Raw genomic sequence first — 288,358 nt, forward strand, 5'->3', positions numbered from 1 at the left:
CCTCCTGCTGATCCTCATATGACCTGGGCTGCAGGTATTTCACCATGCTGGCTGGGTTTTTTTTCCTTGGGATACTCTCCAGCTAAACAAGATCCCTCCTAAACCACGTAGCCTAGATTCACTGATAACTTGTGTATTGATTTTTTTTAAGTAATTAGGATAATCAGCTCATTCTTTGCAAACAGATCTGTTCAAGGAAGAAAAAAGGACTTAGTTATTAAAAGTAATTAGTTATTAGGATAAATGTAAGTAAAAAGGTACAACTGATTAATTTGTTAATTATTAATATTCCTGCTAGGATATTAGCCTTTGAGTCCAGGACAGTAATGCTAATGACAACTTCCATTTCTACTTCAAATAGAGTGCTTTCTTTACACCAAAGGTCACTATAGGTAGAGTCAAAGGTGTTTACATCAGCCTCCAGTATAGTAACTGGTATATTGTTGTTCTGGGGTTCAGCAAGTATTATTATCTTTGCCTCCATTTGGGGCTTTTTTGGCAAAGATACTGGCTTGGTTTGCCATTTCCTTCTCCAGCTTTCCCATACCTCAACTTCACGTAAACTCTCTGAGTTTACGTGAAGAGGAGGCATTGGAATAACATTGGTCCTGGAGTCTGAGGACCTGGGTTCAAATCCTGATACTCTCTGGCAAGTCACATAACTTCCTCATCTGTAAAATGGCAGGGTTGATTTAGAAGAACTCTTAAGTTCTCTTTCAGTATTGAGGTCATTCAAGGACCTGGAGTTCAGAAGACTCGGGTTTGATCTAAGCTTCTGACACCTTCCTACCTAGGAGGAAGTGAACATATATTAGATTCCTATCATCAACCACCAATACACACTTTGCAAATAGGATCTCATCTGATTGTCACAACAACTCTGGGAAGTGGGAGCTGTTATTATTGTCATATTTACAATGGCAATTACAATACACTGCCTATAGAAGCAGCAGTGAAGTGACTTGCCCAAGGTCACACAATAAGTATTTGAGACTGGATTTGAACTCAGGTCTTTCTGACTCCAGGTGCAATCTTCTATCCACCACACTTCCACCACCACCTTGCTGTTGGGCCTTCCTGCCTTCCTCAGCCTTTCTGCCTTTCAGGCCATTTCAGACCATTTATCTGATTATTATACCACTGGCATTAAGGTATATACATACATGATCTATATATATATATACATATATATTGGGGTATTATATATATTTAGTATTACTTTACATATTTATAGTATTATATTACCCTATTTACATTAATGTAATAAATTACATTTCTATTAAAATAAATATAAATCCTACATTTATGATTTCATATATTATATTAACAACCATCTATTTGTGTTGTATTATACATGTAGTTCAAACATGTACATACATACATACATGGACACAAACCTGTATGCACAAAATAAATGTGTGGTAATTTCTGGATGGGGACACTAATTAATCCCTGAGTACCTAAGGAATAATGACCACTGCCCTACTTTATTTTACTTTCACGCACATACATCTATGTAAAATTTTGATGAGAATAATCCAAACATGCCCTGAAGAAGGATTCACATTCAGGACGGACTGGACTGCTGGGCTTGTGTTCTCTTCCCTACATCCCACAGAAGCAGCAGGGATAGTTTCACAAACTAGATTCCAGAGTAAACCACATTTTTATCATGACATTATTGACTGAAAGATATAGACAATATAAAATCCTATTCTGCTTATTGTTTAAAGATTTCCTGCCCCCCCCAAAAGAGCATCTGACTGAGAGATGCAGGACCAGGACAAGGCAGCTCCCACACATTCTTTGAATCCAGTAAGAGAACATGGCCCAAATCCCACAACCTAGATTTGTTTGGGAGACCTGGCCTCAAATCTAAGCAAGCTGTGAGCCGGCGGGACAGATCACTTTACTCTCTGTGAGTAAAACGAGGGGACTGGACTCAGTGGTCTCTAAGATTCCTTCCAGGGCTACATCTAGTCTATGATCAGAAAGCTTGAACCTTGGACAAGTAAAGAGACCTCCCTGGGCCTTGGCTTCATTTGCAAAATGAGAAGGTTGGATTTGATGGTCTTTGGTGTCTCTTATCGATGAGCCCAGGAGAGAATGAGTTGTATATTATTGGGAGAAATAACTGTGGCCTCAGTGAGATCACCAATTGCCCTGGGTATTTAAAAGTCATGTAAAAAAAGGAGTAGAGAGGGTTGGGCTGGTGAGGGCAATTAAAGGGGTCAATGTGATGCTGTTTTGTCCTTCATTCTTGAAGAAGACCATGTGGGGATTAGAGGATTGAGTCACAAAAGCTGAGAATTAAGAGAAACCTCAGAGGTCTTTTGTTCTAAAAATTCATGTATCCAGACTTTGCTTGAGACCCCCCAGAAATCATCAAGGCAGCAAGTATTTATTATTTGCCTATTATGTCCCAAATGCTGTAGTAAACTCTTTTACCTTCGAAGACAGTTCAGTCCATTTAGAGATAGTCTTATCATTAACAAAGGATTATTATTTATTATTATTAAATGGACATCATTCCTAAATTTATGCCTTTACCACATTGACCCCTTGCTTTTAGTTCTGCCATCTGTGATCAAGAAAAAGTCGAATTCCTCATCCGTGGAATGTGTCTTTCAATACTGAAATAGGGCAACCATGTCATCTCTTCTCTAGCCTGAACATCTCCAGTCCCTTCTATCCATTCTCATACATCTGGCATGATCTCTCTGCCCATCAGCATCCCCCATCCCTGGACTATTCTTCAACGCATCAATGTCCTTCCTAAAATGTGATTCCCATACCTGAACCCAATGCTGTAGATAGAGTGAAGACAATCTAAATCCTAGCTCTACAATTTCAAATAAGCCATGCCATCTCTCTCATTGAGCTAACTTTCTTACCAATGAAGTAATTTCCTGATCAGTTATTAGCCCTATCTATCCAGGAGTGGTGTGAACATACTTTGTTACCTGTTTTTCATAAATCTAAGTTAGCATAAAGCTATAACAAGGGATCATTTTTGTATGGCTGTTCACATAACCATATTGGGAGCAAGGGGCAGGAGGAAGAAAGTTTCAAGATGGGAGGATGAGACAATGTCCTGTGGTAGGGGAAGGGGAAGTGACAGAAACATGTGATTCCAACCCAAGATTGCCGTTAGGGAGGCTACCACATGGGAACAAGAAGATGGGGCAGGGCATCACAGGGAAGAATTCATCTTGACCTGCCACCTTATAGCTTTGAATTTCAATGAATTATTCTATCTAACACAAACTGCTATTTCCATGCTGCTGTAGAAATGTGAGAATCATCAGTAAATTGAAATTTCAGTTTCCTGGGGCAATGATCTGGTCATCCTAGCCTACTTTTTGTTCTGGGTCACATAGCAATGAGGGTAGCTATGACTGAAAAGGGGTGAAGTTTTAAGTAGAAAGTCCATGGAGATGAGCAAATGATTGCCATTTTTATTTAAACCAACAATGATTTTCACAATGTGGAAAATCCCTCTACCAAGGTAGATGGGCATTTTTCTGCAATAAAAGAGAGTTACCTGAGACACCCAAGCCAGCATGTGACTGAAGCAAGGCATTGCCCCAAGGCTACCTGATTCTAAGAACAATGATCTGTTCACCAAGTCAGCTCTTCTTAATACTTATCTAATTTTATCCCCACAAAAATTCTGTGTCATAACTTCTGTAGGCAACATTATGCCCTTCTTTTAGATGAATAACTGAGACTTAGAGAAGGAAATGAGAGGTAGCTAGATTTCAAAGAGGTAGAGACATGGAGTGAGAAACCAGAGTTTAAATCTTAGCTCATACACCAATGGTGTGACTCTGGGCACAACCTCTGGCTGCTTCAGTTTCTTTCTTTTTTTTTCATCTGTTGTTTTTGTCCCATTGTTTTCAGTCACATCTGACTCTTTGGGATGCCATTTGGGTTTTCCTGGCAAAGATACTGGAGTGGAGTAATTTCTTTCTCCAACTCAAAGACAAGGAAACTGAGGCAAACTGGTGACCTGCCCAGGGTCATACAGCTAGTATCTGTGGTCTGATTTCTGGTTCTAGGCTTGGTGCTTCATCCACTGCACCACCTAATTACCTCATCCCCCACATCTAAAATGGGAATGATAACAGAACCTACCTCCCAGGTTTGTTACAAGTTTCAAAAGAGATAATATTTGCAAAGTACTTTGCAAACTTTAAAGTGATATAGAAATACTATAAATAAATAAAAAACAAATATTGCAAAATGACAAAGGAAAAACTTGATTCTAAAGATATGAAACAATACATTCTCTTTTGTCCTCACTCCTTTGCAGAGATGGGTGGAGGGGGAATGAGTCCAATTCTATATAATGCCCCATTTTTTCAATGTGTTAATCAATTTTGTTTATTTTTCCCCCTCTTCTTTTTGTTTGGGTTTTTTTTTTGGCAAGGCAATGGGTTTAAGTGACTCACCCAAGATCACACAGTTAGGCAATTAAGTGTCTGAGGTCAAATTTGAACTCAGGTCCCCCCCCACTCCAGGGCCACTGTACCACCTAGCTTCCCCCCCTCTTCTTTTTTTAAAGTAAATTTGCTGTTGTTTAGGGTGGCTCTAGAAAAGCCAAGGATACAGGAGAGAATTGAAGCTATAGCAAAATTTTTAAAATAATAGAAACACTAGCTAATATTTATCCAGTCCTTACTGCTTGCCAGACAAGGTGCTAAGTACTTTATAATTATTATTATTATATTTAATCCTCACATGATTCATTTTACAGACAAGGAAACTGAGGCTGACAGATTAGAGATCAATACAAATTTATAAAAAAAGAATGTAAGGAAATAAATAAGATTCAGAGTTCAGGAAGATCTGGTTTGAAGTCACCCATAGGTGGCATCCTAGAAGTTTGACCTAGGCAAATCAATTAACCTTGAATAGCTCCAGGGAAGGTTATAAGTCTAAGAAAGGTGAGCAGAGTTGTACTCTTCTAGCCTGGTGGAGACTTCTCTCATGGTACCAAGTGAAATCAGAGTCTTAGTCCGAAACAAGGCAAAAGCAGTCCAAGGGCTAGGGGACCAGGCTGGCTGTGGCTCATCATTCTCATCTGCCTTCAAAGCCTGCCATCCATCTAAGTCATTGCATAATGGAAATGCTGGAAGGAATGGCCAACCAACCCATACTTGTCAAAGAGTGAGGGAGAAGCCAAAAATCCTTGGCTCTTCCCCTGGGGCCCCATTTCTTCCCTCTGCCTGCAAATGAGTTTCTACTTTCTTCTTGAGGATTCCAGGACACTGGCCTAACTGGATTCCCAGATTGGAAGGAAAGGCCTCTGGCCAGTGTTCAATACTCCTCCAACTTCAGGCCTCAGTGCCCAAAAAACTTTTGCCTTAGCCAGAAAAACAAGGCTTCCTGTTTCTAAGAAAAATGGCTCTGAAATGGCTTGTTGGGGATTTTCAGAATCTGAAAGAGAAGAAGATGGATTCAAAGCAGTCACATATTTCTCTTGAAAAAATCTAGGAAAAATGATGAAAGACTTGCAAGGATGCTATATTTGGAACCAAAGAACCAAATGGTTTGAATTCTAACTCTGTTGTTTACTTACTGTGTACTGTTGGACAGTGATAATGGTTAGTGACTTTTATAAAATGCTTTAGGTTTACAAAGTCCCTTAACCTCAGACTTTGTTGCTGAACAGTCATGGCTGACTCTGCATGATCCAGGTGGGGGTTTTCTTGGGAAAGATACTGGTGTAGTTTTCCATTTCCTTCTTCAACTCATCTGACAGATGGGAAACTGAGGCAATTATATATATATATATGTATATATATATATATATATATATATATATATATTTCCCTCCCAAAGTCACAGTGAAATCTATCACAGACCGTGATTAGGAGCTCCTGCCATGAATGATCTCAATTTCTCACAACAACCCTTTGAGATGAGTGCTGTTTTTATTGCTATTTTACACAGGAGGAAACTGAGGCAGAGCAGAGGAAGGGATTTTGGCCATGGTCACAGCTAATAAGGCAGCATTCCCACTAAGGTCTTCCTAAATCTACTTCTGATGGCCTATCTACTATTCCAGAGGTGGCAAGCAACTAGTACACAACACTTCTTAGTGAGATGGAAACCGGATAAAGGTGTATTTGAGAAATATTTAATGAAATAAATAACAATACAACAAAACATAGAGTATACATTTAAAAATGAATATGCAGCCCATATGAATCCCTAGTATGCTCTAATGGTCCTGCTTTCTATTTGAGACTGATTCCACTATATCGCTCATCTGCTCTCTAGGCCTCAGTTTCTCTACCTGTAAAATGAGGAAGTTGGGCTAGGTGACTTTGGGGACCCTTTCCAGTCAGAATGTATGATCTTATGTCCCTCTTAGCTATGTTCCATCCCATTTTGCCTAGTTATTAATAGCTGTATGACTTTTGACAAATGATGACCTCTCTCAACTCAGTTATAAAATGGGGATAATAACGGATCCTCCCTTATAGAAGTGAGGCTCAAAAGTTGATTTCAATATCAATAATCAATAATCATATCAATCCTATTGTAGTCTCATTTCAGTTTTACAATAACTCTTTCATGTAGGTATCATTAGCCCTGGCCTACAGATGAGGCTCAGAGAGGGCAAGCAACTCCCTTGAGGTCATACAGCTAATTAAGCATTGATGGAGTCTGGACTTTAGGTCTGGGCCTCTTTCAACCACCATCTTATCCCTGTCCTGTGAAATTAGAAGAATCTGTCCTTCTCTATCTCTAGCTACTCCCAAACTACTGGTTATCTATTGCAGCCCAGTTTCATAGGACTCAGAACTGAAAGGGGTTTTGGAAATTTCCTACCCTACTCACTCATCAGATAAAGACCCTGAGTCTCAGGGAGGTTATTTGTCCAAAATTGTCCTTTGTAAATGACAAGTCCAATTCTTCTTCTTCCACTATCTCATTTTCCATTTAATCTTGTTAAATTTGACCAACATTTGTTAGCCAACTTTTGTGTCTTCTGCATACCAAGGCTGCCCAGCAGATTGACTTTTCGTTATGTTCAGCAAGCTGACAAGTCCCCAACGGGGTCCCAAAGCTTGACTTGGATGAACACAATTAACACAATTTCAAATGGGTCTGAAACTGAGCCAACTGACCCTTCTGATCATGGTCTACACTGACCATTATTGATGAATGACCATCATTCAATAATAAAAAATAATCACCCATAACTCACCAATTTTAGTGCATATGTTCACTAATAATGAACAAATGAATGAAAATGCTTGTATTAAGATTTATTGTATGCCAGTCACTACTATAATTAGCAGCAATGGAAATAGGAAAAAAAAGAGAAATGATCATTGTTCTTAAGAAGCCCACTTTCTAAAGGGGAGATTGCACATACAAATTTACAGAGTGGATGGCAAGACCTAGGGGGTCCTTGGGTTGCATCAGAGTATCAAAGAACATCATAGAGGCTCCAGAAAGCCTAGAGGCATAACAGAGGCCAAAGCCTTGCTGAGCTTAGTCTACAGAGGAAGAGAGAGATTTTTAAGACCTGGTGGCTAGGTGGTGCAGTGGATAAAGCACCAGCCCTGGAGTCAGGAGTACCTGAGTTCAAATTTGGTCTCAGACACTTAATAATTACCTAGCTGTGTGGCCTTGGGCAAGCCACTTAACCCCATTTGCCTTGCAAAAAAAAAAAAATCTAAAAAAAAAAAGACCTAGTGGCTCTTCTAGAAACAGAGTTGTTGACTCCCATCTCATCCAGTCCATGGGATCAGTCAAGTAAGCCCTAATAGATTTGGGGCTCCATTATAGAAATGGAGAAACAAACATTTCCTCTGGACTCCCTCCCTCCTCTTTTCCCTCCTTCCCAGTCAGGTGAAAGTAAGTTGCACTAAAGGAAAAAGGACATGAATTGGACTAGAAAGACCCCCAAACTGGGAATTGGGCAGGCCTGTGTTCTAGTCTTTGCTTTGCCCTGTCCTAGCTATGTGAACTTTGGCCAAATTTTAGCAACTTAAATGAAAAATGGTACGATGGGAGATATACAGGATTTGGAGTTTGAAGATATGCATACCAACTCAATCTTTGTCATTTACTTTGAACAGCTTTGAGCAAAAAAAAAAAAACACTTTTCTCTGGGACTCAGTTTCTTTATCTGCAAAATGAACAAGTTAGAAACCCTTTCAGCTCTGAATCCTTCCATCATCCCTGGCCTTAAGTTCCCTCAGTTGTAAAATGAAATGGAAAAACTTTCACCCTCTTGAGGGCATGGAACCCTTTGTTTCAATCTGGCAGAACCTATAAACTCCTCCTCTGAATAATGTTTTAAACAGATAGAATACGAATGATTTAAATAGATAAAATATAATATGATTCCAAAGGAAACCAATTATGTTAAAATAAAAATTATTATTTTCCCCTTCCAAGTTCATAGACCCCTGAATATATATCCCTGGGGTATCCATGGATCCCATTTTAAGGACTAATTGTTCATAGAACCTTAAAGGTGGAAACGATCTTTCAGATCATTTAGGCTAATTTTCACTTTTTAAAGAATTTTAGACACCGAGGCAAGTGGGTGACTTCTCCAAAGGCACATTAATAACAGCTCTGGAACTTAAAACTCAAGTCATCTGGAACTAAATCCAAGACTATCTTTACTCCATCATACAATCCTTTCTAAGAAGTTCCCTAGTTTAGGGACCTTGATGCATTTTTGGTGGAGTTGTAAACTGATCCAACACTTCCGGAGAACACTTTGGAGGCAATAAAAGAATACATTCCCTTTGATCAAACAATACTGCTATTAGGTCTGAGTCCCAAAGAGATTTTTAAAAGGGTAAAAAAAAAAAACCACATGTATAAAATAGTTATAGCAACTCTTTTCAAAATGGCAAAGAATTGGAAATTCAGGGGATGCCCATCAATTAGGGAATGGTTGAACAAATTGTGGTATATGAATGCAATGGAAAACTATTGTTCCTTAAGAAATCATAAGGGATGGGACTTCAAAGTATCCTGGAAAGACTTGCATGAATTGATGCTGCGTGAAGTGAGCAAAATCAGAAGAACATTGTCCACACTAATAGCAGCATTGTTTGATGATCAGCTATGATGGACTTGCTTATCTCAGCAGTAAAATAATCAAAGACTAAAAGACTTGTGATGGAAAATCCCATCCATATCCAGAAAAGAATCTATGGAGTTTAAATGCAGACCAAAACTTGCTATTTTTAATTTTAAAAGTTGTCCTATTTTTTCTGTATTGCTTTTTCTCCATTTTGATTTGATTCTTGTGTCATAACTAATATGGCTCTATGTTTTTAGCATGATTAAGCATGTAGGATCTATACTGGATTGCTTTCTGTTGGGGGGAGGGAAAGGATAGAGGGAGAAAAATGTAAAACTCAGAATCTTGCAGAAGATGATTTTTGAAATCTACTCTTCCATGTTGTTGGAAAAATAAATACATATAATCTTTTTTTTAAAAAAAATTAAGAAAAAGTTCCCCAGTTTGGAAATTCTCTACCTGTGGAACAAGATGCTAGTGTCTTTCCTAGGTTTCTTCTTTCCAATTCATCCTGCTTAGACCTTGCTTGTATAGGCCCATTATACTGAGAGCCCCCTGAGAGCAGGGACTGTTTTTTGCCTCCTTTGCATGACTGGCCCAGAATAGATGTTTGCTAACTGATGCACAATGGTCCCAATGGCAAAAGTTGCAAGCTGGATGGATTTGAACTGAATTGAGTGGCCCCCTGCAAGCCCTGTGGAGATGGGGAGTCTCACCTGTCTGAAACTCAACCACCTCTCTTTGGTCAGGTGACCAGCCTATCTCTCCTCTCCCCAACAGGTTCCCTAGGAAATTTCCACTGGGGAAAGTCTGCCGGGCAGCCAGGCTTATTGAGGGGCCATGACCATCTTAGCTCTGCATTCGCTGCTATGCCAACGGAAAACTGACTCTGTTATCTTCCCTCCCAAAGCCTCTCCTCCCAGCTTTCCTCATTCTGTTGATGACCCTGCCAGAATCTGCCAGGTATTATCATGGAAGCTCCCTGGTCTCTCTCCTCCCTCAACCCCATCATCCAGATCCACATCATCCAACTGTGCGGCTGTTTGCATGATGGGCTACCACTCTACATTCTTCTCTTCCAGTCCCATTCTCTCATCCTAGGAAAACCAGAGTGCCATCCCATGGGCAGGAGGAATGGAACTCTAACCTTTTCCATAGAATTGTGATGAGATCCCACTTAGTAGAACTAAAGTAGCTATAAAGTGCCTGCAAACCCTAAATCCTCTCTGTGTAGGGTAGCTATCATTATCACGATTGCCCAGTGTTACACAGTTAGTAATCACCACACATTTAACACAGCCCCTGTGCCCCCATGATGTTTATAGTCCACAGGCATGAGATAAGGGGATGGGTAAAGAGAGCAGATTTGACACATAATCCAATTCAATAAACATTTATTTAGTAACTTGTATTCAGTGTTGGAGAGACAAGGATAAAATCAGTCCTGTCTTCAGGGAGTATTACATAATACTAGGGAGATACAACATATATCAACCTATCAGTGAAGACAAGATAATTCAAGGAGAAAGAGAGCAGGTGGCACAGTTTAGGGAAGAAATATTGTAGGAGAGGCAGTAAGGATATGTGAATGTGATGGGGTACTATTGCTGGATAAGAAATCATGGGGGAGGGACTTCAGAATACCTGCATGAAGTGAGCAGAACCAGGAGAACATGGTATACACCAACAGCAACATTGTGTGATGGTCAACTATGATGGACTTGCTCATCTCAACAGTACAATAATCTAGATATAGATTAAGCAGTTCTGGGTTCAAATCCTTCCTCTAACTCTTCATGGCTGTGTCACCCTAGGCAAGTCATTTGCTCTCCTCCTACTCTGTAAAATGGGGGATGATGATACTTGTAGAACCTCCTTCACAGAATTACTGTAAAAAATACATTTGCAAAATGTGAGAGCTCTATGACTAAGAGGGGAGATGAGAAGGAGGCAGCCTTGCTCCCTCTGTGGGACCTTCAGACTACAAAGGGACAGAATATATCTCCAGACTGGTGACAGTTACTGTGGTGTCTAGGTTAGGATAGGAGAACACGATGATCAGGGCAGAGATAGAGTAGCTTAGTGGATAGAGAGTGGGGAGGAGCAGGACTGAAGTCTCACCTCTGTCACATAGGCTTCTTGATCCTGTGGAAGTCACTTGACCTACCTCACTACCTTAGGCAATTCCCAAACACTACCGGTTGACAAGAAGGTGCTTACCTGCCTTGGAGGAGAGAGCTGATGATATTTGTCCTTCATTCTAGAAGACCATGACATCAAGGAAATGATGCCATGACAGGTATGTGAATTGGATCTGATTGAAGGGTGTTGTACTAAGTCACCAGCCTCACTTTCTCCTCCAAAACCTTCTGGATCCAGTGGCCCGATATGGATTAGGTTAAGTGACTTGCCCAAGGTCACATAGCGATTAAGTGTCAAATATCTGAGATCAGATTTGAACTCAGGTCCTCCTGTCTTCAGGGCTGGTGCTCTATCTCCACCGCACTTGGCTGCAAAGAAAGTTGAGGAAAGAATTCCTTCACCTAGAGTAGTAAATCACAAGTCCAGTCTCCATCCCTATTAGAAAGGTATCGTAGGAGGTGTAAGGAAAGAAAGATCATTAGGAACAGGGAGGGAGAGAAGCAGGGAAGACTCCACAGAAGAGATATGTATAGGATTTCAATAGCAGAAATGAAGTGCACTGTAGGGACAGGTCATAATGGCTTCTTCTGGGACTGTGTCATGGTCACAAAGCTGAAGAGTTTTCCTGAAGATATACTAGATGGTGTTATCTATCTGCTCCATGAGGCTTGGAGTCCCCCCTTTGCTGGGGAGGTCCACCCCTCTGGACCCACACACACAAGATATTATCCTGTGATAACTGGCCCTCATCATACCTCGGGTGGACCAGATTTGATGATTATAACTATCGAGCTGGATAGGGCTCTAACGGTCACAGAGGCCACAGAGATGACAGGTCATTGAGCTAGTAAGGAAATGAACTGAGATTCCGATTCAGAGCATTTGATTTCCAAATTTGGGACTCCTTCCATCAAACCACCAGGAAGCATCAGAGGCATTTCCAGGCACTCCTATGCCCAAAACCACATCTCTACTTTGCATATAGAGAAACTGAGGTAACCACATTATGGCTTATTCAAAAAAGAGCAATGATTTTTGATTCAATCCTAGAGTTTCATCAGTGTGGGGAATTTCTGGTCCAAATGTGAGTGATTTCACCACTGTGGGGGAATTACCCGTGTTGAAATTTCCTTGTGGAGATTAATATCTGCAATTCCTCTTTTTTTTTTTTTTTGGAATGTTGGAGGGTTTCCTGGGGCAATGAGAGGTTAAGGACCAGCCGGAATCTGTTAGAGGTGGATCTTAAACCCAACACTTTCAGATGCCAAGGTTATAGTCTATCTATAGTGCTTTGAGGTCTAATCATAATAGCCACAACATTCTTGCTAGTTGACTAATAGATGCCACCATCCTCAAATTTTCATGATTTTCAAACTCCTTGAAATGAGAAGCTTTCAAACTATAGGATCCAAGGGGCAATTTGGTGGTATAGTGGATAGAGGGCCAGGTTCAGAGTCAGGAAGACTCAACTTCCAGAGTTCAAATCTAGCCTCAGACACTTCTTAACTCTGTACCCAGCACTTAGGGTACCATAATATGTGTTGAATGACAGGTTATCTGGATTAATGGGGGCATGTTTAAATTTCAGAACCCTAACCCCTTACCATTATGTTAATACAAAATTAACTTCCAATAGAGGGGGACCTACCCCACTTGTGAAGGCCCCTGAAATTAGAGAGAATGTGCAACAGCATTGATTATATTAGAGTCTCCCTAATTTTAGCAATGTGTGTCATTGGGTAGAGCTTGACTTGGGGTCACAGATCTAGACTCAGATCCTACCTCTGATATTCCCTAACCGGTGTGACTTCAGTAGGGTCACACCTCCTCTCTAGGCTCAGGGCTCCTTATGTGGCAAATGAGAGTGCTCTCTAAAATTATGGGCCCTTTGGCAGTCTGGTCGAAGGTTCAATAACACATGGATTAGGTTCAATAACACATAGTTTGGACTTGGAAGCCATCTAATCCAACCTACTCATTTTATAGATGGGGAAACTGAGGTTCATTCCTCCCTCTCTAAAATTATGGCTCTAAAATTATGGATTTCTTCCCCATCACAAAGATCCATGAGTGACTGAGGGTGGGGATTACCAAGCTTTGTTGCCATCTAGTGGGGACATTGAGATCCAATCCCTTGTGCTCCTGGGAGAAGAAAAAACCTGATGCCAAGAAATAGAGAATTCTTGAAAATCGAAACTGAAGTGGCATCAGGGCTGGATTCCATTGCTGAAAGTTGGGAACAGAAACCCTTCCCCACCCCCACCCTCACAGACTCACAAAGGACTCCAATCTCTTGCCTGCCTTCCTTCCTCTCTGCTTTTATGGCATCCTGAATGGAAGGCAAGTGTGGGAGCTGGGGAAGGGAGGAAGACCCAGGCCAGGTCCTCTGACCCTGGGCAAGTGACTTCCCATCTCAGGGTCCCAGAGGCTGCTCCCAGGCTCTAAGTTTCAGGGAATGGTAGCTCCACATCAAGAGAGCCCCTCCTCATTTGGGAAATCACATAGGTTTGTCCCCCCAAAATGACTGTCAAATGAAAGCATGACTCAGTTTCCTGATAAATTCTAAAGTTTTTTCCCTAATTCTGACATTCTACGTTCTAAGAGACCTCTTAGAAGTCACATCCCATGTTCCCAGGTCTGGCCCAGTTCCAACATTCTGGGTTCCCAGATCAGGCCCAGTTCTAACATTCTGGGTTCCCAGGTCTGGCCCAGCTCCAACAATCCATGTTCCTTGGTCTGGCCCAATTCTCACATTCTGGGTTGCCAGGTTTGTACCAGGTCTGATATTCCATGTTCTCCATCTGGCCCAGTTCTGATATTGCATGTTCCCTAGTCGGGCCCAGCTCTGATTCTTTGAGTATTCACATCCCCAACAATGCGAATCGTCCATGTTCCCAAGTCTGTCCCAGTTCTGGCATTCTGTGGAAAGATAGATGGCTTCCCTAGGCACCGACATACCCACCCTTGTGAACAAGTAAGACCACTCCGAGGACTGACCCTTAAGGAACACATCTTAACACAGTTTGGTGGCCCTCCTTCAGCTGCCTCAGACTTCTCTCCAAGTGGCATTATTGGGGAAAGCCTCAGATTAGGGAAAGAACCCAACCTTCCTGGCCTCCCTTTGTCCTTTTTCTCCAAAGTCCCACAACTGCCTCCAACCTTCCACATGCTCACCCCCACCCCCTTCAACCTCTCTATCTGCTTTGTCTCCATGTACTCAGCCTAAGGCAAATGAAGGACTGGGGTCACTTTGTTTCTGGCCCCTCCAGGCCCTCTGCTCCTTCTCTGTCTGAAGCATGGACAAACCCTATTACTCAATATGATTTATCAGAAGCAATGTCCTACTTGAGGCTGGTCCTCCAGGCTGTGAGTACTGCTCTGACATTCTCTAGCTGTGTGACCTCAGGCAAGTCATTCAACCTCTCTGTGATTCTATTTCTCTATTGTCAAAGGAGCTCAGAACGACCGTAGACCTTTGAGATCATCAGTAGAACATTCATTCATTTTATAGATGAGAAGAAATTAAGTGATTTACCCATGGCCAAACAGTAATGTCAGAATCAAGATTCAGGCTCAAGAGAGGAGTGGAATCTTGAGGTTGGAGCATTGGCTCTAACAATCACTGTGGGACTTTGGATACATTACCACGCTTCTTCACTCTACCTTAGTTTCCTCATCTGTAAAAGGAACTGGAGAAGGAAAGCATAACCCACATCAGTATCTTTTCCAAGAAAATATCAAATAGATTCCAGAGAATTGGACATGACTCGGCAACAACTGTAAGAAGTAGTCCATAATAAATAGAACTCTGTACTTGGAGTCCAGAAGACAGGGGTTCAAAGCCTCCCCTCAAAGGCCTAGCTGTGTGAGCTCAAGCAAGTCACTTATTCTCTTTTGGTCTCATGTTCTTTACCTATACTAAAGGGGATACTTGAAAATCTTTTAGATCTCTTCCAATTTTTACCTATGATCTCTCCATCACTGGATAGCTCAGAGCATAGAAGTTACATTGATCTCATAGGAAAATATTTGAGAAATAAATATGTTTGACATTGGATGAGTCACCTAACTTCCCTGGTTGGTTGACCAACTAGCATTTATTAATCATTTGCAATGTTCCAAGCCTTTTAGTAAACATTGAGAGTCCAAATACAAGTGGAAAGTACCTGTTCTCAGGGAGTTTACATTCTAATGAGAGGAGACAACACCCAAAGAGAAGTTGAAAGGGAGGAAGGGGGCAAAGATAATTTGGTGCCAGGACTTGGTAGAGAGTAGCCTGGAAAGGAATGAGACATGATTGGCCTAGGTATGTTCCTTAAAGTGACAGATCTGGGAGAAATCATCCAATCAGAGGGAGAGGCAATAGGGGAGGAGGATGAATTCCAGTAGCATTGAGGCTGAGGCTTCAAGCAAAAAGCTGGGACTTTGTGGTGGAGGAGGTCCAGAGTGCAGCCTGGAGAAGAGGGAGGAATGAACCTCAGTTTCCCCATCTATAAAATGAGTAGGTTGGATTAGATGGCTTCCAAGTCCAAACTATGTGTTATTGAACCTAATCCATGTGTTACTGAACCTTCGACCAGACTGCCAAAGGGCCCATAACACAAGCACTAAATGATTACTGACCTATCTTAGAGAGTTACTTAGGATACTAAGGGATCAACTGCTAGCGTTGGATATTTCAACATTCATGCTCTTTTGATGTCCTGTGAAGGAGCCTGAGTCCATGTTCTCTTAGGGTTGGTTGGAGGAACTGAGGATGTTTAGCCTAGAGGAGAGAATAGAATTTCTCTCTTCAAGTGTCCAAAGGCTAGCAGGTGGAGGAAGAATTAATTTTGTTTTATTTGACGTTATAAGGCAGAACTACAGTCAGAGAGGGAAAGGTGCAAAGTATCCAATGGAAATTGGCTGTTAGGAAAAACCTCCTGCCTGTGACAACCATCCCTAAACAGAATGGGCTTCCTGGAGAGGGAAAAAGCTCCCTTCCTTGAACATTTCCAAGAAGTACAACCAGTCACTCATCATAAAATGAAGGAATGTTCTGGCCTAGGCTAGGCTAGACAGACCACCAAGTTCCTTTTCATCTCTCAGATGCTAGGATTCTGAAACACCATGGCTTCAAGGACTGAGTAAGAGCAATAATTGGGTCAGAAGAAAGGGATTGTACTGATGATTTCAATGATCTCATCAATTTCTGAATGAAAAAAATTCCCTCTATCAAGGCAAGAAGCAGGAGTCCATGAACTAGGTTTTGAATTTTTAAAAATATTTTGTTGATTATATTTTTTTTAGGTTTTTGCAAGGCAATGGGGTTAAGTGACTTGCCCAGGCCACACAGCTAGGTAATTAAGTGTCTGGGGATGGATTTGAACTCAGGTCCTCCTGACTCCAGGGCCAGTGCTCTAATACACTGCATCACCTAGCCACCCCTGTTGATTATATTTTAATCTAACCAGTTTATTTTATTTTATCATTTAAGAATATTATCCGACAAGAGGCTCAGAGCTTTTGCCAGACTGCCAAAGGGGTCCTTAACACACCCACTAAATGGTTAATAACCTGTTTTAGAGTTACCTAGAATACTAAGAGAGGAGTCAGAGGTGGGCCTTCAAGGCCAGCTCTCTTTCCACAATGCCATGATATCTTGGTAGTAATAAGAATAATTCCCCTGTCTATACTTCTTTGAAGTTTGCACCCTAGCCCTATGAGATAAGTAAAATGTTTGGCCTAAGTGAAAGAGCAGCTTTAGGGGAAGAGGGGGAGGAGGCCGCTGAGAGCATTGACCCAGAATATGATGTTTGGAGACACAACAAACAAACCCCCCTTCTCTGGGCTCCTCCTCTGCCCCAGCAGGGAGGTCAGAAACCAGCTGTTTCCACAGATGCTCCCCCAGAACCATTAGGTCCCAGTAGGTCACACTAGAGCCCCAAGCTGACCTCTCACAGGAGGTGGGGGAGGAGGAGTTGGAAGACTGAGTGTCCCTGGAGAGAATAACAACCTCCAGGGACTTTTGGGAGGACTTCCTCAATTCTGCGATCTAAAATCCAAATCCAAGTCCACCTTCTCTCCCCCAGTGCATCTCCTCCTTCACTGGTATGGGAAAAAAGTTCCTCTCTCTCTGTGACCAACAGGGTGTTCTCTCAGAATTCAGCAAGTTCCAAACTAGCCTCTCCCTTCAATGAAGCAGGGTCTTCCAGAGTCTGCGGTCCCCTGGTCTGACTTTAAGAACCCAGGCAAGGTCCCCCCACCCAGGTCACCATGAGGTATCAGAGGAAGTTAAAACTGGAAACTGGTCTCACCAGCTCCTTTAGGTTCAGTTATCATCTCAACGAGACTGCAAAGTTCCCTTCAAACCTTAATCTATGGGCTATCTGTCCAGTTTACCACCTCTATCTGGATCCCCAGAGTCATATCAATTTTTGTTTCCCTTAAGCTCCAGTGACATGTTGGACAGCTCCATGTGGATTTCCCGTTGGGGACAAATTCAATATGCCCCAAATCAAATGCATGTCTTCACCACCACTCCTCTTCCTAACTCCCCCTTCCCTCCAGTTGTATGAATTCCCATACTTTGTGTCACACTCATCTCTTCCCTGTCACTCATCCTCCAGGTCCAATCAACTGCCAATCCCTGACCATCTCTCCATTTATGGTCTCCTCCCTCCTCCAGACACAGATTCTTTTCATAACCTTCAAATCAGCTTCTGGACTTTCCCTCTCTAACAATCTTCTACATGAGTGCTAAATTGATATTAAAACCCTCTAGTTTAACAAGCACCTGCCATATGTAAAACATTGAGCTGGGTGCTAAGAGAACAAAGAAAAAATGAAACAATCCCTGTCCTCAACAAGCTTATATTCCACAGGGGGAAGCAATATGTGTGTTATATTAAAAATATATAAATACAGGGGACAGCTAGGTGGCTCAGTGAATAGAACACTGACCCTGGAGTCAGGAGGACCTGAGTTCAAATCTGACCTCAGACACTTAATAATTACCTAGCTGTGTGACCTTGGGCAAGTCACTTAACCCCATTCGCCTTGCAAAAACCAAATAAAGACATACTTACATAAAAAATGATTTTAAAGGAAAGGGCACTAGGAGCTGTGGGTTGGGATGGAGGGAGACCTGGAAAGGCATTCATGTAGGAGGCAACATCTTGGGAACAGGGCATCCTAACCCGGGGCAGGGGGGATAAGAGATTCTAAGAAGTAGAAAAGAGCAGGGGAGCATTCCAGGCATGGGCTACCTACAGCCTGAAGATAGAGTATAAGAATGACACCTATGAGGGACAGAAAGGTCACTTTGGCCAGACTGTAGAATGTGTTTGCAGGGGAGTAATGTTCAAGCAACCTGAAAAGATAGTTGAAATCAGGTTGTAAAGGATACTGATTGCCCAAGGAATTCTTCCCTATTTAGTTCTAGGGACAATAGAAAGCCACTGGAGGTGGTTGAAACCAATGCCTTAAGACTCATTTGGGGAGCAGAAAGGAGAGGGACCAGGCAGTAACAAGATGTCACATGTTTTGCTTCCTGAAAAGATTGGAATGTTCAGATAACTGCACAAAAATTCCAGGTATTTAAGTCTCCACAGCCAAGGAAGTTAGTTCTTAGTGGGGAAAGCATGATAAAGAGTTTTAAAGATGCCCAAGAGTACCATAGTTGGTGGAAATGGGAATAAAAAATGGTGTTTAAACCACTTCCTTAAATAGAAGTCTTGCAGTCCTACATAAGGAGCCATGGCTCCTTCCTTATGCCATTGGGTCCAATCAGAGTCAAAAGGGACTGATGAGATGAAAGTATCCAACAGGTTCAATCTAGCAGCATAGGGAGATTTTCCAGGGATGAATTTCCTAGGGAAGGAAGGCATGACGGAGAATCCCAAAGAAGGTTCATCTCCTATCTTCGAGACTGAAAACTGTGGGCCCTGGTCTAGTCACTTATCCTCTTTGGGATTTCCTTCTCCTTTATGAGATAAGAGGGTTGGATTATATTAAGGATCTCCAGGGTCCCCTCCAGCACTAAAGAATATAAGTTGATCTAACTCCTGTGCTTTAACTACTGCACCATCTAATAGAGAAGGGACTCACCCTGCATCACACAGGAAGTAAGCAAAAGAATCAGGATTTGAATACAGGTCCTCTGACTCAGCTGCTTAGTTCCTTTTCCCTGGTTATTAGGTTGATTCATAGGAAGACACCTTATAAATCATCTGTCCTCCCTGCAGCGATTAGTGCCCTTTCCTCTAAAATCACCTTGTAATTATTTGTTTTTTGCAAGATTGTAGGGTTAAATGACTTGCCCAAGGTCACATAGCTAGGTAATTAAGTGTCTGAGACTGGATTGGAAGGCAGGTCTACTGTATCTGGACCCTTTGGGGCAGCATTTTAGGAAGCTGATAGTCTCCTCAAAAAGAATGCTTTCCATAATTGAAAGCAATGCTAAATTTTCTGTTAGTAAAAATATAGATTTTTTTTTCCCACTGAGCTTGTCAGTCCCCTGAAATCTATCTACAGATCTGCACAATCATCCAAATAAGAGCCCCTACTCTAGGCCTGCACCCTCGGTTTATAGAGGAGAAAACTGAGACCCAGATGACTTGAATGCTCCAGGTCACATCACACACTAGTGATGGAGTAATGGGTATAGATGCTCAGAGAATGGAATAGAGCCTCGAATACCAGATTACCTCTGTGACCATGGCAAGTAAGTTCTTCCTACTTCTAGGTCTATGAACCTAGGAACAAGCTCACATCTCCTGCCTCACCCTGGGAATAGAGAGGAACATTGGAGCTCTTTGAATATTGTTTTCTAGGTCTTTCTCCAAAAAACTGTTCAATTTCATCAAGGTAAGGGCAGGGTTGGTGCTTGGAAGACTGCTGTCTTTCTATAGAAGTCACTTCACCCTGGGCCTCAGTCCTACACCTCCCCCTATAAAACAGGAAAGCTTCTCTGGGCCCCCTCCCGTCTTAGGAATGTGTGCCCCCGACTGAGACCACTTGTAAAGTACTCAAAGTCCAAGCAGGAACACATTACACAAACACAATAAGTTGCATACATTTTCTTGCCATAACAATCCCTGTCCCCATAACAAGTGTTCAAGTGGGATATACATGGGTCAGTAGAGTCCCCCTTCTGGTCGTCAGATCAAACTCTGTTCTCATGATTGCTGGCATCTTCTAGGTTGGCCCAGAGCCAGGAGAGATGGCTTCCCAGTGCCCAGGCCTGAGGCTGGCCAACTTAGCCTCCCAGGAGCCACAAGGTCAAGCCTTGAGAAAGTCAAATGAGCTGTGCCAAGTAACTGTGAGAATGATGACCAAATAGAAGGGCCTATTTCAATCCCTGTAGATGCTCCTTAGATCTAATGAAATAAAAATGGTTCCGAAATGCCTCCTAGCGTGTGAGCTGAATACACCACCAGTGTCGCAAAAGCAATCTCCTCAACAAATGTTTGTTTATTAATTGTCTACTTCACCAAGGGAGGAGTACAAAAAAAAAAGGCAAAAAACGGTTCCTACCCTCAAGGAACTTACAATGTAATGGGTCCAAAAACTCATTGATGCCTTCCCTCCTGCCCTCTCCCCCATCTTCCCCCATATGAACCTTGGGTTCATATATGTGTGTGTGTGTGTGTGTGTGTGTGTATATATATATATTATATGTGTAGTATAGACTCACAAATAGACATGTATATTCTCTTCTCCAAGAGAAGCACCTGAAGTAGGTACTTTAATATTTGTCTTTGGATCCCCAGAACATAGAACAGTGTCAAACAAATAGTAGGCACTCCATAAATGCTTGTTGATGGAGTGAACATCTCAGATAAGTGCTTATCCTGTTTGAAGAATGATTTTTTTTTCCAATGAGAGAGAACCTATCAACCCCTGAGGTGACCTATTCCATTCTGGATAACTCAGATGATTGGAAAGGCCTTAGTAAGTGCCTGGCATACAGTAGGTCTTTAATAGATGTTTATTGATCGGAAAATCTTCCTCCTCTAACAGTTCAGTGGCTCCAAAGTCTCATTCATGTGATTATTCCATCCATCCCTGCTATCTTGTGAAGATCTTATCTATGTCCTCAAGTGAACCCCTGGGGGGAGGGGTCCTCCCACACATTCTCTTAACATCTCAAGAAAGCCAATGAAAGGGGCCGCTAGGTGACCTAGTGGATAAAGCACCAGCCTTGGAGTCAGGAGTACCTGGATTCAAATCTGGTCTCAGATACTTAATAATAATGACCTAGCTGTGTGGCCTTGGGCAATCCACTTAACCCCATTTGCCTTGCAAAAACATAAAAAAAAAATTAAAAAAAAAAGAAAGTCAATGAAAGGGGTTTCAACTGTCATCTTGTCCAAGTCCCTCTCCCATCCATTATGCACATGAGGAAACAAGTCTAGAGGGGTTAGTGCCTGACTCAAAGTCACACAGGGATAGTGTGAGAGGCAGGAATTATAAAACTGGCTGGATAATATAAAATTATCCACCCCCAGAGAGAGAATTGATGAGAGAATTGATTGTGAGTACAGATTAAAACATACTTATTTCATTTTAATATTTTTGCTTTTTTTCAACATGGCTAATATGGAGCTATTTTTTGCATGTCTTCCTTTGTATAATTGACATTGCATTGCTTGGGTGGAGGAGGGGGTTACACAGAGGGAGTGGATTTGGAACTCTAATTTCTTAAAAAAAATGAATGTTAAAAATAAAGTCTAGAAAAACGATCTAGCATTTCCATAACACTTTGAAGGTTTGCAAAACACTTTACCAAAGTTATCTCATTTGATTCTTACCACAACAACTCTGGGAGATGGGTGGGATGATCAATCTATTTCCATTTTACAGCTGAGACAAACACAGAGGTTAAATGACTTTCCAGGATTACACAATTAGCATGTGTCTGAGGCAGAATTTGAATTCAGGTCTTCCTGACTCCAGGTCCAGGGCTCTCTATCCACTGAGATTCTTTGACTTTAGAACCAGTACCTCTAGAACCTCAGGAACAAGCCTCCAGCTAAGACCCAATGAGAGCAAGTCGTGAATGTGGAGAGGTGGGCACGTGCATTCTAATTCACACTGTTGAAGTTATAATTATGTGAAACATAGCCAGTGGTTTTAACTCTGGAAATCTTCAGGGCAAATTTGAGTCATTGGGGCCTCTCCATCAATTGTATGCAGGATATTTTCTCTTTTAATGAATCATTCTTGTGCAGTAAATGGTCATCTCAGTTTCTTCTATTTGATGAAGATGTCCAAGGACTCTCATGATGGCCATCTAGCTTTGGTTATGTTTGTGGCAGGTAACAAGTGACCCCACCCCTCCCAAACACACCTCCTCTAGTCTTTCAAAAACCTCCCCAGGGACTTGGCTCAATAGTGCCTCCTTCTGGGTTCTTCCTCCCTTGTTTAGCTTCATCTCTGTCCAGCTTAGTTATGATCCATCCACAAAAAGTTCAGTTCTTTTCTTTTTCCCTTACCCTGAAATCCAAAATCAACATACAGCTCCCCTTTGGGTGGTTTTAAGCCTTACCCCCATGCCTCAGTAGAGCATGGGGTAATATTAGTCTAGACTGTGGGCTCTTCCAAGAGTGCCACAAGTTTTGGCAAGTTCTACCGTGATGGATTTGCTTCAGGTTACAAGCCTGGTGATGGGGAGGGGGGGGAAGGACTGCACTGAGGTCCAGCCCCAAAACCCCAATCTTCAAGGGACCAAGTCTCAGTAGGAGGTGACCCCTGGCTAAGCAGCCCTCTGGGGAAATTATAATAACAAATACAAAAACTGTTTCCAAATGACAGAAAATCAGTTAATCTTGGTCTTGGTCTTTGTTTTTTTAGACAGATGCTCTAAAATTATAAGTTGGAGAGCAGGTAGATGGAGTTTCTTCACCCAAGAGTCCCCAATAACATCATAGGTCCAGTTCCTTTATGAACTGTGATTAATACATCGAAACTGGCAAAACCAACTGTGCCTGATAGTCTTTGCGCCATTCTTCTCCCCTAGTCTCACCTCTTTCTTCAGAGGAGGGAACATGTTTCATTTTTTCAAGTTTTCATGTTCTCTGGATCTGAGATTGGTTATGACAATCGATCCGTATTTGTTGGTTAGAAATGTTTACATTTATGTTTTTGTTTTCCTCTTGTCCATTGCCCTCCTGGTTCTGCTTACTTTATTCTGTATCAGTTCATACAAGTCTTGCCGAGATTCTCGAAAGTCCTCATAGTTCTCCTTTCTCACAGATTACTAATGACGAATGTTCCTTAATTCAGCCTTCAGACTTCCATGTTCAGCCATACCCCTGTTGATGGCTTCCTAGAGTTACAGAATGAGGGTGAAATGCCGGCTTTTACCGTTCATTTACGTAAACACTCTTGTCTTTGGTGGAGATGGATGCCCACACTCCGCAGCTGCCCAAGGGGCGGCATTGAGGAGTTCTAGAGAGAAGAGGCAAGCTCACTGTTCTCCGCTTCTAGATTCCAGGAGTGGTTCCAGAATGCCCCCAGCTCCCTGAGGGGGAATCCCTGGGAAGGAGCCAGCCGTCTGGGGGAGCCGCCTCCGTCCTGCCTCTACGTCAGCTTTCTTCACTGGAGACCTCGGGGAGCTTCTCCAAGGGTGAGATCTGAGAGGCTGTCCTGGCTGGCCCATGGGAGGGAGCGCCTTCACCTGGCCGGCTGGGTGTGTTCTCATCTGTCCGCCGCGCCGGCTTGTTTGTCGGGGTCCACAGGTTCATCTGCTAACCTGTGTGGTTTTTGTGGCTCCTGGCAAATGAAGGGGTTGCTATCTGGAGTTGCTGCTAGCCTGCCACTATTAGGTGAGACGGATAGATGGAATTCCACCTGCCGGTCAACCTTCTGCTTTGGGAGGTGGGCAGGGCCAGTCTCCTTTTGGAGAAGGCTAGATAAAGGGACTCTAGAGATATCCCTGGGGGGCTCTAGAGATCCGCGGGTACAGACAAAGCCCGGGGGACGGGGCAGCCCAGACACACCCTTGTAACACCAGACTTATCTGGGGCCTGTGCTGAGTGCCTGGTCAGAGGATCTGGATTCAGATTCTGCGTCCAGTGCTCTGCTTCTGGGGCTCCCTTCCCTATTAGTAAAACGAGAGGAGACCTCGGGGCTCCGGGCCGGCCCAGCTCCGGGCCGGTGCGCTCTGCAAGGCAGGCTTTATGCAGAGACCTCCCAGCCAGGGGAGGCCGCCCGCAGTGCGGATCGCCAGCCCGGGCCTGCACGCGCAGCCCCGCGGGCTCCTTAGCTTTTATTCTTAAACGCCCGAAGCTCTGGGGTCGCGGCAGAAGCCCCCCGGGGCTGCAGGAGCCCCCCGCCCCTCCCCTGTAAAGCCGGGCGGAGCCCACGTGGCAGAGGCCGAGGCCCCGCCCTCTCCCCTAGCCCCGCCCGCCGGGCGCGAGGCCCCGCCCTCTCCCCTAGCCCCGCCCGCCGGGCGCGAGGCCCCGCCCTCTCCTCTAGCCCCGCCCCCACCGCCGCCCGATCCCTCGGCCTCGGCCCCGCCGCCTCGGTCGCCTCTGCGCGTGCGCGCGGGCGCGTCCCGACGTCAGCGTGCCGCCGCCGGCCCGGGGCCGCGCCGAGGAGCGGAGGCGCCGCCGGCCCGGAAGCGCCGTCCCGGAAGCGCCGCCCCGGAAGCGCCGCGGCGGCCCGGGGAGCCGGAGGCCGCGCTGCCCGCGGAGCCGCCGGGGCCGAGATGCGCCGGGCCCGCCGCGCCCTGCGTCCGGGGCCCTGCCGGGGCGGCGCAGGCGGCGCGGGCCTGCAGGTGAGGCCGGGGGGGCGTCCGTCCGACCGCCGCCCGCAGTCCGGCTGTCCGCGGCCCCTCGGGGCCCTCCGCCGCCCGGCTGAGGCCGAGCGCCCCGTGTCACAGCCGCGGCCGGACTCGAACCCAGCGCCGCCCCCCGGGAAGCCCTCGTGCCCGCCCAGGGGAGGGGGCGGCGGGGCTCCCGGTGTGGAGTGTCAGCCGCCACGGCCCGCCCGGCCCCCCGTGCCTCCGTCCCCACCCGAGACCCCCGGCGGCCTCCGTGGGTTCCGGGCTGCCGGTACCGGCGCCCCACGGCCTGGGGACCGGGGCCGTGCCGCCCCCCGCGGGCACCTCGTGCCGCCTCCAGCCCCCTCCCGGGCCTGGGCCACCCTGAGGCCTCGGCCGCCCCTTCTGTCCAGAGCCCCCCCGGGGCTGCCCCCCCCACCCAGCTGCCCCCTACCCATCCAGCCCCCTCACCCAGCTGCCCCCCTCACCCAGCTGCCCCCTACCCAGCTGTCCCCACCCAGCTGCCCCCCACCCATCCAGCCCCCTCACCCAGCTGTCCCCACCCAGCTGCTCCCCCCACCCAGCTGCCCCCCACCCATCCGGCCCCCTCACCCAGCTGCCCCCCACCCAGCTGGCGATGCTTCAGTAACAGAACGGCCTGCCTTTATCCCATGGCATCGCGGTGCAGGAGATGGCCTTCAAAGGTTTTGAAAGGATCAAGGTTTCCCACCTCCGCCCTCCCCTCTCACCCGCCGTGCCCGACATTCCTCTCACCCGCCGTGCCCGACATTCCTCTCACCCGCTGTGCCCGACATTCCTCTCACCCGCTGTGCCCAGCATCCATCCTTCCCCCTTGCTCCGGGCACAGCAGCTCTCTTGTCCACCGCCGCTTCCAGGCAGGCTCAGGTGTCCTTCCCCGGGGAAGCTCCTGGATCACCTTCCTTCCAGGTGCCCTCCCCTCCAGAAGGATGTGTACTGAGGCTTTAGTTGTCCCCCAGGAGCACTGGCACCGCTTCTGGTTGTCTCCCTTGCCCAGACTGCCTCCTTGCCTAGCAGCCCAGAGCTGTTCCCGTTACTCCGCCCTGCTTCCCCTGATAAGAATCTTAGAGGTCCTAAAATCCAAGCCACCTTCTATTCCCAACTAAGAAAACCATTCCCCAGATTGGGAGAGGGAGGTTTCTAAGTTTGATGACAAAGCTAGGACTTCCAATCCTGGCCTCATCTTTCCACCAGGATGACTTCACTTTCCTGCCAAAATCAGATACAACCCCGGCTGGGTCTTCAGACCCAAGCTGCCCCTGGTAGAAGTCTTTATCCCTACCATCCTCTCTCACCTCCCTTGGCTACCAGCATTTCGTCCCAGCCAGCCAGATGATGACACCACAGCCTGGACCTTCCCCCTCCCTTACACGTTGGCATGTCTGGTAGAGGGAGAGGCCAGAGGGGGGGAATATGCTAGAAAATGATCACAACACAAGGGAGCAGACTCTTGACTTTAGCCTAGCATCCCCTGTTGTTGTGCAGGACCCTCAGAGGTAGGATCTGTGTTTTACGTTTATATAAAAGTCAGTTTAAAAATATAAAAGCCAGAAACAGATTTTGGGAATTGGAGGGCTGTTTTTGTGTGTGCTTAATGGCCGCAGGTTTCTTTGTGGCAAATTGGGACTGCCTGAAATTGCAAGGTGCAAAATATTGTGTGAAAGTGTTTTTAAAGGAAAATCATTGTCATTAAGAAATTTCCATGTTAGAAGACAATCTGGTCATCTTTCCAAGACTGACTTCGTCCATCATCTCACATTGCCTCCTTTTAATATAACTTTGCTCAGTTTAATGAAAGTAAAAAATTTTCAGCCTTGGAAAACTTTGAAAGGTTCATGGGGGGGGGGGTCTAGTTTGAATTTACTGTCATCATCATTTGTGCTCTTTCTTGGTTGTTGAATTGATTAAATTATGTAATGGAATGGGATTTTCTGAAGCTTGCTGACTTTGTATTCAGGTGCTTACCTAGCTGCAGGTTAATGTGTAGGAAACCCTGTGCTCTGTGCTCTTGATTTAGTTCCTGGACAAGTTGTGGAGCAGCTGGTCTGGAAAGTATACATAGATAGCCCTGGGGGGAGAGTCACAAAACAGGCAAACAAAAGTGGCCCCCAGAGGTCAGGCCCAAGAGCTGGGTGGAGCCCCAGCCTGGCAAGTCTACTCCTCAGGTTACCCTTCTAGAAAATGGACTTGATATTTCTCTTAGATCTAATTCCTCTGTCACAACATGACTAACTTGGGAATGTTTGTTCAACACGATTGTGCATTTCCAACTTATACCAGATTGTTCACTGCCATGGGAAGGGAGGGGGTAGAATAATGCAGAACAAATGGATGAATATTGAAAACTACCTTTGCACGGAATTGGGGGGGGAAATAAGAGAAAGTATAAAATGAATTTTAAATCCTAAAGTACCCCATTTTGTAATTATGTAGTATTAGGCAAAGACATGGCACTTGTCAGTATTGTTTATTTAGTAAAAGAATGATGCAAGATAACACTTAGGTCATATAGAATCAAGTGTGTGAACTGGGATCACAGATTAAGCAAAAATAGAGAAATTCAAAATAATTATATGACAGAATTGTTCAGCAGTGATTTCTTAGGGAAGGTAAATGTTGACTCGGACCTTGAAAGAAGGATAGGGTTGGGGCAGCAGAAGGGAAGGAGGAAGCAGGGTAATGATGGCATTTTAGATTCAAGAGAAGATTATTTACTAAAGGGAGAAGGCCATACATGGGAGGTGCCAAGACCTGGGGCATTCTTGTGGCATAGGACAGTAGCAGAATTATAGAAAACAGGCCAGTTGGGAAGGCTTTATCCTGGATAAACTTGGCTTTGCCCCCCCCCCCCAAACTTCAGGGAGTTGTTTTAGATTCTCAAGCTGGTGAGGCAGGTGATGATAGGAATATACACAATGATAGCAGGATGGAGGGGAGCGCGGCTGGGAGGCTTAAGAAAAGAATGGGGGAAGGGGGCTGTGGAAGTGGAGACTTTAAGAGGAAGAAAGGGCACCATTGGCGTGAACATGAGGCTAGGAGAGCCGGGTCCTTTTGTGAGTCTGAGAGACGGAGAGAACGCTGCCTTCCACTACTATGGGGGAATGGTGCACGAGTACAGGCTGGTGGGTTAGCATGTAAACCCCCATCACCCTGGCTTTTCTTCCTTCACATTGTGGTCCAGTCAGATCAGCACTCCTCCTTCACCCACACCTGAGAGTTGAGCCCAAGATCCACCTTCTCCAGACAGCCTTTCCAAGCCCCCCAGCTCACCCCTTGCCTCCAGTTACCCAGAGACACTCAGTATCTCTCTGTTTCTGCATCAGCATGTCTCTGTCCATGGTGATCTGTCGTTGAAAGTAGCTTGTTTCCTTGTTTTTGAGTCGGTATCACCAGCAGGTAGCCCAGGGTCTGGCCTGTAGGCTGGGTCTGATTTCTTCTAGGCGACCTGACTTTCCCCAGAGACTGTCCCCAGAGCCTCCTCGGTCATGGTTTCTGGTGTGGACTTCCCAACTCCAGTCCGGTGTGGAGCACACAGAAGATCCACGTAGGCCTCTCCTTTCTCCAAGGAGTCTTTAATGGGGACTTCCACCTGTGCTCCCAAGGGGGACATTCAATGGTTAGCACAGTAGAGCCGCAGCTAATAATCATGGAATGCCCGAGTCTGGTAGAGATAGCCTTTGTCAGCTGTGCCCGAGAGGTGGGCTGGGCATCACTCAGTCTGATGTGGCTGTCACTGGAAATAGCAGCATCATCAGCAAATGTCTCCCTTGAGCCAAGAGCCGGCTCTGGATCCTGCAGACTGGGTTTCCTGGAGGACCTCGGGGGTCGCTGCTTACTAGCATGCACACTCACTGGCTGCGGCAATTTTCTTCATCCGTCACAAGTGCCTAAGACCAATCTGTGCCTTGTACTTTTTTTCCCCTGAATTTGAAGACAACATTCTTCCTTCCTAAACTTTTTCCTTAAGTTTCAATAACATAAGGTTTTCTAATCCTTTGAATGATGTTGGAGTCCAGCTTTCTAAACAGCTGACATTTATATGGCATATATTATTTATCATATGGCACTGTGCTAAGCACCTTACAGTTATCTCATTTGATCCTCACAACAGCTGGGAGGTAGGTGCTATTATTGCTCCTCATTTCACAGATGAGGAAACTGAGGCAATCAGTGGTCACATAGCTCCAAGTATCAGGCTGAGTGTCTCGGGTCTTTCTGAATCCAGACCCAGTACTCTTCTATGTTACTGAGGTGCTCTCAGATCACCTGCTATGTTCACCAAGCGTTTGGGGCCATAACACCCCATGTCACAGGCAGCTCTCTGTAGGTTGCCCATCTGCTGGGCAATGATCAGTCAGCAGTGGCTGCTCCAGACACTTGCAGCGTAGCATATTCTTACCATTGTAGCAAATTTGTGATCAGGTCATCTCTCTCTCTCTCTCTCATCTCCAGGAACAGGAAGCCTTTGGCTCTTTGGATGCCCAACTGATTTTGTAACAGTGCATTGAAACGCCCGAGACCAAGAAGCTTGATTTGATTTCTCCAACTGATCATCTCAGCATGGGGAGGTAAGTGTCCAGCCCCAGGGCTTGGTGTCCCTCTCCCTTGGAGTAGGTCCCAAGTTTGGAGTGCAAGTTGCGTCAGCAAACCTCTCAGAGTGAAATTGTGTGGTGTTAGGGCCATCTTTTCTGGACTTTTCCAAGCCCAGTGGGGCTGATGCTATAAAAGGTGACAGATCAGAGGGATGAGAAAGGGACCTGCTGTAGTTATGAGGGAAGGACCGTAAGTTTTGGTGTCTCTCACACATGAGGCCGTCTGTAACTATCTGAAGGGTGGGCTGGAGGAGAGGACCCTAAAAAATGACAATAGAAATAAAGAAGGGGATTTCTCATTTTCAGTTGTACAAATCCTTTCCTTCTGGAAGGGAACTCTTTGGTGGGTTGCTAAAGTTCTTTTACCCCCTGCCCTGTCTCACCCTTCACAATGACTCAGCCCCTCCTGATGTTAACTCTTATCCTTTGGGCCTGAATTATAAAAGGATTGGCCTATGAAGGATGGTTTATTTTTATATCCTTTTTGTTCTTGTATCCTTTATTATTAAATTTCATTTTTGTAAAGTAGTTCTAAATGTTCTTTTATGGTTCACAAGTGCCTGTTGTATTTTAAACCAAAAAAATGAAAACCTTGAACCTGGCTTAAGCCAGCTTCAGACTTAGCCCACAAAACTTCTCCCTTCATCTTTTCCTTAGGTTCAAACACATTTATTCAGAATCCACTATGTGCAAAGCCCTATGCTTGGTGTTAAGAATACAGAGACAAAGCCAAAAATTGACTTGGAACTGTCAGAATTCTACTGGATAATAGTATCATCCTGGTGGTGGGTGTTTATTTAGGAAACTAACTACCTGTTACCAAAAATACTCTGGGGGCAGCCTGAATTACTTCCTCCCCATTCTCTCGCCCTGTCTCTCCCCCAGCTTGAGCCCACATTCCCTGGGATTCAGTGTATCCTTGTGGGAGGAGATTGTGTCCCAGGTGTTGGGACATTTGTGTCATGGGAACCACTCCTCTCTAAAAGCTTTATGTGGCTGATTGACTAAACTGATTCTCAAGGGACAATATTGGGATGAACACACAGTGAGGCTAGAGCCAATAGTCTTGGAGAGTTACCACCAGCTTCTTTTGAGGGAGATGGAGCCTTGCCCGGGAACCTGAGACTCCCTTGGGAGAAGGGAAGTGGACTGGAAGTGGATGTGTTCCACACTGCTTTTATAGAACGCACATTAGTCATCATAAGAGCACCTGTGTGAGCTGTTCATCACCCACACCTCTCAGTCAAGGCAGTTTAGGGAGGCAGTAGATAGAACTGAGCTCAGATGTGACCTGTGTGATGACCAGGAGGGCAGGCCACCTCAGCTCCATTTATTTGCCTTGGACAAGAGGACAGCTCTTCCCTCATCAGGTTGTGGGAAAGGTCAATGAGATCATATCTGTTACGCCCTTAGACAGTACCTAGCATGGAGGAGGCTTTCAGTAAAGCTTGTTTCTCCTTCCTTTATGCATTAGAGTATTTAATATATACTCCAATTCTGCACAGAGTCAGACTGCAGAGGGTGATGGAGCTAAGATCCAGATAAATCTCCTTGATGAGATTGTGGAGTTTAGGACTTCCAGGGATCTTCATCCCATAGCTGGAGATCCATTCCTTTGACACGAAAGTTTCCATATATATGTATTTAGATAGATAGATAGATAGATAGATAGATAGATAGATAGATAGATAGATAGATACCTATATCTATCTATCTCTATATATATACATATATGTATATACATACACTAGAAAATAATGCTTAAAGGGGAGAATGTAGAAGTTGACATTTTTTATATAAATATAATATCCATTATTATCTCCAGAGCTAAATAATAGTTTGAGAATTTTTATCCCATCTGCTGATTTGTGATATGGGTATGGATAATTATACTTTTTTCATTCCCTCAATATCCTCACATAAAAGTAGGACAAAAATGTTTAAATACAAGGGTGTCTTAGTGGAGTGTTTTGTTTGTTTGTTTGTTTGTTTGTTTTTTGGCAAGGCAATGGGGTTAAGTGACTTGCCCTAGGTAATTATTAATTGTCTGAAGCTGGATTTGAACTCAGGTACTCCTGACTCCAAGGCTGGTTACTCTATCCACTGCGCCACTTAGCTGCCCCCAATGGAGTGTTTTTAAAAACAAATATGAACCCATTTGTGTAATACTATTATTTACAGCATCATTTTTTGTTGTCACAAAGAATTGTAAACTAAGAGTGACCAACTAGGGGATGATGTAACAAATTATGGTATCTGAATGTAATGAAATATTATTGTACTGTTGGAAATAACAAATGGTGAGCAGAAGTAAAAGAACAATTTTCATAATGACTACATCTTTACACAGGAAAAAAACTTGGAAGGCCTTATGAGCTCTGATCAAAGTAGTGACTGCCTAAGATTGCCATAGACCAAGGAGGAAGCCTGTTTGGCCACCTGGCAGAGAGGGGATAGTCTCAAAATGTTTTTTTCCTGACTGTGCTTATTTATTACATAGGAGGAAATTGTTTTATTTTGATTCTTTGCAGAGGGTGAAGGTGAGATTGAGGCAGAGGGGATGAATAGTAAGAATGATGACAACAAAAGAAGACAAGAAATCAGAATGTCATTGAAGTATTTTATTGAATGCACAGAAGAACACAGAAATTTAGGGAGAAACAGTCAAGCAGGATACCTTTGAAACTAATATGTTGACTTTATGGCATTGTTTTAAAAAATACAAGCCATATGGAATAGAGATGAGCAATTTCAGAGACTATCTCTTCATTTCTTTGTATGTGGGAATGTTTGTGTTTGCTGATGTTTGTCAAATCCTAAAATATTGTAAAAATATTTACATTGGAATGGCTTTAATACCGTGGATATTATATTGAACAAAACACACACCATAGAAAACATGATTGCACTAACATATGAGTAGGAAATAGAAGCATCTCAGAAAGAATTATAAGAAGGACTGGTCTCACTGATCCCCTTTGAACTGTTGCTCTCTGTATTTCAGGATCAGTGTCTCCTGCCTCTTTCCTGCTTCCTGGCATTTTAGCATCTCCCCATTGGGATGCCCTCGAATTCTGAACACCAACCTGCGTCAGATTGTGGTTGTTGGCATCTTGGCTGCTGCTGTTTCCTTGTTGTATTTCTCTGTCATCATAATTCGACATAAGTATGGACGATTGTCCCGGGATAAAAAGTTTCACAGGTGAGATAGAATATAAGGATCTCCCTTCATGGCTCAAAGGGGCCTTAATAAGACAGTTTGACCCAGCCACTCCAAAACCACTTGCCTGGGCAGAGGCAGAAAGGAGTACAGTGATCCTATGCAGCTTAGTGTGTTATCTGCATGCTGAAGTCATGCCAAAGCGATCTCTTGGAGTGATCGTTGAAACCAGATTTTAGCTGTGGCCTTGCTGTTTTTTAAAATTAAAGTGGATATTTTGTTAGTTTTAAAAGCAAGTAGTTTTATCTTTTGAACTTCAGATTTTGTTAGGAGAACCATGTGTCACCACCTATTTGCTTATTTTCTGTCAACTTGAGTTATTTGACAAATAGTTTCAAAATGTCATAGTGATATTATTGCACAGTTTTAAAGTTCATTGGACATAATGACTTGGCTATTTTAAAATCTCTTTATTAGATTTAAGGTGTACCTTTGAAGTACCTCCTCTGATATTCTCTTGCTAGGTATCTGGCCCGAGTGACAGACATTGAAGCTACTGACACCAACAACCCCCACATCAATTATGGTATCGTAGTGGACTGTGGCAGCAGCGGATCTCGGATTTTCGTCTATTGCTGGCCACGGCACAATGGCAATCCCCATGATCTGTTGGATATCAGACAAATGAGGGACAAAAACCGAAAACCAGTAGTCATGAAAATAAAACCAGGTATGTAGATAGTAAAGATGATGGTGTTGGTTCTTTTGCCTTTTCCATCCCAACTAAGTCATCTGAATTTAGAGGCTCAGCATCTCCAGTCTGTGCTCCACAAGGGTTCCTGCACACTGTTGGGAGATTCATCTTCTTCAAACATTAGTTTTCTCACAAACCTTTTATGACTCAGTGACTAGGGCAGGTGATTCAGGGTTTCCCAGTAGAAGGCAAAATTCCTGTGATGGAGCACCAAACCATTTGCTACTGCCTTGCCTTCCTGTTTGAAAAGTTCCCTCTCATAGTGAGCCAGGAACTAACTGGGGAGAAGGGCCTCTGTCCCTCTTATACTCTGCTCATTCCATTTAGTTTCCTTGTTAGCCCCCTCAGAGACTTTACTAGTGCATCTCCCTTTTTCCCTACCCTACCCCACCCCACCATCTTCCTTCAGTTTCAAGATGTTAGAAAAATTAAAAACTGAGACAACAAGTTTAGGGCTTCTTACATAAGAAAAGAAGGTCCTTGACCTGAATTTCAAGGCCTTACACCATTTCTTCCTGGCCTAGCCTTCTAAACTTAGCTCGTCTTCTACATAAACCCTGCACTTCAGGCAGATGAGTCTGCTGGTTATCCTTTGGCAGCAAGCTTCTTGACTGTCAGGTTTGTTAGGTTGCTTGATTCACACTTCCACAAAGGGCAGATACTCAGAGGTTGATATCTTGCTCCTGGGCAACTTCTCTAGTTCTCTCCAGTCCTCACAATCAGTCCATGGCAGCCTGCTATAACTGCTACAACTCTTTGTCAAGTATTTGGAAGTCCTGGGCTCGGCACAGACATCGTTCCCACTGAGGAGGAGGGAAGTCACCATGTGAAACGCCTGTGCCTTTATATAGACATCATTGTCATTAAATTGTCCTCCTTTTTGCCACTGCCCTGGCAAGCGACTTTGGGGTAGTTGGGCAGTAGCCTACTTCAGGATAAGAGTTTGTTTGGGGTGGTTCTAAGAGGTGATGGTTTGGAGTTTCTCTTAGCTGCAGGCTGACTTCAGAACCCATTCATAGCAAAAGATAACCTGGTCATCATAGAGGTCTTCATGAACTCTGGTTTGTGTTCCAATAAAATGACTATAGATTGGGGGGGGGGGGGGCAATAGGGAAAGGGCCTCAAATGCTGAATAGAGAAATTTGGGCTTATCTTCAAAGTCATAGGGAAACCACTGTAGTTTATGGAAGTGGAGCAAGCGGCCTGGTCAGAAATTTGCTGCACTTTGACAAAGGGAAGAGTCAGTGGAAACTGAGGAGACTGTTGTGATCATCCAAGTGATGATGTGGTGACTATGGAATTAGAAAGAATGGAATAGATGAAAGATTCTGTAAAGTAAGGAATGAGAGAATTTGGCATCTAGTTATGTGATGAGAGAGAGACAGACAGAATCTAGGAATTATATACATAAAGACCCATAAACAGTGAGCCCATGGGCTCATTCAGGGAAATAGTGTAGTGAGAGCCTTGAGATGATCCAGAAAAGGAGACGAAGGAGAAACAATCAAGACGTCTAGGAGAACAAAAAGAAGAGTGTCACAGTTGGCTTCTGGTTTTTTTTTTCAGTAAAATATGAGACAAAAGTCCTCTACTGAGAGAAAGGAGGAGTGAGTAGTCTGGGATACTTGAGTTTCATAGAACCATAGAACAGGAGATTTAGAAGGGCCCTCAAAAGCCAGATGGTCCAAGACATTCAGGAAAGGAATCCCAGCATGTGGTTGAGGGAAGAGAAAAACAGAGAGTGAACAGGTGTCCAGCAAGTAGTTGCTGCTGGACTCTGAATTAGGTTCCACATTTGAAATTTCAAAGAGGAGCCTTTGCTGAAAGAGAGCAACAGAGAAAATGTCTGACCGTGGCACTGGGTGATCATGGAGAGTAGTATCTGCCCATTCGGCAGAGGTGGGAAGTAGTAGCCAAAGAGGGCTCTGGTTTTCACTCAGGAAACTTGGAATTCTGTATCCAGATTGGAGGAGGAAGAGGTAATAGGAGTTTCACAGCCCAAGGGGATCGACTGGGACTTCAGTTCTGTTGTGTTAGAAGGCAGCTTGTTCTATCACTAACCGAACAAATGAAGAGCAGTCATCAATTCTAGCTTATCCCTCAACAGCCTGAAAAGCACCAGATCATTTTAGATAGAACGTGTTATCAGAGTCCCTTTTTTTAAAAATATCTATTAGGCTGTTTTTCTGAGTCCAAATGTGGTTCCTATGATTCTGAATCTATATCTTCTATAAGATTCTTTTGACATGGGAATGCCCATGCTTTGGAGGTAGCTCACCCTATTTTGGCATAGCTCAGATAGGTAAGGATTTTCACTTTGACAGTGTCCTGGAGCCCAAGCCTCCAGACCTGAGCCTCCTAGCCTGGCTCCTGTGTTGCTCTCAGACAGCATCTGCCAGATGTGGAAGTGATGTGACCTAGTAGGTCAGTGGTCCACAGTGGAGGCTGTGGTTGTAGTGTCTCTTCCGGACAACCAACTGTGACCACGGGCAAGTCACATATGAGGCCTCTTTCCTCATTTGTACTAGACGAACTTTGGACGAAACTACTTTGGACATCCCTTCTGTTTTGACACTGTGATTCTGTTGTTGTTGCTTCCAGGCATGTCCAACTCTTTGTGACCCCATTTAGGGTTTTCTTGGCAAAGACTGGAGTAGTTTGCCGTTTTCTTCTCCAGCTCATTTTACAGATAAGTAAACAGAGGCAAACCCGCCAGTAAAGTGACTTGCCCAGGGTCACACAACTAGTAAGTGTCTGAGTCCAGATCTTAACTCAATTTTCCCTGATCCCAGGCCTGACAGTCTGGTATCACCTAGTTGCCTGCTCTGTGATTCTAAGTGACATCCATAAAGACGTCACTTTTTGCAACAAAATGTTAACCAGATGGGTCTGTCTGAAACACTTGGAGGATGGCCATACCCACAGAGTATAGACCCTCTCAGATGGAATTTCTGCTGCTCACTGATGCTTCCTGTTTCTCCAGGCATATCAGAGTTTGCTACCTCACCAGAAAAAGTCAGTGATTATATTTCTCCACTTCTGAGTTTTGCTGCAGAGCATGTACCACGGGCAAAACACAAAGAGACCCCTCTCTATATCCTCTGTACAGCCGGAATGAGAATCCTTCCAGAAAGGTAGAACTATCAGTGTGGGTATTGGGGGAAGAATGGGGAACTACCAGTGTGGGTGGGGCGAGAGGGACAGATGTTAAATAAGGGGTCAGGGAGGAGGAAGTCTTTTATTTGGGTTTGTGGAAGAAGAAATTAAAAATTTATCCTTTGCCTTGCTTTATCATTATAGTCCCACCAAATCAACTAAAAATTCTAATCTTAAAGAGCATTAAATTGGATTATTCTTAACTCTAGGTATTCATTTTTAGAACCTTTGATCTGGATTGTTCTGTTTAGTTCTGGATCTTGGATTTTAGTTTAAGATGGAGAATAACCAGGATGATGAAGGAACTGAAGATGTAGGTGCTGACAAAGGCTTTGAGGGTGGTCTTAAGAACTTTCTTGAGGGAAAATGGTATCAGTTTTCAATTATTTGCAAGGTGGTCTCATGAAGGGGTTTTGATTTCACAGACCAGAGAGACAAGTTCAGAGGTTAAGAAGGTTCGTGGAATGGAGCCACCTTTCTCCCTCAGGGGCCAACTGCTTGGCCAACCTGAGATGCTGTGGGTGTCTTGGGGAGAATATGCCCTGACCCTGAGGTTTCTCTCATGGTTTTTATTATCTGGGATTCTTTTCAGTCAGCAAAAAGCCATTTTGGAAGATCTTCTGACAGATGTGCCAGCACACTTTGACTTTCTGTTCTCTGACTCTCATGCTGAGGTGATTTCAGGGAAGCAGGAAGGTCAGTATTTGATTACTTCATAATCACTTGGTGTCATCAGCACACTTCCCTCTGAATATCACAATCTTCATAGTGGAGAAACTTCCTTCCCAATACGCACTTTTCCCATAGCCAGATTTATGTTGATTGTGAATCATCACAGTTAACCCAGATACGCAGCCTTGGGAAACGTGTCATTTGTTTCCAGGAGCCACTTAGGAAATCGATTTCAGGTTGAGGCAAAAAAAAAGTAGTAAATAGCACCAGTTCTCCAGACTGATGATGGACAGTTATCACAGACTCTCCAAAGCCTCCCAGGATGGAGGGACAAGTCAGGTCATTGGAACAGTAACAAGCATTTTCAAAGAAATAGAAAAAATGACACCTTAGAATGAAATGGAACAATAAACATTTCGAATGTAAAATAATAACTTATTTTATAGACTTCTTGACTGAACAGAGGTTTGGGCAAATGATGGCTAACTAGAATTTTTAAAAGAAATTTTATTTAAAACAATGGGTTTAAGTGATTTGCCCAAGGTCACACAGCTAGGCAGTTATTAAGTGTTTGAGGTCAGATTTGAACTCAGGCCCTCCTGATTCCTGGGCCTGTGCTCTATCCAAAGAAGATAATATTGCCATGTAAAAAGTTAGAACAGAAAAAGAGAATGGTACAGAACACTGCAAATCCATGTTTTGAACCTCCTGTTTTTTAGAAAACATAACTTTCAAAGTTGTCTTACTTTTTGATATTTCTTTTTGAACTTCCTTTGCTTCTCTTCTGTGCATTTTAAAAATACTTCAGTGACCCTCTTTTTCTTTACATTTTTATCTTGACAACACTGACCCTCCCTTGATCAAATCTTCCATTTTTTCCTTCCTTTTCCTCAATGATCTTATTTTTCAGGAAAATATAATTTTGATCATAAAGAACACATTTTCCTGAATTTGTAAGTGAAGGAAGTAATGTGCTTGAAGGGAAAAATCTGATAAAAACAGGAGCCTATTAAGATTTTTCTTAAATTTAATTGTAATTATTCTTAGTTCATTTAATGACCTATTACACCAGTGCTTCATTGTGAGGTGGATGGGACCTTGAAATCACAAAGTTGGACCTATCTCTGAGAGACTGAAAAGGTTTAGAGGGCAGGCCTAGTGACAGATGCCAGCAAGCCTCCCCAGACCTTCCTTCACCAAAGGACCAGCTCTGACTTAGTACAGAAGGGCATATTGCCCTGGAGAGGCTGACCCCTCAGTGATGAGTGACCATACACTGAGGTGTAGAGAGTTTGCTGCCTGCTGCTGAGGATGAAGCATCCACATTTCCCAAAGCCTTTAGTCCTGAGGAATGGGACAGATTGTCATCACTCCAAACAGACTAGCCAGCAGCATTGTGGAAGAAGGAGTTCTCAGATGTTGGATCTCAGACCTCCCAGTTACTGCCACAGAGAATTGTTTTAAATTGTCTTTATACTCATTTGTCACATACTGTTTTAGTTTTCATTTGTTGAGGCCCTAGCTCTGCAACCAAGGAAATGACTGCCCTTCACATAACGCTTTCAGACCTGCAAAATAATTTAACAGACATTATCTTTTTGAGCAACCATTTGAGGTAGGGACCTGCTAGTGTTAGTGTTCCCTATTTATTTTATAGGTGAGGATGCTGAGGCTCCAAAAAGTTCATGTGAATTGCCCATGATCACATTGCTAGTTCAAGGCAGGTCCTGAGCCCAGATCTTCCTGGTTCCTAAGCCAGTGCTTCCCCTTGTTCTCCAAGGCCACTCCAGACTCTGGGTGGGGTTCTTTGGACTCTTTCACAGGGCCCACCGAGATAACCTTGTACATAAGAAACACTCAAAATCATGATTTAATTTGAGAATGAAATTAATTTTTTATGGTCTTACTGAAAGGGCTTTCAAGATACTATATATGTTCAAATTAAGATATGATAGAACATCAACCCTACAAATAAAACTTTACTATGATTTACATTTGTACAAGTCAGAACAAATATTTTAAAATTGGCTTGTTTTTCTTGCTCTTTGAAATGTCTCTAGGTGTCTATGCTTGGATTGGCATTAACTTTGTCCTTGGGCGATTTGAGCACATTGAAGATGGTAAGTGTGATAGTGAAGACAATTAAGCCAGTAGATCTGCTTCTTGGGAAACTTTAATATTTTCTTTTTAATAATTTTTTTTTTCATTTGGAGTTGGAATTTGTTTTAGCCAAATCTCCGACACAGGTTTTACATGTAAACTCAGTACTTTTATGCGTAGGAGACAAGAAGTTGTTTATCTACCTAAATTAAAGTGAATTGTGGAAGAGTTTTGGCTTTAGCAATAGATGAGTTTGACTAAATTCATTTTAAATTAATCATAATTGCAAAGTGGTCTCTTCAGAAGATCCCAAGGGTTAGTTTGTCCCAAGGAAGTTGTCCTGCATGTTTTTCAGATGACGAGGCAGTGGTGGAAGTGAATGTTCCTGGGAGTGAAAGCCAAGCAGCTATTGTCCGCAAAAGAACAGCGGGTATTTTGGACATGGGCGGTGTGTCTACCCAGATAGCGTATGAAGTCCCCAAAAGTGTAAGCTTTGCCTCCTCACAGCAGGTTATTATCTGTACAGATTTCCTTCTGTTTGATTTGATTTTTCATTTAACATGTCTCCATCCATTTTTGTTTTGTTTTCTGAGTCTTAAAGCATCATAACTGTGCTTATTGGGGTGCCACCTCCCCAAACCCAGGAGAAAGGAGACAGGAGGAGAACAGAGGCACATCTCAGCTGAGCTGTTTGGGTTGTCATTGAAATCAGCTGGTTGGTTTTGTTCACCTTGATGAGCTCTTAAGAGATGTCAAAGAATACTTGGTTTGTGTTTTTTTGGGGGGTAGGGGAGATTTGCCTTCAATTATATTTTTTTCCATCAGGTAACTGTAAAGCTCTTTTTAAAATGCCATAATAAAACAAGTCATGACAAATTTTATCTAATAATATGAAGGGGAAAAGACTTGTATTGGTTGTGCCTTAGACACCTACTTGCTTTCCCAGAAAAGACTTAGTTTGCTTGAGAAGGATTTTATTTAAGGTTCATTTTGCCTTTCCGCACTGTGTACGTCCTTTGTAGCTCTCTTGGTTATTGTTGCTGTTTTCCCCTGGGGCAGTAGAATAGCAGGGACCTATGGAGCACACTGGTCAGAAATGAGGATCAGATCTATAACTGAATTGTTACCTCCATCCTTGATGCTGAGTTTCTCTGTCAGTGGGGAAGAGAACATTTCTTAGACCAGAACCATCACATGCTTTCAGCTTCTGAGTGAAAGGCACCAGAGGTGGCACCAGGTGGCCTTTTCTCCTCCCTCACCAGGAGTTTTTTGTTTTGAGACTATAAACGTGGGGGGTGGAGAAAGAGGAGTGTGGGTGGAGGTGGATACTTGCATATTTGCACCCCTCTCTCCCACCCATTAATCCCCATGGTGGCAGAGCTGAGGTTCCCCAGGCTGCTCATGCATTTGATGCTGGGAACCTGGAATGTCACTGTGGGGAGGGAGACAGTTGGAAAGCCTTTTGTTCTAAAGGGACACCAACAATGTACTAGATGCTTTGATTTGGTTTGTTACACTTGGTGGTGAGATTTTTTCCTATCCTAATGTTTCCAGGAAGAAGTAGCCAAAAACTTACTTGCTGAATTTAACCTGGGCTGTGATGTTCATCGAACTGAGCATGTGTACAGAGTGTATGTTGCCACATTCCTTGGCTTTGGTGGCAATGCAGCCCGGCAGAGGTATGAAGACAGCATGTTTGCCAACACAATGCTAAAGAACAGGTAAGAGACTCTGTGCTGGCAGACCATCTGGCTGACTCTTTGGTCAATAAGAAATAACCAGGCAAAAGAGGAAGAATCATTTAACAGAATGGATAGAGAGGTGTGGGTGTGGATCTGTGTGTATGGTGGATATACAATGGATGTGTGAGTGTGAACTAGGATTTCATTTCTATGGAGCCTCCACCTTCATCATTTTCTTGTAAGTATGTTTAGAGGCAAACCTGTAGTCACCAGGCAGGCCATGATTAATCTCCCAATTGTCTGTATACTCTCATCTCTTCTCCCTCCCTCAGGCCATGTCCCCCAGCCCCTGAGGGGCAGCTCTTGAAGTCAGCTCAAAGACATTCTCTTGGTTGGCAAAGGAAATTAAAGGGTGTTAATTTGGTCTGTCAAATTGAAACCTGTTAGTGAACATTTCTTGTGCCTTTCCAAAGACCAATGGAGATCAGTATATGTATGTTCTCAAGTTGTAGTTCTGTGCATTGAGTCCTTTTTGTGATTAGAAGCTCCCTGAGGGGAGCTAGAACATGTCACTGAGCCCATAGACTCAAAAGCACACAGGAGAGCAGCGGCACACAAAAAGTCACAAAAGTTGATTGGCTTTGCATGATGAAAGGACCAGTGGTTGGTACTCTTTAATTTAGATGTAGGGCAACTAAAATTGTGCTGTGATGTACAGTGGTTTGTCTTCTCTGGGGATTGAATGTTATACTCTGTTACTTAGAGAGATACTCCTTGAAGTGACCATGGCTTCCATCATGGCTGGTGGCAACCCATCCATACTTCTTGGACTGTGACCTTCTGCATGGTCTCCCAAAAATCCTCCTCAGCTATTCTGATGGACATGTTCGAATTCTTCTTCATCATTCTCTGTTCATTTATAAATGAGCAGATCAAAGACATGCCAGTGCCTTCAGTCAGCTCTGAAGTTGTATTCCTTAGTCAAGGCCCGATTGTCTTTGGTCCAAGATAGAGGATTTGAGAGTGTGGACTGTGGGGTCACAAAATAAGTTCTTGGAATGAAGCTCTTTCCTTTACTAGCTGTCACCTCTACAAAGTAGGACTAACAACATGGCTGGCCCACTGGAGCTCTATGTCAATGGGAATTGTAATTCTTTAGACATTTTCTCACTTCATCATGAATGTTTCTTTTTGCAGACTCCTGAATCAACACACAGGTCTAACTTCTGATTCTCCATATCTGGACCCTTGCCTGCCCTTAGACATTCGGGATGAAATTCAGCAGAATGGGCAAACAATGTACCTCCGAGGAACAGGGGACTTCACCCTGTGCCGGAAGACTCTCCAGCCTTTCATGAACAAAACCAACGAGACCCAGACTTCCCTCAATGGAGTCTATCAGCCTCCAGTTCATTTTCAGAACAGTGAATTCTATGGCTTTTCAGAATTCTACTATTGCACTGAGGATGTGTTAAGAATGGGAGGAGATTACAATGCTGCTAAGTTTATGAAAGCTGCCAAGGTAATGGATTGAAGTAGGGGTGTGTTCCCTGTTATTTGGGGGGGATGGCAGCCAGCAGGTCTGTGGGTATTGGCCCTGGGAAGCCTCAGGGGAGGCAAGAAAGGGCCTGCTTCCTGATCAGTTCAGGTCAAGGGGGTGGGGGTAGAAGGCCTTGGGAGGGAACCAAAGCCCAACAGGGAGAAAGGGTTCAGACAACGTCCAGCGCAGCTCTTTAACTGAGTTCCAAGAAGGCATAGGACCCAGAGTGGGAGTAAGGGTTTGGTTTGGGTGGCAGAGGTCACTTGAGTCTTTCTGATGGTTTCCCTTTAGGATTATTGTGCCACAAAGTGGTCCATCTTGCGAGAACGCTTCGACCAGGGACTGTATGCCTCTCATGCCGACCTCCATAGACTAAAGTGAGTAGGGGAGACCAGAGGAAGAGAAGCCCAAGTTGAAATATATGCAAAGCATTTTCATGCTGAGGATCAATTCGACTCACCCTTCACGTTAGGAAGGATTACTCACCATATGCAGGGTCTTGTAGTGGCATGGTGGCAGCATTGCTCACTGGAAGCTTTCCAGAAGGACTGGATGCTCCCTTTGTGGGAGTGGTCTTGTCGAGGCTTCCCCCAGGATGCAGGGAGTTCGGGCAGGGGCCTGGGCTTGTCCGGAGTGAGTGAGAACCTCTGCCGTTCACAGAGAAACTGTTGAGAGAGCCTTGGCATCATGTTTTTAAGGAACTGGCTTGAGACCCTTGGGGTTCTGAACCCACTTGCCTGGCCCAGGAGAGTGGCAACCAGGCCCTTTACCTGTGGTTTCTCCTCACTGACAAATCTCATTTCCTCTTTTGACTTACAGGTATCAGTGCTTTAAATCGGCCTGGATGTACGAGGTGTTTCACAGAGGATTCTCATTTCCAGTTAATTATAGCAATTTAAAGACAGCCTTGCAGGTCTATGACAAGGAAGTGCAGTGGACCCTGGGAGCCATCCTCTTCAGAACCCGATTTTTACCTTTGAGGTAGGGCAGTTCACTGAGATGTGCGAAGACTACTTCTTTGCCATTAGACTAAGATCACCAAGAGAAAGATTTCTTAGGCAGCACAGCGTGCCAAGGTGGCCTCTGTCATCTGTATCACCTGGGCAGGCTTGAGCTGTTGGCTTCCATGCTTCCTGGCTGTGGGTTCAGTCCTTCATCCTGGGGCCCGCTCTGGGCTTCTCCTTCCTGGGGATGGGAGAAGGTGAGGAAGTGGTCTACTCCATCAGCTGAGCACCTTTAGGCTTCATTATTCTGGGGATCTGTTCTGGTCCCCAGGTCAGCTTAAGCCTTCAAGATCGCCCAGGGGCCCTTGGGGCTCCATTCCTCCCCTCCTTGCCTGGGATCTGGGTCTCTCTAATCCATTTCACCTCTACTGCTTGTTTGGTCCCAGATGTCCTCCCTTCCTTCTGGGTCTGACTGTCCCCCCTCAGACCAGCCCCAGCCGACCCCTTTATCCCCATCATCAGCTATCACTGTCGGTTTCTACTATCTAGAGCCAGGATAGTCCCAAAGACCTAGGACTTGAAGTCAGGAATGACCCAGGTTCACATGCCATCTCTTGGTCAGCCAGCCACACTTTATTGAGCATGTGCCACCTGCCAGGCTGGTGCTGAGAGACAGATGTGATAACTGCCCCTGCCCTCCATGAGCTTTCAGTCTAGGGCCTACAAAAGAGATAGGGGTGGTCAGGGGTGACGTGGAAGAGATGAGGACAAGATGGCAGGGGCTCAAAGCAGGAAGAATGAACATCTGAAGAGAAGACCTGAGGGACACAAAAGTTGCCTTGAGGTATTTGAAGGCCGGTTCTATGAGTGAGATGGGTTCAGCATTACTACCAAGGGCAGATCAAGAAGTACCACAGCCACCTGGGTGGAATCCAGAGGGAACCTGGGGGGCGCCTGAGGGCAGTCCTGGAATCAGAGCAGCTGGGACTGGGCCTTCCTGGTATCCATCTGCCCCCTACCCCCCCCCCACACACACACACACCCTCATTGCTTTCCATGAATGGTTCTCTGTTTAATGCTTACTTTCCCTCATTCCCCTCATGTGCTCAGTACTTGCTAGTTCCACGAGATTAGACTGGGGGGTAGGGGCTTCCCTTGGTGAGCTTCCTGATCAGCTTCTCCAGCCTGAGGGCTGGACAACAAGTCTAGGGCCTTCAGCCCCCAAGTCAGCTTCTGAAGAGCAGGCTGTTCCCCCTGCCAGCCTCAGTTTGAGGGTCTCCACAGGTTCCCCCAGGACTCGGGCCTTAGGGCCACCCTCCTGCCCTAGCAGTCTGCCTGCTGTACTGTATGGGTTCTCTTCATCTTGCCCATTTCTCTTCTAGCTGGTGCCTTGAACTAGCACTTTGATCTGGTTCAGTCTTTAATAGAGCATGAGAACCCTCTGAAGCTTGGCCAGGCCTGCATGCTCTAAGCCTGGGCACCTTCCTGAGGCCTCTGCTTCGGGAGCTCCAGCCCTCACCTGCAGAGGGCGGCTTAGCAAGGACTCTGGGCCCTCCTAAAGTCATGGACTTGGGTGACTGGGAGTCAGAAGGACCTCAGTTTAGTTCTGGCCTCAGTTCTCTCAGTTTCCTCATCTGAAAAATGGGAACCATAATGCCACTTACTGCCCAAGGTCATTTCAAGGACCAAATAAGATCATCTTTGTAAAGCACAATTGTAGATGCTATAGAAATGTTAGTTGTTGTTAATTTTTCACTTGTTTTTCACTTTCCTCTTCTCTGTCTCTCCCAAGCTTCCCAGGTGGGCAGAGGTGTTTGACCCCAGTGTAGTGGTCAGTGTGCAGAACACTCTCTGCAGGGCATCCCCTTGAGGCAGGTGCCCGGAGCTTCATTACACCCATTTTAAAAATCAGGCCCAAAAAGGGAAAGGCTTTTCCCAGGCTTCCCCAGGGCATGCAAGAGGGGCCTGGTGTCCCACAATAGTGATAATAACTAACCCAGGTCACGGTTTAAGGTTTGTAAAGTGCTTTTCTTACGGACTCTCAGGGTTCTCTTAATTCTCAAGTGAACACCCCTCTTGATCAGCACTAAGCAGAACATTATTGGGAGCTCCTATTAGTCCTGAGCCCAAATGTGGAATTCTTCATTGTTGGCTTCTCTGGGTAAAAAAATCAGTCTTCTTGCTTCCCCTCAGAGACGTTCAGAGAGAATTTCTAAATGATGCCATTTTTCTCAGATACCCATTATCCTGGCATGTCTAGGATTTTTACAAAATAATTTAATCAGGTGATTTCACCTTAATGTCCTCTCTGATAATTAATTATTTCTCTTGTGTCCCCCCCCCCCTTCATTTTGGCAGAGACATTCAGCAGGAGAACTTCCGGGCCAGCCATGCACACTGGCGAGGCTTCTCCTTCGTCTACAACCACTACCTTTTCTCTGCCTGCTTCTTAGTCGTCCTCTTATCCATCCTGCTCTATTTGCTGCGCCTGCGGCGGATTCACCGGCGCATGCTGTGGAGTAGCTCAGCAGCCTCCCTCTGGATGGAGGAAGGCCTTGCTCCCCAGAAGATGGCGGGAGCCTTGTGAGCCAGGGCACGAGGGCCGGGGAGACTCGGAAAAGAAAAAGCCATTTTTTGCCTCAGGGGTTCTTCTCATTTCTCCCTCTTTTTTTTTCTTCCTGATTTCATCCCTTCAAATAACAACGAAACCATTTTTCAAAGACCTGTTTTCCCAGCAGTATCGTGTTCACTATTTTTGACAACTGCTTAGGGACGGGAAATACACTTGGTTTAAATAGAACCTCCCAGCCAGAAGTTCTTGGGGCTGTCATTTTTAAACAGTTGTTCAAGTGAATGCACTTTCCTATTTGGGGTAGGGGGAGAGGGGCCAAGAGGAGCACCTCAGGATGAAGAAATCTCCCTCTGCTGCTGCTGAAGAGGGATAAATGTTGACTGGTGTTGGGACTCCTTTTCCTTCCATTGTGGGGAAAATGTTTGTTTTGTATTTATTTTCAAGCCCGATGTGCTGAGATTTCATTAGAAATGTTTGAAAATCCTGAGCCACCCAAAGAGAGGACAAATTGGGGTGGGGCCATAGTGGTCATGAAGAGACCTAGAAAATGGGAAATGTGGATTGACTCTGTGTATACAGTGGTGTGTGTGTGTGTGTGTATGTGTGTGTGTGTGTGTGCATACATATAAAATTCTGATGAATTTGAGTGAGGATAAAGAAAACCTACTCCTTCCCATCTAGAACTCCTAAAAACTAAAGAAAGCAAACTTTAAAAAAGCTCTTGTTATATTTTTGTGGAGAGAAGCCCCGCGCCGTCCCTCACTGACCAAGGGCAACACTGGGACCTTTTGTAGTGCTTGACACTTTCAGAGGAAGGAGGTGGTCAGTGCCAGGGTCCTGGGTCCTTAGCAGTCTTCTCTCTAGTTTGTCTGGAGTCTGACCAGATTTCCTCCTTTAATTTGATGCTTTGAGATATGGCTCAAAGTGGCGCTCAGGAGCTGGTGGCAGACTCTCCCCTGTTAGCATGAGGCTGCAGCTACCAATCTATAACAAAAGGTCAGACAGGAATGTGTGCATTGACTTGGAGGTGATGAGCCCACAGTTCTGAGAAAAAAAAATTTTAAGGAAATTCAAGGGAAACCCCAGGTGGTATGCAGTGCAAATTCTAATTGTAGAAGCTTTGCCTGTTTGAGACATGTAACCTGAAGTCTGGTCACCAGCCAGAGTGAATAAGCCTTCTTTGTGGTCTAGGGAGGTACATGGGCAGGGTTGTCACTGGCTTGAATGTAGGCTGCAAGGTTGAAATTTTGCCTGGTTTGCCCAACAGTTGGATAACACTATTAAGTCTGATTTCCTTAAATACTTTGTTGTTAAAAGCTCTGTATGACAAATATGCAGAGGACAAAGTCCTACCTTCCTAATGTAAATTCTCTAATGATGAAGTCCCCCCCCAAACCACTAAAATGTTCATCCCCAAACTACCCCCAAGTTGAAGTGTTGGCGATTGCTAGGCATAGCTTACTGGAAAGAACCCAAGGATCTTCCTCATGGTACCTTTCGATCTGGCTTTGAAAACACTGATGGACCTTTGACCCCTGGGATGCAGTCTAACTGGTCAGGGACCAGTGGGGAGAGCTGGCCAACTTGAAAGGGGGTGGTCCCCAGAGCTGGAGCTGCACCAGCAAAGGCTTGGCGAAGGAAGAATTGTAAAGGACTTCATTTGGATCCACAACAACCAACGTCCAGATGTGGCCACAGCCTCCCCGGGTTTTGGTATCGGTTGTGTCTGTCCTCAGAGGCCTCCTCTCCCAAAGACCAAGGGGTGGTGCCATGGAATGCCCTTGCCAGTGAAACCTGAGCTCAGGGGCCTTTTTGGTGCTTGGAAACTGACTGGGCAGGCTTCCAAGGTGAGCACCACGTGTAGCGGAGTCTCCTTTATCAGGAAGGGCCCGAGGGAGCAACTGTGCTTCATGGAGAGCCAGCCCAGGGTGGAAACTTGGCCCATGGGTCCATGCCCCACTCCTCCCCTTCAGAGTCTGAGTAGCCAGGCCTAAATGTTCTTTCGTCCTGGGTTTCACTACCTAACTTTGCTCCTTGGTTTTTATTTTTTTTCAAATGGTTTTCAAAATTTCAAGATGAATTTTCCAATAAGCCAGAAAGCAAATAACAAAAAAGTAATTTTCTTCTAGTGATTTTTTAAAAATCAAATGTAATATTGTGATTGGAAATTTTGTTATCTATTTCCTTGTGCCAAATAAGAAATAACATTACATTCCATGTTTTTCATCATTACAGGTTGAATAATGTTCCTTGTCTTGCATGGGCCTATCCTCACATTGCAAAAAATTCATTTTAAAGGTTCTAAGTTCATTATGTCTAACTGGTCTAAGACTGGTGCATGTTACAAGTCCCTGGTTTATCACATCACCCTTTGGGGTCATCAGACTATTAGGAAACATTTTGCATTCCTGATTCACATGGTTATGAGTTTTACCATTTAGGAAATGTAATTTTCTGGTAGACATTTCCCTCAACATTTATTTACAGAAGCCTTTAGGTAACTGTTCCTTGGGGCCATGTCCAAAAGTACCATGGGTCTGTGGAACCTCCCAAGAGTGATGATCCATTTTTACTCCTATTGTGAAAAGTCCCTGTACCCCTCAGTGAACGCAGCTTCTGAAGCCACTAGGCCTGTGCTAAGAGGGTTAACTTTATTTTCAAATCTTGGGTAAGGAATTGTGAAAGGTTCACAACAAACAGAGCTTGGACATCAAAATATGATGACAGATTTATAAAGTGATGAGATGACATTTTTTCCCTCTGACCTGATGACTGGTGTATTTACATTTCAAAATCAAGCCCTCATAAAGCAATTGAGGGTACAAGGAGGATCACATAGGAGATTAAATGTCCAAAATGGGGGTTTAAAACATTTTTAAAAAACAACTTTGTGTGGTGGTAATGTTCAATGTCATGCAAATATGCTAGGTATTTGGCTATCCCCATGGCTTGGGCCATCTGGTATCAGTGCTGTCTTTGTAACCATTACAAGTGATGTGACCAATGAAGGAGAATTTTGCAACCTGTCATTGAAATGTTAGGACTTTACTGTTGGGAACTACAGAAAATGAGGGAATGTGTTTAAATTTGTTAATCAAATCAATGTTTCCTTTTAAAGTCAGTAATCCTTGTTTTAGAAATCTTTGAGTTGGGACCTCCACCAAATCCCTGTATCCTTTCATTTTCCATATTGTAGCAGCACCATCTTGGCACACGCAGATGGACACTGATGGATGCTGAGAATAAAGTAGAAATTCATGACATTACTTCCAGTCGGTGTGGTCTGGAATCCTGGTAGAGATTTGGTTGAGTAGCTTGAATCTCATTAGAAGGAAGAGCTTTCACTGACAGTTAACTCATCTATTTTCCAGTTAAGTAGAATATACTGTGAGTCTGTTTAGGGTGGGAGTATACCGGGCTGCAGCCTTGTACATACAGCCCATTAGATTTTCTAGACCAGTATGGAAGTCAAATATTCCCAAAGGAGACATTCCAAGGCATGCTTGCTTATTTCTCCATAAGTTACTTGGAAGATTCTAATTCATTCCAAGCATAAGACAGAAGAAGAAAACCATCCTTTTTGAATTCCCAAAGATGTTAAATTGATAATTTCATATGCTAAACATTCAAGCTTCTAATTTATAATAAATGTTGCCTAGAAAGGGCTCATAGTTCAGCCTTGGCTTTACTCTCCGTAAAGCTGCATTCCATTCACAGCATCTCTGAGGATGGCAGAGGTGGAAGGGGGTGAGGAAGGGTTTCCTAATTTTTAGAGATGAATCATGACTAGAAAAAAAAAAGCCTGCAAAAAATTAGTTGAGACTGAACCTAGATCACAAAATGAGGGGATCAGAGTAGGTGAACTATGAGAAACTTCAATTCTAAACCTTAGAAAGGTTTGAAACTAGTCTACTTAAGATGATTGTCTCCATAAATTAATGAGTAATAAGTTTGTGTGTGTGTGTGTGTGTGTGGATATAGATAGACTACAGACTATATTCTCACACAAGCAGCTAGGTGGTGCAGTGGATAGAACACCAGGCCTGGAATCCGGAAAACCTGAATTCAGATGCAACTTCAGACACTGACTAGCTTTGTGACCTTGGGAAAGTCACTTCACTGTTTGCCTCATCTGTAAAATGAACTGGAGAAGGAAATGACAAACCCTTTCAGCATCTTTGCCAAGAAAACAACAAAATGGGGTCATGAGGAGTCAGATACTTCTGAACAATATAACATGTATATTTTATATTTGAGTTAATATCAAAGAATTCCTGCAAACAAGTCCATTTTGGTCCTATAATGTAAAAGATGAAGGCGATATGGACTGGTGGATGTTGGAGAGAATTGCCCGGAGGGGCACTTTAAACAAGATGGCAGAGGAGAGACTACAGCCAATCTCCCCTGACATTCCCCTCCAAACAACTTAAACAATCCCTCCACCTCCAGTCTAATTCAGGAGGAAAAGGAGGCAGAGGAGGAATGGTTTGGGGAGATGAAAAAGAAGGTACTTGGCTGTGGATGACTCCAAAGTCAATCCTAATCTTGCTGTTGGTGTCCCAGAGAGCTCAAGTGTTTAAATATAACTTGTTGAAATGCTCCTTTGAAAGTAATGCCTAAGGATAAACATGATTCTTGTGTTTATGGTTAGATAAACTGTGGAAATAAAACTGTATTTTGTGTTACCTTTATTGAGACTAACCCTAGGACATAGACAAATGCCCATGTATTCCGTAGAGCAAACAGCCTCTGTTCCCCCACAAGGGCTTATGAAGAGGAAGAAAAACCACACATCGTTTTTGTATTCAAACTGACTGCTGACAAGGTCAGCCAAAGATAAGGGAGAACCTTTTGAATCCCAAAGCATAGGCCCCTGAGTTCCCTGCAGCTTTGCCATGAGCATCCACATCAGAGTGAAACATAATCCTTTCAAAAGACTCGGCTCCAGAATGTCAGATTTAGCCTGTGATCAGGTCTTCTGACAAAGGAACAAGTTTATTGGTGTTTGTTTACACAGGTTTGTGTGTTTTTTTAAACCAGGTTGGCCCCTCACTCCCCATCCTTGTTTCTCTGCAGATCCATCAAGGCAGGATGAAGGCTCCCTTTGCTATTTGACCTTCATCTTGGTCCCCTTGGCAGGTGCTCTGCTTCAGGCCTCCACAGCCACTTGGACTGCTCAGTCAACAGACCCCAAACTGTTCAGTGCTAGGAGCCCTTTGGGAAACCCAAACAAGAGACTGGTGAGTGGAAACCAATTCTTCCTCAATGATTTGCACTGAGAAGAATACTTGAAGGTATCCATCAAACTCTAATGATGATTGCCAAAAATGGCAGCTCCCCCATATAAACTCAAACCCAGCTAGATGGAAGCTTAAGAAAGGGCTTGGGGGTGGGGGGGAGGTTGGAAGAGGATTTCCATTAAATCATTCCCTTTTTGTTTTGGGGTAGCCCACTGTACTTCATAGCTGGGCACCTCTTCAAGCCTGGAGGAGAAGGGGAGTTGACCAAAGTCCCTGTGACTCTTCCAATTGGTCCTAATTTGTTTACCTTGACCCCTGAGTTTATAATTATCAGTGATGATTTCTTGAGGAGTCACAGTGTCCACATTTGTGACTCTGGGGTCAGCTCTCTGTTCATTCCACGATACCTCAGCTACATTTTGCAGGTGAAAAAATTGAAGGTTACTTCATTTCGTGATTCTCCGATTATCAATGCCAAAGGAAGCACCCCTCCCCCCCCAGGGAGACCTAAGGATCTGCCATTGCCTTGGAAAATGTCCTGAGCAGAGTCAGAAGAGACACTTCTCACAGAATAATAATAAGCATTTCCTTAGTGCTACGAGGTTTGCAAAGGTTTAAAAATATCTCATTTGAGATAACTCTGGGAGGCAGGTGCAATTATCATTACTATTTTACAGAAGGGGAAACTGAGGCAGATTAAGTGGATTATACAAGTGGTGTCTGTGGTGAGGTTTGAGTTCAGGTCTTCCTGATTGGATCTAACACTCACCTGAATCAATGAATTGCTCCAGATGCTTTTGTTTTGGGGGTGACATTGTAAAAATCCTATTAAGCTTCAGAACATTGCAGACTCTTCAGGGAGACCTGTGGCAACTCTCTGGGTAATCACCTGCCCAGGAAAATCAAAGGGACTTAGATCTTTCCCAGATTATGAATTATTGCTGTGTGGTTTTAATGTCAATAGCTTGCTCTTTAGAGCTAATTGCTTTTAATCCGTGTGGCTCTGTTTATCTGCCGGCCTGCTATTTTAGGAGTTTATAAATAAAGAATAAATAATCAGCATGAAGTCCTTCTCACCATACTGCTTCTGCAATCCCCAGAGACAAAAACAAACAAAAAAAACCCCACAACTCTGATGTGTGAGGTCTGTGACCCGGTTAACTTCTGTGTATTTCCAGATAGCCACTGGTATTCTCCATTTGCCCTTAACTGCTTGGATTAAATATACTCATAAATGCAGCATAAAACAGTTATGATCGTTGATATTTTATGTGGTGATGTGATGTGATGTTTTGTCCCTCGTGCTCGAAGAAGGCCACGACATCAGAGAGATGATCCCATGACAAGCACATGAGTGGGATTGGAGTGAGGGGGTGGTGCTAAGTCACCAATCTCACTTTTTCCTCTAGTCTTCTGGGTCCAGTGGTCAGATAGGAATCAGGATGACTGGAGATGGCCAGGGATGCAAGGCAATCAGGGTGAAGTGACTGGCCCAAGGTCACACAGCTAGTGATGATCAAGTGTCTGAGGCTGGATTTGAACTCCCTTCTTCCTGACTCCAAGGCCAGTAGCACAGTGGATAGAGTATTGGTCCTGGAGTCAGGAGGATCTGAGTTCAAATATGACCTCAGACACTTAATAAATTTTATGTGAAACAAGATTGGGAGACATGCCATGATTAGACTGGGCTGCCTTTTCCTTCTACCCCTGAGACTCTCTGATAACTTTGGGGAGTTCCTCCTGGGACCTCTATTTGGAGGCAAGGCCCAGACCACCCATTCTTTAGTCTCTAGATTTCTCCACCATGGAGTGCACAGTACTGCCTTCCCTTCCTCCCCTCCACATCTTTTCTGCGTCTTTTGTCTTCTTTTAGAAGATAAGTTCTTGGAGGGCAGGGACTGTCTTTCTTTTTTGCTCGTATTTATTTCCTTAACACTTAACATAGTTCTGGTGTCTGGCAAGAGCTTAATAAAATGTTTACTGACTTAGGTTGCTAAAATAGAAACAGCTTAAAAAATAGCCAGAAAAGTCATCTAGATTAGAAGAATGTGGGAGCCACAGACACCAGAGAAAACTGTGGGAGATTTAAGCCTTTCTTAGCCTTTTCTCAATTATATAAACAAGGCAATTACTACTTGGGCTCCAGGATGAGCTCTTTGGCCTCAGCAGTGGTTTTGATCACTGAAGCCAGGATGCCACCCTTAGAACTTTGTTCTCAAATTCTGTATTGACAGACACTTGCAAACAACACAAGATGCCTTCAGGGAGATATCTCTTTGCAGCACTGCCCTTCCCTCTGGGCATCATCTCACCCCCCTTTCTCTGCCCTGTGGCAAAGTGAGTCAACACCTTCTTTGAGAGGGCAGAACTCCCCATTTCAGGCTCAGATGAAGCAACAGACCCAGCTACTGCCCTGCCTAGTGGTCATGTTATCCCCAGTGAGATGCAGCTTGAACAGGAATCATGGTGGGGGGAGCACTGTTTGTTTAGCTCATTCACCCTCTGGCAGGAAATAACTGATGCCCAAAGGAGTGCCAACAGCAGTGTCTAAATTAATAGAGGGGCAGGCCAGGTGTGGAGCCTGAGAGGCAGAGAGGATGTTGGAGGCCAGCAGCAGAAAGATGTCCCATGGGGCTGCCCAGCCCACTCCTCGAGGACAAAATGGAGAGAAGGATCGTGTTCTCAACTCCAAGAGGCAGCCAATAGAGAACATACTGGAGTTCGATTCTCACTCCTAGCCTCTACTAACTTAGGGACCTTGGATAAGTCCGTGGAACTCTCTTTTGGCTTCAGTTCTCTCCTCTTTCAAATTGAGATAGGGGAAGGTTGGACTAAAAAGCCTCTAAGGTCTTGTCACTCTAGGTCTGTGACTCCTTCCTGAAGCTGCAAATACCCCAGTGGGTTGGGAAGGAGAAAAGGCCTAAAGATACAGACAGAAGGTGGAGGATGTGAACAAAGGCATCTTCTGTTAAGGACCTTTCATTACATTCCCAGAGCTTATCATGGTCTCTGGCCCATGGTAAGCACTTAACAAAGTCTGGTTGGCTGATTCCTAGTTTGGAAGCTCTGGAAGATCAGACCAGCCTTGGGCACAGGACTTGCCCATAAGGAAGCACTTGATGTTTGTCTGGACCATCAATTTAGAGCAGGAAAGGACCTCCATCGTTCTTTAACAGATATGGAAGCTGAGGCCGAGAGGAGGGAGCCCAGCTTCTCTTTTTCCAATTCCAGGACTCTTGCATTGGGTCCACAGAAAGGGAGCTGGGCATCAGGGAGGGGTCACTGAGGATGGTGAAAACATTGGCATTCATTGTTCAAATTTTTTCCAAGTTGGGCACAAAGGGGTCTCCAAACAGGCACGTTGGCATCACTAGTCCAGGTTCTGTCATGGACTTGGATCATCTGGCCAAGACTGAGCTGAGCTTCTTCTCTTTGATGGTCATTCTCACTGCCGAAGCCAGAAGTCTCCTACCACATCCCCTTGGATGTGTGACCAGATGTTGCCACCTAGTGGACATGTCTCTGTTGCTCCTGGGCCTCTTCCTGGCTGGAACTCTCTTCCTTGTCTTTCTTTGAGTTCATTATGTCTTTGAAGGGACCTTTCCTCATTATTTTACAAGTGAGAAAACTGAGTTCCAGAGAGAAAAAGCTGTATTTCCCAAAATTGGTGGCACTGGGCTAAGAGGTTTCAGACACTAGCTATTTCTGCAGTACAAGCTCCATGAGACAACTAGATAGCCCATGGGGATAGCATGCTCGGTCTAGAACAAGGAAGACCTATGTTCAAATCTGACCTCATGCTCTCACTGGCTGTGGGACCCTGGCCAAGTCACTTAATCCAATTTGCCTCAATTTCCTCATATGTAAAGTGAACTGGAAAAGTTACTGGCAAACCATTCCAGTAACTTTGCCCCAAATGGGATGACAAAGGGTCAGATGTGACTGACAACAAACAGTTCTAGGAAAGCAGGAAATATGTCCAATACCTTTTGCTATAAATATTGATAGAGTTCTTTACTTAAAGTAGGAAACACCTGAATTCAAATTCTACCAAGATGCTTGTTAATTGTATGACCCTGGGCAAGTCAATTTCTGTTTTCTCATCTAAAATTGATGATAACAGTAATACCTCTTTAGGTTGTTGAGAAGATCAAATGAGACATCATATGAAACTCTTTGAAAGCTGTAAAGATTGATATAAATGCTCAATATTCTAAGCCAGGGATTCTTAACCATTTTTGTTTTATGAATCCCTTTTGCAGTCTACTGAAGGCTATATACCCCTTCTCAGAATATTTTTTTCAATTTTTAAACATATATAAAATTTTGAGTTCTTTATTCTATTCCTTCCTCCTTCCCTGAGATAATAGGTAATCAGATATAGGTAATACATGTACAGTTATGTAAAATATTTCTATATTTATCATCTTATGCAAGAAGACTTGAATAAAAGAAAAATGAAAGAAAAAAATGAAAAATAGCATGATTCAGTCTGTATTCTAACAATATCAATTCTTTCTCTGGAGGTCAGTGGTATGCTTCATCATTTGTCCTTTGGATCATTGTATTACTGAGAATAGCTAAGTCACTCATTTCTTCATTGAACAATATTGCTGTTGAGGTACTCCTGGGTTCTTCTGGTTCTGTTTTCACTTCCCTATGCATCAGTTCATGTGAGTCTTTCCAAGTTTTTCTAAATTCACCCCACTGTCATTTCTTTTTTCTTTTTTTGTTTTCTTATTTTGCTAGGCAATGGGGTTAAGTAGCTGCCCAAGGCCACATAGCTAGGGAATTATTAAGTGTCTGAGGCCAGATTTGAACTCAGGTACTCCTGACTTAAGGGCCAGTGCTCTATCCACTGTGCCACGTAGCAGCCCCTGTCATTTCTTTTAGTACAATAATCCTTCTTTTTTAAAAGATTGGATTTTTTATTTATGATTTATTTTTTATTTTGTTTTGAATTTTTTACAATTTTTCCCCCAATCTTGCTTCCCTCCCCCCACCCCCCACAGAAGGCAGTCTGTTAGTCTTTACATTGTTTCCATGGTGTACATTGCTTTAAGTTGAATGTGATGAGAGAGAAATCATATCCTTAAGGAGAAAAAACAAAGTATTGTGCCTGATTGTTGCACTAATGGAATGAGCAAGTCCATCAAGGTTAGTCATCACACCCATGTTGCTGTTAGAGTGCACAATGTTCCTCTGGTTCTGCTCATCTCACTCAGCATAAATTCGTGTAAATCCCTCCAGGCTTCCCTGAATTCCCATCCCTCCTGGTTTCTAATAGAACAATAGTGTTCCATCACATACATATACCACAGTTTGTTAAGCCATTCCCCAATTGAAGGACATTTACGATAATTTCCAATTCATTGCCACCACAAACAGGGCTGCTGTGAATATTTTTATACAAGTAATTTTTTTTATACATTACTAAAATATTCTTGTTTAAGAGTAAACATAATACTCCCTCCCCCCCCCAAAATATAGACCCTCATGAGAAATAAAGTAAAGGAAAGAGGAAAAAATGTGTTTCAGTCTGTGTTCTGATACCATCAGTTTTATCTTGGGTGGGTCACATTCTTTTTTTTTTAAGATTTTTCAAGGCAGTGGGGTTAAGTGGCTTGCTCAAGGCCACACGGCTAGGTAATTATTAAGTGTCCGAGGCCAGATTTGAACTCAGGTACTCCTGACTCCAAGGCTGGCGCTCTATCCACTGTGCAACCTAGCCGCCCCGTGGGTCACATTTTTTATCATAAATCCATCATAAAAGTTACTTCCATATTTTCCCACTGTTGTTGCTTATTGTAATTCCCTCCATCCATTTCTCCCCACTATCATATATTTTCTCTCTCCTTTTATTCTGTTCCTCTTCTAAAATGTGCTGTAGGGTAACTGAGTGGCACAGCGGACTGATCACTGGCCCTGGGGCCAAGAGTCCCCAAGCCCACATACCACCCCTGAGACCCAGCAACCACCTGGCCCTGTGGTCCCAGACAGGCCACCCAATCCCAACCCCTTGCAAGAAGTTAAAAAGAAAATGTGTTATATCTGACTATTCTCTCCTATGATCCACCCTCTTCTCTATCACCGACATCCCCCCCCTCTTTCCCCTTCTCTTCTTTTTACTCTAGATGTCTATACCCTATTGAGTGTGTATGCTGTTTCCTCTCTGAGCCATTTCTGATGAGAGTAAAGGTTCCCTCATTTCCCCTCACCTTCCCTCCTTCCATATCATTGCAAAAGTTCATTATAAAAAAATATCTTAGGGGTGGCTAGGTAGCACAGTGGATAGAGCACCTGCCCTGGAGTCAGGAGTACCTGAATTCAAATCTGGCCTCGGACACTTAATAATTACCTAGCTGTTTGGCCTTGGGCAAGCCACTTAACCCCATTGCCTTGCAAAAAAAACCTAAAAAAATATATTTTATGTGAAATATCTTAAGCCTATTCTACCTCTCCTTTCTCTTACTCCCAGTGTATTTCCCTTTTAGCCATTGACTCCATCCTTACAATATTCTATATCTCCAAATTCAGCTCTCTCCTGTGCTTCATCTATAAAAGCTCCCTCTACCTGCCCTATTAAATGAGGAGTTTCACATGAATATTATCAGTTTCATTTTTTCTATGCAGGAATACATGTAGTTCATCATCATTAAGTCCCTAATATTCTACTCTTCTCCTCCACTCTCTAACCTGAGTCCTGTATTTGAAGGTCAAACTTTCTGTTCAGCTCTGGTAATTTCAACAGGAACATTTGAAATTCTGGTTCATTGAAAGTCCGTATTTTCCCCTGGAAGAGGATGTTCAGTTTTGCTGGGTAGTTGATTCTTGGCTGCATTCCAAACTCTTTTGCCTTCTGGAATATTATATTTCAAACCCTATGAGCACTTAATGTAATTGCTGCTAAGTCCTGTGTGATCCTGACTGCAGCTCCATGATATTTGAATTGTGTCCTTCTGGCTGCTTTTAATATTTGCTCTTTGACTTGGGAGTTCTGGAACTTGGCTATAATATTCCTGGGGGTTGATTTTTTTTAATCTCTTTCCAGGGGAGATCGGTGAATTCTCTTAATTTCTATTTTTCCCTCTCCTAGGACATCGGGGCAATTTTCCTCTAGGATTTCTTTTAAAATGAGGTCAAGTCTCTTTTTCTGATCATGACTTGCAGGTATCCCAATAATTTTTAAATTATCTTTCCTGAATCTGTTTTCCAGATCAATTGTTTTTTCAATGAGATGTTTTACATTTTCTTCTAATTTTTCATTCTTTTTTTGTGTTGAGGTGTTGTGTCTTGACTAACTGTAAAGTCATCAGCTTCCTTTAGCTCCATTCTACATTTGAAGGATTTGTTTTCTTCAGAGAGCTTTCTTATCTACTTTTCTATCTGGCCAGTTCTGCTTTTTAAAACATTCTTCTCCTTAATAACTGTTTGAACTGTTTTATCCATTTGGCCTAAGCTTGTTTTTAACATGATATTTTCTTCAGCACTTTTTTTGGATCTCCTTGACTAAGCTGCTGACTTGTTTTTCATGTTTTTCCTGCATCTCTCTCATTTCTTTTCCCAATTTTTATTCTATATCCCTAACTTGATTTTCAAGATCTTTATTGAGCTCTGTCATAGCCTGAGCCCATCTCCTGTTTTTCTTAGAGTCATTAGATGCAGGAGCTTGTATTTCCTCATCCTCAGATTGAGTATTTTGATCCTTCTTGGTATCATAGACAAAGAATTTCTCAATGATGTTCCTCTTTTTTCTCTGTTTACTCATTTCTCCAGCCTGTACCTATTTTGGGGTACTTTCTGAGCTTTTGAGTATTATTGGAACATTCACTTTGGTTTTTTTGGGGGGACACCTCACTGGAACCTTTATTCTTCCAAGGTCTTGAATTCTCTTGCCTGTGCTTTGATATGTAGATGACCACAGGTACTCCCCTCTGCCCTGGAGCTGTGAAGAGGGTCCCTGCTTTCTTAGTATGGAAGGCCAAACTGCAATCTGGATCTGAATGTGGGCAAACAGCAAAGTCCTTTCCCAGGGAGAGCAGAGAGATTTCTGCAGTCTCCCCTGACCCCCTTACTGTCTGTGGGCTGTGCTCTGGAGGTGCAGGCTAGTTTTCCCAGATTCCTGTGTCAAGTTCTCACCGCAGGGCTGCTCTGAGGCCGGTGCTCCTCACTCCACATTCATTCTGGTGCAGCAGAGTTCTCTCACCTCCCCTTCAAGCTGTTCCCAGTGATCCCTGGGCTGGGCTGGGCTGGGCTGGGCTGGGCTGGGCTATGCTGAGCTGCAGCCAAGGCTTTTTTCCAACCCCCTATCCTAGTGAAAAACATCTTTCCTGCAGAACTTCTAAGTTATCTTGGACTGGGAAAATGTATCACTCAGTCTTTCTTGTGGGTTATGCCCCTCTAAATTTTGGATAGAGTCATCATTTGATGGCTTTTGGAGTTTTGGGGGGAAGGAGTTTCTGGGAAATCCTGCCTTCACGCCGCCATCTTGGCTACACCCCATCTACAATGTTTCACTACACATATATTTCAGTTTGTTTAACCATTCCCCAATTAATGGGTATTTCTTTGATTTCCAATTCTTAGGCACCACAAAAAGATTTTTGTACAAAATTTTTATCTTTAGGATATTGCTGGATCAAAGGTATGCAAATTACCCTCCAGAAAGGTTGGACAAGTTTAAAACTCACCCAGCAGTTTTCCCACATTCCTTCAAAATTCATTTTTGTCATATTAGTCACTTTGATAGGTGTATGGTAGTATCTCAGAGTTGTTTTAATTTTCATTTCTCTGATTAATAATGATTTAGAGCACTTTTTCATGCAACTATAAATAACTTTGATTTCTTTGTCTGAAAACTTCCTGTTCATATCCTTGGACCATTTATCAATTGGAGAATTATTGTTTGTTTATCAATTTGACTCTGTCTCTATATATATTTGAAAAATGAGGTTTTTATCAGAGATTCTTATTGTCAGAATATTCTCCTAGTGGTCTGTTTTCCTTACAATTTTGGTTGCATTGATTTTGTTTCTGCAAAAATGTTTTAAATTTTATGTAATCAAAGTGATCTGTTTTCTATTTTGAAATGATCTCTACATCTACTTTGTATCAAAATTCTTCCTTTATTCATAAATCTGACAGATAAACTATCCTATATTCTCTTAATTTGCTTATGGTATCACCCTTTATGTGAAAATCATGCATCCATTTTGACCATAAGATATACAGTGTGAGTTATGGGTCTATACCTCATTTCTGCCAGATTGTTTTCCACTTTTCTCAGCATTTTTTGTAAAATAATGAGTTTTTGTTCCAAAAGCTTGAATCTTTGGGTTTATAATATATTAGATTACTATGGACATTTACTATAATGTAATTTGTACCTAAACTATTCCACTGATCCACCACTCTATTTCTTAGCCAGGACTAGGTTGCTTTGATAATTTCCACTTTATAAAACAGTTTGAGATTTGGTATGGTTAGATCATCTTCTTTCACATTTTGTTCATCACTGATTCCCTTTATATCCCTAAGTTTTTGTTCTTCCAGATAAGTTTTATAAAGATTTTTCCAACTTTATAAAATAATTTTTAATAGCTTGATATGACACAATAAATAGATTAATTTAGGTAGAATTGTCACTTTTATTATATTGTCTCAGCCTATCCCTGAAAAATTAATATTTTTCCAATTGTTTAGACCTTACTTTACTTGTAACTTTATTTTATAATTGTATTCATGTAGTTCCTGGTTTTGTCTTGACAGAGAGACTCCCAAGTATTTCTTTTTAGGATTTTGCAAGGCAAATGGGGTTAAGTGGCTTGCCCAAAGCCACACAGCTAGGTAATTATTAAGTGTCTGAGGCTGGATTTGAACTCAGGTACTCCTGAATCCAGAGCCGGTGCAAGACTCCCAAGTATTTTATATTGTCTACAGTTATTTTTAATGAAAATTCTTTCTATCTCTTGCTACTGGACTTTGTTGGTAATAGATAAAAATGCTGATGACTTATGTGGGTTTATTGTGTATCCTGAAACTTTGCTAAACTTGTTAATAATTTCAAGTACTTTTTTAGTTGATTCTCTAGGATTCTGTAAGTATACAATCATATCATCTGCAAAGAATTATAGTTTTGTTTCTTCATTGCCTGTTCTAATGCCTTCAATTTAATTTTCTTCTCTTATTGCTATAGCTAGCTTTTCTAGTACAGTATTGAATAATAGAGGTGTTAATGGGCATCCTTGCTTCACCCCTGATTGTCTTGGGAAGGATTCTAACTTATCCCAATTACAGATAATACTTGCTTATGGTTATAAATATTCCTTATAATTTTAAGGTAAACTCTACTTATTTCCATGCTCTACTATTTTTTTACAGGAATGGATGCTATATTTTGTAAAAGATTTTTTCTTCATCTATTAAAATAATTATATAATTTCTGTTGGTTTTGTTACTGATATGGTCAAATTTTGCTGATAGTTTTCCTAGTGTTGAACCAGTCCTGAATTCCTGGTATAAATTCCACTAAGGCTTAGTTTATGATCCTTGTAATATATTGCTGTAATTTCTTTGTTAGTATTTTATTTAAAATTTTTGCAATGATATTCACTAAAGGAATTGGTTTATAATTTTTTTTTAGTTCTTTTGGGTTTGGGCATCAACAACTTATTTGTGTCACAAAAGGAATTTGGTAGGACTCCTTCTTTGACTGTTTTCCCAAATAATATATATATATATATATATATATGTATATATATATATATATACATATATATATATATATATATATATGTATATATATAGTATTAGGATTAAATGTTTGGTAGAATTCATTTGCGAATCCATCTGATCCTGTGGATTTTTTTCTTAGGAAGTTCATCAATGGCTCATACAATTTATTTTTCCCTAAAAGTGGGTTATTTAAGTATTTTATTTCTTCTGTTCATCTGAGAAATTTATATCTTTGTAGATATTCTTCCATTTAATTTAGGTGGTCAAATTTATTGGCATATATTTGAACAAAATATCCCCTAACAATTGTCTTAATTTCTTCTTCTTTGGTGATGAATTCACCCCCCCTTCCATTTTTGATACTAGTAATTTGTTTTTCTTTTTCCTTTTTTATAAAAATTAAATTTACCCAATGGTCAGGCTGTTTTATTGTTTGTTTGTTTTCCCACAAACCAACTTCTAATTTTATTTATTAGTGCAATGGTTTGTTTTCTTTCAATAATTTTAATTTCTTCTTTGAGTTTCAGGATTTCCAATTTAGTGTTTAATTGGGTATTTTAAATTTGTTCTTTTTCTACTAGTTGTATGCCCAATTCATCTACCCTATTTTACTGATGTAAGCAATTAGAGTTATAAAATTTCCCCTAAGTACTGCTTTGATTGTGTCCCATCAATTTTAGTATGTTGTCTCTTTACTGTCATTTTCTTTAATGAAATTATTTATTATTTCTGTGATTTTTTTTTCTCTAACATGCCTATTTTTAGGATCAGAATATTTAATTTCTAATTATTTTTTATCTCTTTCCATTGTCCATTATTGAATATAATTTTTATTGTATTGTGATCTGAAAAGGAAGTGTTTACTCTTTCTGCTTTTCTGCATTTGGGTGTGAGTTTTTGTATCCTAATAGATGGTCAGTTTTTGTGTATTGGTTATGTACTGCTGAGCAAAAGGTATATTCCTTTCTATTCCCATTTAATTTTCTCCAGTGTTCTATCATATCTAATGTTTCTAGAATTTTATGAATCTCCTTAATGTCTTTCTTTTTATATTTTGGTTAGATTTATCTAGTTCTGAGAGGGGAAAGTTGAGATCCTGCCCTAGTATAGTTTTATTATCTCTTTCCTCCTGTAACTCATTCAACTTCTTCAGAAATTGAGATGTTATACCATTTGGTACATATATGTTTTGTATTGATATTATTTCATTATTTAGTGTACCTTTCAACAAAATAGTTTTCTTATTTAGCTCTTTTAATTAGATCTTTTTTGTTTTTTGCTTTTATTTTGTCTAAGATCATGATTGCTGCCCCTGTTTTCTTTGCTTCAGCTGATATATAATAGATTCTACTCTGGCCTTTACCCTGTGTATATCATTCTACTTCAAATGTGTTCCTATAAACAGTATATCATAAAATTTTGTTTTTAATCTATTCTACTATCCACTTCTGTTTTAGAGTGAATTTATCCCATTCTCATTTGTAGTTATAATAACTAGCTGTTTTCCCTCCAATGTATTTTTTGCTTGTTTATTCTCCTGTCTCTCATCCCACACATCTTTTCCCTACTCACAAATGTTTTACTTCTGATCACCTCCTTCCCCAATATACCCTCCCTTTAATCAGTTCTCCTCCTTCTATTATTCCTATCCCTTTTTTAATTCTTTATAGGGTTAGAAGGATTTCTATATCCAATTGAGGATGTGTTATTCCCTCTTTGAGCCAATTTTGATGGAAATAAAGTTTAAGCTTTGCCTGCCACCCTTCTCCCTTCCCCTATGACCATCTTCTGCCTTTTTTAATGTGGGATAATATACTCCATTCAACCTTCCCCCTCTTTCTTTCTTCCAGTGCAGCTCTCTCTCTCTCTCTCTCTCTCTCTCTCTCTCTCTATATATATATATATATATATATATATATATATATGTATATATATATACATATATATACCTATATATATACCTTCTAATATATATACATATATATACATATATATGTATATATACATATATATACCTTCTAATTGCACTTATAAAGTTAAGTTACAAATATTATCTTACCATATAGAAATACAACCAGTTGAATTTCTTGTTTTTTTAACTTTTTCTTTCCCTTGAGTCTTAAATTTGGAGGTCAGATTTTTTTATTCAGCTCTTGATTTTAATTTTAATTAAAGATGCTTGAAAGTATTTTATTTAGCTGATTCTTAATTGTAGTTTTAACTGCTTTACTTTCCAGGATATCAAATTCCATGCTTTTCAGTTCTTTAATGAATAAGCTATTAAATCCTGTGTAGCTCCATATCTAAATTGTTTCTTTTTGGCCACTTGCAATATTTTCTCCTTGATTTGTGAATTCTGAAATTTGGCTTTAACGTTCCTGAGTTTTCCTTTTTAGATCTCTTTCAGGCAGTGAGTGATGGATTCTTTCAATTCCTACTTTGCCCTCTGGTTCTAAAGTATCAGGCCAGTTTTCTTTGATAAAATCTTGAAAAATGTTGTCCAGGCTTTTTTTTTTAATCATGGCTTTCAGGTAGTCTAATAATCCTTATATTATCTCTCCTGAATCTATTTTCTAGGTCATTTGTTTTTCCAATGAGAAATTTCGTATTTTCTTCCATTTAAAAATTTTTTAATTTTGTGTTATCATTTCTTTTTTTATGTGTGTGTTATCATTTCTTGATGTCTCATAAGGTCATTAGTTTTCACTTGTTCAATTATACTTTTTAAGGAATTATTTTCTTCATTGAACTTTTCTACTTCCATTTCCATTTGACCAATTCTACTTTTAAGGAAGTTATTATCTTTTCCCATGCTATTGTTTCTTCTTTCATGATCCTCTTGCATTATTTTTATTTCTTTCCCCAATTAGTTTTTACTTCTCTAATTTGTTTTTTAAAATCCTTTTTAAGCTCTTCTAGGAATTCTTTTTGGTCCTAAGATCAAATTGCTATTCCCAAGGGTTTCACATGTAGCCATTTTGACACTATTATCCTCTTCTAAGTTTATGTTTTCTCCCTGTCACTGTAGTAACTTTCTATAATCAAACTCTTTCTTTGTTTTTTTGATCATTTTTTCTCTCTCCCTTTTTTGGTGACTTGGTATTTTTATGTGAGTGCTGGACTCTGGTCTTGCATTGTCCCACACTTATTGGGCTGGGGCTCTAGGTCTTCCTGCTGGCTTTCACTGGACTTCGGGAATTAGTTGATCACTTTCTTTGGAGGGCTGGCTTCTCTTCTGGCTTATACTGTTTTGGGGGGGGGACTCCCTGTTGACTCCCCTACTTGTGGGATTAGTTGCTATCGTACTCCAGGGGTGGGACCTTGTTATTGGGTTGTTATGGTAACAGAGTCCTTCTGGCCCCTGGAGGAGGGATCTTGATCTGCACCAGGGTTAGGGTCCTGTTGCCACAGAAACAAGTGACTCTCTGCTAGCAGACCCTGGAGGAGTAATTTTATTGTTGATCAGCTTGAGAGATGGGGTCTGCTGCTGGGTATGCCTTCTGATAGCTCCCCAGTGGCAGTTGTGGGTCAACCAAGGGTGGTACTTCACTGTTGGTCAGTAATAGGGTCAAGGCCTTGATGGTGGCTTGTGCTGGGGTGGGGTCCAGGAGTGGGGTCTTACTCTGCATAGACTGTTCACTTGCCTATGGGGCTGCTGGCTTGCAAGAAGACAGGGCCTCACTGCTGGATTGCCCTAGGTGTGAAGCCTTGTTGCAGGTCTCCTACTTGAGATTTGGCTGCAGCTGCTCTTGGACTTCAACCCACCCCCACTCTACTGAGACAGGTTTTTACCTGTGGGGCAGATAAGCTGCTTCTCTTCTCCTAGATCAATTCTGAGGTAGCTTCTAATTTGGGGAGGGGAATTTGGAAGGGCTTTAGAGGGTTCCTTCTTCACTCCACTATCTTGGCACTGAAAATCCCAGAATAAATTTTCTTTAATTGTATTCAAATTACAAAGTAAATCAGTGTTTAGTGGAAATAAAGCCTCCCCCCCATCCAAGCTCAAAGACCTCTTGAAATCTGTGAATCCTAGGTTATGAACTGATATAAATGGGGAAGCTTATCCCCCCCCAAAAGGCAGTGACTTGCCTAAGATAACAGATAGCAGATAGCAGAAACAAGATTTGATCCCCTGTCTCTGATTCTAAAGGCAGTGTCCTTTCTGCTGGTCTACCATGCCTTACAAAGCACATGAAGATGTACTGGCTAAAGCAAGAAGAGCTGCCTCATGATTGGAGGAGAGGAAAGGAGAAGAGAGTGGGAGATGAAGAGAAGATGGAGCTCAAGGTAAATCCCTACCACTTCCTGCCATCACCTTCCTGGCTTGCCTTCTCAGGTCTGCCATCTCCTCTGGGTGCAGAGAAGGTGACAAGGCCCTATTTGACATCTTCCATCTGTCCCAAAGGACTTTCTCTTGCACCAAAGCCACCTATTCCATCGGTGCCAGCTCAAGTCTTGGCTCTCTACAGATGCCAGTTGTCTCCCAGCTGGGATGTGGAGAACTGTCCCTTTGACTTCAGGACTCTCATCTCCTGCTATACTTGCCCTGTGAGGGGAGAGAAGAAGAAAGTTGGAGAGGGGGACTTCCTTATCCTGCTATATAGGTTCGACCCATCAGCTGCTATGCATTTTCTGCCTAATCTCTGACCTTCAGAGAGAAGAGGACTAGTGAAGCCGGGTCTTTTACCTGACCATGGGCATCCCATCTTAAATTGCTCTTGTCCAATTCCAAAATCATTCAGAATGGTGTCTGGTGGGGGAAAAATTGTAAAACTCAAAACATTACAAAAATGATAGGTAGAAACTACTATTATATCTAATTGGGAAACAAATACAATATTTGTATAAAAAAAAAGTAAAACAGTCTTGATTGGACAAATTAAAAAAAAAAAAGAAGAGTGATGCCCGCCATTCAATCATGAACATTCTCCTGCCTGGTCCCTTCACATTCTAGTGATTCTGAAATCCTGTAGATCATCAGCCAAACCCTATTCTAAACCCTCTACCATATGATTCCTACTTTCCATCCTCATTTCTGCCACTCCAAAGTTTCTAACAAACACCACCCAGCCCTTCTTCTCTGTCCTCTGGAATGCCTATTCCTTAGGCAACAAAGTTCCTTTCATCCTTAATCTTTTCCTCACTCACTTCTTCCATCTATCGGCTCTTATTAAAACCTGACGCTCCCCTGATGGCACAGGATCCTGGCCACCTTTTCCAGTACTGGCTGGACCTTCACTCATTTTCCTCAAACAGAGAGTTGGAATACTGCTTGCTCTTTAAGGTCACTTCCAGGTTTCCATCCTGCTTCCATCCCTCAGTAGTTTCTTTTCCTTTGAAGTCTCCAAATGGGTCACCAAAAGTCAGACATGTCTGAACAACAATACACATATGTGTGTGTGTATGTGTATGGATGTATGGACACAGAAAAAACATAGATAATAAATACTAGATCATTTGAGGAGGAGAAGACACTAGTGGAAGGGAGCAGAAAAGGGTCCCCGAAGAAGGCAGTATTGGGATTAACAGGGAATTTCAGAAAGAGAGACCTTAGTATAATCCTTTTACAGATGGGGAAGCTGAAGCCTGGAGAAGGAGGTGAATGGTCCAAAGTCACACAGTTTATTGGTTCTAGATCATTCCACTCTTTTCCTGGGATTATGAAAAGAGACAAAAAAAGTAATTTGCCTACTCTGATTTGGATTGGGATGGAGGTGAAGCAGTGTGGATCAATGGGAAGAACCTTAAATTTGTAGTCAAAGGACCAGGGTTCAGATCTTGGCTCTGCCATTAACTACCTGTATGACTCCAGACACACAGCTTAATAGCTCCCCTCCCCGAGCCTCAGTTTCGCCTCTGTAAAATAGGAAGATGGGTTTACATGGCCTCTTAGGCCCTTTCCTGCTCTGATCTCACCATCAGTGATGCCTTCCTTTCCCCCCCTCCCCAAATGTTTTTTTTAATTTAAATTTTCCTAAAGGGGGATTATTGTCCAAAAGGAACAAGAAATAAACTTGTCCCATATTTGTGAGAGCTCCAAGGTAGAGATAAATAGTGGGAAGCAGTTACAGAAAAAAAGTTTTAGAGGATCTGGATTCAAATTCTGCCTCTGATGTTTACTACCAAGTCAATTCATGTCCCTGGGCCTCAATTTCCTCATCTTCAAAATGCTTGGACTGGATGCTACCTGAGGTTTCTTCTAGGTCTAAAGTTATGATCCAAAGACAGATCTCCTAGACAATGCCTCTGTCTGCCTCAATCCTGGCCTTCTGGCTCATTTAGACTCCCCTTGACAAACAGTTCTTGCCCCCTTCTGCTACTGACCTACCTTTTGGGGTACTTTCCTGGCACCCATTCAACATCTGTGGTGGAATTGCTTCAAGATGACCGGGTAGGAGAGAAAAAGGACTTCAGTGAGAGTCTGAAAACATGGGGTTCTAGACCAAACTCAGCCTCCCTGACTCCCTGTGGGCCATATTTTCAGACCTCAATTTCCCCAAAGGTAAAAGGAGACCTTGGAAAAACTCATAAGCTCTTGGATATATTGTTGAGCGAGACCCAAGATCCTGGCCAACTCTGACACATCACCATCCTGTGAGTCAGGCAGCGACCTCAAGCAACCCTGCTCTACCTGGGTTCATGGACAAGCATTTTTTCCAGAAGATTGTCATTGCTTTCATTGGGCCAGTGGCTGGCTGAGATCGTGGATCCAGCCACATACCAGCCCATGGTTGGCCTTCTGTCTGCCTCCAAGAAAATGCTTCCGTTGTTGTCTGGTCCAGGCTCCAGCCCTCTCTCTCTCTGTCTCTCTCTCTCTCCCCCTTTTTCTTTCCCATCCCTGTCTCTGTCTCTCTGTCTCTCTCCTCCTCTTCCTCCTCCTCCTCCTCTTTGTCTTACTGCCCTCTCTCTCTGTTTCCCCCTTTCTCTTCTCCTCTCACCCTTTGCCTCTATTTCTCTATCTCTTTCTTCTCCTCTCTCTGTTCCCCCCTTTGTCTCTCCTCTGTCTTTCTATCTCTTTCTAGCTCTATCTCCCCCTCTGTCTCTCTCCCCTTTGTATCTATCTCTGTTTCTCTCTGTCTACCCCGTCTTTGTCTCTCTCTCTCTCTCCCTCCCTCCCCCCCCTGCTCCCCATCATTCTGTTGAATCACCACTGGATCAGGCCCTGATCCTTTGAGAGAAGGTAGCCAGACCTGGCAGGATGAAGGTGTCTGGGACTAAGGCTCCAACCAAAGCCTGCTTTTCTCATTTTCCTTTTCTTTTATTCCTACAACTGTTAGCAGAATGTCTCTCTCCCCCTCTCCCTTTGCTCTTCTCCCAGTGGGATAAGAATGACATGGGGACATTAGCACAGCTGCTAATATATGGGGTATGAGCTGGCCATTGGCAAAACCATGAAGCGGATGTGATTTCCCTTCCCCAAATTTTACGGTCTCCACCAGTCCCTAATGTTTCCCTAAGACTCTCATGCTAATTTGGAGGGGTCTCCTTTTTAATCATGTCAGGCCACCCTCTTCTCCACACACACACACAGACACACACACACACACACACACACACATACACACACACACAGTAAACATGATGCATGATGGAAGACAAAGAGGACTTGGTTTGGAGTCTGACGGGTTTGAATTCTGATTTTTGCCATCCACTTGTTTTCTGTGAGTCCTGGGGAGGCACATTCTAACTCCCTTACTGAAGTTTACAACACAAAATGACTTCTGGGTAGGAGCTGGGGAGAGGAGGAATGAAGGACTTGCCTTTGCCCTCTATAAAGGCCCTAACTCTGCCTGCATATTCCTGCACAGGGCTCAGGCCTGGAGAGAGGGGTCCAGACTCCTTTTCTTACCCTCTCTGACTCTTTCCACCTAACACTGGAGCCCTAGGAAGACTCTGAGGTCTCTTCCAAACAGGAACTCAATGTATTATATAGGTCAGGTATGGGACAGCTATGTAGTTCCTTCATACAAAAGATGCACAAACCCATGTTGGCAGTGATTTCAATAAGAAAGTACTAAGATACTTTCCAGTTAGGATGATACTTTAAACCCCAAAACATGAGATGGGTTATTTAAGTTGAGATCAAAATGCTGAATTGGCATTTCCCCTTCATCTTGATGCTGAATTATCTAAACAGTTCCTTTAAATCTCCTGGCAAGCCCTCTCCAGGGATTAAACTCATCCTCCAAAGTGGCCATCAATCCAATTCACTCACAAGTCAAGACATCCTCTTTAAGAATGACAGATGAACAACAACCACAGCAATAATCTAAAGATGGGGGCACTCTCATGGTGACCATTCCCCAAAAGTCTCTCTCCCAGGATGGCTCCTATACTTCTTTTAAGGGTTTTTTTTTTTTTTTGCAAGGCAGTGGGGTTAAGTGGCTTGCCTAAGGCTATACAAATGATAATTATTAAGTGTCTAAGGTCAGATTTGAACTCAGGTACTCCTGACTCCAGGACTGGTGCTCTATCCACTGCACCATCTAGCCACCCCAATGGCTCCTATACTTCAGAGAGAGCTGCCAATAGGAGGATATTTAGGCTCGTCTAGGAAAGATATTTCTTCAAATATCCCATAACTTTTGGGTGCAGGGGAATGGAAAGTCACAGAAAGAGAATGGTACATACTACAGGTTCCAGAGAAATAAAAAAATGGAGACAGAAAAAGAGAGAAGAGAGGAGGGGAAAGAAGGAAGGAGTGGGAAAAGAACCAGAGGACAGAGTCACACTTTTTATGGTTTACTTGAGTTGGCAGTTCTTTGTTCAGAGATCAATCCTTTTTGCTGTATCACTCTCCCCATCAATTTCTCCCTCCTCCTTTCTCCAACATGGAGAGCCAAGAACCAATTGCATCAGCCGGCCAACATGGCTCCAGAAGAGTACTAGTCAGAGCCATGGGGAGGGGTTCCCCTTGATTATACTCACTTCCCATAAAATGAGGAGGTTGGTCTAGACCTCTGAGGCACCTAGGATCCTATAAACTATTGTACCTATCTAGGCTATACCCACCTTCAAGACAAGAAGTGCAGATCCATCTCCCCCAACAAGTCTTCCTTGACCTCAATTCAATCCAATCCAACCCAACCCAACAAGCCATACTTTGTGTTGTCACACAGTAGGCATTTAATAATGTTTGCTGGCTGACTTCTGGAAAATCCAGTATTTACAAGAGACATGTATGTGATCATTTGAGAGAAAGGATTTAATGAAAGATACCAGAGAAACCAACCTAGAGTACATATCCCTAGGGATTATGAGAAGCTTGGCAAGGGGGGAATGAGGAATAAATGGTAAAGCACCATATTAGCTTGAAATATTCCAAAAATTAACCATTTTGGTGGGAAAAAAATTGTACCAAAATTTTTTCTATATGAAAATGTTTTCTTATTTGATGTTTATTTCTTTTATGAAAACACATGGTTAACTCTTGAATTTATTTCTTTTTATATGGAATAGGGAGTATAGAAAGGTTAAGTGAATGCCAAGAGGTACAGAGACCAAAAATAGTTGGGAGACCTCATCTTCCCCTGTATAAGGCAACTCCTTGGTTGAGACTGAAGGAATCTAAGGATTCTAAGATACACAGATGAGGAAGGAACTACCTGTACACACATGGGGCTTGGAATGCCAAATCCACACAAAATTATATAGACCAGTTGGGTAAGAACATAACATGTTTGTAGGGGAATAAGTGCAAGAATCCTGGAAAAGTTGGCGAAAGCCACATTGTGACTTTCATATTTGTATGCCAAGCTGAACAATTTTCATTTTGTCCCAGAGGCAATAGGGAGGCCATGAAAATTCTTGAGTCAGAGCAATGTGGTCAAATTTGTGCTTTAGCATGGTCATTTTGGCAACCAGTTGGAGGAAGAATTAGAAACGGGAGAGTCCTGGAGATGAAAACCCAAGTAGAAGGTTACTAAGAGAATCCAGGTCAAAGGGATAATGACTCTGGGAACAGAGATGGCGCCATAGAATGGACAAGACATGCTGATGGATATGAGGCATGAGGGAGGGCCAAGGATGTCTCCAAGGCTTTGAACTTAGGTGACTAGATCCTGTCCTTAAAAGAAATAAAGAAATTTATAAAGGGGTGGGTCTGGGAGATCAGTCATGAATTTCATTTTCGACATGATGAGTTTGAGAGTGGATGAGTTTGAGATTGAGATGATCAGTTTGATTGGGCATATCTACCTGGAAGTTGGTCATGGGGGCTAGAGCTCTGGAGAAAAACTGGAGAGGACTCATGCATAGAGATATCCTCTCTGCCCTCATTAGGCCTCATCTGCATGAAGGATTTAGGGCAGAACCTCATGGTTTAGGAAGCTCTAGAAGTAATGACTACAAACAAGCCAATTTGGGCTGGATATAAGAGGAAACTTCCTACCAACTCAAGCTGAAAAGGACCCATTCCTCAAAGAGGAATGAACTGTCTTGGGGGTGGGGGGAGTCTCTTGTCAGGTATGCCATGGTGGGAGGCTGAAGCTTGCAGCTCTCCTCTTGATGCACTTTTGGTATAGACATCTTTCTTTCTCTTTATGAAGGAAATCCCAGAATTTTCATAATTGACAGAAAAACTCAGTAGCTTTTTTAGCTGTCACTTAACTTTCCTGTGCCTCAGTTACCTCATCTGTAAAAAGAGGAGTTTGAACTCATGTCCTATAATTTTCTCCCAGCTCCAAGACAATGTTCGATCCTATGATCATCCTGGTGGAATGAGAAGAGAGAAAATTGAAGGAGAAAAAACACCATAGACAAGATAGAGGAAGAAAGAACACTAAGAAAGGGCAAACAAAACACGAAAGACCCTGGCTGAGTTTCTGTAGGAAAAGACAAGCTATGGATGGAATTATAATCCTTTAATGTTAGCTAATGCTAGCAGCCCTCATGACTCCACCACCCAGGCTTACAGGCGACATTTCTTTAACTATCATTCTTCAATGGATGGAAAGCAATTTAAGGGATCCTGCTTTAGGGGAAGCTGTAGGATTGTAGCTTTAGAGCTGGGACTTCAGAAACTGAGGAAACTGAGCCCCAGGAGTTTAAATGATTTGTCCATGGTCACAGAGATACTAGGTGGCAGAGTCAAGTCATCATATCATAGCGCAACAATCAAAAGGGATTTGAGAGCCCAGTGGGTCCATTCCCCTTAGTTTGCTGATGAAGAAACCAAGGCAAAATCAAGTAACTAAGGTCATGGGGATTCAAGAAATACAGTTTACGTCCCAGCTTTAACACATCTGTGTGACTTGTGAAAATGGTCTCTCCTTCCAAAACTCAGTCGTGTTACCTGTAAAGTGGAGGAATGATGTCCAAGCTTTTTTCCAGACAGCCTGGCAACTGTTTCAAAGGATGAGAACAACCCATGCAGTTGAGGGTCATGGCCACTGGGTGGCGGCAGGACCAAAGCTGACTCCCCAGCATCTGGCCAGGGTCTACCTGGGACTGTCCTCTTTGCCCCACAGTAGTCACCAAGCTGAGAAGATGACTCCTAGCCACCACCAGCAATGGCAATGGTGTCTTGAGGTATACTGGTGGTGGAGAGAGCTCTGGACTCAGAAGTCAGGAGAGACAGCAACTGTGTGTGGGTCCTGTCCAGCCACTTCATCTCTTGGGTGCACATCGGGAAAATGGGGGGTAATCAGGGTGTCTGTCCTCTGGGGTGGTTCGAGGACGGCTTCATGGAGGCAGTGGCATTTAAATTGGAGTTAACTGTGGGAAATTTTCAGGAGATATTCCAGGCATTGAAACAGAGGTGTGGAAGCTTGAAGCTGTAGGTAAGACTGCACCATGCCTGGAATGAGTTAATAATGCTCAGTAAATGTTTCTCGCCTATTGATTGACTTGGGGGGTGGGTGGACTGGAACTAAAGTTGGAAATCTGTAGTTCAATGAAAAAAGTTGGGTGGTTTCCGATCATGATGGGTCTTGAAGGCTAGGCAGAAGAATTTAAATTGTAAGTGGGAGACAGTGGGGAGCCCCTCCAAACTTTTGAGCTGGTGGACACCATGATCAGAATTACAGAATCTTGTTACTGAAAGGAAATTCAGAGACCATCTCATCCCATCATGGAAGAAGTAGTCCCCAGCAAGATTCTTGCTGAGTGGTGGTCCAGGCTTTTCGCCAACTCCTCCATGGAGGAAAAATGCCACTAATAATAATGGCTTGTATTTCTTTAGAACTTTAAGATTTGCACAACATTTTACATATATTCTCACATTTGAGCTTCACATAGGGATATAGGTGCCATTATTCCTGTTTTATAGATGAAGAAACGGAGGCACATAGAAATTAAATGACTTGTCCAAGATTACTGGCTGGTATGTACATGAGGCAGGATTTGAACTCCAAGCCACCTAATTGCTTATTACTTTTTTTTTAGTTTTTGCAAGGCAGATGGGGTTAAGTGACTTGCCCAAGGCCACACAGCTAGGTCATTATGAAGTGTCTGAGGCTGGATTTGAACTCAGGTCCTCCTGACTTTAGGGCCGGTGCTCTCTCCACTGCGCCACCTAGCTGCCCCACTTGTTATTTTTCTAAGACAATCTCTTCCATTCTTCTGGACAACTCAGATCATTAAGCAGTCTTTCCTGCCATCTGGCCCAAATCTGCCTCTTAGCGGCTTGTGCCCATTGCTTCTGGAGGTAGCTTCTGAGACTAAGCAGAATGAGCCTATTCCTTCTTCCAAGGGACAGACTTCCAAAGACAGTGGCTGTAATTCTTCTAATTCTTACTGGCCCAAACATTCCCATGTCCTTCACCCTATTCTCCTGTTGCTCAAAGGGACTCAGAGCCCCTCATCAGCATGGTAATTCTCTTTGGGACACTCTCCATCTTGTCAATGCCTTTCCTAACAGGTGATGTGCAAACAGACCACAATAGTCTGCTGGGAGACTACTGGGAGACCAGGGCAGAGGAGAGAATGAACATCCATTCCTCCTCCCTCAACACAATCTAAGACCATCTTTATTCACTCAGTTGCCATTGGCTCCCAGGTAGGCCACAAAAATCCTTTTTTTGGGTGGGAAGGGTTATTTTAGAAAAGCCATGCTTCAGGCAGACTTTGTCCATCTTGTACTTGTAAATTTTGATTTTGTTTTGGAATCCAAGTGTCTTACATTTACTCGGGTCTTGTCAGACTTTCCCTGAATTCCCATCAAATTGCGTCTTCCTGGATGTGACCCAGTCATCTGATGACTTTGAATTCTGGGTGTACTACTCAATGACCAACTCCCAACGTTGTGGCCTTTGCAAGTTTGATGAGGCTGATATTGTCTACCAGCACAATGCCAGTCCCCAGCCCTTGGAACATCCCAATGGAGGCTTCTTGCTAAGCCGGAGGGCAACTAGGAATGCATGTGTGCCTAGAGACGTGGAGGAGCCAACATTATTCAGTCAGTTCCCATATATCTATTAAGCACCAGGTGCCAAAACTCCGAGGCTACAAAGAGGCAAAATACAGTGCTCTCCCTCCAGAAGCTCCCAATGACAAGACAACCCGGGAAAGGAAGATGAAGAGGGGAAGGAGAGGAGAGTACCAGGGGTAGCGATAAGATGGAGATGTCCTGGGGGGAGTGAAGAGATGGGTGGCCTGGCTGCCTTCCTTCAGTGGAGATTCTAAGGGGAACTCTGCACCTTCTAATCAGAGGAAGCATCCCAGAGCTGAGGCGTGAGAGCCAGGGCTGAAGTGATCTTCCATGAGGAAGAGGATCCTGGAGATGATGGGAAAGTCCAGAGGAATGAGCTGGGTGAATCCTGGAAATACACCCAGAAAAGCCAAGGGTCCTGCTCCCAGGGAGCTCACATTCAAACCAAGGAGAGCGTGCAGCGTCAGCAGCAGGGCGGATGGCAAGGTCCTGCGGTCCTCAGGATGCAGCAGCAGGGCCCAGGGTCGGGTCTCTTCTTTCCTGTCATCTCTGGGGATAAAACCACCTCCTTGAGCCGTTCTTGACCCGTCAGAGACGTGGCTGCAGAGGGGGAAAGGGACGCTCCAGGACCTTCCCAAGAGTCTGGCCCTGCCGCCAGGTCAGAGATCAGAGCCGAGACCAGCTAAGAAAGGCGATGGCGCCGGCACTGTGGAGGCTGCGCTGCCCGGCCTTCCTTCAAATCACCCGCCGCTCCCTTGTGCTCTGCAGCAGCTGATGCGGAGAATCAGAGAGGGGCGGCACTGCGGCAGCAGTCACACAGCTGGCCTCGGAGCACCCAGGCCATCCCGCTCCGAGGCGGAGGCAGACGGGGCTGGGGAGGACCCAGGCTCCACCTGCGCCCTTGGGTCACGTCCAGCCCTGAGCTCCAGGTGGCCTCGCCCTGAGATGGGCATCACGGAGCAAGGAGGAGCCATCGCTCCTCTCCTTCTCCTTGCCAGTCCTTGCCCCGTGGGCAGGACGCAGAGAGAAGTGACTCCTCCAGGGCGAGGGGTCCAGGGCTCGGAGATGATGGCGGGGTGGGGAGGGACAGCCGGGCAAAGGCTCGGAGACGGGAGATGGCGCCTCCTCCCGGGTTGGAGAAAAGGGGGAGTTGTGGTCTTTAACAGCAGACTTCTTGGTGGGGATGCTTCGCGCCCCCCGGGGTGAAAGGGCTGGGAAGGGGCAGGGGGCGGCCCCGACCCTGTCTCCTTTCCCCGCCCCTGCGGGGCCCGTGCTGGGGCTCGGGGAGGGGCCACCCGGCGAAGTTAGAACAAAAGGGGGCCGGGACTGGGCAGCCGGGCGGCGGGCTGGGCTGGGAAGGGGGTGGGCCGGGGAGGGGTTTTCTGGGCGGCGCCAGTGAAAAGGAGCCGGAGGGCTCGGGAGGCCGGCTAGCCAGGGCAGCGGCGGCGGCGGCACCCACCCAGGCGGAGGCACCCACCCAGGCGGCGGCCGCTCCCCGGGGCCAGGGGCTCCCGCAGCTAGGCGCAGCCCCTGTCCAGGGCGCTCCTGGGTGCCCCTCGGGTAAGTGTCCGTGCCCTCGTCCCCCGCGGCTCCGCCCGGGGGGAGACTCAGGAGAAGCCGGGGAGCTGGGGAGGGGGCAGCGGGCGCTATCGCTAGAATCCCGGAACGCCCCTTTGTGCAGACGGGGAAACCGAGGACCCAAGAGACGCCTCGAGGCGACGTCAGAAGGCATCTGTCCCGATCCCTTCAATCGACAGATGAGGAAACTGAGGCTCAGTGAAGGAAGGGCTAACCTTCTCCCAGGCTGTCCTGGCTTCCGAAATCCCCCCTCACTTATGCCACTTAGCATCCCTTGCTCCCCTCAAGACTCGGTGAAGTGCCCCCTCCTCTCCATTACCTGGACTTATGCTACATGAATTTATCTCCTTGGCTGGACAGATCGACCCCCCCCCACTCCCCCCCATCATCAGCAGCTCTTGGGGGGGGGCAGGGACTTTTCATTTTGGGCTTTGAGGCTCCAGCACTGTCCCCCCTAGAGATTCTAACCCAATCTGCCTTGGGTGAGCAGGACTGCTGGGGGGGGGGAGGGCTGGTATTACCCCCCCTTCCTCCCTCACAGCAGGGTCACATGTGAACACAGATGTGCACGCCCTAGACAACCGACTTGGGCAAGCTCTCTCTCTCTCTCTCTCTCTCTCCAATCTCTGAGGCAGCTCATTCCAGGAGAGGGAAAAGAAGACTGAAGGAAGTGGGGGGTGGGAAGAACAAATGCCATCGGGACCCAGGTGAGAGTCTCCGCTGAAAGACTGTAGTTGAGGCAGTTCCTCAACCAGAACAGAAGGGCTGTTCGATAATCTATCTGGAAAGCTCCAGAGAGGGTCAAATCCTCTGCTGATTCTCCAGCTGAAGCTGCCCCTTCTTCTGTTGTATAGTCTCATTCATTCTGATGTTTTTCTTGTGTCCTTGTGTTGGCTTTGCTCCCTGCTGGCCTTCCCCTTCTCCCCTCCACCCCCAGTAGAACATGATGGGGGGAGGTCACCCCTGTGTCTCCCATTACGGTGCAGCCAGACTCAAGACAGTGGGGAGGTTCAGGAGCCTCTCAAGAGATATGGGGTGGGGGCCATTCAGATTTCAAGTACCAAGGGAGATTTGAGCTCCCTTCCTACTCAGACATTCTGGGGCTATTTCACTGGGACCTTCAACCTTCCTTTTTTTTTTTAAATTGGGGGAAAAGAATGGCTGGCCTCCAGGCAGAGCCTCTGAAGCTGATAAGATGACTGAATTAAGGAGATTCAGGACCTGGGAGCTCCTAGGAGATGGGCAGTCTTAGGTCTGAGGGCATCATGAGGCATCATTGACAACTGGGAAATGGCATGGGAGCTGAAGACAAGAAGACAGGGCCATGGGTTCAGCTCCCACTTGAGACTATTTAAATGGTATCTCCCCCAAACTCATTGAAGAGGTCTGTCTGCATACAGTAGGAGCTTAATAAGACTTACTGAACAAATGAATGTGATGTGCAGAGACTATAAAAGAGAGCTATCAGAGAGACTATCATTTGCTCTCCATGACTTTGAGCCTCTCTGGGCCCCACTCTCATCTGTAAAACGAGAGGATTAAATTAGGGTAATCTCTGAGGTCTCTTCCAGTTCTAAATCTATAATCCATTGTCTTATAAAGAACAGTGGGAGCTGGGGGACACAGGAAACTTGGGGACCTTTGACCCTTCTGAAGTGGTCTCCACATCAGAAGCCTAGAAAATTGTGCCATGGCCCCTCCAAAGTCACTGGCACATTTTTGGCATGACTATGTCTCTAGTAATGGTGCATTTATAGGATTGAAAGACAGAAGGGACTTTGGAGAATATCCAATCTAACCCCCTTATTTGGCAGATAGAGAAACTGAGGTCCAAACAGGTTAAATGACTTGCCTGTAGAGCTCTGTTCAACTCACTCATTTTTCCGTCTAACCTTTATTAAGCCCCCTACTGTTTAGGAACAGAACCCTTTGATGGGTTCTCAGGGAGATGAAAAGTTGAAATAAAAGCATGTTCTCATCTATGTAGAACTGAAGATTTCAACCCCATGGGAAACTGAGGTACAAGGAGTCAGTGCCTCTCCCACTTGATATATGGAAGAACTAGATCTCCCAGCCTTGAACTCAATATACAGTCTCCCAAGTAAGTGGGAAATTCTTTCCCCTGGCAGACTGGGTGAACCACCGGTAGGTTCCGTCCAGCACCGGCAGCCATCAGTCTCTGCCAACAGGGCTCCTGGCCATGATCTATCCGTCAGCTTCTTTGTCAGAGCTTGGTCCTCTTGGACCAGTGTGGCAGGACAGAGGAAAATTTGCAAAGAAAATGAACTTTCCAAGGTCGGAGAGGATATGGCTGGGTGTTACTTTGCCCTGAGAAGGCTCTAGGAGGAGTGTTGCTAGCCCTGGAGATTTGAGATCTGGGTTTGGGGTTTAGGGACAGGATGAGCTTATCTGGGACTATCTTAAGTTAGTAGAGCTGGATGAAACCTTATTAGTCAACTAAGACAAATCCTTCTTTTACATATGAAGAAACTCCTTGCCCATTCAAAAAGTTGGTCCAGACCTGGCTTAGACAGTGACCTCAGGGTGTCTATAGCAAAACTTCAATCCAGTACTTTAGTCTCCAGGGACAGAGACTAAAATGCTTGGGTTCAAGTCCCTGGCTACATGGCACTGGCTTTCAAGGAGATAGTATGAGAGTCTTTGAAGACAAAGACTGTTTCAATCTTGCTTTTATTTCCCCAGCACCTAAATAGGGTCTGTATACAGCTGGCACTTAATATGTGCTTGCAGATTGATTTTTATCTTATATCTCGAGTACTCAACAGTGCCTGCCTATAGTGAGCGATTACTAAATGCTTAGAGATTGTTAGAATACAAAACGTCATTATCCCCATTGTACAAATGAATTAAAACTAGGTCTTAGAGTTTGAGTGATTAGCTCAAAATCACAAAACTAGGACTTGAACCCAGGCCTTCCTGGCTCTTTAAGCCATCCCTCTCCTCTGCTATACTGTTTGTTGATTAAGAAATATTTGTTGAATTAAAGGGACTTAGTCAAAAAGCTATGATGTGGTTGTAGTTGCTCACTCTTGTCTTGTTCTTCATGATCCCATTTTAGGTTTTCTTGTGTTGGGGGGGTTTTGTGAGGTGTTTGGGGTTAAGTGCTCAAGATCATAGCAAGTGTCTGAGGCGACATTTGAACCCAGGTCCTTTTAATTCTAGGACCTATACTCGATACACTGCATCACCTAACTGTCCCCATTTGGGGTTTTCTTGGCAAAGATACTGGAGTGACCGGCCATTTCTTGCTCATTTTGTAGATGAAGAAAATGAAGCAAATAGGGTTAAGTGACTTGCTCAAAGTCACACAGCTAGGAAGTGTCTGAGGTCAGTGTCCTGGGTCTTCCTGACTCTAGGCCCAGTGTTCTCTCCACTGTACCACTCAAAAGCTATTCCAAGCCTAGAACAGAGGTCCCTTGACTTCCGCCCAGTTCAGGGCTCCACCAATCTTGTTGTCATGAGCCAGCTGGCCTCAGTTTGGCTCTGATTCCATCCAGCTGTCAGCTTTGTCTCTGGCCAAGGAAATGACCCAATAGCTGTGGCCAGGAGGCCCAGTTCTGAGCCTGAGATGGCTAGCTGCACAGGATTCTGGGGTAGATTCCAGCCTGGGGTCAAGAGGCCTGGACACCATTTCTGGCCCCAGGATGGGGAGCAAACTCAAATTGATGAAACTGTCCTTCTGCTTCGGGATTATGTTCTCGTCCATCAGGTCATTCAATCCCCCAAATGACCTAGTGAGAGAGTGCAGTGACATTAGCCTAACTGCTTATCATAGTCAAGATTGCTGAGGCTGGCAGGGCAGAGAGGAAGCCAGGAGACATAAGGACCTCAAACTCAGGCTGCCAACAGTATGACCTTGGGCTGGTCATTCATCCTCAGGTGGCTCCTAGGTTAGGTGTGGTTCCTCCCCCTCCCCTTCCCTGACTAAATCTTTAAGTAATTTAACTTACTGCCCCAGGCATTAATCTTTCCAGCAGTCCTTACTCAGGCCCCATAGAGAGAGTTTACACACTAATAAAATCACTGACTTGGACCCCAAAAATACATGTAATAATAGCAGTGCTTTGAGTTCTGCAAAGTTCTTTTACATAGGACATGTCAAAGCTGATCTCACATTTTTACTGGCTATGTGACCTCTGACTCAGTTTCCACAGCTGTAAGAAATGGTGATAATAAAGGCAACCCTCTCTCAGAGGTGTGAGTCTCAAATGGGATAAAGTACCTTCCATAGTGCCTGGTTCCTTAGTAGGCACTTAATAAAGGCTTATTTCCTTCCTCCCTTTTTCCCCTCCCTCCCTCCCTCCCTTCCTTCCTTCTTCCCTCCCTTGCTTCCTTTTTCCCTCCCTGCCTTTCTCCTCCCTCCCTTCTTTCCTTCCTTCCTTCCTTCCTTCTTTCCTTCCTTCCTTCCTTCCTTGCTTCCTTCTTTCCTCCCTTCCTCCATCCTCCCTCCCTCCCTCCCTCCCTCCCTTCTTCCCTCCCTTGCTTCCTTTTTCCTTCCCTGCCTCCCTCTTCCCTCCCTCCCTTCCTCCCTGCCTTTCTCCTCCCTCCCTTCTTTCCTTCCTTCCTTCCTTCCTCCCTCCCTTCTTTCCTTCCTTCTTCCTTCTTTCCTCCCTTCCTCCATCCTCCCTCCCTCCCTTCCTCCCTTTACTTCCTTCCTTCTTTCTTCCCTTCCTTCCTCTCTCCCTCTTTCCCTCTCTCCCTCCCTCTGAAATGTGGCCATCATGTGGGTCTGTAGGATGATATCTGAATATTCCTTACTTGTTGCTTTAATGATCTCTAGCAGCTCAGAGTTTTATGAGACTCGTGGGGAAGCCCTTGGGTTGGACACCCAACACGTTGAAGAGTCTGAAGGGGTAAAGTCTTGGGTTTCCCTCTGAAGAATAGGGAGACCCTTATTAAGGACACTTCCTCCGTGAAACTCAGTTTTACCCTCTGTAAAATGGGAATATGTGGGCAGCTAGGTGGCACAGTGGATAGATCACCAGCCCTGGAGTCAGGAGGATCTGAGTTCAAATCCAGCCTCAGACACTTAATTACCTAGCTGTGTGACCTTGGACAAGTCACTTGCTAAAAAATGGGAGTAGCTTTGGATAAAATGATTTCTCAATTGCAGTGTACTTTGTTCTAGACCCCTACTCCCAGGGTTCTGATATCCTGTGTTCTAACCCCCCTTCAGTTTTGACATCCTTTGTTCAAAGCCCCCCCCACTTACTTACATACCATATTCCAAGTACTCTCCTAGCTCTCACATTCTTCAGTCAATGGCTTTTCAATACTCTAACCATTTATATGTGTTTATTTATTGCTTGTCCCTGGTAAAGGACCTATAGCTGTTAAAATAAGGTAGACTGTGATATCTGGCTCCTTCTAATCCACCAAAGAGAATCTGAGACCCTCTTTTGTCCTCCTGGGTTCTACAGGGCGGGCTGACATACTTAATGCTGTGTCAGGGCTTTGGCTAGGGGTAGACTGCTCTGGAAGGGCCTGATTCAGCAAACTTCTAGATGCCCTCCCTCCCCCTAAGCAGAGAGGGGAGTCTGAGGGGAGGTCCAGATCTTTCCAGGTTCAGCTCAGAGTCTCCCTTTGGCTTTGTATAACAGTAACTGGGTCTCTAAGGTCTGTAAAGTATTTTACAAATATTATCTTATTTAACCCTGGGGGGTAGGTTATAATTCCCATTTTACAGTTGAGGAAACTGAGGGAGACTAAAATTAAGTGATTTGGCCAGAGTCACACAGCCAATAACTATCTATGCTATGTAGGACTTGAACTCAACTCTTCCTGACTCCAGTTCCAGTATTCTACCCATAGCATCCCCTAGAGACTTGATAGTATAATGGTAGTTAAGAAGACCCGAGTTTGAATCCTGCCTCGGAAACTTGGCAACTGTGTGTCCCAAGACAAATTTCCTAAGTTCCTTCCTAGGAGATGGAGCTGATGGCCTCCAAGGTCCCTCCCAGTTCTGTGACCTCCTACCACTGGTGACTTCTTATCTCAGAGTTTGAAAGCGTTATTTTGGTCCTGTTAGTTATTCTAAAATAACTGGCCCCGGAATCCCAGACAGCCAAGTGAGAGAAGTCACAATCCCAGATGGCCTGTCGACCCTCACCAGGAAATAGTTCTGTCAAAGCAAGATTCCACAGGGAGCCTCAGGCAGCTGAGAAGGAACCTCAATTGGTCATAGCCAATTAAGGCCGACAAAGGCCTCCTTTTGGAGGCAGAAAACCTCTCTCACCGTGCCCTGAAAGCCCCCACCTCTTGGGTCAGACAGGATTCTTTGGCCCCATGCTAGATGGACCAGCCCTTTGGACATCAACGTATCCATTTGTATGGGGGGGTATAAGATGTCTGCTCTGGAGGATCCCTCCCCAGTCTCCCCCCTCATCCCCAAGGCCTCCTGCTCCTACCTGAGGAATGCCACCCCAACAGTCTCCAGACCTCAACTTGTGCCAAATGTCCAGAGTCCATGCTGGGGGTTGGTCAATGGGTACCATTCATTCATTAGCTTTTGCTTGGAGACCTTCCGAGATGGTGGGGGGAGGGCTGCTGCTTCCTAGGAAGGCAGCTTCTCCCACCTTGGCATTGATAGTCATTGTTAGGGTATTGCCTCTCTGAATTATCCTGCCCCCCCCCCCCGCCCTGCTCCCAGCCTCCCTCCTTTCTCCTTCTAACCTTTGGGGTCAGGCCAAAAAAAAGTCAATTCACGCCTTGACCTAGGATAGCCTTTAGCAAACTTTGTAAACCTCTAAATACGAATGATGGCTAATCATTGATTAATTAGTATAATTTTCTACAGTCGAGCTTCTGAGACTCATGGCAGGATTTCATAAGTTATATCACTTTTTTTCACATGTAAGGCAGTTGAATAATGAAATCCTTCAGGTAAATTAGGAACAAGTCTTGGCTCAGGCTCCAGACTTGCCTGGAATAACACCTGGGATGGGGAGAAATTAAAAAATGACTGGATAGAGATCCTTGCTGTGATATCCCTGGCAAATGTTTGTCTGGCCTTTGCTTGAATCCCTCCAGTGATGGGGAACTCATCCCTTCCCCAGGCAGCCCAGTCACTTAGGAATAGCTCAGATGGCTAGCTAGTCCTCCTGACCTTGGGACGAGATTAGCTTCTTGGTTCTGCCCTCTGGAGCCCAATGGCTAATCTGTCCTCTAACTCTCCAAATACTGAAGGGTGTCCATCCTACCCTCTCAGGCCTTGACTTCTCCAGTTAAACGTGACTGGCTCTCTCGCCCTCTCTTTGTGTGGTGTATCAATGTGCCTGTTCACTTCTCTCAATTCTCCCTCATGCCAGTGGACCGGCCCTCAGAGGACTGCTGCTCTGCCTCATCAAGGCTCTAGGGGCATCTCTGAGGGGTTGGGGGCAGTCTTTTCTAACACTGTCCTTCCCTAGTCCCCTCCAGTAGTCTTTCCCCCAGGACTATCAGTTGATATCAATAAATCCTTTAGAAAGGAAATCTTATTCCAATTTGTCAATATAGATCAGAGATGAACTATGGGTATGGTCTGACTAGGACAGAATATTGGACATTCTGCCTCTCGACTCAGGTTAAAATCACCCCAATCTCTCCCCCTCCTTTTCTTCTCCTTATTCTGTCTTCCAAATTTCTCTTCTCCCCAGATCCTCCAACAACATCAGGTTCCCTCCAGGATCCCAAGTTCAAGAATTTGAGGAGCCAGAGTATAAATTGAGGATGCTTTCTTGTTGGTTAACCCTGGAGAGGGAGTTGAAAGTTCCACAGCCCTGCCTCCGTTCAGCCACCAGTTCAGGGTGTGATCTAGAAGCCCCCTTTCCCCTGTGGGGACCTCAGTTTCCTTGTCCATGAAATGAGGAGATGACCTTCTGGGATTTCTCCAGGAGAAACAATTGGATTCCAATGGTCTTCTAGAGACTGTCAGGAGACAGAGCTAGTTCTCAGGAAAATTAGAAGGCTGGGAAAGATTTCTCACTTAATCCAATTTAACTAAGACCATCACAGAAGGATAACATGAAAATAATTCCTGCCCTCAAGGAGCTTATGTTCTACTGGGACTTGGAAGATGAAATATGGGAACCTTTAAATGTAAACAATTATTTGACAAGTAGACTTAGAGAGATTCGGATTGAACTCCTTAAGGGGGACAGAGAATAGTCCAGAGATCCTAAGAGGCAGAGAGATGAGGAGGGTGGACTTTCCAAGGATGAGGCGCAACTTATGCAAAGACCAAGAGGCAGGAGATATCTTACTAATGGGCAGACAGCAAGTGGGCCAGTATGGCTAGAATATAGATTTTGAGAAGGAGAATTAAATGCAAGGATCACCCTTGGGAGGGTCTCAATGTCAAGTCCACTTTCCCTTAGTACAAACCTCCAACATCCAGAGGACTTGGGTTTTGCTGCTTCTAGATCTACCCTCTAATCTACCTCTCAACTCAGTTTAAAATTACACCAATCTCTCCTCTCCTTTTCTTCTCCTTATTCTGTCTTCCAAATTTCTCTTCTCCCCAGATCCTCCAACACCAGGTTCCCTTAAGGATCCCAAGCTCAAGAATTGGAGGAGCCAGAGTATTAAACTGAGGATGCTTTCTTGTTGAAGCCTAGGCATTGTTGGGGATGAAGTGGGGGTCACAAGGCCTTCCTGGTGTATTGAATGTACTACAGCCCCCATTGTTTTCTAGTCTTTCCTTCCCCAAGGGATTCTTGATGCTCTTCCAAAGAATCTTTGCATGTTCAAATGAAAAGTCACTTAGGATTGATTTAGGTCCTTGAGGCCACAGCACAGGATGACAGAACTTTCAGTCTGGGCCAGCTGAGTTTTTTGGATCCCTTTGTGTCTTGTGTGAGTCTGGTCCCTCAGCCCCCAACTCCTGAAATGTTTGGGTCCCTCCAGAGCATGGAGATAAATTACACATTGTAAGTCCTGAGACTCCTTGCCTGGCTGGGCTCGGTGGGCACTCTGGAAGGGAAGTGGAGAGCCTTCTTCCCACTTGTTGGGCATGCCATCCAAGGAATGTTCCTTCATGTAGAGGCCATGGTCTCTTTTAGCTCTGGAATTCTGTGAATTAAACTGAACTGAATATAAAATTATGGAGAGGTGGGTCACAGGTATTGAGTTGTCTTACAGGGAAGTACTTTTGGGGGTCATGAAAAGAAGAGAAACCTTTGGTCAGTCCCTCCCCTAAACTCACACAGTCTGACTCCCAACTATTTTTTTCAAGCAGATTACACATGACTGCCTCCCCAGCCCCTGGCCTCCATCATATTCCTCCAGACTGGCTTCCTTACTGCTCTCCATCTGTGCCACCGCATGCCCACACCACTGCCTTTGCTGCCCCCAGTGCTTAGAAAGTGCTCCCCTTCAGAATCCTCAGCTTCCCTCAGCGCTCAGCTTGGGTGCTCCTCTCTCCCAGGAGATCTTGGTGGATTGCCCTGGGCCAGGAGGTCTTTACTTTTTTGCTAGTAACAGACTCCTTGGTGAGGCTGGTGAGACTGGTAAGGCTGATGAGGCCTGAGGATCTTTCTCAGAATCACATTCCTAGAGGCAAAAAATAAAATGCATCATATGACAAAGGAAAAACCAACCCCATCCAAATAGTGTTCATGGACTGGAGGTGAGGAATCCCTTCCCTCCTCAGTGCAGTTGTTCCTCCATTGTCTTATATTGGCCTGGGAAGCATTTCATATCTTATTTTCAATGAACAGGGTGTTTGAAGCCCATTATAATGGAGCTACTTGAAAACAGGGATTGCTTTGGGGTTTTTTTTGTATTCCCAGTACCTAGATGATAACGTGTCCCACAGTAAGTTCTCACTGCTTGTTAAATGGAATGGAACCTAGAGGAGGTAATAGCCATGGTACGCTAGGGAGCTAAAAACCACAGGATTCTGGGGAGCTAATGCTTCAACCCCCTTGGTTTCTGTATCACAGATCTTGACCTCTTTATAGACAGACAGAGAGAGGGAGGGAGGGAGAAAGGAAAGGAAAGGAAGGGAAGGAAGGAAGGAAAAAAGAAAGGAAGCAAGGAGATGGGTAGATAGAGAGAAAGATAGATTAGAGAGAAAGGAAATTGAATATAGTAGATAATAGGTAGATGGATAGATATGTAGCCAAGTAGATAGATGGTAGATAAATGAGAGGAGATAGATTGTAGATACATGATAGATAGATAGGAGATAGATTAGAGAGAGAGAGAGATGAATGAATGGATGGACAGACAGACAGATGGATGCCAGGTATAAGCTGGAAGTGGCTCCATTAACCAGCTTTGAGTTGGAAAAGATGAGTTCAGGTACTCATAAGCATCAGGAATGTTGGTGCCTGAGAGCACAGATTTTAAGATCTGCTTCCCCCACCCCCCCACGAGTTTCCGTAGCCCAGGGAGAGCGTGTCAGAGAGGGCAGAGTCCCTGGGCTTTCCCACTGCTTCCTGGCATTGCATCATGTGGAAAGTATGCAGCCCTCTCTCCCCCTCCTTCCTTTCTCTTCATCGTTCCCTCTCTCTGCTTTCCCCTCCTCCCCTCCTCTCCTACACGTGTAGAGATCCTAACCCACATGTTCTCTGCGTGAATGATCAGGAGGAACATTTCGGGGTCAGGGCACCCAAGCCTCCCAGGCAGCTCGGGTGTCTTTTGTTCACCCCAGGAAGAGCCTGCGAGAGTGTCGGGGGCCTCCTCCACTAGACTGGGAGGGGAGAACTCAGGGGTCAGATTCTGATCATGCCCAGGGGAGGTAGAGGTCTTAGGGTTTGGTTTATTGGAGTACGCCTCTGGATTTTCCATTAAGAAGTTATCCCTGATGAGGGAAGTAGACAGGAGCTGTGTTCTGCTCTCCTGGTCTGGAAGTTTAGATGCAAGCCAGAAAGGCCATCTACTTCAGTCCCTCCTTTTACAAATGGGGAAACTGAGGCTTAGGGAGATTAAGTGACTTACCCTCAGCTAGTCATGTAAACTCAGATTCTTTGACCCTAAATCCTCTATGAAAGACTGACATGCCATGATCTTTTTGTTTGATGGTTACCAAGTCAGGTCCTCTCCAACCAATATCATTAATATTAATAGCATCTATTTCGTGCTATGAAGTTTGCAAAAGCATTTACAAATATTGTCTCATCCTCATAACAATCCTGGGAGATAGGTACTATTTTGATCTTGTTTTACTAGTGAGGAAACTGAGTCAGATTGAGATTGAGTGACTTTCCCAGAGTTCTCCAACAGGACTCAAGCTCATGTCTTCCTAACGCCAGGTCCAGTGGTCTATCTACTAGGCCAAATAATATTACAAGAGAGTGGGGCACAACGGGACATGTTATTCATTAAGCTATTTAATGAGTGTGGCAGTAGTGTTTCCTAACTTCTGTTGGGTGTGATTCTAATAACCAGACTATTATGGTAACACAATAGAGTCAATGGGCTTTAATGGCTAGAGGGGGAGCGGCCTTGAAACCAAGAAGACTGGGTCCAAGTTCTGCCACTGACAAATGTTGACAGTGCCACCAACGACAAACTCTCAGCACCCCAGATAGTCTTCTAAAGGTCAATAAGCTTTGATAGAGGCAGTTTCCCTATTGGGAGTTTCCCACACATATATCTGGACTGAGTCTAGCTCTAGCTAGCTAGCTATAACTGTCTATCTATCTATCAATGTCCGTCTCTCTACGTCTGTCTGTCTGTCTATCTTTGTCTGGTTCTCTGCCTGTTTATCCATCTCTCTGTCTCTCCATGTCATCTGTTAACTATCTGTCTGTCTATCTATGCCTGTCTCTTTATGTCTGTCCATCTAGCTATCTTTTTCTGTTTATCTCTCTATCTATATCAGTCTCTCTATCTATGTCTGTCTATATCTGAGCTATCTCCTTTTCTATCATCTACATAGCAGAAGCTAGGTGATGCAGTGAATAGAGCACTGGACCTAGAGTCAGGAAGGCTCATCTTCCTGATTTCCAATCTGGCCTCAGACAAGACTTATTAGCTGTGTGATCCTGAGCAAGTCACTCAACTCTGTTTGCCTCAGTTTCCCCATATGTAAAATGAGCTGGAGAAGGAAATGGACAACTACTTCAATATTTTTGCCTAGAAAACTCCAAATGAGATACAACTGAAAAATGATTAAGCGATGAAAATCTATTATCTGTCCATATCTGATCTATCACCTATCACTAATCCATTCGTTCAGCAAGCATTTGGTGAGCACCTACTGTATGCCAGGTGCTGTTGATACTAAGATAAGAATAAAACAATCCTTTTTCTCAGAGTTTCTGTGCAGTCAGGACTGTCCCCTGCTATCCATTAAGCAACACTGCCTCTTTCTAGTGTTACTGTAATGGCATTGTTATAGATTTGGACCCAGACAAGTAAACATGTGATGCCTAACAAGTGATTTTGAGAGACCCCTGCAGTTTTGACAGAGCTTAGGGGATCCTAGAGGCAAAGGAGGTGAAGGAGTGTGATGCCAGCATGAGACATTGCCTGGGAAAAGGCATGGAGATGGGAGGTGAAATGTTACGTGAGGCAAGGCCGAGTCCAAGCTGGCTAGAAGCCACAGTGTGCCAGCCTGGAAAGCAAGGAGGGAGCCAGATGGCGGAGTTGAAGTGCTAATAGAGTAGTTTGCATTTTATCCTTGAGGCAATGGGGAGCAAATGAATGAATGAACCATTTATTAAGGACTTATTCAAGTGACAAACACTGTGTTGTGCTAAGGATACAGACAGAAAAACAAGACAGAGCCTATGAGCAAGAAGCTCACAACCCAGTGGAGGAGACAGGCCAGAGGGAAGGTTTCCCGGAGGCACATCAGATCAACAGGATTCATGGTTCTGAGGGGACAGCAGCAAGGCAGGTGGTCTGGTCATCCCCCCTGATAAAACGAGGTCAGTTTCTGATGCTGACCCATTTGCTAGGCCAAGGACCTGGTCTTCAGTAACTGTGGCTTTGGCATCTTCAGGAGATTTCCAGGCTGCATCGCCATGGGTGCTAACTCCTAGGGGGACTACCTCGGGGGCTGGACTAGCAGCAATACTGCCCATCCTGGGGCTCTAGGGCTTACATGGCCCAGGATGGCAGCCGATCAGCAGTGGAAGGTGACCCCCTTCTCCACAGGAATTGATCCACTCCATGACTGAGCTGGAAGCAGGATTGTCAGTCTGAGAGGAATTGATGATCTCAAGGTTCTAGACTTCTCTATCAGTGTCTGAGGGGAGGCGCTGATCCAGGTACTGATTTAACTTGTATGGTACTTGCTCCCTCCCTAAGGGGCCCTACTGCTTTCACTGAAGAGTTTTTAGCAGGAAGTGATGCTAAGCTACAAAGAAAGATGAAGTCCGTCCATTCAAGTAAAGCAATATAACTGAATATGATTGCATTTATTAATTACCTAATGTATATGATGATGTTTGATCTTCATCCTTGAAGAAGGCCATGACATCAGGGAGGTGATGCCATGACAAGTACATGAATTGGGTTTGAGTGGGGGTGCTATGCTAAGTCACCAGCCTCGCTTTCTCTTCCAGAACCATCTGGGTCCAGTGGCCTGATATGAATCAGGACAACTGGAGATGACCCTGGATGGGGGAGGGGGGCTATCGGAATAAAATGACTTGCTCAAAGTCACACAACTAGTGAGTGTCAAGCATCTGAGGTCAGACTTGAACTCAGGTCCTCCTGACTGCTCATTGTGGCACCTAAAGGGGAGGGAAGATATAAAGTTTAGATAAGAATTTAGAATTAGAAGGGATGCCAGAAATCATCTATTCTAAAAACACAATGTACGGTACTTAGTGGTGGCCTCTTAATAAATGGTTATTGATTAGTGGCCCAAGTCATACAGGTAGAAACAAACAGAAGTAGCTGGATCAAGATTTGGAGCCAGGTACTCTGAAAAAAAACTAAAAAAAAAAACAGAAATAGACAAGAATTAGGCAATTCATTTCCCCAAGTGATGATCAAAGGATATGAACAAAGAATTTTCAAATGAAGAAATTAAAGCTATTTATCATCATATGAAAAAAATTCGATTGATAGTAGCTCTTTTGTAGTAGCAAGGGACTGGAAACTGAGGGGCTGTGGAGCAATTGGGGAATGAAAACAACTTATATATCATATAATAAAATATATAATATAAAAAAATTATATATATATATATAAAATAGTGATGTAAACAATCTTGAGTGGTCGCACTTTATAGAAACACAGAAAGAATTACATGAACTGATGCAAAGTGAGCAGAACCACAGGAACATTAACAACAATATTGTGAGGTGATCAGCTCTGATCAGCTATGATGGAGGCAGCTCCTCTAAGCAGTTCAGAGAGCTGGGACAAGCCCAGGAAACCTGGTAGGGAAAACTGGACAACATCCAGAGGAAAAGCCATGGAGTCTAATCAAGGTAGACTATATTCACCCTTTTGAAACGTCTTTTATGTTCTTCCTTTCTTTCTCATGGTTTTTTCTTTCCCTTTGGTTTTACCTCTCCTTTTACAACACAACTAATCTGAAAATATGTTAAACATGATTGAACATATACAGCTTTTGCCAAATTGTGCATGGGGAGGAGGGAGAGAAGGGACGGTGCTAGAAAAATGTGGAACTCATAAGTTTGCAAATGGATGAATATGGAAAAACTTTCTTAGTGTGTAATTGGAATAATAAAATAAAATTTCAATTAAAAAAAGAATTAGACAATTATAAAACAAAGGACTGTGTGAGGTCCAAGGTGCTGACTGGGATGGCTGGGGAAGGAAGGCTTTTGGAGGGGACTTAAGGAGGGGCTCAGAGAATAGTCTATTTTGCCTGGAGTAGAAAATCCATGGAAGGAGGGAATATGCCCATTTGAACCCTTCTATTCCCACACTTTCACATGGGGTTCACCTTGGCCTCAGGATCATCCTTTTCAGCTGTGATTCTCATCTATGCTATAAATGTGATCTCACTGGGGGCTGGGAGTGGGAGAGGATGTGGGTTTCCAGAATGTTTCTGTTTAATAACTTTTGTAATAAATGAGGTTGTGTTGGTTGCTATAAACACTGTGCATCCCACGTTCTTCCCCTCTGTCCCTCCTGGCTCCATGTGGCTTACAGTAGGAGAGAATTGAAAAATTTAGTTTTTATACTATACTACACATTGTGGTCAGTCCTGGGGTCACAATGCAAATGGGAGGCACCCACCATCCTAAAGAAGTTTATACTCTGTCGGCAGCTAGGCAGCACAGTGGAGTCAGAAAGACCTGAGTTCAAATTCAGCCTCAGTCACTTACACATGCATGTATAGTAATATGTGTGTGTATATGAAACCATGCAATGCATAGTTCTATTCATCAGTTCTTTCTCTTAAAAATACTATCTAGAAGTAAATAGCATTTTCCTTCATAGATCCTTTGTAATTGATATAACTCAGAATAATCTTGTCATTCACATTCTTTGAACAATATTGCTGTGATTATATACAACATTCTCTTGATCTGCTCATTTCATTCTTCAGTATTTCATCTAAGTCTTTTCCATGATTTCCTAAAATCAATCTGCTCATCATTCCTTTTTTGAAAAATAAATTTATTTTTCCAATTATATGAAAAGATAATTTTCAACATTCATTTATAGAAAGTTTTCTCCCTCCCAACTTTCCCTCTCTGCTAGGATATAAGTAATCTGATGAGAGTCAGACACACATATACAATTATGTTATACACGTTTCCTTATCAATCACAGTGAATCAGAACAAAAGGGGAAAAATAAATTTTAAAAAGTGAAAATAGTACATTTTGGTTTATATTCAGATTCCATAGTTCTTTCTCTGGATGTAGATGGCATTTTCCATTGCAGGTCTTTTAGAATTTGATTTAGTATTTGATCACTGAATTGCTTGGAGGAGTTAAGTCTTTCATAGTTGATCATCATCCAGTGTTGCTGTTAACGTGTACACTGGTTTTGCTCACTTCAATTAGCATCAGTTCATGCAAGTCTTTCCAGACTTTTCTGAAGTCCGATTGCTCATGATTTCTTACAGAACAATAATACTCCGTCACATTTATATGCAACAACTGGTTCAGCCATTCCTCACTTGATAGGCAGACCATCAATTTCTAATTCTTTGACACTACAAAAAAGACTTGCTGTACATGGTTTTGAACATGTAAGATTTATTTTCATTTTTTAATGATCTCTTTGGGATATAGACCTAGTAGTGATATTGCTAGATATTGCTTTATTACCCTTTGAGCAAAGTTCCAAATTGCTCTTCAGAAATATTAGAGCAGTTCTGTTTTTCCACATCCCCTCCAACATTTATTATTTCCCTTTTCCATCATATCAGCGGATGTTATGTGAGGTGATACCTCAGAGTTGTTTTAATTTGCATTTCTCCTGCTCATTATTTCTTACATACCAGTAGTATGCCATCTCAATCAAACATCACAACTTATTCAGACATTCCCCGATTGATGGGCAATTCTTCAATTTCTAATTCTTTGCCACCATAAAGAGAGTTTCTATAAATATTTAAGAACATATAGGTTTTTTCTTTTTTTCCTGATCACTTTGGGAAACAAACCTAATAGTGGTTTGCTGAGTCAAAGGGTATTCATGGTTTTATAACTCTTGGGATGTCATTCCAGATTGCTCTCCAAAATGGTTAGATCAGTTCAAAGTTTGCACAACAGTGTATTAGTATCTCACTTTTTCCACAGCCCCTCCAACTTTTGCTATTTTCCCCTTCTATCATTTTACCCAATCTGATAAATGGGATGGCATCTCATTTACTAATCATTCTCATTAATAATGATTTAGGGAATTTTCATAAGTATCTTAACTTTCATTTTTTTTCTCCCAATATCTCTGATCATTCACTAATTGGGAAAATGACTGATATTTTTATAAATTTGACAAACTTCTAGTTTGCTGTTCTTTTTTCCAATTTCATTCATAAAATCCATGAGATTAAAGGTAAATGAATATAAAGTATATGCAAAGTAAATACAAAGAAATTTCAGGAGAGAGATAATAACTGGGGGGGGGGGGAGGGAGAGCAAAGGGCAGTATCTGAGCCCTATTTGCAAGGAGCCAGGCAGAAGAAAGGGCATAATGGTTGTTTCAGTAGAAAACTGACCTTGCGCAGACTTGGAAGAGCTCCCCACTGAGAAAGCAATGGGCCAGGGTATGGGGTAAATACTCTGGGCTGGTTTGGTTTTAAGACTCAGAATTCCCTGTTCCAAACTGTATTGACTTCACTGGGACCTATCCCCCATACCAGTAGGTGATTGGTTGTCAGATTGAAAGAAGGGGCAAATGGGTTGAAATTCTCTGTAGTTCAAGGTTTAGAAAAAATCTCATGCTCAGAGGAAAACCAGGAACAGTTCTGATTGTGGTGAGCTGATATTGTGCACATCCCACTGACTCCCAGGGAGCTGTAATAAATCATCAATACCACAAAGATGGGCAATCTTAGCTTTGTGACTTAAGTACTGGGTAGAGGAGCTTATTAAGGAGAGAGGTGACCAGGGAACACCTATGATTTAGGAAGATGACTTTGGCAGTTGAGTAGAGGGTGGATTGAAGTGAGAAGAAATTTGTGGCAGGAGATTGACCATAGGCTATTGCACTAGTTTAGGAATGAGTTGATGAGGGCCAGAACCAGGGTGGTGATGGTGCCAGATGAGAGAAGATGCTCAAAATGTCATCTTTGCAGGCCTTGGACACAGTTTGAATGTGGAGGGGGGAGAGCAAGAGGAATTGAGGGTGACATCTAGGCTACAAACCTGAGTGACTAGGAAGATGAAGGTACCCTCCAAAGTAAGAAGGAAGTTTGGATAAGGGGAAATCTCAGGGGGAAAGATGATGAGTTTAATTTTGAATATGTTGAGTTTAAGGTTTCTGGGACATCCAGTTTGAGATATTGAAAAGATAGTTGGAGATATTAGCATCAGGAGAGAGGTTAAAACTGGGTGGCTGGAAATGAGAATCATTAGTCTCCTTATCTGTAAAATGGGAATAACCCTATCTAGCTATAGTGCCTTCATCATGATTATTTTAAGTCTCTAATGAGATAATATATGCTAAACACTATATTAAATCAGATTTGGAGCTGAGGTGGCCTCAGCAGCCATCTTATCCCACTCCTTCATTTTAAAAATGAGAATATTCTGACCAGGGAGGTGGGTGACACGACCTGGTTTCAAACTCAAGCTCTCTGACTCCAGATTTGTTGCTGACCCATCATTTTTCAGTCATATCAGACTCTCTAAGACGCCCTTTCAGTTTTATTTGCAAAGATACATTTGCAAAAATAAGTGGTTTGCCACATCCTTTTCCATCTCATTGTACAGATAGGATTAGGGAAACAAATTATTTATTTATTTGTTTGTTTGTTTGCTTATTTATTTATTTATTTAGGTTTTTGCAAGGCAAATGGGATTAAGTGACTTGCCCAAGGCCACAGAGCTAGGTAATTATTAAATGTCTGAGACTGGATTTGAACCCAGGTACTCCTGATTCCAAGGCAGGGCTTTATCCACTGCACCACCTAACCACCCCCAAAACCAATTATTTATTGAAATAAATTTTCTTTTGTCATCCAAGTTCATGGGTCCCTTGAAATACCTTCATGGTAAAGAGCCCTTCATCCAGAATTAAAATTCTACTAGTCTAACAGGTCTCATTTTTCATTTAAGAAAACAGACACAGGGAAGCTTCATTCACTTATTTAAGGTCACACAGCTGATAAGAGTCGGGGCAGAATTTGAATCTGTCTTCTGGCTCCTGAATCAGTGCTCTCTCCAACTGTCTGCCTCATCTTTGAATCCCTGCCTCCAGGCATATTGCCTAGGACATAGTGACTGCTTAATAAATGTTTGTTGAGTTGAAAGACATTATCTGATTGGACAAGATGGATCACCAAATGGCTATGAATCAAGTTGCTGCCCTTATATTGTTAGTTTAAGTTTGGAAAGTTTGTGGACTAGAGATTGAAAATCCACCCTGGCTGTGGTCTGGTTCTGAGAGCAGGGCAGAGAGTCAGGGAGATGTCATGTCAAAGGAGTGGACATGTATCATGGGTAGGGTCCCTGTCCCTGCCCTGAGCCAGCCTGTTGTCTTGGCCCAGGTTTTTTGAATGACTCTTTCTGTGGCAAAATAGATGACTGTCTCTTCCCATTTATTTTTACGGCCACAAATGGCCGAGTTCCCCTTCTCTCTACACTCATTTATTCCTGAGAAATTTCTCTCCAGCAATTAGAATGCTCTGCTCTGATTGTGTCCAAGGCTTGCCAGATGAATCAGGACACTGGAATCAGGAAGCAGGTCAGCCTCCTTGTCCCACATGCCACTCTGACCTTCATCAAAGAAATGCTTAAGCAAAAAAGGTGATGAGAGTGAAGGCTTCATGTGGTCCACTGGTATTCCCAAGATGTCACAAGAATCAAGAGAGCCCAATCCTCCCCACCAAGCCATTAGGTAGAGGCAGCTAAATGTCACTGTGAAGAGAGCGTTGAGCCTGGAGTCAGGAAGATCTGTGTTCACATGTGGCCTTAGATGTTTACTGGCCATGTGATCCTGGGCAAGCTATTCAACCTCTGTTTCCCTGAGTTTCCTCAGTTGAAATGGGGTCCACAACAGAGCCTACTTCACAATGTTGTTTTGAGAATCAGGTGAGATATTTATAAAGCACTTACCATGTAATAATGTTTGTCCTTCATTGTTGAAGAAGACCATGTTATCATCACAGAGGTGATACCATGCCAACACATGAATTGGATTTGAGTGAGGGGGCTGTGCTAAGTCACCAGCCTCACTTTCTCCTCCAGAGCCAACTGGGTCTAGTGCTCAGATATGAATCGACACAACTGGAGAGTACCCTGGATATGAGGCAATCAGGGTTAAGTGACTTGCCCAAGGTCACACTGCTAGTAAGTGTCCAGTAACTGAGAGTGGATTCAAAGTCACGTCCTCCTGATTTCAAGCCAGTGCTCTGTTCACTGAACCATCTAGCTGCCTTCTGCCATGTAGTATACATTTAATAAAGGCTCATCCTCTTCTCCTCTATCCCCCACGCCCTATGGTGGAGCTATGGGAGCCCATGTATAAGAGTATGGACAATAACCTCATAGGCATGGTTCAGGTTCAGTCTGCATTGTTGAAGGAGCACCATATTGTTGATATCAAACCAATTTGGTTTGAATGAGATTTACACTTGGATTCATTTTCAACATGTACAAAATAGGGCCAAAAGATCTGAAAAAGATCTGAGGTTTTTAGTGGACCACAAACTTCATGAGTCAGTAGTATGATCTGGCAGCTAAAAAACTGACTGCGATCTTAAACTGCATTAGGACAGGCAGAGTTTCCAGGAGTGTTTGTTATCTCCTCTGACTGGATTAGGACCTCTTTGTAAGATTGTCTTATATTCTGAGCACCACATTTGGCAAAGGATTGGTTAGGGACCAGAAGAAGGTGACAAGGGTGATGAAGGGCCTCAAGTTCATGCCATAGGAGGATTGATTGGAAGACATGGGGACACCTATCCTAAAGAGATGACTTAGCAGGATATTGGACCATGGGATCACAAGGTAGAATTGGAAGGGAAAAGTCAGTAGCTATCTAGTATAGCCACCATCTGGTTTTACAGATGAAGAAATGTGTAGGGTAAATGATTTGTCCAAGGTCACATAACTAGTTAGTATCAGAGGTGGGCTATGGATGAAAGCCATAATGGTGAAGGACCATTATGTGGAGGAGAGATCTACAGGCTCTGCTTGGCAGAACCAAGGGCAATACCTGGCACAATGGGACTCGGGGAAAACTTGCCAACATTGAAAGCTTACCAATGGCACAATGAGTTGCCTGGAGAGGTGTGGTGGCAGGTTCCAGTTCACTAGAGATCCTCAGGCAGAGGCTGGAGGACCACAGATTAGATATGTTAGAGAGAAGACTGCCTTCCAGGTATGGGTGAGACTAAATGGGCTCTGAGGTCTATTCCCACTCCGAAATTCTATGATTTTAAGTGCTTTTTCTTTTGGGGGGGGGGGGCTCTTAGCATTTTGTTTTATAATTCTATACAATAATATTATGTACCCATTTTTTTTGCAAGGCTCTGAATTCTACAATTTTTCCCATCTCCTCCCTTCCCCCCCCCCCAAGAAGGCTGTCTGACAGTCTCTACATTGTTTCCATGCCATACATGGATGTAAATTGAATGTGCTATAAGAGTAAACATAAACCCCCTCCACCCCCCAAGAAGATGAGAAACCTCAAGAATATATAGAGAGAGAGAGAAAAAGAATTGTACTTCAGTCTTGTTCAGATTCCAATAACTCTGTCTCTGGGGTGAATTGCTTTTTATTTATCATAAGTCCACCAGAGAAGTTGCTTCAATATTTTTCCCACAGTTGCTATTACTATCTGTACTCCACTCTATTCCTCCCTACTCATTTATTCTATTCTCTCTCTCCTTTCATCCTGCCCCTAAGTGTGTTGTAACTGAATACCCTCTCCCCTGATCTTCCCTCTCTTCTATCACCTATTCCCCCCTTCCCTCCCCCCATTCCCCCTTATCCCATCCTTTTCTTCTCATTTTTCTCTAGGGTAAGATAGACTTCCTCACCCTATGAAGTGTGTACGTCATTTCCTCTCTGAGCCATTTCTGATGAGAAGGAAGGCTCACTCATTCCCCCTTGCCTTCCCCCATTCCACTCCATAGAAAAAGCTTTTTCTTGACTCTTATGTGAAATTTCTTAGCTTCTTCTTCCTCTCCTCTCCCTTCCTCCCAGTACTTCCCTTTATCACCATTGACTCCATTGTTTTACTATATTATACCACTATATTCTGCTCCTTCCCGTGCCCTGTCTATATATGCTCCTTCTAACAGCTCTTATAAATGAGAAAGTTCTTATGCGTTTTCAGTGTCTTCTTCCTGTGCAGGAATACAAACAGTTCAGCATCATTAGGTTCCTGAGTGCTTTTTCTGATAGCACCAATGGAACCTCCTCTATCCCATCCTGCTATCTCTGGCGGGGGGGGGGGGTGGAATATGATGGAGTAACTCAGAAAAGAACCCCACCCAATATCATTTCTTCACTTGAAGCATGAGAGCCCTTCTGTCTTCCACAACTCCTGACTCTGTTGGAGATGTTCATGGATTAAGTGTGTTGTCTGCTCTAATTAATACTCTCTTGCCCATGTCTCCTTTCTTACAGAAAACTTGAGGTGATTTCTACTTGCACTGAAGAACCCCTGTCACCTGCCCGAGGAAGCCCTTCCATCAGAGTGCCAGCAGGAGACCAAGGATGGAGAGGTCCCTGGGGACTTGCCGTCACCACTATCTAGCTGTGCTGCTCATCCTCCCCTCCCTGAGCCTAGCTCAGTATGAGAACTGGCAATACTATTCGGAGTACTTTCAGCAGCCCCAACCTGAGTACCAACAGCCCGAGCGTCCAGCAGACGTCCCTAAGATCCAACTACGTCTGGCTGGACAGAAGAGGAAACACAATGAGGGCCGAGTGGAACTGTACTACGATGGAGTGTGGGGCACGGTGTGTGATGATGACTTCTCCATCCATGCTGCCCATGTGGTCTGTCGTGAACTGGGCTATGTGGAGGCCATATCCTGGGCACCCAGCTCCTCCTACGGCAAAGGAGAAGGTAAAACTCAGTGCACTGGTGACCTGGTTTGTTGAGGGTGAGGTGGGACCTGGAAACTGGGAACATGGGTACTGTTCATCCTGCTAGGGATTATAGAATCCTTGGTACATAAAATGAATTCATGATTAGATGGATGGATGGATGAATGAAAAAGCATGTTTAGGATATAAAGGATTGATTTTAAGACCTTGGAGGACCTTAGAATATAAAATGTCAGAACAGGGAAGTAACCTTAGAAAAGACAGTGACAGAAATGGAGAACTTTAGAAATGCGAATGTCAGATTGGCAGGGGGGCAGATCTTAGAGAAAATGCTATAGCTAGGGGGACTTCAAAACACATTATCAAGGCAAGAAAAGACATTAAGACTGTACCTTAGATTGCTAAGGTTAAAAGGAACTTTAGAAAAAAAACTTATTCACCTATTTTACAGATAAGAAAACTGAGGCCCAGGGAGTAAAATGTCTTGTTGAAAGTCACAAGGCTGGGGGCAGCTAAGTGGTGCAGTGGATAGAGCATTGGCCCTGGAGTCAGGAGGACTTGAGTTCAAATATGACCTCAGACATTTAATTGCCTAGCTGTGTGACCTTGGGCAAGTCACTTAACCCCATTGCCTTAAATAAATTTATAAAGAAAGAAAGTCACAAGGCTGGGGTAGGTCAAAATCAGATGTTGAACCCAGGTCTTCCCCACTGATAAGTCTAACCCTCCTATCAATTGCACCATATTGCTTTTCCTTTACCCCCCTGTAACCAGCCAATATGTACATTCTAAATGACTTTCTATATCATTAGAGCCTAGGAATGCCCCTGTGATTGTAGATGTGCCCATGATGATATAAGAATATTGAAGAGATGCCCAGACATAGCAGTAAAACTAGCCTTGAGCCTGTGAGAAGGTATATCATGGGTACAGATTTGGTCCAAGTGGGGTTGGGTGAAGAATCAGAGCATAAAAATGCCACAAGTTTGTGCAAGAAAGGAGTGTGTTGTAACTGGAGTTTGTAGTGCCAGTCTGGGATCACTGGGTCATGGATCAAGAGCTGCAAGGAACTTCAGAGGCCATCAAACCCATCATCTCAATTTACAGATGAGGAAACTGAGGCTTGCCCAGGGTCACATGCCTAGTTGGTGTCTAAATAACTGTTTGAACTAAGATCTCTCTACAGTTATTTATATTTCAGACTGAGATCCCTACCCACCTATCCATTTAGTTTGGAACATTGGACCCTTCTCCCTTCCTTCTACCCTTTCTGCCTCCCCCGAGTGGCTCAATTCTATACTTTCTACCTGGGGAGTTTGTAGGGAAATGTGGGAAGGCAGGGACCCTTTGCTATTCTGTTAAGAGAAGGCACCAAACAGAAGGAGTCCCTGGGATTGATTAGAGGTTCTGGCTAGAGACTGGAACGGTAACTTCAGTGATGCAGGGAACTTCCAGATGAGGGAACTATCTCTACCAAGGCAGTCTGAGTGTTTTCAGGATTGCCCAAATCATATAATATGTCAGGAACATAACTTGACCCCATGGCTTCCTGGTTATGAGACCACTCTCTCCACTATGACATCCTGCACACAGTAGGTCCTTAATGAATACTCACGGACAGATTTGCTTTCTGCCTCTCAGAGGCTACCATAGTAGGAAAAAAAAGACAAAGGGCTTAAATTCAAATCCCAAATTCAACACTTAATTGTTTAATCATCTCAGGCAAATCATTTCTTCCCTCTGGACCTTGATTTCTCCTCATTGAACCGCAATAGATGGGCTTGGATAATCTCTGAAGTCGATGCTTCTAAATGACTTTTTCTTTGCACACTGAGGGTCCCAAATAGAAATTGTGTTGCTACCAAACAGCAGTTTGCTGTGGAAACAACTGTAAGTTAGAGAAGAGTCTTTCAAAGGGCCTCCCTCATGAGCTAGACAGACTTCGGAAACCAGCTGGGAAACTTCAACTCCAGGTTTTCAATCAGGTCTTTGTTTCTTACATTTAAAGACCAGCCTTACTTGTGTCGAGAACTGCCCAAGCCATCCATCACAGACGGATGTGTTTCGGCAGAATCTGGCTGCGGAGCAGTCATGGGCTGGGGACTGGGATGGGGGCAGAAGAATGGTCTTACTTCCACTCAGTATGGCTTCCCAGCAGTCAACCAACCAGCAATTAGTAAGCTCTTACTCCAAGAGAGGACCTTGGTTAGGTACAGAGAATACAAAAAACAAGAAATTAAATAATTCCTGTCTTTGAGGGGCTTACATCCTATTGGTTCTATCACAGTCCTTAATTTTTAAAAATGTCTGTTTTTTACCTGTACTTTCCAAAACCTATGGGGATGGAACCATTTCCATTTTAATTAATTAATTTATTTTAATTTTTAAAAAATCGGATCTTTTAAAAACTGGATGTTCACCTATAGGTTATTCACCTATTTTACAGATAAGAAAACTGAGGCCCAGGGAGTAAAAGGTCTTGTTGAAAGTCACAAGGATGGGGGCAGCTAAGTGGTGCAGTGGATAGAGCACTGGCCCTGGAGTCAGGAGGACTTGAGTTCAAATATGACCTCAGACATTTAAAAATTGCCTAGCTGTGTGACCTTGGGCAAGTCACTTAACCCCATTGCCTTAAATAAATTTAAAAAGAAAGAAAGTCACAAGGCTGGGGTAGGTCAAAATCAGATGCTGAACCCAGGTCTTCCCCACTGATAAGCCTAGCCCTCCATCAACTGCACCATATTGCTTTTCCTTTACCCCCCGTAACCAGCCAATATGTACATTCTAAATGACTTCCTATATTATTAGACTTTCTATATATTATTAGAAGGCACCAAACAGAAAGGAGTCCCTGGGATTGATTAGAGGTTCTGGCTAGAGACTGGAACGGTAACTTCAGTGATGCAGGGAACTTCCAGATGAGGGAACTATCTCTACCAAGGCAAGTTGGCACCTCTGCAGTTTACTCTACCAGCTCTCTCTACCATCCCAGTCCCCAGCCCATGACTGCTCCACAGCCAGATTCTGCTGCAACACATCCGTCTGTGATGGATGGCTTGGTCATAGGTGAAAACCTATGGGGATGGTGCAAGAACAATCTTCTATCCCCATAGGGTTTGGAAAGTATAGGTTAAAAAAATTCCCGAAGATTAGAGAGCTTTTCAAGTCCATCCTCATTATTTTGCAAGCGAGGAAACCTGAAGTTGATGTATCTAATCCAACCCAAGGAATATTAAAACAGCCTAGCAAGTGGTTATCCAGTCTCTACATGAAGACCTCCAGAAATGTCAGCTCCGTCCCTGCTAGGTCAGCCTGGTCGGTTGCTGGACAGCTCCTACTCTGAGAAAGGTCTTTCTTGTATGGCGCCCAAATCCGCTTCTGCCCATTTCACAACAAACCAAAGTTCTTCCTGCTAGGGTTATCAAACAAGCCTGCTCTCTCTTCCACTATTAGTAAACCCTGTCGAATAGTTGGAGGTAGCTAATTGTCTTGCTTCCAGTAGGTCTATTTTTCAAAGCTCAGCATCCATTTTCTTCATGGAGTCTAGTTTGGTGGGTCTCCATATTTCTCCTCACCCTTGCTTGCCCACCAATTTATCAATGTTTTTCCTAAAATGTGGTTCCAAGAACTCAACACAGTGCTCCTGATGTGGGCTGCCCAGAGCAGAGTACAGCATTCTCCTTATTTGTTGTCTCCTGGAGTTGACCGGAGAAAGGCAATAGAACCCAGCTACTACTTTTTTTAGGAGAGGCTTTGTATCATTGGTTCCCAAGTTTGCAAGCATCTGGACTCCTTTTAAAATGCCAAAAAATGTACATATATATGCATATATATATATATATGTATATATATACATATATATATATATATACATGTATATATCCTTATATAGCTTGGTTGGGTTATAGATAGTCATAAGGGATATTGGAAGCTATCTAATCCAATCCCCTCATTCTAAAGAGGAAGAAACTGAGGACCAGAATGATTAAGTAACTTTCTCTGTGTCATACAAATAGTGACTCTGGCAGACAGTACTGAACACAGGTTTTCCAACTTCAGCAACAGTGCTCTTTCTGTCAGGAAGTCCTCAGTTCAGAGTCAGACTCAGATACTTCCTAGCTGTGTAACTCTGAGTGTGAGGTGGTGAAGGTATGAACCAGGGAGGTGTCAGTGGCAGAAGAGAGGAGGGGCATTTTTGAGAGATGGTGCAGAGGTGAGACTGACAGGCCTTGCCAACTTGTTCATGGGGAGTGAGAGATACTGAGGAGTCCAGGATGACTTTTGGGTTGGAAGCCTGAGGAACTTGGCAGAGGTGGTGGGGGTGTTTCTCTTGGCAATCATAGGAAAGGTGGGGGGGTGGAGTGGGGAAAAGATTATAAGTTCAGTTTTGGACATAGTAATCTGTCTACTAGACCTCCAGTTCAAAATGTCTAAAGGCAGTTGGAGATGCAAGATTGGAGGTCAGAGACTGAAGCAGGAAAGTAGATTTGAGAATTATCAGCAGAGATGTTAATTAAATCAAAGGGAACTGATGAGTTTATTAAGGAAAGCGGTATAGAGGGAGAAGAGAAGAGGACCCAGGGCAGAACCAAGTGTTCAAGCTTGTGAGGAGAATCAGAACAGAGTAGTCTCCCCCAAACCCAGAGAACAGAGTATTCGGGAAGATGGGAATGATTAATAGTGTCAAAGGCTACAGAGAGGTCAGGAGAATAAGCATTGAGCAAAGGTCATTGGATTTAGTGACTAAGAGATCATTAGTAACGTGAGAGAGCAGCTTCAGTGGGATAAGTTAGCAGCCAGATTTTCAAGGGTTCTTTTTGATGAATTTAGCTACAAAAGGTAAAAGGAATATAGGTCAACAGTGGGGATAGAAAGATCATCTAAGGGTTTTTTCCCCCAGGATGGGGGGAGATGTGGGCTTGTCCATAGGCAATAGAAAATGAACCAGGAGACAAGGAGAGATTGAAAATAAGCGAAAGAGTGGGGAGGATAAGGAATCTATTGGCTAAGACTACATAGAAGAGGGTCACTTGAACAAGCAGAGTGGTGGCTGTTGGTATCATCACGTGATGATACAAGGATGAAGGAGGCAGAAGCACCTTAATGATGAGATGAGGAAGAAGGGAATTGGAGGGAGCTCATGGTGAATGGCCTCAAATTGCTTCTGTAAAATGTGAGGTAGGGTTTCTGCTGAGAGAGTGGAAGGAAGAGAAGTCATGGGAGATTTGAGGTGAAGATGAAAACACTGGGAAGAGCCACTGTGGAGCGTGGGATACTGAGTTGATGAGAGGGGTGTAAGGCTTTATCTAGCAGCAGGGAGGACCCTGTGGAGGTTACATAACAAATTTGTTGCAGATCCAGTCAGAAGAGCTGTATGCTTTTCTTCATCTTCATTCAGCAGCAAGAGTGTAGGAGAAGGAAGGTGGCAAATGGTTGTGATCCAAGGCTGGGGTGGCAATTGGATGAGGAGGCTAGGGATTCAAGAAAGGAAGATAGTGAAGAATTGAATTATGGATGAAGATGGAGAGGAGACAGTGGCTAATGTAAGGGAGATGGCATGGGAGAGAATGGAGAGTCATAGTATGGATGGACAGTAGGAACTGGTAAGGGAAGGGAGAGGGACAAGTGAACAACCAGTAAAACAGCCAATAGTTCTCTACCTGCTTTGGTTTCCTCATTTGTAAAATAGCCACATTAGGAGCATCTACTTCCCCTGCTTGTTATGAGGATCAAAGGAGATAATATTTTCAGAGTGTTTAGTACAGAGCTGGAGCATTTGCTTATTCCCTTCCCTTCCCACCTTCTATCTGCTAGATAGTCACCTGAACGAGATGAAGCTTTCACATTAATTCCATAAGCCAAGAGGAGTCTACAGCCCATGGTTTAGAAATCACAACCTTATGGTTTTGCTAGGAGATTTTGAAGACTCTTCCAGGGTGGATCAAGTGTTCACTTGCCTTACTGTTGATGTTAGGAGAGGCCACAGGAGTGAGGAATGTCTTCAGATTGGCTTAAACACATCATTGCTTCTTTCTGGAGGGTTTAGGGGCACTTGAGGAAGCATTTGTGGTGGAAGGTCACGGAGACCAAACTCCTTTAGTTTTGATTTTAATGATTGCCAGCTATAGGACCCAGGGAAAATCCTTTAACTTGGTAGAACCTCAGTTTCCTCATCTGCAAAGTGAAGAATGATAATCTATGTAGTATCTGTCTCTCAGGGTTGTTTGTAAACCTTGAAGTATAATAGAAATGTGAGCTACTCTTTCAGTACCTGAAACTGGGCAAGGTGGAACCTTCTCTGGCCCATGTGAGAGGCAGGACTGCATGGTGCTTGAAGTGAACCAGATGCACAGAGGATTGAGGGTTGAAATCCTGCCTCACCTTGGACCAGTCTCTTAACCTCTATAAGCTCAGTTTCTCATCTGTAAAATGGGGAGAGACAGCCTTAGAGGTCACTTTCAGCTCTAGAGCTGTGATTCTGGTATCTGTAAGCATGTATCTCCCGTGGGCTAGAAAATACCAGACTTTTTCACTCTTTAGGAATCTAGAAGAAAAGATGCTCCAAGGTGGCCTCAGATGAAAGAGACCTCTTCTTTGGAGTCCAGACTTCTGTGCATCATGAACACATATGCTAGGGATAGGAGGGGGGTCCAGTCCTTGATGTCTGTTCTCCAACATTTGCATGGGAGGAAGTATGGTTAAAATGAATATTTCAGCAATCTCTGGAAGGGAAGAAATGCCAGCAGGCTGTTGACATATCTCATTAAAGGCCAACTGGGGAACAAATGTCTGTAGAAACAAGAGTCTCTGAAGGGTTTAGAAGCAGCTGGAGACAAACTCTGGCCTGGAGTCCAGAAGTCTAAGTTTGAGAGTTAGCTTTGACATGGAAGATACTGAGCCTTCACCTCACCTTTAAAATGAACTTAACTGGAGCAGCTAGGTGGCACAGTGGATAGAGCACCGGCCCTGGAGTCAGGAGTACCTGAGTTCAAATCCAGCCTCAGACACTTAATAATGACCTAGCTGTCTTGGGCAAGCCACTTAACCCCACTGCTTTGTTAAAACCTAAAAAAAAAAAAAATGAACCTAATAATGCACACACACACTTCCCACCTCACATTAGGGTTGCAGAGTTGTTATAGATGCCTATCAGTCCTTCAATCAGTGAGCAATGATTTAAGAGCCTACATTTTCCAGTTGCTGCCCCAGGTGCTGAGGTTACAGAGATGAAAATGAAAACAATCCTAACTTCAAGGAACTTCTATTCTAAGCCCAGAATTATATATCCATTTAAAAAATTTTTTAATTTATTATTTATTTTTAAACATTCATTAATTTTTTTAATTCAGAATTTTCTTCCTCCCTCCCAATTGTCCCCCATCCATTGAGAATGCAAGAAATGTGATATCAATTATCCATGTGAAACCATGCAAAAACATATTTTCCTATTAACTGGTGCCAGAAAAATAGCAAGAAAAGGAAGTGAAAAATTATGCTTCCATTCCAAATTTATGTGTGCAGACTCCATCACTTGTCTTTCTGAAGGTGAAAAACACTTATCATAAGTTCTTCAAAATTGCCTTAGATCATTGTATTGATAAAAATAGATAAGTCATTTACCATTGATGATCATATAGTATTCTTGTTAGTGTGTACAAATATATTCCTGTTTCTACTCCCTTCCCTTTCCATCAGCTCATTTAAATCTTCCCAAGTTTTTCTGAATCCTGCTCATCATTTCTTATAGCACAATAGCACAATAGCATTCCATCATGCTCACATACCACAACTTTTTCCAGTTGGTGGACAACCCTTGCTACCAGGAGAACTTCTAGAAATACTTTTATACAAATTCTTTTTACTTTGATCTCTTTGGGATATACAACTAATAATGGAGTTTCTGGGGCAAAGGTTAGGCACAGTTTTATAGCTCTTGGGGTGTAGTTCCAAATTCTTCTCCAGAATGGTTGGCCTGGTTCACAGTTCTACAAAGAGTGCATTGGTTATGGAAACATGTTCAACATGAGTGTACATGTGAAATCTATATCAGATTGTTTTCTGCCATGGAGAGGAGAGAGGGAAGGGAAGATGGTAGAAAAATATGGCATTCACAAGCTTGTAAAAGGATGAATATTGAAAAATTATCTTTGCATGTAACTGGGGGCAAAGAGTGCATTAGTGTCCCAATTTTTTCATGTGTCCTCCAGCTTTTATCTTTTTTCCTTTTCTGTCGTTTTAGTCAATCTACTAAGTGTGAAGTGATGCCTCAGAGTTGTTCTAACTTGCCTTTCTCTAATCAATAGTGATTTAGAATTTTTTCATATGACTTCAGATAGCTTTGATTTCTTCTGAAAACCTCCTGTTCATTTCCTTTGACCATTCATCTACTGAGGAATGACTCATATTTTCACAAATTTGACTATGTTTTCTATATACTTGAGAAATGAAGCCTTTATCAGAGAAACTTGCTGTAAGATTCTGCCCCCCCCTGCAGTTTCCTGCTTTCTTTCTAATCTTGATTGCATTAGTTTTGTTTATGTAAACCCTTTTTAATTTAATGTAATCAAAACTATCCATTCTACTTCCCATGATTGTATCTCTTTATTTTTTTGGTTTTTGCAAGGCAATGGGGTTAAGTGACTTGCCCAAGGTCATACAACTGGATAAGTATTAAGTGTCTGAGGTCAATTTTGAACCCAAGTCCTCCTGACTCCAGCACCAGTGCTCTGTCCACTGCACCACCTAGCTGTCCCATTCTATCTCTTTTTAGCTATAAATTCTTCCCTAAATCATAGATCTGATTTGTAAAGTTTTCCAGGTTCCCCTAATTTGCTCATGATATCGCCTTTTCTTTCTAAATCATGTATCCATTTTTACCTTACCTTGATAAAACGCTGTTAGATGTTGGTTTCTGCCAAACTGCTTTCCTATCTTCTTAGAATTTGTTGTCATTTAGTAAGATCTGGTCTCAAAAGTTTTGATCTTTGGGTTTATCAAACCCTGCATTACTATGGTCATTGACTATTGTTTTTTATGTACCTAGTTTTTCCACTGATCTCTTTCTTAACCAGTAGTAGATTACTATTTTGTAATACAGTTTGACACCTGATGCTACTAAGGTACCTTTCTTCACACTTTTTTTTATTAATGACCTTGATATTCGCGACCTTTGTGTTCTTCCAGATGAATTTCTGGTAATTTGATTGGAGGACCCATTTTGCATTTCTTATATGCATTTTATATAAAGTAGAGAGAGAGAGAGAGAGAGAGAGAGAGAGAGAGAGAGAGAGAGAGAGACATGCACATACACTCACATATGGGTATATTGTCGGTGCCCATATTAATCACCCCTCCATAAAATGTAAGCTTGAGAATAGGGACTGTCTCATTTTTCTTTCTGCATCATCACATCTGCCACAACTCTCTAGCACATGATAGGTAGTTAATACATGCTTGCTGATTGTCAGTAATTTAGAAAAACTTGAAGGTCTAAGCATCTAGAGGGAGGGATAATCACCAGTTCTGAGTGTCCCTTCCTTCTCCCTCAGCAGCAGTCCTCTGAATCATGGCCCAACCTGTAATTTCCTAAAGGTTTTTTTAATAGCAACTCAGGACTTTCAGAAGCATGGGGCCCTGGGATCACTGAATTTTGGAATGGAGGCAAAGTGGTAGACTTGGACCAGGCCACAGCTAGGTTCAGACTCTGACCGTGATGCTTACCAGTTTGTGATCCCAGGCAAGTCTCAACCTCTCTGGATTTCATTTCCTCATACTTGAAAGTGGGCTAATACTAGTTATTATACATAATAGTACCTACCTCTTGGGGTTGTTGTGAGGATCAAATGAGATGACATCTGGAAAGTAGTTCACAAAGAAAGTTACCATGTAACCTTAGTTACCATCTTAGTGAACTCCTTGATTTTACAGGTAGGGAAACCAAGTCTCAGAAAAACCTGCTACCACACAAGTAGTAAGCCACAGAGATGGCAATTGAACCTATCTCCTCTACCTTAAATTAACTCTAAATTCACTCTATATTTATTAAACCAGGAAATCAACTTATCCTGCTAATCAGAGCTCTGAGAATGAACTGTAGATACAGACCCAGGGCTAGCGGTCCTTTGCTTCCTGGATAGGGGGAGTGACCCAATTCTTTCTTAGGATGATTTTATCTGTGGACTAGAGGAAGGGGAACATCTAGGACATAGAGTAAAGAGAGTCTGACAGGAGGTTGAGCTGAGGGGATGAGGTTGAATGTAGGACAACTGAGTTCAGATTTTTGTTTTAGGTCAGTAGTTAGTATAAGATGATGGTAAGATCACAGAGTCATAGATAATATAATAAGATCATACGATGACAAGATCACAGAATCAAAGAGAAGATCAGAGGCACAGATAATATAGATTTCATGGATAAGACCATAGGGTTATAGCGAGAGAACTGAAAGAGTACTCTGGAGGAATTAGATCAGCCCTCTCATTTCCTCAAGACCCAAACCTTCCTTTACATTATTCTTGTCATGCTTCTTCTCCCTTGTAGGCCCCATCTGGATGGACAATGTTCATTGCACCGGTAGAGAGGTGACCTTGGCCTCATGCTCCTCCAATGGCTGGGGTGTCACCGACTGCAAACACACAGAAGATGTCGGTGTGGTGTGCAGTGATAAAAGGATTCCTGGTTTCAAGTTTGACAACTCACTCGTCAATCAGATTGATGTAAGTAATATTCACTTCCACATGAAATATGCATCGCTGTTAAATTCAATTCGCACTAAGTTACATGATGATGATGATGGTGATGATGATGGTGAAAGTGAGCATTTATTCATTATTTGGAGGTTTATAGTATGTTTCACTCACATGATTTAATCTTCATAATAACCTGGGAAGGAGGTGCTATTCTTTTTCTCATTTTGCAGGTGACAAAACAATGTCCAGTTCATTCAGCTGTCAAATTAATCTTCCTAAAGAACATTTCATTTAATAACATCCCGGGGCTCTCTATTACTTCCAGGATTTAATATAAAATCCTCTGGCTGGCATTTAGAACCCTTTACAACCTGACTCCTTCCTGCCCCCTAGTCTTCTTACACCTCACCTCCTTCTTTAGACTTCATGATCAGTCACACTGATCTCCTGACTGTTTCTCCCACAGAATACTTCACCTGCCAACCCTAACATTTTCCCCAAAACCTTGACCTCTGACCCTCATCATCTCTACCTCTTTGCTTTCCTGACTTCCTCCCAGTCTCCTCCAAAGTCTTTCTTTCTGTAAGAATCCTTTCTCAGCCCTTCTTAATCTGTCTTCCTTCCATTATGTCTCCTTCATCCTATTTTCTTTTGTTTGTGCATAATTTTTTGCATATTGTCTTTCTTCTTAGATTGAGAACTCCTTGAGAGCAAGAATTTGTTTTGGCACTAATTGGCACACAGTTGGAACTTAATAAATGTTTGTAGACTTGACTGAGATTGAGAGAGGTTCAGTGAGCTACCTAAGGTCAGTGAGCTGGTTCAGTGTCTGAGGCAGGCTTCAAATTCAGGTCTTCTCAGCTCCTAAGTCCAATGCTTTCCACTGGGCAATGTAGTTGTCTTAGTTTGAAAGATCTTTTATGATTAGGAAGATAGAGCTCTCAGAATCTCTGGAGGAAAAGACTCCCTTGGCCATTTAGTCCAACCCAGATCTGAACCAATTACTTGAAGCTTAAAGACTTCCACTGGGGGGGGGGGGGGACCTGTTAGCTCCCAAGGGAACCTTTCCCCTTGGATACAACTCTGATCACTGGGAAGTTTTCCTTACTTCAGGCCTCCATTTACTCTTCCCTCCTGTGGCTAACAGAACAAATCTGCTTAAATCTACTGCCCACCAAGAGTGTGACCTTTGGACAATCATTTAACCCTTCTACAGCCTCAATTTCTACCTCTGTAAAAATGGGAGGGTTGGACTAGATGACCCCTAAATCTGGCAGTTTCCAATCCCTCTGACCTAGGATAGCTTTCCAAATACCTGAAGACAGTTGGCATGTCCCATCTCCCCACCCCTTTAGGCTTTTCTTCTTCGGGTCAAACATTCCCAGTTCCTGAGCTATAGATTTTCAACAAATATTTCAATTTATTAGTTACCTAATACATATTTAATTAATATCTGATAGTCAAGTACCATAAAACCTGTGAAAATCCCCTCCATGTCTTCAACAAACTTATCAGAAAATGGCCCCTCATGATGGAATGCTTTCAAGAACCAACACCCTTAAAATCCACCCTAGGAGATTTCTATTATTTGTGTCAAATTTTAGGTATTGTGGAGTAGTGCAGAGAGAGCTGACCTGCGAGCCCAAAGGACTCATTCCCTTTTCTGGACAAGTCTGTAATACAGTAGGTTGTAGAAGGGGTGCCAATTTGCATTGTTGGAGGGTTTCCCCCATCTGGGAGTTCTCTATCCCAATGAAATCTCAGGTCCAGCCCCTATCCCCTATCCTTGTCTAGGATGATAATTATTGTAATTGTCTCCAGCTGTTTTGAGGAATTGATGATGGAGATATTCAGGAAGTCTTTGAAATTGCCCTAAATGGCCTCCAGAAGGTATCTGCCAATGGAATGTGGTTTTGACATTTTCTCGCCATGACTAACCCCATCCTTCCATTTTCTCTTTTATTCCTAGAGCACACCAAATACTCTGGGATGCTGGCCAAGTGTGCATTATGGAAAAGGGATTAGTTGTTAGACTCACCATGCTTGTTTCATCCCAATGATGGGACCACCCCCATTGTGTACCCTTCAAATTGGGCTAGCTTCCAATCTAGCATTACATCATGGCTAGAGGTTATTATCTATCTTGGCTACTCAGTAGTAATTCAAGGAGTCATTTGTTTTTGTTTTTGTTTTCTTAGTGTAAGCTATCTCTAAACAACCTTTTAACTATTTTTCAAGGGTTGTTATGAACAGAAAAAAACAAAACATCCCTCTGTGGTCCACCTGGTAGTTTAGCTAAACTGGTCCGTCAATCAAAAATTTATTCAGCACCCACTTGGTGCTAGGTTTTGATGATACGAAGACAAAAATAAAGCAGTCTCTATCTCCAGGGGGCCTGCATTCTATCAATCAGCACACGTTTTAAAAGCATTTGCTGTGCTGTGGGTAGAGAGAGATCCTTGGGAAACAAAGACATAAGTGAAACGCTTCCTCCCTCCAGGGCTTACATTCTATCAGGGAGACAAATATACAGTGTAAAGTAAATATTTATTTTACAAAGTGTAAAGTAATTATGTGCAGGGTAATTTGGGTAAGGGAAAACAATGACAGCTCTAAAGACCTGTTGTTGTGGCCCTTGAATTGAGTTTTGAAGAAAAGTGGATCTTCCATGAAGGATATTTGAGTGTGGTAGATGTACAAGATCACAGAGAAGGGAACTGGAATGGCGTATGTGAGGAATGGCGAGAAGATTGGTTTGACCAGATTGTAAAAGACTAAAAATGGCAGATGGAGAAGCCTGTGTTTGATCTCAAGAGTAATACTGACCCATTGGGATTTCTTGAGAAGGAATATAGCATGATCAGAGCTACACTCTGGGAGAATGACCTTGGAAGCTGTGTAGTGTGGGCAAGGAAGCCAATGAGGAGACCATCAGCCCAGTCCAGGTGAGGAGTAGTAAAGAACTGCACTAGGTCCCCTCTGGTGTTTGGCTCATGCCAAAGCCTTTCTGACTTGGTGGAATCTGCTAGAGTATGTTGCCTTCTGGCACAGTCTGGAAAATCCCTGACTCACATTATGTCATAAGGAGTCAGTGAGAGAGGACTGCAGTTGAGGACCTTATTAATTCACAAACATATAGTTTGCATATTTCACAGAATCACAGAATTCAAGAGCTGGCAGCAGGGACCTTACCGGCCATCTAGTCTACTTCAAAGACCCAAAGAAATCCCACAATAATATAGTCACAAGGAGGCAGCCACCCTCCTTGAAGACTTCCAGGGAAGGGTCAACGGACCCTCAAAGTTGGAAGGGATATTACCCACCTTGGACCTGACCAAAAATACCCTCTCAAGTACCTTCAACTTATGCTAGTCAACACTTGGTCCTTTCTTGAAGATTTCAGACCGGGGGGAACCAAGACTTTCCTCTCTTCTTTCCCCAAATCTGCTCTTCCACCTTTGGAGAGGTTCATCTTTTTAAAGAAAGTTTTTCCTTCCATAAAGTCTAAATGTTCTTCTATAGAGCTTCCATTTTGTGTACACATCATGTTTCCTTTACTAGATTAGAAGCTCCCTGAGCACACGACCACGTCTCATTCCTCCTTATATTTCCCTCAGCCCTCCCACAATGCTTTATATTCAATAGGGATTCAACACATGCCACAATGAATTCCCTGCATACACATGCAGACATGTCTGATATCTATACATATATGAAATTTGTTGTTCAGATATCTCAGTCATGTCTGACTCTTTATGACCCTATTTGGGATTTTCTTGGTAAAGATGCTGGAGTGTTTTGGCCATTTCCTTCTCCAGCTCATTTTACAACTGAGGAAACTGAGACAAACAGGGTGAAGTGACTTGCCCAGGGTCACACTACTAATAAGTATCTGAAGGTAGATTTGAACTCAGGTCTTCCTGGCTCCATACCCACTGCTTATTTAGCATGCCACCTAACTGCCCATATCTATCGATCTTTTTATCCATACACATATATCTATGTGTATGTTTGTGCTTGTTCATTGTGGTTATGGTATGGGTGTATCATATATCATATCATATATGTGTGTGAATATGTATGAAGGCAATTTACACACACACATACACATATATAGCATATCAGATCCTATGGTTTTAGAGTTAGAAGAGACCTTAGAGGTACTCAAGGTCAAATCTTTCCCTTCATAAATGAAGAAAGGTCTAGAGAGATTCAGATTCTTGAGTCATTTAGTATCTGAGATGGGATTTGAACTCAGGACTGCTGACTACAAGCCCTACTAGAGCAAGCTATCTTTTAGAAATAAAAGGCCATCTATTAGGGAGGTGGTCAGACTGGACCAAAGAATGCAAAATTCCTCCTCTGGGGCCATAGAAAAAAAAAAACTAATCCCTCTTCTCAATACCAGCCTTTCAGATATCCAATGACAGCCATTACATACCCATGGAACCTTAGATCTTTCACAAAATGTCAACTGATGTCATTCTGGTTTCTAATGATGAGCATGACCTAAGCTTCCAACAATGGTGGCTTCTGATGGCCTACAATCCTAATAATCTGCTGCCAAGGGATTTAGCTAATATATCTCCTGGAAAATTGCAGACTTGTTGGTCATCTCAGCTTCTTAAGGTCAGAGACTTAAGGTTCTAGATGACCTCCCTCTTCCCCCATCCCCCGACTCCATCATACCTCTGGCAACTTTGGCATGTAGCAGGTAATATATCATGCACCCGAGGAATGCTTGTTTTTCCAACAATGCCTTCTCCCTATGAATGTATAATAGACATTTACCCTCCTTAGGCTATGATCCTGTAGGGATAAGCTTGGCCTGAGCAGCAATGAACCCATCCAAAGGACAGATAGTGAACTTGTTTAGAACATGCTTAATAGTTCTCTGTTCAGGTTGTTGCCTTAATTGTAGCCCCAGGATAGCACATCTTGAATATTGAGCCCAGATCCAGGATTCTTGGCATAATAGAGGCATTGCCAGCTTGAACCGAAGGAAGGTGAGTCAAATGCTGCTGGGGGTGGGAGCAGGCAAATTAGAGAATCTTAGGATCATGGATTCAGAGCATAAAGAACTTTTAAAACTGCCATGTCCAACTCCTCATTTCTTTTCTCCATCCTTCCTACCCTGCCCTAGAAAAGGCTACACTCAAACACGAATGTTAGTTCATATATATGTATATATATATATATATATATATATATATTATATATATCAATTAAAATAATTTTTAGTAATTGAATTGAATTGACATTGAATAAATCAGAGTCATGCTACTAAATAGATATCTGAGGCAAGATTTGACTCAGATCTTGAAGAACCCGAGCCAGACAATTTATTAATTGTACCACCTATCTGCCTCAAGTACATTTACTTATTAGGAAAGTGATCCTTGGAAAGGAACCACTATACTTTGGCAATGAACTGAGAATTTCCCCCCCCTCCTTTCTTTTCCTTTCTCTCCTCTTCTCTTTCTTTTTCCTTCTTTCTTCTCTTTGTCCTTTCTCTACATCCCCTTTTCCTCTTCTGCTTTCTTCTTTCCCTTTTTCTCTTCCTTCCCTTCTTTATTTCTCTTTTCCCCTTTCTCTCTTCCCTTGTGCTCTTATCTCTTCTCACCTCTTTCTCCTTTTCTCTCTTCTTTCCTCTCCTCTCCTTCTTTCCTTCTTTTCTCTTTCCTCCTTTTCTCTTCCCTTCCCATTCTTTCTCTTTTCCTTCTTCCTTTACCCTTTGCATTTGCTACATGATACCACAATCCTGATCACTAAGGGGAACAGAAGACATTAAGGGGGATGTTTCAGTCCATCCAGATAGACAAGATTGGCACACAACTAGAGGTTGAGATCAAAGCCAGAAGCCAGCACATGGTAGCAGGATACAGAAGACCCAGGCAGAGATGCCAAAGACATTAACCATTCCCAGCTAAGCCCTCCGGGAGCAGTGAAGTCTGAGGCATAGGATGACCTCACAGGTCTCCCTTGTTTTTTATTTCCCTCGAATGCTTCCGTCTTTCTGTAATGGGGATTCGAATTGTGGCTGCCATGACTCACAACAACATTTCCCCATCCACAGCCACTGCAGGAACTTTCCATGTGCAAACAGACCACTGGCTGGGGGCCGAGGGCCTGCACTTCTTCCCCTGCTGGCATCTTGTGAAACTAGGTCATTGAAATGGGACTTGGCTACAGAGGCAGAATCTTTGTAGCAATGAGATGGCTCAACACTCCTTCCTCTAGGGCTTACTGGAGAAGTCTCTGAACAGGCTGTCATGGTTAGCCTTTGTGGGGAAGGGGAGCTCAGTGATTAAAGGGCACTGGGAAACCCTCTTCCCTAAAACAAGAAAAACCTCCCCTATGAGCTTTGTAAGATGCTTAGGATTCTGTCAGAGTTCTATTCCCTTGGATTAAAGAAGTGCCTCATGGTGAATTTTTTTGTGAATAAGATGAAGAGATGTTGACTATGAAACTGAAAGATTGTTGAATTTGGAGAGAATTGGCCAATCACTACCTGTGTGACCTGGGTCAAGTCACCTCTTTGGGCCTCAGTTTCCTTTTCTGTAAAATAGGGGCTTATAGTAGAAGATCTTAAAGGCCTCCAAATCTGGGATCTGGTGACTCATCTAGATGGATTCATCTAATGTAAAAAGTATTGATTAATGAGCTAATGTCCACTTGTAGGGAGGTCTCCAGTAGTGTGGCACATTTCAGTTCTAACTTAGCTTACATTTCTTTTACTGACTTGGATTAAGAAAAAGAAGAGAAATGGACCTAAGAGTGACAGTTGTGATGATGAATGACAGGCCTTCAAAGCATCAAAAAGTTCCTGACATGATGGGTTAATTTGAACAAAGTGAAATGTCTCTTGAAGATAAATAGAGATGACTTTGGTGAGTGCAGGCTTAGGAATCACAAGACTTGGATTCTAGTCCCAGTTCTACCATTGGCTAATTGGACAAATGTCTCTCTCTCTCTCTCTCTCTCTCTCTCTCTCTCTCTCTCTCTCTCTCTCTCTCTCTCTCAACCTCAGCTTTCTCCTCTATAAAATTACAAGGTTATGGTGTCTAAGGCCTCTTCCGATCATTACCTTTTGTATTTATATGAAACTGAGCTTTGATGGGGATTTGGAAGGAAGATATGAACAGTCTGTTTGAATCACAAGAGTGAAAAACCCTGATAAATGGATTGATTGAGGATGGTGGTAGCAAAGTTGGGTAGGAAGTTGGGTAGAAAAGGAAGGTAGGAAGACCAGGATCTTCTTGGCCGTTTGCCAAAGGTTAGAGAAAATTGAACGTGTTCAAGATTCTATATGAGACATGGGTTAGACCAGATTAATTCTTGGCTCCTTTCCTGTATGGTCAATGGCCACCTCCATATCCCTTACATTAGCATTTTATAAAATCGTGTATAATATTCCCTTTCTCTGACTCAGTTTCCTGTCTATGGTACATGAGGATAATGTCAAGGCTAATATCCAGCTCCCTATCGTCATGCTTTCTGCTCCTTCTGGGTCTACAAGGCTTCTTTTGCTGTTTGCACAGGGGACCAAAAATTGCAGTTCATCATTCAACTTTTACCCTTAACCATTTGCTTCCTGCTGGTCTGGGTGCCTGGGCTTAGTGAAAGGCTTTTCATTAAAAGGGACCCCTAATGTGGACTTTTGAGATGAGGCCCCTGTTTGCCAGCAGTGCCCTAGGCTTGGTTTGGGAGCACTTTTGGAGAGAGTTCATCCTTCATACACCCTTCCCCCTCCCCCCTCTTCCCTCCCTCCCCCACTGTGACCTGGAATTCTCCAGATGAGGAGGGTGGAGAAAGCATTCATCACTCCACATAGAGCTCTTTCTCACTCAGGGATGCCTGAGGTATTTGTTATGGAATTTAGCCTAAGACAGTCTACTTAAAAAAAAAAAATTCAATTAGCAGAATTTATTTTCTCTCCCTCCCATCCCAGCCCTCATTGAAAGCAAAAAAAAAGGAAAATGAAAAACAAAATTCATAAAGCAAAACATATTTCCACACTGAACATATTCAAAATTGTCTCCCATTCTGCACCGAGTCCTTCATCTCTGGGTCAGCACATAGTTCAGATGTTTTGCTATTGTGAATACTACTGTTGGGGGAACTTCTCTATTGATACCTTTCCACCTCCCTGTCCCAATCACGTCCCAGTAATGTAATCCAAGGTTGTGGTAAGTCTAATTATAGAAATCCTATTATATTCCGATAAAACTCATAAGCCCCCTCTAGGAGGGATCTAGGAAGTATAGGCCAATGAACTGTCATACCCTTTGCCCTAATGATCTCATAATTGGTTTAATTCCCAAGGATCAAGACACAGAAGAGACAGAGACAGAAACAAAGGCCCAGTACATGGTAAAATATGTAGCACAACACTTTTTGTGATAACAAAAAACTAGAACCAAAATAAATGCTCATTGATGTGGGAATGACTTAAAAGAAAAACAGAAACAAAAGCCACCACCACCCTGTGGCATATGAATGGAAGAGAAGCAGTGAGTTTGTGGGAAGGAGAGTTGGCCTAGGAGCCCCCTCCCATGGAACTGATCTTGTGACCCTAGATGAGAACTCTGGGATGTTCTCAGAAGCTCAGGATGACTGAGGAGACACTGAGTCACATTACTAGAGAAAGCATCCAATTCTGGGCATTCCCTACAAAAATGAAGTTATAACTATAACTCCCATCCCAATGTGACTGCAATGGAATACTGGTATGCTGTAAGTAATGACTAATGTCAGAGATCCATAGGAAGACTGGTTTGAATTGATGCAGACTGAAATAAGAAGGATCAGGAACCTACACTATGCTTCCTAGCAAGGATCACTTCCCTCTCCCTTCTATGCCTTCCTTCTCCTCCCTCTTCCTCTTTCCTCCTCTTCCTTCTTCATTCCCCTTTTTCTCCTTCTCTTCCTCACAGATCCTCTCTTATATGGAAGTCATGATTTGACTCCTTTCAAGTATTCATATAGTCCTTTTTTTATTGTGCAGTCTTTCTTTGGTCTGGATTGTGATTTCAAGGGTATAGGCCCTTTTGGTAGGAAGACCTGAGTTCAAATCTGACCTCAGACACTTGATACTTACTAGTTGTGTCACCTTGGGCAAGTTCCTTGTCCTGCCCCCACCCCAAATAAAGTCAGGAGAGAGGAATAAATGGCAGGAGGGAGCGTGGTGGATGGGTCAAGAGAAGATTGGCCAGATGGGAACTGCATCACGGTAAAGAGACCAACAATCAGCCCCTGTGGACTTGGGAACTGTAGTCAAAATCATCCGAGATAAGGACATGAGCTGTATAAAGGCCACTTTCATGATCATTATTATAGTTTCATTCTTCTTGTTCTGTTCAGTAGAGATCAGGTAGAAGTGTTCTTGGGACACATTGCTCTTGTATTGAATGTTCTGAGGACCCTCCAGAGGTGGGTAAAACTATGGCTTTGGTGACTCAGGAAATGTTGGAATATGAGCTTGGTTGTAGACTCATTGAATGTAGCTTCAGTGGAGACACCATCAAGGTCTTTCCAATAGGTGCTTCATCCTCCCCTCCCCACCCCCACCCCAGTTTCCACTTGGTTTGGATTTCTTCTTCTAGAAAAAGGTATTTTTGGAAAGTCATTCATAGTTTAGGGTTTGGAGGTGGTGAGTATTTGGTGTGGAGACATCTCTTTAAAACATTGTTCTTCAGTTTTTATGAGTCAGTGTTACAACTGGGTGAGTCTGGGTGACATTTAATCCAAGAGCAAATACAAAGCCTCTGTTTGGTATTCAAGGCCTTTCATACAGCCCCCTCCAGCCTTTCCAGTCTCCTTACACCTTAACAATCCATTATATTCTCTTCCATCTCATGCCACTGGCCTTCTGATTGTTCTGAAAACAAGACCCTCCATCTCTCTGAGCTCCAGGTATTTTCTCTGGATGTTACCTAAGCCTAGAACCCTCTCTCTCCTCTGCTCCAACTAATGGCATTTCTGGTTCTCTTTCGCCCCAACTAAAATCTATCTTCTTCAGAAAGTCTTTTCTAACCCCTTTTAACTCTATTTTCTAGTATGATCCTAGGCAAGTCATTTAACCCTGATTTTCTCAACAAAAATTCTAATAAAATTAATCAAAGATTTTAAAAGTTAAAATGATTTCCAATTAATGTCTTGCTTTGTCTAGATTTTTTTTGCTTATAGTCTCCCCTGTTAGATTGGAAGCTTTTTAAGGGCAGGAATAGTCTTTCGTATCCCCAGTACTTAAGCACATTGTAGGTCCTAAACAAATGTTTATTGATTGATGCTATTCTGGTCATGGAACAATTTATGTGTAGAATTCTCAAGAACTGTTTGGGATTTGTCTTTGACATCCTGGGGATTTTGTTGTCTGGTAGTTTATGTAGGACAGTGAGTGTCTGGTATGTAGTTCTGGTGCTCTCTCATTTCTAGGTAGATGCAAAATTTTTGCAACAGTATAGTGCCCATTTTCTGCCACTTCCTGCATTAGGATCTGCAATGGTCCCTTAGCCAGGCTCTCTGTGTCTGTCACCTTTTTCTGGTGATGACCCATTCTGAATGATGGTGGTCTCCCCCATTAGACAGTGAGCATCTTGAGAGCAATGACTGCTCTTTGCCTTTCTTTGTAACCCCAGCACTTAGCACCATGTCTTTTTACATAAGGAGTATTCTAAATGCCTTTAGACTGAGTGATCTGAACAAGTAGAATCTTCCTCAAGTCGAGTCACCCCAGGCAATGAAGTTCTTCCTGGTCGTTTAGACCAAATGGGTGTTGGGTGTCTGGGCTGTGATGGATGAGACTTGCTCTCAGCCCACCTTTGGAAAGTTCAACTTGTGCACATCATCTAGATACTAAAAGTCAGAGGCAGGATTTGCACTGGATTCCACTGAAAGGGAGGGAGGGAAAGAGTCTAACTCTAACCCAAGACTCTCTTTTCCTGGGTAGAAATGAAATCTTCCTATTGTTACTGTTGTCATCATCCTCATTATCATCTTATTCTCCTCTTTCTCAGTGGCGTACCCGTAGAAATGGTCTTTGGACAAGACACTCTTTTGTGACTATTCTTTTATGTTTAATGTTCTATAAATGGTCATACAAATGGAGAAATGAACTGATTTCTACTTTTGAAATGATGCTTTAGATCATAAGCTCATTCGCAGCAGGCTCCCTCAGGATGTCCTTGGTACATCTTCACCGACAAACCAGACGTTAGAGACTATTTGTTGAGCCTCATCCTTTCCCCACATAATTTTGATCTCTGCTGGGACTCTAGGTTTCAAAATCTTTTTTTTATTTCATGGAGCTGGGAGACTACAGTTATTTATCATGATAACACCTATTAAAAATCATCCTAAGGGGCAGCTAGGTGGCGCAGTGGATAGAGCACCAGCCTCAGGAGTCAGGAGTATCTGAATTCAAATTCAGCCTCAGACATTTAATAATGACCTAGCTGTGTGGCCTTGGGCAAGCCACTTAACCCCATTGCCTTGCAAAAAAAAAAAAAACTTAAAAAATCATCCTAACATTTTTATGTTCAGTTGTGCCCAATTCTTTGTGACCTGGTGGACCATACCATGCCAATACTGTCCATAGGGTTTTCTTGGCAAAGAAACTGGAGTGGTTTGTCCTTTCCTTCACCAGTGAATAAAAGAAAACAAAGGTTAAGAGTTATAGAACTAGTGAGTGTCTAAGGCTAGATTTGAACTCAGGTCTTTCTGACTCCAGATCCAGCCACTTCTGGGCAACTGTGGATAAAAATTGGGTCTGTGATGCTGCTTCAGTTCTTGTAGTTCATCACTGACTTCTCCAGACTATATGGAAGTCTATATTTTAGGATGAAGGCAGTCCTTGAAAGAATGAGGAGGGCAGCTAGGTGGTGTAGTGGATAAAGCACTGGCCTTGGAGTCAGGAGTACCTGGGTTCAAATCTGGTCTCAGACACTTAATAATTACTTAGCTGTTATGGCCTTGGGCAAGCCACTTAACCCCATTTGCCTTGCAAAAACCTTAAAAAAAAGAAAAAATGAGGGACCATTCAGTTGCATTTTTGATTGATTCTCAGCTTTTACATCAGTTTCTACTATGCTCCTTAAATAATCTACATTATTCTGTCTCAGTTTCTTTCTTTGTCATTTTTTTTCTTTCCACCTGTATGTGTGTCTATTCCTCTCTCTTTCTCTGTCTCTGTCTCTGTCTCTCTCTGTCTGTCTCTCTGTCTCTCTCTCTCTTTCTGTGTGTGTGTGTGTGTGTGTGTGTGTGTGTGTGTGTATGTGTGTGTGTGTGTGTGTGTGTGTGTGTGTGTGTGTGTGTGTGTGCGTGCATGCGCATCTATTCCTCTGTCTCTTTCTCTGTCTCTCTGTCTCTTTGTCTGTCTCTGGGTCTCGGTCTCTGTCTCTCTGTCTCTCTCTGTCTCTCTCTGTCTCTCTCTCTCTCTCTCCCCCACCCCATCTTTTGGATGTGTTCAGAATGAACTGGTTCCCTCTTATGAGAGTTCTTCCAAGTTCTATAAACCAGTCCTTGCACAAGAGGCTCTTATCCCTATCACTATTATTATCATCAGGTTGTAGTTCCCATCTGCCTGCCCTCTCTCTCCCTCTTATACTAAGTCTTGTATCAAAGGTGATGGGGCCTGAATAGTCTCTTTCTAACACTTCTCCACCCCCTTCCTACTGCCCTCAGCAGGAAAAGGCACAGTTAACACATTTTTTAAATTCCAGGGGTTAGGCCTTCTTACTTACAGTTAAATGTCACATACTTGGAGGTTACCCTGACCTGGGCCCTGACCTTATTTCTCCAGCAGTTTCCGGAGCCCAGAGGCCTGGAGGTGCCTATAAGGCTGCCTTCTCTCTGAAGGTCTCAGCACCCCATTGTGAAGACTCTTCCAGGTCACCCCCCCTTTATTTGAAATATAGTTTTTGGAATTTGGGAGGTCTGTTCTGAAGGGCTTTACATTAGTCACTTTAGATATAGAGATAGATAGATGATAGGGAGAGAGATAAATGATAGATAGATAGATAGATAGATAGATAGATAGATAGATAGATAGACAGACAGATAGAGAGAGATAGGATGATCGATAGATGATAGATGATTGATAGAGAAATAGAGATATAGATAGATAGATGATAGATAGATAGATAGATAGATAGATAGATAGATAGATAGAAATGTAGATATCTAAATAGAGTGACAGAAACACCGAGACAGAGACAGAGAAAGACATAAAGACAAAGAGAAAACAGAGAGACAGAAAGAGAAACAGGAAGAGCAACAGACACAGAGAGATAAAGGTAGAGACAGAGACAAATGATAATTAGCATTTATAGTACTTTATCACCTCCTTTTAGCATGTCATCCAAACTTTATATGGCATCTATTCCTTGTTTCACCATTTTCCTGCTGTGTGACCATGGTCTACTGTCTTCCTTATTCTGGGCCTCACCTTTACAGTGGAGTTGACCAAATCATCTCCAAGATCCTTCCACTGCTAACACTCTAGGATCTCATCCATCTCATGGACTTGTCACTGGCCTTGTGTACTCCAAGACCCATCCTAGGCCAAATGGGGAAATGAATAAACTTTACCTTTGGAGGTGTCCTCCCTCCCTCCCTCCCTCCCTCCCTCCCTTCCTTCCTTCCTTCCTTCCTTCCTTCTTTCCATTGGGACTCTGTTTCCTTGGTCTTCCATAGAATCATAAAGGATTATGGATCTAGATAGCGAAAGTACCTAAGAGGTGATTTAATCCACCCCCCCCATGGAAAAATCAAGAAAAACTGAGGCTCAGGAAGTCTGTGCCTTGCCCAAGTTCCCACAGGTAGTCTATTTAAGAGGCAGGATTTGAACTCTATAGAACTCTACAGGACTCTGTCAACTAAACCACTTGGAGACAAAGAATCCTGCATTCAGAAGGAACCATCGAGGTCCACCATTCACCTAAAGTCTGGATCCCCTGAACAATATCTCTGACAGGATCTGGCCCATAATAAGGGTTTGAAAATGCTTTTCTCCATCCATCCATTCTTTGTCTCTTAATCTGCATTCCTGTCCTTCCGTTCTTTGTCACATCAGTAACCTAGAATTTCTTATAGAGGTTCCTTTCATTGATTGGCATTTGTCTTTCATTCTCAAAGAAGACCATGACATCAGGGAGGGGATGCCAGGATAGCCAAATGAATTGGATTTGAGTAAGGGGGGCTATGTTAAGTCACCAATCTCAATCTCTCGTCAAGAGCTATCTGGGTTCAGTGGCCAGATATGAGTCAGAATGACTGGAGATGGCCCTCGAAAGCAGTGGGAAACCTACACTTTTAGGGGTGGTTTAAGTATCTGAGGTCACATTTGAACTCAGGCCCTCCTGACTCCAGGGCCCATGCTCTATCCACTTCGCCACCTAGCTGCCCCAAAACCTGCACTTTTAAAGTGAAGTCTTCCCCAGGTCACAGTTTGAGTGAGACAACACCCATCCAGTTATTAAGGTTAAGTAAGAGAGAGATGAGGCCAAGAATGACCACTTCCAAGAAAAAAAATTAAGCTGGGAAGGGAAGAAAGACCTTCAGGATTTCTCAACAATTAAGTCTCTTAAGGCAGAAAAGAAGCAAGGAATCTCTTGCATAGTCCAAAAAAAAATTTCATCACCCTCAGAATTTCTGGCCAAAATAGAAAAAAAAAATGCTATCCCACAGATCAGCTGTCGACCATTTGCTCTCTGAGGGAGTCTCCTGAAGCCCATTTAAGAGACTTACAGCCACAGAGATGAATTTGAACCCAGCTCTTCTTGCCTCCCCATCCAGATGGCTCTTCACTCTCCTCCTTGCCAACAAGGGACACAATCCCTGACTCTATGACTAAATAACTCCTCTGCTGGAGAATTTTCACACGTAAATCCTTCCAACTTGTTGAGATGGTTTAGCTCAATGGGAGTTGTATGTCTGGGTTGTGTGGATGGTCTTGGTCTTAGAAATGCTGATGATGGTGACGATGAGCTCATCACATTCTAGCTGGGTCACGCAGACATTATCCCAGGAGCCCTCCATCACTTTAAAGAGAGGAGGAAAAGTGATTATTAGCCTACAGCTACTTGAGAAGGAGGGGAGGGGTGGGTGGGCTGAGAACCATTGCCTACAGCTTCTACTTGCTTATTTTAGCCACAATGAAAACGTTTTCCAGGTCTATCCCAGCCTCGGGGATCTCTCACAGAATGCCTTCATTGCTTTGTTCTCTGTCCTTAGAAACAGACACTGATAGCATTCCACCAAAGGAAATGGGTCAGCAGATGGGCACTCAATTCAATTCAACCCTAGACAAGTCACCTAATCACCCTCAGACTCAGTTTCCTCACCTGTACAATGAGGCTAAAAGAAGCACCTACTTTATGGGTTTGAGGATAAAATGAGAACATATATCACTATGCAAGTCTATTATTAGTTTATAGTTACAATCACTGTTATCATTGTAACATGGGCCTCATCATACTAGAAATGAAAAAGTGGTGAGAATAAGACCCCTACCCTGGTGAAGCTCACTGTCCATTAGGATCTCAGGATTTAGAGTCAAGGGGAATTCGATGTTGGATTGAGATCCAAGCCCCCTCCTCCCAAGCACAGTGAAGAAGATGCTCTCCTCAGAATCTTTCCCTCCTTCTAGGCTCAGCTCTGGTGACCCTATCATCCCTTCCCTCCTGCCCCTCAATCGGATGGCTCTCTTACCCTCTACCCCATCTCCCCTTCCCCCATTGTGCCCCCATCCGGTGATCCTCTCACCCCTCCCCCATTGTGCCCCCATCTGGTGATCCTCTCACCCCTCCCCCATTGTGCCCCATCTGGTGATCCTCTCACCCCTCCCCCATTCTCCCCCCGCATCTGGTGATCCTCTCACCCCACTTCTTTGTAAGGAACGGCAAAGCCCAAATATAATATTCATTATTACATGATACCTGGGTTTGAAAGCTACCTTTGGAGCTGTGAGGGGGAGGCTTGTTTTTTAATTGGAGAGTCAGAGTTAGAAGGGGATTTGAGGCTGAGAATTAAAGCAAAAATGCAAAAGGCAGAGATGGGGAGAGGAAGACGTTCCAGTCATGATAACTTCATGGACAAAGGCTCAGAGAGTCTGGCCAAGGGCCAGAGGGTTTAACTGGAGTATGGGATGTGTAGAAGGGAGAGTCATGGGAGATAAAACTGGAAAGTCCAATTGGGACCAGGTATTAGAAGACTGAATATCAGGCAGAGGGGTCTGAACTTGACTCAGAGGGGAATAAGACACCATGGGTTTTCTTTCTGAAAAGAGGAGTAATCTTGAACAAGTCATTTCACCTCCTTTGGACTCAGTTTCTCCTCATCTGTAAGAGTCTGTCTTCATGTAATATCTCTAATCCTGCCTCCTACACTTACTGGCTGTATGACCCTGGACAAGTCACTTTCAGCCTCATTTTCCTCATCTGTAAAATGAGGAGCTAAACTCAGTGATCTCTAAGGACCCTTCTAGCTCTAAATCTGTGACCCTATTTGACTCATAGTGAATACTCAATACTTATTTGTCTGCTGGCTGACTGATCCTCTGGTCCCAAAAGCCTCTGTTCTTTATGATCTATCTGGAATCTACTACATGGCTAAGCTGTAGTAGATGCTGGGAGAAATCTAAGGGAGTGGATATGTCTCGTCTCTAGTTTTCATTCTAGAAGCAAAGATTAAAGTGGTTGTATTGGAATAGATGGTATGAGATCGTTGTATTGCTGGCCTGGCATTTTTCTCAATTTCTCAGTTTCTCAAGAAGAAATTGGGAGTCTGGATCAAAGTGGGTTTTCAGTTAGACAAAAAACCAAACCAGTCCATATATTCTTCCAAAGTCAAAGAAAAAAAAAGCATCCGCCATCCTCCCCACATCCCTTCATGTTGGAAAACGAAATCGAGAGGATTGGGTTTTCCAGGAACCTTTCAGGATACCTAATTTATAACAAAAGGGGCTAGGCAGGCTGTTCCCATTTATAGCTTTTGTCCCTGTTCCAGCATGACATCATCCACAAAGGGCTTCCACAGCTGAGCCAGTGGTGAGTAGAGTGAGCTGGTCTCCCCCAACTCCCACTATCAACACCACCGCAGGTCCCAGCATTGTTTGACCTCAGTTTGTGGTGAGACCGTTTCCTGTTTCCCTTCCCCAAATTCTCCCTTGACTCCCATCTGCCCTGATTCTGCCTTGAAATGATTATTCTCTACTTTCCTACTCTGCCTCCCCAATCTCCAACCATCCTGACCTGGTGGATGTGAAACAGTTCCTCCCCCCCCCCAAACTCCTAGCCATGTGATCCTGGCTACGGGGCGTGTGCCATTGGTCACTCTGCATTCAGATCTGGAATGAACTTTTGAAAAACCATTTGAACTAGCCCTCTATGGAAGAAACATTATGGTCAAGGCTGCCAGAGACAATTTGTATTAATTAAATTATCCTCACTTCTAGCATCTCAGCTCAGACAGTATCTAAAGGGACAGCATGTTGGCTTGTCCAACAGAATGATGGGAGTTGAACTTCAGTCTGACCGAGACTCCCAGGTTAGCTCTCTTCCTATAATCTTTCAGAAATGGGAAATGTCTTGGTGAGCTGAATGAATCAAAGACGTCATTGGTCATCACTGTCCTCAGCAGTTCAGAAATGTTTCATCATCCTGGACTGACAAGCCTCTCCATTGTGACACTAGTTAGGCTTTTGATAAGAATGACTTAAAATGATTCTGGTACAGGACCTTATTTTAAAATTAATAGAATGTAATGTGAACATACAACTTTTACCATACTGTTTGCCATCAAGGGAAGGGAAGGTGGGAGAAAAATGTGTAACTTAAAAATTTGCAATTGGATGAACATTGAAAAACTACCATGGTGGGCCATCTAGGTGGCACAGTGGTTAGAGCACCAGCCCTGGAGTCAGAAGGAGCTGAGTTCAAATCTGATCTCAGATATTTATTAATTATCAAACTGTGTGACCTTGGGCAAGTCACATAACCCCATTGCCTTATAAAAAAACAAAACAAAAAACTACCATAGCATATAATTGAAAATAATATGAAATATCAATTTTATTTTAAGCCCATGCACTTTTAGACAAACTTCTGGTCCTCACCCATCCCCCCTCCTATGGCTAGGGGTGGGAACAGGTTCATTGGGGATCACCTCAGTTCTGTTTCCCAGCTCACCTCCCCAGACTGATTACTTATCATTCCTTTTCATGAGTTCTAGATTCCAGCCAAAATGACATCTTGCCTTTCCTTGCTTATGGAGGGAATTACAGGATTTGAATCCAGGCCTTCCTTACTCTATGTCCAGTGCTCCACCCACTGCACCAGGCTAGATGATGTCTCACTTCCTTCCAGGCCTAAATGCAGGATTCTAGGACAGGGCTCCCTGAACTCAGAGCTCCTTGAGTCAGTGGAACAGTACTTGGGTGTGCAGATATCTGTAGTAGAACGTAAGCTACTTGAGGGCAGGGATGATGCCACTTCTCTTCCTGCACCCAGACCCAGAGGGGCAGGGCACCCAGTAGGCACTCAATAAATGCTTATTGATTGATTGGATTCTCTGTTATTGTGGGAGGGCTCCAGGAACCAGGGAAGGTTAGCTCTCTTCCAGGAAGGTGGATTCCATGATTTCCATCCTTCTCCTTTCCACCTTGTGAACAGAGGCGGCTCTGATGAAACTCAGGCCTGGACTCATAGGAGGACCACAAGCCCTTGCCCTGAGTCAGTTCATTCTACAAAGCTTTTATTAAACACCTACCACGTGATTCTGGACAAGAATTTGACTCTATTTGCCTCAGTTTCCATCTAAAACACGAACTGGAGAAGAAAATAGCAAAACCACTTCAATTATTGTTGTCGTTGTTGCTTGTCCTTCACTCTTGAAGCAAACCGTGACATCAGGCGATGCCTTGATGTGCATAAATTGGATGGGGGGGGGAGCCGTGCTTAGTCTTCGGCCTCACTTTCTCTTCCAGAGCATCTGGTCCAAGGGCCAGATATGGATCAGGATGACTGCAGATGGCCCTAGATGGGAGGCAATCAGGGTGAAGGGACTTGCTCAAGGTCACACAGCTAGTAAGTGTCTGAGCTCTGACTTGAACTCAGGTCTTCCTGACTCCAGGGCACTTATATGCAGTGCCACTTAAATGCCACTCTGGCATCTTTGTCAAGAAAACCCCAAAAGGGCTCACAAAATTGGGATACGATTGAAATGACAATACCACATGTCCACCACTGGGTCCTGGGAGGTGGACATCCTATTTATTCATTCAGTCTTCATCAAGTACCTATTAAACTCCTTTTATGAGAAACAACTTAGGGCAGTGGTTAGAGAGCTGACCTCAGACCAAGAGGTCTGCATTCCAATCCTGCCTCGGGTCCAGAAGGTATAAGTCGGTGCCAACTTGGACCACTCCTCCATGCTCTTGTGCCATACGTTGAAGAGAAGGGGCCAATCTGCACTGGAAAGAGGTTCCTCAAGCAGAAGTCCCTTCTACCAAGGAAATCATGTCCCTATTGTGTGCTAGGGATGCAAGACAAAGATCGAAAAGAAATCATACCTGCCCTCAAGGAGCTTCCATTCTAGTGGGTCCTAGAATCTATGGTCCCTTCGTTCAATATTAAGGAAGCATTTATTAACCTCCTACTGTATATAAGGTACTAGCGATGCAAAGACAAAACCCAAATAGTGCCTGCCCTCAAGAAACGGATAGTCTGCTTGGATGGAATAACACACTAAATCCAAGTCGAGTAAATACAGAGTATTTATGTCTTTCTTTTTCTTATGTGTATCCACAACACTTAACAGAACAAGGGCTTAATAATAAAATGTTTATTGCACTGAACTGAACTGAGTGTTGGAAGGGCAGGAGATCTCTCCTGTAAGACTTCTTGCTTATAACCTTGAGGGATTCTCAGAGGGAGGGAAAGGATTCTGGGGAATCAGCCTGTTGGAATGATCAGTCAAAAGATGGGTCATTATGCTCAGGAAGCAATGACTAGACTGGTTTGGCTGGAATGGAGAGAATACAAATGGGAATAATGGAGAGGAAGCTGGGGGAGGCTGGCTGCCATTACCTACCTTTGGACTTGGATCTAGATAACTTGTACAGTTGAGTTCTATCTAGGGAAAGAACTCCTTTCCAACTCTCACCTTCCTTGAATCTGTGATCCTCTGAGTTCCTGCCATCCAAGTTGGTGTCCCATTATTAAAATGGCAAGGAGGCAGAGTGCTACTCACAGAGTGCTGGGACTGGAGTCAGGAAGAACTCAGTTCAAATCCATCCTCAGACACCTCCTTAGCTATGTGACTCTTCACCTCTGCCTTAGTTTATTCTTCATCTGTAATAGGGGAATAATAATAGCACTTACCTCCCAGGATCCTTGTGAAGGTGTTATCAAGACTTACCATTTACAAGCATTAAAGCGCTATGTAAATGCTGCTGGTGGTGGTGATGATGATGATGATGATGATGGTGATGGTGATGGTGATGGTGATGGTGATGGTGATGGTGGGTGATGGTGATGGAGATAGTGATCATGATGATGATGGTGAGGGTAAGAGTGGTGGTGTTGGTGATGATAATGATGGCAGTGATAATGGGTAGTGGTGGTGATGATGGTGATCATAATGGTGGTGGTAGTGGTGAGGAAAAGGGAGCTGCTCATTTTGCCTTTAACAAGGGAGAAGCAAAGTTCCAAATTCTTGTTAAAGTGACCTACTCTCTTTTTAGTCAGTGGAGAAAGGTACCCTAACTTGTATGAGCTAGCATTTGTCCTCCAGGATTTTACAATTTATAGCCTGGAAGGCAAATAGTATAGAGAGAGGGAGCTAACAATGCCAGTGAGTAAATCAGCCCTAGGGACTAGAAATTCAGAGTCAACCTAGACACGAAAAGAATGTTGAGGAATGGGGGGGCCCTCGAAGTGTACAGCCTGGAAAGGCTGAAGAAAGGTGATGGGAGAGAGACAGAGTTGGATCCAAATGCGAGGGGAGAAGCAAGTGGGGGAAAAGGATAGTCAAAAGCAAAGGCCCAGAGATGTAGTGAGCTGAGAGGTCAGGCTTCTTAAAAGAAAGTATTCATAGAACTTAGAACATAAGGAAGCTTAGAGATCTCCTAGTTTAATCCCCTCCCAGAGTGGGAAATCTGATCACGTTCACACAGATAGATAATAGCCAAGTCAGGGAACCAAGGACTTCTGTCTCCATATTTCCATTTTACTACCCTGAGAAACTGGGGAGATGAATGGGGTCAGATTGGGAATGATAACCAGGCTAAAAGTTTGTGTTTTATCTCATCCCGACAGAACTGATCATTTCTTTTTTGAAAATAGATTTTTGTTCATTTTTTCCACTTTCTAGTACTTCCAGACTCCTTTTCCCAAAGAGCAAAGAGCCATCCCTTCTAAAAAGGAATTTAGAAAGGGGGGGGGGTGAGGGACAGGAAGACCATCTCAGTAACTCTAACCAACATTTTGAAAAAGTGAGTATACAACACTGCACACCCATGATATCCCACTCAGGACATAATTGTCCTAGAATCACCAATGCTGCATTTTATATATGAGGAGCCTGAGGCCCAAGTCACACACAGAGCAAGTATCAGAGTTAGGATTTGAATCCAGATCCTCTTACTTAAGAACCAATTTTCCTTCCACTGTATCTGGTTATGGAGCATGTTGGATGGATGGGTCTCCTGAGTTCAGCACTGTCCACAAGTTATCAAAAGAGCCAAGAAAAGTATCTAACCCAAGATGGGTCCCCATCATAGAACTGTAAAGTTGGAGGGACCTCAGGGTCCATCTGATCTGGAACAGATGAGGAGACCAAAAGACTTAGCCAAGGTCACAGAGGTAGCAAACATATGAGGTTCTCTTACTCCTGGAGTCCAGAACTAATAGCATTTATACAATACCATTTGTTGGGGCACAAGGGGAGTTTATTCAATGACCAATTTGTGTGTGTGTGTGTGTGTGTGTGTGCATATGTGTGCATGAACTTTAGGTGCTTCAGGGTCAAATGCCAATAAGAAAGAGGGCCACTAAATGAGATATAAGGATCCCTATGGGCCACATAGTGACTTAGAAAATCATTCTTGTTGATAAATTTATTTTTTTTTAGTAATAAATCAAAATCAGACAGGAACTACAGATAGGAATCTGGTTTGGGGCTTACTAGGGAATGTCAGGAGGGTATTTGACACCTCAGCTGTAGGGAATCCCAAGATACATTAGATACAGCCCCACCTTCATGGACCTTGGCTCCATGGGCCAGTAAAAGACCCTTACCTGTGCCTAAAAAAACCTTACTATGTAATACACACCATAAGAAAGGTCCAGATCATGAGCTCTGGAAATTCAAAGGATCTGAGATAGATGGTGGATAGACTTGATAGACAAGAGCCTCCTAGAGGTCAGGGATCTCTTCATTTTTGTCTCAGTACATAGACTCAGATTTAATACCCAAGGGGATCTCAGAAGTTGATGAGTCCAGTCCCCCATAAACCAGATGAGGAAACCGAGACACGGTGAGAGAAAGTGACTTGACCATCAAGGAATTTTAAGACAGATGACTCTTTTCAGTAAATCCCAGAGCTCCCCTTTCCAGCTCCCTGTTCTCATCCCACCTGTCTTCCTTCCTTGTCTGTCTGTAGCACGGTCTGCCTGGCCCCAGCCTCTGATGCATCAGTTTATTTGGACCAGTTCCAGATGTCCTTCCAAGACTAGTCTCTCTGGATCAGCTTTGGATTTATTCCAGATTCAGGGGGAAGGGGATGGGGGTGGGGAAGTCTTGCTTTGGAGTATGCCAGAGGACCAACAGGATGAGGACATAGGGAACCCACTTTGCCTTCTGAGTGATTCCCTAGGGTGATTTCCCCAGGATTTTGCTGGCACCCAAGTTGAATTGTGCAATAAGGCAGAATGAATGCAAGACTTGGAAGATGGGAGCCCTGAATATGGACCCAGCTTGTCCATATACTTCCTGGATCACCTTAGGGAAGGGTGATCTCAAGAGATGATAGGTGGGCAATCAAGTGCTCCCCGGTGTTCTCACATTCCCCCATCCCAAATTTGTAGTGAGATGCTGAGTGATGTCAGGAGAGATGAAGAAAGGCCTCCAGCCCATTGGGTGGACCTTCTGTGGAGGACTTGTGGGAGGACAGGAACAAGAGTCTCTCAGAATGGGAAGGCACAAATGGGTAGTGATTGGCATCATTGGAGGGACTATCCAGATTGAGAGGGTCATGGGACTATCTTGAGTATAAAAGTGAATAGATGGACTGGATACCCTCTAAGATCCAATCAAATGATTATCAAATGAGGCAATATTTGTAAATAGCTTGGTCCAGGGCCTGCCACAGAGTAGGTGCCTTATAAAAGAGCTTCTTCACTTTCCCTTTCCCTCAGGTCCTTTCAATTCCCAAACTCCAGTTTTTTGATTCTGTCCTCCTCTTCTGTTGGTTCATCCCAAAGGTCTTAGAATCTTTTAGGGAAACTTGATGGTTCTTTAGGGTGAGTTGGCAGTCTGGGTTTGAATTCTGGCTTTGCCACTAACCAGCTTTATGACCACAGACAAACCATGTTCTTTTCCCAATTCTCAATTTCCACATCTGTAGAATGGGAGAAAAGTAGCTGTTTGTTGGGAGGAAGGTGCCATGTGAGCTAGTACGTAAATGATGGATCCCTCTGGAAAATGGCTTAAGTCATTTCTGATGAATTAGAAGGTCTCAATGGGCCGATGATATTCCAGTCAAATATTTGGTGACTAATGTCTGCAACCACAAGACAGAGAGGTGTAGTGGGTCATAAACTAGTAAGGACTCTGAGATCATTGAATCTAATTCTCTCATTTTACAGATGAGGAAACTGAGGTTTAGGGAAGTGAAGTCATATGAGCAGTAAATGTCCAGGCAAAATTTGGACTCAGATCCTTTGACTAGACCCTGTACCCTTTTCACTGTGCCATTGGAAGAGGACTTAGGTTCAAATTCAACCTCTTACACCTACTTGCTATGAGGGCAAGTTCCTTGAATTCCCTTCTGTAAATACCTCTTCTGTAAAATGAAGGGGGCCTTGAGGGTCCCTCCTAGCTCCAAATCTGAGTGTGGAGGATATCCTAACAGCTCCCTCATTAATTACTTTCTAAGATTTAAAGGAGCCGCACCCTTTGTCCTTCGAACAGGACAACTAAATGACTCAGTGGATAGGCCATTAATCTGAAGCAGGAAGATCTGAATGTAAATCCAGACTCAGACATTCACTAGCTGGGTGACCCTGAGCAAGTCACTTACCCTGTTTGCCCCAGTTTCGTCATCTATAAACGAACTAGAAAAGGAAATAAGAAAGCCTTCTAGTATCCTTGCCAAGACAACCCAACATGGGGTCAGAAAAAGTTGGATGCCGCTGGACAACACTCCGTGTCCTGGGAAGCATTTTATTTTGTTTTTTAAATGTAACTTTACTGATGCCTTTATGTTTCTAGCATGGTTATTTGAGCGTGTACTTTCTGTCCCCTCACCCCTACACACACCCCACACATACCACACACACTACACACAATACCGTAAACATACCACACACATCTGCACTCACAACACACCCTACATTTGGATCCTCTTAAACCACTGAAGCAGAAACTACCCGTATCCTGACTCGGGACAGTGGGTTCACTTTTTTGTGAGCAGCTATCGCCTCCCACTGCCCTGGCTGGCCCCACTCCCCTGGTTACTCCCTCTCTCCTTCTACCCTGACTCTGCTGCTCAGGGGAGGGAGGGTTTCTCCACCATCTGCATTCCAAGTGGAACATTAAGCCACGTCCACGCGGCCTGGAGCATGGCCCAGCTTTCCCACAGAGATTCTCAGTGGCCCCCATCCCCTCTCTCCCCCCCCATGTCCCACACTGTCTGGCCTAGGGATTTGTCCGCCTTCTGGGGAGGAGTCTGCCTGGAACAAGGGCTACCTGTGCTTGCAGCCCTGGGGTAAGCCGACCAGTTTGTACACACAGAGCAGATCACATTTCATGAGCCCCCAGAGCAAGAAGGAGAAAATGAGGACTTTCCCTTCCAGCCTCCCTCAACCTTGGGAAACTGCCAAGGGAGTAAGACTGTGGGGGTGTCTTTCAGGGCCCCCCTCAGTCTGTGAAATTCAGTAGGTCTAGGTGCAGGACACTAAGAAAAGGGTTAGGTCACTGACTACCTCTAAGAGCTGCCTGGGAGGAGACCAGATCGGGACAAACCATCCGAGGAGGGCTGTGCTTTGTGTCACTCTCCCAGTCCCACCATCACAGAATTAGAACTGTAAGGGACCTTCAAGGTCACTGAGGTCATTTTACAGATGATGAAACTGAGGTACAGTCCCTTTAAGGCTTATTGACTAAGTATCTGAGATAAGATTCGAACCTTGGTCTTCCTGACTTTTATGGTCAGCTCTCTATTCAGTCCTCCAGGTTGCCTTTCTTCCAGTTCTGCCTCACACACTGAGGGCCTTCCTACTCCTCAGTGCCTCAGTTTCCCTGCCCTAAAATGCCTACCCCCCCAAGGCTAACTAGAGGATTTGGGGGGGGGGGGTAAAGGTTGGAGCCTTAGAGTAAGGTGTAGAAGATCCAAAGGTGATACAATCAATAGAGGGAGGAAGACCCGAGTTCAAGTGCCTCCTTGGTCTCTTTATCCTGGACAAATTACTTCACCTTGACAAACCTCAGTGTTTTATCTGTAAAATGAGGATAAAAATATATCCTCTCAGGGCAGCTAGGTGGTGCAGGGGATAGAGCGCCGGCCCTGGAGTCAGGAGGACCTGAGTTTAAATCTGGCCTCAGACACTTAATAATTACCTAGCTGTGTGATCTTGAGCAAGTTACTTAACCCCACTGCCATAAATAAAATTTTATTTTATATATATATACATATATATATATATATATATATACACACACACGTGTGTGTATATCCTCTCTCCCAAGGTTATTGTAAAGATAAAATAAGATAAAGTTTAGAAAAAAGAAAATTCATGGGGCAGCTAGATGGCACAGTGGATAGAGCCCTGGTCCTGGAGTCAGGAGGACCTGAGTTCAAATCCGACCTCAGACACTTAATAATGACCTAGCTGTGTGGCCTTGGGCAAGTCACTTAACCCCATTTGCCTTGCAAAAACCTTTTAAAAAAACAAAGAAAATTCACAGGATTAACATCCTAGTTCTTACTTGAAAGAATTTGTACTCCTGTGTGTGTGTGTGTGTGTGTGTGTGTGTGTGAGAGAGAGAGAGAGAGAGAGAGAGAGAGAGAGAGAGAGAAGAGAGAGAGAGAGAGAGAGAGAGAGAGAGAGAGACTCATAGAGACAGAGACAGAGTTCAAGTCCTGTTATGCCCTGGCCAGCTTTGGGGAAGTCACATCCCTGTGCCTCAGTTTCCTCCTCTGTAAAATGAAGGGATTGGCCTCTGAAGTCTCTTCAGTTCCAAATCTCCAATCCTTTGAGCCCTCATTTTAGAGAGAACAAAACTTAGACTTGGGAAGGTTGTAACTTTCCCAAGGTTCCCCGGGGGGGGTGGGGCACAATGCTCCTCCTGGCTTACTTCTCTAATTCTGCTCATCCCATGTGAGACCCCTCGCACGTGGAAACCTTCACTCCAGGGCTGACAGAGACACCAGAGAACCCTCCCACACACCACAATGACAACATTCCCTTCCGAGCTGAGTCAGAGGCTGCTGGTGATCCAGACTCATTCCATTAGAGAATGTGAGAAATTACAGACTGGAGGCTGTGATTGAGGTGCAGTGGGAATAATGCCGACTCTGGAGTCAGAGACCTGGATTCTAATCATGGCTTTCCCTCTTTTGTGACTTAGGCAAGTCTTCCTGCCTTCCTTTCCTCGTCTGTAAAAGGAGGGGGAATGGCCTATGTAATATCTCTGTCCTTTTCCAGCTCTAAGTCTATGACTTGTGGATGTAAAACCAGAGAGGGGAAGCATTTTGTCCTTGGTTGCACAGCAAATCCAACACTGAGTCAGCCTCCTGTCTCATACTCCACTGCTCTTTCCCTGATCCATAGCTGCTGCTTGCTCATTCACACTCATGTGGATCCCCAGAAGCCCCTGGGCCCCATCCTTACTCCCTGGTTCATGGTGGGATAGTAGGGGTTTCTCAGTGAACCCTGACTCCCTCCCTCTCAATTTACTGACAGATGGTGAAGTCCCTGGCTGGGGTCCTTATTAGGAAACAAGACTGGGAAAGGCCACAGCTCCCTTTCACATTCCTTGGCCTAAGGACTGGGAGACTATGGGATGGGAGAGATGACTTTCTATCTGGGGCTCGCTCAGTAAGATCCTCACATCACTAAATGTGGAGCTAGATAGAGCCTTGAAGGCCACCCCCTCTGAAGCAGAAGGTGGTGTTATCCAGAGAGTAGGGGGTATAGTGTCCACATCCTCAGACCAGACCTGGTTGTGCCAGCTCCCTCCACAATGAATGGCAAGCATTCATATTAGTCCTGGACCAATTGCAAAGAACTCTCTTTAGGTCACCTTGTTTGAGCCTCACCACCACCCTGGGAGCTCCTGATTTGATAGATTGGGAAACAGGGACTGAAAGAGATTAAGTGATTTTCCCAGAGCCATACTGCTAAGTAAAGGTCTGAGGCTGGATTGGAACTCTAGTCCTCCATGGCCTCCTGCCACCTGTGTGACTTTGAGAGTCAATTTAGTATTTGTTAAGTGCCCTCTATGTGCCTTTTCTTCTTTTGGGGACTCAGCTTCTCTTTCTTTTTCTTTTTTTTCTTTTTTGCAAGGCAATGGAGTTAAGGGATTTGTTCAAGGTCACACAGCTAAGTAAGTATGAAGTGTCTGAGAGCTGAATTTGAACTCAGGTCCTATGCTCTATCCATTGCACCACTTAGCTACCCCCGGAACTCAGTTTCTCCACCTGTAAAATGAGAAGTCATGCTCCATGACCCCTGAGGTGCCTTCCATGAAGCCAGAGGATGGGTTTCATCTCTATCTACTCATTCTCTCCCCACTGGGTAGGGTAGCTTCTTCTCCCACATCTGTTTGGCATCCACAGCTGACCTAGGAGACAGGGGCCTGGACAGGGTAGGGGTGGGAAGATCCTGAATCATGGGAGCTAGAAGGAGGAGCCTTGGAGATGAGCCATGAGGTATTTGGGAGCTGAGACCCAGATAGGAAATGACTTGACTTTCATCACACTGACTCAGAGCAAAGGCTTGTGGTCCCCCCATGAGCCCAGGCCTGTGTTTCATCAGAGCCCCCTCAGTCCATGCATCCACAAGTCATAGACTTAGAGCTGGAAAAGGACAGAGAGATATTACCTAGGCCAAGGGTGAAGGATGAAATGATGGAACCCACCTTCCTGGAAGAGAGCTAACCTCCCCCAGTTCTTGGAACCCTCCCACAAAAACATGGCTCAGAGAATCCAATCAATTAATAAGCATTTATTGAGTGCCTACTGGGTGCCCTGCCCTTCTGGGTCTGGGTACGGAAGAGAAATGGCATCATCCCTGCCCTCAAGTAGCTTACACTCTACTATGTTATCTGTACACCCAGGTGCTGCCCCACTGTCTCTGGGGGCTCTGAGTTCAGGGAGTCCTGTTCCTGGAATCCTGAATTTAGACCTGGAAGGAAGGCAGAGCTCATCTAGTCTGGTGTAGTGGATGGAGCACTCGACATAGAGTAAGGAAGACCTGAATTCAAATCCTGTAATTCCCTCCATAAGCAAGGAAAGCCAAGAAGTCCAATTTGACTGGAATTTAGAACTCATGAATAGGAGTGATAAGTAATCAGTCTGGGGAGGTGGGCTGGGAAACAGAACTGAAGTGATCATCAGGGGTTGGTTACTCAGTAAGAGCTGGGGGTGGTTGAGCCTCTCCCCACCCCTAGCCATGGGAAGGGGGATGGGTGAGGACCAGAAGCTAATCTAAAATTGGATGGGTTCCCCTGAGTGGTGCTGGGCTCCCTCTGACCCGAGGTCTTTGAGCAGAAGCTGAATACCTCCTCCTGGCTGGGCTACAGCAGACCTGGGTCAGGGCAGACAGCTTCTGGGGTCCCCTTGCTGCTCCAGCTCTGGGATCATCCAGACTGGGCCTTGGGAAAATTCAGGGATTTTCCTAGAGCCACATGAGAAGGGGGGAGGACTCACGTCTGTCTTCCCCATTAGACTCAAGGCCACAGTCTAAATATGACTGGCTTTGTAGTCCCATCATTTATCACAATGCAGACACAAGGACTGCCTATCAGAGCCCCAAAGCATGCTGGAACTTCCCACCAATTTGATGACTTTGTCTTTGTTTGGCCAACATGAGATAAACACCAGTTTTATAAGAGGGTCTGAGGCTATCTGGACCTTTAATCACTTGGAAAACAAACCAAGGGTCTTCTAAACAATTTGGTTTGTGTCAGAGCAGAGAACCAGAGGAGGCTGAACTGATGGCTTCCAGTCAATGAGCACTCTTCAATCCAACAGTAAAACAAGTTAGGATTCATAGAACACTTTAAGATTTGTAAAACACTGGGTTTTGTAAAACAATAATCTTGGGAAGAAGGAAGATGCTCTTCTTATTCCCACTTTACAGAAGAGGAAACTCAGGAAAACCGTGATCTACTTAGAGTCCCCCAATGGGCTGAGGTCAGATTCGAGCCTGTTCACCCTACTGTCAATGAGCATCTACTAAGCATCCCCTCATCCCCCAAATCCAAGGCACCAGGCGTATCAGGACAAAACAAACAATAGTCCTTGCCCTCAAGAAGTTTATATTCTGGGACAGCTAGGTGGTGCAGTGGATAAAGCACCGGCCCTGGAGTCAGGAGGACCTGGGTTCAAATCTGGTCTCAGACACTTAATAATGACCTAGCTGCATGGCCTTGGGCGAGTCACTTAACCCCGTTTGCCTTGCAAAAAAAAAAAACTAATAAAAAAAGAAGTTTATATTCTGCAGAGAGAGGGCTCGACCTCCCCAAAGACAAGAGGTTCTTCTAACAAGTGGCACAATTAGAAAAGGCTCCTGTCATAGGTGACCCCTCATTTCAGCCTTAGAGGAAGCCTGGGCTTCTAAGAAGCAGAAGTAGGAAGAGAGGGTGCACCAGGTAGGGGCACAGCCTGGCCAAAGGCAGGAGCAAAGAAGCCGGATTTGGGGAAAGGGGGTCCTATGTAATGTTCAGATAACAGACCCTCTAGATGCCAGGCTGAAGAATTTTTCTTTTCAGTTCTAGAATCTAGGAAGTTTCTTCAAGCGGTGCAGAAGCCAGAAGTTTCTTGAGGGCTCTTGGTTTTATTTGTTTGTCTTTGTAGACTTTGTCGCCTAGTTCAGTGCCAACCAAGTCACATTCCCTGTGGTATTTGAAGAAGCACACAGTCCATGAGAAGAGACCTTCAGTGAGGGGAAATCTACCTCTTCCAGAAACTCCCATTCCATTTCTTTATATTGAGCCTAATTTTGTCCTTAGAGGAAATAGGGATTCACAGAAGGTTGCTGAGCCAAGGAGTGACCCAGGCCAACCTGTGTTTTAGGAATGCTAATTTGGCAACTGTGTGGAAGATGAATCAGAATGGAGAGAGAATGGAAACTCAGAGACTGGTTAGGAAGGAGGCAACAGACAACAGACCCTGCCTGTCCCCGAGAATGAGGCAAGCATGCTGGGAGATGTGGAGTCAAGGTTTGATGTTCCTTTTCTTGAGGAGCTTCTAGTCCTCAGTTGCCTTCCCAGACAGTCATGCCCTGGGTGAGGAGCCCGGTCCATTCTAAAGAGGAGAGACCATGAAAAAAATCCGCGGAGGGGCTCAAGAGAGAGGACAATCATGTCAGAGGGAACTGGCTCTGTCTGGTACCTTCTTGCCTCAGTCTCCCTTTCTTGGGGAAGCTCAGCTTGAGCAGACAGCCTTGGGCTGGCTTGGGTGGGCATTGGATGTTTGACCATTGTGGGGCAAGGTGGGGGGGGGAGCTTCTTTTCCTGACATGCTTTTTCCTGGTACGTTTCCTGATGCAATCTTCAGCTAAACTTTCAAGATTGGTCACCTTTCCTCACAAGCCAAGACCCATGGTCTCATGCTCTGGAATTTTCAAGTCATAGAGATTCCATTCATGCAGTACAGTCTAAGGGACACTCTACAGCCCAGGCCGGCCTTCCTAACTTGAACCCTGATTTGCTGGGGCAGACTTCTCCCTGTCTCATTGATTCCATCTGTAAAATGGGGAGAACAAATCATCTACCTCTTCTAGGCCTCCCTGAGCCCTGGGGACAGGTCTAGAAAATGTGGATGCCTTAGAGGATGGCCTTCTGGCAGGCTGGAGATGATACTGGATCGTCGATACAGAGCTGCCATGACCCCAGAGACCACAGAGATGTAGCTACTTAGTTCTATGAGCCTAGCCTCAATTTTCTCATCTGAAAAATGAGGAGGTTGGCTTGGATCTCTTATGGCTTGAAATTCATAATAAATAAACCCAGGAGCTAGTTTAGACCCTTCAGCTAAGGGAAGATTAGAACCCAGGTTTCTTGACGATAAAGATGGCCCTCTTTTGATTGTACTGTGCTTCTCCTGTGAAGGTCAGAGACCACGATTTGTCCCTGGAGGAGGAAAAAGAAAACAAGATTTAAGGGTTTGTTCCATTCTAAAGATGGACCAGCTGCTTTCACTAAAGTTCCCCTGCCAGGCTTCATTTCGAACGGGTGCAAGGGCTGCACGTTGTCTTGTTTTTACATAAAGGTTTTTTTTTTAACCTTCTCTTCATCTCTCAAAGTGAGTTTTGAAGCAGATCCCAGCCCATGTGGGTTTGGGAGGCCATGGGAGGGATTCCACAGCAGTGAAGTCAGAAGGAAAGTTATGTGGCTTTCATTTTTTGGACAAAGAGGTCTCCTAGAAGGAGCTGATGAATGGATGATTTTCCTTTCCCGAAGAGTTCAGGGCTGCTTGGTGTATGTGTTTCTGTCCCCACTATAGAGCCCTGAAGGCTCCTCTGAACCCAGTTTTCAAGTGGGGGCTTGGGAGGGGATGTTGTCTTTTGAAACTCCCTTGCAGCCCCATCCCCTCCTCTGTTTTAGCTCTGGACTGGATATTGGATACAGGCCATGCCCTCTGGTTGGGAAGCCAGATTTATACACATTTATACACAAAAAACAGATAAGGAACAGCATGGAGGGTATGGGGGAGAGTTTAGAGACAAAATGAGTGAGGAAGAGACAGAAAGTGTCCTAGGAATGGAAACAGAACTAGGGTGAGGTGACAGGGCTGCTGAACCAATGCAGAAAATATGGAGGGGGTCAAAAGTACCTTCCAATGACTGCCTACCCCACAGGGGTCAGTTCTTTACTGTGGATTTTCCTAGTTGAAATGTGTCTCTAAGTCATCCTATATACATTTTGTGGGGGGGAGTACATAGTCAACAATGGTCAACACTACTCCACACCCATAGTCCCCTCCACCTACAAGGAAGGATTCTCCCATCCCTCCTTCTGGATTGAATTGGCCACCATAATTACACCCATTAGTGTTCAGTTTGGATCCACTCTTGAGGGTGGAAAGGGATCAGGCTTGCCCCCTGATATCCAGGTTTGTGGAAGATGACCCAAGGGCACCTGGTGAGGTAATAGATGACAAGAGGTATTGGGATCTCATTCTGGCCGCATCACTGACTTGCTAAATGAGTTACAATTTGGCTTTTCCCATCAATTGATCAGCAAGCATTTATTAGATACCTACTACGTTCTGGATAAAAAGAGGGAAATGGAGTAGTCCTTGTCTTGACTGGGGAGATAGCTGTGTGGTCCTACTCAGAACAGATACAAACCAAATGGCTTCCTGGTACTTTGGGGAGGGAAGGAGTTAGCAGTTGTGGGGGGGGGGGAGATCTGGAATGGCTTTTTGAAGGCAGCTTTTGAGAATAATGACTCACATCTACTTAGAGTTTTAATATTTGGGAAATACTTTCCATGGAGTGTCTCATTTAAGCCTCACAAAATCCTATTGTCATCCCCGTTTTACAAATGAGGATGCTGAGCCTCAATGGTGGGATGTCTTGCCCTGATAACCCAGATAGCTTCAGCGGCAGCATGGGAACCCAGGTGCCTCTGATTTCCAGCCCTCTGCCCCACCTATAACAGTCCTATGAGATAGGTATTATCACCCCATTCTAGAAATGAGAAAACAGCCCCAGAGAAATGGGATAATTCAGTCAGAATCCCAAGCAGCAGGGCCAGGTGTTATGATTCCACATCCAGCCCGGCCAGCTCATGTCCAGATGCCCCAGATAGGATCTGTAACCATGCCCAACAAAACTGGATTCAAAGGAAATAAGGATAATTCTGGGGGGAAGGGGATCAGCCAAGGATAGGAGTTAGGGGTTCGGGGCTCTCATCCAGTCTCCAACACTAAGATTCTGCCATACCCTTCTCCCTTCCACCATAAACTGGCAGAGGGGGTGAGGTGGGAGGAAGAACCCTGATGGCTTCACTGCTTCAGAGGGACAGCTCTCCAAGACTTCTGGGGTTGGCTCCAGTACCAACTTGCTTTTCCTTTCACCCCACCAGGCCCCCAGTCTTCCCTTGACAGGCATTCTTTGTATTGTCCTTTCAGCCAATACTAGCATCCCTAGTTCCTTCATAGTGGTGGAGGATGAGGAAGGGGAGCAGCTTGACCCCACTTTTTCTTTCATTAGGAAGCAGAAGTCTGGGCCTGGAGCCCAGTGAGGGTAGGAGGATGATGTCAGAAGCCAGCAACTTTCCCCTTTCCCCCTTTCACTCTGTAACCCTCACTCCCACCCTCCAGAGATGGAAAGGGGCTGGAGAATGATGGCCAAAGGGTGGACAGGGTGGTCACCTGGCTCCCTGAGGCTGCCCAGGTGGCTTGGCTGTCGGGAAGAAGTGTAAGATGAGGTTTTACAGCACTGGAAAAACACAATCCTGCCAATGGCGACCTTCCTTCCGCTCAGTAGGCGAGGGAAGTGGGGCCAAATACCAGCGTTCTTGGGATGACATATTTTCCACCACCCTGTGGGTCTGACCTGAAATCACTGAAATGATGCCTTATGAAGTCAAACTTGCACTCTGATTAATGGAGCTTTGCTCTGGGAGCCCAGACAGTGGTTCTCTTCAACCCTGTGGGCTCTGCAAAATGCTTTGCATGTTGGCAGGCTGGGAGCAACTGGCACTGGGCTCCCCTCCATTCCATTGCCAATAGCCACCCCCTGCACTGCACGTCCGACCATCTCTGCCACGCCATCACCCTCAAACCCCTTCCTTGCCTTGGCATGTACTTGTCTCAAAGCTCTCAGACACCATCTTCTTCTGGGGGGTTTGGGGGGGTCAACAATTGAGAACTTCATTTTATTGATAAGAAAACAGATGCCAAGGTGCCCTGCTTGCTGACTTGATATCCATATGAGTGAGATGATTTGCTTCATTTCCACATACATAGGTGACTCATCTGGGATTCAAATCTGAGTCTCCAAATTCATTTTATTTTTAAAAAATTAGATCTGTGACATCATTTATTTACAGACCCCCGGGGGAGAACACCTCCAATATGGATCTGCAGTTGTGGGAGACCCACCCAGCCATCTTCCTGTACACTCTCTAGCTCTGGGAAGCATAAGTAGATCAGTACCCACCCTCCCAGAGCCAGGAGTCAGGAGGGCCTGAGTTCAAATCCAACCTCAGACACTAGCTGGACAAGTTATTTCACCCTGTTTGCCTCAGTTTCCTCATCTGTCAAATGAACTAGAGAAGGAAGTGGCAAACCAAGAAAATCCCACATAGGGTCCAAAGAGTTGATGTAATTGAAACAACTGAACACAGATGGTCTCTAAGATCTTTTATGGGATGAAGGGAAGGGGAACCTGTAATCTATTTTTAATCTATGATCCCATCATTACCAGATTGCCTAGGCACAGAGAATTTTGGGGACCTGCCTAGGGTTGCACATTTGTGTTGTGTCCAAGTCCGTCTTGGCCTCGCCCGCAGTGCTTTCTTCACCTCCCATGTTGCCCCTCATAACTGGGATAAGCAACGCAAGCAATTGTTGCCAGCTGATCTGCCAGGACCATTCATCCAGGGCTCCATCCACCGCCCCGAAGGATGATGCCTCTGGAGGGAAGTAGCCTGCTTGGTGACCAGTCTTGGAGTAGACCCAGGATCCCCCACTCCCATGGCCATCCCCCTCACAATGTTTCTTCAGCTGTGAGTACCTTTCATTGGAACCACAAGAGAAGGAACTGGAGCCTGGAGATGCTTAGGAATAATCAGAGGGGAATTAACATTTTAGCTCTGGTTGCTTGACCTCCAGATCTGGCAAATCCCTACCATGGCTGGTCACTTAGAAAAGTTTCCAGGGGCTCGGGCTACTGACGTTCCCTCCCAGCTGTGGAAAAGCTTAGCTTGTGCCTGTCATCTCCTGGGACACACACCCTGGTGGCGCCCCACCCTGGCTCCCCAAACACCATAAACCCGAGGCCATCCATCATCACCCCTCCAGCCCAGGCCTAGCTCTGTCACTCACTAGCAGAGTGACCTTTTGCTAATTCCTTCCCTTCTGTGCACCTCAGTTTTCTCAGTTATGAAAATGAAGCCTTGTTTATGGGTCTGTGGCTGATTCTGTGATCACAGAGATAACATTGAGGACTCTGCCATGGGGGGGGGGGTGTAGAAAGCTGGGCCCATTTTATAGATAGAGAGACTGAGACTCAGAAAGGTTAAATATAAATAACCTGGCCAAGTGACAGAGATGCAATCAAATTCAGACTTTCTGACTCCAGCTTCAGTGGATTTTCTACTATTCTGCCTTATCATCATCATCACCATTTTACAAATGAGGAAACTGAGACTGAGCATGGTCCAGTGACTTGTGCAGGTCATAATGACAATAACTGTCAGAAGTGGGACTTGGACCCTGACTGTGAGACTGGCACAATAGGTCCCACAGCCTCATGACAGTGACAATAATAAGGGTCAACCATCATGGAGGGTTTACAAAATGCTTTTGAGGTAAACAAGATTTATAAGCAGCATTTCCCTAGAGTCTGGAAAAACCCTGTGAGGTGGATGTGCTGATTATCCCCATTTCATAGGAAAGAATACAGGCTCAGAGAAATTCACTGACTTGCCAGTGGTCACACAGCAAATTGTCTCAGAATCAGGATTTGAACCCAGATTCCCTGACTTAAAGTGCAGTGCTCTTTCTACTATATATTAGATATTAATCAACTGTGTGACCTGTAGACCATAAGGTCATAGACATAAAGGAAACCTGACAGCTATCAAGTTGACTCATTTTACAGATGGGGAAACTGAGGCCAGAGAAGTGACATGTTTTGCCCAAAGTTATTTAATATATACAGATATAGGAGTTAAGTTTACCTGAGTGTAAGTCAATGCCGCCATTCATTCTTAGAACTCTGGTTTTTCTTTTTTCTTTTTTCCTTTAAAAAACAATAGTATTTTATTATTTTCAATTACATGGAAAATAATTTTGAACATTCATTTTTTGTAAAATTTTACATTCCAAATTTTTCTCTTTCCTTCTCTTCCCTCCCTCCTCCCCAAGACAATCTGATATAGGATAGACATGTATAATCATCTAAACAAATTTCCATATTAGTCATGTGAAAGAAGAATCAGGACAAAAGAGAAAAACCACAAGAAAGAAAAAGCAAAAATTAAATTTTAGAAAGTGAAAATAATGAGCTTTTTTCTGCATTCAGACTCCTTTGATCTTTCTCTGGTTGTACATGGCATTTTCCATCACAAGTCTTTCAGAATTGTCTTTGATCACTGTATTGCTAAGAAGAGCTAAGTTTATCGTAGTGATCATCTTACAATGTTGCTGTCAAAGTCTACAATGTTCTGGTTCTGCTCTCTTTATGCAGCATCAGTTCATGTCAGTTTTTCCGGGCTTTTCTGAAATCCATTTGCTCATGATTTCTTATAAAGGAATAGTAAATTCCATTACATTCATATACCACAACTTGATCAGCCATTCTCAAATAGTTGAGCATCCACTCCATTTCCAAATCTTTGCCACCACAGAAAGAGCTGCTAGGGATAGTCTTGAACATGTGGGTCTTTTTTTCCCTTTTTGTGATCTCTTGGGATATAGACCCAGTAGAGGTATTGCTGGATGAAAGAGTATGCAGAGTTTGATTGCTCTTTTAGTATCGTTCCAAATGACCATATTTCCCCCATGTATAAGATGCACCTTTTTTTTTTTTGCAAAATTTGGGGTCTAAAAACTAGAAGCGTTTACCACTGTGGTTGTAGATTTTTTGATTTGCATTTCCCACTTTTCCCACACTTGTCTTTGCACTCATTGTTTCGCATTTGTTACTGGTAAATTAGGTGACGTTTTGCCAAGTTCTGCCCAAAAAGAGCTCAGAAAAGATTTTCATCTAGTGTTGAATTCAAGTTCAAAGTGATCCAATTTGCCAAAGTGGATGGGAATCATGTTGCTGAACATCAGTGTGGTCCTCCTTCAAATGAGAAAACAAGCTGAGACTGGCAAAGGGAAGAAAGAAATTCAACCAAAAACTCCACAGCAGAAGGCCATGAGAGGCAAGGCAGCCAAATGGCCTGATATAGAGAGGGAATTGAAGAGATGGATTGAAGAGCAAAGGGCCATTGAAATTCCTGTGGCAACAAGGATGATTCAGGGTGAGACAAGAAGAATTGATGATGAAAAAGAAGTTATTGATTTCAAAGGTTCATGAAATGGAATGGACTAAGCAGGAGTCCATGAACCAGACTCACCCAAAAGATGCCTGAAAGCTATGAGCAGAAGGTCCTTGAATTTCAGATTGTTGATAAGAAGGCGGTGAAACTGTAATTGTGAAGACAAGTAGACATAAAAAAGAGTCATTTTGGTGCCAGCTAGGTGGCGCAGTGGATAGAGCACTAGCCCTGGAGTCCGGAGTACCTGAGTTCAAATCTGGCCTCAGACACTTAATAATTACCTAGCTGTGTGGCCTTGGGCAAGTCACTTAACCCCATTGCCTTGCAAAAAAAACCTTTAAAAACAAAAGAGCCATTCTATGTTGTTCTAGCTTCTTGTGCTGATGAAAGCAAGCTGCCTCCTATGCTGATTTTCAAATAAAACAATGCCAAAAGAAGACATTCCTTGAGGAGTGATTATCTGCATTCATGTAAAGGGTTGGATGGATCAGGATGGAATGAAGATTTGGTTTGAGAAAGTCTGGAGCAGGAGACCAGGCGGGCTCTTACACAGACTTGTCCTATTGGTGCGTGATCAGGACACACATCCCAACAAACACAAAGAAGATTGCTGCAGAGCAAAGCCCAACACTTGCCATCATACCTGGAGGCTTGACATCCCAGCTCCAACCACTTGATGTCAGCATTAACAAACCCTTTGAAGCTGGCATGAGCGACAAATGGAACCAATGGAAGAAGCCTTCTGGCGACAACTTGATACCAATAGGAAGTTTGTACCTGGGTGAAAAGATCCTGGGATAAGATCAAGATTGAGATCATGGTCCAGTCATTTAAGAAGTGTGGCATTTCCAATGCCATAGATAGAACCCAGGATGAGGCAATATATGAAGAGAGAGATTCATCATCAAACACAGATGAGGACGAGCTAGTAGATGGAAGTTTTGACAGTTTTGAGGAGTTGTATGAATTTTATGATGAATAAAACATGAGCTCAATAACTTTATGTGATACATTTTTTTCAAATTTCAGGCCCCAAAATTAATGTTTGTCTTATCCATGGGGAAATATAGTACTTTTCAGAACTATCGGATCACCAACACCATTGGCGTTGCAGTTTTCCCACATCCCCCTCCAATATTTATCATTTTCTTTTTCTATCATATCAGGCAATCTTATAGGTGTGAGGTGATACCTCAGAATTATTTCATTTTGCATTTCTCTATAGATAGTAAGCTAGCTTTAATTTCTTTATCTGAAAACCACCTGTTCATACCCTTGACCATTAATCAATTAGAGAATTCTAGCAATGTACTAGAGATAAATAAATAAAAAATGAATCATCATGGAACTCAGGGAGCCTGGGTACTGACTTCCCCCAGTCCTGGAAGACTCTTGCTCCTCTTTTCCACCTCCCAGCTTCCTTCAGGTCCCCATTAAAATACCTTCTATGTCATAACTCTTGTGCTTTCCTCCTGTTAATAAACTCCAGCCTATCTGCTCAATATCTTGTTGGTATGACCTTGTCTTCATGTTATCTTTCCCATTAGACAGTGAACTACCTGAAGGCAGGCACTGGATTGTTGTTGTCATTGCTGTTTTGTATTTCAGGGTACCTGTCACAAGGGGATGACTTGGTGACTTGTCCTCTGTCTGAAGATCTACTTTGCAGGTGGGGATCTGCCTGTCGGTCAATGGGTCATTCCTTCCTCTGCTCTCTCATTGTAGAATATGAACATCCAGGTGGATGACATTCGGATCCGTGCTGTCCTCTCCGCCTACAGGAAGCGTACACCGGTGACAGAGGGCTATGTGGAAGTGAAGGAGGGTAACACCTGGAAACAGGTCTGCGACAAGCACTGGACTCCCAAGAACTCCAGGGTCATCTGTGGCATGTTTGGCTTCCCCAATGAGAAGAAGTACAACACCAAAGTTTACAAGTAAGTGGGAGCCCGAGCAGTTAGGGAACCCTTTAGGAATGGAAGCTCCCTCAGGGATGTGGCGGGGGGGGGGGGGGGGGGGGGATTGGACCTGCCCTTCATTCTTCCCCAGGTATCTCCTACCTGTTCCCAAGAGGGTAAACTGGCCTTGCAGATGTGATTAAAACCCAGATGCCCTTGGGTCATGGAGCTAGAGTGGACTTGAAAGCATTGAGCTTATAGGCAAGCAGAGGGCCTGAGTTCGGATTCTGACTCAATCATTTGCTATTTGTGTGATTTTTTGACCAAGTCCTTTAACCTCTCTAGGCCTCAGTTTTCAGGACTATAAAATAAAGTGGTTGGGCTAAAGGGCCTCTGAGATCCTTCCCAGTTCCAGAGCTAGGGGGCTATAAGTGACCAAGTCACTTGACCCTCTCTGAGTCTTGGTTTCTTCATTCATAAAATAAGAGGCAGCTATTGAGTTCCATTCCAGAGAAGGTGTGGCTTATTTCTGGTAGAGCTAGTTTCTTCATCCCAGAGGTCGCTGTACCAATGAAATCATTGATCCAGTTTAAAAAATAGTGAGGGAATCAACCTGGATAATTTCTGAGGTCTCTCTCTCAAAAGAGGCACTCCCATAGGATTCTCCCATGCCTCGATTCCTGTCTGTTTCCCTACCAATAGCAGCTAAGGTGTAGATAGCACCTCCTCTCCAGGTGGCCCCTTCCACATTAAGACAGCTCTCAAAGTTAGGAAGATTCTTCTGACCTCAAACTTCAGTTGACTTCTTCCCAAATTCCATCCATTGCCTGTCCATGTCTAAAATAAGGGGGAATAGTCGATCCTATTCTCTTTGGGGACAGAACTAGAAGAGGGTAGATACTACAAGGTGTGAAGAGGCAAAGTAGAGGCCATGAAGATAGGGAGTTGGTCCACTCCTGAGATTTCCTGATTGTGTTACCCTGGGAAAGTCACTTAAAGTCTCTATGTTCTAGCTGGTTTTCTGAGAAAACAGAGAAGTTGTTGACCTGCATCAGGAGAGGGATTTTCCTCATCTGGGAGTGCCTTTTCATGTCTATTTCCCCACCCAAAATATTCTGGAGCTGTCCAATAGTATGAAGGATTATCTCGAGTGGAAATCACAGAAAGATTACAAGATTTAGAGTGAGAAGGACATCTAGTCCAATTTAAAGCAAATTTACATTTTATTAATCACCACTGACCTCTAGATACATTTGGAAAATGGTGCCAAATACAAAGTAATCCTTTTTTACAGAAGGCATGTGTGTATGTGTTTATTGTTGACTTCTGGCCCTAGAGAAAGATCAATATGGCAATGCCAACTCCTTCATTTTACAGAGGGGGAAACTGAGGCCCAGACAGGGTGAGTGATTTGCCTGTTGACCCATAGCTAAAAATGCCAAACCTGGAAACCTGACCTTAGTCTTTGGTTTCAAGCTCAGACCTCTTCTTCACTGCCTCACCCTGATTCTTCATAGTTGCCAAAAAGGGATGTTGAGGCCCAGAGAATTGAAGAGACCTAGCCAGTGAGTAAGGGAACCAGGATTCAAAGCTAGATTCATCTATCCAAGGGGAAGTTGGACGGCTGAGCCCCATCATAGATTTAAGAAGGATGCGAGGATGATGGTAGGAGATATAGTTGGATGGATGAGCTCCCAGCTCCCTCCCTCAAGGTCCTGAAGACAGCTCCATTCCCAGTGATCTCAGAAGAAGAAGAAGGCTGGCCAAAATCAGGGGCAGCTAGGTGGCACAGTGGATAAAGCACAGGCCCTGGAGTCTGGAGGACCTGAGTTCAAATCCAGCCTCGGACACAATAATTACCTGTGTGATCTTGAGCAAGTCATTTAACCCCAATGCCTTGCAAAAAAAAAACAAAATATTTCCTCCTGGAAGGGAGGACCTGGCTGTCCCTGAGGAAATGTTTCTGCCTTCACTTTGTCAGAACAGAGTTTTCCCCACAATAGCAACTTGCTTGGCTTATTTTCTTCTAACTCCAGAGAGGAGAGATCTCCCACTATGTTCCTGAGGAAGGTCCAGGCTCCTTTTCCACTGTCCTACCCAGTCCTGTTTGAGGCAAGATGGACTTTATAGAAGGGGCAGTGGATAGAGTGCCAAGGTCAGGAAGACTTACTAATATTCTTGAGTTCAAACCTGGTCTCAGACACTTATTGGCTATGTAACTCTGGGCAAGTCCCTTAGTCCTATTTGCCTTAGTTTCCTCATCTGTAAAATGAGAAGGTAATGACAGACCACTCCATTATCTCTGCCAAGAAAACCCAAAATGGGGTCATGAAGAGTCAGACATGACTAAAAACAATTGAACTGGGCCTGTATTCTGGGCCAGGGGCACTTTACTGAGAAAAGAAATCATTAACAGATGTGGAACAGAGAAGCAAACCCAGATTGTCTTTATTTCCAAACAATTCCCAGAGTTCTCTTTTTCATAGCTGCTGCTAGGTTTGCCTGGCTTGGAGGGACCACACCACCTTCAGCTACTCTCCCTGGTAAAGACAAGATAATTGTGCACAGGAGTATAGAGATCAGGAAACATCAATCTGGTGTCCACCATGGGAGGCACTCGTTGCCTTAGAAGCTGGGATTACAAAGTCAAACCCTCTAGGAGCTTCCATTCCTTTTTTTATTAAAGATTTTATTTGAGTTTTACAATTTTCCCCCAATCTTACTTCCCCCTCCCCACCCCACCCCCAGATAGCACTCCGTCAGTCTTTACTTTGTTTCCATGTTGTACCTTGATCCAAATTGAGTGTGATGAGAGAAAAATCATATCCTTAAGGAAGAAACAGAAAGTCTAAGAGATAACAAGATCAGACAATAAGATAGCAAGTTTTTTCTTAAATTAAAGGAAATAGTCCTTGTACTTTGTTCAAACTCCACGGCTCTTTCTCTGGATACAGATGGCACTCTCTTTTGCAGACAGCCCCAAATTGTCCCTGATTGTTGTGCTGATGGAATGAGCGAGTCCATCAAGGTTGATCATCGCCTCCATGTTGCTGTTAGGGTATACAGTGTTTTTCTGGTTCTGCTCATCTCACTCAGCATCAGTTCATGTAAATCCCTCCAGGCTTCCCTGAATTCCCATCCCTCCTGGTTTCTAATAGAACAATAGTAGGGAACTTCCATTCTTTGGGCGCTGTAATATGTATCCAGAAAATAATGAAAATAAGAATAATTTATATAGTACCTTGAGATTTAAAAAGCACTTTTCATAGATTTTTATCTCATTTGATGCTCACAACAACCTGGGAGGTAGGAATTATTATTATCGTCATTTTACAGATCAGGAAACTGAGGCAGATAGAGGTTGACTAAAGGGATCAGGAAGGACGTCCTAAGGAAGTCATAGAGCTAGAAGTCTAGACCCCTCATTTTTGTGGATGAAGAAACTGAGGTCACAAAATAATCGCTAGCATTTATGTAGTGCATTTTGAATCCATTTTATTTTAACCTCTCAAAACCCCTTGGGGGTATGTACTATTCGTATCCCCATTTTACAGATGAGAATACTGAGAGAAACAGGGAAATAACTTGCCCAGAATCATATGTAGTAGACACAGAGTTGAACCCAGGTACCCTGACTTGGAATCCACCATTCTTTCCGCTGTTCTACAGAGTTGAGCTTTAAAGGAAACTGAAGATTCTAAGAGGTAGAGGCAAGAAGGGAGAGCATTCCAGGCATGGTATTAGGAACCCAGAGGTTTGAGATGAGAGGAGACTTTGGGGGTCATCTTGCTCAACTGTCTCATCTCACAGAGGAGGAAACTGAGACTCAAGGCAAGTTAGACACATAGGTGGTCAGTAACAAAGCTGGGATTTGAACTAGGGTCTTGTGATTTCCCCTCTATTACTAATTCTAGAATCAAAGACTTGGGTTCAAATCCTGTCCCTGACACTTGCCACCTTTATGACCTTGAGCAACTACTTTTCCATCTTTCTAAAGCATAGGACTCTATGCTAGCCCACACATGCTCAATAAACTCCATGGCTCCCTAGTCCCCCAGGATCAAATAGAAAATTCGATTCAAGCCCATCATAACAACTTAACCTCATCCTACCTTTCGACTCTTCTTACATCCTCCTCCCTCCCACTTAGTCCACTCCAGTGATACTGGCCTTCCTGTGATTCCTCAAAAACAATTTGTCATTCCTTGATTCTGTGCCTTTGCTCTGGCTGGGCCCCTTTCCTAGAATGCTGTCCCTTTTTACCTCTGCTTCCTTCATTACTCAGCTCAAATTCCACCTTTTGCAAGAAGACTTTCCCAGTCTCTCTCCCTCAATGAGTGCCTTCCATAAGAGATTACTTCCAACTTATCCAACTCTTGTATGTTCATAATTGTTTGCATGTTGTCTTTTCTTTAATAGGGGTGGGGAACCTCTGGCCATACTGATCTGGTGTTACCAAGGCAACCACATAGACTCAAAATTCAATAAATCTAGGAGCATTTTAGGGGTGAATGCTTGACTAAATATAGCCCTTGAATAATGTTATAAATATCCAAATAGCCTTTGGCAGACAAAACATTCCCCACCTCTATTTTAGACTATAAGCTCCTTGAGGGCAAGAACTCTGTTTTTTTCCTTTCCTTTTAGCTTAAGTGCTTAGCATAACCAGTGTCTGGCACATAGTAGACACTTAATAAATACTTGATGACTGATCTATAAGATGAAGGGATTGTACTGGATGATTTCTGAGGTTCCTTGAGGGTTCTAGAACTGTGATCCCATGAGAGCAATCCCAGAGCTCCTTCCACCTTTATTAGTCTGCTGTGAGATGGCATAGAGACAGCAGGTAGTTCTAGACTGATGATATTAGAGGCAGCAGTCAATAGAGCACTAGAGTTAGCCATAAGAAGTCCTGAATTTAAATCCTCCCTCCCATTCTGGGCAACTCATTGAATTGTTTTGAGCCTTGATTTCCTTCTGTATAAATGCTTGCCTCAAAGGGAAATCAGGGATAACCCATGCAAAGGACTTTACCATACCAAAGCACTAGAGAAAACTGGCTGTTATTATTCCACTGTGATCCTGTGGTCACTTCAATTTAAAGGAAATTCTGACATGCCCATCAGTTACTCCATAAAGTAAAGGGGAATGTTAATTGAGAGCCTGGCCAAAAGATTTTTTTGGAGCCAAGAGCAATCTTACAGTTCCCTCTAAGTCTGTCCTCATTGACATCCCTGAAGACTTCTAGCTGGCCCCTCCACATGGAACAAGATGTTCTAAAGTGAAGAGACAGGGATAAGGAGGACCGTCCTGGTGTTAATTACAGCCATGGGAGCCGTAGGTCTGCCTCTACAGCAGGCCAACCAGGCCCATCCTCTTGACTCATATCTTGTTGGCTCTCTTCTCCATTCGTGTCTCATTTGCTCCAAAGAAACCGAGCCTTGGTGAGACAGTCTTTGGGATAGTCTGTCTCTAAGATCTGCAGAATGTCCCAAAAGGATGGGCTCCCCATTCCTGGTTATTGGTCTGCCCAGGATGCTGGGTAGATTCCCCAAGGAAGAAAGGTATTTAGTTGGCAAGGATATTGTTTGTAGTTTTTCTGGAATGTTACAAGATTCTGCAAGTTTGGGGGAGAGGGAGGAGCCTGGGAAACAGGCAGAAGCATTGAGGAGAGAAGCAGACATCAGTGGAGAGGCCTGGGAGGCTGGCTGAGGATCTTTATTTCAAGATTTGGCTCAGAAACCAATGACTTCCAGGTTGTGTAGGTAATATCCCCATCCTGGGGCAATGACCTCTTTCCTCTAATTATAAGAGCAAGATGGAAGCTTCTATACCAAGGCCTCAGCAATCCTGCTTCTCCTGCTCTGATGCTTAGTGGATATTATTAGCAGATTAATTTTCAAGCACAACCTTCTTAGTAATAATAATACTAATAGCTGCTGCTTTTTATATAATGCTTTAAAGTTAACAAAATGTTTTGAAAATAGGGTCTCATGTGATCCTATAATATTGAGGGTCAAATGCTGTGCTTATCCCCATTTGACAGATGAGGAAACTGAGGCAGCAGAGGTGAAGCGACTTGTCCAGGATTCCACAGCTAGTCAATGTCTGAGGCCAGATTCAAACTCAGGTCCTCTTGCCTCTGAGTCCAATGCTGTCACCACTAGGCTACCTGGCTGCCTCTTAATGGCCTTCTTCAGGTCATTCATATTTTTTTTTAGATTTTTTCAAGGCAAATGGGGTCAAGTGGCTTGCCCAAGGCCACACAGCTAGGTAATTATTGTGTCTGAGACCGGATTTGAACCCAGGTACTCCTGACTCCAAGGCTGGTGCTTTATCCACTGTGCCACCTAGCCGTCCCCATTCATATTTATTTGTGGTTCCTCCAATTGACTTCAAATTTCTTTGAGGTTGCAGTCTATTCCTTTTTTTGTCTTTGAAGTCTCCAGATCTTATCATAGGGCTGGGTCCATCATAGGTACTTAATAAATGATCCAATGGCCCATACTGCCTATGTGACCTTAGACTAATCACTTCATCTGTCTAGACCTCAGTTTCCTCATCTGTAAATCAAGACCTGATGGCCTTTGAGAATCTTCTGCCTCTTAATCCATAATCCCACAAGAGCCCGGTTTTCTCAATGCAATAATCTCCCATTCTTCCCTGTTGCCTATAGAACAGAAATACACAGACTGTCAAAATTGGAAAGGACCTCGGATACCATTTAGGCCAACCCTCCATGACAGAGAACCCTCTGAGAACATCCTTGTGATTCATTATTTTCGGTCACTTTTAATTCCTGAGGACTACATTTGGAGTTTTCTTGGTAAGAAAACTGCAGTGGTTTGCCATTTCCTTCTCCAGTTCATCTTACTGATGAAGAAACTGAGGCAAACAAGGTAAAGTGACTTGCCCAGAGTCACACAGCTAGTAAGTGTCTGAGGCCAAATTTGAATTCAGAAAGATGTCTATCAGACTCCAGGTTCAGAACTCTAGCCATGGCGCCATCCAAACAAAAGGTCCTCTAGCCATTGCTTGCAGATTGCTATTGTTGGAGAGCCCGCTACTCTAATGGTGGCCTGTTCCTTTGGAAAAGTTTAAAGTTTATTTTTTTCCTAATGTTAAGCCTAAATCTCCCCCTCTATATCTCCTTTCTCCTAACTCTGTCTTGTGCGTCGAACATAAAAAGTTAAATCCTTCTTTGATGGAACCTCATCAAATTTAGAACTAGAACGGCCTTTGAGGTCATCTAGTCTAGTCCTCTGATTTTTTCAAATAAGGAAACTGAGTCCTAGAGAGATTAATGATAATAACCATCACAACTAACTTTGGAATAGGCCTTAATGTTTGCCAAGTGTTTCATATATAATATTGAATCATTTCACTTGGAATCCTGTCACTTGCCCATGGCCATAGAAACCCTGTTCCTCTGACTCCAAGTCTCCCAGCATCCTGCTGTCTTCTCCTAATAGCCCTGCAAGCCAGCCATTACACTCCATCTCCCTCCAAAAACCCTAGCTGCTTTGACCAGTCTGCAAATGACAAGAATATCCAGGAGGAGGGAGGGGAGCCTAATGGTGCCAAACAGTAAACAAAGATAAGATCAGATGAGGAACGGAAAAAAGGATTGAAATTTGGGGATGGGGGGAAACCTACAGATGATGGAAGCAATGGCAGGTCACAGAAGATGAAAGTAGATTGCATTTAGCAGCTAGGAGATACTGGGCACCTTGGATAGAGCCATTTGCATCTTTTGGTGGCTTGAGAAGCCATATTGCAAAGGGCTGACAACTGAGTGGAAGATGATATAATGGGCATCTGTGGAACAAAGGATGTGAGAGTTGGGAGGGATTTTAGAATAGAGAAAGTCTAAGCAAGAAGAAACTTAGAACATAGGATGTCCAAGTGAGAAGGACCCTTAGAACAGAGCATGCCTAAGCAAAAAAAGACCTTAGGAGAGGGAATGATCTAGCAAGAAGGACCTTAGAACACAGAATGTTCAAATGAGAATGAGGTGACTAGGATGAAGAATGTGAGAATCCAAAAGGACAGTGCCTAGAATACAGAAAATGGACTTCCGGATTGGGTGGGCTCTTTGGGCACCATTCCACCCTTCAGGACGTCATAGTCCTTCATTCTCCATGCTCAGACCCAACTCCTGTCCTATGGTACAGATTCATTAAATATTTAGTGACTAAAGTTCTCACTTAATAAAGGAGGGACCTGAGACCTCAAACGAGCCTCCCTGTTCTATGTCAGATGCCCGAGAGTTGCCCAGGCCACAGGTCCCCTCTGCTGGGCCAGCCTGTGACTCTACCCTTCTTGCTTTCTCAGGATATATGCCAGTCGGCGGAAACAGAGGTATTGGCCATACTCTATGGATTGTACAGGCAGCGAGGCCCACATCTCCAGTTGCAAGCTGGGTAATCAGGCTGCCTTGGACCCTGTGAAGAATTTCTCCTGTGAGAATGGGATGCCCGCTGTGGTGAGCTGTGTTCCTGGTAGAGACTTTGCCCCTGGCAGCCATACGGGTTTCGGAAAAGCCTTCAGGTCAGAGGTCAGTATAATCAAGCAAGATCAGACATTTGGGGCAGTAGGGAAACCCTGAAAGGGAAGGGCTAGGGCTGTACTGGGTGAGGTTGCTTGTGGGGGGACAAGAGGCCTAAGAATGGACTAAAAGTGCCTGTAATTCTTCCAGGGGAGAGGGAGGGAGGGAGAAAATCTCTGCTTATTACATCACTCCTCTGCTCTCAAATCTTCCATGGCTCCCAGGAACTAGAGAAGAGAGTCCATATTCTCTAGCTCATTCTGTCTTTGCTAGCTTTGAACCTTCCTACCATTCCCACTTTGTTTTTCACTATTTCCACTTATTATATCCAATAAAACAGCATTAAATGAAGGAAAGAAGGAAGGAAGGAAGGAAGGAAGGAAGGAAGGAAGGAAGGAAGGAAGGAAGGAAGGAAGGAAGGAAGGAAGGAAGGAAGGAAGGGAGGGAGGGAGGGAGGGAGGAAGTGCCATAATGGGGCCGGATAGGGCACTGATCTTGGAATCAGAAATCTTATCTTCTTGAGTTCAGACCTGGCCTTAGAAATTAGCTATGTGACCCTGGGTAAGTCACTCCATTTCCTCATCTGTCAAATGAGTTGGAAACTAGTATCCTTGCCGCCCTCCAAAAAAAACTCAAATGGGGATACAACTGAAATAACTGAATAATTTACAAATATTGCTTCATTTGATCCTCACATTGATAGAGGTTATTATCTCCATTTTACAGATGAGGAAATTGATATAAATGGAAATGAAATAACTTTATTTCTAAAGTGACAAAGCTAGTAGAATTCAAAATCAGGTCTGTCTGACAAGCCCAGAGTTCCATCTAGTGTGCCACACCTCACTTCCTCAATAGGGGGAAGATTTATAATACGTACTCCAAAAATAATTTATTGGAAAGTAGTTCTAAGTAAATTTATTTTTGCAAGGCAATGGGGTTAAGTGACTTGCCCAAGGTCCCACAGCTAGGTAATTATTACGTGTCTGAGGCTGGATTTGAACTCAGGTTCTTCTGGCTCCAGGGCCGGTGCTCTATCCACTGCGCCACCTAGCTGCCACCTCTTAGTAAATTTTAATGTCAAATTAAAAGACTTGGATAGTTCTAGGGAGTCATGGAAGGTTTTAGAACAGAGGAGGCTTCTTGGAGGGATCCATCCAGTGCACTGTTCCATTGAACAGTTGGTCCTGCCACTGAAACTCCAAGTATGGAATGCATAGTTGGGTACCTGTTCCCCTGCCTTCATTGTACATTCATCAGACATCACTTTGGGGATTCTTAGTTGGGTACCTGTTCTCCTGCCTTCATTGTACATTCATCAGACATCACTTTGGGGATTCTTAGTTGGGTACCTGTTCTCCTGCCTTCGTTGTACATTCATCAGACATCACTTTGGGGATTCTTAGTTGGGTACCTGTTCTCCTGCCTTCGTTGTACATTCATCAGACATCACTTTGGGGATTCTTAGTTGGGTACCTGTTCTCCTGCCTTCGTTGTACATTCATCAGACATCACTTTGGGGATTCTTAGTTGGGTACCTGTTCTCCTGCCTTCGTTGTACATTCATCAGACATCACTTTGGGGATTCTTAGAATACAGAACATGAGGTGTCCAGGCTGGGAGGGCTCTTTGAGCACCATTCCACCCTTCAGGGATTATTTTCCTCATAGTCCTTGACTCTCAGTGCTCAGGTCCAGCACCTGATCTGTGGTAAGTATTTATTAAATGTTTAGTGAATTAAGTTCCCACTTAATAAAGGAGGGACCTGAGACCCTAAGTGAGGCTCCCTGCTCTATGTCAGATGGCCTGAGAGCTTCCCAGGCCACAGTCCTCACTGCCATTAAGGAGTCCCCTACCTCTTTCATCCGTGCCAAGGACAGAAAGTGGCCAGAGCTCTCCAGAAGCTGATCAAACATCAGTAGAACATACATAGTCTGAATTCCAAATGTACAGTCAAGAAAACAGCAAGAGGCCATAGTCCGGGTTTTGACTGTGCTCCTGACCAACTCTGTTTCTCAAATGTAAAATGGAAATCATAACAGCACCCACTCTTTCAGTTCAACTTGGTCCCCTCTTAACACCTACTCTGCCATTCTGTTATAAAGTGCTGTCCAGCTACAGAGTCCTTCTAGTTATGATAGTGTGTGTTTTGAGATCAATCAGTTAATAGATAGTTATTAAGCTACTCATGGGGCCAAGAGCTAGTGCTAGAAAGGCAGGAAACAATCTTTGCCCCAAAGAAGCTCTCATTCAATTGAGTGTGGGGGGAGATAACATAATAATAATGAACATCTACATGTATGTAAAGAGGAGCTGTAAGGTAATCTCAGAAGGGAAGTGGCAAGGATGATCCAGAAAGGCATCCAGCAGAAGGAAGGATTTGAGCAAGGCCTTGAAGGAAGCCAGGGGAAAAAGCAGAAGTAGAAAGTACTTCTCTAGGTCTAACTTTTCTCTGTTTTGAGTCCTTCCATCTCTGAAATTTTTTGATCCAAGGTCCCTTCTAGCTCTGACCTCCTAGGATTCTTTGGTCTCTCCCATTTCCTGGCTTTCCAACAAGCATCTCTGAGCCCAGCTGTTGGGGAATCCCCTCCTTTTATCCCTTAAAATAAAAGGGTCAAACTGAAACAAAACAAGCCCATTCCACACTCCCCACTCTCAGCCTCACCACACCCTCTCCATAAAAAGGTCCTTGCATTATTCTTCCCCAACTGTGTTCTTTCTCCAATCCTGCGCCAGCTGACTCTCTGCCTAGTCCCCACTAGGAGAGAGCCTGCTGACTTTACACTCTGCCTTAGTTGTGATCTTGCCCATAGGCAGCCTGTTGGAATGGAGCTGAGCTCTGGACTTGGCTTTGGGGGAACTCTGTGAAAAGTTTAGCCCAAACACAAGTGTGAGCCAGGAAGTTTAAAGCAGAAATTTAGAAGGAAAAGAAAGAAGTCTGTTTACAGTTTGGGAGCCCCCTGCTGATGCTTCTTAACAAGTCAGTAATAGGTCTTTGGACTTAGTTTCTCCATTTGTAAAATGGGTGTATTTGTAAACTAGATTGGGAATCAGATGGGTGGTACAGGGAAAAGGAAGGTGAGCCTGGAATCAGGAAGGTCTGAGTTCAAATCCTACCACAGATGATCACTGATTATGCAACCCTGGGCAAGTCACTTAGCTTCTCTCTGTCTCAGTTTCCTCAAATGTAAAATGGGAATAACAATAGCACCTAAAATCAAATGAGATAAAAAATGAGATAAAAACATTTTACAAAATTTATTTGATGACTGTTATCTCTAAGGTTTGTTCTAGCTCTACCATTCTGTGATTTTGATCCCTTGCTCCCAAGAATGATTTTGTTTTGGAACTTTCTAGGATCATAGAAAGCTGCCTCAGCTCACAAATCAATTTAAAAGAAAGAGGAGCACAGATTAGAGAAAGAAAAGACACCCCAGGGGACCGATAATGGGTCAATTGGCAAACATTTATTAAATACCTACTGTGTGCCAGTCTTTGGACTAGACCTAGGGATGCAGAAACAGAAACAAAATAACATCTGCCTTCACTGGGGAGAAAACATGGACCTAGGTAGCTATGGTCAAATCAGAGATGAAGCAGATGCAAGGGAACCGAGGAGGGGAGTCACCTGCAGCAGGAAAGTCAAGTAGCCTGGGGCAGGTCTTGAAGAAAACTAATTGTTTCAAGTGATGCTCTAAAGAAGGACCAGTATCCCAGACGTGCAGACAGGGAGACCCAAATTAGGAAGAACAGAAGGCAATCAGAAGAGGGTGGACCATGGAGTGTGTGGAAAGGAACAGAATGGAAGGAGAAGGGGGCAGATTTGGAAGGCCTTTAAATGCCAAACAAATCCTGAGGTATTAGGGAACTACTGGACTTCACTGAGTGAGGGGAAGGGAAGATGACAAAAGGATCGATATCGTTCTGAGTTTTGCAAAGTATTTTGTGTATGGATATTTATGTATTGATATATTGATTTGTTCATGTATGAACATGTAAACATATACATGCATCCATACACATGTCTATATCTATATAATTAAATCAATCAATACTTAGAGAAATTAATTCAGGCTATTTAGATCAAATACTGAAGTTGAAGCTTAAATACTTTGGCTAGATGAGGAGAAAACAGGACTCAGTGGAAAAGACCCTGATCTTGGAAAAGATTGAAGGCAAAAGGAAAAGGGGATGGAAAAAAATGAAACAGACTGATAGTGTCACGGAAGCAATGAACATGAGCTTGTATACACTTTGGAAGACAGGAGAAGAGAGTGGAGCCTGCCATATTGTAATCCAAAAAGAGTTGGACACAACTGAACAATAAACATAACATATATATATATATATATATATATATATATATACATCTATTTACATATAATAAATATAAATAGTATATATTATCCAGGATAAGCATATATATATATATACATATATACATATATATATATATACATGGATTGGTAAATTCACATGTGCATAAAAATTCTCCTTCCTTATATAATACAAATATTTGTGTAAGAGAGGCATGAGGAAATGGAGCAGAATAGACCCCTGCTTTGCCTTAATGACTGTGGTGGGGTAATTACGAGCCAATAGATTGGCAGAGCCAAATCATTGAAACCAACCCTGGCACAGTGCAGTTGACAAAATGGACTCCTGGAGATGTGAAGGGACTTGATCAGAGTCTCAGAGATAAGAAGGGCAGTGCTAGGACCCCCAGTTCTAGGTCACTTTTCCTTTATCACCCATTCTCTCCTATGATGCACATAAACACATACTATTGGTTCTCTTTCTTACCCACCTGCTGAGTAATCCAGGAGCAATAGACTGGATTCCCACCCACCCACCCTAGTCACTCCTTTGTACCCTCAGGATAATTGCCTCTGATATTAATAGTGGAGGAAAAGATTTGGTTGTGGCCTCTGAACTTACAGTGATCTCCTTCTTTGCTCAGACATCTTTCATTAACCTCCTGGCTGAGGCAGGGGTGGGGTTAAGCATCCTCCTCCCCATATTTTTTCCATCCCAACCAGCATCCAGGAGGATGCTTAGCTTTGGGTCATAACAGATGCACAAAGTCCAGTGAGCAGATCCCTTCTCAGTCTCTTAGCAGAGACTCAATCAACAGAGGAGGGGAGAAAGAAAAGAACATCAGAGAGAACATGATGGGGCTCTTTACACAGAGAGGGTGTGTTTAGGCTAGAGGGAGATAAAAATTAGAGAGACAAAATGGTGTAGAACATTGAACACTGTATTCAGATTCCATTTTGGCCAAGACTCTGGGCCTCATTGTCCTCAACTGTCAACTAAGGATATGGGATTTGACCTCTCAGATCCCCTCAAATTCTACATTTATGATCCTTTCAACATAGCATTTGGCAAAACCTCTCCTATTCTTTGTGGACAATGGCAAGACCAATTCCATAAATGATGTGGTTAGGGTTGGATGACAAACTAGCCTCAAAGAATACTCATGAAAAAGTCCATATAGACTGGGAAGGAGATCTCTCCTGGAGTATATCATGACCCGTCCTGGGCACTTTGCAATCTAATTTGTTATTCTCAGCACATCGAAGGCACCATTTGATTAATGTTGACCATTCATTGAATGGAGGCATAGATGACTTGCTCAATCAATTGGCAGGGTCTGAGGCTGTATTTGAACATAGGAAGAGAAGTTTTTCTGACTCCTAGAGGGAACTCTATCCTCTATGATGCCACCTAACTTCCAACTAGGCAACCACCGTTCAGCAATATTTTTGAAGGAATTCTCTGTCAGCCAAATGGCATCTGAGGTCTTTGCTAGTTTTGAGACTGATTCTGGAAAGTTCCTCAAGTTGTTGTCAGAGCTGGGACTAAAGGCCAGGTCTCCTAATTCTCAGTCCAAGTTTCATTCCATTTCCATCAGCCATCTCACATCTCATCAGTGAGACTCCAGGGACAAGTCATTTAACCTCTAGAGCCTTTGGTTTTCTCATCTGTAATAGGACGGGGTTTGGCTCAATGACCTCTGACATCCCTTCCTGTTCTAAACCCTGTATGTCTCCTCTGCCATCTGAAAGACTGCCCTTCTCAGTTCAGATTTCAGCTATAAACCTATAGACTAAAAGTTCTATTAAAATACATTGAAATCTTTCATTTTCACCCTTATTTCACTCTTCCACCTCCCCTCTCTATGGAATCATCTCTTGGAACAAAATTTTTTTAAAAAGAGGAAAAAGAAAGCAGTTCATTAAACACATCAGCCGTCTCTGGCAGCATGTTCAATATTCCACACCCATGTTCCCTAAATTTCTCCTCTCTCCTTCTGGAGCTGTGCTTGGTCATCATGATTATTGCTGTTGAGTGGTTATTCAATGGTGTCTGACTTTTTGACCCTATCTGGGTTTACTTGGCAAAGATACTGGATCAATTTGTCATTTCATTATCCAACTCATTTTAGATGAAGCAAGTGAGGCCAGCGGTTGCCCGGTATCACTCAGATAATAAGCGTCTGAAGCCAGATTTGACTCAGGCCTGGTACTCTGTGTACCATGGTACGACTTAGCTGTATGATTATGCAGTATTCCTTTTTGTTTCGTTTTGTTTATTTATTTCAGTTTCTGTGACTTTTTTATTTTTTTACTTTGCTCTGTATCCATTCATACAGGTTTCTATATCCTTCTCTGAATTCTCCATTTCATGGTATTTTACCCTGCAACAATAATCTATTCTGTTCACAATCCACATTTTCTTAGCCATTCCCCATTCGTGTGCATCAATTTTTGTTTCCAGATTTTTGCTGCCACAAGAAGGGATGGGGGTTTATAAGACATATATTTGTCTTTAATCTCTCTGATTCAAAGGGTATGGCCATTTTAGTTCCTTTTTTAGTTCATTTATTCCATTTAGCTTTCCAGAATGATTAGATCAATTAAGAGCTTTACCAACAATGTATTATTAGTGTGTCCCTTTCTTCAGAACCTCTAATAGGTGACATGTGCAAATCTAGAGAATCCACCCTAAATGTTCACATGGGCTATTTGTACCTGACCTGAGTTAGAGCATTCCAAGCTTATATTGGTCTGATAAGTCACATTTGACTCTAACACAGCAATGTCATTTTGGTCCATTTTGATATGAAGGACAACAACCAACCAACCCACTTCCCTTTCTTGTATGGGGTGTGAGCTGAAACTTCAGAGTTGTTTTGATTTACATTTCTTTGATTATTGATGAGCTGGAACCATTTATCCAATGCTGTTCATAGTTGGCAGGTCTTTGAGAACTGTCTGTTCATGTTTTTTGACCACATACTCATTGGGAAGGGATCCTCAAAGCACCGAAGTCTACTAATATAATGGTCCTTTCTCAGGCCAAATCCCACCTCTATCCTTGCTCTAGTCCTGGAGGACACTCTCTCTGTAGTCATTCCAAGAACTCTTGGCCCCTACCATCCTGTACTTCTATAAGGATTGAAGGAACTTGGTCTTCTAAGGGTGTTAAAGAGCAATGTCCTGAGGGACCTGTCACCACTGAAGCCTAGAAAGATATGCTTTTGGTGGCCTGGGGCTGTTGGTGTTTTTTCTAATTTTTCATGACCCATCACTAGCTGGGTTTCAAACCCAGCTGTTGAGTTCAAACTATCACATAGGCTTAGATGTGACCTAAGAGGTAAGGGAACGAAGACCCATCACTAGAGTTTAAATCCCCCTTTCTACGTCCTGTCTGTGTGAGCTTGGGCAAGTCTCTCTGGACCTCAGTTTCTTCTTCTGTAAAATTTAGATTGGATTGGATATCCTCCAGGATCCCTTCCAACTCTAAGTGTCATCAATCAATCAATCAATCAACAAAACATTATTAAATGCCTAGACTATTTCGAGCACTATGCTAAATGTTGGGTATGCCAAGACAAAGAAATGCTAAAATTATGTTCTAGATAAATAAGTGATGCTTGACTAGCCCTTAAAGTTGGAATCTTAGAATGGAACTTTAGATGCATTATCTCACTTCTTGTAACCCAGAGATCAAAGGGCTGGAAGTATTTTTATTCTCATTTTGCAGATGAGGAAATTGAGACTGAATCTTGACTATCTCAAAATCATTTGGTATCAGAGGTGAGATCTGAATACAGATTTTCCTAACTCCAAGCCCAGCACCCTATCCTTTGCACCACAGTGACTTGGCTCTTATGAAATCATGGGCTATGAAAACCAAGGGTTTTATCTCTAGCCATTTTTCTATACAGTAGCCAACATGGTGCAATGGAATTTTTGGTCCTGAAGTCAGGAGGACCTGTGTTCAAATCCATCCTCAGACACTTAACACTGAGCAACTATGTGACCTTGGACAAGTCACTTGACCCTGACTACCTCACATCCAAGGCCATCTTCAGGTGTCCTGATCCATATCTGTCTACTGGACCTCAATGGCTCTGGAGGAGAAAGTGAGGCTGTGACATCACAGCACCCCCACTGTAATACAATTCATGTGCTTGTCATGGCATCACCTCCCTGATGTCATGGTCTTCTCCATGAATGAAGGACAAACAACAATAGCCAACATGTTAAGGGAGGGGAAGGGAAAGAGAATAAGTCTTTCTATTGTACATTGTGAGCCAATGTAGCTTGAGCAACTGATCAGGGCCCCTGACCAAGTTCTCCCAATTCCTTCCACTAAAAAGGCCCCCATAAATATGAAGCACCATTGTTGTAATCATTATCAATCCCATCTCAATGTTGATATAAAGTTTCTAAAAGACTTTGCCTACAATGAGAGTGAGGTAGATGGAGGGGAAGAAGAGTCCTAAACATGGAGTCTACATCCCTGAACTATGTGACCCTGGTTACATTGCTTAACTTCTCTTAAGACTCAGTTCCCTCCTCTGTAGACTGGAGCTCATATGGTACCTCCATCCTAGGGTTGTGGTGAGCTCCAAGTGACCTAGAACCAGTAAAGCGTTTTATAAATATTACATGCCATTTTTCTCATTTGATAGTTAGGAGTACTGAGTCTCAGAGGAGTCAAGTTCCCTATAGTCACATTTGTGAATGAATGAGACAGCTTTCTTCACATCTAAGCATGGTTTGTTGAAGTCATGGAACCCAAGTTTGGATCCTAACTTCCTGGGACTCAGTTTTCTCCTTTATAAAATGGGATTGGACTGAGTGCAAGAGAACCCAGAGAGAAGATGCACAAAACCATGGATGTAGGGTGGCCAAAAGGCAGGTGGCAGGTCTCCTGAGATACTTAACATCAAGCTATGCCCCAAGCACTTCTCCACTAAGCAAGTGCCTGTTTCTCTTTCCCAGCAACCTTTGGTGCGGCTGAGAGGTGGTGCCAACACTGGAGAAGGCCGAGTGGAGGTGCTCAAGAATGGGGAATGGGGAACCATTTGTGATGACCAGTGGAATCTATTGTCTGCTAGTGTGGTCTGTCGGGAGCTGGGCTTTGGAAGTGCCAAAGAGGCCATCACAGGTGCCAGGCTTGGGCAAGGTAAGAAGCAGATTCTGGTTTTTCCTGCCAGCTCTCCTAGGGGAGCTCATGGACAATCACATGAGTCTTTCCCTTTATCCTAAAGATCTTCCTAGTCTTTCCTTTTTATACTCTGATGCTCCAGAACTTAGGAATTCATTCCTTCCTTTCCTTTCCTTCCTTCCTTCCTTCCTTCCTTCCTTCCTTCCTTCCTTCCTTCCTTCCTTCCTTCCTTCCCTCCCCTCCTTTCTCCTTCTATCCTTTCCTTCATCCTCCTTCCTTCATCCTTCCTTTATCCTTTCCTCTCTCCCTCCTTCCTTTTCTTCCTTCCTCCCTCTCTCCCTTTCTTTCTTCTTCCCTCCTTTTCTTCTTTATTCCTTCTCTTCCTTCCTTCTCTTCCTTCTTTCCTTCCTTCCTGGTCACTCTCCTGAATATAATCCTGTCTTTGCTAAATGTAGAGCCAGAACTGGCTCCTGCAGTCTGGTTGGGACCTGACTAGAACAAAATGCAAATGACTGATCATTTCCCTCCATTTGTAGACTTAAGGATCATAGTTTATCATAATACCATATCTGCCACATCATGCTGAAGTCTCATTCTGAGCTTGGGAACCATTCAGACCTAGTGCTCAAAAAGTCTCTGTGTCATTTTAAGCTATGATGATGATGATGGTGATGATGATGATGATGATGATGATGATGATGATGATGAAGAAAAGAGGATTTCAGGGACATCCTATATCAATTACAAATGGCATCAATAGAGGGTATTTACTCTTCACCAGTGTAATCCCAGGTTCACTACAACAAGAAACATCATTTTCTTTACTTCAACCCATCATTTTAGTGCAAGGAAGGAGTTTTCATCCTAACTGGCATCCAACACATTCGTCCTTCCTGTTAAATGTTCTCTTCCAAGCTGATGAGCTTTCCATCTCTGTCTCCTTCATGCAAAACACCCATAAAAATGTAAGAGCTTAGGACAGAGAGAATTCCTCCTGCACTCCCCTTGAGGCTCCTCCCTCCAAGCTGAAGGTGATACACAAATTACATCTTTTTGGGCCTCATTATTCAGCTCATTCCAAATCTGTAGCATGGGAAGAGTATCTTCTGATTCACATCTTTCCATCTCATCCATGAGCACAACTTAAGAAACTTTGCCAAAAGTTCTGATGAAATCTAAACACACTTTAGCCTACAGTATGACCTTGCTCTGCCAGGGAGCAGTGGAAAGATCAGACTCTGTAGTTAGAAGTTCTGGGGGGAAAATCCCATCTCTTATACTTCCTTGTGACCTTGGTCAAATCACCCTGGGACTCAGTTTCCTCATCTGTCAAGGATTTCTGGTTGAAGGAACTGGAGATATGTAGCCTTTAGAAGAGAAGACTTGGGCTCTGTCCAAGCATTTGAAGGGTTGGCATAGGGAAGATAGATCAGACTTGTTCTGCTTGGTCCCAGAGATAAAGCGAGGCCCAGTGGCTAGAAATCCCAAATTTAGGCTGAATATCAGGAAAAAACCAACCATGAGAGTTGTAGCTCAATTAGATGGACCTGCCTTGTGGTGGTGGGGTCTCTCTCACCACAGGATTTCAAGCAGAGGTTAGAGGACTAATGATAGACTACACGGGAAATTCTGGAACATCTTGGACAAGATGAGCCTAGAGGTTTCTTCCAAAGTAGAGATTCTGAGATCCACAAACATCCAGATGAAGGTCTCAGAGATAATGTGAGGAGGTTGAAATCTCTTTCATCTTGGGAGGTCAGGGATGGATTTACAAAGGAGGTGGCAACTGAACTTAGGCAAGAAAGCTTGGAAAGGATAAAGACAAGGTTTTGTTTGGTTAAGCTCTAGTCCTTCTATCTAACATCTCCTCCTCTTCCTTCTCCCAATAACAACAGCAATAATAGTAACTAGGAAGGGAGCATGGCAAAATGAAAATATGCTGGGGATTCGAAATCATAAACTCAGAGTTGGAATCTCGGCTCCTCACCTGTATCTTGAGTGATTTATTTCCTTTCTTTGACCCTCCTCTATAAAATGAAGGAGGGGGGCCAGACCATGACCTCTGAGCTCCTATGTCTGGATCTGTGACCCCTGAACTCCCTACAAGGTTGGTGCTGTCCCTGAGATGGAATCTGGTTTCCATTACCTGTTCAAGCCTGAATAGAGAGTACAGGCGAGCTTTTCAAAGGGCTACCCCATGAAGAGACATTTTCCAAATAAGAGTACTAGAGGATAACAGCCTTCCATACCTTGGGAGGCCCCTCACATACCAAACATCCTCATATTTCCTTCCCAGGCCCTGCTTTTAGGAGTTGCTGGGGCTGAGGGCCCCTCGCTAATGATGAGCCATGTCTTCGATTTCACTTTTAAAAACAAAGCCCAGAAACATCTGCATTTGATAGAAGTGAATGTAGATTTTATTGCAGGGTAAGTGGCTCAGTATTGAGGGTCCCAGGCCCATAGGATGAGAATGTAGGGTCAAAGAGTCATGAATTGCTAAACTGAAAAGGTCTTTAGAGATAGAGAACAAGCCTCTCGTTTCACATATTCTACATGTATTTCCAGCCCCTCTTAGAACAGAACATACTGAACTCATCAGCCCTAGACTTAAGGAAGAAAAGTTCATAGTAGAGTTCATGCTTTTGTGTTAAATTTTATTTTAATTGATGCCCTTTGTTTTTTAAAAATACACTCATTTCTTTTTTAAGTTGTCTTTTATTAATCTTTCCCTCCCATTATCTTGTCCATTGCATTGAACAAATTTTAGAATGAAAAAGTAAAACCCTCCACATATACATGTACTGTCTAAGTACATTTCCATTTGGTACCTGACAAAGTCTCTGCATTTGAATTTCCTCATCTAGTGGCAAGTTTCATCTACTCTCTTTTAGTCATGGTTTATCATTGCTTTGATTAGCGTTCTAAAGTATTTCCAAATTTCTCCACTATGTGGTTATTATTGTACAAACTATTCCCCAGTTTCTACTCCTTTCATTTTGCATCAGTTCAGAGAGATCTTCCGAGTTTCCTCTGCAACTGTCCATTTTCTCCTTTCTTATGTCACAGAAATATTCCAATACATTTATGTTCCTCGATTTTCTTTAGCCATTTTCCACTAGGAGAGCAATCCCTTTGTTTCTAATTCACCTAATCTACCACTTGTGATGGGTTGTATGTGTGGAAACTTGAGGATTCACATTTCTGGCCCAGCTTCTAGGGGACCCCTCAAGACAATTTGGAGGTTTGACTTCCACATAAATAAATTTCTCAGGACTACCTTGGAAGTTTTCTTTTCAGGTTGTCTTAGTCAAAAGCCAACCCATACTTTTAAGTGAGGCCATTTCTCAGTTCAACCCTGTTGTGTGAGAAGATGTTCTGTGGGCTCAATGGATGAAGATTTGGGACTGAAAGTCATGGATTATGAAAAATTGGAGCTTGAGGGGATCAAAGAAAGCAATGTGGTGTGATAGAAAAGCTGCAAAAAGGGTGAAGATGTAGGCCAAGTACAGAGGGCAGACCAGGTTTATCCAGATCTGGAACATCTCATAATGTCTGGAACCAGCCAATGAAAGAATCTTTCACAGTCAGGAGAACTGGCTTCAGAGCCAGGAAACCTAGGTTCAGGCCTTCCATTGACCCACAGTTGTCTGTGTGATGTCAAACACAACCTGAGTTTCGTAGTGCCTTGGCTCAATCTTGAAGACTACAATATATAGTATACCTGCTCATCTGCACAGGTAGAGGGAAGTTTCTCACACTAAGGAAATCAGATCCAGACCAACATTTTGAAAAATCCTAATTATGAGAGATAGTATTCTGCTTGCTAAAATTAAAAGGCTAGTTGATTTTTCTTTTTAAAAGAATATTCACACACACACACACACACACACACATTTACTTACTATCTGTGTGACCTAGGGCAAATCCTATTACCTTTTTGGGCCTCAGTTTCTTCATTTGTGAAAAATGTTTGACTGGCACTAGGGCTTTTATGAGCATTAAATGAGATAACAGATGTCAAACCCTTGACAAACCTTGAAGCATTATAGAACTCATCATTATAGAACCAGGCCCAGCATCATTACAACTCAGATCTCCCTTATTTCAGTGTTCTGTTTTTTTTTTTCATTTAGAGACAGAGTCCTAGGAGCTCTCTATAAATCTGGAAATATCTCACCCCTTCCTACACCTCAGTTTTCTGATCTTGGCCCTACCCCATAGTGCCTGACCTTCTTCCCCCACCCCAATAATGAGGAGTTTTCTTAAAAGTACATTTTATTGATGTGGTTCCATAGTCAGAAGTGATTGTTGTTCAATTGTTTCATCATGTCTTGACCCCATTGTGGTTTTTCCTATTTCCTTCTCCAGCTCATTTTACAGAGGAGGAAACTGAGGCAAACTAGGTGAAATGATTTGCCCAGGATCACACAGCTAGTAAGCATCTAATGCCAGATTTCAACTCAGGAAGATGAGTCTCCCCAACTTCAAGCCCTGTGCTCTACCCAATGTAACACCATCTAGCTGCCCTGTAGTCAAAGGACCTGGGTTGGAATCCTACCCCTGAACTTATAGTCTGTATGACCTTGGACAAGTCCCCTCACCTCAGTGTCCTCATCTGTAGAATAAGAGGGTCAGGCTGGACTAGATGTTTCCTAAAGTCCCTTCAGACACTGGTGTTACCCTCTTTTTTTAAAGCATCAATTGAGTTTCCTTACCACCCCTCCCTCCAGCATTGAATCCTGGCTTGAAGGGACAAAAAAGGGAAACAGTTCCATGCAGATTCAGTCACAGCATTATTAAAGGAAAAATTCAAATTTTATAAACTATGTGATCTGATTTGGATCATGGCAAGCTTTGTTTCCCATTCATGTAATTGTTGTACATACTTGGCTTCATGGGATTCTACGCCTACTCATTCTACCCCTAATTTTGTATGACCTTAGACAAGTCAGTTGTTTCTCTGGGTCTCATTTTCCTCATCTGTTAATTAGGGGGTTAGATCTCTGAAGGGTTTTTCCATTAGACCTCAAATCCCATGACTTCTCTGAACTCTGTAAAACAGAGAAGATTGAAGCACAGTCCCTAAGCCCTAACTTTCGATTCTTTTTCAGTGTCAAATTTTCTCCCTCTACTCCTCCCCCACCCATCAAGCAGGAAAGAAAAAAGATAGGTGAAGTCTCTCATTTTCTAAATTAGCACTATATACTGGGTGAGGCCCTGGAAGCAAGAAGCCAAAACCAAAAACAAAAAAGTCATGCTCAAAGAACTTATAATCTATAGGGGGAAGAGTGTGTGTTTGGGGCAATTTCTACACAGATGGAAAACAAACATATTTAAAATAAATGTGAAATCCTTGTGGAGGTAGCTACCATAGACAGCTCATACAGTCAGGAAAGGCTTCATGTACAAAGCAGTTAGGGGCGGCTAGGTGGCGTAGTGGATAAAGCACCAGCCTTGGAGTCAGGAGTACCTGGGTTCAAATCTGGCCTCAGACACTTAATAATGACCTAGCTGTGTGGCCTTGGGCAAGCCACTTAACCCTGTTTGCATTGCAAAAACCTAAAAAAAAAAGCAGTTAGTTCAGTTGAGCAGAGCCTCAAAGAAAACTCATGGTTCCCAGAGGTGGAGTTGACAAAGGAATTATTTTCCCTTCATTGTTCCCAATTCTGCCAAGGCTTTGAGGGTCTTTTCCATTTGCTCCCTTGATTGTCTTTTCCATCAATGACTGCTTGCTTCTTGTTGCCCCATTGCTTGGAGGGGACAGTCCATGCTGATGTGAAAAGACAACAAGGACCCATCGTTTCTTGAGGGCAGAAAGATGCCAGCTCCTGGAGGGTGTGTGCAGACTGACTGATTCATTCCCAGCCCAAAGGTTCTTAAAGGTTCCAGGACTATAGAACCTAGGGCCAAATTGGGGCTATATTTTGGGGAGGGGTCACTTCTGGGAAGAGCTAATCTACCAGGCCCTCTCCCACTCTATGGAGAACAACCTTGTTTTATTATTCTCCTTCTCCTTCTCCTTTGCCCCTATAAGAGATATCAAGACTAAGGAACCAGATGTGTTTCTTTAGAAGGAAAAAAAAAATGTCTTTTTTATTTTGGCAAGAAAAGTGACATCCCTTGTAACTGGGAAAGATATTTGGAATGATTGATTCCAGTTGGTCCCTGAGGGGGTATCATGATTCCAGAGAAATCTGGCTTCTTTCTGAATTTTACCCATCCTCTTCCCCATATCTGCCACCCCGGGAAGCAGGGCTTCAGTGCCCTGGGAAGTGAGGACTGGGAATCAGACCCAGAGAAAGAATTCTGGCCAAGGGCAGAGCTGGGAATCTCTCAAGCAAATGAGCTTGACCCAGGGAGCTCAGAAGCTGGAGATAAAATCAGAATGATGGGTTGAGGAACTCCGTTAAATGACTGAGTTAAATCCTTGCAATCCGAAAAGTTAATACAGATGCCTCTACCCCCCCGCCCCAATCACTTGTGTGACAATTTGCAAGTTAGCTCTGAGCTTCATTTGGGTTCAGATCCATTCTCAGACACTTAGCTGAGTAACCCTGGACTATCATTTGAATCTCTGTTTGCCTCAGTTTCCTCATCTGATAAATGGGAATAAGAATAAGAATAATAACAAAACCAACAGGATTTCTCTCCCGTGGTCATTGTGAGGATCAGATAAGGTGTTGTTGTTCTGTCATGTCCAGCTCCATGCGGCCTGTGGGCTTTGTCCAGAGGGATGGGTTCCTTGGCAATGTTACTGGAGTAGTTGCCATTCCCTTCTGCATTAAATAAGATATATCTTATCATTTGTAAAGGCAACACAGTACCTGACGCCCAATAAGAGCTGCATAAATGCTAGTTATCATTATCATCCATGATTATTTCTGCTACTATATCTTCCCTGGTCCTCACCATAAAATGAGGGAGACTGGATGACCTTTTATACTACCTAAGAATCCCATCAATTGTAGAGAGACTGTGATTTGGGTCAGGGGCTACTGAGGAAGCCTTAGATTTTGGAACTGGCCTAATTACTGACTGGGAAGATGAAAAAAATTTAGGTAGGGAGTGTAGTATGGGAGAAAATTGTGACTGATATAGCTCTAGTAACTTGCTGTTTACAAAACATTATCTCATGGTCTTGCTTGATCATCTCCTCAGAGTCATGCCAGGACAGGGCTGGTGCATAGGAATTTTTATATATGCATATATATATAAGTATATATGTCTATATATTTATAAATACAGGGCAGCTAGGTGGTGCAGTAGATAGAGTACCAGCTCTGGAGTCAGGAGGATCTGAGTTCAAATCCAGTCTCAGACACTTAATAATTATTTAGCTGTGTGACCTTGGGCAAGTCACTTAACCCCATTGCCTTAAATAAATAAATACAGACACATATATGTGCTTACATTTATATATATTCAGATGCATATATGTTTATATATATAGGCATATGTATGTATAGCTGGTTCTGTATTTTATGTACAGTAATATATCTATGTATACATGTGCATGTATGTTATATGCATATATTTGTTGATTGATATCATATGACTGAGAGCCAGGGAACCCTTTAATGCCAGAAGAAGCAAAGGTGCAGAGGACCTGATGGTCAATGGAAATATGCAGGGTAAATCCTAAGTCTCTTCATATCATTCCCCTCTCAAAGTGTCCATGGTGCCGTCTCCCCTGGGTGGCATTCAAAGAGTCGGACTGCCTGCCTCCAACGATGTACATTCCCAGGTTGACTTCACTTTTCCTCTCACCATTTACTCTCTATTCCCCACCTGAATGTTTCACCCTCTCTGAGATCTTCTCCCTTCCACCTTTGCCCAGTCAGTTCCTATTGCTCTGGCCCTCCTTACCTTACCCTGAACTTCTCCCAAGGCTTACCAAGTGCCAACTCTTATGAAAGACCCCCAAATCCTTTAATTATTTTGTATTGATACATAGACAAGTCACTTCCCTTTCCTCTACCTCAGTTTCTTCATCCACAAAATGAAGGGAGGAGTGGTTTCTATCCATTATAATGATGATGATGAAATTCATGCTAGGGGTAAAATGGGAGAATATAGGAGACATCTTTCCTTTTTTGATAGACTCTTACTTTGGGATCCTCAGAAAGATATTTTGGAGTATGGAAGTAAAAATTTCCATAATAACCTCAAGAAGTCCCTCCCCAGCACTATCTGAAGTCATAACACAGTAGCTTTGCCCCATTACTATCCAGAATAAGGTTCTAGGCTCTATCAAGAACTAGAAGCAAACTTTGAGCTCTTCTAATAGTTCAATGAGTCTCCCCTGCTACTAGTTTTCACTGACCCAAAGCCCCAAAGCCAGCTGGTTTCTAACAGTCCAGTCAACCAAGGCTGTATTAAACATACCTACTATGTGCACTGGCTTTGGGGAAATGCCCAACACTGCTAAAAAGCTTTAAGATTTTAGAAAGGACTTTCTTATCTTGTTTAATCCTGAAAACAGCCCCATGAGGGCTACTGGTATTATTAATCTCATGTACAAATGAGGAAACTGAGGCTGGGAGAGTTGAGAAGCTTGCCTATAGGCTCATAGAGATAGTATATTTCTAGACTTTGCAAGGGTCTCTCCAGATGCTGGACCAAGCTGCTTCTTCACTAAAAACAGCTTTTTTGCAAAAATGTTTTGTACAATACTTTTCAAAACCATTGCCTCTCTAACTATAGACAAAACCTTTGCATATTATATGGGATCCAATATCCTTTATGGGACACTTCAGAGTCAGCAAAAAGTTTGTCTTTGCCAGTAGATGTAGAAGTTTCCCGTTAGCGGATAATGAATAGCACAGCCTGGAGTGGTGGCTTGTCTACAAGTATCTTCAGTAGCCGCCTGTGTTCAGCTGGAAAAGCCAACTCAGCCCAGGGACCAGGGAACATCTATAGGGGCTTTTCCTTTCACCATTTTTATCCTGGTCTTTAAAAAAATTACATATACTGAATGTATTTTAGCCTAGTAAGTCTTCTCAATTATGGAAGGGATGGAGGGAGGAAGGGAGGGAGGAAGGAAGGAAGGAAGGGAAGAATGATGGGAAGAAGAAAGAAAAGAAGTAAGGAAAGGAAGAAGGGAGAGGGAAGGAAGGAAGAAAAATGGGATGAAAGGAAAGGAGGGGAAGGGGTGTGTATAGAGAAAGAACAGCCAGGACCCAATCTTGGCCCATACCATGGTATATGGAATGATCCAGCAAATATAAGAGTAACAGTCAGACAAATGACTTCCACTTTAATGAGGAAAGACCCCACATAAAGGAAACCAGAAAAAGACTGGATGGGGTAAAAATATTGCAGTGAGGCATGGAGGGTGAAGAAGAGTCATGGGGCCTGGGCATCAAAGGCATCAAAGGCATCAAAACTCCCTCTCAGAGATGGAGAGTGACAATGGGCAAAATATAGGTCACTAGTGAGGAAGGAATAGTGATAATAGTCTGTGTACAGAAGGCCTGGTATGTATGAGGGAAGGAAGGAACCATAGAGTCCTGGGTCCTGGCAAAGTAAGTCAAATGCTCACCCAATAGAGAATGATGAACCTGGAGTCTGGAAGACTTGGGTTCATATCTTACCTCTGACACTTAACTAGTTGTTTGAGCTTAGGTAAGACATTAGACCTCAGTTTCTACCTGTAAAGGGAGGAAGTTTGACTAGATGATCTCGAAGGTTCCAGTGAGTCCATTTGTTCATCGAGACTTATTAAGTACCTACTGTATTTCAGGTATTGGCACCATGGAAATAAAAATGAAATAATACCTCCCCTCAAGGGGCTTGCATTCTGTTGAAGGTAAACAACATGTATATAGAAAATTAGTTACAAGATAAATACAAAGCCATCTCCCCAGTGTCACACCATTTCCTACTGGTTTTTATCATCCCCATTTTATGGATGAGAACACTGAAGCTCAAAAGAGGCCTGCCCAGGATCATACAGTCATAAGTGTCAGGGGCAAGATCTTGAAGCTAGGTCTCCTACCACAAAATCCACAACATTTTCCATTGCACTGCTTTGCGTTGTGGGACCTGGGACCAAGAGCAGAATAATGATGGTGTTGAGGGATCTTTAAGAGAAAGAGAGAAACCTCTTCTTCATCAGCTCTTCCAAATTTCTAGGGTTTTGTGAAATATTTTGTTCTTCTCCCCTATAGGTATTGGGTCCATACACCTCAATGAAATACAGTGCACAGGGTTTGAGAAATCCATCACTGACTGTAAATTCAACGTCGAGAACCTGGGATGCAACCATGAGGAAGATGCTGGGGTGAGGTGCAACATCCCAGCCATGGGTTTCCAGAATCAGGTAAGAAGGTGGCGTCCACACGGACATCCTCTTCACAACAGGAGCTGTCCAGCAATGGAAGGCCACCTCCGGAGATCACAGAGCTGTAGCATTAGAGCAGCATGAGACTTGGGACATCCTCTAATCCAACCCTCTCATTTGATGGAAGAGGAAGTCCAGGGTCACACCGGTTATAAATAGAAAGGTCAAATCCAAGACCTTGTTTATGCCAGCCTTCCTAAGAGATTTGCAGATATTACTCAGTTTGTCCTCACAACCACACATGGGGGGCGGGGGGAGCTGTCATTATTATCCCTCTTTTATAGAAAAGGTAAGTGACATGTCAGCAACTTGCCAGGATCACGTAACTAGTAAGGGTCTGAGACTGGATTTGAACTCAAGTCTCCCTGACTCCAGAGCCATGCCTTGGAATCAGGATCTTGGTTCAAATCTCACCTCATACAGTTATCACCCCATGTGACCTTGGGCAAGTCTTGACCTTCTGCCTCTGTACAATGAGGGGGTTGGATGAGATGTCCAGCTCTGGGATGCTCTGATTCCAGATTTAGAGCTAACCAACACAGATGAAACATGATGCTTTCAAGAGCTCTATGTAGTCTGGGACTGGGCCAGGGTCAGGGTGGGGTTGGGGTTTTCTGGCCAGATTTTGGGGGGGAAAAATAGACCCAAGAAAATTGAGATTTTCCCAGAAAATACAGCTAAGTCAGGGTAATGTATATTTATCCCAGCAGACCCAGGATCCTATTCATTCCCATGGTCTCTGATGATGGGTTCCTGAGCGTGAGCAAAAAGCCACAACTTGTGGCTGAGCGGTTTCACATGTTGTAGGGAGGGGGAGAAGGAGGAGGCCTTCTTGCACAGTTTCACATCTGGATTAAATTATGGTAGTGATGAAATGATAGCATACAATAACCCAGCACACTGGTTACAAAATGCTTTCACATACTGTGTTTCATTCGATCCTCACAGTGGCTCTCAAAAGCAGGAAGCACGTATCTTCTTGCTCCCATTTGACATTTAAGGAAACTGAGACTCGGACTGACTAATGAACGTGCTTGAGATATATGCATGAGATGTAACCAGGATGGGGTACCTAGCCAAACCTCTGTGTCTTCTACATTATCTTGGATTCACCTGGTGCTGCCTGATTGTTCTAGAGCTAAGTGTCCAGAAAAATAGAAGGTGGTCTCTGAAATTCAGTAGCAAAAAGGAACAAGGTAGAGATTTAGATCTAATGGGTAGTTGGATTTTTTTCTTAGAATGAATTCTCTTTGCTCTTGCATCAGCTTAGGAAAATGATGTGTGCCAGTCAAAGGAAGCTAAATAAATGGTACTAGCCTTAGAAAAGACAAGCAGTCCTTTATAAACAAACTAAGCCTTACTCTACCTGCCCCTTGGCTCAGTCACTGAACTCCAAGGATGGTTAGTTTTCCTGACTATGACAAGATTGCCAAGAGAGATATTTAAAACCAATGAATGACAAATTACAAGCATTTATTATGTTCTGGAGATGTAAAGGCAAGAGTAGTAGAGTTCTGTACTTAAGGAGCTTAGATTCTAATTGACAAAAACAGCATATATATCAGGGAATGCTGGTCCGGGGGGGGCATTTATGTCTGGGGAAGCCACAAGGATGATAAATGTGACCCCAGGAGAATCCATCGGCAGGCCCTTACAAGAAGCAATCTCAATATTAGATGTATTAATTTGATCTGAGAGGCAACCATAGGGAATAAATAGAGAGCTGGCCTAGTAATCCGAAAGATCAGTTTTCAAGGCCCATTCCTGACCCATGTTGACCCTAGACAAGCCACTTAGCTTCTCATTTTTCCCAGACACCTCTAAGATATACAGAGTTGCAGAAAAGACATAGATCTGCAGTGGTAGAGGGTGTTTCCTCACCAGAAGTTACTCAGAGATGAAATTATAGATCTGATTTTTTTAATGTTTCCCAGAACAAAGTGTTGAAAGGAGGGAGGAGGGATAGAAAGGAGAACTTACCCATAACAAGGCAAATGACTGAATAGGATCTCGAGCATCATCAGTGGCCTAAGGCCATCTTGACCTTGCAGGCTATATGAATTTCCAGTCACTCCCCAAGGTGGAGAGCTCATCCCAAGGGCAGAGCTTCAGGTCAGAGTGACTAGATTCCCCCAGAACTCTATGGTCACTGGAGTCCTGTCCTGTGAAGGATGCAAAGGAAGAACTCAGGGAAAGAAAGTGTTTGGGACTGCAGATCCAGCTCCAAACAAGGAAGGGCAAGGAAGAGTTTCCAGTAATCTGTGGAGAGTGAGCTATGCTTGTGTCTCTGCCAGGAGAATGTACTCTTTGGATCTCCAGGCTCCTGGGGGCTTCTTGAAAGAGTGGAACAAAGAATTTCAGGAATAACTAGAGGAGGGTATGAAGAAAACAAAGGCAATCCTTATCTGTAGTGGGAGGTTAGGGAGCAAGAGATATCACAGATTAGGAAGGAAAGAAGGACCACTTAGCCTCAGGAGCCGAAAAACCAAGAATCTCCTAGAGAAGGGATAAGAACTGGGCCATCTCAGTCAGTACATAGATACCAGAAAGTAAAAGGTCATTTGGTAGTGACCAAAGAAAGAAGTGATGAATAGCCATGGCTAGCAATATTCTGTTAAAGAAACTTCCAAAGCTAGGTTCAATTGCCTGCTTGTCATAGGCAGTAGAGAGGTTTGGTCTCTTCACAGGACCCTAAGCATCCCAAAACTTGGCCCAGTGATCTCCCCCATCTCCCCGCTGCTCATGATTTATATGAGACAAGGATGCTGTTCTAAGGAAGCTAGAAAGTTTCATTGAAGAGTAAGTTATTCTGCTGGTATTTTCATCCCTAGTGCTACTTGAACTCAAGAGAAGAGACCCTGAACTCTCTTCTAACTCTTTAATCCTGAGGTTCTGTAATTCTTTCAGTGACCCTCCACTTTAAAAACCAGATGGAGCCCCTACATAGGAGTTGACAAACTATCTTGCCATATTAGCGCACGGAAAAAGTATTTTTAGTCAAAATTGTTATGTCTAACTCCTCGTGATCCTATTTGAGGTTTTCTTGGCAAATCGACCAGAGTGGTCTGCCTTTTTCTTTTTCAGCTCATTTTACAGGTGAGGAAACAGACAAAGAAGGTTAGGTTATTTGCCCAGGGTCACACAGTTAGTAAGCATCTGAGGCCAAAATTGTACTCCTGACCTGGAATCTTCCTGAATCCAGGCCCAGTGCTCTATCCCCTGCAACATCTAACTGCCGCTTGTAGTCAAGGAAATGAACTTGGATTCTGACCCTGCAACTTATACAGGAGACAAAGGAAAGAGTTGGAGGTCCTGAGTAGACCTTGGTTAACTTCCTTGGCACTTAGTTTCTTGATCTGGAAAGAGAGGGGGTTGGTCTTTGAGCTCCTTTCTAGCACTAGTTCTATGATCTTGCCACCTCAGTGGGCCTCAGTTTCCTCATCTGTAAAATAAGGACATCAGGCCTTGAGGTCTTCCCCAGCCATAAGTGATGGTTCCATACTTGGAGAGACTTTCCTATAGTGTGAATTTCTGTTGTGATTTTTGAAAAAGAGGAACAAGAGGACTGAGCCAGGAAGCCGAGAATTAATCTCTATTCCATCCACTGCCATTCTCTAGTCATGCAACCTTGAAAAAGTCCCCAGACCTCAGTTTTGTTTACCTGTCAAATGAAGAGGGTGAACCACCCTCTCTAAGATTCATTATCTATTAAATTATCTATTTCCAAGATTCTAGAAAACACTGAAAAGCTTGGATTGGGATATCTTTTCTATCTCGTCATAACCAGTCATCCTGTTACAGAAGTGTTAGATTTCCGAGCTTCCTAAGCTGGAAGAGGGGAGCAGATGATGGCTGGACCAGATGACAGTCATCTTTGATGTCCCTCTGTATCCTTCTGACCTCTCTTTCACCCCTGAGCTCAGGACTTGGCGCTGACTAAGAAAATGTGTGGGATTTATGTTGGAAGATCCTCATGTTTCCCTTAGCATTAACATTTGCATGGCATCACCCACTTTGAAAAATAGGTTTGGGTCCATGTAACCATAGCCTTTTATCAAAACACTGATGGATTTCCTGTGTGTCCAGCTCATAGACAGGGTTTGGGTTTTCTAGTTACCATTTTGTTAGAATTTGACACTATATTCTTCATTCCATTTAAAAATCCCATGGCCCAGCTAGAGAAAGCCAGAGGGACAGGAAGATGAAGAAACCCAAGTTGTTTAAGGGAAATTTAGCCCTCTTCCCTTCCTCTCTTCTTCCATCTCTCCTTGGAGGCTACAATGCATGGTGCTTTAGCTTTCCTTTATCTCCTCATTCTTAGCACAGAGTTTCTGGTACCTGGCAGGTCCTTGTTGATGGACTGATTCATGAAATGAAATTAAAGCCAAAGGTGAAGTCCATGGGCTAGGACCAGAAGTCCCGGGCTGACCTCCTTGGAAGGCCAGTGAACCAAACTTTCAGTTGTTCAGTCATTTTTCAGTCGTGTCTGACTTCATGACCTCATTTGGGTTTTTTTGGCAGAGAAACTGGAATGGTTTGCCATTTCCTATTCCAGTTCGTTCTATAGATGAGGAAGCTGAGGCACATAGGGTGAAATGACTTGCCCAAGGTCATATGACTAGCATGTGTCTTAGACTAGCTGTGAACTCAGGAAGAGTGGTCTTCCTGACTCCTTGGTCAAAGGCTATAGAATACTAACATTCACATTTCTTCGTGCTTTCACACAATCAATCCAATTCAGTTTTATTGAATGAGTGTTTATTGAGTCCCTATGAGTACCAGATACTGCGAATTCAAAGACAAAAATGAAAATAATCTCTGCCTTCAAGGAGCTTACAGTCTGGGGAACCCAGAGAAAGAAGTTAAATAATTGCCCGTGGTTACAGAGCTACTAAGTGTCAGGGCTTAGATTTGAAACCAGGACTCAACACCAGAATTCTAGTGTTCTTCTCCTTACACCGTGTTCCCACCCACTGGCTTGTCCAAGTCAGACCAGCCCCTTCCTCCCCTCTGCCTCTTGGAATGTTGTGGCTTCTTTCAGGACTAAACTCAGTGTCCACCTACTGCAGGAAGCCCTACCTCCTATTTCCACTACAAGGGTCATCCTCTCTAACATCCCCTTGGACCTATTTTGTAGGCATCTTCTAAGTACCTTGTTATCTCAGTGTTGCCTCTTCCAATAGAATGGGAGCTTCATGAGGGAAGGGTATGTGGCGCCTGACCCATGGTAAGCCTTAATCGATGCTTTTCAATTAGTGCAGGGCTTCTGGAAATTGGAGCCAAGTTATGGCCAGTGGAGCTTGGTAGCTAACTGCTCTCTCTTCCCAACCTCCTTTCTTAAAATGTTATTTGATTTTTATATTTCTTAAAATTTAAATAGTTAAGTAATTTATAACCAAAAGAAAAAGAAACAGAAGCTAGACCTATTATTTCATTGCTATGAGGGACTCTCAGATGAGAACGTTCCCTCAACTTACAAAAGTTAGCTCTTCTCTGTAAGGAATAGTCTTGGAAAGTTACCTAGAATATGGAGAGGTTAAGTGACTTGCCCAGGGTCACCTAGTCAATATATATCAGAGATGACACTTGAAACTTGGTTTTCTTGGGTTCATGTCCAGTTCTCTATGAACTCAGTCACGTTGTTCTTCTCAATTACAGCAACAAAAGTCAAAATAAGAAATAAAACTCATACACAAGCTCTCATATGTCAAACATTTTAACAGAAGGTTGTGCTTGAGTTGAATTTCTTTTTTTTAATTTTATTTTATTTAAGACAATGGGGTTAAGTGACTTGCCCAAGGTCACATGGCTAGGTAATTATTAAATGTCTGAGGTCAAATTTGAACTCAGGTCCTCCTGACTCCAGGGCTGGTGCTCTATCTACTCCACCACCTAGATGCCCCCTTGAGTTGAATTTCAAAGTATATTCCAGAAGAAAGATGAAATGACTAAGGAAACAAAAGTTTGCTCTTCTGAGCACATCAATTTAATAGGCAATACAGGCCAAGGGCCAAACCAACTGAAACTAGATCCCTTTCTTAGTTTAGGATCAGGCCCCAACTCTAGGGGAATATGAACTTTTATGCATTAAAATCAATTAATCAAATAAAAGCAAATTGATCAAATCAAAATAACCAAATAATTAATCAAATAATCAGTTGATTAAAAAAAAGAAACAACGCATTAAGTAATCTAATTTTATTGATGATTATTCTTTTTCTTTGTCCTTTTGTTTCATGATGTTTATGTTCAAGTTTTCTTGGTTACAGTGGTGAAATGTAAATCTCTCTTCTCAAAAGTTGAGCCCCCTTTTAAAATTCATGAGGGCCTCACTGTAAACTAAGCTTCTGTCTTTTATAATGATCAGACAGAGATTTTTAAAATATTTTACAGCTACCAATACAATGTTAAATGTAAGATTCTTAATCCAATTTTGAGAGTTTATTACTCAAACATAATCAAAGCCTGACCCTCCATGGCAGATCTATTTGGAAGCCAGTCCTATGTATATAGCTTTTAGGGGGAAAAAAATCTAATTTTACTGATTTTTCAAAACTTGCTATTCCACTTAATTAGAAAACTTTTACATTATATCTTTGTATCATTACTTTATTTAATTCTTCATTTAGGAGGATATCACCCCCATATTATAATTTGAACACAAATTTAGGTAAGAATTGTGATATCTTTCAAACTTTTATCAGAAATGTTCTAGGATCAACCTCTTAATTATGGTTTTACAAAAAGGAAAAGCAAATTTTAAAAATAGTTTTTACATTTAATTAGAGAAAAATAAAATATCAAATTAAAAATAAAAAGTACAGGTAACCTACCCAATCAAATGCCCAGGTGCCTTCTGTATCAAACCAATCTTCCACCCTATGATAGTTAACAAGGCATAGTCAAAAGAGACTTGAACTAGGATTCAGGATATCTTGGTTCTAGATTTGGTTCTGTTAATTATTGTTTTTACTGCTAATTACTAGTAATCTGCTAATTACATGTTTTCCTTGGCAAGTCAAAATCATACTTCTTATCAAAGATTCCATCCATCTTGGCTTCCATAAAATGATATTCCCAATATCTTTATTAACTGATTTTTTAAAAAAGTCTAAATATATGTCCATCTACTAAGATCATTCTCCAAAGCCTAGAGGTCAATGCAGTTCCAATAAACGGATGGTCTCTGGTCTCTTCTAATGTCCCCACAATGAAATGCCAGATAATGAGTTAGGGTATAGTCAACATCCTACACCACACTGTGCAGTATTTGGAGGCTTACACTACTCACTTAGGCAGGTTATACTCAGCTTCTCTCTGGGTTTCTCTCTTCTCTCTTCTCTCCCTAATCTGTTCTCATGTTTGCAAGTCTGAGTTCCCCAAAGCATGCCACCACCATATGAATACACTTAAAATCTCTTCGACTCCTAGGAGATAGTAACCTTGCTCAGGGGGATATACTCCCCCGCTCACTCCACAACCATCCACTCACAGGTATGCCACTTTTAGATATTCCACATCTTTACTTTACTTTAGAAAGAAAGACAAATAAGAATGTTATATAGAGAATATATTAAAGCAGATAAATGAATATTAAATATAGCCCAATACACGGATAAGCCTAGATCACCTTTCCCACTAAAATACAGTAGCTCTGGTAAAGAATGAACACACTCTGAGAAACCTCATGAGTAGGGAACATGTGAAGGAGGAAAATTCATTAGATTAGGTTAACCCAGCCCTCTTGAATGCAAGCTTCAACATACTGGAATCCATTCAGAAACATAAGATTTTCAGGAAACTACTTCTTTGCCCACCATAGCAATTTTGCTTAAGCTAGAGAGTTTCCAGGAGCACTATACAGACTGGACTGTCTGGTTATTCACTCACTAGGATGCTGCCACTAACAGAATGGAGCTCACAGTAACCCAGAAACCTGCAAGGGAATACCAAAGCTTCTAAGCTTTTCCTTATCAAGCCATGGGTAGCAGCAGGGAGTAACAAATCCTTACATGAATCTTTATATTTCTCCAACACTAGACAGAACTGAAGGACAATAGCTATCCCTGGAGCTCTTTCCCAATGAAGCCCATTCTTTCTGACTAATGAGGAACCACTTACCTGAAGACTTCTTTCATCTGACTGCCTCTAAGCCACCCTACTGCCCCTTCCTTTAATGCTTCTTCCCATCTTCCGTTGCTACCATCTCTTGCCATCCTCCTGCTGCTGCTCCCTCACTATAGTAAAGTGCAGTGGTTTAAGTGAGAGCCTTCAATTCTTAGTGCCATCTGTTACTTAAGTCACAACTCCCCAAATTTCTCTTCCCAAATCTACAGTTCCTTTTCAATCACGCCTCTCTCTAGATGTTTTTGTCTTAGTTTTACTCTCATTGGTCATTTGAAGTAGTTCCCTGCAAAGCGGCTAACATGCCATCATACTTTTCAACACACTGAAATGCTTCACACAGTAATCTCTATTTTGGTGCCCATTCACATTCACATTTCTCTACTTTATAATTAGTGCAAGATTTCTCTTTGCCTGTTTATAACATTAAACTGCTCCCACACAAAGAAGCCACCCCTCCACATTGTTAATAAGGAGATACAAATCCTCCAGGATACACCACAGATCATTTTCTTTCCAGAAGTGTCTAAAATCCCACTTGAAGGCTGTTTCTTCCTAAAAATAGTTTAACAGTTTACATCAATACAAAATTCTTCTTCTATGCATTATTCAATATCAAAATGTCCCTTCTTAACAGGGGATATTAATAATGTCCCTTTATACAAAAGTCCTTTTTGTACCTTTTCCATATTTAACTGCTTTTTATGAAAAAAGAACTTAGGGGGCAGCTAGGTGGCACAGTGGATAGAGCACTGGCCCTGGAGTCAGGAGTCCCTGAGTTCAAATCCGGTCTCAGACACTTAATAATTACCTAGCCGTGTGGCCTTGGGTAAGCCACTTAACCCAATTGCCTTGCAGAGAGAGAGAGAGAGAGAGAGAGAGAGAGAGAGAGAGAGAGAGAGAGAGAGAAAGAGAGAGAGAACTTAGGAAAGGAAATATTATATCTTCTATATATAGTTCTAAAGAACTAAGGTTCTTTCTCCAAGCCTCATCACAGCTTAGAGATGATTCTGGGCTCTCAGAGTTCTGTCAGTAGAGACAGAAAAGCATTTTGCCAAACTTACATTCCAAGTGGGTCTATCATCTAAGTATCAACTTGGTGAGCAAAAGTTCAATCACAAGGTTGACCATAAGGTGTTGAATTGTTTCATCCATGGCTGCTTATAGAAAGTAGGGTTTTTTTTGATGTTTTTGTTTTTCTTTTTAGGTTTTTGCAAGGCAAATGGGGCTAAGTGACTTGCCCAAGGCCACACGGCTAGGTAATTATTAAGTGTCTGACACCGGATTTGAACTCAGGGACTCCTGACTCCAGGGCCAGTGCTCTATCCATTGCGCCACCTAGCTGCCCCTAAAAACTATTTCTTGAGGGGAAATCAAGGTTATTCTCTGTTTCAGTCTACACATGAAACCCCTGAGGAAATCAATAAATTGATCACCCCAAGCATCTCTTAAATGTTCCAGGAACCACAGTTGGCTCTAGATACAAAGTCAGAAATGAGTCACAACCTGCTCTCATGGAGCCTACATTTTATTGAAGGAGGCAATACGTATATATAAAAATGATCTACTGAATGTGGCAACAAATAAAAGAATAAAATACAAATAAATACAAGAAAAGAAACAAAATACATAAACATAACAAGTTACAAACAAAATAAACAAACCCCCCAAATAAAATTCTAAACAACAAAAAAAGACAAGTTAGGTGGAGAAGGGGGATGAGGAAAATGTAGAAAGTAGTACAGAAGCTTAATTTTGACTAAAACCAGGAATTACAAGAGATGGAAATGAAAAGGAAGAACATTGCAGACCAATGCAAAGGAAAGGAAACCAGAGGAGAATCCCATATAAGGACGAGCAAGAAGGGCAGTTTGGTTAGACCATAGAGTGAATGAAGGGAAGTAATATGTAATAAAACTGGGAAAGCAGACTGGAGCCAGCTTGTTCTGGGATTAAAATGCAAAGCACAAGAGTTTGTGTTGGCAGCAGTTTGGAAGATGATTGGAGAGAAATTTGGCTAATTAGTTTGGGCCAGAGAGTGAATGAAGGTAATATAATACGCAATAAAGCTGGGAAAATAGACTGGAGCCAACTGGTTCAAGGATTTAAATGCCAAACACAAGAGTTTGTGTTGGCACTTTGGTGAAGATGGATGGTAGAGATGATTGATTGATTGACTTGAAGCAGGGAAATCATTTAGAAGACTATTGTGGCAGGCAAGTTCCGGCAAGAAACAATGAGGATTTATTAAGCCCTGTGTGAAGGGCTACAGATGCCAAGAAAGGCAGAAGACAGTGGCTGTTCTCAAGGAGCTCACACTTTAATAAGAAACAACATACAAATAAAGTATGTACAGATGAGCTCTACAGAAGAGAAATATAAAATAGTCAACAGTAAGGTACAAGAATTAAGATGGATTGGGAAAGGTTTCCTGGAGAAGGTGACACTTAAACTGGGACTTGAAAGAAGCCTTGGAATCCAAGAGGCAGACAGGAAAAGGGAGAGTATTCCAGCCAGGAAAAATGCCTGGAGCCAAGAGATGAAGAATCTTGTTTGAAGAACAGTCACAAGTGCCAATGTGTCTAGATCAAAGAGGTGGGGGTGAGGGCAGGGGTAAAAGGTATAAGAACCCTGTAAAGAAAGGAGGGGCAGAAGCCAAAGAGGATTTTGTATTTGATCCTGAAAGTGATAAGGATCCACTGGAGGGGTGTGTGAGGTGTGTGTGTGTGTGTGTGTGTGTGTGTGTGTCACAGGCAGACCTTCCCTTTAGGAAAATCATTTTAGTGGCTAAACAGAGGGTGACCTGCATCAGGGAGAGCCTTGATGCTGGCAGATTCCCCAGCAGCTATTGCAATTCTGCAGGCAGGAGATGATGAGGGCATGGACCAAGGTAGGGAGAGTGTCAGAGGAGAGAAGGGAGTATATGGAAAAAATTCTGCAGAGTTGAATTCTAGAGGCATTGGCAAAAGTTTGGAGATGGGGGAAGAGAGATGGAGGAGTCCAGGAGCAAAGGACCTGAAATAAGATGGCAGGTGATCATGGAAGTAGAAACAAGGGAATGGATGTGAAAGGTCTTGGATCCTTGAACTGCTGAAGAAACTCATTTAAATCTGCATCCCTGTGCTCCGTGATCATACAATTCCATGCTTGGAACGGCTCTCTCTCCTCATCTCTGCCTCCTGGCTTCCTTCAAGGTCAAGTAAAAGCCCACCTGCAGAAGACCTTTCTCAATCCCCTTAATGCCAGGGCCTGTTCTCTGATGGTTATTTTTTCCCCTCTATCTTGTCTATAGCTTCTCTGTACATCTCTTCATGTTATTTCTTCCACTAGATTATAAGCTTCTTGAGGGCAGGCTGCTTTTGCCTTTCTTTACACCCTTGCTGCTTAGCACAGCTTCTGATACATAACAATGGCTTAATAAAACATCTCCTTGACTTGAATTGACAATACAATGTTTGATGCCCTGGATGGTGACCATGGAAAGTGGCCATGAGGGGCTTCAAAGCCACAACATGTGAAAAATTACTAAGGGGATTATAATAGGAGCAACAGATATGAACATGTCCTCTCTATATATATTTTATGGAGGGGGAAGCTAGGTGGCCTAATGGATAGGGCATCAGCCCTGTCATCAGGGGGACCTGAGTTCAAATCCAACCTCAGACACTTAATTACTTAGCTGTGTGACCTTGGGCAAGTCATTTAACCCCCTTGCCTTACAAAAAAAAAACAGGAAAAGATTTCAAAATATTTTATGGATTGTTGTGTAGAATGGACACTAGGTTTACTCTGCTAAGCTTTTGAGGTCAGAATGAACATCACTGGGTGGGAGCTACAAGGAGCAAGATTTCTAACTCGATGGAAGAACCAAGTGTCCAACACCGGGAGTGGTCATACGTGGTCTGGCTTGTCTGAGGAAGAACTAGAATCTACCCTGACCATTGGCATCTTTCTGTGGAGGCTCAGTGGCTTCCATCCGTGATGTTACAAAGGGGCTTCCTACTGTCAATCAGGAATTTCAACTAGATGGCATGCCTTCCAATTCTAGGATTATATAATTTAATGATTATATCTTAAGTGAATTTCAGCCTCTCATGGGCCAGGTCCTTCATGGCTGCCCTTTGGATCCCTGCTTCTTGGAAAGAGTTTTGATATCGAATGGGCTCTTTCACTACAGTGCTCCGGTGTGTGGTGACCCCTGTAGAGATAGCAAGGTTGGACAATGGTTAGGGCACTGGACTTCGTGTCAGAAAAACTAGCTATGTGATCCTGGGCAAGTCATTTAATTTTTGTCTAACTCATTTCCTCATCTGAAAAATGAGGATAATAATATGATCTGTCTCCAAGGTTGTTACAAAATGATATGATAATATTTAGAAATAACATACTTTGCAGATCTAAATTATTTTGCAAATTTTTCTATTATTCTTTTGCTGATCTTGACTTAGTAATGCCCATCCTATTTCCCTCTCTCTGGAGATCCTTAATGGACTAATAGGGTAAAACTAATTCTAAAGGACTGATGTTGGTAAAGGTTGAATTCAGTCATTCAGTTTCCTTGGAAAATGTAAGCTCCCTGAGGTCAGGGGCTGATTCAGGCATTCCTAGTCCTCGTGATTGATATATAGTAGTTTCTTATACGTGATTATTGAATTGAATATTAGCGTCTCTACTAGGATTTGCTGAAAACATGAAATGCCACATCCCAAAGGCATCAGTCTTCATTGATGGTGATTTCAGATGCATGGCAGGAAGGTCGGGGTTATATATGAAGGAGAAGGGGAGAGTTGCAAGAGGTAACTTTCCCTGCCTTCCTTCATTCATATCATGTGTGTCCTCTGATCTCACCCAATATGCTGTCTCTCTCTCTCTCTCTCTCTCTCTCTCTCTCTCTCTCTCTCAGCCTCAGTTTCCTTATCTGTAATATGGGATTACCAGCAATGTAGAGTAGTGGAGAAAGGGGCCAGCCTTGAAATCAGGAAGATCTAGCTTCATGTCTTGCCTCTGGCGCATGCTAGTTATGTGGGTGACCAGGGTTTCTCATTAGGAGTCCCCTAAGTGGGTGAGAGCCCGGTGCCAGATCAAAACAACAACAAAAAGAAAAAATACCTCCTTGTTCAAGCCTGCCCTAGATAAATACATTAACTTCTCTCAGTCTCAGTTTGGTCATCTATAATATGGGGGTGATAATGTTGTGAGGCTCAAATGAGATATTAATGTGCTTCATAAATGCTCCTCATTACGATACTGGGAAGCAGGAAGCTTAGTAAAGAGCTGACCTCTGAGTCAGGAAGCCCTGGTCTCAAGTTCTGGCTCTAATACATCCCAGCTGGGTGACCTTAAAAGTCACTCTAAGCTACTCACTAAGACTGAAGTTGCAATGAGGGTGCTGACCTGCACCAATCGAGGGACTTTCCTCATCTGGGAGTCCCTTTCACCAATGAAATAAGAGGTTCAGTTCCTCTCCCTCGTATTGCTAGGAGAATCAAATGAAACAATACTTGTAAAACACTTTTTAAAGGTTAAAGGGATATACATGCATACAGACATTTATATGCATGCATGTATCCAGAGTGTCCCAAAAGTCTTAAAAGTTTAAAGTTTTGTTTTGTTTTTTAATAGCCTAAGACTTTGGGGATCATTTTAAAATCTATACACATGTGTGTGTCTACGTGTTACATTTGTGTCCGCATCTGTTATATCTCCATAGGTATGTATGTGTGCATTGGTTACCACTGCTATTACCTGTGTGACCTAGGACAAGTTACAACCTCTCTGGACCTTGGTTTTTTTTCTTGTATAAAATGAAGGGATTCCAGGTCTAAATTCTGCAATCTTGCTTATTAACTCAAAAACTTCATTATTTGAGAGGAAGAGAAGGACAAGGATCTCTTTGAGAAGGTCCTAGATCTCCTGGGGAGGGGAGAAGGCCTGCCTTAGTAGAACCCCCCCCCCAACATTGTTCATATGTTGCTGCCATGCCCCGTTCCCTGCCCAAGTCTCAGACATATGATGGGTTTAGATTATGTCAAACTATGTTTGGATAGGACTGATGGGAAAGCTTGGGGAGGAGAGTGGAAAGCCCTGGGGGAGGCTCTTGAGACATGTGGGACCCCTCCTCTCCCTCATCCGTGTCCTCCAGACCCACCTTTCCTACCCCCTTCTCCACTGAGCATCTTCCTTTTCTCCACAGCTGCGTCTGAGTGGAGGCCGCAACCCTTACGAGGGCCGGGTAGAGGTGCTGGTGGAGCAAAACAGGACACTGAAGTGGGGGACCGTGTGTGGGGAGAACTGGGGCATCGTGGAGGCCATGGTGGTCTGCCGCCAGCTGGGCCTTGGCTTTGCCAGTAACGCCTTCCAGGTAGGAACCCACCCTTCCTCTGGAGTCCCATACCTCCCCATCTGTCTAAATTCTGCTCAAAGCTTCTGGTTGGTTCAAGGTTCAGCTCTTTTCCTGGCAGACAAGCTTGGAGCCAGTGCACCTGAGTTTGAATCTCAGTTCTGTCACTTCTTGCCTGTTGGACCTCTCTGGACCTCAGTTTCTCCATCTGTAGATTAGCCTGAAGTCCCTTCCACCTCTACAGCTCCAGCCCCATGACTATGCTCCTAGGCTCCTTGGGTAAACAAGAAACAGTCTAGGACACATCCCAATATGATAAACTTTTCCGAGCTCTGGATTCCCAGGTACCTCCCCCACCCCCAGCTTTTCCTGGGAATGGAGTAAACAGAGCATGTGATTGAGATAAACCCCGGCCTTGTTCTTGCCCCAGGATCAGGAGGAGGGGCTCTGGGTTGGATGATTTTGCAGAGGCCAAGCTGGGTGAGGAGGTTGGTGCTGAGCAGAGGGTGGGAACAGTGGGAGGGTGTCCTTGGCCCTCCTACCTCTCTGGCTCCCTATTCCCCTGCTGCAGGGGTGCGGTGCTGAGGCCGGCCAGCTCCCAGGCTGCTAGCCACAGCTGTTCCAGATGCAACGTGGCATCTCGGTTAATGCTGTTTACAGATGGTCCCAGCAGGAGGGATGCGGGGGAGAGCAGGAGCTGTTGTCAGAGCAACGAAAAAACAGCCAGTCATGGAGGCCCAGCCCCTGTCCAGGGGCCAGACACCCTATCTTGGAAGGCTGAGGTCACCTGAGCCAGGCCGAGGTGCACCCTTGCTTCCAAGGACACAGTGGCATTTTGCTATGGACTATGAGCGACACAAAGCTGGCAGGGCCCCATCCCACTCTGGTGATGCTGAGAGTGGAGTTGGGAAAGATCCTCAGCCTAGGAATCAATGTCCAGGGGGAAAGGGAGGAGGATATGGCAAGCCCTTGAACCTAAAAAATGGGCGTAACGATAGAGGCCCTGACTATGCATCAGGTTATGTGGGGACAGCTACCTTGTGATTCTTATTGTTGGTGTCACCTGGTCGTTTTTAGTTCTGTCGGAACTCTTCATTAAAGATAGGGGAGTAATTTGCCATTTCCTTCTACAGCTCATTTTACAAATGGGGGAAAATGAGGCAAAAAGTGACTTCTCCAGGGTCACATAGCTAGTATCTGAGTTCACATTTGAACTCGGGCAGATGAATGAGTCTCCACTTATGGTGATAAGCAAATGGGAGCTCCTCACTATTAATAGCAAGCATTTATTAGGCACCTATTTGTGCCAGATAAGGGGGACATAAAATAAAAATAATCCTGATATCAAGAAGCTCTTGTTCTTGGGGCAGCTAGGTGGTGCAGTGAATAGAGTACTGGCCCTGGAGTCAGGAGGACCCGAGTTCAAATCCAGCCTCAGACACTTAATAATGACCTAGCTGTGTGGTCTTGGGCAAGTCACTTAACCCCACTGCCTTGCAAAAACCTAAAAAAAAAAAGAAAGAAGCTCTTGTTCTAATGGAGAAGAGAACATTAAAAAAGAAGAAAAGTAAATCCACAGTTACCTTGAATGGGGATGACAAGACATCTATTCTTGCCTCACCGGTGCCATCTTTGCCTCCTATCCATTTCGCCCATTGCCAAGAAGAAGGAAGACTTCCTATTCATGAGCTTCCAGGGGAGAATGTGCTCACTTCCTGCAGTGAGCACAGGACCCAGGTTCAATACCACCTCTGGTGCTTACTTACCCATGTAGCCTTGGACAAGTCACCTGACTTCCCTAGGACTCAGTTTCCTCCACTGTAAAATGAAGGGGCTGGACTACAGGGCTTCTGAAGTCCCTTCCAACTCTAGATTCTTTGATTCCATGATCCTAATGATATATCATGGCAATATGAAGAGAGATGGATGAACCAGTGCCCATCTGATGGGGCCAGTGGGCTGGGGGTCACTGCTCATGTCCAGCCTCAAGGGAAAACCAGACATCAGGAACAACCATAAATTGCAAGCTGTCTTTCACTAGTTATGTGTCTCTGGACCAGTGGCCCTCTCTGAGAGTCATTTTGTTCCTTTGTTACCAGAGGGAGTTGGGCTAATCAACCTCTGAGGTTCCTTCTGATTCTAGATGAGATAAGGGATAGGAGAAGGGGGACTGAACCTGTGGTTCACTGTTATGAGGACGTATGCTCTGGCAGAGCACATCACCACCCTTCCTGCAGCTGAGGACATTAGAAAGTTTCCTGGGCTGCTGGGAAGGGATGCAGCCAGTATGTATGGCAGTGGGTCATTCTAAGTCCAACAGGGCTCTCTCACCACCACACAATGCTGCCCATCACACGGCTTGCCTATCTCAAGTGTGTAATAAATAGTTGTTGAATTGAGATGAATTGTCATTGTCATTGACTGCCACTTGTAGCAGTTAATAAGGCAGAAGCTAGGGAAGCTTCATGGTGAAGTAGATAGCATGCCAGACCTGGAGACAGGAAGATCTGAGTTCAAATCCAACCTTAAACATTTGACGAACTGTATGATCCTGGGCCTTACCTGCCTCAGTTTACTCATCTGTAAAACTGTAAAAATAATAACTCCTACCTATCATTAATGATATAGCACCAGGCAGGTGCCATATAAATATTAGCTATTAGTATTTTTATTAATGATAATGATGATGACAGCCTTATTTCCAATATTTCCACAATAATGTGGAAAGACCCAGAACTGAGGCCAAATGTTCTAGGCTCCTATTTTAGCACACTGGAGGCCCAGCTTACACAAAGTCACTCGCCCTCCCCTGAGCCTGATCAATACTCCCTTGCTCTGAAACCTTTATTATTTTCCTTGTACCAACAGAATAAAACCAGTCTCTTCAGTTTGGCAATAAGGGCCTTTCCAACTGTCTCCAGTCCACCTTTCAGGCTTATTGCCACAGCATCATCATCTTCAGTGAATTCCCCATTCCAACCACCCTGGTCTCCTTGTCTTTCCCAAATGGGACCATCTACTTTCTACCTTATGCCCAGGTTTTCCCTGGTAGGTGGAAGGTTCTCCCTACTCACTCTCACCTCTAGAATGCCCAGTTTTCTCCAAAACTCAACTGAGGTGCCTCTTCCTCCAAGAAACCTTCCCTGATGGCCTTGGCTATTAGTGCCCCCTTCCCTTCTCATTTGTTCTTCTTTCCTTCTTGGGGAGAACCAAGGACATCATTCAAACGGAAAACTCTCAGGGAGAAAACTCCCTCTGCCAATACAAACTGACACCTGCCCTGAGACTATTAATGTTAGAGAGTTTTTGTCTGGGTCACACAGTCAGAGAAGGTCCAAGGTAAAACTTGAACCAAGGTCTTGTGCCATTTTCATTCATGATTCATCCATCTCTCTCTCCTCATTTTGGAAGGGACCTGAGAAGCCCTGTAGTTCAGCCCCCTCATTTTACAGTGGAGGAAACTGAGACCTAGGGAAGTCAGGTGATTTGTCCAAGGCTACACAAGTAAGTAACTTTCAGAGGTGGAATTTGAACCTGGATCCCATGACCCCAAAGCCAGGGTTCCTTCCTCTGTACCACACAACATGTAAATTTATTGAAGCCAACATCATTTCTCTCTTGTCTTGGTAATCTCCATTCCTAACATACAGTGCCCACCGCATAGTTGGCATGGGTTGAATTGGACTGGTGCTATTTTCTGCCCTCCATCACTTGGCTGCTGAGAAGCTGACACAAGAGGGCAGTGAGCAAGGACAGGTCAGGCTGTAGGGCAAGAGTGGGTCAGTTCATCATTCTGTCATTCTTCCTTGGCCTAGGAGACCTGGTACTGGCAAGGGGACATCAGTGCCAACACCGTGGTCATGAGTGGGGTCAAGTGCTCCGGAACAGAGATGGCGCTGTCACACTGTCGTCACCATGGAGAGAACGTGGCATGCCCTCAAGGCGAGCATCATGCTGCTGGTGTCGCCTGCTCAGAAAGTGAGTGGCTCCTGGTGCCTGTCCCTTCCCACCCTGCAGGGGAGCCAAAGCCAGTGGGGAGGAGGGGACTTCTCAGCAGGGGTTCTTTCTCCTAGTAGAGTAGAAGCTCCTAGACGACAGGAACCATCTCCCTTTCGTTTTTGCATTCCTCGCACCTAATACACATAGTAAAGTCTTGCTGGATTGAATTAAATGGCCATGCAGTCAGGAAAAATATGAGAGGCATCAGGACACAGTGGAAAGGACCCTGGAGTTGAACTGGGGACCTGGTTTAAATCTTACCTCTCGCAATACCGGTGTTCCCTTAGGATGCTTTTTCCTCTCTGGGACTCAGTTTCTTCTTTCATAAAAAATGAGAAAGTTGGGTTAGATCATCTCGAAGGAGCCTCTCAGTTCTAAATCCTGTGATCCTATGACCTCCATTCCCAACCCTAGTCAAAAGAAAGGAATCGCCACTGGACTGCTCACTGGTCATTAAGGCATTACCAGGTGAATCAACTGATTCCTGGTGGCTGACCCACCCCTAGCATCTTCCTCTTCTCCCTTTTCTTCATCATCATCATCAGCTGCATCATTGCCACCACCTCACTATTATCACCACCACCATCACAACCACAGTTACCACCATCACCATCAACACCACGTCAGGGAGCTTTATATGGTATTCTTTTGTTACAGACTTTATTCCTAAACCCTGTGAGGAAGATGCCACGGGGAAGTGGCAGTGGTAGATTTTGAACCCAGGTCTCCCATCACCTGAACTACCACTCTCTCTGCTACATTAAATTCCATGATTGGGGGAGAAGGGAGAGGTGATTCTTTAAGAACAGATCTAGGGGCAGCTAGGTGTTGTGGTGAATAGAGCACCAGCCCTGGTGGACCTGAGTTCAAATATGACCTCAGACACTTCATAATGACCTAGCTGTGTGACCTTGGGCAAGTCACTTAACCCCATTGTCTTAATTTTAAAAAAATATAAAAGAGCAGATCTGAGATATAAGATCAAGAGCTTGGAATCTTAGGAAGAGGCTGGGATACAGAACAGTTAAGAAACTTGTCCAGCATCACAGTCAGAGTCTGTCAAAGGCAGAACTTGGAACCCAAGTCTTTCCTTTGACTCTGTAGCTCTGCCCGCTATGTCGTATCTCTAGTATTAAAAAAAAAAAAAAAAAAACCACAACCCAAGGACAGCGACATGACCTGGTGATTCTCACCACTATCCCTGCTCTGAAATCAGAAATATGATATATTCGACTTAGTTTCAATTAAACTCAAATACTATATATAATCTGAGATATGTGTATGTTCACACATATAATTTAGATTATATTATGTGATATATATGTCACAGTCCCCTTACAGAAAAATCAAAGGAGACCACATGTGGAAATGCTTTGTAAATAAGCCAAGAACAGCAAACAGGGAAGGGTTTAAAAGGCAGGGCAGTTCAATAGTAATTGCCTGGATTTTGTAGCAGAAGATCTAGGTTTGATGCCAAATTCTATAGAGCTCCTTGGTTAATGATGTTGTTATTTAGTCATCTTTCAGTTCTATCTGATTTTCTGTGACCCCATTGGAGGTTTGCTTTGCAAAGATACTGGAGTGGTTTAACCATTTACTTCTCCAGATCATTTTATAGATGAGGAAACAGTATTAAGTGACTTACCCAGCATCACATGGCTAGTGTCTAAGGTTGAATTTGAACTCAGGTCTTCTTGACTCCAGGCCTATTGCTCTAGTCACTGTTTCACCTAGCTACCACTATATCACATAATATAGTGCATTATTCAGATGACTTTGTATTAAATTTAAGATTGTAATATAATTTGAATTATATATATATATATATATATATATATAACCTGAATCAAATTTAATCAATCAATGATAGATACACAGATAAAGAGGAAAAAAATAGAATAGGTAGATAAGAGAAGAGATAGAACAGTCAGACACATGGATGATAGACAGACAAGCAGACAGAACCTACTGGATGCAGACACAGGCACCCCCTAGCCTAGTCCTCTGCCAGGTGCTGGGATGTGGATGCTGGGGAGGAATTCAAAGTTCAGATTGGACAAAAGGTCTGCCCTCAACACACTAACAGTAGCTGGTGCTTAACCTCTAATGCTTACAGAGCCCTTGGCATGCCTTAGCTCATGAGAGCCCCATAGTCCAGAGGCAGGGAGGGCTCTCAGCTATTATTATCCCCATTTTATAGATGAGGAAACTGAGGTTCAGAAAGGTGAATTTTCTAGGCTGCCGTCTCCCTGCTAGTAAGGATGGAATCCAGGTCTCTTCTGCCTTCGGGATTCCTGCTCTGTCCACTCCTTACAACTGAGGCTTCTGGAGTTCCCAACCTAATAGTTAGCCATCCAGGGAGCATCTATTAATGCTAAAGGCTGGGGGGTACCAAGGAGACAAAAGACAATTCCTGCCCTCAAGGAGCTTACAATTTCACAAGAGAGACAATATGCAGTCCAGGTACAAACCAACCTTATTCAAGATGAATAGGAGATAATTAAGAGAGGAAAGGCACTGGAATGAAGAGGGGTTGACCCTGAAGACCGACCCAAGGAAATTAAACGTTTCTGTTGGTTGGCTTTAATTGTGTTTCATCCTTTGCTTTTCTCCTCACACCCTGGGGTTACCCTCGCTGTCTTCCTGGCACCTGGCAGCTGCCCCTGACCTAGTCCTCAATGCCGAGATCGTCCAGCAGACGACCTATCTGGAAGACCGACCCATGTTCATGCTGCAATGCGCCATGGAGGAGAATTGCCTAGCATCTTCTGCTGCCCAGACCTCACCCACCACAGGCTACCGCCGGCTACTGAGATTCTCCTCCCAGATCCACAACAACGGCCAGTCGGACTTCCGTCCCAAAAATGGCCGCCACGCTTGGATTTGGCACGACTGCCACAGGCAAGTGTCTGCTGGTCACCCAGCTGGGGTTCCAGCCTGGGAGAGGCCACCAAGGGTAGAGACTGTGCACTGTGCAGGATTCCTCGCAGGGGCTTCCTAAGCTCTTGTCCAGAATCATTTCTCCTCTCATTCTATCTGGACATGTCTTAATAACAACGGAAACAACAATTATAAATCAGATATAATAGCTATAATAAGAGCAATTATGGTTATGTATAATGATTACAATGATATCAAAGTTTTGATTATTATGATAGATATGACAGTTGTATGTTAAATAATATTGAAATCGTAGGCATAATCTATATATAATGATAAAATAGTTGTAAAAATATTGCTTTATAATAATGATATAACAGTTATGGTCATTATTATCATCATTATATACGATGATGATAACATAGTGATAATGACAACCACCAGCACAATGGTGCTGTTGATAGTCAACACCTGCTTACTAGTGCTGTGCACTGTCATTTTCACTAATATTATCTCATTGGATTCTCTCGATAACAACTTTGGGAGGGCGGTGCCATTATTATCATTCTGCGTCTGGAGAAGCAGAAGGACAGAGGCTATGACTTGACCAAGATTATACAACTACTAGGAAGGAGAGTCAGAGGACTAGCCTCTGAGTCACACTGATCTGAGTTCAAGTCCTACGCCAGTCTCAAACTGGTTGTGTGCCCCGGTTCAATCACTTAGGCTCTCAATGTTGAAAACAACTTTAAGACTCTCCATCTCTGCCCATCTCTTCCTGATGGACACAGTGCTTGGTTATCTCCGGAGAACACTGGGTTTCAAACATACCAGGGAAGAGGTGTAGCAAGGTCCCCTCAGAGGATCTATTCTACACCCTTCAGTTTATACCCATGACCATTTAGGCCCCATAAGTACTGGGGCAAACTCAGACTCTGACCCAGAACCATGGTTCTTTCCAGTTTACCGCTTTCTCAAATCCTTTTTTTCTGAGCTTCACTTTCAATGGAGTGAATTCTGGCCTCAAAGGGTCTGTTTTGAAGAAAGCACTTTGCAGACATAAAGACCTTGAGAAATGTGAAATAGAAACTTTTTAAATTGTTGGTGTGATTTTATCAGTTTGGAAGGGGGCTGGATATTGGAATCTCTGGGGATGGTGCAGTCCTTTGTGTAACCCTCCTGAACCCACAGCTGCTCCATCTTCTTGCCCTGTGTTGTCCTCTCCTGTTTGACTATCCCTAGGGATAGGATCCGTTGTACCAACTGTGATGTTAGAGGGCTGTGATTTTTCCTGCATGGAACAATCCTTCCATTTTGGAAGTCAAGCTAATGGGAGAAGGGGCAGGATATCATTGGAAGGAGAATTTTGCTCACTTCTCCCTACCAAGAATCGCTCATTTTCTTCAAGTGGCACTTCTGACATGAGTTTCTGTTTCATCCTTCCACTTCCATTCTTACTCAAAAACTCTTTAAAATTATGTTGTGTGAATTCTGAATTTATTTATCTTACTATCCCCCCCACCACTGCCAGTAGAATGAAAACTTCATTTTTGTCTCTTTTGACTCCATGACTAGGACAGTGCCCAACAGAGAAGATAGGCTGCCTAAGGAGAGAGGCTATTTCCTTTTTACCTTTGTACTCCCTCCATTGCTTAGCATGGTACTCGGCCTAGAGTAGACATTCAATAAATGATTACGGTGAATTCACCAGGTGAATGATATTAGTACCATGAAGACATTGGTGTCTAGTGGATTTCCTTTTTAAAAACCATATGGATTGCCAGAGACAAACCCACAGATGTTATAATGCTGAATCTGCCCCTGCATGCATAAGTAGAATATAATTATCATCTATGCCATCCATATGGAAGCACACCCAGAGATTACTTGGTAGGAGGAGACTATATGGGACATATATTTACACCCACAAGGAACGCTCCCTCTTCTAAGAATAAGCTCATGGAGATGTCATCGAAAAATTTCTTCTGATCTCTAGCCCCAAAGCTTTCATCCTCTCTTTTCCATATGTTCTAGTTTCTTTGAAGTTTCTAAGTGAGCAGGTGGGTGTTTTGGTCAGCCATTTGGGTGGGGTGGACAGCAAAAGCCATCCCAATTAAGTCAGCACCCGGTCATCCATCCCATCCCTTTTTCTAGGAAAAAAAAATTGAAGGGGATTTTTCTAGAAAATAATTTTTGGCTGTAGATCCAAGAGACCATCTGCTAAGTTATAGAGGGGCTATGGTCTGGAGTAGAGACAGGAATGTCCTCACCAAACAAATTACAGATCTTTGAGGGGTCAGAGCGTTCAAATGTAAAGCTCTAATCCTATGATCATGTGAAGGGTGAAGAAAATAAGGGTCCCCATAAGTTGCATTGATATAGTGATTAAAGTTAGAATCATATGATTTGAAAAAGTTAAAATGGTATCATAATGTTGAGACCCACAAAATCTCTGTGACAAAGAATTGAGTCCTTTCAACTCTGCCCCTGAGCCCTGGGTCCCAATGGCTGAGATTTCTTGCCCAGAACTAGATCTCTCTACAGCATTTTAGAAAGTATGATGCCCTTTGGGCTCACCCTCCTCTGCTCTCCTTTCTGTGCTGTCTTCTCCCATTAGATCAGACATGCTCTACTTAAGAAAACATTGAAAGACCAATTGTGTCAACTGATGCAGTGATTATTTATCTATAAGGGAAAGAAAATATTTATTTCAAATTTTAAAAAATGCATCAGTTCATTCACCTGGTCCTTCTAGTATTAAAAAGGAAACTTTTCAAGAGCAAGGTCTGTCTTAGTCTGTTCCAGGGAAAAGCTAAAGTAGATACTTTTGAAACCTCTGCTCCTATGGTTTCCACAAAATAACTATTCTCAGTGCATTCACTGTTCAAGAAGTGAGCAAATCATCATTTGTTTCTATTGTTGATAAGATATACGGATGTCTATTTTGGGTTCTATTGGTTAATTCTGGCTCCTGCCCCTTGTCCAATTAGCTGCCTTGTCCAAGAAGGTAAAGTTACATCTATAGGACTTCTCAAGCAGCCATGAATGGACATTTCACAGAATGTCATTTGGCAGCAAATTCGTAGCCACACTGTCTCTGGATCCGTGAGATCTTTGGATTGGAAGGAACCTTGGAGTAGACCATCTAGGCAGTACTGGGTTGGCATCTACAAAGTCCCCAGCAAGGAGTCACCCAGATTTTGCCTGAACATCTCCAGTGATCAAGAACCTTGTTCCTTCAAGGGGCAGCTCCTTCTGCATCTAGCAGCAAAGTTAGGGTTTTTTCCCTGTCCCTCAGTAAATGGCTCAGTAAACTGCCCTAAGATTTCATAGGCATCTGTCTCCTTTCACAGTCTTGGGGAAGGAGAGGAAAAGAGCAATCCAGAAAAGGCAGGCGCCCAGGGTGGGAAAGGAGGGATATTTCCAGATGGAAGGTTCTCTTTCACCAGACTGTTTGTCTGTGTGCTTAGACTGGATTCTGTTTAGACAGTGAAATATAAACGGATTTCTCTCTGGTCCTCCCAGCTGGTAAACATGGGAACATAAGCCCATCTCTGAATGAGGCAGACATTTTTTAGGCACTGAGTCAGACCTAAGGTCTTGGTCTGCTTCAGGGAGAAGTTAAAATAGACACCTTTCAAGCCTCTCCTGTGGTTTCCACAAAATGAATATTCTTAGTGCATTCACCACTCAAGGATGTCTTCCACAGAAACAGGCTGACCCAGGAGGAAGTCAAAATTAGGATCTCGGCAGTTGTTTAATACTAAAAATGTAGAAAGAAAAGGCACAACTTTCCCCACCCACCCCTACCCTTACCTGCCCTCAGAGTTCAATACACTGATCAAGAAGAGACGATGGGTTTTTCCACAGACTTCAGAGATTATCCAGTCAAACTCTTTCATTTTACAGATGGGGAAACTGAGGTGTGAAGAAGCTTAGAGGTCAAGACTTGAACAAGGCTATTTGAACTAATCACATTCTTGATATACAACGAGCCTACTTCACGTTCCCATCCTGCATGATTTTTGTCACAAATTCTGAGGATGGGATGACCTGAAACCCCCCCCCCCCCCATCATTTCATAAATAAGAAGACAGGCCTCTCAAGGTCATCTAGCTAGTGAGAGTCAGAGTCAGTTTTCAAACTTAGATATTGTAACTCCAGCTTCAGCCCAATTTCCTCATTTTGCAAGGAAGCTAATAAAGTCCCAGCAAGGTTAAATTACTTTCCAGATAATAATGAGAGGAACTGAGAGTGGAACCTAGTGCATTAATTATACACTCAGCACTTTTCCCACACATTATACTCCAAATCCTCATCGATGACACGACACCTGCCATTTGTCTTCCCATTGCCCTTTGGGACCTGAAGAATGCCAATCCTTCTGAAAGCATAGGGTACTGGAGTCACTTAGAATCACTGGGAAAGAATAATGATGTTAAAAAGAAGTCCTCTGGGAGCAATGGACCATGGAGTTCTGTCTCTATATGCAACCACTCAGGGGAATCTGTGATTCCATCAACATGGATGTTCCTTCCTGTGAGTCATAATGTGGCCTATTTTCTGGTTCATTTTCTTTTTTCTTTTTAAATTTTATTTATTTAAGGCAATGGGGTTAAATGACTTACCCAAGGTCACACAGCTAGGCAATTATTAAGCATCTGAGGCAGGATTTGAACTCAGGTCCTCCTGACTCCAGGGCCAGTGCTCTATCCATTGCACCTCCTGCCCCCTGGTTCACGTTCTTTCTGTAAGGTTGCCACAGGAAGCTCACCAAGTATGCTGGAGGCCTTGCTTCCTTTCTCTTGGCCTCTTAAGGGGGCAGTGGGCACCTTTCTGCCTTCCAAGTGAGCAACACTTTTTCTGGGGCTTTTCCATCTGACTTGCATCTGAAATTCTTTGAAGCTCATCTTTAATTTTTCAGACTGTTGGCCATATAGCCAAATCCTGTTCTGCTGAGACATGGCGCATCTTGAGGACCTAGCTTCTCCAAGGCTGTGCCAGTGGGCACAAGTCCTGGCAGGTTCTGTCCTGCCAGAAAAGCTTTGAGAATGGGCCCAGCAGCACACCAAGTCTGCTTTTTGTGGACAAGTCTAGCTAAACATGGAGAGGCTCATCACCAGTAGACCGGTTACTTAGAAATGAATTCTTTGGCCTCAGGGACCTATAAAATAAAAGAAAATTCAAAATGGCCCTTGACTGCTTCCTTGGGGCAGAAGCCTGAAAACAGGACAGGGCTTGTTAAAGTCAGGCTTTGAAGACTATGTATTCTTTAATCTTGGGCAGCTAGGTGGCCCTGGAGTCAGGAGGACGTGAGTTCAAATCTGACCTCAGACACTTAATGCTTGCTTAGCTGTGTGACCTTGGGTGTGTCACTTAACCTCATTATCATGCAAAAAATAAACCAAAAAAATAAAATGTTGGGCTTGGAGTCTGGAAGACTCCACTTTGTGAATTTAAATCTTGCTTCAACACTTAATGTGTGACCTTAGCTGAGTCACTTGACCCTGTTTGCCTCAGCAAAATGAACCGGAAAAGGGAATGACCAACCATTCCAGAATTTCTACCAAAAAAAAACTCTGAATGGGATCATGAGAGTTGGACATGGCTGAAATGATTGAATACCAACAAAACGTTTTGTCTCCAAAATAACCTGAACATTTATAATGGTCTCCCCCAAAAAAGCATATACAATTATATAATCCATAGTGCACGATCAAGTGAAACTCAAGCCTTTGTCAGGGCAGGGCAAGCAGATTATGTTTCCTCTTTGACTTTGAGGTCACCAGTGGGGTGGAGATGCCTGCCCTCCCCATGCCAAGCACCCCAGCCAGAGATCTGGACTGGAAGGATCAAATTCAGGACCTGTGGTAGCAGAGCGAAACATCTGAGCCCTGTCAAACCTGCCCAGCCAGTAAGGGAAGCATGCCAGGGATAGTTCTGCAAGGGATTTCCCTTCTTACAAGGTCTTAGAAAAAATGGCACAACTCCTCATCAGTTGTGATCATTCTGAGCTTTCAAGTTTCTAGAGACCCTTACAGACTTTATCTGTGCAAATCCCCATAAAGCACTGGGAGAGCCACATTGGTTAAGGGAATATTAAACCCATTTTACAGGTGAGAAAAAACAAATAGTAAGAGAAGTCAAATGACTTCTCTGGGGTCACACCGCTAGTGAAAGACAAGTAGCACTGGCACTCGAGCTCAGAGCCCAGTCCTCAGCTTAGAATCACAGAGAGCCCTCAGAGGCTGGCTAGTCTGACCCACGACAGGACAAGCCTCCCTGACAAGAGGCTGTTCCAATCGATGCTTGAAGATCAGCATAGAGTCACTTGACATGAAAATCAGGAAGACCTGGATTCGAATCCTGACTCAGACACTTCCTGGCCATGCAACCCTGGGCCTCAGTTTCACCACATGAAAAATGAGGGGCTTGGACTCGATGGCCTCTCAGGTCCCTTCTGCTCTGGATCTATGATGGGAAGCCACTGTCAGGGGGGCTGATTGTCTACTCCTCTCCCCTAGGCACTACCACAGCATGGAAGTTTTTACCCACTATGACCTGCTGAACCTCAATGGCACCAAGGTGGCCGAAGGTCACAAAGCCAGCTTCTGTCTGGAAGACACCGAATGTGAAGGAGGTGAGTTCCCTTTCGCCATTGGGTGAGGGCAGTGGGGTCGGGCAATGGGTAAGTTCCCAGAAGGGGCAGACCTGGCTACCTTAACCACAGGCATAGGAAAAGCATCCCCCCCCACTCACTCCCTCTTTTGTCTTCATTGGATGGAGGTTCACAGACTGTTCAAATTGGGAAGGGGGTTCAGTGGTCACTTAATCTAAGCTGTACCTGAGAAACTGAGAAACCTCTTCTGTGACATCCCCAAAGAATGAATATATGTGGAAGAAGAATGCACTGCCCATGGTGTTCTAGAGTTCTAGAAAGGCCAATTTGGTCTGGATGTTGGGGAAATCTTTCAATGAAAACTAACCTTAAGGGGAATGGTCTGTAGCAGGAGGGAGGGGGTTCCCATTCACTCCCTGGGGGTCTTTAAGCCCAGGCTAGAAGGTCACTCCTCGGGGATGAGACCCAGAATGATCAGCAACATCCCTCCCAACCCAGGATCCTGGGCCTCACGTGTTCAATCTGTGCCTCAGTGAATGTAGAGAGCCTTCTTCAAGGCCCTGGGGGACAAGGTCCTGGCTCTCAGGAGCTTTCCGTCTAATTTGAGAAGCAAGACATTATGCTGTAACAGAAGTAAACAGTGATAGATAAGTTAAAGAGAAAAGAGAGCCTCGGGTATGTAGGGGCCCACAGATGTGGCCCAAGGCTGAAGAGAGGACCTGAGGCCAGGGTGGCCCCAACTGTGGGAGCAAACCCTTGGAAAGCTGGGCCTGGAAAAACTACTAAGAACACAGAACAGGAAGTTCCAAGAGGCTGATTGAGGCTCCTTTGTTTATACCAGATCACTGACAGTATTCGTTTTGGAAAGGATGAGATTCCAGCTCGTTAAGCTTGTGGGTGAGACAGAGAGAGAGACAGAGAGAGAGAGAGACAGACAGACAGACAGACACAGAGAGAGGGAGAAAGAGAGGAGAGAGGGACAGAGAGAGACAGAGACAGAGAAACAGAGACAGAGAAAGGGAGGGAGGGAGAGGGAATGGAGGCAGACAGCATTTGAAGAGTCAGCCAGTGACCCCCACTGCCATAGAGTTGGGGTGCTGTGGCACAGCCTTTCTGGGCTAACTGCATCTAAATCCTGAGTTACCAAGAGCAGTCCCTTAGATCTCTCCTCTTTCTCTAGAAATCCAGAAGAATTATGAGTGTGCCAACTTTGGCGAGCAGGGCATCACTCTGGGCTGCTGGGACATCTACCGTCACGACATTGACTGCCAGTGGATCGACATCAGCGATGTGGCCCCTGGGGACTATCTGTTCCAGGTACTGCTTTGGGAGAACCCCCGCTCCCTCTCCCAATCCAGAAAAGCAGCTGTATTGGGACCTCAGCATTTCCCTCTTGCACCGGCCTGCCCCGATGTCCCCTGGCACTGGGAGCTGGGCAGCCTCCCCGCCCCCTGCCCGACCCAATCCTCCAGGCAGCTCCCACTAGCTCCCTCTCTCCATCTTCCAGGAGTAGCCTAGGACACCAGAGATTCTGGCCTCAGCTCTAACCCTCGATGCCTCCTCCTGAGTGAAGTCACCCAAGAAGTGGGCCTGAGGCCCTGATGAAATTAGGAGAGGACTAGGGACTAGTCCCATGATTTCATTGATACATTTGGTTCTCTTCTGCTAATGCAGGTCGGGACCTTCTCAGCAATCCATAGTCTTAGAGAACTTAGAGGCCCATTAAGGGACTTAGCCAGGGACACCCAATCCAATATGTGCCCGAGGTGAGACTTGAACCCAGGTCCTCCTGTCCATTCTCCTCTGGTGTCAGACTCAAATAGACACAAAATGACTGAAAATCATAACTGGACACTGTCTCTGTCATGTTGCACTTTTATTTGTTTTCTTAAACATGTCCTGATCCCATTCTCCTCTCTTTGGGGCTGCCCTCTCACCTCTTTTCAAGGGCATTTCTCCACTTTGACTTTTCTCATCTGATCTTATGATCCAAAGAGGAAAAAAAACAATTCCTCCAGGAGTCTGTAATCCATTTGCGAGGATAAATTGTGGCCACGGACAAATATAATCCTAAGGTGAAGTACCTGCTGTGGTGGTTCAGTCATGTCCAACTCTCCATGTCCCCATTGGAGGTTGTCCTGGCCAAGACACTGGAGTGGTTTATCATTTCTTTTTCCAGTTCATTTTACAGATGAGGAAACTGAGGCAAATGGTGAAGTGACTTGTCCAGGGTCTCACAGGTTAGATTTGAGCTTCCTGACTCCAGGCCCAATGCTCTATCCCCTGTACCACCTGGCTGTCCCAGTTAGGTCAAAGGAGAGACTGGAGGAGGCAGTGGTCACACCTCATTGGAGGTCTATCCAGTTAAGCTAACAGGTGGGCCTGGTCGTGATAGACACCAAGGTTCATCCTAACGCTTCATCTCTGGGTGATTATGAGAAGTCTGGAGGCTGACCCCCACAAAAAAGGAAGGGCTCAGGAGGGGAGGCGAGACTAGGCAAGGGCAGCTGGTCCAGCCCGGACTGGCTGCTGGGAGTTACCCCGAGAGGTTCATCCCCACTGGGCAGGCAGTCTATGCTCTATGTTCTGTAGACGTGTCTGTCTGAGTCTCCTCTTCGTGTGCCCCTCCCCTTGCCCAGCCAGGTGGCATAGTGGGTAACCAAGAATGTGCAATCCAGCCCTGAGACCATCCCAAGGAATTCATTCAGCCCAGAGCCCATCCTTCCCCCCGCCCTGCCAGTAGATCTCAGTACCTTTGGAGAAGTGACCACAAGGAATGAACCAGCTTGGCCCCTCTGCTCAGGCCCAGCCAGAACCGCAGTCTGAGAGAGGGAAGAGCCCATCAAGCATCCGAGGTGACGTGTTTATATTTAGCAAGTCATCATCAAGGGATGTGTGTCCATCCACCCATACACACACACACACACACACACACACACACACACACCTATAGTGCAATGTCATCATACATAGGCATTTCACTTGATTTTTCTTTAATTTTTCTAAAGAACAAAAATCCATTTTCTTTCCCTCCCACCTATCTCTCCCCATTGAAAAAAAAAAGGACCCATAGAACTTCTGTAACGAATAAGCAGAACTGAGCAGAACAAAGGCCTGCACTGGCCATGTCCAGAATTGGATGTCTCGTTGTGCTCCTGAGTCCATCCCCTTTCTCTCAGAGATGGGGAGAGGTTTCATCCTAGATCTGGGATTGGCCATGGGCAGTGAAGCATTCCCAAGTCTTTCAGAGGTCTTTACAGTGGGGGAAGGGGAGGTGTGGTGTGTGTATTTGTATGTTGTGTGTGTGTGTGTGTGTATGTATGTATAGAGAAGTTGTCAAACTGCCCTGGTAGAAGAGCTTCCTCACATGGGAATGCTCTATAATAATAAAATCACACATCAAGGATTTATCCCTTATTCTATTGATGCATATAGGTACCAGAATTTGAATTTCAACCCAGAACTTCAGAGTTCAAATCCTGTTTTTTTGCCTCTCACTAACTGTAAAAATCTGAGCAAGTCATTTGCCTTCTCCCTGCCTCAATTTCCTCATCTATAAAATGGGAATAATAACAGCATCTCAAAATTGCTGTGAAGATCAAATGAGAAAAGATTTATAAAGAATGAGAGGGCAGTTAGGTGGTGCACCAGCACTGGAGTCAGGAGGACCTGAGTTCAAATTTGACCTCAGACACTTAATAATTGCCTAGTTGTGTGACCCTGGACAAGTCAGTTAACCCCATTGCCATAAATAAATAAATAATTTTTTAAAAAAAGAATTAGGTAAATAAATAAATGATTTTTTAAAGGAATTAAATATACTTTAAAGTTTTATAGAAATGTTGAATTATCTCTCCTTTTTACTGAAGAAGAAACCAAGGCACATAGATTTATGAGGGGGTGTCACGGCTGCATGAGGCAGAACAGGGATTAGAATCGAGACTGCTAACTTCCTGTCTCGCATTCTTTCTTCCATATCACCTGAGAAGGTGGGAGCCAAGCAGGACAAGGGAGAAAGGGCCTCATTGTAGCCATTCCTGCAAACGTCTCCCAGACATTTCCCCTTTAGTGTGTGTGTTTAACTAGAGCCAATGAGGTGCCAGTTTATGAATTAGTATTCCGAAGTGACTCCAGTGGGCAGGTTTGTGTGGGATATTTCCAGGGTAAACTGCTGTGGTGTTCCAAAGGAACAAGGTGGGGGGGGGGGGTGATGGTGGAAAAACCGGAGAAGGAAAGTGGGGCATTCATAAGTGAAGAGACTCATCTCCTCCTCCCTGGGAGTGGCCCAAGTCCAGAGGGACCAGGGGGTCTGATGCCCACTTGGTGAGGACATTGTGAAGGCCGGGCAGACAGAGACTGGCAGAAGGTCCCTTTGTTCCAGGCCGAGGGCCTTGGAAGGCTCTAGTGCTGGCCATGGGCAGGCTTGGCCTCTGGTCAGCCCACTTCTATGCTGAGCACCAGGGTCTGTCCTCAGGACTGGGAGGGTCCCAGTCAGCCGGGGAATAGAAGAGGTTGCAGGTAGCCCAGCTTGGGACGGACAGCTCCTCCTCGACCAGCTGGGAGCTGAACTGGTGCCAGTGGCGTTGGCGTGAGGGGATCCTTTTTTTGTCAACAGGGCTCAGCTTTGAATGTGTCTGGCGCGTCTGCTACGCTGCCAATGATAGCAACAGGAGCAATAATACTAAATGAACCGTCAGGGAACTTTCTCATTCGGGAATTCCTTGTGACAATGAGATCACAGATGCAGCCCTTAATAGCGGCGTCATGCTCATTGTCATCACTACTATTGTTGCTATTATTAGAGTTGTTTTTGCTCTGGAGAACTCGCTCATCACTATGAGCTCTTTGAAGGCAAGGACCCTGTTTTTGCCACCCTTCCTACCCCTGGGGGTTAGCCAGGGTCTGCACATGTTCACTACTTAAGAAATGATTAAGAAGTTTCCTGATGAAAAAGCTCCTTCTGCTCAGGGAACATCAAAAACCGACTCATCTGCAACTTTGGGGGCTAAAAAAAGCTGCCAGGACACGGCGGTCAGGTGACTAGCCCAGGGTCACACAGCCAACATGTGTAAGAGGTGGGGCTTGAATCCAGGACTTTTAAGGACTCCAAAGTCAACATTCTATAGCCATTATATCACATTACTCCTCATTGTCATCATCATTTTTTTATAAGTTACCATCATTTCCCTGCCCTTGGGGCGGGGGGATATCTCTCTCTCTCTCTCTCTCTCTCTCTCTCTCTCTCTCTCTCTCTCTCTCTCTGTGTGTGTGTGTGTGTGTGTGTGTCTGTCTCTGTCTCTGTGTGTGTCTCTGTGTGTGTCTCTGTCTCAGTGTATGTGTTTCTGTCTGTCTCTCTCTGCCTCTCTCTGTCTCTCTCTCTCTCTCTCTCTCTCTCTCTCTCTCTCTCTCTCTCTCTAACTTTTCCATTTTCTGGGAGCATCTGTCACACACTTTGCCTGGCCCCTGGAACCCTCTTTGACTCCCTTCTGTTCTAATGGAGAGGTGGACAAGTCTTCAGTTCAACAGTTACTTTCAAGAAGAGACTTTTGGAGAACTAAGAGAAAAACCAGGGTGGCGAGAGAAAAAGAGAGGGAGGGATGAAGAAAGGAAGGAAAACATTGAAAGGAAGAAGGAAGGAAAGAAAGAAGGGAGAGAAAGAGAAAAAAGGGGAAAGTGGGAGAAATGAGAAAAAAGAAAGGAAAAAGAAAGAAAGAAATAGAAAGGGAGAAAGAAAGAAATAAGAAAAAAGAAAGAAGGAAAGAAAAATAGAAGATTGAAAAAGAAAAAACAAAAAAGGGAGAAAAAAGAAAGGGGAAAGAGAGAGGGGTAAAGAGAAAGAAAAGGGAGAAAGGGAAAGAAAAAGAGAAAAGGGAGAAAGAAAAAGGAAAGGAGAAAAAGATGAAGGAAAGAAAAAAAGAAGGAAGGAAGGGGGAGGAAGGGAAAGAGAGGGAACTATGCTTAGCAATAGCAGAGTTTGCTTGAGGCGTGGGCCCTTCCCACCTATTTGGCTAAGTAGATAAAACCATAGACTTGGAGTCAGGAAGCCCAGGTTTTGAATCCCACCTTACATACTTGGGATCATAGATGGTCTGGCCACATTGTTCCAATGCCAAATGCACATTTGCCTGAAAGACTATTTTATAGAGAACTCAGACAATGCAGGTGTTCACATGGTGGCCAGAAGAAGTGATGCAGACACTCTCAAGTTCTTCCTTAAGAACTCTGGTGTTGATTGTTCAGTTTGGGAGACCTTGGCACAGGACAACCCAGCATAGCATGCCCTTGTCAGAGAAGGTGCTGCGCTCTATGAGTAAGGCACAATGGAAGTAGCTCCAAAGAAATGTGAGATGCACCAATTTAGGGAACCCACCCCAAATGTTCCTGGACTATTTGGGCCCACCCTGTGGGGTTGTATTGGTCTGATCAGACACAATGGGACACACTGAAACTTGTCTCTAACAAAAAGATATCATGTTGGCCCTCCCCTTGAACCAAGAACAACGGTCAACCATTCCAGAATGGCCGGTGGCTTGTGGCCTTGACAATCAATGGGCATTTATTAAGCCCCGACTATGAAATATCTCAGGCTCTGTATTAAGCTGAGTGATGCAAAGGAAGGCCAAGCAGTCCTAGCAAGGAGCTCACAGTCTAATGAGGCAGATAAATGTGTGTGTGTGTACAAGATACATTCAATGGAAGTCAGTGGTGATCTGGCAGAGGGGAAAGACCCACAAAAGCTGAGCTGTGCCTTCTTGGGCCTCTCCAATGTCCAGCAAAAAGTCCTGTTTCCAACCTGTAGCCCTCCACTCTACTAGCCCCTAATATCTGCAGTCTCCATAGTTCTCCGTCCATTTTCTAGAGCAGAGATGATTGGCAGACCCCCAGTCCAGTGGCCTTTCCTGGCTTCCCCTTCCTTGTTAGAGGACCTGTCCTACCCACTTCATTCAGAGAATCTCTGAGGCCAATGAGGCCAGTCCCCACCCAATTCACTCATTCACAAAGATTTAAATACCTTGTATGTTCTCTGAAAGATATTAAAGGAGCATGTACTTTCTAGTGGTCTTACTTAGGCATTTTGGGTTATATTTTATAGTCATTCATTTTATCAAGATTGTTAGTTTTATTCACATATAATTGGATAATACAATTCATAAGAATTAAAAAAACTGTATTGGTGGGACAGCTAGATGGCACAGTGGATAGAGCACTGGTCCTGGAGTCAGGAGACCCTGAGTTCAAATCTGGCCTCAGACATTTAATAGTGACCTAGCTTTGTGGCCTTGGGCAAGCTACTTAACCCCACTGCCCTGCAAAAAAGAATCCAAAAAAAACTGTATCGGTTGTGAATTCAACTGTTTCACTTTTGATACTGGTAATTTGGAACTCTTTATTTCCTAATCAAATTAGTCGATATTTTATGAGCCTTTAGTTTCATTTAGGGTCAACTAGTTGGCACAATGGGTAGAGTGCCAGCCCTGAAGTCAGGAGGACCTGAGTTCAAATCTGGCCTTAGACGCTTACTAGCTGTGTGACTTTGGGCAAGTCACTTCACCCTGATTGCCTCACATCCAGGACTATCTCCAGTCTGGCTTTTCATATCTGGCCACAGATGACTCTGAAAGAGAAAGTGAGACTGGTGACTTAGCAGAGCAACCCCCTTATTCAAATCTAATTCACATGCATGTCATGGCCTCACTTCCCTGATGTCATGGTCTTCTTTGAAAAATGAAGGACAGGGCAGCTAGGTGGCATAGTGGATAAAGCACTGGCCTTGGAGTCAGGAGTACCTGGGTTCAAATCTGGTCTCAGACACTTAATAATTACCTAGCTGTGTGGCCTTGGGCAAGCCACTTAACCCCATTGCCTTGCCAAAAAAAAAAACCCTAGAAACCTAAGAGAAATGAAGAACAAGCATCATCATGGCATGATGCCCACTCAAGAAAATAGTTTGACTCATGAAATTATTTTTAAATTTAATTTGATTTTAACAAATTTTTTAATTTTACTTCATTAAATATTGCCCAATTACTTGTAAAAAACATTTTAACTTTCATTTTTTAAAATTTTGAGATCCAAATTCTCTCCCTCCTTCTCACCCTGACCTAGAGATTTCAACTATTCATGTGAAATCATGCAAAATATATTTCCTTATTAGATATCATGTACTGTTTTCTAACCTTTCCCTCCACAACCCTAACTGAACAAAAAGGGAAAAGCAAAAGCAAAACCTTTCTAACAAATACTTAGAGTCAAGCAATATCAACTCCTTACTTGACCGTGTCTAAAAATTCCTATCTCAATCCAGTCCCTGAGATGGAATTCATGCTTTCTCATCAGTCCTCTGGAATCTGAATTGGCCATTACATTGATCAGAATAGTTCTTAAGTCTTTTTTCTTACAATGTTGATGTTGTAGAAATTATTTTTCTTCTTCTTCTCACTTCAAGCTACATCAGTTCATGCAAGTCTTCCCAGGTTTCTCTGAAACCAATCCCTTCTGTACAAGAGTATTGAATTACCCTTAACTTGTTCATCTATTCCCAGTGATGACAGAAGTCCCCTTCACAAAAGACAACTATTCTAAATATCTTTGAACGTTAGGGTCTTCTCTTTGACCTCTTTGGGCCCGATCACTGGTACAAAGTTGATACACAATGGCTCTTGGGACACAGTTCCAATGACTCAATCCAGAATGATGTGCAGGATTTTAAGTCAGATGGTGGAGGATACCTCTCCCAAACCCTTCATTCAATAAATGAACAAACTGATTAGATTGCTAATAATCAGGAGAACCAGAATTCAGTAGAGTATAGGAGGACCTTGGTTCATATCTTGCCATTGCCACTTGCCTAAGTGACCTTGGACAAATCACTGACCTGAGTCTCAGTTTCCTTATCTGTAAATTGAGGAAATCAGCCTGCATGGTCTCTGAAGATGCTTCTTATTCTTGCTCTATGATGCTGTGTGACCTTGTACAAGCAGCTCAACTCCCCAGACTTGTTTTTTCATGTTTTAATAATTTTCAAAAATATTTCATTTTTCCCCAATTATTTGTTGAAATAATTATTAACATTTGTTTTTTTTTGAAGTTATGAGTTTCCAATTCTGTCCCTCTCTCCCTTCCTCCCCTCCTCACCCCCTGAGACAGCAGCAATCTGATACAGGTCTTAAATGTGCAATCATGCAAAACATTTCCATATTAGTCATTTTATATAAGACTCAACAAAAAAAGAAGGAAAATAAAAAGTGAAAAATAGTCTGCTTCAGTCACCAGTACTTAGATGGCATTTTGAATTTTGCATATGGTCATGATTTCTCATATGATCTCCAAACCATCCTGGGAGGTGTCATCCCCATTTTGCTTATGAAGAAACTGAGGCAGATGAAAGTTAAGTCACATATAGGAAGACATGTTATCTGAGGCTAGACTTGAACTCAGGACTTCCTAATTTCTGGCCCAGAGCTCTATCCACTGCACCCCCAGCAGTAAAATGAAGAGCTTGAACTACACTTCTGAGGTTCTTCCCGGCTATGATCCAGGGAGACTTCAGGGGAAACATGAGAAGTGCACACCTCTTCTTAGGATCTGAGGATTAGTATGCCAGAAGCGGCCTCAGAGGCCTCATGAAGAAACTGATACTCAAGAGAGACGCGATGGCTTGCACCTGCGACTTACAATGAGTAACAGGGTCAGGATTTGGAGAGAGAGTCTCTAATCCCAGAGCCAGAGTTCAACCACCCTTGTGCAATCTCTCCAAAAGATTCCCAGGATGCTAAGGCTTCTTCTAGTCTTTAAAATTATATTGTAAGGGCTCAGAGGCCCAGGGATCTTTGGGGAAAATCAGTATGTTCAAACCCATGCCACCCAGAACATGACGGACAGAGGTCCCAGAGGCCTTAGACCACTGGGCCTGGAATCTGGGAGGGACTAGAGGATGGATATTGCCCAGAGAGGGGAAGAGACTTACCCAAGGCCACCCGGCTCGCTCTCACATCCAATACATTCCTTGACTTGATTTCCTCCTCCCTCTCCCCAGATCATCATTAACCCTAACTACGAAGTGGCTGAGTCAGACTACAGCAACAATATCATGAAGTGCCGGACCCGTTATGATGGTCACCACATCTGGATGTACAACTGCCACATAGGTGAGTCCAGAGAGCAGTGCCCCGGATTTCCCTTGAACCTGTTTGGCTCGCTTCCCTCTCCTGCCCCTGCAGTTGGTCTACATTCTCAGGGAGCCAGTGTCATCCTGTCAATTTGGGGAATGAAATCGAGCCAGGGGCCAACCTCCATTTCTGGGATGGGGAAGGAAGCTGCGGACACCAGGCCTGGGCTAAAGCCACATTTTCACGCCCCGTCTCGCCTGGCAGAATCAGGGCACACAGAACTGACCCCAGAGCTATTTAAGGGCTGGGCAGAGGCCACCCAACTCAATGCTCTTGTGACCACAAAATTGTAGGAGTTTGGTTTAACAACCAGTTTGTTGCATGTTGTCTGGCCCACTTGGCAGCCCTGTGTGCCAGGCTCTCTTTCTGATGTGAACTGAAGATAGGGAGCTATGGCTCAACCAGCCTTCCTTTCTAGGGTTGAACCTAGTCAATTGAATGAACGTTTATTAATGCTTACTGTGTGCTTTCTCTCTACTTCCTTCCCTACACCCATCCTCTTTCCCCCCTTTTCTTCCCCCCCCTCCCCAACAGGTGGCTCCTACAGTGAAGAAACAGAGAACAAGTTTAATCACTTCAGAGGACTCACAAATAATCTGCTCCCCACTCAGTGAAGAATCATCCTTGGACCTTGTGGACCCCCTGCCCTAGGGCCTCACTGCACTGGTCTCCCTGGGACCTTCCCTAACCACTGCACAGCACAGCTCAGATGGATCCCCCATGCTCCTTCCCCCAACTCCCTGACAAAAGCCCTGGGCTCCTGCAGTGGGAACCAGGACCTGTTCTTGGCCTGGTCTTATAGGCTCAAGTCCTGGAAAGGACCTTACAGATGTAGCCCAGTCCCATCATTTTATAAGTGAGGCAACTCAGGCCAGAGAGGATAAGATGCTAAGGGTCACACAGTCCATGTTCTAACCCAGTTCTTTCCACTAAGCCATGTTTCCTCCTGCCCCCCCCCCAAAAAATACCTGCTATTTGAACCCTTTGCTTCTTCTCTTCTTCCTCTGGGCATGGGAGTTATGGAACATACAATACAGTGATATACAGCTTGGGGGCAGGGGGCAGGGAGGAAGAGGCAATGCCCACTGTGATGCATGAGGAAATAGTCACCTCCCGCCAGAGAACTGATCCTGTCCTAGATCCCCAGGGGTGCCGTTGCCCACTCAGGATAGAAACCCATCCAGCCAAGGGTCCTGAGACCTCAGTGTCCTGGAGACTTTGGGACTCCGGATGCTTCCTGACCTCTTCAAATGTCTTGTGAAATGGAGATTAGCCACCTCTTGCTTCCCAGGACCAAGGTTTGAAGTCTCGTTTCATGACCAGGACTGATTTGTTCCTCCTATCGTCTCTCTTCTTCAGTCAGCTGCCCTTTGGTGGAATCCCTCAAGAGAGTGGGCAGCTTGCTTCGTATACGTCCTCTCCACAGCATTTTCTTAATCTCCATGCTGCTACATCCTCAGATATCCCATGCTAGATTTAGCCAAAGCAACACATACCTGTGTCTTCAGCTCCAAAATCAAGTCTGCGTGGACCTCCATTTGCCAACCACCTTCCAGGACAGGGAAATTCCTTCCCCACTGCAGTCCTCAAAGCCCACAGTTGTGCATACATTTCAGGAAACCCCTGTTGGTGTGGTCAACCAAAAAAATCTGCCCTTCTCACCTTCAGTCAGAGGTAGCCCAAGGGCCATGGCAGTAGTCAGGCTCCCAGCTCTTCCTCCAAAGCCTAGCTGATTTCACCCAGCATGAAACCAGTGACCTCTCCGTCCACTCAGACTTCTGTCTTTCCCACCACTCGCCGGTGCTACCTTTATATATTTCTGATCAGGGGACTGGGAGAGCATGTGCTTCTTTTTTCTATTTTATTCTAAGGATAGAAGTTTTACATTGTATTTGCATGTTATGACCCAAACCAAATGTAATGGTATTTAAAGCGGGCATCTGGGCCCTTGGAAGCTCAGCCATACAGAAGAAGCCAAAGTCAAACCCACTTGTGTATGTGCCATTGCCGCTGCCACCGTCACTACCACCATCATCATCCCAGCAGACTGACCGGAATGACTGGTGCTCTAAACAAATTCCTGGGTGCAAGGACACGCCCCAGGTGCTGCAGGTCATCACAGATGTTTACATATACTTGAATCACAGGTGTTTGTTCCCAGAATAAAAGGTTATTATTATATGCAATGTGTGTGGTTCTATTGGGTAGCATGTGAACAACTGTACATAGTGTCGTTCTAGTCTTTTCAAAGAATCACAGAGTTGGCAGAGATCTCAGAGGTCAGCTAGTCCTACCCACCAATGAAAATTAATCCTTTCTAGAAGATTCTAGATCTGCTGTGTTACCTGTGTGGCGTTAGACAAGTCGCTTGGACTATCGCAGTTACCCATCTGTAAAATGAAGGAATTGGACTAGGCGAGCTGTGGAGTCTTTTCCAGCTGTAAATCTAGGATCCTATGTATAATTCTTAGTGATCCAGCCTTTACTTATGGACCTCACGTTGGGACAGCTCTCATGGCAGGAGAGGTCTTCATGACATTGAGCCAAAAGTGATCGTTGTGATCAGTGTCACCCCAATGGAATGTCTCCATGAAAAGCAGATTGACCTTCTAGGACTCAAATCCATTACCTCAGCCTCAGCTACACATACATGGGTCTCACCAAACAAGAGAACTAGTTTTTGAGGAGCAATAAGGGTTCCACCGCCCCTCGGGAAGGCTTCCCAGCACCCTTCCATTTTTTCCCTTGGAATCTCTATTGCAAGGGTTTATCCAACAAAATTGAGTACAAATATGGCATCCAGACTGAGTGCTCTGAGATCCCTCTCTTGGCGCCTGTGGTCTCAGGTACATCCCCTATGTCATACATGACACCACACAGTGAGTGAATGAAATAACATGAATGACTTGCTGGCTGTTAATGATGGTGCATCTGCAGCTCTCCTAAACCCTTTCCAGAGGATGGATCCATCATGCTGGAGGCTTTCAGTGTTCCCTGGATATCAGGGTGGCAGTACAATGATGAAATGGGTCTGAGTCAGAGACTACCCTGCATAGTCAAATCTCTGCCACTGACACTGCGGGATCTTGGGTATCATCTCCCTAAACCTCAGTGTCTTCATTCTTACATCCAACTCTTTCCAAAGGACCTTAAGAATCCAAGGGGTGGGGGCAGGAAGCAGCTAGGTGGCACAGTGATAAAGCACACAGTCCTGGAGTCAGGAGGACCTGAATTCAAATCCAGCCTCAGGCTCTCATATACCTGTGTGGCCTTAGGCAAGTCATTTAATTCCATTGCCTTGCAAAAGTCTAAAACTTAAAAATTAAAAAGAAAATTTAAAACCCCCAAGGGGGTTAGACCTTTAGCTCTAAGTCTATTAGCCCTGCTGCTCTGGGCATAACCTGCCCATTTCCATTTTCTTTCATTTTCGATAGATTTAGTTTTCTACATCACCTACATTTTTCAATGTATCCCTCTTCCCGCCCCTTCCCAGAATGCCACGGCCTATATGAGAGAAAAATTGCCTCCTCTCTAATCTTCAAATACACTGATAACCTTGGATTCTCAAAAGTTATAATACCAGGCCATCATTAGTCATTAAATAATCTTGTCTAAACGTATATATTGAAGAACCACGTCAGGTTCTTGTTCTTTGGAGACATCTAACCATCACTCTGAGAAGGCATGACTTTTAAAAGTGTCATTAAAAATTTTTAATTTTTAAATTAAAATTAAATTTAAAATGTTTAAGCAAATCTTTTTATTAAAATGAGCTTTTAACAAGTGATTAACTTTGAGCTAATTCAATTTTGATTCTTTGGAGCTATTGTTCTGGGACCCATAGCATATGGAAATAGCAGATTATTGACTAAAACATTTTTCTGGTCATGGTGTGACTTGGGGTCACTGAAAGAGCTGTTTTTAAGATACCATATGGTAGGGGCGGCTAGGTGGCGTAGCGGATGAAGCACCGGCCTTGGAGTCAGAAGTACCTGGGTTCAAATCCGGTCTCAGACACTTAATAATTGCCTACCTGTGTGGCCTTGGGCAAGCCACTTAACCCCATTGCCTTGCAAAAACCTAAAAAACAAAAAGATACCGTATGGTAACCATATCTACCACTATACATGGTAGGACAGGATGAGAAAACTGGGAAGAGTGTTCTCTCACCTGCCAAGGAAAACTGACCTCACAGAATAAGGTCATGGATAGTCTGGACTTGGGGTCAGGAAGACCTAGGTTCAAATCCTTTCTCAGACACTTCCTATCTGGACACCCAGAGTGCTTCATTTGACCCCTATGCATCAGTTTTCCTAACTGTAAATGGGCAGATGATGTCCCCACTTGCCAGGTGGGGAAGATTGAACATAAAGGGGGCTTTTTTTACCTCATCAGACTCAATTAGGATTAAGTCTGGATCCCATGAACTTTCCATATGGAAGTATCTCCTCTATAGTCCCACATTTAAGGAGAACCCCAAGAGGCTCAATACACCTGACCAGTCACTTTGTGACTTTGTCAGAGGCAAAAAGGAGGACACTGGATCTTTGCTGTGAAAGGAGAATAGTCCAGAGAAAGGTGGAAGACTGGATGAAGGGTCCTGATACCAGCAGAAATCTCTCCAGGCCAAGAGGAAGCCTCCCTTCCTCCCCCATCCCCTCTCCCCATCTGGTCCTTAAGACATCCAGTAGGGAACCAACCAGGACTGGTGGACAGCACCCCCTGGTGTTCTGGATGAGACCCAGAATCAAGGAAAACACGCTCCAGTTTTCATCCAGTTCACTTTTAATTTTATTCTCAACATCTAAAAATATACTCAAGGCCAACAGGCTTAGATCCTTGGTTGGCAACCTTTTTGTGATGGCTTTTGGCTGGAGTTGATCCTTGGACCTGGTCTGAAGGGGGGCCAGCCCCCAGAGCCCTGGAGTTAGGATCCTAGGATGTTCCATTGGGAAGCATGGCGACTCAAAGTTGGGCAGGGGACACTGGCTTTATATCTTCTCTATATTTCTTCTGCAAGCCCAGGGCCCGGGCCACAAGCCTCCGGGCCACAACTGTGTTGGTCTGCGGTCGTGCCTTAGACAAATGTAGGAGCCCTGAAAGCAAAAGTGAGTGCATCATCTTTTTGAAGGTCAAACGGGGAGCTGGGCCCTGGCTGCACATTCCAAAATCCTTTGTTGATCCTCCTATGGACACCCCTGACTCTCAGACTCCAAGCCCGACCCTCCCCTTCTCTATCCCTCAATACCCCTACCTGTAAAATGGAAGCATTTCAAAAGTGTCTGGTGTACAGGCATCAGCTGGGTGGATGCCTTATCTCCATCCGAGACAAGGAGCTCACTCATGTCCTCTAACTCAACACAGGACTTGGTACAAGTAGGGACTTAACAGAAAGAATGGATGAATGGAAGGAGAGAGGGAGAGTATATGGGGTAGCTAATCATTTTAATAATGATTTTATAGCACTTTTCAAAATATCCCACTTGATCCTCATAATAATCTTGAGAGGTACAGATTATCATCCCCATATTACAATTAAGGAAACCGAGGTAGGCAGAGGTGACTTGCCCAGCATCTCAGAGCTAAGAAATGGCTAAGGCTGAATTTGAGGGTGAAGGCAGTTCTGCCGCCTCTAGATCCAGAACTCTCCCCCAGAGCTGCCTTGTTTTGTTCATGGCACCATGTTGGGCAGTCCCGATAGGACATTCATTGTTCACTGTCTTGGAGCTTGGCCGTTTCACTCACTGGGTACAGATATTAGGTCCTTTGTCAGTTTGGGAGGAGTAGCTCCATGATTTAGCAGCATGGGGAGCTTCCAGTGTGGAAGTCAGAGTCCTTCCTGCAAGGCAGCATTTTTAGAGTAATGCTTGGGCTAACCCAAGGGTTTAATGGACTTACCCAGGGTCACACAGTCTGAGCTGGCCAGAGATGGGATTGATATGGCACACTACCACACTACCAGGTTGCTAAATAGTAGGGGCTGCCTCATTTGCCTTAGTATTTCCCTTGTAGAGTTCAGGGCTCTATACAAGAGTGTTTTGGGACCACGAGGCAAGGAAGGGAAGGGCCATCTCCATCTCCCTTCACCCTCAAGACCCAAGATCTGGTTTCTTACTTGGATTCTGGAGGGCTTTGAACTTGGACTGTTTGGTTCCCTGAGTGAGGGGACGGATCTTTAGTGTTGGAAAGTCCTTGGTCAAGGCTTCATTGGCTGCAGAGAGAGAGAACACATCTGGATGTCACCAAACTCTCCCCTTGGCCTTCCCTCAAGCAAAGCCTCAACTGGAGGCATGGAGAGGTATGAGGAGCCCCAAGCACAAGTCCATTACCTGATGCCAGACAAGGAAAGATGCCCAAAGCATGAGCATCATCCACCCACTGGATCTTGAACCCCTTCTCCCTGAGGGCAAAGAAGACAGATCATAGTCAAGAAAACACAAATGAACAATAGGAAACTTCCCTCCCTCCTCCAACCCCCAAATATGTCCATTATCTAAAACACATCACTTAATTTCTCAGAGCTGTTTTCCTCGACTGTAGATTGGGTTTAAGAATAATGCTGAGGGCGGCTAGGTGGCACAGTGGATAGAGCACTGGCCCTGGAGTCAGGAGTACCTGAGTTCAAATCCAGCCTCAGACACTTAATAATTACCTAGCTATATGGTCTTGGGCAAGCCACTTAACACCACTGCCTTGCAAAAAAAAAAAAAGAATAATGCTGACCTCCCAGGTTGATGTGAGGGGATAAACAAGATGATAAGGGCTTGGCAAGCCTTAAATAATTATACAGATGTGTATTATTGCCATTATTATTACTGGGGAGGGATCAGAGATTTAGGACTAGAAGACATGCTAAATGTCAGTGATTCTAACCCCCTGCCCTTATTTGACAGCTAAGGGAAAAAATGTCCAAAGACCAGAGGATCATAGAGCTGGGGTTGGAGAGGATGGGGAAACTGAGGCCCAATGACATGAAGTTACTTCACAGGATCATAAGTCTAGGCTGGAGGAGACTTCAGAAGTCAACACACTTAAGCCCTCCATTTACAGGGGAGGGAAAATGAGGCCGAGGAAGTCTGCCAGAGTCCCAGTTGATGACAGAGGTGGCATCTGAAATCAAGTCTCCTCAAATCCTAGGTCCTTTCCAACATAACCTGAACATGAACTTGTGCCAAGAAATGCCCACACATGGACTCCTGCCAGCCCTGAGCTGACCGGTTTCACCTTTGGAATGATAGGGTCATGAGGAGCAGAAAGCAAGAGGGTTGGAAGCAGTGATGCCAGGGCATCCAGGGTAGCTCCTTTTCTCTCCAGCCTACATCCAGAATCCCCCCACCCCCACTCTAGGCCCTGCCCCAGTCCCAGCTCCCCCCCACCCACTCACTGATATTCGGAAAACTCTGCCATGATGTCCTTTGTCTTCAAGGAAGGGTCGAACCCATAGATTTCCACCACGTGGTCAAAGCCATTCTCCACCCACAACTGCTCATCCTCCAAGTAGCAGCTGTCCAAGTGGATCCTCTCAATCTGAACCTCTCTCTCAGTTAGCTTGTCCAGGATCTGGGGATGGGCCAGAGGGAAGAGTCTTTCGGGAGGCCCAGCCAAGACAAGAGGGCCGGAGGAGCCGCCCAGGTAGTGACTGGGAGGAGCAAGAAGAGCCCCTGCCCCTTGAATATGGAGGCAGGGTCCCATCCTGAGTGTCACTCAGTAGCGGTGCATGTGTGTGTGTGTGTGTGTGTGTGTGTGTGTGTGTGTGAATGGGTGTGCAAGCACAGATAGGCAAGTGAGCATGTGTGCATGTGAGTGGTATGCTGTGCATGTCTGTGTGTGTGTGTGTCTGGCTATGGTCTACCTCACATGCATGTGTGCTGTGTTACTGCACGTGTGTGTGTGTGTGTGTGTGTGTGTGTGTGTGTGTGTAGCCATGTACTGGTCTGGACTTACAGTTGAGAGGAATTCCCAGAGTGGCCCCTTCCTCCACTCATGGAGAGTGACCAGGGACCTGCTGCATATCGGAGTCCAGACACAGACCCAGCTCTTCCCGACATGGAGGCTGGCCCCATTCAATATACCACACTGGCCCTCATGGGCAGACCCACAGCCAAATCCCTTCTGGGCTCTGGGTCTCAGTTCTCTCCATTGGTCTTGGACCACTGGTCTCTCGAGTCCCTTCTTATGCTCCTGCAGTGGGGGAGACACTGACCAACCTCCGGTGATAGAGTCTGAAGTTGGAGCTCCCCTCCTCCTCTGGCACACACCACCTCTAAGCCCCTGGGCATTGGGTGGCTGGACTCTCTGCCTTTGAAGACTCTGGAGGAGCCTCTCCCAGAGAGTTTCTGAAGATAGTTCTTTACAGCTGTGGAGGGACTTTTGACGTGGGGGTGTTTGGTTTTCGGTGGATTAGGAGGCCTTCCTTCTAATGACAAGCCCCTTCCCCAACTTGGTGGCAAATGGAAAACTAGACTGGGAATCAAGAGACAGGGCCCACTCCCACTTTCCCAACTGGGCAAGTCACGAAATCTTTTCAGATCTTGTTTATCCCATCTTTAAAATGGGAGAGTTGGGCCTGAAGTCAGGGAGGGTTAGTTCAAATATGACTTCAGATAATTCCAACCTGTGTGACCCTGGGCAAGCCACTTAACCAACATCTACCTCAGTTTCCTTCTCAACAATATCCCTAGAAACAAGGCTTGATGCAGTTGGACCAGAATCAAGAGACTGGGGATGGTCCTGGGTAACTATGGGCATGGTTCTTTTTTTTGTCTGCACAATGAAGGCTTTTGGACAGCCCTGACATGTTTCCCCCTCCTCCCATCTATGGTCTCCCATCTCAGGACCCCAGGGGCCTGTTACCTCCTCTATCAGCTCAACCGAGTCATCCTCTGAAAATCCGCCATCTTCTTCCTCCTTCTCTTTCTTCATTGGGAGGGGCTCTCCACCTTCCAACACAGGTTGCTGAAGATTGGAGCTGGCCTGGTTCTCGGCCTCCTGGCAGTCCTCCTTCTGAGGCTGGCTCGGGGAGCCAGGGAGATCCTGCCCATCAGAGTCTGGCTTAGGCTCCGGTGGGGCAGGTTCATTTGGGTCTTTGCAATCTCCTGCCAGTTCAGGCACTGCCTGGGTAGGGAGTGGGGGATTAGAATCATGGCCCTTGTCCTGACTGCCAATGTCTTTGGGTTCTTCTGAGATCTCTCCAGTTGGATCCCTGGGCCCATCCCCAAGATCTCCCCCTAAAAGGCCCAGGTCCGGAGTTTGTTCGGCCTTCTTGCGTAATGCCCGAGGCACATACAGAGCCTGATCAGGTTTGCGCCCACGCTGCCTCTGCCTGAGCCGTGGGCCATGGGATCGAGGGGCTGGCTGCTGGGCTAAGTGGGATGGGGACTTTTGTGACTTGCTCTGGAAGCCAAGGATGGCATGGGAGGGAGAGAAGTGATCAAAATTCGGTAACCTAGAAGCAAAGTAGGAGAAGAATGTTCTATATGGCTACAGTTCATTCTCATGATAATTCTCATTTCTGTGGTATTGGGGGGGGGGGTGCCCCTGTTGCCATTTTATAGAAGAAAAACCAAAGGCAATGTGATAGAGACTTACAGGCCCACCAATGCAGAGCTGACAGGGACCTTAGGGGACATTAAGTACAATCTCCTCCTTCCATAAATAAGAACACTGAGATACAGAAAGGTCAAGTGACTTGCCCAAGGTCACAGAGGCAGTGAGTGGCAACACTGGGGATCCAACCCAGGTGTTGTCATTCAAAACCTTCCCCATCTACCACTTGGTTGGCTACACCAAGTCTTCTGATGGCAAGGCCAACAGCCAGGCTGTAGACCTGGCCAGCCAGGCCAAGATTTAATCAAGGACTCCAACTCCAAGGCAGGAGCTATGTCCCAAAGGGTCCCTAGCTCCCAGGTCCTCAGAAGCTGGAGAGCTGATCCCAGAGTTTCCCAGGGGGAGAGGCCACATCCCTCCAGGCTCTCAGCCCTGGGGAGCCAGCCTTCACACCTGATGTCCAAGTGACAGATGACTGTCCTCCTTTTCCAGCCTTCCCCAACTGAGAAGCTGCTCAGGAGGTCGAAATTCTCAGTTGTTCGGTGGATCAAGTACCGGAGGCGACTGGAGAGGGGTGGGAAGAGAAGTACTCTGTGCAGGGAGGAAGGAGGGCATTAGTCAGGCTGGCCTGGCCCTGGGCGACCCCTTAGATCTGACCTGGGCCAGGAAGGGGGCAGGAGGTGGCTCCCTCTAGGGTGATAGCCCTGAGAACCACTTGAAGGAGTCAATCCCTATCCTCAGTCCACACTGAAAAGGAAGGAAGAAGGGTCCCTCCAAGTCTACCCCACTTTCTGCTCCTTCATAGTCTGCTATAGAAGGACTATGTCTTGTCGCTTTTGACCTCAGGGGGCAGAACCGGAGCACTGGGGGAGGGGGGCTGACTGAGAAGGATGGCTCCCCCAGTTTGAAGTTCTTTATGTACAGGCTATCGAACCACATGTCAGCACAACAGAACAAGGATTCCCGTGTTTGTTGGGATTGGCACCAAAGGCCTGGGATCCACCCAGTGCTAGGATACTACAGAACACATCTCTGCAGGTAGAAGAAATGCTGCCAGGAGACAGCCATGGGGTTGAGTGCAGGATCAAGAAACCTCGGACACTCAGCATCACAGAGCTGGGAGAAGTGACTGCTAGAGACTATCTAGTCTAACCCCTTCCTTTTTCAAATGGGGAAACTGAAGTCCAGAGGTCCCATAGTTTGAAGGTCAAGACAGAGACTGGAACCCAGTGCTTCTGGCTCTAAGGTCAGCCTCTCCTCTTAACTGTGTGACCTTGAGCAAGTGTTTGCCTTTCAGTCCCAACATCTGTAAAATGGGCACAGCAATAACTATACTACTTACCTTAAAGGAGGGACTCAAATGAAAGGATGCATAGAAATAGCTTTCAAGAAGTATGGAAAGGTCTGCTCCTCTCAAAATGGATGGGAAAGAAGAATGCAGAGAATCTGAGATTTTTCCAGAGTTCCAAAGAGCAATCATAGGCTCAGATCCAGGAGAGCCCTCAGAGATGGACTAGTCTATGCCCCTCATTTTACAGAAAAGGAAACCAAGGCTGAGAGAGGCTAAGCCCAAGGTCACAGGGTCCATCCACCGTACCACATCACATGCACAAGATACTTCAGCTATAGAAGGACCAGAGGGTCCCCTAGTCTGGCATCTTCACTTACCAGATGAGGCAGGTGAGACCCTAACAAGAGAAATGGCTCATCTGTGGTCACAAGGCTCAGTAGCAGCAGAGAAAAGATAGAGATGAGAGGGGCCAAGCCAATAGACCCAGGCTGAGTTTGCTCCCCATCAGCATAAGGACATTAGGGACTCATGGAGATCAGACTAGGGAATCAGTAAGAGTGTTTACATACCAGAAGAAGCTGGGTCTGGACTCAGAATCATGACCATTTGAGCCCTGCCCCAGACACCTACTGGCTGTATGACCCTGGGTCATTCGATGCCCTAGGCATCTGGGTGATCATACATGCTGATACAAACATAAGTGCTTGTTGACTCACAGACCAACATAAAACAAAGGAACTAGACTGCATGGCCTCTGAGGTTCTCCAGCTCTGTTGTCATGATCCTGGGAGCTAACATAAACTGATCATCTTCATGACCCTATTTGGGATTTTCTTGGCAAAGATACTTGGTGGTTGATCATCTCCTCCAGTTTATTTTACAGAGGAGGGAACTGAGGCATGTTTGCCCAGGGTCACACAGCTAGGAAGTATCTGAGGGTGGATTGGAACTCAAGTCTATCTGACTCTAAGGCCTAATATTCTATCCAATGTGCAACCTGTCCCTGATCAATAATATTGATGATAATGATGATAATAAGACTTATTCAGCTACTGCTTTAAAGTATATAAGGCATTTTGCTAAGCACATTTTTAAAAACTCCTCATTTTATCCTCACCAGAACCCCAAAAGGTAGGTGTTATATTATCCCAGTTTTACAGATAAAGCAACCAACACAGCTAATAAGTGTCTGAGATGGGATTTGAACTCATGTGGTCCTGACTTGGGTCCAGAGCTCTACCCACTGGGTTGCCCGGTTGCCCTGAAAATATACTATTTAAAAGCTGGCAAGGCGCTTTACATAAATGATCTAATTTATAAAGAGACTGATTGTCCAATTAATTAATGAGTCCTTCAACAAGCATCTATAAGCTCATCTCATGTTCAGTATTTGTACTGAGAGCTGTGGATTCAAAGAGAAGTCTCCCTCCTCAAGAAGCTCCCATTATAATGTCAGAGGCAACATGTACATAAATGAGACAAGGTCGCCCATCCAGAGTTGTCACAAGAATCAAGTGAGATATTTGTAAAATGCAAAGTAAACAACATCGATTGTAATTAAAGAATCTCCTCTGTGAGGTCAGCACCATAGATATTACTATTATTATTATTATTATTATTACCCCCATTTTAGAGATGACACTGAAGTCTGGTAAAGTCTAAGTGATTCACGTGGTTACAGAGCTAAGATATGTAAAAGATAGGATCTGAACCCAGGTCTTCCTGATTCCATGGCCAACATTTCATCTATGTCACTTCACTTCAGATTTCTCCATCTGGAAAATGAGACTGATGGTCTCTGAGGTCCCTAGAGTTATGATGCCAGCATCCATAATCCAGGTCTATGAGGAGCATTGTCACCAAGAGTTTTGTATGCAAAACCTCCAAGTACCTCCACTCTGCAAAGTTCTTGACCCTCTCTGGGTCAAATGCTTCCTTTTGTTCAATGGCCACAGACCATGCCATATTAACCATCTCTAACAGATCTGGGTGAGAGGAAATAGAGGTCAGTGCAGATACTGTATGCTGAGAGAGGATTGGATTAGCAACAGTACCTCTCAGGGCTCTCTGCTCCCAAGCTACCTCACCTGGGCAGCTCCTTCTGCAGGACAAATCGGTCCAGTTCCTCCTTAACATGAAGGACAAAGTCATTCTCTGTTGGAGAGAGAACGACACCATCCAGGCTGAGCAGAGCCAGGGTGAACTCTGAGGAGACCTGAAGAAAAGATAAAGAGATTGTAACATCAGACAATGAACTCAGGGATGATGAGAACAAGGATTCAAGTTCTCGCTTCCAAGAAGCTCTTGAGGGGAAAGGAAAGACCATCTATCACTCCCTCTTTACAAAGAAAAAAACCCAACAGGGCCAGTCACTCTACCTCTCTGGCTTCTCCATCTGGAAAATGAGACTGAATCCTCTGAGGTATCCAGAACTATGAAGCCAACATTCTATGACCACAATCCAGGTCTTTATAGAGCATTACCACCAATTGCTTTGCATACAAAACCTCCAATCACACTAAAGAATCAGTTAGGTCCGGTGAAGAGTTCTAGCCCAGAGTTAGAGATCTGGGTTGGATGCCTGGTCATAGCTTGGGAGCAAGATCACCTAACTCCCCACCCTGCCCAAGTCCCATGGTGACTGAGTGAGATCATATCCATCATCATTTGGTCCCAAAGAAGAATGGATCACCTAGATCATGCAAATGTCATTATATTATTATTCTTGAAGCACTAGGCTCAGAGTCTAAGACCTGAGTTCAAACCCTAGCTAGGTTACCCTAAGCAGGTCACTTAATCTCTTAATTTCCTTGACTGAAAAATGCAGATAGCAGTACCTACCCTTCCAGGATTGTCATAAGGATCAAGCAAGATAATATTTGGAAAAATTCTCAGCAAACAGTAAGGGTTTAATAAATTCTTGTTCTCCCCTTCCCTTGACTGACCCCGTCCCACTAGGGTTGATGTTAGAGGATCCAAGCTCCCAAATTGACTTAGCCACTTAATGAGTTGAATGACCTCAATTTAATCTCCGAGTTTATTCTTGAATAAAATGAGAAAATTGAACTAGATGACCTCTATCAAAGGTTCTTCCCAGCTTTGCTATGAAATCTTTTATTCTATCATTATTAGGTCACTCTTTCCAGATCTGACATGCAATTGCTTTAACATCTTATCTATAAAATGAGAATCATAGGAATATGGATTTGAAGCTGGAAGGAACCTTGGAATTCCTTCATTCTACCTTTTCTTTTCTTTCTTTCTTTTTTTTAGAAAGAAGGTAATTGAATTATCTAGGGTCAGTCAGCTGAGAAATGTCTAATGTTTGAAGCAGAGGATTCATACCCAGGTCCTTCTTGATTCCAAGGCAACAAATAAGTTTTTATCAAGAGCCAAGCCCTGTGCTAGGTGTGGGGATATAGATCCCCCAAAATGAAACAAGCCCTACTCTTAATTCTCTCCTGGAAGCAATATATGTGTATGAACACACCAGAAAGAAAAGGCAGTTTAGGAGGGATGACACTAGCAGGTGGGGGGATCTTGTAAAAGGCATTAGGTGCTCTAAACAAGAAAAGGAATTGGAGGTAAGCAAGGAGTATCTGGGGGTGAGAGGAATGACCAGTCAAAGGTATGGGAAAAGGACGTTTGCACAGAACTCTACCACTAGAGGTCGCCAAAGTGCTTCCCAACTCAAATTCTATTTCTTACACTCCAATATCGCAGGTCTAAGACTTCTTCCATCTCTGACAGTTTCCTCTGAAAATGTTGTGACTGAAATAAAGAATCTATAGGGTCCCCATCAGCTCTGGCATTCTAGTTCCCATTCCAGTATGTTTCCAAGAGAATCTCTGTATTCTATTAACAATATTATTAATTGCTAGTATTTATATAGCATTTTAAAGTCTCCAAAGTGTTTTAACAAATATTATCTCACCAAAATGCAAATTAAAACAGATCACACCTTTCAGATTAACTAATATTATCTTCTCTATATCATTCCAATTTGAGTATATGTGCTGCCGAACCAAGCACAACTAATATTATAGAAAAGAGAAATGGCAAATGTTGGAGGGGGGTTGGAAAAATTGGGACACTGAGTTGGTAGAGTGGTGAATAATTTGAAACTGTGTGTACCTTTGACCCATCAATAGCACCATTAAGTCTATATCCCAAAGAGATGAAAGAAAAGGGAAAAGAATATATCTGTACAAAAATATTTATAGCAGCTCTTTTTGTGGTGGCAAACAATTGAAAACAGAGGGGATACCCATCAATTGACAATGGCTGAACAAGTTGTGGTGTGTGATTATGATGGAATATTGTTGTGTTATAAGAAATGACAAGCAGGATGATTTCAGAAAAACCTGGGAAGATATATGAACTGCTGCCAAATGAAGTGAGCAGCATCAGGAGAGCACTGTACACAGTAACAGCACCATTGTAGCAATGAACAGTTGTGGAAGACAACTACTCTGATCAAAATAATTCCAAAGGATCCAGGATGAAAAATGCTATCCAGACTGAAGTAGATTTTTTCATCTTTAAATTTTTTTCTTGTTTGTGCGTATGTTTCCATTTGCAATATAACAAATATAAAAATATTTTCTAAGATTATGTGTTAAAAAAAAGTCTCATGATAAATTCCCAATAATTAGGCAAGATAGGTACCATCACTCTGATAGGTGACATAGTGGATGGTAGAGCAATGGCCTTGGAGGACAGGAATTCAAATCCAGCCTCAGATATTTGACACTAGCTCTGTGACCTTTGGCAAGTCACTTTACTCTGATTGTCTCTCATCTAGGCCCATCTCCAGACGTCCTGATTCCTATCTGGTCACTGGACCAAGATGACTCTGAAGGAGAAAGTGAGGCTTGGGGACTTGGTACAGCTCCCCCTCACTCAAATCCCATTCATGTGCTTGTCATGGCATTAGCTTCCTGATGTCATGGTCTTCTTCTAGATTGGAGGACAAACATCAAACGGATGGGGAAAATGAGGAGTGGTTAAAGTGATTTAACCAGGGTCACACCATTAGAAAGTGTCCTAAGCTCTTTCTTCAAGGCCTAAACAACCAGGCTGGGTAACATTCTCCTTATTCTACCATTCTGGTGTCATGGTCTTCTTCAAAAGTTAAGGACAAACATTACCTAACTTTCTGTCAAGGATAACATTCCAGGTTCTAATCTAACATTCATTTTCTCTGATTATTCTAACATTCCAAGTTACTCGAACTTTTTCCGTCTTATTATCAGTTTTCCATCTATTGCGATATTTTGTGTTGTTCTATTCTAACATTCGACATTTTTTATGATATTCTCCATTGCCGTTTAACATTCTAAAGCTCTATTTTAGCATTCTCGGTCCTTCTATCTAATGTAACATTGTGTTCTACTGGAACATTGTATCCTATTCTAACATTCTGTTGTTCTGTTTATTGTAACATTCTAAACTCCATTGTACCAGTCTCTGAAATCTAGTTGTTGCAACATTGTACCTTTACCATCCCACGAAATCTATTTATTGCAACATTGTAACATTCCCCGCTCATTTCTAATATCCCACATTCCGTGGATCTTTATTCTAACGCGCTTTCCAGTTCCAAGTACGAAGGCGGTAAAATGCAGACTTGAACTAAGCGACCCCTGAGCTATCAGATCGCAATCTACAGCCCGTGGAACTGCCCCCACCTAAGGGTCCGGACCCCAGCCCCTCCGGGATCCCGCACGGGAGGTCATCCAGAGCTCCAGCACACAGTGTGGGAGGCAGAGGGGGAAGGGAAGAGATAAGTCCCAGAAAGGTCAGCGGGGAGGGAAGGGCTGCCGGGAGCTAGGGGTTCCCCAGAGTCTGGGGCAGGGGGTGCGCGCACGATCGCCTGGGCACCAGGGTCCCAGCCGGGAAGAAACTGGAAGGAGGCAGAGCCGCCCCCTCCCTCCTTCCCCCCCATCCCCGCCCCCGAGGAGGGATAGTTCCCTGGGGGGGCCTCCCGACTCTTAGAACTTGGGGGTCTCCCCAGGAACACCCCCCCAGCCACTTGGGGACACTCACCGCGGCCAGACCTTGCAGCAGCGACACTCCGAGGCTCAGACCCGCCTCCGCTCCCGGACTCGCCCCTCCCTGACCTTAAAACAAACAAATCCCCAGGCGGGACCGCAGCGCCGCCTCGCGGCCCGGGGGAGACATGGCAACCTGGCCAATCCAAATGCCTTTGCCTCTAGTCCAATCTCCTCCTTACAGAAAAGCAAACTGAGGGCCTAAGGGAAGAGACGGGACTTTTTCTAATACAGACACCTCTCTCACACACCCCTAACACTCCCTGAGCCTCCCGATTTGCTCGAAATGACATAGGATCGGAGATTTAGGACTGCAGTCCTCCTGATTTTGCAGTTGAGGAAACTGAGGCTCAGCCAAGTGATCCGAGGTCACACAGAATCACGATTCAGATCCACATTCCCTCTATTCAATCAAAGAAATACCTATTAATCAATAACGAGAAATAAGATGATCCATTAGGAATATTAGTTTTTAGAACCTGTGCAATTCTTAGTTGAACAACAGTGGCTTCTGTACAGGATGTGCACAGAGGGGTAAACAAAGGTAATGGGGAGGAACTAACAAGTGGAATGCTCTGGAAAGGTTGAGAGGGTGGTCCTGGAGCAGAGTGTGGAAGGGAGGGATTCTAGGAAGGAAGGGAATAAGCAATTATTAAGTACCTTTAGTGGAGCAGACATGGTGCCTTACAGAATTGTCTCATTTGACCCTTACAATCCTGGGGGGGGGGGGGTCAGAGCTAGGAAACAGGAGATGTTTTATTATCCCAATTTTACAAATGAAGCAACAGAATCTGATAGGTTCAAGGACTTGCCAAGTCACTCCGATTGATTGACCAACAATAGGCAAAGACCCACTTGGCCATCCTTTGGGCCCTGATTGACAGAGATTGAATATAACTGAGGCCTAGAAAAGTGATTTGCTGGAGGGCCAAGGGGTGGGAGTTTCAAAAAAACAGGCAAAAGGCAATGTCTGCCTCAAGAGGCTCAATCAAGCTCTACTGACTGGGCTCAATAGAAGAAAAACAATTTCTACTCAACTAAGAAACTTAAACTCTTACCTGGGAAGTTAACAAATAGATATACTGATATACATTCACCCAGGGCTACTAAATCCGCTCCTAAAAGCTGTTCAATGGGGCGGCTAGGTGGCATAGTGGATAAAGTACCTACCTTGGAGTCAGGAGTACCTGGGTTCAAATCCAGTCTCAGACACTTAATAATTACCTAGCTGTGTGGCCTCGGGCAAGCCACTTAACCCCATTTGCCTTGCAAAGAAAAAAACCTAAAAAAAAAGCTGTTCAGTGATTTCAAGAAGATATCTGCACCTGTAGTACATGAACTCTGAGGTATCCAGGCCTGGAAGGGACCTCAAAGGTTGTCTCAGTGAAAACACCCCATTTATAGACCAGGAAACTGAGGCCCAAGGGAATTATCCAAATGGCCCTGAGACTCAAACTCAGGATGGGTCTCCAAACCCAGAGCTCTTTCTACCATATAACACTGCCTTGCTCTGCTGAGAGCTCTAGGTAATTCTGGATTTCTCTTTCCTCATCTGTAAAATAAATTTAGATCACCTCTAAGGTCCCATCTATCCTGGTTTTGTGGTTCAGTTATATCTGACTCTTTGTGGTCTCATTTGGTGTTTTCATGGCAGTTACTGGAGTGGTTTGCCATTTCCAACTCATTCCATGGATGAAGAAAGTGAGGCAAACAGAATGATATGACTTGCCCAGAGACACACAGCTAGTGAGTATCTGAGGATGGTCTGATTCAGTATTCTATCCATTATGCCACCTAGCTGCCCTTTACCACCATGTACCAAAGGATGCTGGGTTCTACTAAGTCTTGTTTCTTGTAGCTTGTTTATTTCTGAGATAAAAATCCAGTAATAACCTATTAACATATATAGTGTTTTAAGATTCACAAAAGATGGATACAGTCAGAATAGTAGAAAGAGCAAGGGATTTGGAGTCAGGTATCCTGGGCTCCATTTTGCCTCAATGACTCAGTGAGGCTTTTTATACTCTTCATTGAAATGAGGAGGTTGGATCAGGTGATTTCTAAGTTCCTTTCCAACTCTAAAATGTGATGTTTATAAAAGCTCTCCCAGCTGCTGATTGCAATCCTCCTCTTTTTCGTCTCCCAAGAGGATGCAAACCCCAGGAAGGCAGGCACTATTTCCTTTTTGTCTTTGCATCTGCCTGGTACACAATACATGCTTGTGAATTGACTGATGGACTGATTTTCAGCTGAGAGACTTCTCCTGGGCAACACAACATGTGAGCATCTCTGATGAGACACCATTTCAGGGCTTCCTGATTTCAGTTTGACAAGCTAGGCATTGACCCTCACTATGCCAGGAATCTCAGGTGGGTTAATCGCAGCCCCTTTTAGAAAGAAGTGATTCATTTGAATTTGCTTGCTAAAATGGGGCAGGGTAGTATAGTAGATGGAAGGCTGCATCTTGAGGCAGGGAGATAACTTCTAATCCCACCTACCTGTCACAATTATTAGCCATGTGACTGGGCAATTCATAGAAACATTCTGTGCCTCAGTTTCCCCATTTGTAAAATGGGAGTGATAGTCAGTGAGGAATAACCCTACTTCATAGGATTGACATGAGGCTCAATGTGGGTACTTGGAAAACCTCACAGCAGTAAACCTGAAAAGTAAAGGTAGCTCTGATCGTTCTCTAGAGTCCATGATTACCAGGCAGAGACATGCCCTATTTACAGGCCACCATCTTACTGACCTGTTATTTTTGCACTAACTGTCCCTCCAGGCCTGGAGTGCTCTCTCCTTATTCCACCTCCCAACTCTCCAGCTTCCTTCAAGACTTAGGCCAAATCACATTTTCTATAGGAGGCCTTTCTTCCCCTCCAAGATAAGTTCCCCTTTACTCAGCATTTAACTTGGATGGATAGAGTTGTTGGGTTTTTGCTCATTTTTGTTTTTGTTTTTCATGCTGCCTTCTCCATAGCATGAGAGTTTTCCAAGGGCAGGGATTATTTGTTTGCCTTTTTTTTTTTGGACCTCTAGCACTTAATCTAGAACATTAATAACCTGATATTTAATGCTTTTTTGACTATCTAAATCTTCCATAGCTATATAAGAAACCCAGAGGCAGCAACCTCATGCAGGGGATTGTTCTGTTAAAAGGATTTTTTTCTCATTTACATGTAAAGATAATCTTTTAATGTTCTTTTTTGTAAGATTTTGAATTCCAAATTTTTCTCCTCTCACCACTCCAGGATTTCAAATAATCTGGTGCAGGTTATACAGGCACAATCATGTTAAATATATTTCCTAGGTCACCAAAAAATTACCCTAATGATGTTTTGCCCATTGTTGCTGAAATGCCTAGTACCTCACTGATATGGGAGAGACCCACATCCACAAAACCAAAGACTCCCATAACATCTAAGCCATCACCAGAAGTTCTGTTTCTTACTTGATCAGGACAGGGGTGTTGAGGGTTCTGGAAAATGTGGGCTTTGCACAACATTCCCCTCACTATGATCAACACAATGCATGCCATCAGTCCTTTGTTGTGGTGGTCTCCTTCAGCTACAAAGATCAACAACTAACTAGGTTATCCATTCTGGTGAAAACATTCTATTGGCAAGAGAATGGAGTGGTGCTCTGTCTTTATCAGTGAGAGGAGTTTATCAAAATGCTAGGGCTTAGGGTCCTATAGGACCAAGTAGTTCAGTAGCAATAAGGTCCTTGTGAAAGGTCTGTTTGTTCCTTCTCTGTTGGGTTTTTATGAGTTTTCATCATTACTGTTTTGTTTTTGTAGTTTCGTCCCTCCACAAAAAAAATGGGGCTGACATTTGGATAGTTGATCTTTGTCTCTCAAAATGTCACTTACTCTGATGAAAATACAGGGGAAACTGAGGGTCATGCAGTCAGTCCTAGACTTGTTCATCAAGTAGACATAAACACAGGCCATTAGCCGTGATCTTAGAGAGGCAGCTAGGTGGCCCACTGGATAGAGTTCTGGTCCTGGAGTCAGGAAGACTTGAGTTCAAATGTGGCTTTAGCCACACTAGTTATGTGACCCTGGACAAGTCACTTAATCTTTACTTACCTCAGGTTCCTCATCTATAAAATGAAGATAATTATATCACCTTTCTTCTAGGATTGTCATGAGGATCAAATGAGATACAATTTGTAATAAATAAATAAATAAGGAGTGAATGAAAACCAAAATCTTAACATAAGTGCCATACTTATAATAGAGGCTTGATAAATATTTATTCCCTTTATCCTTTCTCTGTGTGATTATTGGTAAACCTTACTGAGTCTCAGTTTCCTCAAGGGTCAGTTAGAGATATTAATTGCCCCTCACTGGGTTTCTGGGAGGCTTAAATGATTAATGCTTCAGATACTTCCTAGCTCTGTGACTCTAGGCAAGTCATATAACCTCTGTTTACCTCAGTTTCCTCCTTTGTAAAATGGGAGTGATAATGACATCTATTTCCCAAGTTCTTTTGAGGACTAAATGAGATAATACTAACCATTTATGTAAATTGTTTTGTATTAACTTAAGTGCTCTGAGATCGTTTCCTATAATTCTATCATTGTTATTTGTCACCAGCAACTTCTGTGACTTTAGAAAAGTCCTTTCCCCTCCCTGAATCTCAGTTTCCTCACCTGTAAAATGAGGAGGGTGGACTAGATGATGTGATCCCCAAAGTCTCTTCCAGTTCTCAGATTCTAAAATCTGGAGATGACCACTTAAATTAGGAAGATTGAAAGAATGCTTATACTTCCAGAAGAATCAGGGATGTCTGACTTTGGTTGGGTAAGGGGCAAAAGAGAAGTGAGTTTGGTCTTTGAACACCCAGAGTTTGGATACCTCTAGGACACAGAGTTAAAGGAGTTGAATAGGCAGTCACTACCAGGAGCTCTAGCAAGAGGTTAGAATTGACTTAGATCTGAGAGTCATCTTCATGAAATGATAATTAAACCTATAATGAGGTCACTAAGTGGATGTATAGAGAGGAGAAGGTACAGGACCAAGCCATGATATGAAAAGAAGACTGAGTGACCTCACTAAATAGGAAAATAAGTGGGGAATCTAAAAGTGCAAAGTCATGAAAGATGAGAAGGTTGTCAAAGTGTCAAATGCCACAGAAAAATCAAAGGAAACTTGAGAAATGCCTATCAGATTTCGGAATTGAGAGATCAATGGAAGCTTTGGAGAGAACAATTGCAGATGAGTAATGAGATAGAAGATTAGATTGTAAAGCACTGAGAAAGGAGGAGAGGAAGCAGAGATAAGAAATGTAAAAAGCTTTTCCTACAAGTTTGACTATGAAAAGGAGAAGAGTTAGAATAATAGCTTGAGGAGATAGTAGCAAGGTTTTTTTGGGGGGGAGGGGTTGGGGAAACTTGTTTATAGGCAGCAAAAAAGGAGCTAGGAACCTGCTGAATAGAATAGGAAGGGATGGGATCAAGAATGTATTGGGGGGGCAGCTAGGTGGCACAATGGATAGAGCACCCTCCCTGGAGTCAAGAGTACCTGAGTTCAAATCCAGCCTCAGACACTTAATAATTACCTAGCTGTTTAAAAAAAACCTTAAAAAAAAAGAATGTATTAGAGGGGCAGCTAGGTGGTACAGTGGATAAAGAGCACTGGCCCTGGAGTCAGGAGTACCTGAGTTCAAATCCAGCCTCAGACACCTAGCTGTGTGGCCTTGGGCAAGCCATTTAACCCCATTGCCTTGGGAGGGAAAAAGAATATATTAGGTTAGTAACAAAATTCATCTGGTGCAACAAAAGGTCAAGAAGAGCAAGGAAACTGATGGAAAAATGCAAAGGAAAGTGATCTGGCTCTACAGATCTAAAACTATACTCTAAGGATGCGGTCATCAAAACTGCCTGGTCCTGGTTAAGAAATAGAGTAAAGGATCAGTGGATTAGGAGAGGTTCCAAAGAAACTGCAGGAAATGACTACAGCAATCCACTGTTTGACAAATCCAAAGACATCAGCTTCTAGGATAAGAACTCACTAGTTGATAAAAATTGATGAGAAAACTGGAAAATAGTATGGCAAAAACTAGGCATAGACTCACATCTCACACCCTATACCAAAATAATGTCAAAAAGGGTATAGGATTTAGGTATAAAGGATAAATTTATGCCCAAACAAGAATTAGAGTACTTTATAAACTGCAAAATGAATGATTTTAACTCTATTAAATTAAAAAGGGTTTGCACTAAGAAAATCAATGCTGCCAAAATTAGAAGTAAAGCAGAAAACTGAGAAACAATCTTCACAACTAGGAGTTCTGATAAAAGGTCTCATTTCTAAAGTATATAGAGAATTGCATCAAATTTATAAGGTTATAAGTCATTCTTGAATTGATATATGGTCAAAGGATATGAATAGACAGCTTTCAAATAAAGAAATTAAAGTTATATATAATCATATGAAAAAATACTCCAAATCATTATTGATTAGAGAAATGTAAATTAAACAACTATGCGATATCACCTCACACCTTTCAGATTGACCAAGATGAGAAAAAGGGAAAAGGATCCATCTTGAAGAAGTTGTGGTAAGACTGGGACATTAATGCTTTGCTGGTGGAGTTGTGAACAGATCCAACCATTCTGGAGAGCAATATGGAACTGTGTCCAAAGAGCAATAAAAATGTTCATTCCCTTTGACCCAGCAATACCAATACTGGCCCTATATCCAGAAGAAATCACAAAAAAATAGGAAAAATCCCACAAAAATCCCCCAAAATATTCATAGCAGCTCTTTTTGTAGTGACAAAGAACTGGAAGTTGAGGGGATGCCCATCAATTAGGGAATGGCTAAACAAGTTATAGTACATGAATACTATGGAATATGATTGTTCTATAAGAAACCATAAATGGTCAGACTCTAGAGGAGCATGGAATGATTTACAGGATCTGATGTTGAAAGAAGGGAGCAGAACCAAGAGAACAATGAACACATTAACAACATTGTGAGATAATCAGCCTTGAAGGAAGCAGCTACTCTCAGCAGTTCAGAGAGTTAGGGCAATGGCATTAAACCGGCTAAGGACAATGTTATCTCCCTCCAGGAGAAGAAAAACAAAACAAAACCAAGGAAAACAAAAAACCCTTCAGAATCTGATCTTACCCTTAATCCTAATTCCTCATGCCAAAAATGACTTATCTATAAACATGTTTATCAAAAATATGTATACACAATGCTAACCTGACTGTTCTCTGCTGAGGGGAAGAGGGTGGGAAAGGAGGATGGAGGGAAATTTTGTAACTTAAAAATATACATGTGCATTATGGCTGAAATAAATAAATAAATAAATTTTTAAAAGAAATGTATTAGGGGCAGCTAGGTGGTGCCATGGATAGAGCACCCGCCCTAGAGTCAGGAAGACCAGAGTTTACATCTGACCCTCAGACACTTGATAATTGCCTAGCTGTGTGACTTTGGGCAAGTCACTTAACCCTATTGCCTTAAATAAAATTTAAAAAAAAATTTTTTTTAAATAATGTATTAGAAGGGGCTAGGTGGTGCAGTGGATAAAACATCAGCCCTGGAATCAAGACCTGAGTTCAAATGCGGCCTTAGACAATAATTATCTAGCTGTGTGACCCCAAGCAAGTCTCTTAACCCCATTGCCTTGCAAAAAAAAAAAAGCACTACCTCTTCTTCAGAAACTTGGATGAAGGAAGAGAGAATAAAGAAAGAAACCTGTCAAAGGGAGAGAGGGGAACTTTTAGATGGTCTTAGTGATAGCTCCAGAGCTAGAAGCCAAAATTGAACCACAGATATTAGATGGCTTAGATGACCCAAAGACATATAAATAGTAAGCTTAATTTAAAAAGTTAAATTTTGAATCTTTCCACTCCCCAGAAAGGGATGATCAGGTAAAAAAGTATGAGAAGAACAGAGAATTAGTAAAAAAAAAAAAAAAAAAATTAAAAAAAAAAGATGAGGAAAGAAAAGAAGAAAAGAAAAAGAAAAGTGACTGGTATGGGGAGGGGGTAAAGATGGGGGAAGGGGGTTGTGGAAAAGATGGGATTAAACACATCAGGCATTAGTAGAATGTGAGATCACTAAAGGCGGGTGATTTTGCCTTTTGTAATTCAGTAAAATGATCAGAAGACAGAGAGACAGAGACAGAGAGAGACAGAGAGAGAGAGAGAGAGAGACAGAGACAGAGAGAGAGATTCCCCCAAAGACTGGACTTACCAGGTCCACAGGTGTGCTGGGTATGTCCAAATTCACTGATGTATCCATCTGTCTCACTGTCCTCCCTCCCCTTGGAGGGGAAAGGCCAGTTTTTCCACCAAGGCACTGATCTCTCTGTTGTCACTAGCTCATAGGAAACCAACTGTCTTCAGCTGCCCAGTGGGTTCTAGTAGTTCATCTTAAAGGGCCAGAGACACTAAGGAGGCCCCCAAGAAAACTGTTAGGAACATCTTTTAGGAAAACATTAGTTAGATTCCATTTCTCCACCACTGACCTTGAGATCTGGGCTCCTGATTCCAACAAGGTCATCCATTACCTAAGAGTGGTTTCAGGGTCCAGAGGGGTCTGTGGAGAAGGAAGAGGTCTTTTGAACAAAAGTACTTACACCCTGCTACTGGGGGCAACTTTTCTAAATCCCCTCCCCTTGCCTCAGATGTCCAGTAACAGTCAAACCCACAATTCACTCTCTAAATTTACAAAGGACAAATCTTTTCCTTCCAGAACAGGGGTTTAAAAGAGTTGTGATTATGGAGCACTCAATTCCTAATTATTTAAGTAGGCATCTTCAGAGCAGCCAGGGGAAGCAGAAAGAGCAGTCAGGAAGATCCAAGTTCAGATCCTCCCTCTGGCACTTAATAGCCTTTGTGAACCTGGACAAGTCACCCAAAAATTCTCAGTCTCAGTTTCTCCTAACTGCAAAATGAAAGCTAATAGGATCACTTACCTCACAGGATGATTCTAAGATCCAAATGAATTGTTATAGACTAGCTACATAAGTTTTTAAGAAAAGAGATGATTTCATTCTTTGTATTTGAATCCCAGCTCCTAGGATATTGTAGGAACTTAATACATTGCTTGTTGTCCTCAAAATGACACTTTTGGCTCTGCAGGGCAGTCAGCAGTAGCCTCAGAGCCAGACAAGGTTTCGGAGGGACAGTCCTTTAGGAATGGGAATTGCCATGATCACAAATGTTCTGTTGTCCCATCTCCCTTTAGTGGAGCAGTAACAATTTGAGGAAGAAGGTAGCCCTGAATGGAGGAGGAAATTCTTTCCTGTCCCAGGCTGTTAAATGGCATTTGCTTTGAACTATTGTGAACTCTGGTTAGAATAATAAAAGCAGATACAGCAGAAAGATTTTGAATGGATGTTGAATTTATAATGTACATTAAACCTGGGGTAGCTTTTATAAGTGAAAAGGTCCCCAGGTGTTCCACAAAGAAAGAAAGAGATAAGAAGAACAGAAAGGCAAAGCACTAATCTATTTTAATAAATTAAATAGATGGGGCCACCAAATATTTGTGTATTTAGATTTGATCTCTGAGGCTGGATCTCTCAGGCTGGACTGTGTCTCCCATTCAAAGATTTAATGATGATGAAGGCATCCTTGAACTCCTGGGGAATAACCTCTTCATGCCATATAACCTGGAAAAGTTTAGTCGACTTTTAGGTGAGCAAAGGACCCCCCACCTTGTAGTTCTCAACTGGAATAGAATCAGAACTTGCTTTGCAATTTGAAAAAAAGTCTATTGGCATTCAAAACCTCTTCTTCAGTTGGAACTCTGGCTAGGGACAGATTGACTTCAACTTGAGGTAAATGACCAATGACTTCTGCATTGATTGATGATGGTCTATTAAGCACACTGTGGAAGCATTCAACCTCTCTAGCATCATGTCCTATCATTAATCAATGTTATTTCCTTCAGTACTAACTGAGATGCACTATGGGCCTTTGGTCCATAAATAGCCTTCAGGGTAAAATAAAAGCACCTTGGATTGTTACTATCTGCATAAAACTGAATTTCATCTCCTTTCTTACTGAGTCGAGAGTCCTGTATCTCTCTAAGCTATACTTGTCCTTTACTTTTTTTTTACTTAAATTTTGGTTTATTGGGAGAAAGATATACAGAATATGCTTTTGAGTAAAACATTGTTAACTGATCAACTTTATTAGATTCTGCATTAATGTCCCATCCTGGAACTTTCCTAAGTAACAACTATTTGAAAACATCTGAAATCAGAAAATAATATAGTTAAAATAACTATAAACTGTAAATTCACAAGATGTAGGATCTGTGCTTACAAGTTTTAAATACATCATGGTTAATGATTCATGAGAAGTTGCCCAACATTCAAAGAAATGTTTATATAGTTCTTTTGGCTGATGTTGGAAAGCTTTACCCCCATGCAACTGATAAGTAACATTTTTTAATATAAAAAATCAAACATAAACTTTTTTAAAAATTGATACAAACAAGATTATTTTGAAATTAATATTGTCAAAAATAAATCCTTTAAATAGAATTAAAGTATATTTGTAAATTCAAGAAACTAGTGACTTTTAAAATCATCAATAACAATGTTGGGAAAATGTAGAATGTCCTTAGAAAGTTTGTAAACCAATTTCTCCAACTCTTAATTGTCCCTATATTTAAAAAAAAAGGCAAGGCAATAAAGTACAGTTCCCTTCTTTAAAATTACTACCCACATAACTGCTATCATTGTTATCATAGAAGTATTATAAAAACAATTATAATTTACATTTTAGGAGAAAAGCATCAAACAATCTTTAATATAGTATGATTAAGAAAAATTGATTCTTCTTCCTAAACAAGATAAAAGCATAGTTTGCTATAAGCCACAGTAATTTAAAAATGGAATAATTATTTCCTCTCTCTATTTTCCATACTTCAGTTAAAAGATCATCTTGCTTTTATAATTAAATAATCCTCATAAGATAAACATGATAATAAATTTGTAAAAAGCCCTAAGCTGGTTGAATGTTTCTTTTCCACTTGTCCTGGCCATAACAAAGGCAAATCTGGCTATTTATTTAATTTGTTCTTGAAATTTATCAACAAGGGCTGCATTATATAAAAATTACTAAACTCATATATTCAATTTAAATCCCATGGCTTAATTCCCTTTTTTCATAATAGTTGTGTGCAAACTTAGGAAAAAGGTTTGTAGTATTTTATCCATTATTGAAAGATGCAATTTTTTTCTCCTAAATATCAATTTACTTCTTAGACTGAAATAGAGCTGCTGTGACAATTTTTAAAGACAATATTTTTCCTTTTTAAATACTATACCTGCAGCCAAGTACTATCATGTAAGTACACTTAAAATCAAAGAATTTGAGCTAAAGGTTTAGTTGAATTGGTAATTGATAACTTTATTAATGTTCATACTGAAGACTTCAGTTATTAAATTGAAGCTTTTGGCAGGAGATAATGTGAAAATCACTAATAACTAAGGCATAGTCTTCCTGGGGTACCAATGCTCCAGACTTAGTCTCTTTTTTCTTTAATTACATGTAGCTTCTGACACACACACTTCAAAAAAATTTAAGCTTTTTCTTTTTAAATTGGCCAAATGAGAAAAGGGCCCAACCAAAAAAATAAAATTCATTATACAAGGAAGTTTAAAATGAACCTTTCACATTATCTATTTAAAATAATTTATCTAGGAGCAAAATTAAAATAATATTTGTATTTTAAAATTTTTTTGATAAAATTGATCTACAATGGTTGAGGCACCAAGTGGTCAAGTAAGATTGAAAGATTCATATACTTTATGACATTAAGGCTGGATGAAAATCCTAGGCACATTCCTTTTTTGCCAGATTTTTGTTATCAAACCCTTGGTTCTAAAATGTAATTTAATAATACAAATTATGGAAATATTGTAACTTAACAATAAAGCTATTTCAAGGTATCAGGATTAAGGATAGCTATGTGCTTCATAAATTACAAACAGGTTGCAATCTGTCAGTGGAAAGAGTTTCCTCATTGACAAAAATCACAAATACTGGACATAATATTTAAAACAAGATTTTAAAATTTTCTGTAAGTTGTTGAAATGAACAAAAATTGGGGCTTCATACTTTTTAAGTCAAGATAGCACATCACATTTAAGTTATATTCAAGTAAAAGAATTACTCTAATTCCTTTAGATATTTTCATTGCATAAAACCTTTGGCTGCTAGGCAATGACCTGTTTAAATTAATTTAATTGAAGATTCTTAAAATTCCTTCATTTTCTTCTATTTGAAACACCCCTAACCTTTCTTGGTTCAGAAGGAATATTTCCTTCTGGCTTTACTTTATATAAACTCTAAAATGAAAACACGTATCACAATGATTCAAATGAAAAATTAGCGCAGAGGAACTGATTAATTCTACTTGTTCAACCTCAAAACTCTAGTTGAGTTTCATTTTTTCTCCCTCTGTGCAACCAAAGTGACAAAACTATTAAGTTATATACAAGGTGCAAAGAAATGAATGAATGACAACTTCCATGTTACAAGACAAACATTAAAGTGCTAAGATGATCAGCATACTTATGACAAACTTGGGTCTTATTATATACTTTAAAAGCATCTTTTCAACAAGTCAAGATTAATTTTTACAATACTGTTATTTAACACCAGCAAGTCATTGCAGGTTTTGGTTCAGGCTTCAAAGCAATTCCATTATCAGGTGGTTGACTAAGCATTAGAGGTTTGTGGCTCTTGAGCTTATGAGCTAAGGTCATGAATGTAGCTTCCACATGGTCATTATCATCGGGATTTTTAGCAGAGGTTTCTAACAGTGGCATAGAATGTGTATCAGCAAATTTTGGGGCCAAATCTGTAGATACTTGAATGGCACTTCTCAAGTCACATTTATTTCCAATCAGAATCCTTGGTATATCACAAGCAAGCAAATGCTGTTTGCATTCTTCTATCCATGATGGCAGGCTGCGAAAACTGGATATATTGGTCATATCATATACAAAGACAACAGCATGTACATTCCTATAGTAGTGCTGTACCATGCTCTTTCTGGACCGTTCTTGTCCTGCTGTGTCCCATAATTGTATCTTGATGAGCTCGTCATCGATGTCCACGGCGCGCTCGCGGAAGTCCACGCCGATGGTGGCCTCGGTGCGGTCGGGGAAGCGGCCGGCGCAGAAGCGGCACGTCAGGCCCCTCTTGCCCACGTTGGAATCCAATCACGATGATCTGGAAGATGCGGGAGCAGGCCGGGGGCAGCCCCGCGCCCCCGCCGCTGGCCGTGAAGCTGGCCTCCAGCGAGGACTCCAGCTCCATCCCGCCGCCGGGGAGCGGCCCGGGGCTCTATCGCGCAAAGTCCCCTCACGGCCCCGCCGCTCATAGTGCCCTGGCCCGCGCCTCCTCGCATCAACCCTTCGACATGGGCCAGCGCCCTGTCCTTTACTTTTGATGGAATTAAATGTTACCTTCCTAGAAATGGATGAACTATCCTGCTAGTAAACCCTGTGGAGTTCTCATTTTTGCATTTAGCAGCTTCTGCATTTCCCCATCATTTTCATCAAACCACTCTTGATGTTTGCAAGCATTCTGACCCAGATGAGTAAATGCAGTGCTGTATATCAAATCTCTGAAAACTGCCCTCTCTTTTTCTGCTTCACTGTTGCCAATTGTGTGTTGGCTCAGTTTTCCCTACAAGTTAGCAACAAACTGTAGTTGTTTTGCCAGGAGACTGCCACTTTAGTTGAATGTGAATGTTTAGCTTGGAGAGGATGAGTCTGTGATCAGTCCAACACACTGCACCACACATCATCCATCTCTATAAAGGTAAAGAGAATAGATTGTCCTGTGACAATCACAGGAGCATTTCTCTTTTAGTCATTGCTGGTGAGATTCTTGCCAGTCCTTCTCAATGGACTGACTGATCCTTCACTTGGAAGCCAGTGTGACTTTAGAAAACATCGAGAAATAGTCGATATAATGTCCAGGAAAAATGCTACAAGCAGAACAGAGATCTCTGTACATTTGAACAAAGCCTTTGATACTATGGGTCATGAGTTTTTATGGAAAATTATGTCATAATTTGGTTTCTTGGAGAAGTTCATCAATCTGTACATCACTTTCTGGGGGTTTTTTTAGGTTTTTGCAAGGGAAATGGGGTTAAGTGACTTGCCCAAGGCCACACAGCTAGGTAATTATTAAGTGTCTGAGACTGGATTTGAACCCAGGTACTCCTGACTCCAGGACTGGTGCTTTATCCACTGCACTACCTAGCCGCCCCTGTACATCACTTTCAAGACAGCATGCTTACACCAGTTCTGTATAGTGAACAATGCTTTTGAGATTTCCCAGTCATCAGTGGAGTGAGTTAAGGTTGAGTCCTTGCTCCCATGCTTTTAAGTCACCTAATCAGATTGATGATGAGCACAGCATCAAGGTCAACTACCACACTGATGGTTAATTCTTCAACTTGAAAAGGCTACAAGCTAAGACCAAAGTGGAGGGTATGTTGGTACATGATCTTCTGTTGGCAGATGATTGTGCCTCAATGCAGCCTCTGAAGCTGAGATGCAACAAAGTATGGATCGATTCTCTGCTGCTTGTGCTAATTTTGGTCTAACAATGAACCTCAAGAAAACCCAGGTGTTCCATCAGCCAGCCCCACTCCAGTCATATGTGGAATCAGCAGTTACAGCAAATGGAGATATTTTGAAGACTAGACAAGTTCACTTATCTTGGTTTTGTTCTTCCCAGGGAGGTCCACATTGACAATGAGGTTGACACTCACATTGCCAGAGGTAGCTCGGTGTTTGGGAGAGAAGACTACCAAACTGAAGATCTGCAGAGCTGATGTGCTGGCCTCATTGCTGTATGCCAGTGAAACCCGGACAGGTTTCCATTTAAATTGTTTTAGGAAGATTCTGAAGATCACCTGGCAGGAGAAGATGCCTGACACTGAGGTCCTTTTTTGAGCTAAACTGCCAAGCATTCAAATGTTACTTCCAAGAGCACAATCACTATGGGCTGGTCATGTTGTTAGAATGTCAGAAGTACACTTGCCAAAAAGACTATTTTATATAGAACTAATCCAGGGCAAGTGCTCACAAGGGAGTCAGAAAAGCGCTATCAAGACACCCTGAAGATGTCTCTTAAGAACTTTGGAAATGATTATACAGCATGGGAGACACTGGCACAGGACTGCCCAACATGGCAGGTCCTTATCAGTGAGAGTGCTGCCTTCTATGAGGAAGGCAGAATTGAAGCAACCCAAAGGAAATGTGATATAGTTAACTTTAGAATAAGCATTTCGGGTAGTCACATGGACTATTTGTGTCCAACCTGTGGTAGAGGGTTCTGAAATCATATTGATCTGATCAGCCAAAGTGGGACATACTATAATTTGTCTCAAACATAATGATGCCATTTTGGTCTTCTTCGATAACAAAAGACAAGAACCCAGTGAGGGACAATTGAGGTGTACTGAGGGAGACAAATGTCTGTCCCTGTTTTCTTCACCGTGCTAATTAACCCACATTTTGTCCATTTGTGGATAGGCATTAGATGCCACATGTAGATTTAATTGGTGGTTCTTTTCTTGAATTTTTTTTCTTCTATGAATTTTTGGGTGTCTATGCCCCCATTCTTCTTTCAATACTGAAGTGACTTTCTATAGCACCCTATTTTGGTGAAGATGTACAGTCAGTATCTTTTCCTCCCCTTTCCTTCCAACTGGAAGTCTTTTTGCTTAGATTTGCAAGATTATGGAAAAATGAAGCTTGGCACTTGGCCTCAAGCTACAGTCTTAAAAAATTGCCTGGAGCATTGAGAGATTGATTTGACCAGGGAAACAAAGTCTAAGGAAAGACATGAGATCTCCCAAACTCCCAGACCTTCCTAAACTATCCATTATGTAATGCTGCCTCTTGCTATACATTGGTATACACTCCATCCCTGATCATGAGCCTGTTATTCCTATGTTTTCAGCCGGCCTATTACTGATGCTTCTAGAATATCTTATTTACACTTTCTCCTCTGGACAACTCTATGAGAGAGGTAGGTATGGTTGGTGTTTTCCCCACTTTACAGATGAGGATACAGCCTCAAAGATGTGAAAAGTCTTGGCCATAGTTACTCAGCTAGTATCAAAGGCAAGATTCAAACCCCATTCTCTCCAGACTGCACTGGTCCTGCTTGAAGTCTTCCATACCCACCTCAAAAGCAACATCTTTTTCATAAGGTGTTGTGGTGGGTTTTGTCTTCTTGACCTGGGATTTTATGAATGTGGGAAACCCTATGGTGTAAACATTCCTCTATGACAGTTTTAAGAGGGTTTTATAGTCATTGAGAGGTCACAGAATTAGAAGCAGATTAGATCATTTGGTCCAAGGCCCCTCATGTTTCCTAAGGAGTAAATCAAGGCCCAGATAGGTTCAATGATTCATCCCGGGTCTCAGAACAGGTGAAGTTCATAGGTGGGGTTTGAACATGGGGTGTTCTTTGCCCTGTATCCCCTGCCTCCCAAGCAGCCTGGGTATAAGGTGAGCTCCCCTTTCTGACTCTGAGGCTTTCCTGACTTTATCCCCACTGACTGGGGAGGGAGGGGGAACATTCTCAAGAGTTTTGTTTGGGCCAAACTGATGAAAGACAAAAATTAAACTTCTGTTAAGGCCACCCTTCCATAATGGCAACTGTCTAGATGGGAAATCTGAACAAAGGTTTTTTCCTCTCCAGATTCCTCTTTTCAAAGGAGGAAAAAACAGATTCTCACCCCCCACCCCCACCCCGCACTTCAGAAGAAGAGGGAAGAGTCTTAGTCTTAGTCTAGGATTCTAACACTCACCTGAGATTTCATCATCTGCAGGAGCTGTAGAATCTACAACTCAAGAACCCAGATAGGAAAAGGATGAGCTGAGCCAAGCCTAGGCCTGGTGTAATGTCAGGGTCAATAGCACTGGGAGCCTCCCCATTTTTCTCTATTTTTCCTTGTGTGAAATCTAAGATAAATCCCTAGGAGCTCCTGCATATAACCACATGGGGTTAGGATAGAGTCAGGGGCCCTGAGTTCTAACTCTGCACATTATGAGCTGTGTGATCTAGGGCAGGTCAGTGTCTCTTTTTCTGCATTGACCAGACTCTGCATGGTTCTAATCAGCTCTCTCTCTCTCTCTCTCTCTCTCTCTCTCTCTCTCTCTCTCTCTCTCTCTCCAGGCTCTGTGTTTCTAGGATCTATGGCTGGGAACTCAGAGACCATCTAGGCTGACCCTCACTTTATAGATGAAGAGCCTGAGGCCCAGGAGAGTCTTCTCATAGTAATTAGTGAGATTTAAAACCAGGCCTTTCATTGATACCACAACTAGTCCAGTTCTGGTATACTTTGTTTTGTCCCCTCCAGGCCCCTGGGTGGTCCACTTGGATCCTTTGATCACTGGCTGCTCCTCCTACCTGTTCCCTGCCTTGATCAGTCACAGCTCCTTACTGGGCCCCCCACCAATCATCTCAGTACTGAAAAAGGCTTAGACTCACTCATGGAAAGGAGATGTATTAGGAAAAAACCTCAACAAAACCTTGAACTTGGAAGCAGGAGAGATCTGGCTTAGAATTCTGCTGCCAATATTTCCACTACCCCTCCCTAGTTGTGACTTTTTCTCTGACCTTAGTTTCCCCATTTGTAAAATGAGGCTTTTATAATTTCTGCCTTGCAGAATTCTCTTTAACCCCAGCAGGGTCCAGTAATGGGATATCATAATGACAACTAGCTGAACTTCAGTAGAACTCTCTTCATATAACATTATCTCCTTTTAGATAAGTGATATAAGGAAACCACTCTGTCAGCTGTGTGGCTGTGTATAATGTCAGCTGTTGTTCAAAGGGATCCCGTCTCTTACCCAACAGCTGTTACTGTTGACCTCATATAGATATGACAAAGAATTCATAGAATAGCTGCTTCAAGGCAAAGATCTCCCGGGTGGTCACATGTCTCTTCTGGACTGCTTCTTTGTGGCAGAGAAATCAAAGACCCCTTACTTTTTTTCAATACACAGAATAACAGAATTTCAGAGCTGGAAAGACACTGGCAGCCATTTAGCTGGGAAGAAATCTTCACCATAAAATAAAATACTTGGAGTCTTGGGAGGAAATGACCATTCTCTCCTAGACAATGTCTAGACCCCTTTCCAGGATATAAACTGGCAGTTTTGAGATAAAAGCTATCTATAGTCATATGATTAAAGAAATGCGAAACTTCACACATATCAGATTGGCTAATATGACAGAAAAGGAAAATGATAAATGTTGGAGGGGATATGAGGAAACTGGGTCACTAATGTACAACTGGTAGAATTGTGAATTGATGCAACCTTTCTGGAGAAGAATCTGGAACTACTCTCAAAGAGCAATAAATCTGTGCAAACTCTTTGAAGCAGCAGTGCTACTACTCGGTCTGTATCCCAAAGCTAAAAAACAGGGGAAAAGGACCTGTATGTACAGAACTATAGTAGCTTTTTTTGTGGTGGTGGTTGGAAATTGAGGGAAAAACCATCAAATAGGGAATAGCTAAACAAGTTGTGGTATATGAATCTAATGGAACACTACTATTCTTTCAGAAATCATGAGTAGATAGAGTTTAGAAAAACCTAGGCAAGATTTTCCATGAAATGATAATGAAGTGAGCAGAATCAGGAGAGCACTGTACCCACTTATAGCAACATTGTGAGATGATCAACTATGATAAAATTTAGCTCTTTTCAGCAATTCAATGATCAAAGACAATTCCAAAAGAATTTTGATGGAAAATTCCATCCACATCCAGAGAAGGAACCATGGAGTCTGAATATATAGACCAAATCAAATTATTTTCACTTTAAATTTGCTTTTTGTTTTTTCTCTCTCATGGCTTTTCTCCCTTTTGTTCTGATCCTTCTTTTACAACATGATTAATGTAGAAATATCTTTAACATGATTGTACATGTATAACCTATATCAGAATATATATGTCATGGGGAGGGAGGAGGCAGAGAGAGGAAAAAATTTGGGATTCAAAATCTTCCAAAGATGATGAAAACTATCTTTACATGTAATTGGAAAAAATACTTATAACTTAAAAAATATCTCAAGTAGGTGTTTGCATATTTGGTCCAAGTCCAAAACAGTGTAGGACACTGAATATATGAAAGGACATGAAGTCTTGTCAGTATCCTTGACAGCATGAGAGACCTAGACTAGCTTCAATTAAAATTAAATTATTTTGCATGAATGATGATTTTAGGAATCACAATTTGACCTTCATTAGTACGAGTTTCAATTACCAAAGACAAATAATCTTACAGATGATAGTTTCTTTAAACCTATTTCTAATATCTAATAACTATCTTCTTAAATTTGAAAAATGAAAAACTAGTGGAAATGTATCTTAATTGAATGACAAACATAGAAGAGGGCAGCTAGGTGGTGCAGTGGCTAGAGCACCAGTCCTGAAGTCAGGAAGATCTAAGTTCAAATTTGGCCTCAGACACTTAATAAGTACCTAGTTGTGTGACCTTGGTCAAGTCATTTAACTCCATTGCTTGCAACAAAAAAAAAAGACCAAAGGAGAAAGTCTCAGGAGAACAACTTTTGGAAAAGCTATGGAATGAAGGCATGAGGTCTGGGGAAAACTGGGGTTGGTAGATTCTAGTCAGCAAATATTAAAATTCCTATTACTTGCTTGGCACAACGGAAGATAAATGTGATTAGGCTAAAACAGGATTTCTTAAGATTTCATTCTGAAGACAAGAAAAAGGAATTCAGTTCAATAAACTTTTATTAAGCTCCAGTATACAAGACACTGTATGAAGTGCTGGGAATACAGAAATGAATTCCTGCTCTCAAGAAGCTTACAATCAAATCATGTATTTGTGTGGATAACAGAAAGTTATATTAATAAGTACATGAGATAGAAGGGTGGAAGGATTAAGTAAACACTAAGAAAATTTAAGACATCACATTCATAGAGAGGGGCACTAGGGGCACTTAATGGAGGGGAAGGCAACTGAATGGGGCCTGGGAGGAAGCAATTCAAAGGTGGAGAGGAGGAAGAAAGGAGCCAAGTCTGGTTAGAAGGTAGAGGACAGTGGCATGCAGTCAAACAAAGCTGGAGAGGTGGGCTGGGAAGCTCTAAGGTTCCAAAAGACTAGACCAGCATGTTAGGGAAGGTTATTTTGGTAATTTTGATAGCTGGGGGCAAGGCAGGTTGGAGAGAGGGGGAGGCTAGAGGCAGGGAGGTGAAGAGAAGTACCAAGTGCCCTACTGGAAAGCACACTCTCAAAGACTCATCAAGCCTGGTGGTGACTTCTGGTGATTCACAAAGCACAAATTATACTCCAAAGGGGAACCCAGAAAGCTTTGCCAAAGATCACAAGGTCTTGAATTATAGCTAACATTTATATAGCACCCTAAGGTTAACAAATAAATATTCTCATTTCATCATCCCTCACAACCCTGGGAGGCAGATACCGTCATTATCCCCATTTCACAGATAAGGAAACTGAGGCAAACAGAGAGAGACACAGCGAGCGAGTGTCTGAGTCAGAATCTGAACTCAGGACTTCTTGACTCCAGGCCCTTTATCTGACACCCAGCAACTCTTAGAAGTACCAGACACTGATTCAGAAAAGCAGATTGGGGGATGACTAAGAAGCTGGGATCTGAGAACAAAATTTGGATTTGTGGACAAAGGAATGGGACAACCAGTAAGAATAGGTTTGCCTGAATGTGTGGATTTATTTTCTAGACTTGTTTTAAGAATTGTGTGGGAGTAGAGAGGGGGAAGAAGAGAGATTCAGGGGAAGAAAATGGGAGTTGGCAATAGGTGACCCAGAATAAGCCACAAGAGTCACTGAAATGTTTGTTCAAAATGACCAGAAGTGAAGTTCAGAGGAAATGAAGACAAGAAGGACAACTTGGAAAGTTACGAGCTGGATTAATTCTATACCTTTAAACAAGCTACACATGACATACTCATGTTTTTACATTACTTTGTATCCAAAATATTCTCATTTTTTTATGTCCATTAACTTTAGAATAAAACAAAAAGAAATTGTTTGTCTAAAGTCTTGCAAATTCACCCAGAAGGGCATTAAACTGAAAAGGAAGTTGTGGGAAAACTGTCTGTGGACTCACCCAGCTAGAGATGCTGGAGGAATAGTGACAGATTCCACAAAGTCCCAGAAAGGAGCAAGTGAGAAACCCCTGGAGCTGAATGTGTGGACACTCATGGGCAAACCCTGCTAATGAGGAAGATGAACCGTAGTTCCTAGTGCATGAAATCACACATGATGGTCTATTACTAGACTTTGTCAGAGACGACCCAGGTTTTAACCCCCCAAAAATTATGACAATAAAGGGGGTTGGATTATATTTCATATTAGGGAAAATCTGTTTTGTAGGAAGGAGCTAATACAGACACCCTGGGGCATGGGGAAGGAAGGTGGACCGCATCTGTGTGGAGGTTTTTGGAGGTAGAAAAAGGTCAACCAGGGAGCCCAGGGATAGAACCAGAAAAGGCCAGGGCACAGATCAGAGGCCAAGGAAGCCTTCTTCACAGGGATAACCAATTTCACTCCCTAGATGTCCATCTGCTTAAGAATAATGGAAGCAATAAGGGGAAAGTCTATTCTTGATGTGACCATCAATGGACAGGGTAGGGAGGCAGGGCAAGTGGCTGAGGGCAGAGGCCACCATTTACCTCAGGTCTGAGGAGAGCCAACTTTAGAGGGTCGCTCAGGGAAAGAATGAGCAAGAACTCTGGGCTAGGATTCAACAGATTTGCCCAGAAGGCACTGGAAGCTCTCAAGAATGAAATTTTGAAGAAACAAGAACAATTCCGAGAAGGAAAAGTGTGTATGTGGGGGGGGGGGTGTTTACAGAGATGAATGCCAAGTAAACTTACCAATCATTTTGGCATTGAAAAATGAGTGGACAGCAGACAGAAATGGCATCACAGACCCTTGTGAAGCACATGGACTTTGGAGTCAAAAAGTCATGGACTAATGCTTCTGTTACTCTGTATGACTCTAGATGAGGGACTTATCTCTGGGCCTCAACAAAAGGAGTTGGCCTAGGAGACCTCAAACTTTTGATCAAAGATCCAATGATTATAAATTCAAAAGAGTGGGAGAAGAGCAATCAGGGCTGTGAAAAATGGCTTAAGAAGTCAAAATTGACCTCAAAAAAAGAAAAACATTCTATTTTGCTTTGTTTGGTTGAACTGGGTAAACAAAGAAGCTTCCTGGATCCCCAGAGGATGTTCCCCCCACTTGGGAGATCCTATAGGAAGAGCTAAGACACAACAGCTAGCCAGCCCACCGTTTTACCTGTATCCCTTGACTAGCCTGGGCTTGTGAAGGTTGGACCAGGTTCCCTAGAAGGGACCTGGATGCCATCTGCAATTGGGTGAAGTAGCTGGAACTCTTCCCAGAATAATGTTTTAAAATGAATTGATTCATAGCCTCTGTTTAAAACCTTCAGCTATTAAGCTGGATTCTAATTCTGTAATTGCACCTGGAAGCCAGGCTCTCAATAGGGTTTTTAGAACCGCCTCATCCACCATTACATAGCTAATAAGAGTCCGAGGCAGGAAGGGAGGTCAGACCTTCTCAAGTCCAAACCTTCTTCACCATGCAGTGTAGACACTGCAATTTCAAAGCTGTAGGGACAGGACAGTGGCACTTCCAGGAGGATTATAAACAGAGAAACCCTGGATGGGTAGGTGTTAGGGGAAGGTGATTTGGGTTTTATAAATATCTTTTTGAGGCACTGGTTGGGCATTCATGTGGAGCTGTACAGAAGGCAGCTGGAATTGCAAGGCCAGACCTTGGGGAGAAGCTGGAATGACATCCCCCCAACCTTTGATCACTGAATTCATGACCAAGGGAGAGGGTGGGAAGACATGCAGCCAAACTTGAGCCACTGGACACAACAAGGACTAAGTTCAGAAGAAAAGAGATGTATGCAACAGTCAATAAGAGATTCAGATAGATTTGGGGGTGGGGGTTATTCTTGAGAAGAAATCTTGACTAGAGACTCCTCCATATCCACAATACCAGCACAGAGGAAGGTGAGAAGGGACATCTATAAAAAATTAGCCCCAGAAAGGACCCTGGGCCAGGGGATGAACAGTCTCCAACGGGGGTGGATCTGGAGGACAGGTGGGCAGGGACAAAAGGTCAGAGAAGAGGCGGAGGGGAGGTGGGCCTTCCTGCCCAGCCCCGGGCTCTGCTAGAGGCTGTGATGCTGCTGGTGCCTGATGAGAGCTGAGCTGTTACTGAAGGCTTTGCCACACTGGTTACACTTGTAGGGCTTCTCTCCTGTGTGGATCCTCTGGTGGATGATGAGGGCCGAGCCATGGCTGAAGGCTTTTCCGCAGGCACTACATCCATAGGGCTTCTCCCCAGTGTGGACTCTCTGGTGCTTGATAAGGGATGAGCGCCGCGTGAAAGCTTTCTGGCACTCCTGACAGCCATAGGGTTTCTCTCCGGTGTGAGTCCTCTGGTGCTCAATAAGGGAGGCACTTCGGGTGAAGGCTTCCCCGCACTCCTTGCATGTGTAAGGCTTCTCTCCGGTGTGGATTCTCTGATGGCGGATACAGGTGGAGCAGTCGCTGAAGGTTTTCCCACATTCCTTACACTTATAAGCTTTTTGACCTACACGAATTCTCTTACACTTGATTGGGTCTGAAAACTGCCGGAAGCTCTTCCCCCAGGCCCCGAGGGTGTGGGGTCTTTCTCCTGCTGGGCCCCTCTGATGGGGGTCAGGTTTTGAGTCTGATCTGAAGGCTCTCCAAGGTCCATCCGGTTCATGGTCACTCTCCCCACAGGTGATTTTGGGGCTAAAAGTCATTTTCCTGAAACTCCTTGGGAATAAGGCCCTCCTGGGACTCACCCGAGCAGGGCTTACCTTCTGTCTCCCTAACTTGTCCTCATTTTCACCCCCCATTTCTCTTAAAGTGGACACTGGGGCCATATACTTTCTGAGCCCTTTTGCTCGTGATGGGGAGAGCATTCCTGCTTCAGAAATATCTTCCGGAGCGGCTGGCTCCTTGACCTCCATTCTGGTCTCCCAGGCTGAAAGAAACCAAACAGGGGTCTTTTATTGGGAGAAGGGAGGTCAGTGGACGACGGAGCCTCGGCAAGGCAGCTGCAGCCTCATTCCACAAAGAGAGGATGAGAAGAGGGGAAAGGGGAGAGGCTGCAGGCATATAAGTCAAATGAGCAGGAATATCAGAGGAGGAGGAGAAAACAAGCAGGGGTCCGGAGAAGGCAGGATGCCATGAGGACTCAGGGCAGGCCTGGGCTCCTTGGGGCTTCTCTTGACTCTTCCCCCAGGCCCAGGGGCTAAGTTCTGGGAAAACCTCATCATCCTGCAAGGCCCCAGCGGTCCTGGGACCCCCCTCACCTTGCCCCTCTCTTTCCAGTCTCCTCCTGGGTGTGGTCTTCCTGCCCTAGTCTGCAGGCTTCCTGAGGGCAAGGACTGTCTGGTGTTTAGAGCAGGGCCTAACACAAGGTAGGCAGAAGAGAGGCAGACCCGGTTTTCGAAGGGCCTCCCTGGTCAGTGCTGGCTCCCCAGGACAGTGGTCAGGCTGAGAAGCAGAGGCACCAGCACAGCCCCGGTCACCTCTAAACTCCAGGCAGGCCAGTTGCGTCTCCGTCCGTACCTGGACAGCTGCCCCTCGGACCTGGTGCTGCCTCCTTTCCCTGGCCAGCTGGCAGCAGGGGGTCTCTGCCTTCATCTGGAACAGGGATGACATCAGGCTTGGGCACTAGGCCTCCTGGGGAGAACACACAAAGTCACAGTCTCACAGAGTTGCCAGTCCTCAACCCTGGGAGTGTGGGGGAATGGGAAGGAGCTGGTGTGGTGAGATGGGGAGAACTTCAGGAAGGCCACAGCACTCCAGGAGCCTTCTCCATCCCTGCCCCCTGGCTTGGAGATCAGAGGTCAGTTTTGGCTCCCAGGGTCCCCACCCAGGAGGTCAATGTGTCCCTCCAAGTCTTGTTGACTGACCCCTCTGTCCTGGGGCCAGCATCCTGGCACAGACTTCCCCCAGGAGGGGCTGTGGTGACCCTGCCCTTATCTCCTCATGCCTCATTTACCACAACAACTGTTGTGGGGAGGGGGTCCTGCCTGCCTCAGCCTCTCCCCACTCCAGTCCATTTCTCATGCAGCCTCTAAAGTCATTTTCCTAAAATGTAGATGTGCCCCTGCCCCCACTCCTCCATAGGCTCCAGTGACTCCACTCTTGTCTCCAGCTGAAAACACAAAGCCCTACATAGACCTCCCCCCCAGCCTTGCCCCATTCCCAGGGACCTCCCCCTCTCATGTCCAAGTAATGATGTTCTTAGGCTCCCTCTCAGTTTCAACTAAAACCATCCCCTCTCCAGGAGGCCTCCCCAGCCCCTGGTAACCCTAGTGCCCCACCTCTTCACTCTCTCTTCCTTTCCTCTTTTCATGCCCCCCTCCCCCCGCATCCTCTGGATCCTGGTCCTCCTGACGCAGCCCTACACAGATCATTTCTCCCATCTCTAGGCCCTTCTCCACCTAAACTTCCCTCCTCAGAGGCACGGGGAGAGGCAGGGCAATGGGGGTGATATAGCCCCTCCCCTCCAGCTGTCTGAGCCTCCAGTGAGACACCATCTATCAAGTGGTCAGCCCTGGACATACAGTAGGTTCATAATAACTGCTGCTCTAGGGCCCCCCTCCATTTCCCCTTCTGTGCACATGTACATTGGTGCCCCCCACCCAGACTACTTCTTTGTGTTCCAAACTCGGAGGATCCCAGGACATCACACACACAGAGGGGAGCTTTTCTTACCCAGTGACTCCTCTTGTTTTGCGCCCTCATGCAAGTCTGGCTGAGCAGACAGCCCCGGTGACCATTCATCCTAGAGGAAACCAATCATCACATCTGGAGTATTGCCAGAAGTGTGGTAAGCACCATTTTAGTTAAGGGGGAGTGGGGGGGAGGGTCCTGGAAACCTTGGGGAGAGACACGAGGCCCCAGTGCACAGTCACAGGTCCCAAAACAGGAGGACAGTCGGTGACCACAGAGCCCCAAGACTAGGGCTCAGGAGGCCAGAATCTTAACTTGGGTAATTGGTCAGCCTAAACAGCAGAAGAGAAAGAATGGAGAAATTTGGAAGAGATGACCTGGACCAATATCCAAGAGGAGGATGCTGACTCAGTCTATGGGCTTAGAGAGTTTCAGTTGCATGAGAAGTTTTATGTAAAATAAAACCAGGAAAATCATATACATTGCTACAAAGATGTAGAAAGAAATAATAAATAAGACAAAATTGAACAATGTGAAATGATAAGCCTGGCTCCCACACAGTGCCCCTTCCTTTATTCAATGTGTATATGTGTGGGTATGTGCATTTTGGGGGTGTGTGGAAAAGGTGGGAAGGACTGTAGATGACAAATACTGCATATACTGTCAAAAACAGCCAACGTATATTTAATCTTTATTATAGGGAAAGGCTCTCTGGATTAGAGGAAGTGATGTCTTTGGTGTTATATTTTTAAAAGAAAAAATGTAAGAATTGACATTTTTTCTGTCAAATTGCCTTCTGTGGAGGGTGGGGGAGGGAAGTAAGATGAGGGGGAAAATTGTAAATAAATAGATAGATATATAAATAGATAAAATCTTTAAAATGAAAAAATTAACCTTTTTAAAAAAAAGTATGTTGTACCATCCAACTGGCCCTGGGGTGGGGGTGGGGGATGGGTCTGAGTCCAGTATTCTAACTACACTGGAGGGATGAGAAATCAAGTGTTCCTTTTGTCCACATTAGCAGCAGAGCCCAGGGCCCACGTCTTGGCCAGCCTCATTTAGGCCACAGAGACCCTGGCCAGACATCGGGTGGCAAGAAATGAGTGGCTGGAGGCTCAGTTAGCAGGGACCACTCTCCCCTCCCAGCCTCTCCAGGACTCTCGGGCCCAGATCCACTCCCTTCCTTGGAAGTGTACCTTGACAGAGAACCTCCAGGGGAGGGAGAGGACCAGGCCACAACCTAGGAATGGAAGTGACATTTTGGGGAGGTGAAGAGAAAACAAAAGCTCACGTGAGAAGTGGGGAGCAAGCCAACACTGGGCTTTTCTTCATCATCTGAGCTCCTTTGGTGGGAAAGGTCTGATCCTTGATGAGACCGAGCTGAGGGAGAGAAAAGGAGCTGTGGAGAAGCCAAGTCCAGTTCAAACTCCCACACACCCACCAGGAATACTGTCCCTGCATGCTACAGACTGAGATATTACTTAAGACCATAGAGCAGCTCCATTTTCTCCTAGGATTAGAAAGATGGACTAGACAAATGGCTTTCTTGGGCCTCAGTTCTTTCCCTCTGGTCTTAACAGGGCTCAAGGCAGGCAACGGTCTCAGGCCTGAGAGTCAGGGTTGGTGGAGGAGGTCACTCTCAGCTCTATCCCTCAATTTTTAATAATGGCTGGCATCATATGGATGGACATGGTTTTTACATACATTATCTCACTTGATCCTCAAGGTATTTGTGAGAGGTAGATACTACCAAGACGACCATTTGTACTTTCAAGACAAAGAAATGGAGGTGGGGCAGCTAAGTGGTGCAGTGAGTGGATAGAGTACCCACCCTAGAGTCAGTAGTACCTGAGCTCCAATCCAGCCTCAGACACTTAATTATGACCTAATAAGTGACCTTTGGCAAGTCACTTAACCCCATTGCCTTGCAAAAACTAAAAAACATAAAAAACAAAAATGGAGACACAGATAACTAAGTTAAGTCATTGTTAAGGACTTGGGGCAAGATTCACACCTGAATGTCTCCTGATTACCGAGGTCAGGGCTCTTGTCATTATAATGTGCTGTGTGGCTAAACATATAGAGCCTATGTTAGATTGGGGACACCATGGAGAACCTATTTCACAGAGCTCTGGGGAGAACATGAAACATTTTATAAACAGAACATCTCATCAGAGTCACATTTCAGGGCACCTCTTCATGGGTGGGATGATACCACATACTTTTGGAAGGACCCCTTCTCTGGGGCTTTGCGTGGGTAAGATCTGGCTACGCTGGCCTAGAAGACCTTGGAGGCTCCTTCCGTCCCAGGCCACACTGGGTCCGCTTGTGATGGGTCAAGGATGGGGCTGGGCCTGGAGTCCTTCCTTCCCTCCCCAAGCTCTCCCGTCTTGCCCAGACTTCTTTACCACTCACCTCCTACCTCCCGCACCCGAGTCAAACTCTCCACCAGGGTCACGACCTCCTCACTGTTGTCCGGATGCTGCGACTTCACCCAGGCCCGGATCTCCCCAGGCAGGATGGTCACAAACTGCTCCAGCACCAGGAGCTCCAGGATCTCCTGCTTCGTGTGAACCTCGGGCCGCAGCCACTGCAGGCAGAGCTCTCGGAGCCGGCTCAGGGCCCTGCGGGGCCCGGCTACTTCTGGGTACTGAAACCGTCTGAAAGTCTGACGAGAAGCTTCAGGGTCTGGGGGCTCCCCAGCCAGCCTGCTTCCTTGCTTGACGGGGGCCTCCCGTGTCGGGGCACCATCTCGTTTGTGCGCAGTCAGGAGTCGGGGCTTGGGTTCGACCACCGCCATCACGTCCTCAGCCCCTTGGGACTCAGGCCCAGCGCCAATAGACTCTACTAAAACATGGCTGTGGGGAAAGATGTTTAGGGTCAGCAAAAAGGAGCCAGGAATTCTGGCCACAGCCTTATTCCAAGGTCCTGGAGAGATTGCCGAGGCTCTTGGATATACGGAGGGACAAAAAGTTGACCCCCGGTACTATCTTTGTCCTGCTGCTAAACCAAGTCAAAGGGGCTTCTGAGGGGCCCTTCAACACCCAGAGATGCCATATCTACCCTTGGGGACCACACAAAGTCCACACCAACAGAGGAGGCCAAAGACCTCTGCTCTCCCTCTTTAGGAATGGTGGAGATGACAAGCCCCAACCGAAGGATCCTGCACCTGTGGCCAAGCCCCCTCCTCCCAGCCATGCTAGAGGTCACAGGGGGGTGGCCTGGCGAGTCACCGCATGCCCAGGACTCATGAAAGGGGCACTTTTGAGCTTTTCTGCTCTGAAATGATTCTTTATGACAGCCAAGAGCCAGGAGTCCCTTCGGGGGACAGATGCGCAAGGCCAGGCTCCTCGGGCTCCTCCATACACTCTGCGAGTGAAGTCTGGAACCCATGGGGGTCCCCCAACCCCCATCTATGGATCTCGACTCTAGAGTCAGAGTGATTCAAAGGGCCCAAGGGCCACGGTGAGTTACAAGGCCCAGCCCCATCCGGCTGGCTTCGGGCCTCAGTTTCCTCCTCTGGGCTAGACAACACCTGGGGGCGGGGAGGCCATGCAGCCTGGGGAGAGGCCGTGGCACAGCCCGAAGCCAAGCTGCCTCCCCGCAAGGAGTCTCCCCTTGGAGCCTGGGGGCCCCAGGAAGGGGGTGGGGGGCAGTGGCGGGGACCCAAGCTCATTCCTCTACATAGCTCCAGTGCTTGCCCAGGCATGGGGCGGGGCTGGCTCCGACCCCAGGGCACAGAGGGGGGCCAGGAGGGTCGGGGGTGAAGGGGGCCCCTGGGCGTGGGGGCCCCAGGAGGTCAGGATGCGGGCCAGGCGGGTCTGATGGCGCCCTGGGGGCCGGGGCTCAGCTCCGAGGGGCAGGGGACAGACCTGTGCTTGGACTGGGGGCTGCACCCTCCGGGCCTCAGCCGCCTCCACTCTAACAAGTAGGGGCCCCGCCTCAGCCCCAAATCCTGAGATGGGGGTGGCGCTTGACTCCCCTCTCAAGGCCCCTCCCTCAGGACCCCTCCTCCACCCACAAGGGCCCCCTTTTCCCCAGCGCCTCCCCATCCTGAAGACGCCCCCCCTGGCTGCCCCTCCCCCACCTCCAAGTTCTCGCCCCCTCCGTCAGGGCCCCCCCCACAAGGGTCCTGTCTCCCCACCGCCCCTCCCTCAGGGCCCCCCACACACACAAGGGCGCCGTCTCCCCACCGCCCCTCCCTCAGGGCCCCCCACACACACACAAGGGCGCCGTCTCCCCACCGCCCCTCCCTCAGGGCCCCCACCCTCGGGGCCCCCCCCACACACAAGGGCGCCGTCTCCCCACCGCCCCTCCCTCGGGGCCCCCACAAGGGCGCCGGCCCCCCATCTCCACAGGCCCCGCCGCCCCTCCCCCGCGGGCAGGGCTCACCGGCTGCGGCCCAGGACCCGCCCGAGCGCCCGAGCGCGAGGAGGCGGGGCGGGGCGGGGCTGCGCGCGCACCCGCAACCGGCAGGCGGGCCGCCCGACTACAACTCCCAGAAGGCCGCGGCCTCGACATCCGCCAATCACCGGAGGCCTCCGAGGCTCCTCCCCTCCCTGCGGAGGCGGGGCAAGAGCGCGCGCCTCCACCAATCACGGTGCCGCGCTCTCTGATGCCATGGCAACGGCCCCCCAGTGTCACCCCCCCCGTGCCCCCTCCCTGCCTCGGCTCCCGCCGTCTCCGGCCTTCCGTAGCGCGGCTTAACCGCCGGGGGGCGCCCCGAGCCCATGCGCGGAGGCAGCATGGGGGGGACCCAGAGGGGCGTCCGGGCCTTGGGGTCAGGAAGGAGGCGGAGGGGGCGGCGCGCCAGCCTGGGGGGCAGGAGCCCCCGGAGTTCGCGGGGGGCGGGGCAAAGTCCGACGGGTGCCCAAGAGGAGGGGGCGCGCCGGGGGCAAAGCCGCCGGACCCCTCTTTCTGTGGAGCCCCCTCCCCCAGCGGCCGGACCCCAGCCCCCAGGAGCTCGGAGCTCAGAGTCTCGTCTCTGTGATCACCCTTAGAGTTGGGGTGCTTGGAATGGGGACCCCCTCCCACCCTCCTCCCTCCTCCTCCCCGGGCTCCATCGCATCCAGGCTGAGAACTCGGAGCCCTCCTCCTGGGTCTCGGTGTCCAGCACTGTCTGGAAGGAGCCGGGGTCACAGGCTCGGTCCACCCCGGGGCCACTCCCAGGGCCCTGGTGCAGTGGACAGACCCTGACCTTGGGGTCGGGACAGGAGTGCCAGTCCAGCCTCAGACACTTGGCACTTCCTAGCTGTGTGACCACCTCCCACCCAGGGCCACGGGCCCAGATGGCCCTGGAGGACAACGTGAGGCTGGTGCCCTAGCATAGCGCCCTCACTCAAGTGCAATTCACGGGCTTGTCAGGGCAGGCCTCCCTGATCTCGGGGCCTTCTTCAGATGGGAGGACAAGCATTATTAAGTCCCTGGCACCCCAGGGGCAGACAGGAGGGCGAGACCCAGCTCCCAGGCCTCCGATTCCAAGGCACCCTCTGCGCTAGCCAGAATGAGGCTCAGCGGATCAGGGGGCCTGATCAGCCAAGAAAGGACAGAGACCTGGACCACTGAATTCAGAGGAAGCCCGTCCCCGCCCGTTTCCCAGGCTGTCACCCTGTTTCCTCCTGACGTTTCTCCTGAATCTGTAGCTCCATGAGAGCCAGACCCAAGCAGGCTCAGCAGGGAGGGAGGGAAGGTCACCCTAGCAATGCTTAAATGCCCCGTGTCCTCAAACTCCTAGATATTCGCTCATTTCCCTCCAGACCTGGAGGGGCATCAGCGAGGCAAAGTCCCGCTGCCCCTTCTGCTCCGGCTCATGTTTTCTTTCCTCTTTTTGTCTCCAGACCTCCTCCTTGCCTCGACCTCTCCAGTTCAGAGCTCCCCTCTCCACTAGACCTTTTCTCCATCTGTAGTCATTCAATCATAAATGGGCACTCCTCCTTTCTCAAGGACTGGATGGGTGGAAGGTTCATTTCTCCCCTTTCTCGTCCACCTGCGAAGGTTTCTCTCTGCTCCTGCACAACACTCCAATTACGAGGTTTCCTATTTACTGTTTTGATGACTCAGACTCATTTGACTGAACATGAGATATTGCAGAATCTCTTTTTCTGGTCTACATAAATTAGCTGCTTACAAAAAGATTATTACAGAGCAAACAAAACCACCTTAAGGACTTGCACTTGTTTGCAGATGGGTAACCTATGGATTGGATCCAGTGAGGTCAGAGACTCTGAACAAAACTTGTACAGTATTTACAAGTCTAGTTTCTTCTCATCCCTATTTAATATTCCTGGTCCATGCATTGGATTCAATTATGTCTACAATAATAATTAAAATGACCTGTCTTCTTTGGAGGAGGGATGAAACCATATAGACTCAAGGGAAAGCCAAGGCAGAGTCATCAATGTAAATACTGAAAAGTTCACAACCTTGTCCTCATTGAGGTCTTTTATTCATCCCTTTTTATTTATTCTATTTTATTCTCCTTTTATTCATCCCTTTCCTGAGACAGTGGTCCTAATCTCTGATCTCAGTATCACACATTGTAGAATTAGGAACAGATCAGAATGAACAATCCTCAACAGTCAATCAGTCAATCAATCAAAGTTTTATTAAGGGCTTAATATGGACTGGATATTGTGCTAAGCACTGAAGATGCCAAAAAACAGGCCAAAAAAATACAGTTCCTTCCCTCAAGGAGCTTAAATTCTAATGGGGAGACAGCATATAAATAATGCAGCCTATTCAATACACACACATATATCCCCATTATATTTCTATTACATGTACATCCATTTTATATGTGTGTGTGTGTGTATATGTGAAAGGACTATCTTATTAACTAAGGATAAGTACATATACAGGTGACTCCACCATTTGGACTTCAGTTTACTGATTTGTAAAATGAGGGAGTGTGATTGGATCACCACTAAGATCCCTTCCATTCCTATAACTGGAGAGCAATCATACAATCACCTAAGATTATGTGATTCCGGGGAGGAGCCAAGATGTCCACATGAAGGGATCCAGTCTTAGGAGCTCTCTGATAAAAACTCATAAACTAAGGACTCTAACTAAACTTTCGAGAGACAGAACCCACAAAGGGACCCAGTGAGGCAGTTCTCCTACTCAAGGTAACCTGGAAAAGAGCAGAAAGGCTCTGCTCCCCGGGTCGGAGGGGTGGCCCTCCAGAGCCAAAGAACTTCAGCCTCCTGGAGGCAGCCCCAGGGCGCTGGGAGCCTCAGCTCACAGCAGTGGGGGAGTCTCCTGAGCTGCACCCCAGGGAGCACCAGGCACAAAGTGGGGGAACAGCAGGGGACCTCTGCCAGAGCAAGCATGTGGAGCCCAGCCCTCAGGGCACACAGGGAGCAGCTTGGTCTTTCTGCAGCCAAGACCCGGAAACAGAAGCAGGTGGAGCCAGTAAGCAGGAGCCCATTGAGCTGAGGGAGGAGAGTGAAGAGAGACTGCAGAGCTCTGTTCTCTGCCCCTGGAACAGGACTCTGGAGCTCTGACCACATTCAGATCCTGATCGCAGTCTAGGCCCCCCCATAGAACAACAGGGCCCCCACCCACCCCGGCCTGTGGCAGAGGGGGAAGCTTATGGTCATTCACAGACCAGGAGGGAGGACAGAAACTCACACACTGAGACCCTTGTGGGAGTGTCCCAAAAGCTCAGGAAGCACCCCCCCCAAAAAACAGGCTTAGGCTGGGAAAATGAACAAAGAAACAAGAGGAAGACCACTGAGAAATATTTTGCAAATGAGCCCAAGAAGGATCAAAATACTCAGTCTGAAGATGAGGAAGCACAAGCTCCTGCATCTAAAGACTCCAAGAAAAACAGAAACTGGGCTCAGGCTATGATAGAGCTCAAAAAAGACTTTGAAAATCAAATGAGGGAGTTAGAGGAAAAACTGGAAAAAGAAAGGAGAGAGATGCAGGAAAAACATGAAAATGAAGTCAGCAGCTTAGTCAAGGAAATCCAAAAAAATGCTGAAGAAAATGGCATGCTAAAAAACAGCTTAGGTCAAATGGATAAAACAGTTCAAAAAGTTATTGAGGAGAAGAATGCTTTAAAAAGCAAAATTGGCCAGATGGAAAAAGAGATAAGAAAAAACTCTGAGGAGAACAAATCCTTCAGACAAAGAATAGAATTCAGGGAGATTGATGAATTTACCAGAAATCAGGAATCAATACTTCAAAACCAAAAAAATGAAAAATTAGAAGAAAATGTGAAATATCTCATTGAAAAAACAACTGATATGGAAAACAGACTTAGGAAAGATAATTTGAAAATTATTGGAATACCTGAAAGTCATGATCAGGAAAAGAGCCTTGACATCATTTTCAAAGAATTACTACAGGGAAATTGCCCTGATATTCTAGAAGCAGAGGGCAAAATAGAAATGGAGAGAATCCACCAATCCCCCCGAGAAAGAGATCCCAAAAAACCAACCCCCAGGAATATTATAGCCAAGTTCCAGAGTTCCCAAGTCAAAGAGAAAATATTACAAGCAGCCAGAAGGACACAGTTCAAATATCATGGAGCAGCAGTCAGGATCACACAGGACTTAGCAGCAGCTACATTGGAAGCTCGTAGGGCTTGGAATACAATATACCAGAAGGCAAAAGAGCTTAGAATGCAGCCAAGAATGAACTACCCAGCAAGGCTGAATGTCCTCTTCCAGGGAAAAAGATGGACTTTCAATGAACCAGGGGAATTTCAAAGGTTCCTTTTGGAATGGCCAGAGCTGAACAGAAGGTTTGATCTTCAGATACAGGACTCAGGTGAAGCATGGAGATTGGAGGAGAGGGGGGAAATATGAGGGACTTAATGAGGATGAACTGTATGTATAGAAAAATGATACGGATAATATTCATATGAACCATCTCAGTTAATAGAGCAGGTACAGGGAGCTTTTATAGTTGAAGCACAGGAGAAAGCTGAATTCAAAGATAAAATATGGTGTAAAAATGGAGTCAATAAGAAAAAAAGGGAAATGGAATGGGAGAAAGAAAAAGGAGAGGGGGAATAGTCCAAGCTATTTCACATAATAAGATTTTTTTTATTACAATGAGCTATTGCAATGATATGGAAGGGGGGAGGCAAGGGGGAATGAGGGAACCTTTACTCTCATCAGAGATGGCTAGGAGAGGAAACAGCAAATATACTCAATGGGGTACAGACAACTGGAGTAAGAAGGAGGGGGGAGCAGGGGGAAGGGGTGGGGATGTGAATAAAGGAGGAAAGGATGGACCATGGGGGGACAGTGGTCAGATATAACACATTTTCTTTTTTTACTTCTTGCAAGGGGCTGGGATTGGATGGCCTGCCCAGGACCATAGGGCCAGGTAGATTCCGGGCCTAAGGGGTGGTATAGGGGCTCAGGGCTTCTTGGCCCCAGGACCAGGGATCTGTCTGCTGCGCCACTCAGCGACCCTACAGCAGAGTCAGAGTGAAAGGAGAGAGAAAATATAATACATGGTAGTGGAGAAATAAGAAAGGAGGGAGTTGTGATCAGCAATGGCAACATTGGAAAAATATGGAAGTAACTTTTGTGACGGACTTATCATAAAGAATGTGATCCACTCACAACAGAGTTGATGGTGTTGGAACAAAGACTGAAACACATTTTTTGTTATTATTATTTGGGGGAGGGTGCAGGGCAAGTGGGGCTGGGTGGCCTGCCTGGGGCCACATAGCAAGGTGATCATTGGGTGTCTGGGGTCAGATTCAGACCCAGGTGCTCCTGGCTCAAGGGCCAATACTCTGTCTGCCACCCAGCCACCCCTACTATTATTACTATTTTATTTTATTTTGGGTCTTTTTTTTTCTTCTTTTTGGTTTTTGCAGGGCAGTGGGGATCGGGTGGCTTGCATGTCACATGGCTGGGTGATTATTGGGTTTACGAGGCTGGATATGGACTCGGGTGCTCGTGGCTCCAGGGCTGGTGCTTCGTCCATTGCGCCACCTGGCCATAGCTACAATTATTACTATTATTTTTTTAATTTTAATTTTTTTCTCCCCCCTTTACTTTTTTGCCCAAGCAAGTCTATCTATATTCATGGGGGGAGGGGTATTTTGTTTACTTGTAAACAAGTATATTTTATTAATGTAAAGAAAAACATTTGTACAAAGTGAGAATGAAAAATAAATTTAAAAAAAATAAAAAAAAATTATGTGATTCCCAAGGGAAGGATATGCCCATAGTTTCTCAGAGAGGAAACTCTTTTCATTATAATTTGTGAATTCATGTTAAAACCAATTTTTTTTATATTATTTCTTCTATTTGACTCTTAGGCTGTGTTTGGAAACAGGAGTTCTTAGAGAAACTTTTAAATATGCAATCCAGGAGGTATTAGTAAATATCAGTATGTTTTTTAGGTTTTTTGCAAGGCAATGGGGTTAAGTGGATTGCTCAAGGCCACACAGCTAGGTCATTATGAAGTGTTTGAGGTCAAATTTGAACTCAGGTACTCCTGACTCCAGGGCTGGTGCTCTATCCACTGTGCCACCTAGCTGCCCCCATATCAGTATTCTTAATAAGTATTCTTAGTGTTTCCGTGTGAATGAAAGAACATACTTGGCATAGTCTAATAATTCAGCAGTAAAGGAAGGGGGAGCCTTCTGTGGCCTTTCCCATGTACAGAAGGATACCCAGGGGTGCAGAAAGATTGACCAGAGATTATTTACATCTTGAGTTACTGGAAGGTATCTACAAATTAAATCAGAAAAAACAGAGGGAGCTTCCTTTTGTCCCAATAGTAGAAAACCCTGGAGGAGCCTTGCTTTATTTTTTATATGTCTTTATCGAGATCTTTATATCAATATATTCATTTCTAAACATACCTCTCCCCTTTCTAGCAACACCTGACAATAAACACTTTAAAAAGAGAAAAGGAATCTTTTTCTCAGAATCTGATAACACATGCAATGAACCATGCCTCATTTCATTTCTTGGTCATTATAATTGCACATCATTTTTTTATCATTGCCCTTTCTACTTGTTGTTATCATCCTCACCATGGTGTATATTGTTTTCTTGTCTTTGTGTCCCTCACCCTGCATCAATTCACTGTCTTCCTGTGCTTCTCTGAATTCTTCACCCACACTCAGTTTCTCACAGCACAGTGAGATTCCATTCTGTCCTACCACACTTTGAATCATTCCATAATTGAATGACCGACTATTTTTTCCAGTTCTTTGCTACCACGCAAATTATTCAATACCTACCCTGTACTGGGCGTTTCATTTCCTTTTAGCAATTGATCATTTCTATTGATGATCATTGTGCATATTGTTCTCTCAGCTAGTTCCTTGACATGCACAGGGGATCCCATTCACACCTCTCTTCTCCCAATAGATTACCCCCTTATCACCCATCCGCTCACTTATCTTCCCTTGCTTCCTATTTATGATTGACTCCCTACTGCCCAAGTCTCTACCATCCTCAAAAATCCTCACTGGGCCTTCCGTTGCCAGTAGCTAACCTCTCTCTTCCTTTTATGGCCAAATTCCATGGGAAGATTTTCTTCAATGGGTGCCTCCTCCTTAACTCTACATTGTAGAGTCTACAGTATAGCTTCCAACCTTTTCAAATGAAATTGTGCTTTTCAAAATTACCAGTGACCTCCTAGGTGCCAAATCGAATGGTCTTTTCTTAATCCTCATCCTTCCTGACTTCTCTGTGGTCTTTGACACATTCAATTATGACTTTTCATACTGATTATATTAATTTATTATATATTATATTATATTTATTAGATTATAGTTATTAGATTATAGTCATTATATATTATATTAATTATATCATATCATATATCCTATCATATATAATATATATCTTATCATATTATAAATTATGTGTGTATATATATTTATTATATTATACTGATATAATATGTGTAATGAATTTACTAGTAATTTGGTTTCTTGAGATCCATTTTCCCTGCAGACTCCAGCTTGGTTGTCACTCACAAAGTAGCTGAGCAGTAAGTGAATCTGAAAACTGTATCCTCCGTTCTGCACCCAAGCAGAATAACAATGTAACCCCAAGAATAAACAATCAGCTGAACCTTTTCCACAGAACTGGAAGATGCTTGTATTGTCCTGCCCAGAAACTGCTCAAGCCTTAGAAATGAATGTTCACCTTCCCATTTCATATGAGATTCATGTATATAATTCATGTATATAATCTCTGCCTTAACTGAAGCAAGGTAGGGTTAAATCCCTATTTGCAAATCTGCTCTTTGCAACTAAAGTAATTAAACCAACACTGGATTACTGGCTCTTAGTCTCCAGCCTGCTCTGTTTGTTCCAGCCTAGAGACTGGCTCAATAAAAGTCCTTTAACAGCTCCTTTCTATTCTCCTCTCTCTGGATTTTGGGGATTGTTTGTTGGTCAATCAAGAAACATCTGAAAAATGCTTACTAAGTGACAGGCTCCTGGGCTAAGTTCTGGAGACATAAAGAAAAGCAAACACATAGCACCTTCCCTCAAGGAGCTCACAGTTATGAGGACAGCTGCTTGCAGCATAGAGGGTCAAGGGGTGGGGTGGAGGGAGAGGGAGGGAGATCAGGACCTTCAGAGGGTGGGCTTTCCCTGAGTCTTCAAGGAAGCCAGGAGGCAGAGACAAGAGAGACTGAGGCACAACAGCTGAGAATGCAGCCAGGATGGGGAGGATCCCGTGTAAGGGATGACCAGAAGGCGGAAGTGGATTGTTGTTCAGGGAGGGGAGACTCCAGTCTTGTAACTGGAGAGCGAAGAAGCAGCCGGTTGTGAAGGGCTTGGTGTGCCCCAGAGCACTTTGTATCTAATGTGGAGTTGGCCCTTCCCAGCTTTCCAGTCTGGACCCTGTACTCCTCTCTAGGGTCCAGCCACACTGGGCTTGGTTTTGTTTCTCGCACATCATTGTTCCTCCCATCTCTGGATGTCAGTGTCCCCCAAGTTTGGATGTATATGTATGTGTATGTGTGTGTTTCTGTATGTTTACTTTCTACACTCACATAAAATTCATCATCTATATATGTATAGATAAAAATATGTGCTTATGTTTTATGCATGTATGTGTCTATAATTTATCATCTTCCTGGCAATTCTCAACATTTTGGACATATAATTGTATAGTTTCTGATCATTGTTTTATCTATGTGAATTCAGTTTGTTTATTTTGATAATTTAATTTTCCCATTTTTCCTCTTCAAGTTGGGTAGGGGTTTAGTGTTTCTATTCATTCTTTGACCCTACCATTATTTAGGATGTTATTAGTTTTGATTTAGTTTCCTATTTTTATACATATTTCCTTTAAGACTAATTCTGTGAGGGGCGTCTAGGTGGCACAGTGGATAGAGCACTGGCCCTGGAGTCAGGAGGACCTGACTTCAAATCTGACCTCAGACATTTAATAATTACCTAGCTGTGTGGCCTTGGGCAAGCCACTTAACACCATTTTCCATGCAAAAACGTAAAACAAAAGACTTATTCTGTGTTATGATCTTTACAGAACTCATTTATTCTATCTGCCATTTTACATGTATTTATGGTTCCTTTCTAGCAAGTGATCAAATTATGTAAAAAAGTAATATCACACTCAAATATTAATTGAAGGAAAATTAACACAGAGAGACACAGACTAATCTGTTCACTAGGATCCCTACATGTAATGTTATCTGTTTTATATTTTATTTTCTTAAATATTCCCAATTATAGCTTAATCTGGTTCAGCTGCTCAAGTGCTGCAGGCTGCATTGAGCCAAGGTTTTTGACATCTCTGATGAAAGATCCTGTGGGAGGTGGGAAGATGGATATATTTTTTAATATTCTTATTTAAAACTTGGTATAAGTTAGTCAAATCTGTTTTTTTCCAAATTATCTTTCAAAGTCTATATTTTCCCCTGTCATTGATTTCTGATGGATTTATCAGTTTGCAAAGGACTTTTAGTGATATTGTGTTTGCAGTTCCCTTTGCTTTTAGAACTTATTGGCTCTACCATTTGATATAGTCACAATCATCTGGGCAGCTGCTCATGGAGGATGGAGGGAGGAACCAGTCAGAAGAGCTGGGTTGAAGGGTGCCTCTGAGACATCGTGGCTGGGTGACCTGGCACCCACTTCCCTTCCCTAAGACCTGAAGGGACAGAGCTGGATCCAGGGGGCGCTTCCCTCACAGAGCCCTTTCAGGTCCAGCCCCTTGCCCTGTGATCTCTTTCAGGACCAGGTACTTTTGCCGATTTGCAGAAGGTGATTTGCTTTTTCTGAGATGCTGATGTCCACTCTTGCTTTTCAGTCACCAGAAGCCTAACAGATTTCATTTCTTGCCCTCATTTTCACTTTGTGTCTGGGCTTCACAGTAGAGCAAATTTAGCAAGTTTTGTCCCTGGCCTTCTCAGAAAGTTCTCTCCACCTCTGCAGCACATCTCTTTGATGGCTTGCTTCCACCTATAAGTTCCTGTCATTTTAAGGACAGTGCAGCATTAGAATCATGTTCCCTTGTGGCCTCTAGACTTTCTCTACTCTACCTGTGTGCAGGTACCTCCCTCCTCAACGGGAGCTTCTGGTGGTGGGGGTGGAGGAGACCTTTTTGCTCATGTTTGCATTTCCAATATGCTATTGCTGAACACATAGTATTTGCTTAATACTCTTGTGGACTTGTGAATTAGGCAGCAAATTACTGGGAAGTTTTTAGCCATGCCCCTATTCTTTTATCTTTTATTAGGGAATTTACTCCATTAACATCCAGGTTTGTCACTATTAAGTTTGTGTTGCTGCCAATTAACTGACTCACTCCCCAGCTAACACCTGTATGTAGTTTTTCTTTATCATAATAATCTAAACCCTGTTTCCTGTCTCATGACTGCTGCTCCTTCCTAGTACTCAACCCCAGGCCTAGTTTCTTCAGTTTACTTTTATTTTGCTTCTCTCTCTCTCTGCCCCCCCCCCCCATTCTTCTTTCCTCCTTCCCCTTTCTTGCTCAGTCAAAAGTTTGGTACCTAATTCTCCCTGACCTCCACAGATCATGTACTTGGAAATGGAAAGGACTTTAGAGTTCATTGAGTCCAATTCCTTCATTTGACAAATGAGGTCACAGCCTAGCAGGGTCTGAGGATTCAAACTCAGGTCTTTGTGATCTCTCCATTATGCAGGGCTGGGGCCTATCAAAGAACTCTCTGGTCAAGAATTGTTCCTCGGCAGAGGGGTACATTCCTAACCTGAGCCCTCAGACTTCCAGGGAACTTGAGCTGCACACTTCCAATTCTCAGGAATATTAGTCTGTAATGACCTTTTCTGAGCATTGTTTACTTCTCCCCAGCCCCCTCTTTTTTTCTTTACCCTTTTGGGATTCCCAGGAGTCTCTTCTCAAGAAAATGCATTCATGGGGGCAGCAGGACACAGCAGTAAATCCTATAATCTAAGGAGGAAAAAACCTCATTTTTTATCCCTGATCATGTTCCCCTTCTTTTGAACTCATGAACCCTGTTCTGCCTCCTCTAAGACATGACTTGCTCAATGCCCCAGCACAGTCGTGAGATTCCCTAGTCCACCTCCCAGCATATAATCTTCTGAACTGGGTCCTGTCCACAGCATTCTCCCCCCACCCCTCTCCTCTTAAGGCATGTTGAGCTCCAACTTCTCTGCTGCTTACCCATTTCTTCTAGTTCTGGCACTCTGCTCTTCCATTTTCTATCATTCTCTCAGCATCCCTAAGACAGGGAGGTCTTTTGGTTACTTCCTCTTTTGCCCTATCCATGCACAGATATATCTGTCCTGCCAACCAGACTAATGATTTATTAGTGAAGGGGGCTTATCCCTTTCCCCACCTAGTCGCCCCTTTATTTTTCCTGTCCTGCCTTTTACTTCTTAACCCAATAGATGGAAGATACAAAGTGGTCAATTGGACTTAATGTTGGGAAAAGCTGCCTAATAATTAGAACTATCCCAAAGTGGAATGGGCTGCTTCAAATGTGATGGCATTCACCTTCGGGGAGGCTTTCAGAAAGTCTGGGTCTGTTATAGTGGGGAGTTAGTTTGTATGTGTGTGTGTGTGTGTGTGTGTGTCACTCTCAAATTCTATGATTCTTGTATTCTATCAAGTATTCATATTTCATAGCACTCTCATGTTCTTTCAATTTTGTCTTTTAAAAGTTTTCATAATTTTTCATTTCTGAATATTTCCATTCCAATTCTTTACGAGAACATAGCAACATGATATCTGTCTTTAGTTCTGCACTATAATGTCATTTGGTTTGCTCTAATTTTTGTCATCCTCTCTTAATGCTTTGGTTGCTCTACAGAACCATTCTGGTTATTCTTGGAATCATTTCCGGGAGGCCTTCTGGAACTTGAAATTCATGTTAGGAAGCACTTACCCACTAGAGGGGGATCTTTCCTTTGAATACTCTTTTCCTCAGTCGGTTTTTTGTTTTTTTGTTTGTTTCTTTTAATTTCTTGGCTGATTTTTCTATGGCTCCCTTGCTGACAATGATTTTATTGCTAATTCTTTCCCTTCAAAAGCCCAGTGTTCTCATGAGCCTCCTTTGGCTCCACAGTGGATAGTCTGTCTTTCTAGAGAGTGAGGGAGACCAGTTGGGATGCCATTGCAGCAAGACCATGGACGACCACTCTAGCAGGACCTATTCTCTCCCCTTTGACTAATTCCATTCTTCCAGGCTCAGTAGTCCTTTCTGTACCTGGCTTTCTTCAAGGTCCCTGAAGCCTAGTCATGAAGGGGTCAGGAAAGATCTCTCTACCCTTCTTTCACTGGGTACCCTTTCTCTTCCATGTTATAGTACTTTTTAATCAGTGGTACATTTCTAATTACCATCTTTCTCTACTTTCTTATCCCTCAGACTCTATATTCATCCACTGCTACCTCTTTCTCTCATTCTAGGGAGCAGGGGGCTTCCTGATGCATGAACTTCAATACCCTTGGAAATGCAGGTTGCCCGGTCATTAACAGTATTTACTTCAAAAACAAAAGATGTACATTATAGTTTGGGATGAAGAATATGGGAGTAAGGTTCATGGTGACAGTTCTGGGAACAGCAACCCTTCTCCCCTCCACTAATTACAAAATTAACATCCAAATCTGAATGCCTAGTTTTGTAGCAGCAAGAGTAAAAAAAAAACTGCCATCTATGGACTGGGGAGAGGTAAGAAAGGCTAGAAGACGTGTGGGGAAATCAAAGGACAGGTGGACCTTTAATATTTTTAAAGACTTACTTTGTGGAGAATTCTTTCACTTATTATTAGTGAGTTTTAAAAGATTTGTATTATTTGATTTGGTGGGAAGAAGCGACTCCAAGAAATTTCTCATTCTTCCATCTTTCTAGGATTCTTCAGAGACCATTTTACATTCTTTTGTAATGTGAGATCCAGGTGGCCAAGGAGAGTGTATAGGAAAATACACAGAATGGGTAGAAACAATCCAGGCCTTGTCTTAGTGGCTATGGCTGTGGTGGGAATGCCAGGATCACCAACATCTCTGAGTCCTGGAGATAATTGGGACCTTCCATACCCTGAGCAGAGTTTAACCACATCCTCCTATGTCAAGGCAGCTCCTCTGAGAAATGGATGTAGGTGGAGATGCATACAGCAAAGATGTATTTACCGACAGATATATCTGTAACCAGTACATCCAGGAGCAGGCAGAAGGTGGTCACATTTCAGGGCTGTGTCTGCGCATTGAAATACATCTACCTGCTTCACAAGGTAAATCACATGATATATGCACACTTTTTAAAAGTAAAGGGTAAAGACTGACAGATTGCTTTCTGTGGGGGTGGGGTGGGAGAGGGAAGTAAGATGGGGGAAAATTGTAAAATTCAAATAATATCTTTAATAAAAATTAATTTAAAAAAGTAAAGGGTAGGAATCAGGCAGTATCACAAATGACCTTGCACTTGTATTCAGAGACACACCTGTTACAGCTCTTACTTGTCAATGTGTAGCCTTTTCTTCTTTTTTTTCCTTTGGCCTAGACCTGTGATTTAATCTGGAAAAAGAACTAGAGAAGCAATTCAACTATAATCTACAATCTTAATAGAGTCTTCTGGGACACTGAAGGATCAAGGGTCAGTATGTGGGCAGGACTTGAAGCCTCCTGGCTCCAAAGTGGGGTCTCCAGTCACTACACAGAGCTGCCTCTCTGATAGAGATATTACTATTATGAACTGGCCCCTAGAAGGTATTTAATAAATGATGGAGAATAAGCAGTGAGTATTGTGGTCAGCACAGAAATGCTGGGGGACGTGTGTATGAAAATGGAAGAGCTCTTGGAGCCCAAGCATCAAGTTAAATAAGAGAGAATTACTTTTACTAAACAAAAGCCATGCAAAATGATTGGGAAAGAAGCTAGAAAGAGAATTCATTTTAGAGACGGAAAGATACAAATCAAGATTTCTATGCTTTTTTATTGTAGCATAGTCTTTAAGAGAACTATCACAGTGCCACCAGAGAGTGGTCACTAAGCCCCTTGGGGTTGTAAAGTGCTTTTGGAGGGATGTCTTTAGTCCCCAGGGGTGTGATTATGAATCAGTCAGATGGACTTAAGTAACTTTTAGAAAGGGACATTTCCTAAGAAGTTTTAGTAAGAAAGGTGGTACAAACACAACCCCCCCAATAAAGTCTGTGACAAACTGTTTCCTGACTGGTGACAGAAGGGCTAACCTAGAATTCTCTTAGTTGCTAGAAGTCTTTAGTCAAGTTTCAGCAGGAATCTGTCTCCTCATTTTAGCTCCCAGTACAGAACCCACCAGCAGCTGCTGCTGTCCTGAGCAATGATGCTGGCTGGATGAGGGAAAGGTGGGAAATCCAGACTCCTCTGGACCTTCATAAGATCCTCTCTGCCTTGCTGAGCAGTTCATTTCCTTCTCACAGGCAGCTTCCTCTCCTCTCTTCTCCTCTAGTTTAATAGTTTTTAGAGGACCCCAAGAAAGAGAACCAAGATTTCTCACTTCAAGTGGATCAAGGACTTTTTCTGCACAAAGTCTGGGCATGAGACTTTTCACTTTCATATGGTGTCCTTCCATACAAATAATCAGAGTGCTCCTAGCTAGGGCTTCTGCTAAACTAATATCTCTTGGTTTTGTAGAAAGGAGGGAGAAAAATGTTTATCCTTTCTAAAAGTCATCATCATGCCTGGAAACTTCTTCTTAACCACCAAACATGTCACACTTGATGACAAACTGGGTTATTACTATTTTTCTACCATTAAAGCTTTTTTTAAAAAAAAAAAGTCATTTCTAGTTGTGGCCCCTCCCTACCAATAATCCTTTCTGTGTAACAAAGGAAAACAGTCCAACAAAACCAAATAGCTCAGTGATTTTATCTCCCATGCTGGAGCCATGTTCCACCACCACTCTAAGGAAGAAGTACATTTTTCATTTCTTCTCCATGACTGCTCATTACTTTCTGAAGTGATAAATGTTAACCGATCCTATACTCATTATATTTCCAGGATTACTCTCTAGAATTTGGGCTCTATAGCTAAAGACTAAAGGGCTTTCCATAGTTAACAAATTAATGGGTTCATATTCCACATGGATTTTCTGGTGTTTAATAAGATAGGAGTTCTCACTGAAGGCTTTTCCACATTCAGTACATTCATAAGGTTTCTCTCCAGTATGAATGAATTGATGATTAGTTAGGTGTATAATCTGACTGAAGGCTTTCCCACATTTTTTTCACACTTGTAAGGTTTTTCTCCAGTATGAGTTCTCTGATGTCGAGCAAGATGGGTACTCTGGCCAAAAGCTTTCCCACATTCTTTACATATATAGGGCTTCTTCCCAGAATGGTTTTTGGTGTTTATGGAGAGATGAGTTCTGACTGAAGGCTTTTCCACACTCCTTATACTCATAGGGCTTTTCTCCAGTATGAATTCTAAGATGTTGAGTGAGTGATGAGTTTTCACTGAAGTTTTCACATTCCTTACCCTTTGTAGGGTTTCTGTCCTGTATGAATTCTTAGATGTTGAGTTAGGGCTGAATTCTTGTTGAAGGCTTTCTCATAATCATCACGTTTATGAAGCTTTTCTCTAGTATGAATTTTCTGATGCTGAATCAGGTTTGAGTTCTCACTGAAAGCTTTCCCACATTCTTTACATATATAGGGTTTCTCTCCTGTATGAATTCTATGATGTTTTGTAAGGGATAAAGCATAACTGAAGGCTTTTCCACATTCACTATCTTTAAAGGGCTTTTCCCCAGAATGAGTTCTCTGATTGTTTTCTAGGAGGATATTGCTGCTGAAGCTTCTCCCACATTCAAGACTTTTCTCCTGAATAAACCTTCCTATTTCTACTTTGGCATAAATTATTTTTAAAGAGCTTTCTAGGGGGAGTCATATTTATGGGGTTTTTCTCCTGAAGGAAATCTCTTTTTCCTGTAAGAATCAACTTTCTCCACAACTTTCTTGTGTTTGTGGCCTCTTTTTCCAGCTGTAATTTTTTTTTTTAGGTTTTTAAGGCAAATGGGATTAAGTGGCTTGCCCAAGGCCACACAGCTAGGTAATTATTAAGTGTCTGAGACCGAATTTGAACCCAGGTCCTCCTGACTCCAGGGCCAGTGCTTTATCCACTGCGCCACCTAGCCACCCCCAGCTGTAATTTTCTTTTGTGTGAATGTCACATTCTTCAAATGTGTCTTGCTTTTTGTCTCTAACTTGCCTTCACTTAAGCAGACAGATCCTCCTGGATTAGAATACCCAATATGACTCTTCTCAAGATGTGCCTCTATGTCTTCTTGGGCTGATTTTTCTTCAGAAATAATCTTTCTTGGGAATTGTCATTTTGTCCTCAAGCCGAGTTTTCTGGGCTGAAACGTAATGAAAATGAAAATGTCCCCTGTGCTTCAAACTAGAAGAAAGGAACCTTCTAAAGAAGAACTGAGACACTAGAAATGACAAGTATGCTTAAGTAAGAATATGGCTCTCACAGTTCTCAGGTGCAGCTGTGCAGTCAAAGAAGAAGAGAGATGGAAGGAGAGATGAAATGGGGCCAAATTAGGAAGTGAGACTGAAACAGTGGCAAAGCTAAGAACAGGGAAGGAAGATAGCCCATGTAGGGGAAGATAGCACAGATAAACATATTAAAGCAGAAGTTCTCCCTTAGCCCAGGCCCTCACAGCCTTCTAGATTTCTTTCAGATCTCCCTGATCTAGTCTTACTACTTTCATTCACTGGGCATAGTAATGCCAGATTTTTTCTTCTCCAAACACAAATGTCACATAATGCCTTCCTTGGTTCTCTTAAGTTTGACAGGCCATAGTTAGACTACTTTGGGTTGGTAGCGTATCCTCTACACTGGACCCTTTTTGTTTTTTTACTCTCTCTGGACCTTGACCTCTGGAATCCAAACCCCCTTTGCAGTTGGTGCCCTAGGTTCCAGTTGAATTGACTGGGGACTGAGTCCCAACTTGCCCACTCTGTTTCCTAGCTGGCCCCGGACATGCTTCATCTTCCCGTCTCAACAATGCCCACTAGCTTGCCCTTAGTTACTTCCCTTTAGATTTACTGTGCCCAGAGTACAGGTTCCACAGAGGTGGATTCAAGACAAACCAGTACCATTGCGTGGTGGAAAAAGTGTGTCAGCCAAGTGCCATATCCATCAACTGATTGTCCATGACTCCCCAGAACAAAACCTCCCTCGCTGGTCACTGTGCCCTTCGATGTGTGTGGTCTCACTGCTCTAAAACCCCTCTACAGGCAGGGGCTGCCTCTTTTTTTATTTCTATCCCTTGGTACACAGGGAGGCTTACTTAAACCTTTCTCTCTCCCTCCTTCCTTTCTATTTCATGTCTGTTACCACTGCTTCCTGCCACTGCTCCCTCACATCAGCTCTGCCTGCTGGCTTATCCACCTCAAAGATTTTGTGCCTGCTATTGGTCCCCCCTTCCTTCGAGGTTTAGCTTATGGTCTCATTTTCCCCAAAGTCCTTCCCAGCTAACTTGACCTGCACGGATCGCTCTAACAGGCTCTACAGAACTGACCTCGGAACCATTACATCGAACACTCTTCATCCCATACCCTGCCTTGCACTGTTACTTCACTGTCTCACATGCTTCATGACTTTTCTCTCCCATGCAGTGCAAAACTTCTTTAGGTATCTATGTTTCATTCTTGATCTGATTCGTTCTTAGGTCCTAGAAGTTAGTAAAAAATCAATACAATCTTTGAAGGGTCAGGAGGAAGTATGTTAGAGAAATCAGGAAAAGGTGACCCCCTCACACAATAAAGGAGGAGAGAACCTTCCCCCTACTTGATTTGATAAAAATCCAACTGATCCAATATTCACTGCGCATCTGTGGGCCTAGCACTCAAGATAAAAATCATTGCAAAGCAGACCCTTCTCTCTAAGGTGTGATAGTTGGAGGCAGGGAGGACACATAAGAACAAAGATAAAACCACAAACTCTGTATCATCCAAGACATGAACACACAGAACAAGATTATTAGGAAGCCAACAATATTACAAGGAGAGCTCAGTGTCTGCAGGGTAAGTCAAGGAAAAATTTGATTTAGGCATTAATTTTAGCTTCAAGGGATATCTATGTAGAGGATGTGTCATATGGTCATAGGGTAGGGATAGGAATGAGACATGAACCAGATTGGCCTGACTAGAGAAGGGTGAAAACTAGCACATTTGTGGCAAGCATGAATTCATGGAAGGCTCTGAATGTTGAATGGTTTGAGCCACGATGAGGGGAACAAGATGAACTCAATGTCAAGTTCTTGAGAAGGAAAAGGGTGTGATGAACATGGCTTTGGGGAGAGTAGTCAGGAAGCGTATTCAGGATGGACAGAAGGAAGGAGAGGATTGTTGTAGTGATGGTCAAAGTCTACATGGGAGTGGAAGTGGAGAGAATAAGACTAAAACCTAGAGGCATTTTAAAAGGGGAGTCAATAGGAGCCTTTGAGAGTTGAGAAAGAGCTGAAATACTTTCATTCACCCTGTACCATAGGGTTGATGAGGATGAGGTCATGACTATAGATTCCGATGATGCACTAATGGGAGAAGCCCAGGGGACACTTTCCTCTAGGTAGAATTCTGCCAAGGATTCGATTCTATTCTCCAGAGGAAACAGAAAGGAAGTGTGGGAACCCCAGCTGAGCAGCTGGGTCTGGCCAGACCAGCCAGTAGATATTACCTAAAGAACTGCAAAGAGAACCTGTCCTGGTCCAGCATGTCATGGCCTGCATTCAAAATCTCTGGAAGAGTAATGGCACCTAGACCAGAAACGGTGAAATGAAGGGATGACAATAAGTTTGATGAACTTGCAGTGAAATAGGGTCATCCAAGATGTCATCTTTTTTCATGGGCAGAACTGTGATATAGAAGAGTGTTAGGGTGAATAATAAAGATAGAACATAGCAGAACAGAGATTTTGGAGACAGTGATTTGGGGAGGGTGGGAGGCAGGCAAGAGGGAAGCATTTCTTAAGTTCCATCTATGTGCCAGCTATGGGTTTCTCTTGAACCTCACACAACCTTGAGTAGAAGAGCCTGTGACCATCAATGTACAATGAGGAGGGACAGCTAGGTGGCTCAGTGGATAGAGCACCGGCCCTGGAGTCAGGAGGACCTGAGTTCAAATCCAGCCTCAGACACTTAGCTATGTGAACTTGGGCAAGTCACTTAACCCATTGCCTTAAATAAGTAAAAAATAAAAAATAAATTTACAATGACAAGACTGAGGCAAACAGAGAAGGGACTGGTCCAGACTTGCCACACAGATGGGAAATTTTTGAGGCTCAATTTGAAGTCGGGTCTTATGGATGCCAGGCCCAGTATGCTCTCCACTGCACCCTAATTGCCCTGAGAGAAGAGGGCAGAGCTTAGTGGAGCACCTGTATTCAGGAGGTTGGAGAATGAGAAGGGCCTGCAGATAAGGTCAAAGTAATCAAAGAAGGCTGGAAGTTCAAGGAGTATCGGACCATTAAATATGACAAGAGACCAGAGAAGATAAGGACTGTGGAAAGGTTGCCAGCATTAACTAGAATATGGTGATACCTTTTATTTTTTCAAGACTGGGTTCTCTGGCCATTCAAGGGCCTGGTGCCGGGTGGGCTGGCAGAAGGCTTTGGCCTCATTCATTTCCAGTTTGGGCCAGCTCATCTCTCCTTCAGCAACCTGGAGGCTCCCAAAGTTCATGTCCTGGTGCCCGTGTATGAATGAGTATAGACAATCAGCTCAGCCTACTGAAGCTCAAACCTCTCAAATTTGGACAATTCTGTTATCTTCCCACAGAAGGAAACCCAGGCATGAATCCCAGGCCCTGCATGGGGTGATTTTCAAGAAGACAGATTTGGTGGCATAGTGGAGACTTAAACCAAACCCTGGGGGGTTAGAAACATTACGTGGAGTGGCCAGGAATTAGGAAGAGCAATATTTGAGGAATATGTTAGTGAAAGGAAAAAAGGAAATCTGTCTAATTGGGAAGTATGGTCATGCAAGGGAGTATTTTTGACTGTTTTAAAGGAAGAGATTGGAGATGGCAGAGAGGATGGGAAGAGTTCTCAGATTGTGGTTATAAAAGATAAGAAGGATTGTGATTCAGAGGACAGTTGGCTTCAGGTAGAAAAGTTACCTCTTCTGGAGAGTGGATGGAGTGGGAGAGGTTCAATGGTGGGAGTATAATATATGGAGGCAAAGACTATAGGGTCTAGGAGGGTGGTTGTAAGAACTAGCCTCCCTTTCTGCAGCCTTGAAGGCTGTGGACCTGGTTCTTATTCACTCACCTGAACCAGTGCCGCTTAAGACTTTTCTCTCCAGCATCTGCAACTCCTCCCTTTGTTCCAGATGGAAGATTAATCAGGTTTGGGAACTGCAAGTCCTGTTCATGGGGAAATCAATGGGACTCGATTGTGCCAGCAATCAGTAACCCCCTCAGAGCCTGGTCTTGAGAAAGGAAGGGAGACAAAATGTAATATCACAAGGAAGGGAGTAGAGATCTGAAGGGCTCTGCCTGGCATCCCCTCAGTGCCTAATAAAGGAATTAGCTCGAGACCCTTATCCTCTCAGATAGGATGATGAGAAGGCTGAGGAGTGATGTGTGCCCAGCACTAGAGGTGACATGGGTAGGAGAGGAGTTATCTTGGACCTGCACAAGGAAGCCTCCAATTTCTAATGCCACACATATTGTCTGGCACAGAAGAGGAAGAAGAAATGCTGATCTGAAGGCTCAGGACCCACACTTTCGTGATTGAATTTTTATTTTAATCAGTTTTCTTTTAAGTCATCAGTGTCACTTAATAGGGTATAAAAATCTATCTTACCTGGGAGGAAAAAAGAGAGGAAGGGGAGGGGAGGGGGACCATGTGGCTGGGTAGTTGTTGGATGTCTGGGGAGGGACTTGGACTTGGGTCCTTCTGGCTCCAGGGCAGGGCTCTGGCCTCTGTACCACTGGCTGCCCCACAGCACACTTTTGAGGGGGGACAAAATGGAAGGAGAGAGAATAGAATAAATGGGAGTAGGGAGGAATGAATGGAGCATAATTCAATCGGCAATAGCAACTAGAGGAAAAAAAATATGGAAACAACCTTTCTGATGGACTTAGATAAAGAATGCTGATGGACTCCAAGCACAGACTGAAATATAATTTTTTTCTTCTTTTTCTGCCACTTTATTTTTCGTGAGGTTTTTCTATTTTTGTGGGGGGAGGGGATATGTTTATTTTTTGTCATACAGTGCTGACATACTTTTCTTCAGATAAACACTGACTGACCCACAGAGTTCAGACTCTCCCATTGTGATTGCTGATTGCCCTTGCCCCCTGCATTTACCCTCTGACCTCTTCCCACCCAAACCTCCAAAAAGGAGAGATGTCCATGCCAGAGCAGACCTGCTACCATTTCAACAGGCAAAGAAGACAAGGAGAGCAGTTTAGTGGAGTGACAAGGTCTAGGTCCCACACACCACCCTGAAGAGCCCTCCCCAGTTCTAAGCTCCTCTGCCTAGCCCAGGGCAGGTCCTTTGGACCTTCCTATTCCTGGGGCCTCCATGTTCTTGAAGATTCTTCTTGTCACTGACATAATCAGTGCCCGGAGAGTCGGTGCACCAAAACATCTTGATCACCTGGAATGGTTGGGGCTTCAGGGAGTCAAGTTTCCAATAAAGTAGGCCATTCTTTAAGTCACAGCTGACTAAACTTTGCTGGGTCATTGACTTGTTTGGGGAGACTTCCGAATCTTTCCTTTGAATGATGTTTAAAAAAATTCTGATGAAAGAGATTCTAAATTCAGTTACAAGTTTAATGAAATTAAAATTATTTTTTTCCTAATCCAAGTTTATTAACCTCCCTCCTCCCCACCCCCCCATTAAGAAGGACACTGTAAGTCATAAAAGTTTTAACTTTTTTTAAATAGTCATTAGTGTTAAACAAAGGCTTTTGTCCATATTTCCCAAAACTCATTTGTGATTTTTGCATTAATATTTTCCCCTTTATGTTTAAAAAATGAAAACACTAAAATTTGAAATATTTTTAGTTAATCCTTTAATTTAAAAGAAAGGTCTTCCAAGAAATTGGGTTTTGAAGTGAAAAATACTTTGTGTTGGATTGATTTTGATGAAGATCTCAATTGCATGGATTTCCTGAAGCAAAGATAAGAGAGAAGTACTTAATTTTAGGTACCAGTTATTTTATTTTTAATTTTTTCCCTATTATCTTTTCTTTCTTTCTCTTTCTTTCTTTCTTTCTTTCTTTCTTTCTTTCTTTCTTTCTTTCTTTCTTTCTTTCTTTCTTTCTTTCTTTCTTCAGTTTTTGAAAGGCAATGGGGTTAAGTGTCTTGTCCAAGGCCAGATACCTAGGTAATTATTAAGTGTCTGAGGCCAGATTCGAACCCAGATACTCCTGACTCCAGGGCAGGTGCTCTGTCCACTTAGCGGCCCCTGATACTTTTTGTATCTAACATAATCATTTGCCAGAAAGACAAAAAAAAAGCAGTTTGACAAAATCAATCAGAACCCTGACAGTAAATGCAATACTTCATTTCCCCAAGACTATAGGGACAATTTCCCTCCTCTGGTCAAACTCAGTCATTCCAATTCCAGAGTGGGCCTTTTGTTTTTCAGTCATTTACAATATTCTCCCCAACAGAAGAATCCTCCCTGGTAACAAAGACAAGCCTGCCAATAAGACCAACTAATACATCTGCTGCCCTCACCAGTGGATGCAGCCTGCTGAGCCGACATCTCTGGTCTCACTTCCACCAGAACCAAACTCAGGTGGGCCTCTTAGCTGTTTCTGTATTTCCTTATATTCCTGAATGCAATTTAATTGTTTCTCAATAAGTGGCCACTCACATTCCTCCATTTTTCTGTCACCACAAAATACTGTTGATGAATGTTTTCCTGTCTAAGGTCCCTTCTTTCTCTCTGAGCAACTTGGGGGTGCATGATGAGTAACAGGGATATGAGAACAATGGGTAGGAAGAGCTTAAAGCCACTTTTTTCCAACTTTACTTGAACGTGTCCCTTTTAATATTGCTGCCAATTTGGTGGGTGGGAGGTGAAGGGTGAGACCATAGCTCTGGTGGATCTAAGTCCAAATGCTGCCTGGAATAATTACTAAATGGGTGATGGGGGGCAAGTGATTTTCTTTACCCAGGTCTCACCTGGGAAGTGAAGTGGTTGAAGTCCCAAGATCTGGTCTCTTACTGGCGATTTCAGTAAGATTTTTTATGTGGCTGTTGATAGTTTCATTTCATCTTTTGAAAACTTCTCCGTAACTTTTATCAACTTAACTAGTGGAAAATTCAAAGAAATTTTTGTGACCATCATTCTAAAATAATTACTTCCTTTTATTTCTTTTTCAGCAAGCAAAAGGCTGTCTAAAGAAACTTCAATCACTGTACTATGCTGATGATGGAAACCAGATATCAAGCTGGTTGTGTTGAGTATCCCCAAAGTACTAGATGGTTCTAGCTATATACTTCTCTCACCCACAACATCGTCATTTCTATTTTCCATTGACCTGGTTCTGTTTCCTTGCTGATCATTAGTATTTCCAATTTCTGCTGTTTGTTCTTCTTACTTCTTTTTCTCCTACTTATCTAACACACCAAAGTTCTGGCCCTGGGTTATGTTGAAAAATATATAAAGCCAACAAAAAAGACATTTCCTTTGGTTAGCCAACTGTTCTTTCATATCACAGTAGGTTTTGGTCATCTTTGCCTCCTAGGTTCCCCTTGGATCCTTTCTGGGACGCTTATGGGGGTATTTTTTTTTGGTTATATTCTGAGTTTATAGATACTCCAGATAATTGAGGATGTTGGATCAAATGTAAAGCCTTTGTAAATCCTAAAACACTCTAGAATGTGAGCTATTCTTTTTACAATTACTAGAAATGTTACTATAAAAGTTCTTTCATATATATGTTGGTGTAATAGAGCTATTGTTTTTTGATAGGAATCAAAGTATTAGGGTAAGAAAGAATGTAAGTTTAAGAAAGGAGCCTAATTGTTCCTCTCTCAGAGAATAGCCACTGAAGCAATAAGACAAAGACATCATCTCCATTCTGGAGGTTTTGGTGGGAAGAGGTCAGAGGGTAAATGCAGGGGACAAGGGCAATCAGCAATCAGAATGGGAGAGTCTGAACTCTGTGGGTCAGTCAGTGTTTATCTGAAGAAAATAAGTATGTCAGCATTGTATGACAAATTCTTATTAATGGATTAGCTTGAATAGACAATAAACTCTTGTAAGAAGTTTTTCTGTTTCTTCTGAAACCTGCTCTATCTGAATATTTCTGAACAATAATTAGGAAGGTGATTAATTTCTATATTATTCTATATTTCTGATAAAAGTTGTATTTTTCTAAGATATTATGGCCTAAGTTGATTTTCTAATTTTGTTCAAAGAAACCTAAACACTAAACCTATACTACTAACAGGCATCAATCACTATTGAAGAAGAGGTAGGCCACAAGTGATAAAGGGGGGGGGAAAGGGCAACAAGATTCTCAAGGTTCTTTTTACTTCTAAAGCTTTGTAATAGGGGATCATCACAATGCAAAATGAGACTAATTTAAATATATTTTTAAAATTATGGTTGAAATATAATTTAATGATATAAAATAAATATAGTTTAAATTATATTCTAGTCTGTACTGTGTACTTCATATATTCAATCAGAATATTTGCAGATTATTTAACCCACAGGTTTATTTTGAGAAATTCAAATGAGACTACATAAAGTCCTTAGTAAACTCAAGTTAATAAAGAGGCAATGGGGTATATTTACTAGGTAGACTGAATTATATCC

At 43.7% G+C, this 288,358-nt stretch overlaps 4 protein-coding genes and 1 pseudogene across 9 annotated transcripts; 2 read left to right on the forward strand and 3 right to left on the reverse strand.

Annotated features, from left to right (window-relative positions):
- The first annotated feature begins 23,723 nt into the window (after positions 1–23,723).
- ENTPD4 (ectonucleoside triphosphate diphosphohydrolase 4) lies at positions 23,724–49,433 on the forward strand. 4 transcript variants are annotated; one of them, XM_074195337.1, is made up of 13 exons: positions 23,724–23,819; positions 29,448–29,563; positions 32,592–32,789; positions 33,272–33,477; positions 36,485–36,635; positions 37,250–37,353; positions 39,390–39,449; positions 39,785–39,939; positions 40,984–41,150; positions 42,309–42,633; positions 42,943–43,028; positions 43,471–43,632; positions 45,954–49,433. In XM_074195337.1, exons 2-13 carry the CDS (start codon positions 29,556–29,558, stop codon positions 46,180–46,182), a joined length of 1,851 nt encoding a protein of 616 aa, XP_074051438.1. In that variant the 5' UTR covers positions 23,724–23,819; positions 29,448–29,555; the 3' UTR covers positions 46,183–49,433. The 4 variants fall into 4 exon arrangements, with proteins under 4 accessions (XP_074051438.1, XP_074051435.1, XP_074051453.1 ...); XM_074195334.1 differs by lacking the exon at positions 23,724–23,819 and adding an exon at positions 24,867–24,971; XM_074195352.1 differs by lacking the exon at positions 23,724–23,819 and adding an exon at positions 24,867–24,971 and having other exon boundaries at positions 39,785–39,915.
- Positions 49,434–76,993: 27,560 nt separating this feature from the next.
- On the forward strand, positions 76,994–218,724 carry LOXL2 (lysyl oxidase like 2). Its single transcript, XM_074195360.1, has 14 exons — positions 76,994–77,070; positions 99,276–99,720; positions 110,241–110,416; positions 149,783–149,994; positions 158,290–158,512; positions 167,800–167,983; positions 178,135–178,286; positions 192,625–192,792; positions 196,587–196,749; positions 199,428–199,671; positions 206,175–206,290; positions 207,450–207,586; positions 216,306–216,417; positions 216,973–218,724. The coding sequence occupies exons 2-14, from the start codon at positions 99,366–99,368 to the stop codon at positions 217,050–217,052; spliced, it is 2,322 nt and encodes a 773-aa protein (XP_074051461.1). The 5' UTR covers positions 76,994–77,070; positions 99,276–99,365; the 3' UTR covers positions 217,053–218,724.
- A 2,454-nt stretch (positions 218,725–221,178) lies between these two features.
- On the reverse strand, positions 221,179–241,705 carry R3HCC1 (R3H domain and coiled-coil containing 1). Of its 3 annotated transcripts, none has more exons than XM_074195370.1 (9): positions 241,547–241,705; positions 229,363–229,490; positions 226,438–226,575; positions 225,292–225,883; positions 223,823–223,998; positions 222,768–222,838; positions 222,554–222,649; positions 221,693–221,821; positions 221,179–221,534 (listed from the first exon to the last, which is right to left on the reverse strand). In XM_074195370.1, exons 1-9 carry the CDS (start codon positions 241,592–241,594, stop codon positions 221,404–221,406), a joined length of 1,509 nt encoding a protein of 502 aa, XP_074051471.1. In that variant the 5' UTR covers positions 241,595–241,705; the 3' UTR covers positions 221,179–221,403. The 3 variants fall into 3 exon arrangements, with proteins under 3 accessions (XP_074051471.1, XP_074051482.1, XP_074051490.1); XM_074195389.1 differs by lacking the exon at positions 221,693–221,821 and adding an exon at positions 222,184–222,277 and having other exon boundaries at positions 221,425–221,534; XM_074195381.1 differs by lacking the exon at positions 221,693–221,821 and having other exon boundaries at positions 241,547–241,704.
- A 4,261-nt stretch (positions 241,706–245,966) lies between these two features.
- LOC141512777 (ras-related protein Rab-33B pseudogene) lies at positions 245,967–246,636 on the reverse strand (annotated as a pseudogene).
- Positions 246,637–253,096: 6,460 nt separating this feature from the next.
- On the reverse strand, positions 253,097–263,849 carry LOC141511304 (uncharacterized). The gene is made up of 7 exons (XM_074220762.1): positions 263,784–263,849; positions 263,510–263,676; positions 261,533–261,975; positions 260,409–260,497; positions 259,160–259,229; positions 258,005–258,118; positions 253,097–257,414 (listed from the first exon to the last, which is right to left on the reverse strand). Exons 1-7 carry the CDS (start codon positions 263,847–263,849, stop codon positions 256,570–256,572), a joined length of 1,794 nt encoding a protein of 597 aa, XP_074076863.1. The 3' UTR covers positions 253,097–256,569.
- Positions 263,850–288,358: the final 24,509 nt, after the last annotated feature.

This window comes from Macrotis lagotis, chromosome 1 (genome assembly GCF_037893015.1).
Source record: "Macrotis lagotis isolate mMagLag1 chromosome 1, bilby.v1.9.chrom.fasta, whole genome shotgun sequence".
NCBI lineage: Eukaryota > Metazoa > Chordata > Mammalia > Peramelemorphia > Peramelidae > Macrotis > Macrotis lagotis.

Excerpts from the sequence above, each read along its gene's own strand:
- ENTPD4 (XM_074195337.1), top strand. Across the intron at positions 36,636-37,249 it reads ATGAGAATCCTTCCAGAAAG|TCAGCAAAAAGCCATTTTGG; the intron begins GTAGAACTATCA and ends GATTCTTTTCAG. Across the intron at positions 37,354-39,389 it reads GATTTCAGGGAAGCAGGAAG|GTGTCTATGCTTGGATTGGC; the intron begins GTCAGTATTTGA and ends AAATGTCTCTAG.
- R3HCC1 (XM_074195370.1), bottom strand. The coding sequence starts at position 241,594 with ATGGATACATCAGTGAATTTGGACATACCCAGCACACCTGTGGACCTG. Across the intron at positions 222,650-222,767 it reads CTTTCCTTGTCTGGCATCAG|CCAATGAAGCCTTGACCAAG; the intron begins GTAATGGACTTG and ends CTCTCTCTGCAG. Across the intron at positions 221,822-222,553 it reads CAAAGCCCTCCAGAATCCAA|TCCCTACTTGTACCAAGTCC; the intron begins GTAAGAAACCAG and ends CTTTCTGTTAAG.
- LOXL2 (XM_074195360.1), top strand. The coding sequence starts at position 99,366 with ATGGAGAGGTCCCTGGGGACTTGCCGTCACCACTATCTAGCTGTGCTG. Across the intron at positions 99,721-110,240 it reads CTCCTACGGCAAAGGAGAAG|GCCCCATCTGGATGGACAAT; the intron begins GTAAAACTCAGT and ends TCTCCCTTGTAG. Across the intron at positions 207,587-216,305 it reads CTGGGGACTATCTGTTCCAG|ATCATCATTAACCCTAACTA; the intron begins GTACTGCTTTGG and ends CCCTCTCCCCAG.
- LOC141511304 (XM_074220762.1), bottom strand. The coding sequence starts at position 263,849 with ATGGGCTCGGGGCGCCCCCCGGCGGTTAAGCCGCGCTACGGAAGGCCG. Across the intron at positions 258,119-259,159 it reads AAAACAAGAGGAGTCACTGG|GAGGCCTAGTGCCCAAGCCT; the intron begins GTAAGAAAAGCT and ends TGTTCTCCCCAG. Across the intron at positions 257,415-258,004 it reads TCCGAGGGGCAGCTGTCCAG|CCTGGGAGACCAGAATGGAG; the intron begins GTACGGACGGAG and ends GGTTTCTTTCAG.